At 42.7% G+C, this 242744-nt stretch overlaps 5 protein-coding genes across 22 annotated transcripts; 2 read left to right on the top strand and 3 right to left on the bottom strand.

The window, feature by feature from the left end:
- Positions 1–11244: 11244 nt before the first annotated feature.
- PARD6B (par-6 family cell polarity regulator beta) lies at positions 11245–45202 on the bottom strand. The gene is made up of 3 exons (XM_005286236.5): positions 44901–45202; positions 35810–36032; positions 11245–16574 (listed from the first exon to the last, which is right to left on the bottom strand). The coding sequence occupies exons 1-3, from the start codon at positions 45171–45173 to the stop codon at positions 15748–15750; spliced, it is 1323 nt and encodes a 440-aa protein (XP_005286293.2). The 5' UTR covers positions 45174–45202; the 3' UTR covers positions 11245–15747.
- LOC103306152 (uncharacterized) lies at positions 20963–55548 on the top strand. Of its 6 annotated transcripts, XR_010592279.1 has the most exons (5): positions 20963–21368; positions 35990–36110; positions 47222–47414; positions 53250–53425; positions 54657–55548. XR_010592279.1 is itself a non-coding variant. In XM_065565981.1 (2 exons), the coding sequence occupies exon 2, from the start codon at positions 31126–31128 to the stop codon at positions 32791–32793; it is 1668 nt and encodes a 555-aa protein (XP_065422053.1). In that variant the 5' UTR covers positions 20963–21368; positions 30997–31125; the 3' UTR covers positions 32794–32973. The 6 variants fall into 6 exon arrangements, 1 of the variants encoding a protein (XP_065422053.1); XR_006176396.2 differs by lacking the exon at positions 53250–53425 and having other exon boundaries at positions 54657–55384; XR_002888906.3 differs by lacking the exons at positions 20963–21368; positions 35990–36110; positions 53250–53425 and adding exons at positions 44829–44951; positions 46005–46064 and having other exon boundaries at positions 54657–55205.
- Positions 55549–62595: 7047 nt separating this feature from the next.
- On the top strand, positions 62596–138335 carry RIPOR3 (RIPOR family member 3). Of its 9 annotated transcripts, none has more exons than XM_065565970.1 (22): positions 62596–62805; positions 87950–88078; positions 97745–97891; positions 100836–100914; positions 101716–101739; positions 101902–101955; positions 103738–103887; positions 105200–105263; positions 105691–105734; positions 106462–106587; positions 109334–109479; positions 118764–118893; positions 119987–120571; positions 122792–122931; positions 124053–124176; positions 128608–128743; positions 130098–130259; positions 132091–132249; positions 133436–133638; positions 134026–134109; positions 135281–135371; positions 136613–138335. In XM_065565970.1, the coding sequence occupies exons 2-22, from the start codon at positions 87978–87980 to the stop codon at positions 136711–136713; spliced, it is 2850 nt and encodes a 949-aa protein (XP_065422042.1). In that variant the 5' UTR covers positions 62596–62805; positions 87950–87977; the 3' UTR covers positions 136714–138335. The 9 variants fall into 9 exon arrangements, with proteins under 9 accessions (XP_065422042.1, XP_005286292.2, XP_065422046.1 ...); XM_005286235.4 differs by having other exon boundaries at positions 62609–62809; XM_065565972.1 differs by having other exon boundaries at positions 62756–62774.
- LOC135975346 (uncharacterized) lies at positions 92060–94590 on the bottom strand. The gene is made up of 2 exons (XM_065565980.1): positions 93960–94590; positions 92060–93141 (listed from the first exon to the last, which is right to left on the bottom strand). The coding sequence occupies exons 1-2, from the start codon at positions 94348–94350 to the stop codon at positions 92678–92680; spliced, it is 855 nt and encodes a 284-aa protein (XP_065422052.1). The 5' UTR covers positions 94351–94590; the 3' UTR covers positions 92060–92677.
- Positions 138336–139623: 1288 nt separating the features above from the next.
- Positions 139624–197856, bottom strand: PTPN1 (protein tyrosine phosphatase non-receptor type 1). Of its 5 annotated transcripts, none has more exons than XM_005286234.5 (10): positions 197636–197856; positions 163086–163220; positions 159431–159521; positions 157181–157281; positions 153744–153842; positions 150518–150655; positions 147440–147649; positions 146704–146865; positions 145625–145851; positions 139624–143249 (listed from the first exon to the last, which is right to left on the bottom strand). In XM_005286234.5, the coding sequence occupies exons 4-10, from the start codon at positions 157214–157216 to the stop codon at positions 143042–143044; spliced, it is 1080 nt and encodes a 359-aa protein (XP_005286291.1). In that variant the 5' UTR covers positions 157217–157281; positions 159431–159521; positions 163086–163220; positions 197636–197856; the 3' UTR covers positions 139624–143041. The 5 variants fall into 5 exon arrangements, with proteins under 5 accessions (XP_005286291.1, XP_065422051.1, XP_005286289.1 ...); XM_065565979.1 differs by lacking the exon at positions 197636–197856 and adding an exon at positions 182994–183087; XM_005286232.4 differs by lacking the exon at positions 163086–163220 and having other exon boundaries at positions 197636–197851.
- Between the last annotated feature and the right edge of the window lie 44888 nt (positions 197857–242744).

Genomic DNA, 242744 nt, shown 5'->3' with positions numbered 1-242744 from the left:
AATTTGTTTGAGTTGGGGGGAGGATTAACCCTTCTTTAACTCATCCAAGGCGTAGCGATCCCGCAGGAGACAGGACAGCCTTCCTAAAGATTCACTTCCAACTTTCCAGTTAAAATGAGACTGAAGTCGCTCACACCTGGAAAGACCAGTCTCGACATACCTGATGCATCTAAGGTATAAGGAATAGAGGGTCCTGTGGCATCTTTAAGACTAACAAAAGTATTGGGAGCATAAGCTTTCGTGGGTAAGAACCTCACGCATCTGAAGAAGTGAGATTCTTACCCACGAAAGCTTATGCTCCCAATACTTCTGTTAGTCTTAAAGGTGCCACAGGACCCTCTGTTGCTTTTTACAGATTCAGACTAACACGGCTACCCCTCTGATGCTTAAGGTATAAGGGTGGCTGGCTTTATGCTAAAGATGGTTCGTGTATGGGGAGGTATAAAATATAATGCGTGAATATAGATTCATTTCCTGACAAGGCTGTTTTGGCAACCAAAAACTCCCCACAACAATAGACATTTCATTAAAATTTCTGTTTTGTAGAAAGAATAATTTTCTGTCAAAAACATTTCCATGGAAAACGTTCAACCAGCTCTAATGGTGTTTGCCTGGGAGGAGGTGAAAACATTAGTGAAACATCCACTACTTCTATCCAACCCATGACTCATAGCACAAGAAATTTAATTGGGCATCATACAGAAAACCCTTCTCCTGATAAGAGTTAAACTGCTTTCTTCAAAGTAATTTGATTCTTAAGACTAAAGAAGTTGCCACATAACTTTGTTGCAGAATTTCTTGCTCTATAGGAATGTGGATAACTAACACAGTATTTCTTGTGTTAGCAAAGGCACAAACACACCATTTCCTTGCTAGTATTTTTTTTTAAATGTAATTCTATTTTTCTAATAGTATCTCTCCTTTTTAATAGTATAATGTGGCCTGGAGTACCAAGGAGTTAAAATATTCCACATTCTAATCCCTGCCCCACCACCATCTCTGCATGCCCTTAAGCAAGTCATTTTCAAAGGCAGCCCTATAAAGCTGCTCCTTAACCTCTGTTTCAGTTTCCTCACCTGAGAAAAGGGGATGTTGTCTACCACAGAGGAGTGCTTTCAGCATTCAGTTAATATTTGTAACAACACTTTGTGAGGTGTTCAATTGTAATTATTATGAAAATGCCAGCATAAGGCTGTGAATTCCATGACCCCCTACAAATATACTATCTATTTGGTCAAATTTAACATGCACACACACTATAAACTAGCTTAAAGCAATATAACATGAAACTAAATAGAACACTAACACATCTATAGTATGATCCCTTCCATGATCTCAAAAGATTGTGCAGACAGCGTATGCAGGTGGGCTGCCTCATAAAACCCTCCAAAGTAGAGCAATATTAAGCTAAATATACAGATAGGGAAACTGAGGCACTGCACAGATAAGTGAGTTATCAAAGTCAGTGATAGAAACAAAACTAGAACCCATATCTCCTGAGTCTCAGACCTGTGTTTTAAGTCACAAAGCACCCTTTCATCCCTCTTACATCACAGTGAGGGCAAATATAAGAGAATTTCTTTGGAAGCCTGCAATTAACTTGGATTGTTGCACACACACACACAAATCAAAACAAAACCAAAAAAACAACACACACACACTCTCTCTCTCTCTCTCTGTACTGGATGCTTCCATTTCTAAAGAGAACAGTTATTTGTTCAGCTTTAAAGGTAAATGCAGTTTTGCTCACATTGGCATCAGACTCCTTTGAGGTGCAGTCTTGACCTGACATGCTATCAGCTTGAAGGCTGAAGACTGAGACCCAGTTACAAATGTGCCACAAAGAACCACTTACAGGGTGAGCCTGTCCTGCTGTTTTCTCCAACCACATTCTCTACACTACATGATGAAAGGAGTACTGTCCATCTGATGACTCAGTATCAGCCGGAACAGTGATCGGGCTAGGAGTGCTCAGAACTGGCAATAGGTATGATCAGTTTCAGGTGGTAAGCAGTGTTCTGGCAGAGGTCCAAGGGGGAAGGCATTGCTGAGCCACAAATTTGATACAGTGTGGTGCCCTGTCAGTTAAAAAGGGCTCAAAAGAGGAAAGCATGCGATGTTTCACCAAGTGCGGTGTGCTAGTACTGTGCACAGGGCTAGTCTACCTGAACTAGCACAGGTAACAATAGCCGTAAAGGCAATCTTAGCTGGGGCCTCTAGGTGTTATTGTAAATAGTTCTTTGTCCCATTTTACAGATGTTTCACTTCTAAGGTACACTTGCTAACTCATGTTTACTTGGAGGTACAATTCAGCTGTTAGTGTGTTGAAAGAGACCAGACAGTTTCTGACTTCTGTTGTAGATTGTGCTGCTGTCTAGAATGCAGATAAAATTACCTTGAAATTAATTTGCATCACCCTTGAGTTTGCCATCTTTTCAAAATGAGAAAAGATCCCTTTTATACAGGCAGCAGCTCTATGAAATGGGGAAACTGTGGGCAGCCATTGTGCATATACTTATCCAAGACTGATTCTGTCAACTTTGGCTGAGATTTGGAACTGTTAAGTGGGAAGCTTTAAAAAACACCTAGGGAAATATCTTTTTTTCCCTCTGCTGTGAATCTCACAGCTCTTAAGTAGCTTTGTGTCGTAGCAGCATATATAAGATAGGAGGAGGAGGTGTTTAGAGGGAAAATAGGAAGACAAAAGAAAAAAAGTTAGTCTGAGTATAAGAAAAAGCTTATTAATAGTGACATCTACTAGATTGTGGAGTAGTCCCCCAAGGGAAATTGAATTACTGCTTGAATTATTTAAAGCTACACTGAACAAACACCCTTGACAGTCAACTGTAGGGGACAGTCATGCATTGATAAGATCATCTAATCAGTTTACCTAACAGATCTTCATTTATAACTTCCAGGAACTTTACTTTTAATTAAAGAAAATAACACCTATCTGGCCCAGCTTTAAGTTCAGTTTTGTGCATGTATGCTTTTACAATATTTAAAAATCCAAATGTCAAACTTGGTACCAAGGAGAGAACACCCCCACCCCCAGAATTCATCTCTGCATCCCACTTTAATTCACCATATGTAGGGTCCTACTAAATTCATGGTCCATTTTGGTCAATTTCACGGTCATGGGATTTTAAAAATAATAAATTTCATGATTTCAGCTATTTAAATCTGAAATTTCATGGTGGTGTAATTGTAGGGGCCCTGACCTAAAAAGGAGTTCTGCGCTGCTGCTGGCAGCGGCGCTGCCTTCAGAGCTGGGCAGCAGGAGAGCAGCAGCTGCTGGCTGGGAGCCTAGCTCTGAAGGCAGCGTCGCTGCCAGCACAGCGCAGAAGTAAGGATGGCATAGTATGGTATTGTCACCCTTACTTCTGCGCTGCTGCCTGCAGAGCTGGGCCCTCAGCAGCCGCTACTCTCTGGCTGTCCAGCTCTGAAGGCCACAGCACAGAAGTAAGGGTGGCCTGGTATGGTATTATCACCCTTACTTCTGTGCTGCTGCTGGCGGGACACTGTCTTCAGAGCTGGGCGCCCGGCTAACAGCCGCCACTATCCCACTGTCCGGCTTTGATGGCAGCGCAGAAGTAAGGGTAGCAATACCGCAACCCCCTTAAAATAACCGTGTGACACGCACACACACACCCCGCAACTCCCTTTTGGGTCTCCCCCATGAAATCTGGTCTTTTGTGTGCTTTTACCATATACTATACAGATTTCACAGCAGACCAGATTTCATGGTCTGTGATGTGTTTTTCATAACTGTGAATTTGGTAGGGCCCTAACCAGAAGACTATCATTCTGGATCAGTGTCTGCGCCTTGCTGATAAAAAGGCTTATGAAGTTTAGGAATCTGCACTGTGCAGTAAATGTGACCTCACACAACACCACATTCTGCTTGTTTTCCCACCCTAGTCACTATCCAGCATAACCTAAGTGCTATTTTAACTGATCTACATGTCATTCACATCAAGCACATTTCTCTGGACTGATTACTTCCTGCAGGCCATCACATCTTTCCATCAGCAGCAAAAGCTTGATCACATGAATAGTTGCTTGTGAGAGTAACTCAGTCCTGACTTTTTATTCTTCTCTAGTGACGGAGCGTGAGCTTGTTGTTGAAGCACAGGACTGGGAGTCAGGAGATCTGAGTTCTGTTCCCATGTATGTTACTGACTGGTTTTAAGATTTTGAGCAAGTCACAACCTCCCTGTGTCTCAATTTCCTCTTCTGTAAAACTGGGATATAATTCTACCTTCACTATCACGAGTAATATTTTATTAGTATCTATAAAGCACAATCAAATCCTAGGCTGAAGAACCCTATGCAGCAGAAGTGCAAAGTGTCATTTTAGTTCAGTGACTGACTTAGCGTAATTTTATTTTGCATATGGGACCTAAACCATCTGTTGTTTTCTATCATACATTGGTCTCATGCAATGACTACCTGAAAAGTTGTTAGTTTCTTTTGAAAAGATGTCAGAATTTCCCCCCCTTACAGAATAAGTCCAAATTAGTCTTTAATAGTTTTAGCACTAGACTTTTAGAAACTAAATTACATTTAAACATGCAAAAGGTTATTTGTTTGGATTCTTTGCATTTTTACTTTGTCATGGAAGCGAAGGAAGGAATGTGGTCTAATGGCTAGAACAGAGGATAGGAGTTGGAACTACTTGGTTCTAGTACCAGCTCTCTCATGCACTTATTGTGTGATCTTGGGCAAGTCAGATCAGTCTACCTGCCTGTGCAATTGTTAGTACCTAACTTGCAGAGATCTAGTAAGTTGGATAGTCAAGTGCTTTGTGATCCCCAGCTGAAGAAGAGGATATAAGTGTGTAGGTTTTATTAGGATAGCAGAAACAACAAGGAGTCTGGTGGCACCTTAAAGACTAACAGATTTATTTGGGCATAAGCTTTCGTGAGTAAAATCCTCACTTCTTCGGATGCATAGAGTGAAAGTTACAGATGCAGGCATTATATACTGACACATGGAGAGCAGGGAGTTACTTCACAAGTGGAGAACCAGTGTTGACAGGGCCAATTCAATCAGGGTGGATATAGTCCACTCCCAATAATAGATGAGGAGGTGTCAATTCCAGGAGAGGAAAAGCTGCTTCTGTAATGAGCCAGCCACTCCCAGTCCCTATTCAAGCCCAGATTAATGGTGTTGAATTTGCAAATGAATTTTAGTTCTGCTGTTTCTCTTTGAAGTCTGTTTCTGAAGTTTTTTTGTTCAATGATTGCAGATTTAAAAGTCACTGACTCCTTGTTGTTTTTGTAGATACAGACTAACAGGGCTACCCCTTGATACTTGACACCATGCTAGCAGAGACAGGAATGGTCAATGACACCAGCAGAGACAGGAATGGTCAATAATAGATTTGGTAGTTTCTCAGTGTCAGCCCTAGTGGGTCTGTTGTGTTCCCCATTATCATCCTTTCCACTATTCTGTTTCCATCTCACTTTCTTTACTGTTCCACATTTATCTTCTGTTCGCTTAGTTTCTCCCATGCCCCCACAACTGGCCCAGCCTCTCTGAAGGTCTGAAAGGACACGCCTGCAGATTTAGCTTTGCTTGGCATTCCTGCCTGTTAGGTACACAAGATTTGCCTACTACCTAAAAACATTTGATTGATATGGCTGTGTGTTTACTGTGAAGCAATGGCCCTGTCTTTTCTCTCCATTCTCACCACCTCTGATCCCCAGCTCCTTCCCACACAACCCTATTCCCAAAGTGACTGGAGAGGAGAGGAAGAGAGGAATTTCACTTGTTTACATATGAGTCATTAGAAGTTTGTGATTATGTAAATGAAGCAAAACAAAACAGTTTTCATAGCAGCAGCTGGGTGTTCCAAAGAAAATGTAATGAACACGTCATTAAACAGTGCAAGGGAAAGGACAGCAAGTGTTTTCATGTGGAAACCAAACATGGGTGCAATGTATACACTGTGTTATATAACCTTTGTACTTAAGGTTATGTAGAACATGCTCTAGGCCTTAGTCACTATCCAAGCCCCTGAAGAAATGCATGCAATTTCCTTGTGCTTTCAGGCATTGAGGTAACTGCATAGGATCTGGAGGTTATATGGTATTGGTAAAGTTTCTAATGTAGTATTTTTGAGCTCTGGTCAAGTGAAAAATTCTCTATGTTATAACTGTATTGGGCTAATGAGATAATACACCACTTTTCTAAATTTCAGCACTTCACATTTCCAAAGCACTCTACAATCACTGCTCAACCTCAACCCCGTGAGACAGATTTTATCTCCCATTTCACAGATGGGGAACCAAAATAAATTACTTGCCCAAGGCTGCACAATAAGGGATTAGAGTTCTGAGGTCTTGGCTAGCATATCATACTCTAAGCACTCAACTATGCTACCTCATAAACCTGGTTATTAATCTACTCTACTACTAGCCAAGAACATAACACCTTTATTACATAATGTATTTCTTCATGCTAATATTATAGGCTAACACAGATATCTCCCACTGAAGTTAATAGCTCTCCTATTGACTTCAGATGGGAATAGAATTAGGCCAACATTGACAAGTTCTGAAAAGCCTAATAAGTTTGCATATCTGCAGACTTACCATATAAAACTTTGAATCCTATATCTCAGTGTGATCATGTCATCTCATACTAAGCCTGGGTGAGTTCAATTGCTATTTGGAGGGAAGAATAAGCACTAATGGATATTGATGATACAATACATGGCACTCTTCCCTTGAATGGAAGTTTGTCATGAGAGATGTAAAATCCACTTTAGGTGCAGAATCTTCACATCCACATGGAGTCATGAGAAGGATGTAGATTTGGGAATCTTAACAGGTAAGGGCTCTTTGTAGCTGGATGGCCCTGTAACCTCATGTTGTAGGGTCTAGAAAAACAAGGGGCTGTGAGACTAATCTCAGCATATATATAAAAGAGAGATATTGACCACTGTCATTGGAAATATCCTTGTACTGTTTTATAAACAGAGAGGCTTAAATTCCCCCTGCAGTTTTGGTTTGATACTTCCCCCGCCCTCCCTTCTCTTATCTGTTGCACAGTGTTGCTATGTACTCAACAGCTGTGTTCCACCCTAGAGGTGGCTGTAGTGATGAGTGACGTGTTTTTATCTTCCTTTGGGATTAGGTTTCTCAACCTACATGAAAGATTCCACTGTTGTGACTGCAGAAAAAGTACACTTTTTGTTTAATCAGTTCTGCTATATGTATGTGCACAATTCAGCTGCTTCTAAATTAATGGAGATATCCTATCTCCTAGAACTGGAAGGGACCTTGCAAGGTCATTGAGTCCAGCCCCCTGCCTTCACTAGCAGGACCAAGTACTGATTTTGCCCCAGATCCCTAAGTGGCCCCCTTAAGGATTGAACTCACAACCCTGGGTTTAGCAGGCCAATGCTCAAACCACTGAGCTATCCCTCCCCCCCTTCTGGTGATCATATTCTGGGGAGCGGATGTTTTTCCCTCCTGGCACGTGCCTTGGACAAGAATCTAAGAGTGTCTTCACTACAGTTAGCCCAGGAGACGAGCACCCAGGTGAGAACAGCCACACTGCAAAGCCATACCCAAATTACTGTAACTTCAAGGGGGCTGTATTCAACTCAGTATGTTGCTAGGACTTCTGGGGATGAATGCTATGGTTCTTTGTGCTGCAGAAAGCTGAACCGCTCTGTGATTCTCTCTTACCAAATTGTGGGAGAATTGCTCTGTTCTTCTCGGCACACAGGCCGGGATGTAGCACGACACTGGAAGACTGTCAGCACCACAATGATTTAGTCTGCATCCTTACTGCAAAGTAGGCAGGGTGCCAGCCTAGGTGAAAGTAGATCCAGGCTCTAACCCATATCCCCAGCCCGGCCAGCTCTCACCCCTAAGCCCAGGTGAGAGGGCATGTGGATGGGAAGGAGATTGGTTAGAGGCAATATCTGGTTAAGAGTCCAAGCTAACTCTGCAATGAAGATCTCTCCTAGGTGTAGTGCAGTGTTTTAATGAGACATGTAACACACATCTTTGCTCATATTTAATGTTTTAATTTAGTACAAACAAGTTTTGGTATCATTGGTTATATTAAAATCTTACCTTTCTCATCCTCGTATGTGGACAATCACTGCTTTGGACATGTGGATTTTTGTAGTAACAATTTCAAGACAGAATATACTTTTAATAGGTTAGAATTTCTCTCACAGTTAGGTAAAACTCACCAGTTTATTGATCAGATTTATAGCTAAGAGATCAGTAAATGGACTTCCTCAGCAGACTAAGTTTTTCTTCTCTTCCATTTTAATCATCTCTCCTCTAACTTGCTCCCTTCCTTCCACCCAAACTGAGTATAAGATTTTATCGAATCGTACTGCATTGTTGACTAAGTCCAGATTGTGGAATTTACATGAAGGCCATGTTTCACAATATGAATACTTGGTGTGGCAGAACATGACAATCAAGTTCTTGCAGGGCCTGAATCAACTGGCTTCAATGGAATCAAGATATTGCCCCCTAGTGATTGTAAAAGGCAGCATTTTTGAGAGTTAAGTATTTCCAGATGGCCTTCTATATAGTTTCAGAGATTACAAGGCCAGAGAGGATCATTGTGTTAATAGTCTAACTAGCTGTATAACACAGGCCAGAGAAATTCCTCAAAATAATTCCTAGAGCAAATTTTAGAAAAACATCCCCTCTTGATTTTAAAAATGGTCACTGATGGCGAATCCACCTCAACCCTTTGTAAGTTGATCCAATGGTTAATTACCTTATTAAAAATGTACAGCTTATTTCCAGTCTGAATTTATCTAGCTGTAATTTCCACCATGTTATACCCTTCTCTGCTGGATTGAAGACCCCTTTATCAAATATTTGTTCCCCACGTAGGTACTTATGGAGTGTAATCAAGTCATCCCTTAAACTTCTCTTTGGAAAGCTAAATAGATTGACTACCACAATAAACCTGTTTTCTAATCCTTTAATCATTCTTGTGGGTCTTCTCCAAACCCTTTCCAATATAATAACATCCTTCTTGAATTGTGGACACCAGAGCCCGACAGTATTCCAGCAGCGATCACACCAGCATCAAATACAGTAACTCCTCACTTAATGTTGTAGTTAAAGTTTCATTCTTCAGGAACATAAGTGAAAAGATGTTAAACGAATCCAATTTTCCCATAAGATTTAATGTAAATGCGGGGGATTAGGTTCCAAGGAAATTTTTTTGCGGCAGACAAAAGGCATTATATACTGTACAGTACTGTACTGTGGTTGGGAGGTACCCCATACAGACACAGGCCACTGCAGACAATGAGGCAGGCAAGGACTCTAGGAAGTACCTTGCGCAGCGGCAGCTTCCCCCCAGAAGAACAGGCGCCGACTTTGCCAGGGGATGCTCCAGGCCCGCCTCTTCCCATCCCCGCTCCACTCCAGGCCCACCTCTTCCCACCCCCACTCCAGAGCACACTGTGTCCCCGCTCCTCCCAGTGCTTCCCCGCTCCTCTCTCTCCCTCCCAGAAAGTCCTAAGCACTGCCAAACAGCCTTTTGGTGGCGGGAGAAGCAGTGGGAGGGAGGGGGAGGAGGCAGAGAAGAGGAACATGTGCAAGGCTCCCTTGTAAAGTCGCTGCTCTTCCACAGAATCCAAAAGCAGTGGACAGAGCAGGCAGCCAAACGACATAAGGGAGCATTGCACAACTTTAAACGAACATGTTCCCTAATGGAGCAGCGCCATAACTTCAAAACGTTAAGTAGGAGGAACTGTACAGCTCTACTCCAGACAGCCCAGAGCCACAAGCTATAACTGTGCAGCTGACGTAAAAAAACGGGGGGACCCATATCTATCTGTCTCAAAAAAAAAAAATTCTGATGGGCAACATGCTGATGTTGCCTTAGGCACTAAAATGCACTTCAGTTTAAGTTATATTGTGGCATTACAATTTGTGTGTCAATTTACAATTATTATTTCAGTTTATAAATATAAAAGAAGCATCTAGGTGCCCTGCTTTAACTATTAAAAGCACAAGACCATCAGAAAATAATTCATCCCAATTACAATTAACACAAAAACAGCCAATAATGAGAAAAATCTCCTCCTCTAGAAACCCCGTCCCCCAAAATATCTCCAAACCCATCACCTTCTGACAATTCAAACGTCCTCCAAAATTTTTAGGTACATAGGAATTGCAACATTCTGAAGTTTAAAAAATAAAGGTTAATTTAGATATGTAGTGAATTCTAAAGTTGATGTCTTCATTATCATAATTGTGTCAGCATTGCTCTTGAAAACAAAGGGGGTTTGCATAGACAGGTTCCAATGAAACTAAAGAAATGTATTTTCCAACTACCAGGTCTACAAACTTGACATGGAATCAAAAAGTTAAACTGGGTTCTTTCCAGCCTGTACATCAATAATAGATACCATCAGCCAAATTTCACCATCAGTTATGCTTGTGAAACCTCATTTTCACATTAAAGGGCTGTACAGATGTGAGGGGAATATCTGATGCTGCAATTGAAATTAAACATATGACAATAGACAGGGAGCAGATCTCTATTAATTGGCTGCAATTTTTGTACAGTAACTTTAAAGAAACAGAATATCTAGTCCTGCCTAAAGCTTTGGAATTGGGTGACACTAGAAGTAGGCCAGTGCTAAGAGTTCAAAAGGAATTTTGCCATTTAGATACTCAGTGTTGCCAACATATGGCTAGTACTCACATTCAGCAGAAGCCCTCACACAATCACCACGTGACCATGATGGTATGCCTGGCTAAGAGCCTTCTCCTCTCCACTGCCTAGACTTCTTGGGTCTGATGGCTCTAGCTTACCATGAGAAGCACCACCACATCTAGTGGCAGTCTTCCAGGTGCTATATGCATGGTTGTTGTAATTAGTATAATTATAGTGGGCCTGCGCATGTCATGCATGTTCAGGTCGAAGTCATGGCTGACAGGACTGTAGCCTTCACCCCTATTTATAAGGTGTATTAAGAGCACTTGTGTGTTTCCCTATAGGTACAGGAGATAAATGCAGCCCAGGTGAGGGAACAAGTGAAGGTGGACATCTTCTTGCACCTTGATCAGTTTTCTCCATCCTAACAGCGTTATAAAATTAGCGGATACTCTGGTGGCAAAGAAAAGCATGTACACAATAAGAGTCCTTTGAGAACTGTGCCTGAAATGTATCCATGTTTTCATGTTTTAGAATACAAATGCTCTTGATTCTGACTTGCCAAAGTAATTAAAAAAGCAATTATATTTCTATATCCATTTATTATTCCAATCTGTAAAAATATAAGACTAATATACAGCTAAAGCTAGTTTGATTTTGTAAAATCAAAGTTCATTTAGTGAGATATCAATGTACATTATACATTAAAGTTGTAAGAAAAATACTGATATTTGACATTTTAAACAAATTTTCATTTGCGTAAAAATCAAGTTGCAAGTAAAATGTAATTAGAAAATACAGAATATTCACAAAAGTACATGGTGCAGACAGCTCATGAGGACATTGTCCTAAATTTATTGAAGCTGTGGAAGAACATATGATTCACAGTTTAAGCTTGACTTTTACTGATACCATATCAGAGATCCAAAGTGAACGTATCTTAATTTCAGCAACATTTGCTCTCTTTTCTAATAAGGTGCACTTAAAAGGCTAATCTGTTTTCAGACTGCCAGCAGAGAGGAGGGACAGATTGCTTTTATTGTGCATGTACACATCCGTATAACACTATTCAAAGGAATTTTGGTATTCCAAAGCATTTTGAAATAATTTGGATATAAATTAGTTTATAAAATCTGGATTAAAATATAATGTATATGCATTAGGATACTGAATACATAAAGAATGTGCATTGACAGCAGCTCAATATTTTCAATCATGCATAATTTTAGATTCTGCAGTTAAAATTAGTACAAAATAGTCAAGCCTTGAATTTTTTTCTCCCCCCAGGGAGATATTTTGAAAAATGTTAACTGTTAAAAAAAAACTAGCTTTAAGAGGTAGTATATAAAAGGCGAATAGATCTATCATCTTTAAAAATAATATACTGAACCTAGTACCATTTTATATATAAAGTTAACTAACCATTTATTTCAACAGTTGATTATCCTGGAATAGTGATTTTTTAAACTATTTAGTAATTTGTCGAGTGGTAGGATGCAGATAGACGATATTTAGAAAGTCTCTCTTATGGTAACTGCAGTGTTATGCAATTACATATTGTGCAGTCTGTCATTTTAATTACAAAAACTTTTGTTAATCCTTCATGATGGAAATTCATGAGCACTTACACACTAAATGCCCTTTTTAAAATTTCCTTAAGTTCTTAATACCAGTATATATACCCAAAATGCATACGCTATGAGTAAAAAACATTCAAAATTAGGTAATGGACAAAAGTTTAGCAGCATACTACCTTGAAGTGTTTAAGCAATAAATTGTGTTTAAGCAATAAATTAATATCTTGTAACTTGTTTTCAGGTGCCAGGCTCATGTGTAAGTTAATAGCTTATCTTACATCCAAGCCACAACACTACTAATGCACCATATTAGATCCATAAAACAATTCCACTGAATGAAAGCGTTACACCTCTACATAAAAAAAAGTGGGGTACTAGTTTGTCTTCATCTGTATCTGTGGATCTCATTTTCTTCTCTTAATACAAGTGCATTTTCCCACTTTGATTACTTGCAATACAATCAAGTAAATAAAAAGGCATGTGAATGCACACTATCATGATACAGGAAAGAAGTCCCATTGCTGAAGGAATAAAAACCAAATCCAGTTTTAAAGCAAGACACATGCCCTAAATAAAAAGGAGCAGCATGTATAAAAATAAAAAGTTTTAAAAAATCAATTTTTCAATTTATATGTTTACTCCTGGGAGAATTCTGCGCTTGATGTCCCCAGCAGATTCTAACAGGGAGGAAAAGGGAAGCTGCAATTACACTTTCATTCACCAGGTGGCACCAGGAGAGGGCAGCAGGCTCACAGGCTAGAGCAGCCAGCCATGGAGAGGGAAACTGCCTTCCTCACAGGCTTCCGCTGGCAGGGCCACATGAGGAAGCATGGGATATGGGGAGAAGGGAGGAGGAGTGGATGGTCAGAGCGGGGTATAGGAGCTAGTGGGGTGACCGCACTGTGCCAGGGGCTGAATGGAAGTGGGGATGCAGGGCCACGTGGGGATGGGGAGGAGCTGGGGGGGGGGGGAGATGATGGCTGAGCAGGGGTGCAGGGACACATGGAAACGGGAGCTATGCCTGGCTGAACAGGGTGTGGGGCCAGATGCGGGAGTGGGCATGTAGGGACACATGGAGACAGGTGAGCTATGACTGGCTGAGGGAGGGTGCTGGGAAACACAGGGATGTGCAGATATGCTAAATGAATGGGGAATTGGGGTGCAGGGACACACAGGGCAGATGTGCCTGATTAAATGGGAGGGGCGAGGGGTCAGCCAGCATCTGCATTGGGGAGACTCCCCAACTCCCTAACAATCACCACCCTCCCCGCAAAAAAATCTGTTCCATACTTCTCCCACCCACACCTAACAACCCTCCAGGTTCATTCCCAGGCTCCTTCCCAGCAATTACTTCCCCCTTCAGCTCCTCCATTACCCCTGACACCCCTCAGAAGTAGTGCAAAGGCCTGGGGGCATTGAAATACGTTTCTGTATTGTAATTTAAATCAATTATTACTCAAAGTTCTGTATTAATACTCATGGTAAGGAATCTATTTGTCAAAAAAAATGTCCTGAGCCTTTTTTGTTGTCTATATTGTTAGACATACTTGTTGACAAGTATTTTAAAATAAATTACCAAAATAATTGAAACTGCCATAATAGTATTATTTTGATTAGTAAAATATGCAGCATTTTAAAATATTGTGCACGGAATTTTTTTTTTTTTTTTGGTGCAGAATTTCCTCAGGAGTACCTGTTGCTAATTCTTACTTTTCTTCCCATTTAAAGTCGAACTGTTAACTGGATGTTTTGTTCTTGTTTCTTTAAAAATCATAGAAATTAGGGCTGGAAAGAACCTCAAGAGGTCAGTTTCCTAACTGTAGAATTTCACATCTTACATAGAAATTTGTTCTGCTAAGAAACTACATCCTTACTGAGATAAATACAAACTGATAAGCAAATTGCAAATGTAGCTACCAACACTTTCCATTAGACTGAATTTTCACAAGTCAAGAAGGCTGAAGTACTTTAACCAGGCTGTATTCCATCAGGGTTTGCAGTTTGAAGGAACTTAGAAACACCTGAAAATTCCACCTTCAGAAGGCTATTTTTCAAAATTTTAGTGTGTATGTATAAAAAGTTAACTGTGTTAATGTATTAAAAAAGTTAATAGATTTTCATTATTAGCAGTGAACTAATTTTGTTTTGAAGACAAATTTAGGTCTTAAATTTATTTCTTAAATACAAATACATTTTAGCCCTTGATGCTGCAAACAAATCACATTAGTAGGTCTACTGAAGTCAATGAACTATTCATGAGAGTCAATTTACATTCCTGCTTAAGTGTTTGCAGCATCAGGATTTTAGTTTTCAATATTTTTGTTTTTTTTCCTATAGCAGTTTTGTAATATTCAAAGAAGATACCCTACCAGGGGTGGTATGTTAAAAAACGAAGTTGTAATAGCACAAGTTTAAGTTAGTTTTACAAAGCCTAAACTTTTGATTTAAAAAAAAAAAAAAAGTGATACAAGTTGCTCTAACCTATGCTGGATAATATATTTTTTTTAATATTAAGACAAAACTGTTCACTGATTATCAACTTCAAATAACTCTCCTCTCATTTGTAAGAATCTTGATATCTTTTAACATGACCATTTTTGGAGCATGAAATAGGAATCAGGTAAAATGTTATTTTCATCCTATTAATTTTGTATTTGATTTCTTTAGACATTTACATAATGTAATTTACTACAGTTAGTGACTAAGCTCAGCATAAAAGACCACCTTATACAATGCTGTAAACTAAGGCCTTGGATACACTTGAGAATTCACAGCGCTGCCACGGCAGCGCTGTGAAGCGCGAGTGTAGTCGCGCCGCCAGAGCTCTCTCGCAGCGCTGCAAGTACTCCACCTCTCCGAGGGGAATAACTTGCAGCGCTGCGAGCAAGCGTGCAGCGCTGCAGGCGCTGATTACACTGGCGCTTTACAGCGCTGCACTCAGGGGCGTATTCACACCCCAGAGCCCAGCAAGTTGCAGAGCTGTACAGCGCCAGTGTAGCCAAGGCCTTAGAGAAGAGAACTGATCCTCAAGGTACAAGACGAGTAGTAGTAAGACTTTCACATTAGAATTTTAAGATCATTGTTAATTGTGTCATTAAAGGGTAAACGCACATGACCATAAATTCGGATTAGACATGCAGCTTCACTATCGGCTCCACCTCACATGGTAATGGAAATTTACTCTTTAAAACCAGTAGTATAAGTACCTCTGGAAGTAAATATGCAGTCAATACCTCTCAACCATCCTTCATTTTACCGCTGTCCCATCACAGCCAGGGTCATCTACCTTGTATCCTTACAAAATATTTACATGGAATTACAGAATTATAAAACTGACATTAATCAGCCCACATAATTTTAAGCTTCCTGCATTTACTGTTTTTCCTTACATTTGTTTGCAGGTCTTAAGGACTGGTAGGTTGAGAGGTATAAATTGCATTATATATCAAGCAAAATTAAAAGTTGTATGGCATCTTCAGTTAACGTAAAATACACCATTGAGGCAGTTTCATAACGTTATAATTGTCCCATCTTCTAAGGACTTTTTGTCTGGATCCTGTATTTCATACTCCATGTTAACATTGCCTGCTGAATGACATAAGTTTACTTCACTAAATGGAATGAAACCATTTTGTGTTGACTCATGAAGGAGTTCAATTTGCGTTAATGATTCCAGACTCTCACTGGTAGGGGCAGCTTTTGGAATCTGCCGTGGCTCACCATTGTCTTCAATAATGATGTCATCTTCATCACTGTCGTCTTCTTCTGGATGGAAGTTCTGCACAGTGTGTGGTGTGTAACCTGGAAGACTAGTATCAGTAGACTGACCTGAGCTCCCAGAAGTCCTACTGTTCCTAACAACATTATTTCTTTGATTTGCTGGTCTCACTGTAATGATCAGGTTACGGCTATTTGCAATCATCATGTCTGTAACTTGATCAAGACTCTTCCCTGAGACTTCTATTCCATTTACCTCCAGTACTTCATCATTAACGGCCAGTAAGCCTGTGCTTTGAGCCAGGCCTCCAGGAACAAGTCTGGATATGAAAATCCCTGGTACTTTCTCCAATCCATGTGGTGTTACTCTGACACTAGAGCCATCCCGTATATAGAATCCAAGTGGTTTGTCAGTTCCATATTTGTAAAGTCGCACCCTGCGATGAGTTTCTGGGAGAATGTCCACATCAATAATAGACGACACCGGTCTGAAGTCTCGTGGCATGCTAATGACAATATGTGGTTTCTTTTTGTGGTTATCCGGACGCAACACATTTGATAAGACATTTTTCTTCCTTGTCATAGTATCCGTACCAAAGGCACTGTAATCCGCATCTTCTGTAAAAAGACAGATAGCATATGTTGGTAATTAGTATAGTGTGAACTACTCTGTTCTGCATAGCATGGTTATCAGAAAAGAAAGTTTTAGGCTGACCAGGTGCAAAATGTCTAGTAAAAAGTTCTCAGCATGCTGTACCAGCAACAATTTTCTCTGTCAGTGAGGTAATTATTCTAACATTAACAAAATAAACTATCTTGATTTAAAGTCACTTCACTTTACAATCACCAAAGAAAAGCTATTGTAAGTATTTCAAAAAAATCAAGCAAAATTAATAGTGTATTGGAGGAGGCAAGAATGAGAATCCAGCTGTTTTAAAACAAGATGTTAATCAAAAATAGTTCTCTCTCCACACACACAACTTAAAATTCTTATACAAAAAGCAATTCCATTTATTAAAATTTCTCCCTGCCCCTAAGTTTCAGTTCACTGGAACAGAAAGAATGAAAAAGGTTCACTGGCTGCTTTCCCTATTATTGTCAAGTATCTGGATGCTAGCCAAGTGACCTGGATTCAATCTCCTGAAAGTTTAGTTCATTCCACACAATCCCGTCCCTGCTCCTACACTGTGTAGGTAAAATCACTGGTAATCTAAAAACAACAGACCCTGCACAGCAGGAAATACTTAAGGCGAGTGATGTAACCAATAGCCAATATTATAACTTCCATAATTTGGTTTCAGAGGGGTAGCCGTGTTAGTCTGTATCAGTAAAAACTAATGACAGTCTCTAAAATGCCACAAGGACTCCTAGTTTTTCCATAATTTGGAGTGACAAAAGTGTCTGAATAGTTTATATTTGCTCAAGAGTTGTTTTTTGTTGTTGTTGTTGTTTTTATTAGAACACTAAAATTACTTGTTAGTTCAGAAATACAAATGCAATGTTCTTGTAGCCGTGTCGGTCCCAGGATATTAGACATACAAGGTGAATGAAGTAAAACATATAATCTCACATATTTTTTCCCTCTAACTTTAAACTTCACTAAATATGCATTTCGAAGAAAACTTCTGTGGTTAAATCTTCGCATAGCATAATTCTCAATAAATATTTTGATATTTCACAACAATCATATTTCACTTGGTTTACTTGGATTAACATTAGCACTTCTTCAATGTTATGCTATCGTTTTGCCTCATTTTAAATACAAACATTTTATTCCCTTATAGAAAAACTGACACCACTACATTGCTTTTCCACTTAGCACATGACCTTCTTGGACTAACTAAACCCTTTGATCCAGGGAGCTGGAATTTCTTTGTGCATGCTGTTGGTGCCCTATCAATTATGCCATATAATGAGAAGGGTTTCAAAGGCCAAATATTAATCCAAATGGTACGTGAAAATAGTATTTCCATAATTTCGGTCAAGTGTAAAATTTGAGCAGACTTTATGAAGTTTCTGCATGGGACTTTGAAAGTAAATGAAGTAAAGAAAAAAAAATGTAGTGCAATGCTCCATATATGGGATTCATAAGATACACATACCAGAAAAACATGGCAGAGTAAACTAGCAAACATCTTCGTCACCCCCTTAAAAAAGTGAACTGTACCGATTGTGTTTACTTAGAACATTAGATAGCTGCACAGGAACCACAGTAGTGCAAGATACTACAATGTGCTTTGGAAAGCTAAAAACCGAGTTCAGTAACCAAGAACATAAATGGCAATTCTAAATAGTTAACCTAACAATTTCTTTAATGGTTTACATTTTTAGTATTTAAATTTGAAAGTGGTGGTTTGAAAGCAGGAAATACAAAATGTAATAATGGTCTGAAAAAGGGGTAGTGGAACGTAACAGTTGGAAAATGCTAAGTGCCCCAGACAAACAAATATCGGATGGACCTTCAGTGTACCAAGCAAAGTTTTTTACAATTTCACAAGATTTGCACGTTCAAGCATTATCGACAGAACACCTTTAAATTAAGTGAGACACAAGACCTGAAGTATCCTCTTGGTGACCCATAAATACCATGCATCCCATTTAAAGTCCTCTATTGCAGACCTATTGGAGAGACAGTAAATCTGTAGCCTATAGTTTTGTCAAATAATGCAATGAAATTTATCAGTGCATGTTTTAGACAAGGGAAAAGAAATGTATAAATCTTACCAGTTGATTATCTGACATGGCTTCAAATAGCAGAGGCAAGTTAATATAAATAATAAATATTTAACAATGACTGTTCAATGCAATGTAGGGTTGAGAATTTAAGTGAACAGGAGAGGTAGGAAATTTAAAGTTAGCTGCTATGGTAACTAATACACCCCCTTAAACATACCACACAAAGAAAACTAATTTACATTAAGGCTGCTCAAGAGCATTTTCAATCAATCGAGACACTAAAAATCTACGGAAGTCACTAGTTAAATCAATACTTCCATACTACATCCAATAGTGATCTTCTTGCCTTTATCTTGACTCCTATATAACTCCCACTCGGAAGACCAGGGTGTCTTCCCAAAATATCCACTCACCCATCCTATCACCACTGACTCAACCCCACCAATGCCATCTCTTCAACCCCCATGCTATTGCTACCTGAAGTACTGAGGGAACTATGGTAGGACCACCATGGATAGTCCTGCATATGCCACTGCTTCAGTACAAAGAAAAATATTTTCATAGTGCTGCTGCTTGGGGTATGCCAAGAATTTAAATTAGCAATGCCCTGGGGAGTCTCCTCCCATGCTTTGGCCTCTTCTCCCTCCCCCACCACTGCCTCCCCAACTTCCCAAGATCAGGAGTGGTAAGAGTTAAAGCAACACAGTTAACAAATCAAGAAGAAACACTGGGAAGTGTAAAAAATGGGAAAGTAGAAGAACAGGGGTGGGCAAACTACAGCCTGCAGGCTGGATCCGGCCCATCAGGACTTTGGATCTGACCTGCGGGATTGCCACCCCCGTGGCACCGCGGGCCCGCGCCGCTGCTGGAAGCGGCCAGGACCATGTCCCTGCAGCCTCTGGGGGTGGGGTGGAGTAGAGGGCTCCGTGCGCTGCTCTCGCCTCCAGGCACAGGAACAGGGAACTTCGGCCAATGGGCACTGCAGGGGAGAGCAGCATGCGGAGCCCTCTGCCCCTCCTCCCCCAGAGGCCGCAGGCATGTGGTGCTGTCCGGGAGCCTGTCTTAGCCCTGCTGCACGCCGCTGCCACCCCGGAGCCACTCCAGGTAAGCAGTGCCGGGGTGGAGCCCGCACCCCAAACCTGTCCTGCACCACAACCCCCTGCCACACCCCTCCTGCATCCCTGCTCTAAGCCCCCAACACTCTGCTGCACCATGCACCCCTCCTGCACCCAATCCCTTGGCCTGAGCCCCCTGCTGCACCCCTCCTGCACTCTAACCCCCTGCCCTGAGCCCCCTCCAACACTCTGCACCCCCTCTTGTACCCCAATCCCCTGTCCTGAGCCCCCTTGTACACCTGGTACCCCTCCTGCACCCCAACCCCCTTCCCTGAGCCCCTTCCTGCTCACCGCACCCGCTCCCACACCCCAACCTACATTCATGGCCCTGCATGCAATTTCCCCACCCAGATGTGGCCCTCAGATGTGCCCACCCCTGAACTAGAAGAACTTGACAATTCCACTGGCTACATTTCAGGGAGTCTAGTTAGGTTATAACAGGATTCATTTTGTTTTATTAAAAAATTTTAAAAGCAGCTTGTTAGAGAAGTTTGGAGCTATTGTGGTTCTTTACCTAGAGAACTAAAACAAAAACAAAAAAAAAAAAAAAACAAGAATTGGGGCCAAATTTAAAAAAAAAACAAAAAACACTCAGGTCCAAATATCAATAAGGGCTCATTTTTAAGTGTTCCCTGTGCTAAATCTTTGTTGTAACCTTTGACAAAAAAGTTACAAAAAATCTATTTGCTTCCTGAAGAGTTCGCATGAAATTTGATGACTAAAATCAACTGCTCAAATGTGAAAGATGGATTTTAGTTCACTGTAAATACAAACCTCAAGAACAACACTAACTATGGAGTCACTACCAATACTTCTAATTACTGTGTTAAATTTGCACAGTGCTTAATTTGTAATGAAAGAGGTGCTGGGGCTCAATTTTTTTTATATTCATAACTGATGCAACAAGGCCAGAGATGCTGGGGCTATGAACTGCCAAGCCCAGAGGTGCCGGGGCTCAGCCTTGGCACAAATTAAGCATTGTATGTGCACCTTAAATAATAAATATGCAACATTTAGACTGCTGTGGATACTGTGTTTCTTCTGCTTAGAGTAAGAGAGAATGTATGCAAAAACTGATGCAAAGTTAGGAAAATTAAATGTGTGATATTTGAATATGTAATCTAGGGACAGTACATTCAAAGTCCACAACTGCACTTTTAAGTTCAAGGTGCAAGGTGCAAAGCGTGTAATTTTAAACTGAATGTGTGAGCCAATGATTACACATTCAACAGGGGCAGAGAGGGGATGGGAAGGGCCATAGAGATCAAAGTTAAGATGGGCTTGTCAGTCTCAGTCCAGTTTGTCCACCCACCATATCAGACATCCATGAGAACTCACTTTGGTACGGCGCAGTCCTAGGAATCAAGAATTTTAAGTTTTCATCAAATAACCTGTTATAAACTCATTTGCAGCATTGGTGTAGTGGTGTTGGTTCCAGGATATTAGAAAGACATGGTGGGTGAGGCAATATCTTTTATTGGACCAACTTCTACTGGGGAAAGAGACAACCTTGTGAGCTACACAGAGATCTTCAGCTCTTATAAAGTCAAACAGCTGTAGCATAAAATCAACAATCTTCATTGGGAAGACGAGCAAGTACTAGTTGAAAATCAGTAAATGGGTAAGTCGCGGAGTTTATTTTCAGCCTAAAAAGGGGGGATGTAGGGGAGAATCAGGGTTTGGTCTCACAATATCATGAATTTACATACCTGAACAATTGACTAAAAGTGGCCATTTGCATGCAATCACAGCAATTGTGGTCCTAAGATTTTGAAAATTCTGGCCTTAAGTAATCATTCTGAATGTTACACACACACCAAAAGGATAAGTAAAATTATTGATTTTGTGACATTGGTCACTCAGGGAGCATGAGCCTTGATCATCTAAAAAACTGGCAAGCTCTGAGTCATCCGGCTATTACAAACTTAGGTGCTCCCAATCCTTACGGAGAGTCTACAGGTTAGGTTGCCAGTTTTCTTGAATAAAAAGGTCCCCATTAAATTAAGAGGCCAGCACACATCACACACGAAACTGACAGGTCCTCCGGAAGGGGACTGGGCATGTTCTAAATAATACTGTATCTTGGTGAAAGTTAAATAGGGAGAAAGGACAGAGCAACAAGCTTGGCCTTTTCCCTGAGCCCGGTAACGTCCACTAGAAGGACTACCTTCCAGGACAGCAAAGGCAAGAACTTCCATAGGCCTCAAAGATGGAAAATGTGCTGCAAGGTAAATTTATTTTATTTTTAGTAGAAAACCCAGAATAGCATATATTCTAGAGATCTATAATTACACAATTGGTGCCAAAGACTTAAGATTTAAGTCACCAAGAGGAAAGCCTCAATTTAATCAATTTTAAATCAACTTTTCCATTTCTACTTCAGTTATGTTCTAAAAACATGCACTCTGTTGATTTAACCATTAAAACATGTTGGCTTACATTAAATTTGGTAAATCTTTTTATAGTTAGGAGGGAGTGCTATAACTACTTACATTTATTTAACCCATTATTTAGCTTATTTTCAGATTCTCAATTGTACATTTTAGTAGGTTAGAAAATGGTTAATACATTACTTATTTACTAGATAATTAACTTTTGCTCATGATTGTCAAGCTGCATTCGGATAGTAACTGGAATTAAATTAAAACAAAACAATATAGTTTTTTATTAAACAAAACAACCTTAAGTGTTTTGGATTCCTAAACACCTCTTATCGAAACGTGTCTCACATTTAAAACCAAATGATTTATTAAAACTGAGGGATTAACTGTAGTCAATGAATTAAACTGATTTCAGGTCTGCCTGGGAAAACTTTTAAATTACTCCTGGGGGAATTCTGCACCAAAAAATAAAAAATTCTGCGCACAATATTTTAAAATTCTGCATATTTTATTTGTTAAAACTATGCAACAATCATGCTGGTTTCAATTATTTTGGTAATTTATTTAAACTACAATACAATGGATGAAGAATGGGAGTGGGGAGCATTGGAGGAAATCTCCCAAACACCCTCTGTTTAATAGTAATGTAACTAGTATTGACCCTTTACTTCTGGTTATTAGTCAACAAATATCTGCAGCCATATGCTCAGTGTTGCATCTTAGGCAACTGAAGAGCAAGCGAGGGCTGGGGACTCAAATTCACAATTTGTACTGGCTACTGACCATCTCCAGAAAGGTCAGTAGCAAACAGTTCTTGGAGCATATTTTGATAGGAAATTCAGTCCAAAAGTTTATACCAGTTCTAATCACTAAAGCAGCATAAGCATTTATAAGGCCACACTGTCTTTTACACCACGCTGGTAATGTAAGAAGCCTTAACATTTTTACACCTGTTTTATACTCCTGCGGGAATTCACTAAGAACAATGGGAACAATTTACTAAGCAGGCAGGCTGCTACATTCTGCTCTGCCTGAGGGGGGACACTTTTCTCCATAGAAACACCCCAAAGCCCTGCCCCTCCATGCCAAGCATGTCACAATAGCAGGAGAAAAGGACAGAGTGTTTCTCTCAAACACATGACTGCCCAGCCCTCCCGTCCATTCAGTGATTTATGTCTCTACCAGCTGCCCCAGGAGCCTGACCTGACCTGCCTGCACTGCAGGGAGGGCTATGTGACCACTTTTGCGGCTTCCCTTTGTTTCCCCATCAGAAGTCATTTTTCTGCGGGGAAGCAAAGAAATCTGCGGAGACCATGAATTCTGCACATGCACAGTGATGCAGAATTCCCCCAGGAATATCAAATATGCCTAAGTGAAAGTGACTAGAGTTTAAGTTCCTACTCATCTAAGTCTCTTGAAAATTTGAGTCTCCTAAAGGGCTCATCTACACTACAAAGTTAAGTTGGCTTAACTACAATGCTCAGGACTACCAAAAATTGCACACCCTGTGCAACGTAGTTAAGCCAACCCAAACCCCAATGTGTAAACATTGCAAGGTCAATGGAAGACTTCTGTCAACCCTAGCTACCACCTCTAAGAACTACTTCTGTTGCTATAGTAAGTGTCTATACTACAGCGCTACAGAGGCTCAGTTGTAGTACTGCAGCTGTGCTGCTGGCAGTGTTTCTAGTTTAGATGTACCCTAAGACAAGTTACTTCGGCTGACCTATCATGCCATATTTACAAAGCTTGACCTCAAAAGTTAGAATAATCTCTCTTTATATAGGAAAAGATCTTTATATAGAAACGCAGTCTTTAATTCACTCAAAGTTTTTGATAGAGGCTCATGGATTCAGCATATTTTTTTATTTAAATATTTTAAGAGATTACAATAAATTTAGGCCTTATATTTTATATTAAATTCAATTTCATTTTAAAACAGTTTATTTTTCAAAAGAAAAAATCATTTAAACAAAAAAAATCAAAAAATCATATTTAAAAAATAGATTTTATCCACTCTGCATACATGATCGTAAACCAGACATTTGTAAACTTTTAAATATCATTATGCATTTTTATCTGAAGCTTTGACATCAATTAAGACCATTAAAAATCACACCCCTAGAAAAAGTACCTGGAGAAGTGTCTATCTTTTTCCAGAGATGGCTAATCCAAACAAGAGCACCACATAGCACCATAAGAATTCGCTACAGCACTAAAGGCACTGTAAACTGAATGTGAAATTTAAACTAAGGAAAGAAACACGAACTATGAAAAGCTATCAAAACAGGTCAGAATTTTTAACCCCTATAGTTAAAAATCTGTGATTATAAATGCCATTTTTTCTGGAGTTTAATTTTAGGCTGAAAGTTCACGTGCTGATTTTCAGCTGATACTGATTTAAGTGATAGCAGCACAGTTACTGTAGGTAAAGGGAGAAACTATTATTGTAGGTATAAACAATAGGTTATACAGCCTTGGACATTAGAACTGGTTTTATTAACAATGTTAGCTGGGGCAAGGGTTATTTTGTTTTAGTCATGGGATCTTTAACTTCTGCCTCTCTCACTGATTGTTTACACAGAAGAGGCCTTGTAAATGATGTAGAAATATTTACAGGACTTACTGTTACATATAAATAGAAATTTTAAAATGATCTAAATACCTGAGATTTTAAAAGTCTAGTTTTAAGGTTGTACAACCAAGGCGAAATTCAGCTAAGCTGGTGAAAGGCAGTATGCGTCTCCCCAAAAGTTCCTCTGCCCCTGGGAAAGTCCACCCTTGCAGAGGTGATGCAGTGTCATCACCCTTCATGAGTTTACTACTAGGTATGCAAGAGCATGTAAGAAGGTTTAACTCACTGTTGCTCCAAAGGTCAATCAGTGGGGGATTTTTGAAGAGTCACTGAATGCACTATGTAAATCTGTCAGGATTTAGACTGTTTTAATGGCCCCTCCTCTGTCAAACCTAAACACAGACTTCAGCTTTCATAATATTTATTCCAATTTCTGTAGAGTAGACCCATTTTAAAGCCATTTTTAAGCAAGCATCAAAAGTAAGTTGCACATGCACTCGGTATTTTTGCTTCATTTCTTATTAATGATAAAATTTGGATTGCTGATGACAACACATCTAGAGTGCTCATTTTATGCAGTTCCCACTCCAATGCTCACGTTTTCCCTTTAAAATAGTTTCATAACTTTTACTGTCAAAGTAGTTGTAACTTGGTATTTTAATAAAAAAAGGTGTGGAAAAATCACCTATTTATTATAGCACTGGTAGTAAATATGGTTGAGAGTAAAATGCTGTCAGTTACAACTCTGTTTCCAGCTGCTCACCACTTTCCAAAGGAAATTTCTTGAGCTGAAACAGTTTTCCTTACTTTGTCTCATCCAAAAGGTGGATTTTCTAGGAAAATCTGAACCATTTATGTAGAGCTGTTTTGAATTTAAAACTACAGAAATAACGTACTTTGTTCTTGAGACTGAAGAAAATTGGCTTTAAGAAGCCTCAGGGGAGAAATTGCACACACAGCTATCAGACAACGGAGTGTCACAGAGTATTAACAGACATCAGCTAGTCTTTGGCTTACCAGTGCCCTTTAGGTGTGAAAATAAGACAGGCTGAGAATTTTATTGCTTAGTCTTGGCTTAACTGTTGACTGTAGACTTTGGGGTTATGTTTTTTTTCATTAAAAACTGAGGGGTAGATAAGAACAGCCATACTGGGTCAGACCAAAGGTCCATCTAGCCCAGTATCCTGTCTGCCAACAGTGGCCAATGCCAGGTTCCCCAGAGAGAATGAACAAAACAGGTAATCATCAAGTGATCCATCCCCCGTCGCCCATTCCCAGTTTCTGGCAAACAGAGGCTAGGGACACCATCCCTGCCCATCCTGGATAACAGCCATTGATGGACCTACCCTCAAACAAACAAACAAACAAAAAAAAACACTAGGTAACTTCATGAACCCTGTTATAGTCTTGGCCTTCACAACTTCCTCTGGCAAGGAGTTCCACAGGTTGACTGTGTTATGTGAAAAAATACTTCCTTTTGTTTGTTTTTAACCTGATGCCTATTATTTTCATTTGGTGGCCCCTAGTTTTTGTGTTATGAGAAGGAGTAAATAACACTTCCTTACACCAGTCATGATTTTATAGCTCTCTATCATATCCCCCCTTAGTCGTTTCTTTTCCAACCTGAAAAGTCCCAGTCTTATTAATCTCTCCTCATACAACAGCCGTTCCATACCCCTAATTATTTTTGTTGCCCTTTTCTGAACCTTTTCCCAAGTCCAACATATCTTTTTTGAGATAGGACGACCACATCTGCACGCAGTATTCAAGATGTGGGCATACCATAGATTTATATAGAGGCAATATTATATTTTCTATCTTATCTATCCCTTTCTTAACTATTCCCAACATTCTGTTCACTTTGACTGCCGCTGCACATTGAGTGGATGTTTTCAGAGAACTATCCACAATGACTCCAAGATCTCTTTCTTGAGTGGTAACAGCTAATTTAGACCCCATTATTTTATATGTATAGTTGCGATTATGTTTTCCAGTGTGCATTACTTTACATTTATCAACAATGAATTTCATCTGCCATTTTCTTGCCCGGTCACCCAGTTTTGAGAGATCCTTTTGTTACTCTTCACAGTCTGCCTGGGACTTAACTACCTTGAGTAGTTTCGCAAATTTTGCCACCCCACTGTTTACCCCTTTTCCAGATCATTTATGAATATGTTGAATAGGACTGGGCCCCACTATTTACACTCTCTCCATTCTGAAAACTGACCATTTATTCCTACCCTTTGTTTCCTATCTTTTAACCAGTAACCAATCCATGAGAGAACCTTTCCTCTTATCCCATGACTGCTTACTTTGCTTAAGAGCCTTTGGTGAGGGACCTTGTCAAAGGCTTTCTGAAAATCTAAATACACTATATCCACTGGATCCCCGTTGTACACATGGTTGTTGACCCCTCCTCAAAGAATTCTAGTAGATTGGTGAGGCATGATTTCCCTTTACAAAAACCATCTTGACTATTCCTCAACAAATTATGTTCATCTATGTGTCTGACAATTTTATTCTTTACTATAGTTTCAACAGTTTGCCTGGTACTGAAATCAGGCTTACCAGCCTGTAATTGCCAGAGTCACCTCTGGAGCCCTTTTTAAAAATTGGTGTCATATTAGCTATCCTCCACTCATTTGGTGCAGAAGCTGATTTAAATGATAGGTTACAGACGACAGTTAGTAGTCCTGCAATTTCACATGCGAGTTCCTTCAGAACTCTTGGGTGAATATCATCTGGTCCTGGTGTCTTATTACTGCTTAGTTTATCAATTTGTTCCAAAACCTCCTCTAATGACACCTCAATCTGGGACAGTTCCTCAGATTGGTCACCTAAAAAGAAGGCTCAAATTTGGGAATTGCCCTCACATCCTCAACTGTGAAGACCGATGGAAAGAATTCATTTAGTTTCTCTGCAATGGCCTTATCGTTCTTGAGTACTCCTCTAGCATCTCGATCGTCCAGTGGCCCCACTGGTTGTTTAGCAGGCTAAATTTTGCTATTACTTTGTGAGTCTTTGGCTAGCTCTTCTTCAAATTCTTTTTTGGCTTTCCTAATTATATTTTTATACTTCATTTGCCAGAGTTTATGCTCCTTTTTATTTTCCTCATTAGGATTTAACTTCCACTTTTTAAAGGATGCCTTTTTGTCTCTCACTGCTTCTTAGACTTTGTTGTTTAACCACGGTGGCTCTTTTTTGGTTCTCTTACTATGTTTTTCAATTTGGGGTATACAGTTAAGTTGAGCCTCTATTATGGTGTTTTTAAAAAGTTTCCATGCAGCTTGCAGGGATTTTACTTTTGGTGCTGTACCTTTTAATTTGTTTAACTAACCTCATTTTGTGCAGTTGCCCTTTCTGAAATATAATGCTACAGTACATAAGAACCAAGTATTGCAACATTCAACAATATACATTATAAATTAAACGGAAAATGCAAGAGTTAGGACTCTTACAGCAACATAGCACAACTGTAGTATGCACTCCTTTGTTCATTCTTTCCTTGTTAAATGTACACCACAGAATCAAGTTAACATTAAACTTTTGCATTTTCTGATTTACATTTAAGCTGCAACTTGTATGCAAATTGTGTATATGCAACATTAATTATTTTAAGATCTGTAATACCTTGATATAATGGGGTTTGCAAATAGTGTTTAGCCGTACTAAGATTTCTCCCCCCCCCGATTTAAGTCAGACTTATTGAAGTCACCACAGGAATCTAAACTCCAGTTACAAAAGCAGGTTTCTTAAACTCATTTTTACAACTAGAAGTTAAAGAATACCACAAAAGACACTTCCATTTGAACACATGCCCGAAAATTCAAGAAAGGGCCATTTAAAAGAAAATTAAGATTTTGGAAACTGCTTCTGTTAGGAAAGATCTGAACTTCAAGAGTTTCCTATCCTACAAAATAAAAAACAAACACCCCCCCCCCCAAACACAGTAAATGTAACTCTCTCAGAAATCTCTATTACTGAGCTGGTGTTTTACCTTTTAAAATCCATTTCTTAAAGCTCAATGATGCACTGAAAAAACACAGTATTCCTAAACTTAGAAGTCAGAATGCTACCACATTTCCAGATCAACAGACTATACAAACCATTGGGTTTTTTTTGGAATACTAATTAGCTTTTGATGTCTAAAAATTCTAAACTAGCACAAAATTTAAGGTAGAAAATTAGAATTACATAATTTGGGGGAGAAGTAGTGAAAGCCTGAAGAAAACTAATTTCCGTAATTCTGCCAGGCAGCAAGATTCTGTTTAATCTCTCCTCGATTCCCAAACAAAATTTTTTAAAGCAATGTCCTCGAGTACAAAGACACCTTTGTACTGACATCTAGCTAATCAGTTTATAGTTACAGTGAAAAATATTTTGGCAGAATGCCAAAGAACAAGGTGTTAATAACAAAGATGTAACGGTGAATGTCAACTTGGTATAAAAACTTCCTGTTTTAATGGTCTCAAAATTAGTATCACCAGTGAGTTTGTGTGTATGTGATGTATTATTTAAAAAAGTCTACAACTATTGAAACTGAGTTTCAACCTGATATTCTTCGGCACCTGGAATTGCACAATTTGTTGACAAGCCCTCTGATATGCTTCCAAAGGAATGCACTTATTGGTAAAGTTATCCTTCAAGTGTCAAACTTCCAAAGATAAACAGAACAATCTGAAGACATTTTATAAGAGTACCATAATTCTGGGGGGAAAATAGGATTTTTTTTTTAAAAAGTCAGCCACACCAAACCTAACATTAGTATTTAACATTTATGAAATGACATGGAGAAAAGAATGGAGACCTGAATATCGATTAGAGGCATTTCAAAATTAAATTGGGAAAACTTTTACAGGTATTTCAAAACACTGGAAGCATGGGAAAACAGCTAGAGACATTCCTCAAAAAAAGAAAAGTTTAAAACCCAACTCTTCTTTCATTACACCAATTATCGAGCAGGACCAAAATTAATTGCATAGAGAATTAATGGGGTGCCAGAAACAATTTGATAGGTTTTTCCCCAAACTCTAGTGACTAAACAATTCTCATTTAAAAAAGCAGTGGTGAGCATTAGGACTGTTACGGTTTTTGTCTATCCTCAGCATCTCTCTCTCAGCCACCCTGTATCTACCTCTGCAGGGAAGCATTAAGTTGAAGCAAAGAAGTATTACACTTGCAGCTTGTTACATAATGGAAGTGATTAAAATCATACAGTCCTGCTTTGTTGTGGGGTAATTTGTTCATGACATTAGCTGCCTATTAGTCTATGTCCTGAAGCATGAAGATTGATTACACCTGTAAAAACGTATAACCAGTGTAACTGCAGGCTATATTTATTATGCTATGGAATAGTCATCCACAGATTTAAAAAAAAAAAAGAAAGAAAGCCCTGTACTGCACGACAAATGCCAGAAAGTGCTGTAGTGAACAAGCTTGCATTAGCGAGGAAGGATTAAGTGATTTCCTAAGTCTCTCTCCACCTTTATATGTCAAATTTATTATTTTCACTTTGATTCTTTAATATTCTGACACAGTGACTTCTACATGTTAAGTGGTATTAAAAAAAACCAGTATTTCCCTATATCTTTTGTTTCATTGAGTACCCTGTGTTCTTATATTGTGGAAGAAGGCAAAAAGATATGCCCAGCTGGTCTTCACATTTGTTTCATCCCTAGGTCAGGTTTCTCTTGCAGACAGAGAGACTCCCATATATCTTGACTGAATTAAAGCCACATTAGTTCAGCCTTTGAATTCCCTTTTACACTTCCAAGACATCAACAATACCTGTTAATCTGTTATAAAAGGAACTTCAGGATGCAGATAGGAGTGAGCTACTGTCTCTTAACCTAGGTGATAATCAAGTATCAGGGGGTAGCCCTGTTAGTCTGTATCTACAAAAACAACAAGGAGTCTGGTGGCACCTTAAAGACTAACAGATTTATTTGGGCATAAGCTTTCGTGAGTAAAAACCTCACTTCTTCGGATGCATAGAGTGAAAGTTACAGATGCAGGCATTATATACTGACACATGGAGAGCAGGGAGTTACTTCACAAGTGGAGAACCAGTGTTGACAGGGCCAATTCAATCATGGTGGATGTAGTCCACTCCCAATAATAGATGAGGAGGTGTCAATTCCAGGAGAGGAAAAGCTGCTTCTGTAGTGAGCCAGCCACTCCCAGTCCCTATTCAAGCCCAGATTAATGGTGTTGAATTTGCAAATGAATTTTAGTTCTGCTGTTTCTCTTTGAAGTCTGTTTCTGAAGTTTTTTTGTTCAATGATTATGAACAGGAGGCTGCCAGGCAACTCTCCAAGACCACATTCTACAGGCCACTATCCTCTGATCCCACTGATGAATACCAAAAGAAACTACACCATCTGCTCAAGAAACTCCCAGCTACAGTACGGGAACAAATCTACATGGAGACACCTGCAGAACCCCGACCAGGGGTATTCTATCTGCTACCCAAAATCCATAAACCCGGAAACCCTGGACGCCCCATCATCTCAGGCATTGGCACTCTGACAGCAGGATTATCTGGCTATTTGGACTCTCTCCTCAGACCCTATGCTACCAGCACTCCCAGCTATCTTCGAGACACCACCGACTTCCTGAGGAAACTACAATGCATTGATGTTCTTCCTGAAAACACCATCCTGGCCACCATGGATGTAGAAGCACTTTACACCAATATTCCACATGAGGATGGACTACAAGCTGTCAGGAACAGTATCCCTGATGAGGCCACAGCAAGCCTGGTGGCTGAGCTTTGTGACTTTGTCCTCACCCACAATCACTTCAGATTTGGGGACAACTTATACCTTCAAGTCAGTGGCACTGCTATGGGTACTCGCATGGCCCCACAGTATGCCAACATTTTTATGGCTGACTTAGAACAACGCTTCCTCAGCTCTCGTCCCCTAATGCCCCTCCTCTACTTGCGCTATATTGATGACATCATCATATGGACCCACGGAAAGGAGGCCCTTGAAGAATTCCACCTGGACTTCAACAATTTCCACCCCACCATCAACCTCAGCCTGGACCAGTCCACACAAGAGATCCACTTCCTGGACACTACAGTACAAATAATTGATGGTCACATAAACACCACCCTATACCGGAAACCTACTGACCGCTATACGTACCTACATACCTCCAGCTTCCATCCAAGACACATCACACGATCCATTGTCTACAGCCAAGCCCTAAGATACAACCGAATTTGCTCCAACCCCTCAGACAGAGACAAACACCTACAAGATCTTTATCAAACATTCGTAAAACTACAATACCCACCTGGGGAAGTGAGGAAACAGATTGACAGAGCAAGACAGGTACCCAGAAATCACCTACTGCAGGACAGGCCCAACAAGGACAATAACAGAACACCACTGGCCATCACATACAGCCCCCAGCTAAAACCTCTCCAGCGCATTATCCACGATCTACAACCTATCCTGGAAAATGATCCCGCACTCTCACAGACCTTGGGAGGCAGACCAGTCCTCGCTTACAGACAACCCCCCAACCTGAAGCAAATACTCACCAGCAACTACACACCACACCACAGAAACACCAACCCAGGAACCTATCCCTGTAGCAAACCTCGTTGTCTACTCTGTCCCCATATCTACTCTGGCAACAGCATCAGAGGACCCAACCACATCAGCCACACCATCAGGGGCTCATTCACCTGCACATCCACTAATGTCATATATGCCATCATGTGCCAGCAATGCCCCTCTGCCATGTACATTGGCCAAACCGGACAGTCCCTCCGCAAAAGAATAAATGGACACAAATCGGACATCAGGAATGGTAACATACATAAGCCAGTAAGTGAACGCTTCAATCTCCCTGGTCATTCTATTACAGATTTAAAAGTCACTATCATTGAACAAAAAAACTTCAGAAACAGACTTCAAAGAGAAACAGCAGAACTAAAATTCATTTGCAAATTCAACACCATTAATCTGGGCTTGAATAGGGACTGGGAGTGGCTGGCTCACTACAGAAGCAGCTTTTCCTCTCCTGAAATGGACACCTCCTCATCTATTATTGGGAGTGGACTACATCCACCCTGATTGAATTGGCCCTGTCAACACTGGTTCTCCACTTGTGAAGTAACTCCCTGCTCTCCATGTGTCAGTATATACACTTGGACCAATAATGCCTGCATCTGTAACTTTCACTCTATGCATCCGAAGAAGTGAGTTTTTACTCACGAAAGCTTATGCCCAAATAAATCTGTTAGTCTTTAAGGTGCCACCAGACTCCTTGTTGTTTTTCTAGGTGATAATGTTATGTTTAACCTAGACAATATTCATCTCTGGGGAAATTTAACTTTTATTCTAGCCATAGTATAATGAACTCTTTATAAAGCTAACAAATTAGAAAGAAGTAAAAATAATTAACTCACCCTGCTAGGGTGTGTCCACACTAGGAGAAAAAGTGTTCTCTTACCACATTAGCTAACATAATGAAATCCCAGTGAAGACAAGGCAGTCGCTAATTTTCACCTGTTCACAAGTTGAGGTAAACACTAGCAGGAACATATTTACCTCAACCTGCTAATAGTGTTAAAACTACTAACTGCCTTGCCTTTATTTGAACTTACTCATGTTGGTTAACATGTGACCAGGCCACCTGTTTCCTGATGAACCCACGGTCTTTGACATTTTATGGGGGGGGGGGGGGAGTGTCTAGCTATATCATGGGTATTAACTATAACATTCAGGATTCTAATATATTCTGCTCTACTTACATGTACCTCAGGTTTTGGTATGGATGTGTCCCTCCCTTGCATTCTAGCTTCTCATTTAAAATACACATCAATTTCTAAATAAGCAAAATGCTGGGATTAGACATTTTCAAGTGTCTGAAGAAATACCTACTTTTCCTCTCATATTGTGGTGGTCTACTGCTAAGGGTCTTGTTGTTCCCCACTATCTCTGTTTAAGTTATATTGGGAATAAACTTTCCCATGGGAAAAATCTACAGGTTATTTCTGTTATTCAAGCAATGTAGCAGAAGATGATGATACAAAGGTCTCAAAAAGGGCTGGCAGTACAGAAGTGTAATTTGTATCATCTGTCCCCTCAACAAATTCTAGTTTCAAAAGTGACAAATTATAGCAGCCTTGTCAATGGTGAGTATTTCTTCAGCCATGCCTTATTTCCACTTCCACTGAAGTGCAGACACAAAGTTATGCAATAGAACAGGAAATATAGTACAATTACACCTAATTGAGCAATAAAACAAATTAGAAGCTATACTGCATGGATTTATAAGTAGTTTTCAGCATCACGAAACTAGGCCTGAACTGCTAACAAACTTTTTTTTTTTTTTTAAATAATGGACTGACTGAAGAAATAAAAGAAATCAGATTTTTTCAATTTGAACAAATTTTAGATTTATATCACCCTTCAGTACAATCTTTTTCAAAGTCATCACACTGGCACAATATAAATATAGGTACTGGCTGTCAGACTGATTTTGAGACCCAGTTTTGGGAACAACTTTGAGCTCTATTTCCTAGTCTTCTGCAGCTCAGACATGGAGTCACAGAGCAATAAGACTGGTATCAAAAAGGAGTGGAAAAGGGGAGGAAAGACAATGGCTGGTTGCTACAGTGTTTCCCGTTGACCTCTTACGGAAGTGATTTTAAAAATTAAAACTGGTCAGTGCCTAGAACAGAGAAACGTCCCATACAATACCAAAATAATCTACATGTCAATCATGCTTTAAGAATGAATTTTAACATGAGTACAGGGAGTTGCATGTACAACTGTAGTAAAAAAAAACATATGGTGATAAATGCAACTTTCGTAATCTCAATCTGATAAAGTGGTTTATCTGCTCTCGTCATATGGCTGCTGAAGGAGCTTACATAGAATCTAGAGACAGAAAAGACCTATTAGGTCATGTAGTCCAGCTCCCTGCCAATTCAGGATTGAAACAGTCTTTACCTGTTCCACGAACACTTAAATACAGCAAATACATTTTACTGGCAATATGGTGGTTGGCAAATGACAAATTTTTATTAAGAGTTCTGTTAGGAAAGAGGAAATTCAGCTAAAACATTTTTCTAAAGAGTTCTCTTTTTTTGGGGAAGAAGAATCAGAAATATTTATTTTTGCACTGGGAAGATATCTGTTTTATTGATCTTTTAAATAGTAATTACTACAGATAGCAAAAGCTTTATTTGACATGCAACAAATTATGAATACTTTGAAACAGCATTCAAAAGATGGAGTTTAAGGATAAGACCAAAAAATTTAATCTGGAAATTACACCTATTGCTGAAAGAAAGATGTGGGAGAAGACAAATTTCCATTCTGAATAAGAAATAATCATTCCATTGGAACTTTGATAGCTGAAATAAGCAACCATTCAACATGACACTTATAACCTAATGTATTTTACATTTTGCTAATAAGATTAATCTTTTTAAGCTATACTGATGCCCATTGCTTCAAATAAGATATCTGTTCAAACCAAGTTTATTTTGTATTTCAGTAATGTCCTATTGTCCAGTTAGGATATGATGAATTCATGATACTGTTAAGCTTTCAGTGGAAATAAAACCAGACATGAGCAACTGCCTTTAAACAATATACAAAAACATTCACTGGAGAATGTTGATTCAACTTTAATGTTTCTATCCAATTTGAGTAAACTAAGAATTGAATATGTTCATTAATGAAGACTTCATATAAAAGCAGTATTTCTACTGAAGTGAGGATGGATTTTTCATGGAGCGAATGGTATTTAAATCAAAGTATTACAGACATTCACAAATGTAAAAAAGAAAAGAAAAAAGAGAAAAGTAGCTTAGTAGCAGAGTTATAGGACAGAGGGGAATCTTGAGTCCTACAGCAATGGTGCACAATACGTTTCGAAACAGCCTGCTGCAAAGGACAGTTGGGAGTTCCCAGTGAAGATCAGTAAGAAGTCAGTACACATCAACATGGAGAAACAGGATGTTTAATTGGGACTTTTTAAAAAAATAATTAGATTGGGGCAAAATACGTGACCATGTGCATGTATACTGCTTTGTACACAGTGGACACTACCAGTACACACAATTAGTGAACTTACCTTTTCTTTGAATGAAAATCCTGAGCAGAGGATTGGCTGTGGAAACTGCTTTATGATAATTGTCATCGTTGTTGATAGGCAGCAGATCTCCATGAATGTCTATATACCCAACTAAAACTTCAACATTGGGGATCTTGTGCACATGCTGCAATAATCCATAAAACTCCTCAAACTTTCCAGGTTTGGTTCTTTCCAGAGAAAACCGTCGAAATTCAGCTCCAAACTACAATAAAGACATCTGATTTTAGTAAGACAGAAATCACTATGTACACCAAGACAACAGGATAACTTGAAAGTTACAGTAAGTGTTTACCGGGTCGAAAATTTAATTTACAAAAATATGATAAACTTAATGCATAGCCAAAAGGTTCTAAAGATTTGAGTGAAAAGGTGACCTTTCAGATGTACTAATGTCAGAGGCCATGCCACATGGTTCAAAATATGTATGCAATTATTTCTGTCTTGAAGTAATCTGCTCCAATGCGACGTCTTGATCAGAATGTGTTTACTTTTGATTCTGTGCAAAGATTTTTGTTTTTACTGTTATATTTAACTCTGAGCCCAAATAACCACATGTAAGGTTAAAGCCTGGTCTACACCTAAAAATTAGATCAACCTAGCTACATTGCTCAGGGCTGCGAAAGATTCTGCACCCTGTGCAATGGAGCTATATAAACATACGCCCTGACTGTAGATTGGGTTGGTAGTGATTGCATGTCTAACATAGTGAATGCCAGTGAAAATGAGGTAGGATCAGAGGCTAAAATAGGGAAAGAATAAGTTAAAAATTACTTAGACAAGTTAGATGTTTTCAAGTCACCAGGGCCTGATGAAATGCATCCTAGAATACTCAAGGAGCCAACTGAGGAGATATCTGAGCCATTAGCGATTATTTCTGAAAAGTAATGGAAGACTGAAGAGCTTCCAGAAGACTGGAAAAGGGCAAATATAGTGCCAATCTACAAAAAGGGAAATAAGGACAACCCAGGGAATTACAGACCAATAAGCTTAACTTCTGTACCAGGAAAGATAATGGCGCAAATAATTAAGCAATCAATTTGCAAACATCTAGAAAATAATAAGGTGATAAGTAACAGTCAGCATGGATTTGTCAAAAGCAAGTTGTGTCAAACCAACCTGATAACTTTCTTTGACAGGGTAAAACGCCTTGTGGATAGGGGGAAGTGGTAGATGTGGTATATCTTGACTTTAGTAAAGCTTTTCATACTGTCTTGCATGACCTTCTCATAAACAAACTAGGGAAATACAACCTAGATGGAGTTACTATAAGGTGGGTGCATAACTGGTTGGAAAACCGTTCCCTGAGAATAGTTATCAGTGGTTCACAGTCATGCAGGAAGGGCATAACAAATGGGGTCTCACAGGGATCAGTTCTGGGTCCAGTTGTGTTCAATATCTTCATCAATAATTTAGATAATGGCATAGAGAGTGTAAGAGTACACTTACAAAGTTTGAGGATGATACCAAGCTGGTAGGGGTTACAAGTGCTTTGGAGGATACAATTGTAATTCATAATGATCTGGACAAACTGTCTGAAGTAAATAGGATGAAATTCAATAAGGACAAATGCAAAGTACTCCACTTAGGAAGGAACAACCAGTTGCACACATACAAAATGGGAAATGACTGCCTAGGAAGGAGTAATGAGGAAAGGTATCTGGGGATTATAATGGACCACAAGTTAACTGAGTCAACAGTATAACACTGTTGCAAAGAAAAGCAAACATCATTCTGGGATGTATTAACAGAAGTGGTGTAAGCAAGACAAGAGAAGTAATTTTTCTGCTCTACTCTGCGCTGATTAGGCCTCAACTGGAGTAGTGTGTCCAGTTCTAGGCGCCACATTTCAGGAAAGATGTGGACAAATTGGAGAAAGTCCAGAGAAGAGCAACAAATATGATTAAAGGTCTAGAAAACATGACCTATGAAGGAAGATTGAAAAAATTGGGTTTGTTTAGTACGGAAAAGAGAAGATGGAGAGGGAATGTGATAACTGTTTTCAAGTACATAAAAGGTTGCTACAAGGAAGAGAAAAATTGTTCTTCTTAACCACTGAGGATAGGACAAGAAGCAGGGTTTTAGCCCATGAAAGCTTATGCCCAAATAAATGTGTTAGTCTCTAAGGTGCCAAAGGACTCCTTGATGTTTTTGCTGATACAGACTAAACATGGCTCTCTCTCTGAAACATATTTCTTGGGTTCATGCTGCATAGTTTAGGTCTAATGTACCACATAGGAAATGGGACCCTTGCTATTGTCATGACCAACTCTGTCTCTCACATTTATTTTCAAAAATAATATAATCAAAAGTTTTATTTGCATTCAACTTGGGAGTCTGTGAAAACCCAGCAGAGACAAGGACCCTATAGTACCATACTATGTCAAACAGTTAGCACAACAAATTGAGAATTCTCAATACCTTCTGAACTTCAACACTCCTCCCCCCTCTAAAGATGTTTAAATAAAGGAATTCACTGCAAATATCTCTGTTCTATAGATACTCTAACAACACTAACATTAGTGAACAATAAGGTAGAATGAATTACTCACATTCTGATTTCAGTCACGCCTGTGCATAACAAAGTAAATAAAACCTGCAGGAGGAACTGCCTTCAGTCAAGAGCAGTGTGCTTTATAATGACATCAATAAATGAACTTCTCCTTTGTTCCCATTAACTGTTTCCCCAAGAATCTGAAATATGCAACATCCAAGGAATTTCCCACATATTATATAGATTGCCACTGTTTGTATATTACTTATAATTTTCCAGTACTGCTGTAGTTTAATGTGACAGACATCAAATATAATTTCACATGAGCTAAAAAGGACATGTTTAAAGTTACAATATCATAAAATGTCCAGCTTTTCAGAAATAACTGCATATTTTCATGCATACACTACAAGCACATTTATTGTGTCTGCATGCTTGTGCAGTTACTACAATCATGCAAGTGACAGTCTCAAAACCTTTTTCCAATGTAGTGCTTGCTGTTTCCATTTCAAAACAAATATTCTAATTTCATTGTAGTTTGTGGTGTTTCCCAAAACAACATAATTTTTGCAATTGTACATCATGTATTTACATGGTACTTTACTCTCCTAAAGAGACAGGCTGCACTATGCAAAACACAGGACAAGAAAGTTATGGGGGATTATTCAGACAGGAGAGAGTTCTTGAAGAGGTGGATTTCAGAGGGGAGGAGAGTATTTATCCAAGAACTGTGGGCTTGTCTACATTGGCACTTTACAGCGCTGCAACTTTCTCACTCAGGGGTTTGAAAAAACACCCCCGAGCGCTGCAAGTTTCAGCGCTGTAACGTGCCAGTATAGACTGGTTTCAGAGTAGCAGCCGTGTTAGTCTGAATCCGCAAAAAGAACAGGAGTACTTGTGGCACATTAGAGACTAACAAATTTATTTGAGCATAAGCTTTCGTGGGCTACAGCCCACTTCTTCGGATGCATAGAATGGAACATATATTGAGGAGATGTATATACACATACAGAGAGCATGAAAAGGTGGGAGTTGTCTTACCAACTCTGAGAGGCCAATTAAGTAAGAGAAAAAAAAACTTTTGAAGTGATAATCAAGATAGCCCAGTACAGACAGTTTGATAAGAAGTGTGAGAGTGCTTACATGGGGAGATAGATTCAATGTTTGTAATGGCTCAGGCATTCCCAGTGTAGACTGCGCCCCCAGCACTGGTAGCTACACCCCTCATGGAGGTGGACTAGATGACCTCTTGAGGTCCCTTCCAACCCTTATATTCTATGAGGTGTTTTTTTAGAGCGACTACACAAGCCAAATTCTTTAACATTGCTAGTGAAGACGTGCCCTGTAGCACTTCAAAAACATGAATAAATAAATGTAAGAGGTGAAGTATCACCATTTCATAGATGGTAAGTGCAGCACAAATCCCTTCTTTATGCTAGGAAATTGTCATATCTACACTGATAGTTACATGGTTTTGAGAAAAGGCAACACTGATTTTCAGCATGCACTGTTACAGAGAACAGACTAATGCCGACTGGTCTTGTGCTGGCTGTATCATCCTGCCTCTCTATTACTTGATAACTTCTTGCAGCAATGTTCTGAAGTAATGCAGACATACCTATCCATGTGTCTAGAATACCAGAACTAGTTTGACACAGAATCTGTCATACCAGATTGAACTCCATGCCTCTAGAAAGAGGAACCTCAATACACTGCTTATTGTGCAGCGCAGTATTAAAGGGGAAAATGTCCCCATGACCTAAACAGCAACATCCTAAAGAATGATATTTAGTTACCTTATTTCAGCAAATACAAACTGCAAATATTCTTGATGGTAAAATTATCCAGTCTTAAAAAAAAAAAAAATTCATCTACAACATTTGTTGCAGAGAATTTCAGGGTGTGAAAGAGTAAAGCTTTCCCATAAGTTTATCTCTCTCCCCGACACCAGCCAGGGAAGATTATCATTATGACAAAAGGTGTGCTGAATCAAAGCATTTCTACTGCAGTAGCATGAAGGAGCCCCAATCATGGTCCAGGAACCACCCCACTATGCTAGCTTGTACAAACTCTTTACAAAAAAGACTGTCCTCACTAAGGGCTGGTCCACACTAAGCTCCCAGTTTGAACTACGATACGCAACTTCAGCTACATGAATAACGTAGCTGAAGTCGAAGTATCTTAGTTCAAACTTAAAGGTACTTACCATGGGTCCACACGCGGCAGGCAGGCTCCCCCGTCGACTCCGCCTACTCCTCTCGCGGAGCAGGATTACCGGCGTCGACGGCGAGTACTTCCGGGATTGATTTATCGCGTCTAGACAAGATGCGATAAATCAATCCCAGAAGATCGATTGCTTGCCGCCGAAACAGCGGGTAAGTATAGACGTACCCTAAGAACTTACAGTCTCTTCTATCATATTGATATCAAACGGGCATGAACATAAAACATCGGGTTCCATTATATACTTTCAGCCTGTTTTCAATCACCACATTTGTCTGGGGCTTTTTGAGACCTAGAAGCCTGGGATGAAAAAGGGTTTGTTTTTAAATATATACTCATGTTTTGTTTTGCCTATTTACAATGAAAAAAAGTTAGACTAAAACTTCAGAGCAACTATAGTTTCACTCATGCTTAACTAGTACTTGGAGTCATGGTCAGCAGGTGCCATCACTCTTTAGCTTCTGTCCACACAAATCTTCTGAAATTCTCCCATGGTTCCTCACTTGCTCTAGCACAGGGGTGGGCAAACTATGGCCCGGGGCCGCATCCGGCCCTTCAGACATTTTAATCCAGTCCTCGAGCTCCCGCTCCAGCCGGGGAGCGAGGTCGGGGGATTGCCCCGCTCCGCGTGTGCCGTGGCGCCACCTGGCTCATGGAAGCAGTGGCATGTCCCCCCTCCAGCTCCTACACACAGGGGAGCCAGGGGGCTCCACATGCTGCCCCCGCCCCAAGCCCAACCCCCCAGCTCCCACTGGCCAAGAACCACAGCCAATGGGAGCTGCAGGGGTGGCGCTTGCAGACGGGGCAGCACGCAGAGTAACCTGGCCACACTGCCGCATGGGAGCCAGAGGGGGGACATGCTACTGCTTCCAGGAACTGCTTGAGGTAAGCACTGCCTGGAGCCTGCACCCCTGACCCCCTCTCACTCCCTGCCTCAGCCCTGATCCCCCTCTCGCCCTCCAAACCCCTCAGTCCCAACCCAGAGCACCCTCCAGCAACCCCAACCTCTCATCCCCAGCCCCCCCCCCCACCCTCTGCCCCAGCCTGGAGCCCTCTCCCATACCCTAAACTCATTTCTGGCCCCATCCAAGGGCCTGCATCCCCAGCCGGAGCCCTCACATCCTCCCACAGCCTAACCCCCAATTTTGTGACCATTCATGGCCCGCCATAAAATTTCCATACCCAGATGTGGCCCTCGAGCCAAAAAGTTTGCCCACTCCTGCTCTAGAACCAATACAACCTACAGCAGAAATCGCTGGTATATTTTTTACCACCATGTCACGTAACCCTTAAAAATGCATATGCCCTGTCCACATTAAAGCTACCAGTTATTGTAAACAAAGATGGAAACTATAGAATAGCCAGGATTAGGCTTCACATTGGTAAAAATGTTTATAACCAGTCAGCATTACAGCTTCCATCAGTTGAGAAACATACAATTTTCCCCAATATATGTGCACCCTTAAGCCTTGCCTAGACAAGGGGAAAATGTGCTTTTTAGATCAACATGAACTAAACCAAATTAAGGCCACATTAATTCTGAACAACAGCATCCACACTGGGATTTAATGTCATTTAACTAACTTCAAATTCACACCTTTAGTTAATTTGGATTAATTTTCCCAGCTGTCCCTGTGTAGACAATCCCCAAACTACCTAATTCTATTTATGTATGCAGTATTGTTGTAGTCATGTTAGTCACAGGATATTAGAGAAGCAAGGTGTGTGAGGCAATATCTTTTATTGGTCCAACTTCTGTCATAGAAGAGCTCTGTGTAAGCTTGACTCTCTCATCAACAGAAGCTGGTCCAATAAAAGATATTACCTCATCCACCTTGTCTCTCTAATTCAATTTAGGTAAAATGACATGAAACACTCCTTAACACCCAGTTTAGACACAGTTCAACACCTTGACAATTGTGGGTTATATGAGCAGATAACAAGATTCCAGAACTGTTATACTGCATCTAAATTAGGATCTTGTATAGACTAGGATAAAAGATGTTTTTTTGCAGAAACACATTAGCAGGGCAACTTATTTTTGTTCTGTTCACACTAGATCTTTAAAAATACATTTTATCCTAGTCTAGTAAAATAGCATAGTATTAGAGGCATTTCAAATCATGTTAGCTAAACTGATTTTTTGAAGAGCACCTTTTTCCCCTAAAAAGCAACAGAGAGTACTGTGGCACCTTTAAGACTAACAGATGTATTGGAGCATAAGCTTTTGTGGGTGAATGCCCACTTCGTCGGATGTGTCCAATACATCTGTTAGTCTTAAAGGTGCCACAGGACACTCTGTTGCTTTTTACAGATCCAGACTAACATGGCTACCCCTCTGATACTTGACACCTTTTTTCCCTAGTAATTTTCCCTATATAATCTGCATTTGTTTTCCTATATATTCTGTTAGTCTGTATTCAGTTTCAGGGGGAAACCTCTCAGTCTTGTTTTACACTTCAATGGAGTAATTTTAGGGAAAGCAGTGTGCCTGCCCAATCAGTAAAGTTATGCTGTAACTTCTGTTAAAGACTATCAAATTTTGCAGTGGATAATCATCTATAACCCTTTTGGGAATAGAGGGGAAAAAAGTGATGAAGAGTGATCTGACAAGGGGGCTCATGCTGAGAGGAGGCATCAGGCTACAGTAGGGTGACCACACAGCAAGTGTGAAAAATCGCAACGGGGTGGAGGATAATAGGAGCCTATATAAGAAAAAGACCCAAAAATCGGGACTGTCCCTATACAATCGGGACATCTGGTCACCCTAGGCTACAGGGACAATACCACGCGTGCTAAGGACCTGTGGGGTAGGCCGTCATTACGCGTGGCACGAGACGCCTAATGGTCTCGGACACTATTCGTTGGTCACGGGACATCTACACAGAGCACATCACCGGCCACCGCCAATACCGGGAGTGAGCCGGGGAGACCTCGTGCACCCGCAAGGGGGAAGAGACCTATAAAGCCCCCCGCTGGACTTTTTCCCCTGAGCCCTGAACCAACCGAACCTAACTGAACCCCACCACGTGAGGGTCACCCCATCCCCATTTCCCAGCCCTCTTACTTATACCCATGACTGTCTGTACTTTCTGTATGAGTGATGGACTCTCACCACTTGTCGGCTGTATCTTGATCCCACCCACCATTTACCCCCCCCCATTGGGGACATTGCAGTCTGTATATATTATGTGTGCTGCCCAACCCCAAAATACTAGCATCCCCCTATACTCTGTATGTTACACCCAATGACCAATAACTGACGCTTCAAATCTTCTGTATAGTTTATTTTTTTAAATATTTTTTTTACTAGTGTCAATCCTACGGTGATAGCTGTTTGACTAATATCACAAGGCTGTGACACAATACACCAATGGCTCTCAAACTTTTTCATTGTTGACCCCTTTCACATAGCAAGCCGCCGAGTGCGACCCCACCTTATAAATTAAAAACACTTTCTTATATATATTTAACCCATTATAAATGCTGGAGGCAAAGCAGGGTTTGGAGTAGAGGCTGACAGCTCACGACCCCCCATGTAATAACCTTGTGACCCCCTGAGGGGTCCCAACCCCCAGTTTGAGAACCCCTACAATACACCAATCATCTTGCTCCAAGGCCCTGGTACAGGTACCAAGCAAAAAGAACTGTCCTAGATCCCCTGAAAACCCCAAGAGAGACCCCTCTACCCTTAGGCAACCTGGATCTTCCTTGCAGACACACTCCCCAACACTCAGGACTTCCTCCCCACCCTGGGAATCTCCCTCTTGGTGCCACCTTCTGCAGGTGAGTCAGCAGCTCTCCCTCCCCCCACCCAGTGCCCACCCAGTGCAGAACTAGCCCTGGCCCCGGGCCGACAACTGACAGGCAGACCTTGGGTGAGCTCCCCCAAGGGATTCCCCGAGCCCAGATGCCCCCCTCCCTCAACGCTTCCCTCCTGATGGCCCCAACTTTCACTGAGGCTCGTCCTGCCCCCGGCGGCTCCTCACGGATCGACGCGCCCCCCCCCCCCCCCTCCGCTGCCCCCCGTCACAGATCGACGCGCCCCCCCCTCCACCGCTCCCACTGCGGCCCTTCATGGATCGACCCCCCCACCCCGGCCGCTCCCCCTGCCCCCGGCGGCCCTTCATGGATCGACCCCCCCCCGGCCGCTCCCCCTGCCCCCGGCGGCCGCTCACAGATCGCCGCCCGCCCCCCCGTCGCCGCTCCCCCATCCACTTGGGCTCGCCCTGCCCCCGGCGGCCCCTCACAGATCGACGTCCCCGCCCTGCCCCCCATCTCCCCTCCCCCCGTTCCAAAGGGCCGCTCCGCCCCCTGCGGCCCCTCACGGATCGTCGCCCTGGGCCCGCTACCCACCTTGCTCTTCACTTCCATGGTGCCGAGGCCCCGGCTACCCCCAGCGCTGCGGTGGGTCCGGTTCATGCCGCCAGACGGTCTGTGTCCCCGGGCGCGCTGTGGGGGGAGGTGGAGAACCCGGGCAGTTCCGAGCCCAGCCTCCCAGCCACAACCTGCCGCCGCCTCCTCCTCACACACACACACCCAGGAGGGGGGAGGAGCCGCCCCACAGAACGCCGAGCTGCGCCTGGCACCTGCCGCTCCCGGGAGAGGGCTGGGGGGCAGGTAGCGCATGCGCGCCGAGTACTCACAGAAGGGAGGGGGAGTCTCGGTGCACCTGCAGCGAGCGCGCATGCGTACCTGTCGCCCCGCGAGCGAGAAGGAAAGAAAGCGTAGGCGCACCTGCAGCCAGCGCGCGTGCGTCCAACGTGAGCACCTGCTCGGCTACTTTCCAAAGTGGAAGGCGCACGCGCGGCTGCGAACGCGAGGCAGGGGGTTGGGAGGTGTCAGTACCCTATTACTACTGGCCTGAGGTTATTGTAGGCAAAGACCCACTCTCAGAACTGGTATTGTGGGGGGATACAGCACACCGCATTGCAGAGGCACAGTAAGCCCCCGGTGCTGGGATTGCGGGGGCACAGTACACTACCCAGTACTGGGATTAAAGAAGGACTCACCCCCACAATTCTGGGATTATGAGGGCCTCAGTGCATCACCTATAGAGGGATTATGGGGGAGTCAAAGTGCCCCCATGAGGCTGGGAATATGTGGATGGGGACAGAATACACCTCCTCTTGGTGCTGTGAGACCGTGTTCGAGGAAATAAGGGTGCTGTAGTATCCTACCAAAGATCAGGACTGGCTTCAACTACAAATAAAGATAATCAGCTTTGCGAGGCCCTTCATTTTTAGGGATCCCTGCACATCGTTTTCTGGAGTTTATGTCCAGAAAGGGCCATAAAATCATCTAAATCATTATGTCCAAAAAGGACTATTAAATCATCACCATTAAATCCCGCACAACAGAAGCCATCAAATTTCACTCAAATATCTGTGTTGGGCCCAATGACTTCAGTCAAACTAAACCATTTCAATCCTTAGAAAAATAGACTGTCTTGTGCCACAGGTCGAGAACAGGATGCTGCCAATGCCCTGAGAGGCCCATGCAGTGCGGGGAATTGATTAGGTGAGACATGCCAAGATGATCCTAGGAAGTGATCCATGCCCCATGCTGCAGCGGAAGGTGGAAAACTCCCAAAATCCCTGCCAATCTGACCTGGGGGTAAATTCCTACCCAGCCCAAATCTGAGGATCACCTACACCTTGAGCATGTGAGCGGGACAAACCAGCCAGGCATCTAAAACACAATTCCTGATACCACCTCAGATGATCACTGATCTACCCGAACCAGTATCCTTCCTGTCCCAGATTATAATTGTACATTGGGAGGAAAAAATCCTTCTCATTCCCTTCAAGCAACCAGCTGAAGCCCTGAAGCATGAGATTAGTTTATAGTCATTATTATAGAACAGAGCTACGTATTTGGAATATATGGGCCACATGTCAGCTGCAGGACCAGAAAAGGAACCAACTCACAGACTGATCCATCTCTCAAACATCTCAGGGTCATGCAAATTGTAAAACTTTGTATACCCAAAGAAGTTGCACCAGTTTGATTTAAATTAGTTTAAAAATATTTAAACTGATGCAACACACTGGGCACATTTAAAAAGTTAATTTGGTTTTAGAGATATTACCAGATCTAGCAATATTACCTACACTTAAAAGGGGGAATTCCATTAAAACCAGTAATATCTCTATAAATTGAATGAATTTTGTAAGTGTGCTGACTGTATATTGGTTTACTCCTGGTTTGTATTTGTACTTAGATATAAATCAGGATTAAATCGATAAAAGAGCATCCACACACAAAGTTGCACCAATTTAACTAAATCACTTCAAATCACACCTTTAGTTAAACCAGTGCACTTTTGCATGTAGTAGATCAGGTAGATAAGTCCAGCCTTACCAAAGGCAAAGAAACGGCAGCTTTCACTCTGGTTCAACTCAGCCACATATGTTGAGTAGTACAGACAGAGGTTTCCAGTGAGTATTTGCCAGCAAATCAGTTGGCATCCAGTTCAAGTCTTATGCCTTCTCTGGTCTCTGTTTTCTTTACACTGGCAAAAGAGAATGCTTACATGACATGCTAGTTCTTATCTATGCCTAGAGCCTTTTTCTTCTCTCACATTGATGTAAATAGAAGTCACTGAAATTACCACTGTGTGAGCAAGGGTGGAATCAAACCTCTAATTCTATCATTTTATTATTACCAAAAACTAGAGAAGGGCAGTGGCTCAACCTGTTTTTCTATGCCTGCCATCTTCTACAAGCAAGTTGCTCAGTTCTGCCAGACCACAGGGAAGGTGCAGAGGACAATACAGGCTTCCCAAAGATTTGCAGAGCAGTTGAATTGGCCTTCTTCTGATGTGAAAAAGCCTCCAGGAAGCTCCCAGCACTTGAAACCACCATGCAGGTGATGTTATTGCTACATATTTATTAGGTTTCTTTTAAGGACCTTTTTTTCTTCTCTTGCATTCCTGGAGTTGTTGGAGTTCCTCACAGCGGGGTGTGGCCTCATGCTTTCTGAGACAGCCAAGGTGATATAATCTCAAGTCACTGGAACCAACCTCATAAAAAGGTATTAATCACTAGCTAGCTTACATCACAATGAACTGGTGTTGTGTAAGAAAGGAATGTGAGGAACAGTTTGATTTCAGATAAAGGTAAGGAGAGGGGCAGGACTTCCATGCCAGGCAGAGCACAAGATTACAGAGCTATTTTAGTCACAAATTCCATAAAACCTGTGATTCAGACTTACTCAAACTATTCACTGCCCCCAAGGAAAGGAATGTTCAGTTTCTACCGACCTATTTACAGCCAAAAGAAATGGTTGATAATTTTTTGTTATTTTTTAGCTCCCTCTCACCTACATTTACCACTAAGGTCAGAACTCCAATACCATCAAGTATTCCCCCATAATGTAGCTTTCTCATCCCAGGAGTTACTACTTTTTAAATAGTGTGTTATTCCACACACCCAGCAGCTGAAAGGTTGCATTGAGGGATAAAATTCAGATTGAAGGGGCAGGAGGAAGGTTTGGCTCAGACACTCAATGCTTAGTTACTGTGGTGATTGGCACTGTATGAATACCATATGTAGCTCTTGATTCTGATCACACTTATAGGCCAGGTCTTCATTAGAAAAGATTTGCTGATATAGCTATATTGGTATAGCTGTACTGGCAAACTTTCCGTCTTTAACTACAGTACATAGTTTATACCAAAAAACATGCTTTTACTGGTGTAGTTTATATTGATTCCCCAAGTGAAATAAGCCATACCAGCAAAAACACTTTTATGCTACTAAAACTGCAGTTACACTAGGGTTTTAGCTGGAATAGAAATCTCATAAGTAATCACACTCTTAACTGACATTACAATAACATCAAATGTTTGTAGTGTAGAAGTAGGCCTGTATTTAGTACCATGTTGGTGATTGCATCTGAAGAAGTGGGTTTTTTATCCACGAAAGCTTGTGCCCAAATATATCTGTTAGTCTTTAAGGTGCCACTGGACTCCTCGTTGTTGTTGACAACAGTGTGGTTCAGACGTGGTAAAATGTTCTATTGTAGACCAGGGCTGGCACTGTTTTTAGCTATATCACTGTTTTTATATTTCAATTAAGTTACTCTTCATTTACAGTGTCAGATCAGAATAGGGCCCAGTAGATTAGATAGATTTGGTTTAATCATGCACCCATTGAAATCAATGGTCGTTTTGTTCAATATTAGCAAGTAAGTGGAAAAAAATATCAGTGGGAGTTGTATAGAAAAGAGAAAGGTAGACATAGGAAGGTCATAACATAGGTTCTTACACTTCCTTTTCATAAAAGGATCTGAAGTTTGCAAACCATCATGTTTGGCATCAATAACAGCTTTTATTTGACACATCACCCATTCAACCTCCTTCTTACTGAAGCTTCTCCCTTCCAAAAATGCAATGTCGTTATTTATTACTCTTAAAGAGAAAAAAAATAAAAGGAATTTAACATCCTCTTTCTCTCTCTCTCTCTCAGATAAATGCAGCTTTGTCAGAACACTATTTAAGCTTGTGTGACCAGATTGCTTCCCTCTTGCACACATAGTACAGTGATCGTACAGATAACCAATACATTTTCTGTGACATTTAATGTTCATGAATGTGAAAAATGTTAGCACTAGCTAAAGGTCCACACATAGTCCTGTAAATGCACTTCATTCCTTTCTTAACATTCCTGATGCTGTCCGTGATATATAAATCTATATACCGCATATTAGATAGAAAATTCTTTAGGGCAAGGACTTTGTTTTATTTTATACCTGTAAAGTATCAGGCACACCTGTGGTAATATATAAATAATAATATGCCAGCACTGGGTTTGTCCCAAGCAAAGCCTGCCAATTAACCCCATTACCCAATGATTTGGTTTTTGTGCTGATAATAATAATATTAAAGCAAATAGCAAGGGAAATACTTGCTATGGAATGGGCTGAGATGATAAATCACATTTCTCAATGGCCTAAATCAGATCCAAACAGTTTTCCATCAAAGCTAAAAGTTAAAGTTCCTATCATGCATTCCCAACTGCCATGGAAGGCTTTTCCTGCATCAGAACTACAAAATCTGCAAGCCCAGGCTGCTTTACGTCGTTTTTGTACTGATTTTTTCAGTTAGAGGTGTGTGATTTTTTTACCAAAATAGTTATAGCAATACAACTCCTGGTGGGGATGGGGTATAAAGGTATCTAAGGCCTGGTCTACATTATGAGTTTAGGTCGAATTTAGCAGCGTTAAATCGAATTAACCCTGCACCCATCCACACAACAAAGCCATTTACTTCGACATAAAGGGCCCTTAAAATCGATTTTTGTACTCCTCCCCGACGAGGCTGAAATCGACATTGCCATTTCGAATTAGGGTTAGTGTGGCCGCAATTCGACACTATTGACCTCCGGGAGCTATCCCACAGTGCACCATTGTGACCGCTCTGGACAGCAATCTGAACTCGTATTCACTGGCCAGGTAGACAAGAAAAGCCCTGTGAACTTTTGAATTTCATTTCCTGTTTGCCCAGCGTGAAGAGCACAGGTGACCACGCAAAGCTCATCAGCACAGGTAACCATGCAGTCCGAGAATCGAAAAAGTGCACGAGCATGGACCGTACGGGAGGTATTAGATCTGATCGCTATATGGGGAGAGGATTCCATGCTAGTAGAACTACGTTCCAAAAGACAAAATGCCAAAACATTTGAAAAAATCTCCAAGGGCATCGAATTCTGTAAATTCGGAGTAATCCCATAGTGTAGACATACCCTTAGGGTACGTCTACACTTACCTCCGGGTCCGGCAGCAGGCAATCAATGTTCTGGGATCGATCCCGGAAATGCTCGCCGTCGACGCCGATACTCCAGCTCGGCGAGAGGAGTACGCGGCATCGACGGGGGAGCCTCCCTGCCGCGTCTGGACCCGCGGTAAGTTCGGACTAAGGTACTTCGAATTCAGCTACGTTATTAACGTAGCTGAATTTGCGTACCTTAGTCCGAAGTGGGGGGTTAGTGTGGACCAGGCCTTATACTAGAATACCTTATTGCCTTTCTGTACAGAAATAAGTATAATTGTGTCCACACTTGAAGGGTTGTACAGATATAACTATACCTCTGTATTGAAAGCAGTACAACTTCTGTGCATAGCCAATCCCTGAATGATCCTACTCCCTCGGCTCATGAGAACTACTCCTCTGCCAATTAGGTTTTTACAGTGTTTTTCTATAGGTAACTGGCTTAACAAATGTATTTCCATATCTGTAAAACTCTTGAAAAGGGAATTTACCAGATTGTTTGTAAAATCTAGAAGAAGAAATGTATGGCTCCAAAGACGATGTATTTAAAATTATAGTTTGGTTCAGTAAGCCAGTATTCTACATTATCTCTCTTGTCTACTTTTCTTAAGAATGCCTATAATCTCACATATGGAAAGATGACAGTGTTTGGAGTAGTGACCAGAGGGATGGGACACAAGAATTCTAACCCTGGTTCTGCCACTGATTCACTGTCCACTCTAGCAAATCATTTATCCTCTGCTTTGGCTGCCTTCACTATAATATGAGGATAACAATATTTATCTACCTACTTGGGATGTTGTGAGGATTAATTGATTAGTAAATGTTTATTCAGTGATTTATAATGTTTTATACATGTGCTATTTTCTGTAATAAAATACCATGCTAATTTGCCAGTGAGGTGATTTTTTTGTAACTTATTGATTTTGTCCAGCTTTTTAAAAGTGTAAAGTTGTTTTGACATCATCCCAGCTAGTGAATAAATATCTGCTTATGATGCTCTATTAATTATGACCCTAATTTTGCAAATACTCGCACACATGCTTAAATTTAATCACATGAGCAGTCACTTTGAGTTAAAATTAAGCACATGCAGAACTGTTTACAGGATTGGGGCGCAAGTCAAATTCTTGCATATGTATTTGTCAGAAGACCCAGCAGGGAGAATTGGAAACAGCCGTTTTGTGGTAGGGCCTAGGGGACAGATGTGATGCACATGTTTATGTGAGTGTGTGTCTGGCCTGAAAGGTGGGTCCGAAACATGCTTCCGTGATTATTCCTGGGCACGGGCTGCTGTTGGCTAGAATACAGGCTTTTGCATCTACGCGTGCTTGTTTTGGATGCATCTTCATTATGAGCCTAAAACTGAGCCATAGCCCTAATTTATTGATTTGTTCTATTAGGGGGTGTTGCAACTAAGTAATCCAATCTGGCTTTTTTAAAAACGTTTTTTATCCTGTTAACCTTGGACTCCCCCTTGCATTAAACAACTCTAGATTTGTTTAAAAGGAAAGTAATTAACCGAACAAAGTAGTGCTAATCACAGTGCTCTCCTCCCAGCTATGTTTACAACTTAACGATTTATAATCTCTTTTTATTTCTAAACTGGCTTGAAGAAAACAGTAGATAATATTTAACCCTTTTCATCTTCAGAGTACTTTACAAACATTAATTACTTAATCCTCACAGGTGGGTGTGTACTATTATCCCAATTTTATAGGTGGAAAAATTGAGACACAGAGGGATTAAGGCTGTATCTGTACAAGACTTTTTATCTTAACATATCCCATTGCTGCAGCTCCACTCGTAGTAGTGCTAGTATAGTCTGGTCATTGGTCAGAACTTCAGTTTTGTCTCATTCCCAAAGACAGAATTTAAACTGAAAACTCCATAGAAAGTTCTTTGATGACTTTGTCTTCGTACCTGCCGATAAAGCACCTTGCACATTGTTAGCAGTATATAAATAATAATATTATTCACTCCAGGAGTGCCTTGTTTGACTGTTCTATAGAACAGCATTAATCCAGAGGAAAGACTGTTAGCTACTGACTCATTAACACAAGGGTCGGCAACGTTTGGCATGCGGCTCGCCAGGGTAAGTACCCTGGCGGGCCGGGCCAGTTTATTTACCTGCTGACACGGCAGGTTCGGCCGATCGTGGCCCCCACTGGCCGCGGTTCGCCGTCCTGGGCCAAGGGGGGCAGCGGGAAGCCGTTGCCAGCACATCCCTCGCCCGCGCCGCTTCCCAACACCTCCATTTGCCCGGGACGGCGAACCGCGGCCAGTGGGGGCCGCAATCGGCCGAACCTGCCGCGTCAGCAGGTAAATAAACTGGCCCGGCCCGCCAGGGTGCTTACCCTGGCGAGCCGCGTGCCAAACGTTGCCGACCCCTGCATTAACACTTCATGCAACTCTCAGACTGTGTTCGCACTGCAACTGATGGTGTACTTTACAGCTTGTGTAGAGTACCTGCACTAGTTTTAACCTAGGCCTTGTCTACACTACCAAGTTTTGTCACCAAAATTGCCATTTGTTGACCCAAACAGTGAGTACGTACACACTGCAAGGTGTCTTTTGTCGGGGAAAATGCCCAGTTTTGGCAACAAAATACATCCACCCTCATCAGGGCCGGCTCCAGGCACCAGCTTCTCAAGCAGGTGCTTGGGGTGGCCACTCTGGAGAGGGGCGGCACGTCCAGGTATTCGGTGGCAATTCGGCGGACGGTCCCTCACTCCCCCTGGGAGCGAAGGACTTGCCACCGCAGATCGCGATTGCAGCTTTTTTTTTGTTTGTTTTGGCTGCTTGGGGCAGCCAAAACCCTGGAGCCAGCCCTGACCCTCATGAGAGATTTACATCTTTTTCATCTATATTTTGGTTGACAAAGTGCAAGTGTAGACACCATGCTTCCTTTCATCACTTTATTTGGCCTTCAGGAGGTGTCCGACAATACCCATCCTGACCACTCTGGTCAGCAATTTGAATCCACTGCCTGGCAGCCGGGTAAACAACCATCCACCCCTACCACTTAGAAGCCCTGGAAATTTTTGAAATTCCATTTCCTGTTTGCTTGCCGTGGAGAGGTCTCATTGCATCTTCCCAGGTGACCATGGTGAGTTATTGCAGCAAACGCTCTCCCTCTTGGACCACTGCAGAGCTATTGGATCTGTTCAGTATATGGGGAGAGGCGGCTGTGCAGTCCCAGCTGCACTTGAGCTGTAGGAATTGGGATACCTACGGGCACATTTCTCGAGGCTTGTGTGAAAAGGGCTGTGATCAGGACACTCTGCAGTGCAGAGCAAAGATAAAGGAGCTGAAGCAGGCGTACCATAAGGCAAGGGAGGCAAACTGTGGCTCAGGTGCTTCACCTAAGTTTTATAATTTTTTTAAGCCAGTTTTATAAGTTTTTAAAGACAGTTCTATAAGGAGCTGGATGCTATCCTTGGTGGCGACTCCGTCTCCATCGCCAAGAGCCCCATGGATACTCCGGAGGGCACAAAGTTATTGATGAAGAGGTGGAGTTAGATGAGGATGTGCAGCTCCTGGCAGGGTCGCCTGGTGGGGCAGGCAGCCAGAAACTGTTCTCCACTCCAGAGGTGTCTAGCAAGTCTCAGCAGTTGCTCTCCAGCGAGCAAGAAGCAGGAGATGAGACTCCTGGTAAGTGGCTGTGGCTTGTGCAGTGCGGAGGTGGGTTTGGTGTATAGAAATGTGGGAGGTTGGCTGGGTTTCTGTGAGCTGGATATTTCCCTGTGTAGCAAATTGGTACGGCAGAACAGGGTGTTGATGCATGCCGAGATCTCACGGGAATCCTCCAGCGAGATCTCCAGGAAAGTTTCCTGGAGGTACTCGGTAATCCTCTGCTGAAGGTTCCATGGCAGAGCAGCTTTGTTCCTTTCCCCATTGTAGGAAACTTTCCCACCCCATTTGGCAATCACTTGTGTAGGGACCAAAGCGTCACATAGGCGAGCAGCATAGGGAGCAGGGCGGAAGCCACAAGCATGGAGTAGATGTACCCTCATTTCCCTGCTTACCCTTAGCAATGAGATGTCTGCTAGAATTACTCCCACCTGTGGAAAAGTGTGGGAGAATTTTAGAATTTGTTCCCTAGAGTGCTGCACCACAATCCTTGCAAAGAGTGTGTGCTCTTTTCCCCATGTAGAGCATCCCACCCCCACCCTGCCAACACTCACCATGTTTTGGGTGTTCGCAGAGATGTGTTCCTTGCTACAGTCGGTGAGAAAGCGATGGAAATGTTGCAAAAGGTGTATTTAACAGAAATGTTTCAGTGCAGTGTGTGAATTTAAAAATCCCGCTTCTGTGCATTGTCCCCTGTTTTTCACCAGATGTAGCCTTCAGGAACATCCCACGCACCCCGGCTGAGCATCTCCACCAGATAAGAAAGCACCCAAGATGCAGCAAATAAGATATGTTCCGGGAGGTCCTGCAGTGCTCCAATGCAGAAAAAAGGGATAGAAAGGAGAGCTGGGAAGCAGAACGGCAGGACAGAAAAGAGAATCATGCATTTGTTAAGGATGCTACTCAGCGGATGCTTAAAGTAATGGAGGAGCAAACACAGATGCTGAAGTCCTTAATAATGCTGCAGACTGAGCAGATCAGTGCTCGACCTCCACTGCAGCACATTCAGAACTCTTTTCCAGCCCCCCCCCCCAACTCCACCCACACATTCCTTTCCACTTTCCGGGACTTCTTGGTTTCCCCTTCACTTTACCCCCTCGGACAACTTTCACAATGATAGCTGGACCTACACACAGCTATGAAAGTCTGCCCTTTCCTGGTTCCTCCTTTCCCGCCAAGCATCTCTGTGTTTGTGTGCTATTTCTTGTGCAATAAAAGCAAACTTTTATAATGGTAAATCATCTTTAATTTTTTTCCACAAGGTAAGATTGCAGGCAACCCCAATACATGCACAGGCATTTTAATCACTTTATTACAGGAATATAAGGCCACAAATGTCACCATTGCCCCCTAGGAAAACTACATGTAATGTAATATTGAAGCAGCTCAGACAGAATATATGTTACTGTTGGTCACTGTCAAAGTGCTGCCTCAAAGCCTCCCTGATTCGAATAGCTCCCCTCTGGGCTCCTCTGACAACCCTGGTATCTGGCTGCTCAAAATCAGGAGCCAAGCGGACTGCCTCAGCACTCCACTCCTGAGCAAACCTTTCACCCTTAGCTTCACAGAAATTATGCAACGTACAGCACGCAGCTATGACCATTGGAATATTATCCTCAGTGAGGTCCAACCTGCCATAAAGGCATCGCCAGCGCACCTTTAATCTGCCAAAGGCACATTCAACTGTCATCCAGCACCTACTGAGCCTGTTGTTGACCGCTCCTTAGTGCTGTCCCGGTGTCCCGTGTAAGGTTTAATGAGCCACGGCTGTAAGGGGTACATGGGGTCCCCCAGGATCACTATGGGCATTTCAACACCCCCACTGTAATCTTCTGGTTAGAAAAGAAAGTCCCCGCTTGCAGCTTTCTGTACAGGCCAGTGTTCCTGAAGATGCGTGCGTCGTGCACCTTCCCAGACCACCCCGCGTTGATGTCAGTGAAACGCTCACAGTGATCCACAAATGCCTGCAACACCATGGAGAAGTACCCCTTCCTATTGATGTACTCTGTTGCAAGGTGGTCTGGTGCCAAAATTGAAATATCTGTGCCATCTATCACCCCATCACAGTTAGGGAAACCCATTTCTGCAAAGCCATCCACTATTTCACACACATTTCGCAGAGTCATGGTCCTTCGTAGCAGGATGCGATTTATTGCCCTGCACACTTGCATTAACACAGCCCCAACGGTCAACTTCCCCACTCCAAATTGATTCACGACCGACCAGTAGCTGTCTGGAGTCACCAACTTCCACACAGCAATTGCCACATGCTTCTCTATCGAGAGGGCAGCTCTCATTCTGGTGTCCTTGTGCCGCAGGTCTGGGGCGAGCTCCACGCACAGTTCCAGGAAGGTGGCTTTCCACATCCGAAAGTTCTGTGGCCACTGCTTATCATCCCACACCTGCATGATGATACGATCCTACCATTCAGTGCTTGTTTCACAAGCCCAAAAGCAACGGTCTACCCTATGCATCTGCTCTGTGAATGCCAAAAGCAATGTAAAGTTGCTCCTATCCATATCACGCAGAATGTCGGGCGCTTGCGAGTCTTCTTCAGTTATGAACGTCATGATTAACTGCACTGCCATCTGCGATGTCTTCATGATAGTCAACAGAGCACAGGAGAGCAGTGCGGGATCTATCCCTTCTCACAAAGGTGCACGGCAAAGAAGGGCCATTGAAAAAATGCCACAAAAGAAAGCCGGAAGACCACAGAGTGCTGGGACAGAAAGCAATGCATCATGGGACATTTAGCACTGTCCCAAGTTGTGCCGTGATCCACTCCATCGTCCCACAACACCTAGCAACAGAAGCACTGTGGGACAGGTACCCACAGTGCATTGCTCACGCTGTTGATGATGGTGCCCCCACTGTGGACATGATCTGCCAACAGAGGGAGCAAGTGTGAACATGAAATTGTGATTTTTAATATGTCGACTTTTGGTTGTCAACATCATTTTTGTCTACACAAATTGGTAGTGTAGACATGGCCCTAGTTAGCTTGCTGCAAATAGCAATAGGGATGTGTTATCATGGGTTGTAAAAGCCTGCCTGGCCCCCTGGTTACATACATGTTTGGCTAACCTCCACTTAAGCCAATGCTGCTGCATCCTCACTCCTATTTTTAGTGAGCTAGATATTAAAGCTAGCCTGGCTATGTCTACAGAAGCTGCAAATTACACCCCACTGGCAGTGTAGGTGTAGCCTTAGTTATTCGTTGGAGGTCTATCCAAGTACTGACCCAACACAGCATGTGTAGTGTAATAGTATCACAACACAAAGTGACAAGGCTGCTGCTGCCAAGGTACACACAAGATATATGCAAGCTCCAGTAGACACTGTCCTCAGTACTGGTTCTAGGGTGACCAGATGTCCCGATTTTATAGGGACAGTCCCGATTTTTGGGTCTTTTTCTTATATAGGCTCCTATTACCCCCCACTCCCGTCCTGATTTTTCACACTTGCTGTCTGGTCACCCTAACTGGTTCCAAGGGATCCACAGTATGTTGTCAATGAAATATGGATCAAGGCTCCACTGCTCAGCTCAGAAGGGAATATTGTGGGTTATTGTGTCAATCTGCAAATGCTTCATACACTTCCACTGACATTTTATGGCCCCCAGGATCCATTAATAGTATACATATTAAGAAAAATAATGGTTCCATTACATTTCCATCACATTGAAGAAGCTGCAAAACTCAAATGTCATTGGTGAAGGATTATATTTTTGGAGCTTTTCAAGTAGGCATTAAAGGGGCAAGGCTGAGAAGTCCAAAGTTTAACCTTCCCTAAAAATAACATATCAAGGCAGACAAATCCAACTGCCCTTCAAACAAAAGTTACTGCATTGTTAAAATGTCAGCTCCTTTGCTAAGCGACCCACCAACAAACCCAGGGTGTTTGCTGGTAACTGCAGGTGTATGCAAGCCAAAACAAAGCTGGGGGATCTAACTTAAGTTTTGATGGAATCTCTGGAAGGAAAGACTGAAAGAAGAAAAATCACAAGGAAAAACATTCACGGTGAAAGGGTCTGATCCTGAAATCTTTTTGCAGGCAAAACTCCCTATTAAATCACGAAGGCCCAGATCCACAAAATCTGATTTCCATTGAAATCAATGGAATTTAGAAGCCTAAATACCTCTGTAAATCTGGACCCCAGTGACCAAGTGAAATTTTCCTAAGTAACTTAGGAGCCTAAATTTCATTTTAAAAATAATTTAGACACTGAGTTTTAGATGTTGTGCTGCTCAGCTTTGCAAAGTCTGAGTCCCATTTACAAAAGGGGTTTAGGAGCCTAAAACACATCAAAAGTCATAGGAGTTAGGCTCCTAAGTCACATGGGCACATTTGAAAAAATTACCTTAGAGCACTGTGGGTGCTTTAGAAATAATTATAAAAATGAGAACATACCACTTGGACTTCTGCCTCCATACCTTTTGCCTGTTGAATCAAGCCAAAAAGGACTAAATGTGATGGTCCAGATTCTGATCTCAGATACACTGAGAGTCACTCTGCTGAAGTCAAAAGTGAGTTATTAAGATAATAAGGCCAGGATAGGCACTCACTGGAGTTACTCTGCATTTGCACCAGTGTAACTGAGTTCAGAATCTGACCCTGTATCCTTAACACAATCTTATGTGTCTAAGGTATTACAGTGCATATGTGATATATGAGCTTTCACACAAGATTAAGCATGGAATGTAATAAATCTCATATAAGCCATAGGTCTGAGATTTGTAATGTCTCACTGCAAACCAAAGAAAAATCTTTCTGAATAAGAGGGATATGCTTTTAAACTCCCTTTAAATTAATGCAAAACAAAGGAGTCTCCCTTCAGATTAAATTTGGCAGGTCTGTTTAACATTACTTAAACAATGTCCCCCTCAGCCTCCAATAATGTATTATATTGAATTGTACAGGGAATTCAAAAAGTATCCAGTAGAGGGCAATATGCACGTTACTTGTGCATCTGGTATTTTCAAGTAGATTTACTAGGATGAAATCATACATGTAATATATTCAGAATGAATGTTAAATCTATTTGGATTATGTGGGTAGTTGTTATGACCGATGTTAAATATAATTTTACTTTGTAATGATAGCATTAGCCTATGTTTATAAAAACAATTGTTTCACAGTACAATAACTAATCTTATAATTAAGATTGTTTAATAATTTATCCTCTTGTTATTTAAATCATAAGGCAAGGAAGCTAATAGCTTTTTAAAAGACTACATAAAACCATGGATTATAAATTTTCAGTTCAGATCTGTGAAGATTTTATTTCTCAATATAATTTATAAATATACATCAAAGGTCATACCTATTTAACAAATGAATTTATATGTGGGAATACACATTTTTACACTGAAGTAACAAAACTTTTGCTATTTACTAACCACTTTGTAACCACAATAAATGCTCTCTTTCTCTAGGGTGACCAGATGTCCCGATTTTATAGGGACAGTCCCGATTTTTGGGTCTTTTTCTTATATAGGCTCCTATTACCCCCCACCCCATCCCGATTTTTCACACTTGCTGTCTGATCACCCTATCTTTCTCTCCATATGTATCTATATCTATCTCATACAAGGCCAAAAGGACACAATCCCATTTTTCCCTGCAGGTCACTTTTAAGACACATTTAGTTTATGTGAGTTCAGCCATTGTTCCAGCTCCCTTGGGCTTTCAAAAGATATCCTGACCTTCCCTCTGCTCCAACTCATCCCTTTCCATATAGTCCAACTCCCAAGAGATGACATGAGCATACAAAGCCTCCGATTCAAGTAGATACTTAAGCAAGTGGGACTTTTCATGTGTTTAAGGTTCTGGATGTGCTTAACTACCTTCTTGGATCTGAAAGTTAAGGGCTGGTCTACACACAGTTTATGTACTTACTTAAATAATAAATCAACATAGGATACTCTCAGGCTGAAATAAGAGTGTCCACAGAACAGTTTGCACGGATGTAGCTAAATTGGTTTAGAAACTGAACTATTTAGAAAAGTTCAGTTAAGGTAATTGTCCAGCTGATAATGACAGGTCACTTGTGAGGCTGGGAAGGTGCTCATGTGCTGTTATTACTGACATCCTGCATCTTTTTTCTTTTGAGAGATTCCTATACACTCCTTCCATACTCCTTGATGGGTGTTATGTGGCTTCATTAATATTAGTAAAGTGCTTTATGATCTTTGGAGGAAAAGTACTAACATTTATCACATTAGCAATCCTGAGATGGGTCAGGATTTAAATACTTCCTTTTTCTCACTATAAATATAATCAAAGTGCCAAAGATTAAATATTTGCTTTTTTTCATATGCATGAGAAAAATAAACATATGTTGCTTTTTAAAGTGAATTCCAAAAGAATGCACAATCAGCCAGCAACAATAAATTGTAGCCTTGCATCCATTGTTTTCAAGAGTTACATTTTAGAATTCACTTTGAACCCAGTTACCCAATTAGCTGCTCGGAACATCAGTGTTCAATTTGGATAATCTGTAGCCAAGCATTTTATTAGGAGTTTGTGGAAAAGCAAAACGTGAACAAAACCATACAACAAATAGTCCAGAATGCAGTGGAAAATAACGAAAACCAACAACTAACACAAACACACCAGAGGAAGACACAGCAAATGAAGATGAGTAAATAGGCACTTGGGCATTGAAATCAATAGAGCTATGGCCATTCACACTAGCTGAGGATCTGGTCCATGAAGTTAATATGAACAAGTTCCATGTTTAGGAGGAAATGACAGGCTCTCAGCAGAGATTGTTATCTCAACAAACAGTGATTGTATAGGGCTGACGTGCAGAGATTTATGTATGGAATCTTCTGTGAGGGCCAGATTTTGCCCTTGTTTGCAGAGGGCAGTGGGGGAGTATGGTGTGCACATTGCAAGGCAGCACTTGGGCTGGTTGCATGCATGTATTTGAAAGAAGAATTGGCATTAAGGGTGGTTATTTTGTTGTATTATTTTGAAGTGAGTGTGGCTGATTATAAAAACTAACACACTGAGAATAATCAAGAGGACAACTGTTAACAGAATTTCCAATTTTCAGCAATCCCTCTTCCCCCATGTACTGGTGTCTCTATTTCTCTTGCTAGAAATTCTAAAGGAATACTAGTTATTATCACTATTCTGTTCCACGCTATCAGTTGCCTTTTGAATCATATCCAGGATCCCTGTCTTTATGTTTAAGATTTGGTACCATCTCCTCTTCTGCCTACATCTCAGCACAAATATCTTCCTCCTACTTTCCATACCCCCTCAGCCCTTGAGCTCTTTTCTCAACCAGAACCTCCTACCTTTCTGCTTTCTCTTCCCACTCTTATTTCTATGACTTCCCTCATGCATCTCCTTGTGCCTAAAATGCTCTCCATATCCAACTACACAAGAAGAACCACCCCTCTCCTCTTTCAGTTCCTTCCTCAAAACACACATCTCTCTGCCATACATGAAGAAAGTATTAATCTTCTCCCCAAGGAAGCTGGTAAGAAAACAAATAACCCTGTCCCACTAGGTTCTTTTTACTGGGCTTGTCCTCATTAGGTGCTTTGAGAGTCTTCCTTGGTGGATTTTTAAAAAAAAGATTTTAAAACTCTGGGAGACAGGATGAAACATCTCCTGTTTGTTCTGAATGGTGCTGATCCCGCTAGCAGGGCTGAACAAATTGAGAAGGCCCAAACTTGGCAGATGCTGAGCACCCACAGCCTCCATTGAGGGCAACTCAGTCACCTCATAGGACCAGGACTAGACTCCTGTGGTGACAGTGAGAGGCCTTCATTGTAAAAACGGTGCAGAGAACCAAGGGGAAAGCAAAATTGGGGCTCCAAAGCCTGGGTTTAGATTGGGAGGCGACCTGCAAAGAGGGAAATATTGGTCTCTGTGTTTGGATCTGACATTGATAGAAGTCCTGAAAGGGTTTTGTTCAAAAGAAAAGGGGTGTGTGTTTGTGTGTGTGTGTGTGGGGGGGGGGATGGTCTGGGGAGAAAGGGATGGGAGGGACGCTGTTGGTATTGTACGTTATAACCGCAGGCTTTTCACCCGGGAAAACTATGAGAACTATGAAAGTGTGACATGACAAAAGACAAGAGTGAAAACTGAGCAAAACTGGCCTGTCTGCAGAAGGAAAGGTGCCTAGGCTGTTACTGACATTGGGGATAGGCAATGGGGGCAGCTGAACCTGCGCCAAACATGGGCTAGCTGCAAGGGTAGCCGAGGGCAAACCAGGTTCAGCACCCTTTCAGCCAGGGGGATTAAAACGGAGGGAAAGGGTTGGGTGGCCCAGGAGCGGGGAAGAGTGTGAGACTAGGGGAAGGGGAGAAGGAGATGGGAGAGGTAGTGGATCAGGGCCGGAGAAAGGGGAAGAAAAGTTGGGAGAAGAGGGACACGGGCAGCGAAAGGCAGGGGCCAGAGGAGAAGGGGAGGTGGGAAGAGGGGAAGGAAAGGGGTGCGGGCGGGGAGTCCGCCAGGGCACAGCCTGTTTGCCATTAGCCTGCAGCACGGTGGGGACTGGAGGAGAGAGCGCCTGGGATGCTTCCTGATGAATAGCAGAGGGTCCGGGCCGTGACCGCAGGCTCAGCATGTGCTGGAGCCTCGCCGCACTTTCCCAGCCCCCCTGCCAGGATGGGGGGAGGGAGGGAAGGGAAGAGAGGCAGCGAACGGGACAGGGCGATCCGCATCCAGCAGCGTAACCAGCAGCCCGGGGCCGCGGCTTCCTGGAAGCGGAGCGGGGAGGTGGGGACAGGCAGCCGCGATAAGGCGGCGGCTATCGGGGCGCCAGCTGCGGAGCTGGGCAGCAGACGGCGCACGCCCGGCGGAAGGTGAGGAGCCCGGGTCCCTCCCGCGCTGAAGGCAGGTAGGAGACACCGCGCTGCGGGGAAGGGCCAGACCCTGCAGGCGGTGGGAGGATGACCCGAGCTCGGGTGGCCACGGGGGCCGCTCGGGGGTAGAGGGGAGGCGCTGCCCGCCGCCGGTGCACCCGCCACTGTGGGAAGGGGCTAGAGACACCAGAAGGGGGAAAAAAAGATGCTTCCGTGGGGGGGTTTCCAGCAGGGGTCGGTGCACCTGCAGGGGGTGTGCATGTTCCCAGGTGGGTAGCCACTCCGAGATGTGCAGGCACCGGGGGGACAGTCACCAGCCAGGCGCATGCATCTATCTGTAGGAGGGGCACAGGCACCGAGGGCTGCAGATGCACCTACCGGGGGTGCACAGCCACGCAGAAACCCTGGAGGAGGGTGTAAATGCACACCCGGGGGAGCCCCGGATGGAGCCGGAGGAGGAGGATGGCTGTCTGCAGCAGGTGGGAAAAGCAGGGCAAAGGCACAGGGCACTGCTTCTCCCACCGTATTTTGGATGTATCATTGCCTGGGCTGGTTACATTGGAATGACTCTTTTTAGACTGCATGGAGATGGTTGTGTTTGCTCATAAATATAGACTCAGGTTTTGGGTCTCAGGCCAGTTACATTTTGCCTTTGACAATGTTTAGATTCTCTGTAAAAAATGTTTCAATTAAGTTGGGCCATATGGAAATTGCATTGGTCATCAACTAAGGAAGCGCAGTGTTGCTAGGAAAAAATAAAGTTTTGTATTTGTGTTGGAGAGTATACGGGATGGTGGTCAGAGCAAAGGGCTGGCATTCAGCACTCCTGGAGTCCATCTTTGGCAACAGAACCAAGTCTTAATCCCTATGTGCCTCAGTTTCCCCCGCTGTAAAATGGGGATAATTATCAAACCTATTAATGAGATTTAATTATTTTTTGTAATGCATTCATGAAAGGCTTTATGGGAATGAAAAGAAGATTATATAGAAGGATAACAAACTATGTAAAATTCACCTTGAGGGATATTTGGTATTGAACATAGTGACACATGTCCTAAAAACAGCTAGTTGACAGTGGTGGCTAATGAAATGTGAATCTGAGAACACCTTACACACAAATCTAGCCTTGGTGTCGCTATTGATTCTCCTCATGCTATGCTGCCTCTGCTATTCATTTAACTTTGCGGAGTGCGTGACACATGCGCTGCATGCAGAGTAGAGAAGAGGCTGCACAATACACACCAGACAGGATAGACCTGATGTCAATGAATGGCAAGTCAAATTCCACTTGTTTGCCTAAGGGATGGGGAAGTGAGTCACTAAAGATACACATACCCTGCATCTATGACATGACATTGCACAACTGGCCTGGTATACGGTGGGGTCTTATGAAGGATGAAGTATCCAGCCAGCAATAATGGATTGGGAGGATTGGTGAACTGCCCTGGGATGACATCTCCAGTATCCCTATCTTATGCTCTGCCTTGGAATCAGTTTGTAGCAGAAGTAAAATACTAATATTTCTATGTGGATGACATAGAGCCAAGACCTGGGAATCATAGGCCAAACAGTGGGATGGGTCCTGGGCTTCTCTGTGAGTGAATGTAGAGAGGAGAGGATTCCTTTCCATCAGATTAGAGCCCTCTGTGTTCTCTAAAACTTCCCTCCACAGGGGCAATGGTTAGTGGATCCTTGTAGCTGCTGTTCTAACAACCCCACCCCATTTCCTCCCTGAAATTTGTCCCTTTGCAAATGCAGGATCTAGTTTCCCCAAAAAGAATCTGGTAGGTGTCGTCTTCTTTTTTGATTGTAAAGCAACTACAAGATCCAGTTTACTTGGAGGGAAGGGTAGCAGAGGGGTAGCCGTGTTAGTCTGAATCTGTAAAAAGCAACAGAGGGTCCTGTGGCACCTTTGAGACTAACAGAAGTATTGGGAGCATAAGCTTTCGTGGGTAAGAACCTCACTTCTTCAGATGCAAGAACATCTTGCATCTGAAGAAGTGAGGTTCTTACCCACGAAAGCTTATGCTCCCAATACTTCTGTTAGTCTCAAAGGTGCCACAGGACCCTCTGTTGCTTTTTGGAGGGAAGGATGATGGATTACAGGAAATGTGTCCTGTAGACATGCTTGATGGGTGAGAGGCTGAAGGTATGGAGAACAAGGGCAAGATGGGGGTTCCCGTCATAGGCAGTTGTGTGAAATAAGGCAAGGAGTTAAGTGTGGGAGAAGGACCCAAAGAGAGTTGTTAATTATGAAGTTTCGGTGGCGCAAAGGAGAGGGGGATTGGAAGGAAAGAAGATATTTTATATATAAAAATGTCAATAAATAGATATGTAATATTAGCTTTAATAAACATTTTAAACTAATGTTAAAATTATCTAATATACAGGTTAAAAAAAAGAGTTTCCATACATCTCGGTATAATGCTTAAATTATCCACAAGTACAAAGTTTGGTTTAAAAAGTCAGAAGGCCAAGAGGAAGTGAATAGGCAGAATGTAATCATCCAAACTGTAATTTGCCCAGTACTAGATTTTGAATGATGACTGGCTGATGACAATCCAAAGTTACCCACAGAACAACTCTTGCAAAAAGCATCAGCAGACCTTTACTCATTACACATGCTCAGGATCCCGAGTTTAATTTTGATCTGAAGACGGCACCTCCAACAGCACAACAGGGACATACAGAGCCAGTTTTGAAATACCAATTTTATCCTCTTTTTCTAACTTTTCCATTTCTGTTGCCAGTTTGTTCTCTCCAAGCACTAATATTTAAACCAAAATGTCTTCAAGGACAGAAGGCCTATAGCCATGATTTCTGTGGAGTACGGCTGCAAGGGGAAAATTGATGTTCAGCCAGTCATTGAATTTGATCATTAGTGATGGAGGGAACTCTGTGATGATTTTGTTTTCTTCCTCACTGATGCTGGAAATGCTATAATCATAGTGTGCAGATTCAGTTTATCTTTTAATTGAGCAAGAAGTAAGTTCAGCTGTTTCAAGTTAGATGATAAAATCTGTTTCACAGGGAACTTAAAGTGCTATAATGATCATTGTTTTCACCATGTTTTACTACTGCTACTCCATGCTGAGCCCAGAAAGAGAAATGGATTCTGTTCTGGCCCTTGCATTATGAGTTAAGTTCCAACTCCATTAATTTTTACCTTGAGGTGTCAATCTCAATTTCAGCCTAACTAGATCACTAATGGGCCTCATTGGGTCATAATCATTGATGATAATGTATTAGCCTGAAAGAACCTAGCTTGCCTTTCAAAACCCAAGCTGAATTTGAAGGGCTGACTGGTAGTTAGAAAACACCCCCACCCCTCTATCTCTTTACTTGTTAACTGAGCAAATTTGATCTCAAGGCATTGGGAGACAATAGTTTGACCTAGAGTCATTTGGATGCAATTGTTAGTGACATTTCAGAGCAGAACTATATGGTAAGTATGCTTATTGTGAGGTTCCTTAATTATAACAACCAACAGGGAAAGAAGATTGGAAAAGATCAGAATAAATATCTCTACCAAGGAAATGTAGCCTTATGATTAAAGTACATGATTGGGAATCAGGGTTACTGGGTTCTATTTCTACTTCTGTCCTGCTCTTTCTGTGTAACTTTGAATAAGTTGCTCAGGGTACAACTTCCAAAATGTTCACCAATTTTGAGTGCCTCAGTTTTTGGTGGCTTAATTTGAGATACACAAACCATGATTTTTAATGGTGCTCAATACCTACAACTCCAGTTAAAGTCAGTGGGATCTGTGGATCCTCGGCACCTCAGTAAATCATGCCCTACAGGTGTCAAGATAAGCAACCAAAAATAAAGGCACCCAAAATTAATGGCCACTTTTGAAAATTTTGGCCTAAGTAGTGTGCCTCAGGTTTCTCATCTGTGAAATGGTGATAATACTGCAGTGCAGTAATGGTTAGTCCATGTTTATATAGCCCTTGGAAGAAGATAAGTACTAAGTATTGTTAGTTTCTCCATTACCCAGGAGGACTTTATTCTTGAGGGCATTCTGCGCCCAAAAAATTAAAATTCTGCACCAAAAAATTAAAAATTCTGTGCACAATATTTTAAAATTCTTCAAAATTCTGCAAATTTGATTTCTCAAATAAATGTGGAGGCTCCAGCATGGCATTGGGGAGCACAGGCCACTGGCTGCATGGAAGTGGAAGATCACTGTGCAGCTCACCCCCAGGACACAGACTCAGCGGTGAGACGGTACCCAACCCTGACACAGTGCAAGGACCGAGCCTACCCCAGAAGCATCCCAGGGCCCTGCCCCTCCATGCCAGGTGCACCAAGTGTGGGCAAGTAGGCTCAGTAAGGCAGGATCCAAGTGTGGACAGGGCCGGCTCTAACATTTTTGCTGCCCCAAGCAGCCAAAAAAAGCGCCGCTGAGCTCCCCCGCCAAGCGCCGCGCCACGCCATGCGCCGCCCCCCCACTGAGCGCTGCGCCGCCGAAGCCCACCCCTCCCGCCGAGCGCCGCGCCGCGCCGCCAGAGCACCTCCCCCCCGCGGAATGCCGCGCCGCGCTGCCCCCTGCCACCCCAAGATTGGTCGCCCCTTACCAGGTGCCGCCCCAAGCATGTGCTTGGTTGCCTGGTGCCTGGAGCCGGCCCTGAGTGTGGAGGGACTTAGCATGAGGGGATCCAGATATGGGTTGAAAGGGGTCTGTGTGGGGCAATCTGGGTGCAGGTGGCTCCCCCTGCAGCTGAGGAGTGATGGGTGCAGGAAGCGGGGTGAGGGAAGTTTGCAGAGCTTCCTGCAGCTGGGGGGTGGGGTGGGTCTGACCTGGCTCTAGATGCCGTGCAGGGCAAGAGGAAGTCCCGTCCTCTCCTGCCCAGCGCTGACTAGCAGCTGAGCCCGGCACAGCGTAGGAGCCACCAGGTGGGTCTTCTCCAGTCCTGCCCCCTGCCCCACAGTGATTTACCTCTCTGCCAGCTGCCCAGGTCACCCAAAACATACTGCTGGGGAGGGTTGTATGATTGCTCTTGTGGCTTCCCTTTGCTTCCCCATCAGAAAGTCATTTTTCTCTGAGGAAGCAAAGAAATCTGCGGGGGACATACATTCTGCACATGCGTAGTGGTGCAGAATTCCCCCAGGAGTAGGACTTGTATCTGTGATCAGGAAGGGATCTTTGTTCCTCTCAGTTGTGAAATAACATGAGAATTTCTCACACACTAAGCAGAAATGGTGATAACTAAACATTCTTCATTTTGTTTAAAAATACAGTCCCAAAGGTTTCTTTCTCCCCCCTCTCCCTCCCCAAACGATGCCAGGAACACTTTCAGGCTTGTTGTTTACAGTGAAGTATGAGAATCAATAGCAAATATTCTATGCTGTTGTGGAGGCAGAAGAGGGTATATGATCACATGTGTCTGCATAGCTATCTGTGCTTCACATTCTTGCAGACAACAAACAACAACAACAAAACTCACTTCTTCCAAGATAGTTAACATTCTGGCCCAGAGTTACAGTACCAGATGTGTTGCCACAGAAACAATTTAAAGGGAGAAGGACCTTCAAGTGAGTAGTCTTTATAGCGGTAAATATAAAAGTTATATACATATTTCAGAGCCTGTAGGGTTGTGGGTTTTTTTTTTTTTTTTTTTTTTTGTATGTGTGTATATATGAGACAGAAAGAGTAAGGGGGAATTGTACTTTTCCTTTCCTACATCTGTTAGCATTTTAAGATTCTCCATACAGGACTGGAAATTGAAGAATACTCGATTAGGGACATGATTTATGCACCTCAGAGACATTTTTATTAAATCCTGACTGGATTTTATAAACTTTTTTTCCTTGAAAAGCTGTGCATTTTGCTAGCTGATTTATTTAGCCCCATTTGCAACGTGCTTTGGAAGCAATTTCAAATAACAGTTGTTTCTTTGAAAGTAAGGAAGCGTATCTGACTACATAGAACTAGACCAGATTTTGATGCTGACAATTACTAGCACATTCTAACCTACAACAGTTGACATGTTGATGAAAAGAGGGAATCTAGCTGGGAAATAACTTTGTTTTATCTCACATAGTAAGGCTTGGAGTATATGTAACTGAGGTCCCGGTAACAGTTGCAGCATGGGAAGGATCAGGAGTATGAAAATGGTGTTGGAGGTGACATGTGCAGAGAGGAAAGGCAGATGTGTACGAGCATCTCTATGGCACTGGATAGCTGCCACAGGCAACATGCCCTCCTCTCTAGTGCCACAAATTCATACTGCAAAATGTGACATACATTACTTAACTCCCTCTGCATGGCTTTTACATGCCACAAAACGGGCATATGCTTCCAGGATTGGCACACACTGCCTGGGGTAGCACAGCAAGGAAAATAGCCAGGAAGGCCAAATTTACATTAGAAAAGGTTTGCTGATATATAGCTGTGTCAGCAAGCCATGCTAACATAGACACAGCTTATATTGGCAAAAAAAAGTGCTTTTGCAGGTATAGTTTATATATGGTATAGCTTATACTGGTTTCCTGAATGAAATAAACTATATCAGGAAAAGTACTTATATGTCAGTCTGCAGTAGGGCTTTTGCTGATATAGAAATGTCATAAAAAAAAAATCACATCCCTAACTGATGTTACTATACTGGCAAAAGTTTCTAGACCTGTAGGCCTGGCCAAAGAGTCTGGAAAGAATGTAAACAGGCCAACCTCCACAAAATATGGCTCTTTTGTTTTCACATTTCTTTGTAATTCTTGCCATTGAAAGGCCTTGCTCCTTGCCAGCTTTGCAACCCTACTATCCCCACACTGAAGAAGGCAACATCAGTGCTTTCCCCACTGAAATCATGGGTGAAATCCTTGCCCCATCAATGTTAATGGCAAAACTCCCATCGACTTCAGTAGGAAAAGAATTTCACACTCTGTACTTTTGGTGATAGGACCTTACCTTCTGTGTGTCTGGAAGATATTAGCCTAAAAGCCTTAAACTGAGAATGGTTTATCTCATTTAACAATTACCCCCCCACCCATAAAATTTAAAACCTGACTTTACTTTACTGTTATAAACGTGTCCCTCAGACATCTCTATACCTCTTAAATATCAGACATTTTAGTCCCCAGATTACCTGATTAGACGCAATTCTGGTGTTCCCTCACTTTCGTTGTTGAAAATTATTTATTTCAGAAATAAGGAATCAGGAAACAAAAATTGTACTCAGAGTTATTTATGCTTATGGATAGAATCCTGCATCATTTTAAGTTTCCTGCATGGATAATTTTTTGGGAATGTGTCATTTTTGGGACTGTCATATACAGTATCACACATTTAGGCCTAGCCAAATTGAAAGGCCTGTACATCACCATGTGAGATCAGCTATAAAGATAAGAAACTGGTCACTACCCTTCATTCCTTATTCAGATAAAAATTCCATTGACTTCTGGGGGAGTTTTAGGTGTGCAAAGTATTTGGATTTGGGCTCACAGTTGGTGTCTGCAAGGTAGAAATGAGTTTGGGGTACAAAATTTGGGTCTAAATCCAGATCTACACTTCTCCATAAGTCCAGAGATGTTGGAATTTAGAATTTTGATTCAGCAGCAACTGCTTGGGACAGAGCCAGTCATGACGTTAGCAAACAGATCCAAACTTCCCACTAGTTTGTTAATATCTCTTTCGTTTGGGCCTTTCAGTAGATGGGATATGTCTTTGTGTATGTGTAGCGCATCCCCACTCAGACACTATAATTAAATCTTTCTATTGAAAATTTCCATTTCAGGTGGTCATAATTTTCTCAAAAATTGTCCTTTGGGTCTGAAATTTCCTATGGTTGTTTTCAACCCAAAATATAATATGTTTAGAAAATCTGAATGATGTCAGCTCACTTTTTGAGTTATTCAAATACATTTTTTTAATGAAAAATGCATGTTTTCCATTTACATGTTTTCTATATTTTTCTTTTAATTCACATAAGTTTGTTTTTATATTTAAGTTGTAACACACTTGAAATACCCCTCCCCCCATATGCTAACCCATCTATTCCCCAACACCAGGACTGGACAGATAAACCAAAGAAGGGAGCAACTGAAAGAGCTCAGTGTGCTAAAGGATTTTCATTTAGTGCTCTAGTGATAACATGAATAAGTTTACATTTCCATCATTGCAGGCAAAATACAATTTAAATAACCTTTAGCTATGTGTGCTCAAGATTTCTGCAATATTTACATTCTATAATTGAAATAGCACAAAAAGTTCAAAGGGTCACTCCAAATTATAAGAAAGGATTTGTTTTATGAAATCTGTAGAGTTAAAATGAGAGGCCAGTATTTCTGAAAGATTTAGCACACAATGATGTGGAAAATGCACATAATGCTGTATGAGCAATTACCACTGTAGTGTGAACAAATTGGGTAATTTTGTGTGCAAATGTGGTTAAGACCTGGCCTACATACAAAGTTTCACTGGTTTAAGTAAAGGTTTAAAGTTAATGCAACTTTGCGTCTGGACACTGTTACATTAGTTTAAACTTCATTGGTTTAGCTTGTACCTTTTCTTTATTACAAGTGAAAGGCAAACCAATATATACCCAGTTTAAACTGATGTAAGAACATCTACACACACAGTTGCACCAGATTAACTGCATTGCTTTAATATCAGACCTGAGGCCTGATCTACACCTAAAAATGAGATTGACTTAACTACATCCAGCGATGGCTCCAGGCATTAGCGCTCCAAGCGCGTGCCTGGGGCAGCAAGCCACAGGGGGCGCCCTGCCGGTCCCTGTGAGGGCGGCAGTCAGGCTGCCTTTGGCAGCATGCCTGCGGGAGGTCCGCTGGTTGTGCAGATTCAGCAGCAATTAGGCGATGGGTACGCTGAATCCATGGGACCGGGGACCTCCTGCAGGCATGCTGCCGAAGGCAGCCTGACTGCCATGCTTGGGACGACAAAAAAGCTAGAGCCGCCCCTGACTACATCTCTCAGGACTGTCAAATTTTTTTCACCCTGTATGATGCAGTGAGATTGACCAAACCCCCACTATAGACCCAGCTAGGTCAATGGAAGAATTTTTCTGTTGCTATAGCTACTACCTCTCATGGAGAGGTGGATGTACTACCATAGGTGACAACTTTCCCCAGCGCCGGTGGGTGCTCGCGCCCCCCCGCCCCAACTCCACCCCTTCCCTGCCCCTGCCTTGCCCCCATTCCAACCCCTTCCCCAAAGTCCCCGCCCCAACTTCGCCCCCTCCCTGCCCCTATTGGACCCCTTCCCCAAATCCCCGCCCCAGCCCCGCCTCTTCCCCGAGCACGCTGCATTCCTCCTCCTCCCCATCCCTCCCAGCGCTTGCTGTGTGAAACAGCTGTTTTGTGGCAGCAAGCACTGGGGAGCTAGGGGGAAAAAAAACGGGCACTCGGCGCGCTCAGGGGAGGAGGCGGAGGTGAGCTGGGGGGCGGGGGTGGGATGGGGAGTTACCGATGGGTGCAGAGCACCCTCCAATTTTTCTCCGTGGGTGCTCCAGCCCCGGAGCAACCACGGAGTCGGCGCCTATGCGTACTACAGCAATGGAAGAACTCCTCCCATCGCTGTAGTAAGTGTCTAGGCTACAGTGCTACAGCAGCACAGCTGCAGCACTTCAGCTGTACTTCTATAGTGTTTCTAGTGTAGACATGCCCTAAGCTATATAGATATAGGTACTTTTATACCCTTATAACACTGGGAGCAGGAGCTGTAATGTGCAGAGCTCTGACACCTTTCAAAACTACACTTGTATTGTTAAAGAAACAAAACTTTCTACTGTAGACAAGTTCTAAGAATGGATTCTTAAAAAGCCAAACAATGACCATACTGTGAATAACTGTTGGTTGCAGTGAGAGTTTTGAGTACTGAAAGGAGTTAAGAATTGGGTTTATAGATAGTGAAGGACTTAGAATATCAGGGTTGGAAGGGACCTCAGAAGGTCATCTAGTCCAACCCCCTGCTCAAAGCAGGACAAATCGCCAGACAGACTTTTGCCCCAGATCCCTAAATGGCCCTCTCAAGGATTGAATTCACAACCCTGGGTTTAGCAAGCCAATGCTCAAACCACAGAGCTATCCCTTCCACCTTTGGGGACAAAGGTGCTATCAACTGTGTGCACAAAATTCAAGGCCATTTTGAAGTACATTCCCTTAATAGTCTATGCTAATGATACCCATAGTAGTTCAAAGTACATTAAAAATAGTTTCAACTTTTTAAATAAATGTTTTAGGTGGTTTGATCCTAGTTGGTTCCACTGCTGAAAACACTGTATCCATTTGCCAGCAACCTCTACCCAGCACTACCAGTTATGTTCCTTCCTTCCTTCCTTCCTTCTCTGTAACTTGTGCTTCTCTCTTGTCCTTCTCTCTTGTGCTTAGACTCTTCTTAAATTGGGTCTTGGGTGATTTATACTGATAAAATGATTAGAAGAGTCTGACACCCATGTGAACTTCCTATCTCTGGCAGTCGCCTTGCCACTGGTAGTCATTGATAAGCAGAAGAGTATTTGCTGGCTGATGAGGCCCTATACAGCCAATTCCTTGCTTCCAGTCCAGTTTCCTGTCACAGTGGTTAATGACCCCAAGAAAACTAATTCTTTCTCCAGTGTACTAGGATTTTTTTTAAATGATAGTTTATGAGGTCAGTTACCATTTCTTTGCTTCTTAATGGGAATCTGTGGAGGAAATTGTGCCCTATATTGCTTCTCTTTGATATATAAAGAAGTCCCAAAAAGTTTTTTCAATAAAGTTTTATTTTCATTTTGTTTTATAACCTTGGAAGTATCAGGCACATCAAATCTTGTCTTTCTTGTTTTTATTAGAGGATTCCTTGGAGGACCAGAGAAATAGCATGGGGAACTTTTCTCAGCGCTTACCTGAATATGCAAAGGGTGGTCAATCTTTCACAAGGAGATCTTTTCTCCCAACTGTGTGTTAGATGTTTGAGTGAAATAGATATTAACAAAAACAAAACAACCCTGCAAAGAATTATAAAAAGACTGACCCCTCACAACTGCTCAGATTTTACTCTTTTGGAGCCTGTAATGTCCTTCCAGAACTAACAGACTAGACAAGACTTGAATTTCTAGTTAAAAATAAAGAACAGAATAAAAACATATTAAAAACAAATCTTTCAGGTCTCTTTACTTCAAAAAGAAACAGAGGCACATTTTTAAAAATAACTTTTTACCTGACTACTGGCCATTCCTTGCCTCCCGATAGATAATATTCCTTTAGCAGCTGCTTCCCAAGTCACCATGCTTTAAGATCTTGTTAAGTGTACAGTAACTCCCCACTTAACGTCCTCTCGCTTAACGTTATTTCGATCTTACGTCCCTGCTCAATTACAGAACATGCTCCATTTAAAGTTGTGCAATGCTTCGCTATAACGTCATTTGGCTGCCTGCTTTGTCCACAGCTGGCAGCCCCCCCCCCATCAACTCCCCTATGCCCCCCCTAGCACCTCCCACCCGTCAGCAGATCCCACGGATCAGTGCCTTCCCCCTTCTCCCCCTGCCTCCTGCCCACGGCAATCAGCTGGCTTGCGGCATTCAGGAGGGAGGGAGGAGGAACGAGGACTCAGCGCGCAGGCTCCCCCTCCCTCCCCTGCCTCCCGAACGCCGCAAGCCAGCTGATCGCCGCGGGCAGGAGGGATGGGGGAGGAGCGAGGATGCGGCGCACCTCCCCCCTCCCTCCCCTACCTCCTGCCCGCGGCAATCAGCTGGCTTGCTGTGTTCAGGAGGCAGGGGAGGGAGGCGGAGCCTGCGCCGTGTCCTTGCTCGTCCCCCCTCCCTCCTGCCTCCTGAACGCTGCAAGCCAGCTGATTGCCGCAGGCAGGAGGCAGGGGAGGGAGAGGGGAGGAGCGAAGACGTGGCGTGCGGAGTAAAGGGGATAAGGGGGGGGGAGAAGAGGCAGGTTAAGGGTGGGGGCTTGCGGGAAGAGGTGGTGTGGGCGTGCTGAGGGTTGAGCCCCCCGCCCCTGGTGTTTGCAGAATAGGAGAAGCTGCCGCTGCAGCTGCGCAATGTGCTTCTCCTAGCCTATAGCACCTTCAGCCTCCTTGCCTGCCTCATTGTCTCCAGTGCCAGTGGGCTGTGCCTGTGTGGGGTAAGGCGGGGGCACCTCCCAACTATTGTACTGTACTGTACGGCAAAAAAAAAAAAAAAAAAAAATTCCCTGGAACTTAACCCCCCCATTTACATTCATTCTTATGGGGAAATTGGATTTGCTTAACATCGTTTCACTTAAAGTCGCATTTTTCAGGAATGTAACTACAACGTTAAGTGAGGAGTTACTGTATCACCTTTAAGATATAATTAATTGTATTTCATTTTGTGTGGATTGTTTGCAATTAAGCATTCTTTCAAGTGGGCCTTGTTTAGCTACATCCATCACAAAAATAAGCTCTTGGGTAAGGAGTAGAAAAAGGGTCTGAGCCAACCAATGTTTATTTTCATTATTAATCATTTATATTATGGTACCTCCTAGATGCCCCAATCCAAAACCAGGGCCCCATTGTGCTAGACTCTGTTCCCTTCCCATCCTCCTTCTCCTTCACCCTCACAGAGCTGTATATTTCTTTTGCTGTTGTTACATGCTAATGGAGCAGGCAGTATTTCTTGTCAAAGTCAGTCCCAGTCTACAGTATTAGTGAACAGTCAATAAGAAATTTATAAAGGCAGATCCTGGATGGATTTTAGGCAGGCTCTAACTATGAATCTGAGGGAAAATTGTGAGGCATCTTTTCTACAGAAGCCCATAACTAATGCATTTTTCCAGTGTGCAAGCCAAATTATGATTACAGAGATCTTCCATTGAAGTTATGGCAAAGCTCCCAGTGACTTTGTTGGGAGCAAGATTGGGCAGAGTGGTAGTGATCCTGGAAACGTTACCTGTTGCTATATTAGAAGCAGAAAATACTTTATATTTTAAGACCCAACGGATGCACATGTAAGGGGACTGTTATCCCCTTACTAACATTCAGTGTGGGTGTTTTGGTTGGCTAGTTCCCAGCACTGAAAGGGGAAGAGTCGATGGGAAATCAGGACCCAGAGACTGACAGTCCCCAGGGGCAATGGGGAGAGGCCAACGCTCCAGGTCAGCCTGATTGACAGGGTGGGCAGGCTAATCAAGGAGTCAGGAGGTCAGGGGGGGGGTCCGGTCGTCGGTGTGAGCTGGAATTGCCTGGGTCAGACAGAGTGGGGCTGAGCTAAGGAGAGAGCAGGGGCCCAAGCTACGCTGCTGGGAGCAGAGCTGCAGCCCCAAAGCCAGACCACGGCCCAAAGAGAGCAGACCTGCCCTGGGAGGAGAGCTGTAGCAACCAGAGCCAGACGGGCCAGAGAAGCAGCCCAGGGAGGTGAAGGCAGAGCAGCAGCCGCCGCCGCCGTGCTGAGGCAGAGTGGAGCAGTCCGGAGCCGGGTATGGTGAGCAGCAGGGGAGAGCGATGGGGACCCTGGGCAGTGGGCCCAGCACAGGGAGACGCCTCAGCCAAGAGGCTCTGCAGGCCAGACTTGGAGGGGGATCGTAACCCTGACAGGGCGGGGGCGACGCTGGGAAGAAGGGTCCTGCCACCTAGAACCTGAGAGCGTGTGGCCACCGCCAGAGCAAGTGTCCAACCCGCAGCATCCCTGCAGCACAGCGAGAGCCTGAGAAGGAGGCCTGGGACCTACAAGAAGCAGACTGTGAACTGCCCTGACGTTCCAGAGACACTGTTTGTAATGTTCCCTGCCACAGAGCGGGATGATGTGTTTCCTTTAACCTTTCCCATTTTTCCTTATTCCTTTTTAAACTAATTGTTAATTAAATAAACTGTATTGCTTTAAATCGTATGTAATGATCAGTGGGTCAGGAAAGCATCCAGTGCAGAGAGAGTACCTCGGAGTGGGGACACCCTAGCCCCTGACCGAGGTGACCACAGCAAGGTTGGGGGTTGAGCCCCCCCAGGAATCCTGGGCTCAGCCTTGTTGGGGTTATGAGGAGAGTGCAAGGGGAGTCCTCGAGGGCAGGGGGGCCTCTGGGTAAAGGAAGTGGGAGCGAGGACTCAGATCCTTCCGCTAGCCCATTTCACCGGGGTAGTGCAGAAGCCAGGAAAGTTCCCCACAATTCCTCCACTTACACACACAAGTAGTTTAAAGAATTTTACGTTTGGCCAGATTTCTATAGCCAGTCAGAGTTTTAGTTGCATCTGACCCTAGATGATCTGCTTTGAAAAATAGGCTTTGGAGTCCTTGTTTTGCTTGCTAAATGCAAACCAGATGCAGGGCCAGATTCTCACCTGGTATAAATCAGGATAGCTCCATTGACTTCAATAAGGCTATGCCAGTTTACACCAACTGAGGATCTGGTTTACTGAAGTGATGTTCCCCATACAAGACCAAGCCTTGCTTCCCTTATTTACATGAAATATGCCAATGGGATACATTTGTAAATTAGGCAAATAGCATTTAGTTCACTGTGGCTGAGCCTGCAGTCTAGTTTAGATGTGATCTAGGACTCAAAGGGGCAGATCATTGAAGTCAACAGAACTGTAACAGTTTGCACAAGCTGGGGATATGCCACCTAGTCTGGAGGTACTATGCTTGTGCGGCTCTCTGGACAGAACTTTGACTGAATCTGGCATGTTCTTTCCAAACTCCTGCCTCATTAGTTCAGCTTAGAGGGGGTAAAACATCTGTTTCTAAGTAGAGCTGTGTGGTTACTGACTGTTTTTTTTCTGCAAAATCTCTACATCTGCCCATTTAAGACCAATGGTTTATAAGAGCTGGAGTGGGGCATTTGCAAACTTCATCTCATTAAAAACCAAACCAAACCAAATAAAATCAGGAAGTAATGGCATAAGAGATTATGGGCTACAAATGGCAGAAGCTTGTGTGCCAAGATTGCATAGGAACAGTGCTTTGGTGTGATATAAATGAAAGGGCAAAAAACACAAACACACCCTTGTATTGGCAGAGATCCTTATTGACCCATGTAAGGAAGGTACCATGGCTGGGGAGCCTTTGTGTGTCAGCAGAGAAAACAGGTTACGCAGAACATAATGGCAGAGATTAGTACTGCGACAGCAATGACTAGACTTCTCCACCCCTAATTCATTAGAAATCATAACTTTTCAAGCCTTGCCTGTTTATCTTAAGAGATATTGGGCCAAATTTGTCCCCAGCAAAATTTCCAAAAATGACTAATGATTTGGGGGACCCTTAGCTTCTGAGTGCCCAACTTGATATGCCTTAAATGGACCTAACTTGCAGAGGGTGGGTTTTCAACACTTGTTGAAAATCAGCCCTCTTTAAGGTGACTCAAGTTGGGCACCCAAAATCACTTGTGAAAATGTTTACCTCTTTTGTGTAACTCCATCACCACTCAGCACTTCACTGGATTGTGCCTTATGGAAATAATTTAGCTTTAGATGTCGACAAAGAGAAGTTATAGAGTAACTCCATTCCCAGTGACCTGATGTTTTGTATTCATTTCTATTTCTCTATCTGCCATGTGCTTCTGGAGACTAACCCTGTTTTATCAGACTCATTATTTTCTAGGGAGCAAGAGTGGAATGGCAGAATGTACTGTACATCCCACATCTCCCATGGCCCTACTAGTTGCCCATCACATCAAATGTCCTGGGGTACTTGAGGGATTAAAGCCTGGGTCATGTGGCTGGTATAATGGCTAAGATCCAGATTTTTAAAGGTACTTAGGCCTTGCTGTGCTCATCATTGCAATGCCTAACTGATTTAGGAGCCTAAATCTCAATGGCAAAAGGAAACCAAGATCTCACTGACTATTGATGAGATTTAGACTCCAAAGTGCCTGCGTTACGTTTGAAAATGAGATTTAGGCATTATGATGTTGAGTGCAACAACACCTAAATACCTTTAAAAATCTGGACCCGAGTCCTTAGCAAGGGAGGCTAGTTTCCTTATGACAAGACTAAATGAGAAGTATAATGGCTCCTTCTTATATTGCCAGAAGTCTGTCCTGGTAGAAATTCCCATACACTGTGATTTGCAGAGCTGGCCTCTTGGAGATATTTAAAGGCACCTCATGCTGTTGAACATCAAACTTCATTACTGCTTAGGCATACCTATCCTCTTTGGCTGCAGTGTGCATGCACATGTATGTAGGTGCCCATGGTACATTACATCACCATGGTTTCCAGCAGGGGTTAAAAAGAAATGGGAGAGTCTGAGCCCTAAAGCCCCAGGGCTTTCATAGTAGAGCTACAGGGGAAGTTTAGCTCTGAGTAAATAGTAGGCTGTTTTAGTCTCTGGGACCAGCCACTAGAGGGAGACATAATCACATGCACTTAGCCTGTGTATTACATTTGTACCGGCTTTAATGGGGGGTGGGAGGAAAGGAGAAGTGTGCTACAGGACAGATGTTCGATGGAAATACTCAGGATTTCCCAGTTGACAAAGGGAAGCTTATCTGTGGCAGTGGCTGTAGAATTTGGTGCATCAGTGCTAGGCAGACTTTCCTTATCAGACCTAGAAAGGGCTGTTTGTTGCTTGTAAATAGTTCACTTTCTCAACATCATCTGCTTATTCTCTTGGTAGGATTTTTTTTTAAGTATTCATTAGACTCCCTCTAACTGCAGTCTCCGATTCTGCCAAAGCAGAACAAGCTATGAGTCAGGCTAGCGTGTAGAGCCTGGTGCATTCCAGCATCCCTGGTTCAGGCTTTAAAGTTTGTCATCAAGCTTGAAATTGAAACCAGAGGAGCAAGCAGCGGGATCTGAGCTCGTAAATCAGCTGGTAATGGATGGATTGTTCCCTGCCTTTCCCTGGGGAAGAAAGCAAAACTCAAGGAAGGGCGTTAGAGCAGCCTCACAGCGACACCTCAGTGCCACGGGCAGAGCCCTGATACAGGCGGGCATGAAGCCACCCCGCATACTGCAGGAAGCAATTCAACATGTGGACGAATGAGCATGTCACATATCGGGGAGGGAACTAAACTGCACAGGGCTTGTGGTTAAATCCAAACCGATTCTTGCCATAATATTCCAAAAGCATTTTAAAAATAACAGTGGGATTTACTGCCTGTCCTGATTCTGGTGAACAGTCTGGCTGGAAGAAGTGGGAGCTTTACAACCAGCATGTGGCCTGTAACTTTTCTTTTCTGCTTCAACCATCTAATATCCTGCCACTAGGGGGAGAGTCAAAGTGAACCTCAGAACTAACAGCTACACCCCCACTCCTGAAAAATAATTTCCAGATCGTTGTTTGAATATGGGTCAAATTCTGCTGTCAGGGAATGCAGTGTAAATCTGGAGTAATTCCACTGACTCTGGATTCACACCAGTGTCACAGGCAGCAGAATTTGGCTTTATGTGCTTAGACTGAAGCCAATTAGAAATGCGATGCATTTTGAATACATTATTTGAAAAGCAGGTCACGTTGTCCTTGAGAGGCTGGGCCTGAGATCATGGTTGTGCTTTTTCCCTGCAGTAGCTGGTTATTTCACAGACGCCATATGAGCCCAGGGATAGCTGTCTGAGGGGGCTGGTTGTGATGCTATGCACTGGTGCAGGGCAAACACAGAGTCCTGAATTTGGCTCTCGGAAGTTGTGTAAGGCCCCATCTGCTCTGGCCTCAGAGCTGGGTTTAATCTCTGAAGCTAGGCAATGTGGGTGGGGCTAAGCTGTATGATAAACCAGTCTAACGTGTTCTTAAATATGCCTGAGTGAGAGGCATAAAGGGGAAAGTGATTTTCAGATCTTTGGTTTTAAAATAGATATTTAAGGGTTAAATATATTTTATGGGTCAAATTTTCAAAACTGCCTAAGTTCCATTTGCCAAAGTGAAATAGGCCCTTAGGGGCCCAACTCAAAGTCAATATGATTTAGGCACTTAGGAGTCTAGGTCATCCTGACTTTCAATGACACTTGGGTTTCTACAGTTTTGAAAAAGGGACTTAGGCTAGGTCTACACTACCCGCCTGAATCGGCGGGTAGAAATCGACCTCCCGGGGATCGATTTATCGTGTCCCGTTGGGACGCGACAATCAATCCCCGAATCGACGCTCTTACTCCATCAGCGGAGGTGGGAGTAAGCTCAGTCGACGGGAAGCCGCAGAGGTCGATTTTGCCGCCGTCCCTACAGCGGGGTAAGTCGGCTGCGATACGTCGAATTCAGCTACGCTATTCGCGTAGCTGAGTTTGCGTATCTTAAATCGACCCCTCCCGTAGTGAAGACCTGCCCCTAGGCTCCTATGTTTCCTGGACACTATTGAAAATGTTACCCTATACCTAGAAGGGTGTTAGGACCTGAGTGAAACCTTCATGGGACAGGGAGTTCCACAGTAGCAGGTGTGTGGGTATGGATGTAAAAACAAAATCTTCCCCTTACAAGCTGTGGATCTGTAGCAAAATTGCCCTGTATCCACTACTCAGCCTCAGGGCATGAAGGGGTGTGAATCTGTGTAGTCACAGAGCCACTGGATACCTTCTTTCTCCGAACAGCTTTAGCTTGGTCATGCAAAGCTGCTGCCAAGCACAGGTCTATGACAGGCTCCCCGCATCCTGGGCCAGTCCGGCTGCCCATGTCACATTATGCTCCTGGGGAGTGTGGAGTGGAGAAGGTGCAGAGGGGAAGAAGCAGACTTTGATCCTCAACATGTTAGAGGCAAGATGCAAAACTTTGAATGGATTGGGGTGGGATTTTCTAAAGCTCTCAGTGTTGTGCTAACTCTGCTCTCATTGGCTCCAGCGATTATATCAGTCTTTGATTAAAAGCCAAAAACAAGAATTAAAAACTGTACATTTTACAAGCTCTTTGTGGAAGTCTGTAAGGATGGCTTATCTCCAGCTGTCTTGGAAACCTGGGTTCATGCTTTGCTTGCCAGTCTGAGACAACAAGCTTCAGTGCCAAAATAATGATGTCTATCAATTAGACCTTCTGGACTAAGACTGAATGGCATGTGACCTTTCTGCACTTGTCCTACACTTCCTTATTTCTGTAAGTTTCCAAGGGCAAGTATACATTTGAGGAAAGGGAGTCCATTTGTATGCAGTATACATAATGCTGTGTGAAAATGGCCCTATGAGAAAGGATTAAAAAGATGACATTCCCATTCCAGGACTTAAAATGGCCTTTCCAGCTCTAGAAAAATAACTAGAGAAAGGTTCTTTAGTTTTGACATTAACAATTTTATTGCCATAACTGGGTAATAATCTAAAAGGAAAGTTGAAAAGTTAAGTTTTTTTAATCATAAATTTGGAATGTTTATCCAGTAAAGTATCTAGTGAAAGAGACATTGCTACTGAGGTCAGTGATCTCTCTAAAGAATGCCTGAGAGCAGAGATTACATGTAGTGTGTACATTCCCACTGGATTTAACACTATGTTGTATGTAAAATGGAGCCTTAATTCTTTGTTTAGTTTGCTTGCTTTTTATATACACCTCTACCCCGATATAACGCTGTCCTCAGGAGCCAAAAAAATCTTACTGTGTTATAGGTGAAACCGTGTTATATCGAACTTGCTTTGATCCGCCGGAGTGCCCAGCCCTGACCCCCCGGAGCACTGCTTTACCGCGTTATATCCGAATTCGTGTTATATCGTGTCACGTTATATCGGGGTAGAGGTGTACCTTCAAAATAACTAATGGCCGAGTTCTGAAGCTGTCATACATCAGTAGACATGGGGATTTAGGTGAGGCTACTCATGAGTCCAGAACTGCAAGACTGGGCCCTAAATCTAGGGATGTGTATTTAGCACCTGATCTGCACCCACTGAAGTCAATGGCAAAGCTTCCCTTAAACTCAGTGGTGCAGGATCAGGCCTGTAGTCTCTCTACAAAATGTGCTGGAGTCCATTGCTCCCAAGCTTTTCAATTAATGAGAGGGAGAAAACAATCTTTGATCACATGAATGTGATTAGAGCAAAACAAAGCACTGTTTGCAAAAGGAGATGTAGGCCAGGTCTATACTAGAAACCTTTGACAGTAGAATAATATTGGACGGGGTGAGATTTTTAATGGCATTTTTATACTAGTGAAAGCTTTAGTGTACATGCAGTTATGTGGGAGCAAGAGGATGGGGCACAAAAAAAAAAAGATTTTTGCTGGTATAGCTTATTACATTCTGAGAACTGGGATAAGCTATACCAGCAAAAACACATTTTTGCCAGTAAAACTGCACCTCTAGTAGGTGGATTTGCCAGTATAGCTAGCTATATTGGCAAACCTTTTCTAGGTGTAGACTAGATATTTTCAGAAGGTAATTCATTCTCTTTACTTAGTTTTGGCTCCATCTACAGTGGAGATTGAGTTTGGTTAAAATGGTGTAGAAACCATTCCCGCCAGCACAGTTTGTCTGGCCACCATGCAGCAGGCATAAGCCCTGCAGTCTGATCCATGTACTGTAGGCAGATTCATGTGAAGCTCCATTGACAGCCTCCAAATGGGCACAGGGGTTGGCATATGTGGATCCAATTTCAGAATCAGGGCCATAGGTCCTTATGTAAAGTGCTGGGCACACTTGAGGCTACTGCATAAAAGGATTAAATTGTGATAAGACAAAATACAATAACTCCCTTTGTCTTTCACAAACCTGAAGAAAGGGAGCACCTCGTGTATCCTACCCAGTCAATGCCTGTACTATGCAGCTAAAGCAAAATTATTGATTAGAAATAATAAATAAATAATAGTAATCAAAATAAAGAGAGGGGAAAGTAAGCATCAAGCAGTATATGACAAATTTAGAGTGATCTATGTAGGACCAAAAAATAAAAATGGTTTTTGGGTACTATGTGTCTAACAAAGTTAACATCCAAAGTAAAAGACAAAGTAGACCAGTGACATAACACATCGTCTACTCAGTCACTTGTGTCTCATATTACAACATTATGGAAGGATGGTACAGAATTTTCTCAATCTATACCTATTAGAGATCTGAGATGATGTTCAGACTTAAGGCCTGATATTCATCTTGAGCTCAACCTGGCCTCCATTTTTGTGGATAGTGTTCTGTAGCAGTAGATAGCTGAGCCCACATTTTGCTGCATGCAATGAACAGTGGGTGCAAATATTTATTAATTATATGAGTAGCCATCTGATATGTTGGTACAAATAGGTCAGGAGAGATCTAAGTACTAATATATGTATCCACAAATTATTGCAGGAAGCAAAACTCAAATACAATTATTTTCAGACATACACTAAATGGAAGCAAGTGTGTTTGTTTTAATTAACAGAAATGGGATGTTTTACTATTTTATACAGGCACTAATGCCTTCTCTAGCGATAGTATAATGAGTACAAATAAATTTCTTGGAGTCATTTAAAAAACCATAACTACTAGTTTAAAAGGACAAAACATCAGCAGAAATATTTGCAAGAAGTCAATGAGTCATATTTTCCTCATAAAATTGTTGAAACTGTTGTGCCCAGAAACAAGCAAGTATGTGACTAGGGTCGGAAAAGTTTAGGCATAAACACAAACAGAAATCAGGTTTTTGTTTGCAGGGGCTGAGGGTAGTTTGGCTTTAGGAATATCCTAATACTAACAGATTCTGAGTACTGCAGGCAACCTGAGCTGAGTTTTAGTACCTCTTGCTGAGTATAGTTGAATCTTTGGCCCTATAGCCTGGTTATATGAGAACGGTGCAGCACAGTGTTAAAGTGTCTTTGTGGCATTGCAAGTTGTTAAAATTGGGACAAATTAGCTTATTCGCTTTCCCTTACATCAAAAATACAAAATTTATTTTGAGGGAATTAGAATCTCAATGCAGCAAAATCAGACACTTAACATTTGACTGAGTTAATCTCTGACAGTTTGGGAGATTTGCTTAAGCCCCATCAAAATATGGCTACTTAGACTCTCAGTCCCTGTCCTTTTTCCTCTCAGCCCAGCCCTTCTACTGGCCTTAGATGTATTCCCCTAACAATTCCATCACCCAGCAGCCTGCTCCTTACGTTCGGTCTGATGTCAAATATTTTACATGTGCTGGGCCCCAGTCAGCCGCTGTCATCCCATTTTATGCTTTCTGGGACTGGGAAAGTACCTCTGAGTCTGACCCCAAGGGTTAACTCCCAAAATTTTGAGATTTGAAGACATTGACCCACCCAGCAGAGATTACCAGGTTAGTAAACGTCTGAGATTGATTTTCAACTAAGTTTTGCTGGAGGTCCTTGTCTGAGTCACTCCTAACCTGAGGGAGGAACTGGTTTGAGATATGGCCAGGTGCTTTTTTCCAGGAGCAGTTGTAATGCAGTTCAGCACTTTTATATAGACACACTGGCTTGCAAAACTCTGTGAGCCTCGCTCTAGAGAACTGTGCTTATAAATCCTCCCTGCTAAAAAAAGATGCTACCACGATATCCTATTAAGACCTTGTAGTCAGAAGTGTGAACTGAGCTATGAGTCACCACCAAAAATATGTAAACATTTTTTGTACCATGAGATGATTTGACTTTATCACAGTTATTTCAAAGTAAATAAAGATACCCCCACCCCCTTAATGTTTTCTCTGAGGTTATTTCAGTTCCCTTTTATTCTGATGAGAAAAGCTTCTGTTTTTGCAAATCCTGCCAGTGAATTTCTTTGAAACATAACCCTAAATGTTGTAACTAAAGGGACATACTCAATCCAGCTGAGAATTGAGCCCACGTGAGTTTAAATAAGTTCAGGGCTGATCATGACAGTCACAAGGCCTGGTTCTCCTCTCATTTATATTCACTTTGCACGAGTGTAACTCCTTAGAGTTCAATAGTGTCACCTGATTTACACCAGTATAAATGAGAAGAGAATCAGGCCCAAGGTTTTTTGAAGAGTAGTTTAGTTACAGCATCAAGTGTGATTTTGGGATCTGTAAGTTTCACACTTCCTAGCCCTTTGAACTTGGGGCTCAGACTTGCAAGTCCTGCCTGCATGGGGCTTCTCACAATCTTCCAACCCCCACAAGCCTCCCTCCTTTTGTCTGTGGTGTATTACCCCCTCCCTCAAAGTCTGCAAATCTCCCTTTAAGAGCTCTTCAATGTCCATTACCAAACCGGCTTGAGGAGTAAATGAAATAAGGCAAGGTTCTCCTCCACCCCACTGTCAGACTTCCAACCCCAAGGAGCGGAAGACTGGACCCAGGACTCCAGTCCAGCTTTCATGGGGTATGCAGGCAATAACCACAAAGCCATTCCTTTTGTTTCTTCCTCTAATGACTTGTTAGGCAATGACATTTTTCAGTAAGTTGCATGTTTATTTCAGCCCAATGATCACGATAATGGGGTGATTGTTCAAAGAGTTATGAGCTTCTGAAAACTGCAGGCAAGAATGAAAGCTGTAATGCAACCTTAAACACAGTGATGGCCACCAGACGCCCACTTACAGCCAAAGAAACTAAAAGCCCCGTGCTGTCTGTTTAAAGTGTGATTGGGGCACACCTAACAGGGCCACGTGGGAGGGTTTCCATTGACTTCACTAGGAGTTGCATCAGATCCTCTGAGATCTTGTGGCGCTAAATGTACTAAGAGAAAAGATACTTAGTGCCCAGGCCCTTTTGTCTGAGTGGCTGTTGCAAAAGTAGATGCTGTTTGGCCCCACTGCCTGACTGTTGGATCTTGTTCTAACACCTTTCAACTGCTTTCCATTGGCTTACTCGTGAACTCCCCAAAGCCTGGACAAGCCAGTGAAACATGCAGGGACCTAAAAGTCGTAGAACTCAAGTAGAGGCAACAATTAGCTGAAAAACTGCAGGTAAAATAAAATGATCACTTCTCATTCAGGTTCAAATGATCAGATGGAAAAATATACACGGGCATCGTTATGCGAACTATTTATATAGTTACTATTGCTGCAGATAATAATACTTAGAGGCCTTATACTGGGAAGACTCTTAGCTTAGCCTAGAATTCAGGAGATAAGTTCAAAATCTCTCACTCCTCCTGGGAAGCGCAAGTGCTTTACATAGGAGGAGAAGTGTCATCCTCCTCATCCATTGGGAAACGGAGGTACAGGGAGGTTGGGTACCATGCCTGCATTTGCACAGCAAGTCACTGGGTAGAGCCGAGAATAGAATCCTGCTCTCTGGACTCCAAGACTGCTGTGCTATTAATTGAAGCCATGCTACTGAGGCGAGAGCCAGAGCAGAGGCACACTGAGCTCCAGGGATCTTGGCTCTGGAACTCATTCCACAGTGCAAGGCACATACCTCTCCCCCATGGAGTAATTTGGTCACAAATCCATGAGGCGTTCTCCTCTCCTGCGAATATTTCTGCAGAAGGGGATGCATTTTTACTCAAGCAAAAATTCCCCACTGACCTCAATGGGAGTTTTGCCTGAGTAAGGAGAGAGTAAGAACAGAGAGAAGATATCAGGGTTTGGCCCTCTTCATGGCCCCATTAAAAAAAGAAAGCAAAGCTGCTAGCTATGGTGTTTACATTACACCAGCCTGTGGGGGGGCGGGAGGGGAATTCTTCTGTATATTAACTGCCTAGGATGATTTTCTACAGCTGTTTTGTGGATGTGTCTGTTACTTGTATTACAGTATGAATTCTATACATATACAGTGGAGAACATAATTCTCCAGGAAACAAAAGAGTATGACTGATGGGAAACAGAAGTGAGGGATCCCAGGGAAATTAAACTCGCCAGAAGGGGAGAATGAGCCTGAGTTTTACTGATGGAAGAAGAGGTTCTGCCATGGGCTCAAGCACCACAAACGAGGGCTCCGATCCTGCCATTAGATTCACATGTGTGTGTGTGTGTGTGCACGCTTCATCCATGTGGTGCCCCATTGACTTCTGTGGGGCTCTGTATGGATGTAGGGCTCTGTTTTCATGTCTCTGATTGCAGGGCTGGGGCCCGAGTCCTGTTCTGGTATCCCAGACTGACTTGGAAGTACATGGGTTGCATCAACCTCCTTCTTCGACGGTAGGGCTGTTGCAAATTGTAGGAAGTACTGCATGAGACACTGGGAGCCCTCCAGCCCCACTGGCTTCTGCAGCGGTTGAGGATGCTTGGCCTCTTATACGATGAGGTCTAGAGTTTGCTGAAAAGATCAGCAAATACCTGAAGGCGTGAGTGTGTTTCAGATGACACCGTTGTTTATTAATTATATTGTGTGACAGAAAATGTGTTCAGCAGACAAAGCTTTTCTTATAGCAACTCTAGTGCCTGCTGCATTGCTCAGTGGTTTCTCCTCCCGGCAGTCCAGCACTGGCTCAGCCTGAACTGCCAAGCAGGTTTAGACTCATCTGTTTTTCTGTTTATTTCAGGAGGCCACAGACTTCCTGACCAGTCATCATGTCAGTGAAATTGACATTTGTCTCTCCCAGCGATGGGGGTGGAATCAGCAGGAGCTGTTCCTTTGCTGGATTCAGCACGGTGCAAAGCAGAAAGTTAGCGTAAGTAGAATAAAAAGTGAAAACAAATACATGCATCCTGAGCAGTCAGATATTAGACACAGGTCAACACTTCTTGCCAACCTAAAGCCTCCCTACATAAGGTGTGCCTTACTTTTTTTTGTCCTAAACAGATGAGTCTGTTGTTGTGCACAGTTAAACAGCTATTTCACCGTGGTCTAGGGATGGCTGCACTTCAGTGGTGATTGAAGCAACCTTTGCTTATTGTTTGCATATCAGTTGTAGGCTGCAAACTGCTTTGGGATGAAAGATACGTCTAAAGTACTATTTATCGTTATCATTGTCACCCCAATCTTTCTGCAGAGTCAAAAGCAGGTCAGACTGTATGAATCATTCTTCCATCTGGCAGGAAGAGCACAGCTGAGTTCCCCTAAAATGGGTCTGGTGTGTTGAGGGCAAAATTGTACTTACCAAGAAATACCTGCAAAATCTATTTTGCGAACTTGCTGCTAGATACTGATTTAAAAGGACATGCATGGGAATTAAAAGGGAGCTGCTCACATCTCACACAAGAAGCAGGGTTGTGACAGATCCATGTTTGGATGGGATCCCAAAGAGAACACTGAATGCTGCCAGCATTGGTGTTAGAGGGAAGAACCCCCCTATTGAAGCGTTGAGTCTGTACCGAAGCAACAACCCTCTCCCAGCAGTGTGGTAGTGACTAGCATGCTTGTGCCAATGCCATCTATGAGAGGCGACGTAAAACTTCCTGACTCCTTATAGTCCTTAAAAATCTCATGGCACTTTTCAGTAGAACCGGGGTGTTAGTTCTAGGTCCTGGTTAAAATCTAACTGAGGTAATTACATTCAGTGCAACTAAATTCCTCCTACAGTTATTTATATTAAATGGCATCTAGAGGCCCCAGATGAGATCAGGCTGCCATTATAATAGGGACAGAGTAGGTCTCTTACAGCTGAAATAGACGAGACAGACAAAGGGTGTGCAGAGGAAGAGAAGATCAAGGGAACTGCCCAATGTCACAAGCAGTTCAGTGGCACAACTGGGACTAGACCCAGTTCTCTCAGGGTATGTCTACACTACGAAATTAGTTCGAATTTATAGAAGCCGGTTTTATTGAAATCGGTTGTATACAGCCGATTGTGTGTGTCCACACATAAAATGCTCTAGGTGCTCTAGTCGGCGGACCGCGTCCACAGTACGAGGCTAGCGTCGACTTCCGGAGCATTGCACTATGGGTAGCTATCCCACAGCTATCCCACAGTTCCCGCAGTCTCCGCCGCCCCTTGGAATTCTGGGTTGAGATCCCAATGCCCGGATGATGCAAAACAGTGTCGCGGGCGGTTCTGGGTACATGTCGTCAGGCCCCTCCCCACCCCGTCACAGCAATGGCAGACAATAGATTCGCGCCTTTTTACCTGGGTTACCTGTGCAGACAACATGGAGCCCGCTCAGCTCAGCTGAGCTCACCGTCACCATATGTCCTCTGGGTGCCGGCAGACGTGGGACTGCATTGCTACACAGCAGCAGCTGCTAACTGCCTTTTGGCGGTAGACGGTGCAGTAGACTGGTAGCCTTCATCGGCGATCTGGGTGCTGGCAGCCGTGGGGCTTGCCTTTTGGCAGTAGATGGTGTATTACGACTGTTAGCCGTCCTATTACAAGTTGGGTCGTCGCACATTAGCAGAGTCTTCCCCGAGCAGCCGATCGTGCAATAGGCCTGAAGACCATCGTCATACACTAACTGCCAAGCGCCCAGTATTTGCTGCCAAGCACGCAGAAAGCTGCCGAGGGCTATCAGTCACGCTGCACCATCGTCTTAAGATGTAAAAAATAGATTTGCTCTGTATTCATTTGCTTCCCCCTCCCTCCGTCAAATCAACGGCCTGCTAAACCCAGGGTTTTCAGTTTAATCTTTGGGGGGACCATTCTGTGTGACAGTTGTTTGTGTTTCTCCCTGATGCACAGCCACCGTTCTTGATTTTAATTCCCTGTACCTGTACGCCATGTCGTCACTCGGCCCGCCCTCCCTCCTTCCCCTAGTCCGTCAGATACTATACTACTTTCGCGCCTTTTCTTTGAATTCTGGGTTGAGATCCCAATGCCCGGATGATGCAAAACAGTGTCGCGGGCGGTTCTGGGTACATGTCGTCAGGCCCCTCCCCCCTCGTCACAGCAACGGCAGACAATAGATTCGCGCCTTTTTACCTGGGTTACCTGTGCAGACAACATACCACGGCAAACATGGAGCCCGCTCAGCTCAGCTGAGCTCACCGTCACCATATGTCCTCTGGGTGCTGGCAGACGTGGGACTGCATTGCTACACAGCAGCAGCTGCTAACTGCCTTTTGGCGGTAGACGGTGTAGCATGAGTGATAGCCGTGGGGCTGGCAGCCGTAGGGCTGCATTGCACCAGCCCCTTGCCCTTTGGTAGGCGATGGTATATTATGACTGGTACCCATCGTCGTCGTACTGGAGTGGCTGTCAATCATGGCCACCTGGGCAGACATGCTACTGTTTCGATGATGATGGCTACCAGTCGTAGTATACTATTTTCTGCCAATTGCCCAGTATTGTCTGCTAAGCACCCAGAAGAGGTCGAGGGCGATGCTGGGTGCTGGCGGACGTGGGGCTGGCAGACGTGGGGCTGCATTGCTACACAGCAGCAGCCCCTTGCCTTTTGGCAGACGATGGTATATTATGATTGGTATCCATCATCATCGTACTGGAGAGGCTATCACTCATGCTGCACCGTCGGCTGCCAGCTTAAGATGTACAAAATAGATTTGTTCTGTATTCATTTGCTTCTCCTTCCTCCGTGAAATCAATGGCCTGCTAAGCCCAGGGTTTTCAGTTTAATCTTTGGGGGGACCATTCTGTGTGACAGTTGTTTGTGTTTCTCCCTGTTCCTGTACCTGTACGCCATGTCGTCACTCGGCCCTCCCTCCTTCTCCTGGTCCATCAGATACTAGTTTCGCGCCTTTTTTCTGACCAGGCGCCATAGCTAGCACTGGGAACATGGAGCCCGCTCAGATCACCGCGGCAATTATGAGCACTATGAACACCACGCGCATTGTCCTGGAGTATATGCAGAGCCAAGACATGCCAAGGCGAAACCCGGACCAGCCGAGGAGGCGATTGCAGCGCGGCGAAGAGAGTGATGAGGAAATTGACATGGACATAGACCTCTCACAAGGCACAGGCCCCAGCAATGTGGAAATCATGGTGTCACTGGGGCAGGTTCATGCCGTGGAACGCCGATTCTGGGCCCGGGAAACAAGCACAGACTGGTGGGACCGCATCGTGCTGCAGGTATGGGACGATTCCCAGTGGCTGCGAAACTTTCGCATGCGTAAGGGCACTTTCATGGAACTTTGTGACTTGCTTTCCCCTGCCCTGAAATGCCAGGATACCAAGATGAGAGCAGCCCTCACAGTTGAGAAGCAAGTGGCGATAGCCCTGTGGAAGCTTGCAACGCCAGACAGCTACCGGTCAGTCGGGAATCAATTTGGAGTGGGCAAATCTACGGTGGGGGCTGCTGTGATCCAATTTGCCAGGGCAATGAAAGACCTGGTGATATCAAGGGTAGTGACTCTGGGCAACGTGCAGTCAATAGTGGATGGTTTTGCTGAAATGGGATTCCCAAACTGTGGCGGGGCCATAGACGGAACCCATATCCCTATCTTGTCACCGGAGCACCAAGCCACCGACTACGTAAACCGCAAGGGGTACTTTTCAATGCTGCTGCAAGCCCTGGTGGATCACAAGGGATGTTTCACCAACATCAACGTGGGATGGCCGGGAAAGGTACATGATGCTTGCGTCTTCAGGAACTCTGCTCTGTTTCGAAAGCTGGAGGAAGGGACTTTCTTCCCGGACCAGAAAGTGACCGTTGGGGATGTTGAAATGCCTATCGTGATCCTTGGGGACCCAGCCTACCCCTTAATGCCATGGCTCATGAAGCCGTACACAGGCAGCCTGGACAGGAGTCAGGACCTGTTCAACTACAGGCTGAGCAAGTGCCGAATGGTGGTGGAATGTGCATTTGGACGTTTCAAAGCGCGCTGGCGCAGCTTACTGACTCGCTCAGACCTCAGCGAAAAGAATATCCCCATTATTATTGCTGCTTGCTGTGCGCTCCACAATATCTGTGAGAGTAAGGGGGAGACCTTTATGGCGGGGTGGGAGGTTGAGGCAACTCGCCTGGCCGTTGATTACGCGCAGCCAGACACCAGGGCGGTTAGAGGAGCACAGCAGGGCGCGGTGCGCATCAGAGAAGCTTTGAAAACGAGTTTTGTGACTGGCCAGGCTACTGTGTGAAACTTCTGTTTGTTTCTCCTTGATGAACCCTCCAAACCCCCCCCCCCCCGACCCGGTTCACTCTACTTCCCTGTAAACCAACCACCCCACCCCACCCTCCCCTCCCCAATTTGAGCACCGCTTGCAGAGGCAATAAAGTCATTGTTTTTTCACATTCATGCATTCTTTATTAGTTCCTCACAGAAGTAGGGGGATAATTGCCAAGGTAGCCTGGGATGGGTGGGGGAGGAGGGATGGAAAAGGACACAGTGCATTTTAAAACTTTAACTCTTATTGAAGGCCAGCCTTCTGATGCTTGGGCGATCATCTGGGGTGGAATGACTGGGTGGCCGGAGGCCCCCCCCACCATGTTCTTGGGCGTCTGGGTGAGGAGGCTATGGAACTTGGGGAGGAGGGCTGTTGGTTACACAGGGGCTGTAGCGGCGGTCTCTGCTCCTGCTGCCTTTCCTGCAGCTCAACCATACGCTCGAGCATATCAGTTTGATGCTCCAGCAGACGGAGCATTGACTCTTGCCGTCTGTCTGCAAGCTGACGCCACCTATCGTCATCAGCCCGCCACTTGCTCTTTTCATCCCGCCATTCAGCCCGCCACCTCTCCTCTCGTTCATATTGTGCTTTTCTCATGTCCGACATTGACTGCCTCCACGCATTCTGCTGTGCTCTATCAGCGTGGGAGGACATCTGCAGCTCCGTGAACATATCGTCCCGCGTCCTCCGTTTTCTCTTTCTAATGTTCACTAGCCTCTGCGAAGGAGAAACATTTGCAGCTGGTGGAGGAGAAGGGAGAGGTGGTTAAAAAAGACACATTTTAGAGAACAATGGGTACACTCTTTCATTACAAGGTCGCATATTTCGGCTTGCAGGCAGCCATGGCAGGCCACAGTGTTTTGGCTTTTTTAACCTTCTTAACATGCGGGAAAGGTTTCAAACAGCAGCACATTTCCCATATCAAGGATGAATTGGGTTGTCCATTTAAAATGGGTTTTCAATGTAAAAGGAGGGGCTGCGGTTTCCCGGTTAACATGCGGCACAAACAAGTAAACCCCCCCCCCCACACACACGATTCTCTGGGATGATCACTTCACCCCTCCCCTCCACCGCGTGGTTAACAGCGGGGAACATTTCTGTTCAGAAGAGCAGGAACGGGCACCTCTGAATGTCCCCTTAATAAAATCACCCCATTTCAACCAGGTGACCGTGAATGATATCACTCTTCTGAGGATAACAAAGAGAGATAAGGAATGGATATTGTCTGCATGCCAGCAAACACCAGGACCATACGCTGCCATGCTTTGTTATGCAATGATTCCAGACTACGTGCTACTGGCCTGGCGTGGTAAAGTGTCCTACCATGGCGGACGGGATAAGGCAGCCCTCCCTAGAAACCTTTTGCAAACGCTTTGGGAGTACATAAAGGAGAGCTTTCTGGAGATGTCCCTGGAGGATTTCCGCTCCATCCCCATACACGTTAACAGACTTTTCCAGTAGATGTACTGGCCGCGATTGCCAGGGCAAATTAATCATTAAACATGCTTGCTTTTAAACCATGTGTAATGTTTACAAATATTTACAAAGGTACACTCACCAGAGGTCTCCTGTGTGCCCTGAGGGTCTTGGGTGAGTTTGGGGGTTACTGGTTCCAGGTCCAGGGTCACAAACATATCCTGGCTGTTGGGGAAACCGGTTTCTCCGCTTCCTTGCTGCTGTGAGCTACCTACAGTACCTCCATCCTCATCTTCCTCGTTCCCCGAACCGTCTTCCCTGTGTGTTTCTCCAGTGAGAGAGTCATAGCACACGGTTGGGGTAGTGGTGGCTGCACCCCCTAGGATCGCATGCAGCTCCGCGTAGTAGCGGCAAGTTTGCGGCTCTGCCCCGGACCTTCCGTTTGCTTCTCTGGCTTTGTGGTAAGCTTGCCGTAGCTCCTTAATTTTCACGCGGCACTGCTGTGTGTCCCTGTTATGGCCTCGGTCCTTCATGGCCTTGGAGATCTTTTCTAATACTTTTCCATTTCTTTTACTGCTACGGAGTTCAGCTATCACTGCTTCATCTCCCCATATGGCGAGCAGATCCCGTACCTCCCGTTCGGTCCATGCTGGGCTCTTTTGCGATCCTGGGACTCCATCACGGTTACCTGTGCTGATGAGCTCGGCGTGGTCACCTGTGCTCTCCACGCTGAGCAAACAGGAAATGAAATTCAAACCTTCGCAGGTCTTTTCCTGTCTACCTGGTCAGTGCATCTGAGTTGAGAGTGCTGTCCAGAGCGGTCACAATGAAGCACTGTGGGATAGCTCCCGGAGGCCAATAACGTCGAATTCCGTCCACACTACCCCAATTCCAACCCGCAAAGGCCGGTTTTATCGCTAATCCCCTCGTCGGAGGTGGTGTAAAGAAACCGGTTTAAAGGACCCTTTAAGTCGAAAGAAAGGGCTTCGTCGTGTGGACGTGTCCAGGCTTAAATCGATTTAACGCTGCTAAAGTCGACCTAAACCCGTAGTGTAGACCAGGCCATAGTCCCAGGACCCTATCAGCAGCGTGGCCCAGTAATCTTCCTTACTGCTTGTTCTAAATTATTGGGTAACATTGCTAGGTAGCGTTAAATAGCTGCCACTTCCACCCAAGAGTGGCTCGTGTTCCTGTGCTGATTTAAGTGATTCCTATATAATCTGTGAAATGTTTTTAGGATAATAATGCTATATAAATGGAAGATTATCATCAGCTCTGGCTTTCAACATATGCCAGAAAAATACCAAAAGGGAACTGATTTGAATCATATAGAAGTGCTGAAAAAATATGTCACTAAAAGTATTCCACTTCTTAAAGCAATTCTTGAGTAACTGCTTGTATCTCAGTAAAGCACCTGGCACTTCTTATACAGCTCTTTGTATTTTCAAAGCACTGAACAAACTAATTAACCTTGTCACCAAACACAGCATTTATAAAATTCTGAGTTGAAATGAGAACCTGACACAGGTTGGTAACCTAATCTGGAAGTCTTTGCACATGAATTCATGAAATTCATTATGGAACCTGAATAATAATAGTCCTACCATAAGTCAGATGTCTAAAGTCACACTGATAACTAAACTGTCGAGAAAAACACAGACAGTAAATTACATAAACGGATTTGAGCTTGACATACATAGTGGGAGTTCTTACAGGGAAGGAGTCTAGCAGGAAAAGAGTTGAACAGCTGTTTCTATAACCAAATCACCTCCAGCAGGCAAAGAAAGCTCCAAATAAGCAAGTTTAGATTTCCCCTAAGATTGCTCTGTTACTTTCAGCTGTAAAGCATTTCTAAACAATCAGCCTTTATGCATTTTTTTCCTATTTGCAAATTCCTATTGCCTCTTAACTCTTTCAATAGAGGAAAGTTTTGCTCAAGGATGAGAATTCAGACATTTAGGAAAGTATTTTGAGACAATACTAAGTGTTAAGAGCAAGACATTGCTAGGTGAAACACCCGAGGACTTTCCCCAGCAAAGTGAACATATTTACTCATTGCCTTTCCCTTCACAAGCTCCCTCACTAGCTCTTTAGAATGACACAGTAGGAGATCACAGGCAGACTCCCTTCTGAGCATACACTGACCATATGTTGCATTTCTACAGCAGCCTCTATCTGAAGCTCTCAACATGCTTTAGGCATGTTAATTTACTTACCTTCCCAACACCCTGCAAGGGAGATAAATATTGTTATTCCCAACTGTAAAATGGGGAAATTAAGACACAGAAAGCCCAGCTCCTTTTAAGTATTTAGGCACCTAACTGAAGGACCTACCCAAGGGTCATAGAGCAAGCCTGTGACACAGCTAGAACCAATCCCCAGACCATCCTTCCTCACTCCTGGAGTGTCATGCACCTTCTTTATGGTGGCCCATTGTATAATTCATGGGCTACCTCTAGAATTCAGATTTTTGTCATTTCCCCAGGTGTGTCCAATCCAGGATTTACTCAGCACTCAAAAGCTGAGGGAGCCTCAACTCAACTCAACCCAACGACACAATCTGAATAGATGTCAGGAGTGGGGAATTTCCCTAGATTAACTTTGTCAAATAAAGGCTTGGTTTAAAGGAAGGAGTTAAAAGCAAATAGAAGGGGGAATTAATCAAACCAGCTACAAATAATCAGGGTTTATGAAGTTATAAAGAGGGAGGTAAACCAGCCAGGAAACTAGCAACAGGAGACAAGTGTCAGAAGTGATTTCAAAGCCTATTCTGGGCTCGGCTTACCCATCACAGGTATATGACTAAAGACTACAGGTGTTATTCTTCATATTTGCACAGCAGGCCCATTATGTAATGACTTTTTACAGGATTTCTGAGCTAAGTGGGATTTGATTTTGATTTTTAATTGCTTTAAAAAGATGTAATGGGTCTGTCATAGAAAGCCAGTTTGGGTTAGGAAAAAAAACCCCTTGATTTAAAAACAACAACAACAACAACAAAACCCTAGTTTATAATCTGGGCCTGGTAGACTCCTGGCATGTTTTGAAACTTTCAGACAAAAAATGTAAATGAGTGAATATTGAAACAGGTGTTGAGAGCTGCCAAGCAGTAGCTATTTCTGAAGTCCTTTTATAACATATCTTTGCTAGACTGCCTAATAGCACAGAACTGGTCTGTTAACGTACTTTTAATCTTGTATATGATCCCTTTAGTTGATGAGAGTGGACCATTTGTCAGGGGATTAGTGAAACTTGGAGAACAGCAGTGCCCAAGATCTAATCCTGACTCTGACCCCAACTTCTTTCCTGACCTTGCGTAACCCACAAACATTTTGCCTCAGTTTCTCCATTTTACAGACAGGGATAATAAAAATTGGGTCCCAGTTCTACAAACCTACCCTTTATGAATGTGTTTACAGGATCAGGGCATAAACTATCTTGTGAGCAGATCACAAGGATTAATTACTGAGTGTTTGAACTGCAGTCTGTGAATCAGCAGTACATAAAAATCTATTTCTGGTTCCCCCAAATAATGGGGAATTGTGTGTGTGTGTAATATAAATTTAACAGAAGAGACATACTTGATTCCTAGAGGTCTCCCTTGAAGCCAGGAAATTCTAAGTTAACACTCATAACCTAATCTTCTCTATCTTCCTTTGGCCTCTCATCCCAGTGAGCTGTAGCCATTTCTTGGCTTTGATGGGTTAAAGACAAACCCTGAACCACTCTCTGTTATGGATCTAATACAGGGCCTGATACTGCTTCCCTTACTCACTTAAGTAGTCTCACTGTTTTCAAATGAGACTGCTCCTTTGAGTAAAGGTTTGCAGAAGCAGCTCTGTAACTATCATTGTAGTAGCTATATATGTGAGACTTTCTTCCAGCTCTGAGGTGATGCTGATTCTTTTTTCCCCCCCCTCCCTACAGAAAGTCTCTCAGCAGGAATTCAGTGAGGTCTAAAATGTCTGTGAAATCCTCCAAAATGTATCCCTCCCTGCAGAGAGGGGCTGTCATCTGGGATCCAAAACCACAGCAGGTGAAGAAAATTTTTGAAGCTTTGAAGAAAGGACTTAAGTAAGGACTTTTCAAGTATTAATTTGTTGGAATTTGACTTCTTTAGTGTCTTTGTTACTGCCAAAACTTTGTTCCTTATACTCCTAGCTCTGGGGTAGGCAACCTATGGCACGTGTGATTTTCAGTGGCACTCACACTGCCCGAGTCATGGCCACTGGTCCAGGGGGCTCTGCATTTTAATTTAATTTAAAATGAAGCTTCTTAAACATTTTAAAAACCTTATTTACTTTACATACAATAGTTTAGTTATATATTATAGACTTATAGAAAGAGACCGTCTAAAAATATTCAAATGTATTACTGGCATGCAAAACCTTAAATTAGAGTGAATAAATGAAGACTCGGCACATCACTTCTGAAAGGTTGCCAACCCCTGCTCTAGCTTAATGGTCCAATACAGCAACCCTTGTAATCAATGGCAAAGCTCCTATTGTCTTCATTAGATACAGAATTGGGCCCTTAGTAAACACACTACCTAGTGGCAAACACATTTTTTGGGACCAAATCCTCCCTCATGCCAAGGATTTTATCCTGCTTCTATTAATGGTAATAGTTAAACTCCGTGATATCCATGGGTCTAGCATGGAGCTTTAGGAACTTCATTAGGTACCTAGCCATCACTGAGTAGACAAAGAGTAAATGGAATCATCTTAACCTTTGTGTGGCTTTATAATTCCTCTCAGTGCTTCTAATCTGTGGGAACCATGCTGGCATGCAGCTCCTTCAAATACAACATTGGCATCTCCAGGATTTTAATACCATGGGATTTTAAGCTAAGAACATAATGAAAAAAGTACTGAAATTATTTACCATAAATGTAAACACCTCAACTACTTAATTGTGTCTCACATAGTTAAAACACACTTGGTTTCCCTCAAGGACTGTAATGTCTTAGACTTTTAAAAAGTTACACCAGTGTCTAGTTAATGGAATTAAATTAACAATAAAAATTCTAAACCTAAAAAAAAATTGATTTGACTCCAATATTTTATTAGGGCTTGGGGACACTAAACTGTCAGATGGATTAGAGTTATGGTCCCAATTCTGTGAAGAACATCACACAGTCAGACTCCTGAGCAAGCTCCTTGCAGAACTGAGTAACTAATTAAAGCTGTCTGCAGAAAACAGCTGCATCTAATAATTTAAAGGCCAAATTTTAAGCAGATTCAAACTAAATCCATTTGTTCTTGCTGGAATGTTTTTTTGTTTTTAGATAGTAACAGCAACTAGCCCTTAAGTCTAATGACCCTTCTGGGTGCCTCCCCACCAACTGAGCATCTTAAAATGCTGCAAAAACCTAAAATGACTTTAATTAAAAAAAAAAAACAACAACCTCTGACTACCACTGCATTGAGCTGTTATCAGCAAGTGTGGAGAGCAGAAAATTGAATGCTGGAGTCACTTTTTGTGTATTAACAGGAATGTGTTCATAATAGTAAGACAATAAAATACACCAACAGAGTAATTTTGGAAAAGTGCAGGCTGCTTAATATAAACACATCAAGCTGTTCAGGTTCTGTGTCTTGTAAAGCAGCATTTTCCAGAAGGTGATTGTCTACAGCTCTTTAAATACAAAAGGGGAAAATAGACTTACTCAAGTCTGTTCTGAATTAAAATGAAGTTGGAAGAGGATCAGCTTAGGAGGAGTTTTGTCTTCTGGGAGCTGCCATGGGGCTCATTGAAGTCAAGTGCTCAGCAGTTATTGGCACTTTGCAGGGTAAGGCCCCTGCTTCTTAATTGGGGTGGAAAAGCAACGGTAGTATCAGGAAGTAGCCAATGGCTGCTCTAGGGGACAGCAAAGGTAGCATTCAGTCCCTAGCTGCTCAGATAAACAAAGGGAATGTTTAAGAGGTGCTGACTGAGTGCTGACTGCTCCCATTAACTTTGGCTGGAGCGGCAGATGCTTAGCACCGCTGAAAATCAAGCCCAGAGGACTGAAGTGTTCAGTGTTTCAACCCTTTGACCTTGTGAGCTACAGCTGGCTAATGAGCTGCTCAGGTCTCAGTCAGCTCTGCAGCTCCTCCCTCCCCAAATGGCAGCTTCTGCTCCAGCCCCAAGGATAACAAGGAGCACGGAGCTCCAGAACGCCACCCTCCCTACCCCCGTGCTCTGCTGGGAAGCTAAGCAGGAAGCTAGCAGCATGGCCCAAAGCCACCTTCCCCTTCTGAGGAGACAAAGAGGCTGGGAGACACCTCCCTCTCCCACTTCTTATTTCCCCACTGTGGGTGGCCAAGCAAAGGGGAGGTGGCAGGAGAGAGTGAGACATGGGAGCAGGCCCAGGCATGAGGGCTCCTCTGAAGGGATTGTGGCTCATGCAGGTAAAGGGTTGTCCTGAGGGGAAGAAGGTCGATGCAGGGAGGCTCCTGTTGGGAGGGCAGGGGCACACAGACGTACAGTGTGGGTGTAAGGAGGCGTACTATTTTGTTTCCTATGTACAGCACTATTCAGCATTAGGAGCCTCCTGGGCCCCTGTTCCTCCTTTGAATGCCTCAGGGCAGCCTGTCCAAGATGGTGGCTGTCGCAGTGAGTTGCATGCTGTGCCCATTCACTTGCACTTTTGCTGTTTCTTGTTTCCTCTTAGTCTAAAACAAATCCCTCAGAACGATAAGGCTCTGGCTGTGTTCTCGGTGTGGGGGAAACAGAACATGAAGCTCTTGGAGCTGGGAGGGCACGTGAGGGGATGAGAGGTAGCAAGAAGGAGGGCAGCAGCTTCTAACCCACATGAAGCCCATCTTCTTTTCCAGCTGCTATGGCTCCCCTTCCCATTTCCAACTGTTCCTTCAGCTGCACCAGCTCAGCCCTTCCCAACCTCTGGCTACTTTTGAGGTGGGGGCGCAGAGAATCTCTCTTCTCTCCCTCCCCCTGGCCCTCTTAAACCTGTTCCTGGGAGTATCCTACTGCACATGCTAGAAGAAAATATCACTTTGGGTTTTTTCCTCTCCAGTGAATACCTGCAAGTGCATCAGGCTGAGTTGGATTATCTGTCTGCTCGACACAAAGATACAAAAAGGAACTCCAGACTGGTAAGATGCTTCTCCGTATTAATCGCTTAGATGGTTTAAAGAGAGCAGAGTTTTAAAAATGACTGGCTCTTGCCTTTGGGACTCAAAGGGGCTTTCCATTTGTTAATGCTGAAAGTGAGAGGCTAGTATTATACCTATTTGCTAAATTCACCAAGTAAGTCAAGGCTAGATGTGGGGAAAGAACCCAGGAGTCCTAACTCTCAGTATCCTGCTGTGTTCCCTGGATTGCACTCCTTCCCTTTTGGGACGGTAGCTAACTGCTGATTATTATGTGGCAAGTAATATACGTGCCCGTCTGTGTCTAGAAACTGAGGAGAAATAAAGATTAGGCAAAACTGGTGAAACATTGATTAATAGGTCCTAGCAACTCTGATTCTGCAACAGACAAAAATCCCAACAAAACCTTTGCTATTTGTAGTGCTAAGCTGTACAAAGCACCTCAGACTCTGTATTGGGACTGTCCTTGGGAACACAAAGTAACCTTCCAAGGCTGGATAAAGGATTCAAAAACCTCCCACCCACCTCGACCAATTTTCAAATCCTTACTATTTCTGAAAAATCATACTTTTGTGTGCCCTCAGTTTGGGCACCCAAAAATCAAGACACTGAAACTAAGAGGGTACTTTTGAAAATGTTGGCCTTGCTGTCTGCCCATTGTATTGCACAATGCTGCTTACAAACGTTGTAACTCTCTAAACAAAGACTCGGTGCAGCGTGGGCAGTTGTTCTGGCAGCAGATGTGGAAATGTCTTTAATATGTGCAAATGAATTCACAGGCAACTTGTCATATTTGTCTTTCAGGCTTTCTATTATGATCTGGATAAGGTAAGTACTCATTCTTTTGGAGGGGTAGGGACAGGACAGGTCACAGAAAGCAATGAACAGTGAAGTGCAAGTACTGATACTATATGCTCACTGAATAATTTAATGCCGTATTATGTGAATGTTTGTTTAAATAGCTTTTAATCCTTCTTTTCCTTTCTAAAGCAAATTCGCTCTGTTGAAAGGTATATCAGAAAACTGGAATTTCATATAAGCAAGGTAAGGGCTATTTATATTCTGTGTATGGGAAATTTACACTGCTGTATAAAAATTTTGATTAGAAAATACTTTCATGATAGCTTGTTTGTGCATAACATTGGGACTTCTGAAAGATGTAACTGCTTCCATTAGAAATGGAGGGTGTGTATAGGTGTGTGGGTTGTGTGGTGTTTTTTGTTGAATGGCTCTATTCAGACTGAATCCTGGGCATAGCCCAGCCTCAGCCTGCAGAACCAGTTTCTATGTCCTACCAGCTTACTCACAAGAAAGGTGCTGTTGGGAGGAGTTGCAAAGGGTGGTTGTTTTTTGTTTTGTTTGTTTTTGCTTCCTGGAAGCCTAGGTGGTGGCACTTAATGGATTCTACCAATCTCCTGTCTGATTTGAAGGGCTCAAAAATATCTTACATACATGGAGCTGTGTGTGTTTTCAACCCAGAATTCAGTGACTGCCCCCTATTTCCTTAGTCCACCCCCGAATTGAACCATGTCTCCTTTCACCCTCCATGCCTCATGGCTTAATAACAGTAGAATGAACCTGTTTTAAACCAGGCATATCCAGAGTCATGCCCTCACTAAATACACACTTGAGAGCCATGATGTACCCTACATACCCATTTAGGGTCATTTTACCATGACTTGTATGTAGGTAAGGGATTGGTTAGCCTGAGTAAGCAGAAGCCTTTCTCTGGGTTAGCACTGAAGCATCTGTGCCATAGGTCTCCCTATATAGTCACTTTGAGATTAAACAAATAGAGCAGCCCCATCTTTATCCATCTCAACATGCTCCTGTTGACTTTGTGAGTTGCCTCCTCAGTGTAGACTTGGAGATGGGAAGGGTGGCCCAGTGGTTAGGGCACTAGTCTAGGACCGGGACTAATTCCCTCTAATTCCCTCTTCTGCCACTAACTTCTTGTGTGACCTTAAGCAAGTTACTTAGCCTTGCTGTACCTCAGTTTACCATTGGTAAAATGGAGATAATAGCACTGCCCTGTCTCATAGGTATGTTGTGAGGAGAAGTGCATTAAAGATTTCAGGGCCCTCAGATACAAGGTTCCCATTACCACACTAAGTACCTTGGAGAGCTGGATAGAATTCTAGGGCTACTTGTTCTGTCTTGTATCTGTGATGGTGGTTTCCAAAGCCTGGTGCCCTACCTCTTTTGAAGTAGCGCTGGGAGAAACATGGCTCTCTGCTCAGATTTTGGAGTCCGTGGTAGACTAAACAATGTGAGGTAGGGAAGCCTGTGTAGCCAAAACAGCAGAAAAACAATACCCCCCAAGAAATTATTTACCCATAACTTAGAAATGATCAACAGAAGGTTATCTGCAGAACAACTAATTAGAGGCTTTCAGGCTCTGGGGTGGGTTAGTACTTTTTGTTGGTGCTGGCTGGAAATGAACTTTTATTTAAGCGTTTGGCCTTAAACCTGGGACAGACTGTTAACAGTGACATGTTTCAAGGTTATGTAGGACCCTCTCATTAGCATGCTTTCTTGTACTGTACAAAACCTCAAAAAAATCTTTAGCTGGTGGGATTAATCCTTTACCCACTCTTCCCTCCATCTGAAATCTTGGAGCCACTTTGTTGAAAAGGCTTCTTATGAGAGTAGGGGGTATGAGTCAGTGCTAGAACGATGGGATCTGCTCTCTTACAAGGGGAAATGTCAAACAAAAATTCCTCGTGTTAATGTTACTTCCCTCAACTCACTAAAATTGGAAACTGACCCCAGAGTGGTGTAAAACAGAGTCCTTTTTTTTTTCTTCTTCTTTTTTCCCTATTAAAGGTAGAAGAACTATATGAAACTTACTGCATCCAGTGCAGGCTGCGAGATGGGGCCTCTAATATGAAACATGCCTTCTCCTTGACTCCCTCCACCAAAGCCTCCAGAGAGAGCCTGGTAGAACTTTATAAGAACCTCCAAGAATGCACAGAGGTAGGAGAACTCCTCAAGCATCTGACAAATAACTGACTCTTCTGTCTAAAGTCAAAGCAGTGGATACTGTACCAAAACATGTTGTTCTGAACTGTTGGCTCTCTGGTGGCCTGGGCTTAGAACATAACATGTAAAATTAGATGAAGATGCATAACAGCAGCTACAACTCACATCTTCCTCTATAAAAGTATTTTGCTGTCTAACTTTCCACCTTAATATGCAGTGAAATGCACAGGGTAATGAGGTTTGTTTGCTTGTAACCAAATGTGTTCATGAAGGGTGCATAGAAAGTCCCTTGAATTTGATCTGTAACATTAGGACTGAATCTAGCTTACATAGGAAGTTATTTGGGGGGGCGGGGTGTCATAGATTCATAGACTTTAAGGTTGGAAGGGACCATTATGATCGTCTAGTCCAACGTCCTGCACAGTGCAGGCCACAGAATCTCACCCAGTCACTCCTGTAACAAACCCCTATCCTATGTCTGAGCCATTGAAGTCCTCAGATCATGGCTTAAAGACTTCAAGGTGCAGAGAATCCTCCAGCAAGTGACCCATGCCCCATGCTACAGAGGAAGGCAAGAAAAACCCAGGGCTTCTGCCAATCTGCCCTGGAGGAAAATTCCTTCCCTACCCCAAATATGGCGATCAGCTAAACCCTTTCCATTGACTTCCAATGGGAGCCATAGTTAATAACTTACTGTGTGAGTAAGTCAGGGTAGGTCTACACTTCAAGCAGGAGGTGTAAATTTCAGCTTGAGGAGACGTACCCACATTAGCTCTGATGGCACCAGCCTGCTCAAAATAGCCCCTCCCACTGCTTGTGCTGTTACAGCTATGCTACCTGTCTAAGTATGTGCCTCGAGTCTTGGACAAAATTGTTGTTTGGCTGGTTAGCCCATCTTTCTATTTGTACTGCTGCTGTGGCTAGGGTCTATCTCTTTTTCAAGTGCACTAGCTCCATCAGAACTAGTGCTAATATGTCTCCTCAAGCTGGAATTTACACCTCCAGCTCAAAGTGTAGTTCTGCCCTAAATGGGGAAGACTGTGTGAAGCATATTACTTAAACAACCTTGCTCCTCTACAGAGCTGGGATATAACGTCCCATCCTGAAAGTAGCATTTAAAAAAAAAATCTGCCTCAGTATGCAGAAGTGTTAATGGTGTGTAAAATGTATGTTCTTTTGCTAACCGCTCTAACCTGGTCTGTGATGTGTTTGTCTTCAAGAATGGAGACAAAATGGCTGCCACTTTCTCATAGTACCATTTACTCCACTCTTCGGTCAATGTAATTGCTCTGTCTTTCTCTTCCAGGATATGTGTCTGATTGAAGGGGCACTGGAGGTGCACTTGGGAGAATTTCACTTGAAAATGAAAGGTAACCCTTGTACTATTCTACAGCGTTCATCACTTGAGCCAGAAGCTCTTCAGCTTGGCTGTATAAAGGACTGATCCAAAGCTCATTGAAGTCTGGGAGCTGGGCTTTGGATTGGGACCTAAACTGACTCTTAATGAACCTCATTTCCCCCCCCCCCCCCCATTCATGTGAAACAAATTTGTCCCTGCTCTGCAGCATTCTTTTATATGTGACTGTTGAAGCAGGACTTTCCTCTTCCCCACCCCTATGCAAAGTTTGCAATATTAAATAAGACAAATGCTAACAACTCCTCCACATGAATTTTGCTGTATGGGGACATTAATCAGAGTGTCACCTGGGTATTTAATGCAAGTTGAGATTTGTTAATAGATATTTTGAAACTCTCTCAAACTACAAACATTAGAAGGGGTTTTCCTTCTCTTTTCAGGGTTGGTGGGCTACGCACGTCTCTGCCCAGGGGACCAGTATGAGGTGCAGTACACAGCAATCCATTTTCTCTTACAACTTTCAATTATGGGCTTGCACCTGTAACGTGCAGGTGGGGAGTGTGGGGATGTGTAGGCTGAGCAGGAGAGAGAATGCAGGGAAACCAGAAGCTATATGGGTGTTGCATAGCTACCAAGTTATTCCTGCCTCAGTGTGAAGCTGAAGGACTTGGCTAAGTGCCTTGATAGAGAGCAGTGTCCAGGTACCTGGGAGACCTAAGTCTTCCAGAAGAGCTCCTTTGGGGACCTGGCTGGAGTCTAAAACCACCCTGAAAGAGGGTAGTAGCAATACTGCTGCCTATCCATAGGGTAGATCCCAATTGGAACAACTGCCCTGAAGGGCACAGGACTGCATAACTGTGTGTACAAAGCCTATGGCTTTCATCCCAGTAGTTTCAATTCTAACCCACTTTTTTCTTCCTGCCACTAACAGAACTCCAAATCACTTTAAAATCTGTCCTGCTCTGATGCCGGACATTACACGACAGTAACTCACTCTCTGCATTACAACAACACGTACGCTTTGGTATCTGACTCCACCCAAGTTCTTCCCGGACAGGTGGGGTACAGAACTACTTGGCAACTCCACCCCTGCTTCTTAAAAAGCATAGCAATCAAAGGAACAAGCCCAAGCTCTGCAGTATGGGGAGGGAGGGATGGTGCTATCTTGGGATTTGCTGATTCTAGCCGCCTCTTCCCTATGTGGCTTCTAGGTGTTTGTGCGACTGGGACGCCAGAAGTGGAAGCTGAAGGGCAAGATTGAGACGGATGACAGCCAAACATGGGATGAGGAAGAGAAGGTTTTTATACCCAACCTCCATGAAAAGTTTGAAATAAAGGTAGCTGTCTGCAGTGGCTGGATTGGAGCCATTGGTTAGCAAGTAGCTTGCCTTCCCACCCGGCTCTCTGCCTAGCACGCTTTTAAAAAACAACATGAATTTTCACAGCTCCATAGAAACAGCAATTAATCAATGTTCTGCTTGCTGAGCTGGCCTCTGATCTCTGCTTCTGCTTTCTTTCCCAGGACTCTTGTAATGGCAACTGGGTTAATACTTCTGCTTTTCCATATATTAGAATGACCCCTTTTTAAGATCTGCATCCAAGGTTTGGTGGTGGTTAGGGGTCCACGGCTTGGATGGAGTAATTATATTGCATGCAAGATTTGGGGGATTTTCTTACACACTTTTTAGAGCAGGGTAACTCTATGTATGTATACTTTGGGTGTATATATAAGCCAAACTTTCCCCTTCCTGGGGTTTCCCTGCATGACCTCTTCTGTCTCAGGCCCTAATTTCCTCTGCCCCAGAAGTACTCTAAAGCCATGTATATCCTATTGGAGCTAATGAGATCCACCTGCCAGTGTGAGTCAGGCATAATTATTCAGTATCTTTGGACAGGATTCTGCCACTTGGCATTAGAGTGGCTCATTGGAGGACTCCCTGCTATACCATACAGATGCATGGTAGGCACTTTATTCTTTCACTTAGGTAAAAGTTGGATCCTCCTGTTACTGTTACTATTACTATTACTACTGCCGCTTCCACCTGTTTTACATTACATCCTGACCTGGCAGCTGCTGGTTAGGAGCAAACGCCTGTTGTGATCTGGACTCCTCTGAAGGCCAGATCCTGCAGTCATGACTCCCATCAACTTAGATGGGAGCGGAGACTAAAATAGACTGCAGGGTTGGGCTGGACCTTCACTACACGAGTGAAACACATTGTTTTGTAGTGCCAACATAGGGCTTTCAATGCCTGGAAACCATACAAAATAGCTATTGCAACACCCCATCCCTTCTGGCAGCATGTGAGTTACATAGGAAAGAATTCCTGACTTCTAGCCAGTAGAGCTTTTAGAAATGTTCTTAAAATGTTTTTTCCCCGCTGCACAATAAGAATCCGGAGAGAAGCTAATTCAGATGCACGTTTTCTCATAATATTTGCAAAAACATGAATGGCTCTGTATGCCAGTGAAAATGACTCACCTCAAAGTTCAAAAGAGAGGTTGTATGACATGGGTTTCATGCCAGTTTATTAAACCTGACTGACTCTAGTTTCTTTGCTTTCCCTCTCCACACAAGTGTGAATTGGGTGAAATTTTCAAGTGCCAGATTCCCACCTCCAAAAGTGACTTAAGCTCCTAATTACCATTAACTCTCAAATGAGATGTATGTGCTTCTGAAAACTTTACCTGCTAAATCTGTCCCTGATCCTAAATATGACAGACCCCTTGATGTACAAAAGTAGTAATATGCCTTTGTCCTGCTGCATCTTGGTTGTGGGTTTTCCAGCCCCACTTCCCAGAACTGCAGACAGACTTGAGAACTGGGAAGCTGTTTCTCTGCCATTGCTGGACTCAGCTGTGCCTGAAGAAGCTGTGGGACAGACTGCAAAGCGTGTGTAATGGGCTACAACTGGGATGAGCTACTGACCAATGAAGGGTGTGCTGCTTGTAAACCATGAGAGGAGGGATGCTGAAGACCTGTCGGCTTTGATTCTGAGTGGCAGCTGAGCTCAGCTTGGCCCAAAAGGGAGTGGTAGACCAGGGCTGTGTCCACATTCTGGAGGTTGTTGGGGACTGGAACAACCTTACATGGGTAGGGAGCTGGACTAGAATATCAGCGGTGGCCAACCTGAGCCTGAGAAGGAGCCAGAATTTACCAATGTACACTGCCAAAGAGCCACAGTAATATGTCAGCAGTCCCCTATCAGCTTCCCCGCTCCCAGTGCCTCCCACCCACTGGCAGTCCTGCTGATCAGCACCTCCCCTTCCCTTCCCTCCCCGCACCTCCCGATCAGGGTCTGGGGGGAAGGTGGGAGGACTCAGGGCACGGCAGGCTGAGGGGCGGGGGCAGGAAGGGGTGGAGTGGGGGTAGGGCGTGTGGCAGAGCCAGGGGTTGAGCAGTGGGCCCCCCCTGGCACATTGGAAAGTTGGCGCCTTTAGCTCCAGCCCCGGAGTCGGTGCCTATACAAGGAGCCACGTATTAACTTTTGAAGAGCCGCATGTGGCTCTGGGGCCACAGGTTAGCCACCCCTGGATTAGATAATCTCTAGGGTCTCTACCCTAGATGATTTTTGGGTCAAATCCAGGGATGGGTGAGGCTTGCTGTAAAATATATATCTTGCAGCAAAATGGGCTCCAGGGTTCCAGGTTGTTTGTCTGATAGTTACTTGAATATACACTAAAACTAGAATTTGCAGGGTGCCTAAGTTTAGGCTCCTAAATAAGTGGGATGACTTTCACTCTCAGAAGTGCTAAACACTCCTAGCCCCCATTGGTGTGAAGGGAGCAGCGTATGGCTCAGCATCTATGGAAAATCAGCCCGTTACTATTTAGGGGCCTAAACGTAAGCACCCAGGCTTGAAAAACTTGGCCTATGGCCTCAGAGCTGATCCTAGGCTGCCATGTTCATTGTGTACACAAACTGGCCAGTTCCTCAATATGGGTGGTAGAGAATCTGTGTCTCATGGGCATGATGAACTGGACTCAGCCATATCCCGTGAGTCCAGCCTCTCTAAACTCCTCAGCTATCCTTCATGTGTGTCCGGTATCTGGCAAAATGAAAATGGGTTTGTGCCTCTGTAGGTCACAGAGCTGCGGGGACTGACCACGATTCTAGTTGGTATGGTAACGTGTGACAGCATCGACTTCTTTACAACCAGGCCTCAGGCGATCATTGTGGATATAACTGAGCTAGGCACCATCAAGCTACAGCTGGAGGTCGTCTGGAAGTGAGTACAACTCCAAATGCTGAACATGGGAGTGGGGGGAGAGGACTGTTAACAGGGCCTTAGTGCTTGTGATGGGTGCCACTTTAACAGCACTCAACACTACAGTCCTCTTTCTGTTCACACCACAGGTGCAGCCTAGGTAGCAGCAGCACAAGCCTTCCCACAGCACCCCCCGCCAATGTGCCTGAACCCTGATCTGGAGGGACCAATCCCAGGGAGGAGAGGATAGCCCCTCTCTCCATGGCCCTTCAGTTCTTTGCTCTGTGTTGAGGCTGCCAACAACGGAGCCAGCTGTGTCTGGCTTTTATTTAGGTTTCTGCTTTGTCCAGAATCAGTGTTCAGTTTGTGGTGTAGGCACATCTCTGAAATGCAAAGAATGGACTTAAAGAAGATGAAATGAAGCTGAAAACAGCAGCTCTTAGACACCACCATACGAATATGGTTGAGGTTTAGAGAAATCACTACAGTTACAGGGGCCAAGCCCTCCTTTAAAAATGAGGTTTCCTCAAAGGTTTGGCTGCTGTCACACTTGACTTTTTGACATGGTGATCACAGTTGCTTGTGCACAGTTATGAAACATTATTATGATCCCAGTGTGATTGCTTCTATGGTGCATCGCACACACCCAGCCCCCAAAGAGTTAGGTGCTACCTGTGATTTGATGCATTGTTTTACATTTTTAGATTTGTAAAGTTTTCTAGTAAATTACCACTACTATTAAAGGAAAAATTTCATTTTATGGGTGCTGCATTGAGAGATTTCCTGAATCTTTTCTGCCAGGTACACCTCAAAATCCTCACTCCAGAAATCTTAATTTGCATCTTGAGCCCCTCCATAATTTACCATCCATGTGAAGGCTTTATCCTGGGCTCTCTAATGCAGGTGTAAATGCCCGGAAGACAGGTGCTGCATTGGTATTCTCATATGTGGTTGGGGCTGGTCTATATAAGATGTGGCCACATGCTGGTCCTGCCTCTCTGACTGTAGGATGGCTCTTTAACAGCTGTTCTCTCCTGATGTCAATTGCTGGCATATTTCAGTTGTTGAAGCCCTTCTGCTGAAGAGAGGGCACAGACTGTTTTTGTGGCCATGGTCCGAATTAAATGATTACTCCCTTTTTAAATAGCTGTGAGCTGCCCTCCGGATAGGGCTGAGGGGGTTGGAAAAAGACTTTGTCACTAATCTGCTATGGATTTTTCACTAGTGCAGGTGCACACCGTAACTCATCTAAACTTGAAATGGAAAACCATCTAAAACTGGCGCCCCCTGCCAATATGAGAAGGAAATGGCTTGCAAAGCAAGCTAAGAAACAGACCGAGTCAGCATTTAACAGAATGTGGCAGAGCTTCAATTTTCTTGAGAAGCAGAGGCAACCACTGTCCTCCTGTGGATCGACAGTTTGGTGTCTGTAATGAATCCAAACTACTCATTCGGGAAGGCAGCTGTGTGTGTGAGAGAGTCAGTGTCATAATGCATTTCATATTTCCAGGGTTGCAGTATATTGCAAACTCTCTTATTTTATACTTGCAAAGTGCCGGGTGCCCCTCTGGTACAGCAGAATGCTAACTTACTCTCCACTACCTCAAACCCAGCTATGTTTGTGAAGTACCCAGCCAATCAATGAGAGCAGCACCTTTACTGCTGGCTGTTTTCAGCTCCATCATCAGGGCTGGAAAAGGGTCTTGGAATATATTTGGTAACAACTAGAACTAACATGCAAAGTTCAGATCTGAAGGACTTGGGGATTTAGGCCCCTCTTCAGGAATGGGGAACAACCTGACTAATCCTCTATTTCTAAGAGTATTTGGAAAACTAGCTTGGCTTCTGCTTTGGTGCTGTCTTTGGCTATCAACAGGTGAAATACTGTAAAGAGCCTTCCCATGAGTCTTCCAACCCCAATGTAGCTAAGTAGCTGAACTTTCAGGTTGCTGTCTGGAACATATGACATTCATGGAGTATCCTACACTGTTTTCCAATGCCTTTTTGTGAGTAAATGGTTTGTCACACATCCTGCCATTTTCTTCCACACCTGTTTAGCTCAGTTTTGTAGTGCAACAAAATATCAGTGTGGTCAAAAGCATCTGAAGTTTTGTTTTCAAACACTTGAAGTAAATGAAAACACACTTATGTAGCAGAGCTCAATGCTTGCACCTGTTGTTTATCATACCCTTTTTTTTTTCCTTCTCCCCAGAGCTAGTGTTGGGCACCAGTGTATATTATTTTTGATTGTGTTTTGTTTTGGTTTTTTTGTTGCAGCTGCTCTGAGGTTTGCGAGGGCCCTAAAAACATTTCTTCTTTGGAAGCTTGAGCTAGTACATGGCTTGACAGCAAAGCATCGTTCCACAAGCATTGACCACTGTGGTTCTGATTGGTGATCTCTGCATGATCTGTCTTACCCTGGGATGCTAGAACAATTTTTATAGTGGGGGTGCTGATGATGGAAACCCTGGTTTCCATGTATTTGGTGTTTATTACTTCAAGCTAGAGGGGCACCCCCAGCACCCTTATTGCCGCATCACTAGCAAAAGTCCCTAGCATGGTTATAGCAGCAAAACTGTTCTTTTGCCAGGAATACAGAATACTGGTATAGCGTGTGGATTTACATGCATGCCATTTGCAGTTGTAAGCAAAGGCCATCGGGTTAGAATTGGCCAAAATTTTTAATGTGATGTGACTTTTTAATGCTAAAAATGTCTTTCCATTTTGACCCAAAAAAAAGTCGTGTGTGATGATTTTTTCAGGTTTTTGCTCAAATGCTAAACCTATTTAGTTTTTAGCAACCACAAACTAATTTGGGAGTGGAGGGGCAGCAGCATGGTATTTTCAGGCTTTCAACAAAAACGGAAACTTTTTGAAGAAAACAACACAACCACCACTCACAAATTTCTTTGCAAGAACAAACCCATCCCTACATGCTCTACTTCTGCCTTAAAATGAGCATGAAGATTGCGTTGGAAAAAGTGATCTGAAGCCCTGAGTGCAGTGTTGGAGGTGCTTCCGCTATATTGAATGAATCTTTAAACCATCTCTTGCCATAGTATCTCTGTTGAAATCTGGGGAGCACTGTACTGCGTGTACCTCCACAGAGCTGAACCTGGAAGACCTCTCTTCCTATCTAATTTTCCCTCTCACCCACAAGGGCAAATGACTGCCAAGGATGAACACTGTTGCTTTGCTTTTAATCCTGCTAGTGCCGTTTCTATAATTGTGTGCGCATAAATTCCTGCGCCTCTGGGGGAAGGGAGGGTGGTAACGCACCTTCTTGGGCAGAGATTTTGTTAGTCCCTCAACCTTGTGGACTATTTAAAAACTCCAGTCAGAGGTGCCATTTGCCTAGTGATCTCCCTGGCACACTGTTGTTTCTCTTGGCACTTAGCAGCAACTGCAATGTGCGAATGACATACTAATACTATTCTACACCCAAACCCACTCAATTCTGAGGAAGGCCAGGTCTACAGTGAGAATGCTTGGCTAACAGAGCTATACCAGTATTCTGTATTCCTGGCAAAAGAACAGTTTTGCTGCTATAACCATGTTTATGCTAGGGGCTTTTGCTAGCCTAGCTACATTGATCAGGGATCATGCCCCTGATTGATGTAGCTATGCTGGCAGAAGTTGGTAGCATAGACTGAAAGTCTTGGGCCAGGTCTATCTCTACTTACTTCAGACTGTATGGAGCCTTTGAGCATCAAATAAACCAACATATAGGAGACATGAACACAAGTGAAGTGACTTGATTTCAAAAACTCAAATGATTCCCTGGTAATCAGTGGTGCAAGCAGAAATCATTTCTTGCTGGCACGCTGCACTATGGTGACCAGACAGCAAGTGTGAAAAATCAGGACGGGGGTGAGGGGGTAATAGGAGCTTATATAAGAAAAAGACCCAAAAATCGGAACTGTCCCTATAAAATCGGGACATCTGGTCACCCTACGCTGCACTCATGGGAGGGATACGAAGGCGAGGCACATGACCTCCCTACATGACTTTTCCCTGTCCCCTCCCCTTGATCCACATCCATCCCACATTAGCTGGGGGGAGCGGGGAAGCTCTATCCTGCCCCCCCCCCCCCCTCCTGTGCTGGAGACTTCTGCTGTTCAGACTCCAGGCAGGAGGACTCAGGAGATGTAGCTGTGTGGAAGGGCTGGGGGTGGTACAGCCGTGCCGGAGGAGCTGTCGGTGTGGGGCCACCTCGCTGTCCCCCATTCTGCTCCTCTCGCTGCTGCAGTTCCCGAGAGATCTAGGCTCTCTGGAACCACAGCAGCAAAAGGAGCAGAAGAAAATGTGGCTGCCGGGCAGCCCCACGCCGGCAGCTCCTCCCACGCGGCTGCTGTACTACCCCCAGCTCTGTCCTCAGGCATGGCTGCTGTACAGACCGCAGGCAGGACGACTCAAGAGATGTAGCTGTGTGGAAGGGAGGGACTGGGGCCAGGCTCCTCCTGTGTCTTTCGGCATACAGGTATGGCATACCGGACTGTACCACCGTACGTGCACCAGAGCTGGTAATACTTGGCAGCATTGGTCCAGCTGTAACACTTTTTTGCCTCCAAGAAACAAGAGATTTTCAACTTGGCAACTGCCCAGCTGGGAACAACGTTAATGGTGACATACATCCCCTGTGAGCTAACCCTCCCTGAGGACTCTTGATGCTTACCAGAGCATTTCTGCCATATTTCTCTAATGTGTAAGGTTTGCACAATACCTTGGTATCCCACCAAGCAGCTTCTCCAGAGCACTTGCACATGGAACTGGCCAGCTCCTATTCTCTGACAGCTTATCTGCTGAAGCTGTTCCTACAGAGGAATATTTGCACAGTGATAAAATAAGGGTGTTTCCATTTTAAAAAACAAAACCACTCAAAATAACAGCTCTTTTCAGAGCAATAGCAGCTTTCCCCCCCTAAAATGACTGACTAATCAAGTCCAGTTGTGACACCCAAACTTCCCTCCTGGGCCAGCTCCCACCCCAGTAGCTGTGGAGTGAGAGCTCTAACTGCAACTTGCTTTTTCTGGTTTTAAGCTGTGCATGCTCTCTTAGCCTAGATAGCTTTGATAAACCTCCTACTGCCTCTTTTACAGACTTCAGTTGGTTGGGGTATTTCTACACTGCAGTCAGAAGTAGTCATACCTATGCTACAAAAAGTCCTGTGGCACCTTTAAGACTAACAGAAGTATTGGAGCATAAGCTTTTGTGGGTGAGTGCCCACTTCGTTGGATGCATGTAATGGAAATTTCCAGAGGCAGGTATAAATATGCAGGCAAGAATCAGTCTAGAGATAACAAGGTTAGTTCAATCAGGGAGGATGAGGCCCTCTTCTAGCAGTTGAGGTGTGAACACTGAGGGAGGAGAAACTGCTTTTGTAGTTGGCTAGCCATTCACAGTCTTTGTTTAATCCTGAGCTGATGGTGTCAAATTTGCAATTGGAGTCTAGTCCTGAAGTTGTTTTGCTGCAGGATGGCTACCTTTAAATCTGCTATTGTGTGTCCAGGAAGGCTGAAGTGTTCTCCTACAGGTTTTTGTATATCGATATTTGTATATCAATATACAAAAACCTGTAGGAGAACACTTCAACCTTCCTGGACACACAATAGCAGATTTAAAGGTAGCCATCCTGCAGCAAAACAACTTCAGGACCAGACTCCAAAGAGAAACTGCTGAACTTCAGTTCATTTGCAAATTTGACACCATCAGATCAGGATTAAACAAAGACTGTGAATGGCTAGCCAACTACAAAAGCAATTTCTCCTCTCTTGGTGTTCACACCTCAACTGCTAGAAGAGGGCCTCATCCTCCCTGATTGAACTAACCTTGTTATCTCTAGACTGATTCTTGCCTGCATATTTATACTTGCCTCTGGAAATTTCCATTACATGCATCCAACGAAGTGGGCATTCACCCACAAAAGCTTATGCTCCAATACTTCTGTTAGTCTTTAAGGTGCCCCAGGACTCTTTGTCGCTTTTTACAGATCCAGACTAACACGGCTACCCCCTCTGATACTTGATACCTATGCTAGTTTTAATCAAGCTAGCATGGCTAAACATGACAGTGAAGCTGCATCATCAAGAGCTTCATGATAGGCTGTACTAGCCCACCCGGAACTCTTGGTTGATGTTGAACTCATAGTGTTAGCCCCAGCTAGGATTTGAACCACCTCCTCTTCACTGCTACTTTTAGCCATGCGAGCTAGATTAAAGTTAGTGCAGGTACGCCTACCTGCGCTGTGCTCATACCTCTAGCTGTGGCATAGCCTCCTTTAAGAGCTTTGCTTAGGGGAGGAGGGAGGGAAGCTTGGGTGAAACTGGTGAAGCACTGGAATGGGTTACCTAGGGAGGTGGTGGAATCTCCTTCCTTAGAGGTTTTTAAGGTCAGGCTTGACAAAGCCCTGGCTGGGATGTTGTAGTTGGGGATTGGTCCTGCTTTGAGCAGGGGGTTGGACTAGATGACCTCCTGAGGTCCCTTCCATCCCTGATATTCTATGATCGGGGTGGAGAGGACGTAGATGCTCTGCTGGCTTGGGAACGGGACCTGGTCACCAGGCCAACCCAAACAGCAAAGAGAATCACAAAGGGAGGCTACATTCTCCCTCAAGGCTGCACCCCTCACTGTGGTATCATGGGACCATCTGGCCCATGATGATTCCCATAATGGCTGTAAGTTTGTTGGAGTGCACCCCCCTAGGCTGCCTCATTGTTTGAATGGAATGAACGCTGGGGGAGTGTGGGAGGAATACAACCCTGACAAAAACCTTTGGTTTGACAATACCTGCCGTTTGGTATGTTCCTAATGGCAAATGGCTGGGAAAGAGCGAATTGGACTGAACCAGGGATCAAAGACAACTCTGGACCTTGGCAAGTAGATGTAAATGTAGCACTGCTTCCCCTGCAAATGGTACTCGGACAGTTTAGTGCTGTGGCTGTTTCTGTGCGCCTCAGTACTACATGGGAACAGCAGGGCTAAGACCCAGATCCTGCTGCTCTAAAAGCTCAGGCTCCTACCACTTGAGCTAAAGAAAAAAATCTGACTTGTTTGCAATATAGGGTCTGGTCCATAGTTGAGCAGCTCTCATTCTCTCCCATGCAGCATCATGGTCTCGGTCTGTGTCTCACTCACTCACAAGAGCCATGTCATCAGTTCACCCCTGTACTTCACTGTGTTTTCTGGCTGATACCCTGAGATGTACTCCATAAGGGCATATGTCTACACTGCACATTAAACCTGGGCCTGTACGACCCAGCCTTATGGACTTGGTGTTTCCAAGCCTGTGCTTGAGAATCCACAGTGCATTGTAAAGCTGGGTTTACACTTACTGGACCTGGGTCTCTCAGCCGTGCTAATGTGTCCCTACTGCGCTATGCAGACCCTCTGACTCAGGTCTGTAGCTTGACCTGTGTCCACACTGCAGTATGACAGGGCTTGGACCCAAGTCACAGCAGGATCTGGGCTCTGACCTAACCTCCTAGCAGAGTCCTAGGACCTGAGTGCTTGCTAACCTGAGTCAGACTGATTTGTGTGTGGACGAAGGGGGGCTGGGCTGGGCTCAAACCAGAATCACAGCCGGGTCTTAATGTGCAGTGTAAACATACCCTTAATCTTTTTTTCTTTACTATAGGATTATATCAATCATCACAGGAGGAGAATGGCCTTAGCTTGGTATTATTGTATCTCTACTCTGTATTCTTTATTATTACTGCTTTGTTGCTGTATTAAAAACTAAAACTGAAAATCTTAAACAAAAGGATTCCCTAGCCCCAGCCATCCTCCTTCTAAGAACAAAATGCTGTAGATGAAAGCAATTTGCCTCTGTCAGTAAGTCCATGACGTTCTCCGGATAAAGTGCTCTTGCTGTCAGATACCCGATTTAGTTAATTTGCTGCAAAGTGAGAAAGCACAGATGGCTGCTAATCTGACTCCATGGAACTGGCCTGTTTGACAAACTCCAGCTGTGTGACACTGGTTAATTTAGCTAATTGACATGCATTAGGCCAACATCTGAGAGTGATACTTCCATGGTGGGATGACAACAGCATGTTCCAATGAGGGACACTGCTGTCTGTGCCTGAAATGTTTATATTCAGCCTTCCACCCCTGCAATAAAAGGGAAATAGAACTTGGCTTTGAATTGAGGGCAAAAGTCTCCATGTAACTAATGTGTGCCCACTATCATTTGGATCGTTTCAGAACTCCCAGGGGCTCCAGTTGAGTGCAGACACCTTAGCATTGTGGTTGGCCTTCATTTAAAATATGGCCTGTGGGATCAGAGATAATATGAATGATATGTTCCCCTCGTGCACAAAAGCACACATGAGAGGGGAACTAATTTAATTAAAAATGCCCTAGCACTATCAAGGAGGGGGGAGTCCATGAATTTACCTCTCTTTCTTCATGTTGGAGTGCATTGTGGGTGAAGGTTTACCCAGCTTTACCTTAGTGTGCTTCTCTGAGGAAAGAGGTCCCAGCACATGCATCTGTTGGAAATGGGAAGAGTAGTGACCTTCTCTGGAGCGTTGAGGACAATTGGCAAGTGCTTAGAATAAGGGTTGTTGGGCTCTTTACAGCACGGACAGCATCTTACAGGGATAGAGGTGTGGAAGCTCCCTTCCCAGCCACAATTGCATGGACCGCATCTCCTGCTGTGCACAATGACATAACATCCCTGTGGCAACTACATCAATTGTGTATAAGTGTATGTAGGATCAAGACTGTATTTCATACCTTTTTACTGGCTTTTCAAGTGATAGTGTTTTGTCCTTTGTGGAAAAAGTTAGTTACACACTCCTTTTATTCTTCATTTAATCTCCCCCGTGCATTTCTGGAGCACCAGGCGGCCAATATACCATTCTGCTGGCCACCTGCAAGCACCCTGCTGTTCATGGGCCATGGCTGGGGAACTACTGTGTGGGATATAAGACCCCACAGAAAGAGAGGGAGCTTTCATCAGACTCTGATCTGATTCTGGGAGAGAAGCCAGCTCAGAATGCTCTGCATTGATTAGGCTCTGCTGTGATCTCCATACCTGAAGGATGAGGTTATTTAGTACTTCTCTCTATGCAAAAGGATGATGCCCCACTATCTCCCTCTTGCGGCTCAGGTGTCAAGGGAATAAGTCAGAGGGGCTGCCCGTCTCCCTCTTCTTTTATCCCAGAGCTGAGTATTATTTAATAAACTTCAGGGACCAGAATGATGCTATGGGGCTCAAATCCCAATAGCTGTTCCTGTTGCTAAACATCTAAATGCTTCCTGGCCTTTGATAACACTTACACCTTTGTATTCCCTGCCCATAGCCCATTTGACACAGAGAACCTGTTTTTGTCGCCTGGAACTTCTGCCAAGTTTTCTCTGGGTAGTAGGAAAAGCTCCTTATACAACTGGACTCCGCCAAACACTCCTAGCTTCAGAGAGAAATATTATCTCGTAAGTATGATGGGGGAAGTAAAACACTGGGCCCAAACAGTGAGCTGGGGCTGGGACATCAGATTGTTGCCGAATAGAATTGGACAGCCCACAGTCACAGGGCGGTATGGTGATCATTATGGGGTGTTTTATTTTTTTAATTTAACCCCTGTTGTTTTCAATCCCATTTTAGAATCTTGAAATGCAAAAATTTTTTCCCTGCCAAATATTCCCCATGTGCAGCCAGGCATAAATTAGAGCAGTCTACACTGGGAACTGGCCAATCCCAGGAGCAGTGAACCATAGTGGTGGCTTAAAGGTGGAGTGTAAAGCATCCCCTTCTCTCCCCCCATCCCCTGTCTAGTGCCAAGTGCAGTTTAGTTGGACCAGACAATCTCCTGTGTTTCTAATGGGGTTTTCACTTAATGTTGCTGCTTCGTTCTGTGTGCTCCTGCCTCTTCATAGCACAGGCAATAGGTAGCAGAGGCATGTGTGCGTATACGCCCCTAACCTCAAGACAAGTTCCCATATCAGCCTGGCAGTCAGGTTTGTGTGCTCCTGCCAAGCCAGCAGAGGGAGTACAAAACATTGCTTGTAGATAGGTCTTCTGCAAACAGCGGCGTTATGGGGCTGTCTAGTTATTTAATGAGTGTGCTGTATTTATTAATAACTAATCATGAAAACGTTTTCCAGCCAATTTAATATCATATTGTAATTGGGCTGAAGGGGGGGTTAGAACCGATTTGTTAGGGTCCCTTTGGAATGAAAAATGTGACAGGCAGTGGCATCTTAGACTGTTTTTTTTACTATTCAGTTTAAAGTTCTTTAAATGGGGAGTATTCTCTGCTTGTCTTCTGCTCTTCCCTGAGGCTCTTGGGCTACTGGATCAATGTAAATATTGGGCCCACGCATGGCTTCCCCCAACAGGTCCTCTTGCTCTGGTCTGCATGGGGCTCAGAGGTTTTTTCTGTTTGGCCATTATAGCTGTGTCTGTCATCCTGAAACTCTCCAGAGGGGCAATGTGGGGCTGAGGGTCTTTCCTGGGCTCTCCATCTCTAGATAAATCTCATCTGTATCAAGTACTTGTACTTACACTTGAACCTGTTTGCTGCAGTCTGTTTTGCAGCAACGAATGAACCAAGGTGGCATAAACGATGAGGCGCGAGCCCCCTGCATACTGAGCTACTTGGCTGACTGTGACTTCGATGTACATCTAAGGAATGACAACCACAGCTCTGCAGAGACTGACTCATTCAGCTCCCAGGATCGGAAAGGAACAGAAACTAGAAATGTGACTCCAGCTTCAGACCACAGGACGCCGCCATTGGTTCTTGTACAGGACACCTGTGCAGAAGGAAGACAACACAAGTCTCCAAACCACACAACTCTAGATATCCTGAAAGAGACACCCTCCATGGATGGAGTTCCAAATAGCCCATCCAGCCCACGGGACATTAGCAAAGATGGCAGAGATTCCATCGGCCAGCACTGGAGTCACCAGCCTGTGGAACAAGAAAATGTCCTGTCTGTTGATCGGAAAAGCTGGAACACTGAAGATGACAGAAAACCAGCCGGAAGCGCCAAAGCAGTTGAGAAACTCCTTCAAGAAGTGTTAAATTTGCTGAAGTCACAGAATCCAGGGCAAACCCAATTGGAGGAATTGGAGTACCAAGTTTTATGCATCAGGGACAAATTAAAGGTGTGGTATTATTTTCACCTTTGTGCAATATGTTGTAGTTTTTGCTGTTCATCATTTTTCCTCTTACTATTCTAAAGGGCTCAAAACCACATGAGGGAGTATCGATGGCTTCAACATTTTCGGTGGCACATTCCCAAAATATTGGTTTGACCATCAGAGCTCAGGCATTTCTCAGAAATGGCTGGAAGTCAAGAGAGCTAGCTAAGGGCAACAACATTTCAGTCTTTATAACATCTCTCATGCACTCTATCCCAACATGCTTTGCAGAGGTGAATAGCAGAGAGAAGGAGACATTAGAAAGCAGAGTATAATCAAGACCCTGTGTTCTCTGAGCCAAACTGGAGGAAGGTCCCTGCATTGTGGGACACTGCTATGGGATTCCACAGTAATTTCATTTAGATGGAGGTTTTAATGGGGAAAAAAATCCAAGAAGATGAATAAGGCAATCAGGATATTAGCCACAATGTTTTATTTTTATATTAAATTCTACATCTGATGATACAGTCTGGGATTAGAGGAAGCACATTTCATGGGTTTTTTTCCTGCTAAAATACTCATCAGTGAAATTGTTGACAATATGGGCATGTATGTTGTCATCTGTAGGTTTCAGAGCAAACACCCCCTTGATGAATGGGGTCAGTCCATCAGAGCTAATGTTTAAGGCCTTCTGCACCCTCAGAAAGATGACAGTTAATCAGATTAAAACTCAGTTTCTGTTTAAGCATGGACTGCTGGTGGACACTCCCTTAGGGAAGGCTAGCCCCTGGCCCCACCCCTTCCTCATGAGGCCCCTTTCTGTCTCCCCTCAGCAGAGCCCTCAGGCCCCCCCACTCCCACCTCCGGCAGCTGCCCCAGCCATGCCAGTCGCCCTACCCGAGCCAGGGGAAGGCGGGGGGGAGGGTGGCGAGCCCCGGCCAGGGCTCCGCTCTCCCCGGCGGCTGGGGGGAGGGTGCCGGAGGGGGAGGGCGGCCAGAGCCCTGGGAGGAGGGCAGAGTGCCCGGCTGGGGCTCCGCTCTCCCCGGCGGTCAGAGCGCCGGGGGGAGGGCGGCGAGCCCGGCCGTGGCCCCGCTCTCCCCGGCGGCTGGAGCACCGCGCCGCCCCCCTCCAGGTGCCGCCCCAAGCACAAACTTGGTGGGCTGGTGCCTGGAGCCGGCCCTGCGTGGACCAGCCCGAGCAGCCCCAAGCTCCAGTCCAGCCTGAGTTGTCCCAGCCGTGCCAGCTCCAGCAGCCCGAGCAGCCCCAGGCCGGCTTGGGCTGTGCCGGAGAATGGTAAAGGCAGTGCACCTCCCCCAGCTGTCTATCTCTGGAGTCCAGGAAGATTACTGAGGAACCCGGGAAGCTGAATAGCAGAGACAGCCTCTTCAGCTGCCCCAGAACCTGCATGGCACATAATAATAAGTAAAAACCCGCAAATGGCAATCCATGGAAGCAGCTATTATACCCGCCACCCATGTGTTTAAGGATATCTTCACAATCATATGAGACTAGAAACATTTTCCCCCCTTACATGAAAGATTCTGGAGCACAACTCTGTGGCAAAGGGTGGATTGCACTTGTAGTCCCACAGCTGTGGAATACACGAGGCCCTGTGTGTAGGCCAGAGAGAGAAGACACTGTAAGATTTCAGCTGAGATCTGAGATAAGAATGACACTGACATCACTGACACCACTTTCTACTCCTAAAGCCTTAGAAAAATTAAAAGAAAAATTAAAAGAAAATTAAAAAAACGTAAACAGCCCCCAAACCAACCCCTTTCCCAAAACTTCTACCCCAAGCAGAGAAAGGGGAGAAATGCCAGAAGGGGTAGGGACTTTGCTATTATTACAGTGATGGGTGGCAGTATAAAACTGATAGCTCTAGATCTTAAGAAGGAGAAAGACAGGAAAATTGTACCAAATGACAGGAGCTGCAGAGAAGAAGGGTCTTACACCCACACTGGTGAGGTTGTAGTAAACCCAAGGAGAATTTTAAAACTGGATAAACCTTTTGAACTAGTTCCTGAAATGAATTGGCAAAGCTGTTTCAGGATCGGGGTGACGTGGCTCAAGTGCTTTGTATGTGTGAAAGGATCAGCTCTTCTGGTGTGTTGTGGATGAGCTGATGAGAGCAAACTGTCCCATGGTTGAATAGATGGTGATTTGTAAATCAGTATGGGTGAACTGCTGGCGGGGAACAGGATCCTTGCAAAGAACAATAGTTTATTTCCTATCTATCAACAGCTGAAGACATCTCATCAGAAACATTCCTCCATGGAGAGTCTGATGGTGGAGATGGTGCTGGAAAGTTTTGACTTTTTAAACACGGACTGCAGTGCTGATGAGCTTTCCTTATTTGGAAGCATAAGGACAGACAGTACCAGGTGAGCAGACCAGTGCATCTAGGGTGACCAGATGGCAAGCGTGAAAAATCGGGACGGGGATGGGGGGTAATAGGAGCCTATGTAAGAAAAAGACCCAAAAATCGGGACTGTCCCTATAAAATCAGGACATCTGGTCACCCTAAGTGCATCCCATTGAGGGGCTGAAGGGATTGACAAGAGGAAGATTAGGAGGTAAATACACTGAACTCAGTTAGGCAATGCCTGTGTGGTGTGGGGAGGTTGGTGCCCAGGGTGTGGACACTCAAGAGAGAGAGGAATTGTTTAGGATTCTATGAAACTTACAGCTCAGTCAAGCAATAAATGGACTGAAATTTGGGACTATTTAGGTTGAATATCTTGAAAAGCCTTTCTCCTACTAGGCTGCAGAATGGGATAGTTGGGATATTTAAAACTAGCCTTCAGAAAACAGATGTATGGGTATGATGGGGAACAGTTTTGCAAGGGAATAGGCCAGGAGCAGCTCACAGGTCCCTTCTACTGGGTTCTGTTTCATATTTGTGACCCTTGCTCATAACACTCTTACCCTTTGGGGTTGTGGGCCTGATCCTGAGAGGTGCTGAGTAACCCCAGATAGACCAGACTAGAGCATCCTTGAGTTGGAGTTGCTAGAGAACAAGGTGGTGTTATTTTGCTTTTGCAATACGTTGTTCCAGACGGGCCAGCCAGTCAATACACATTATTGATGGCAGTGTCTTGTTTGGATGGTGGTCCTCACAAAAATGAGGTCACAGGATTAGCTGACATACTGTTGCCTTCCTGACATGAGGATTAGAGATTTAATCCCCATCTTCACCTTTGTCGGAAGTTTACACACAATCAAGAGAGCAGATTGTTAACAGGCTTACTGCTCTTATAGAGCATCAGTTATTTGTCAAAAGTGGTGACCACTTTGATGAGTTTGGGGATTATTATTGAGAAGACAGGAAGAGAAACTTTCACATTCATTTGTTGACGATATAGATATAGGGGTGAAGGAGGTGCCTTGTGGGTTTTTAAACAACTTTTATTTTTTTCTTGGTGTTTTAGATCCTTCTGCTTTACCGCACACAATGGCTGGTTAACATTAACTACTTGTTCCCCTTTCTTAACTTCTCTAACAGCACTTACAATGACAACATACTGGGCTATGACAGGAAAACAGAAACGAAAGAGTTAACCACAGGAAATGATGATTTAGACAAACTTCTGATAGTTCATCTGCAGTTGTGCAAAGCTCTCTTGCAGGTAAGGAATGACGTATGGATGAACCCATTTGCAGTGGATTGATACTGGCTCAGATCCTGGGATGCTGTGCAGGCACTTTGCCTTGTACAACGGGCACAAAGCTGGCATAGCCAGCTATATGAGAATCCCCCTAGCACAGGATTCTTTGGTAGCATAGTGTGGGAGTAACAGTTTCTATGCAGACCCTTCTTCTCTGGCTGATGGTGAAGGGGACATGGTTGGAGGGAAAGCTAGAATGGCTGGGACATACTTCTGCCCCAGCACTTGCTGCTCTATTTGCCTCTCACATCCAAGGGCAGCTGGAATAGTTTAGGGCAGCCTTCAGGCTACCCTGATTTATGCTGGAAACCAGCCCCTCACTCAGTTGGTGGAGGATCAGGGAGTGCAACACCCATCTTTTCCCCCATTCCTGAGTTGAACTGTGCACTCCATGGCCATAGCTGAGGATCTGGGCCATCATTTATAACCACCAAGCAAAGACAGAGCTGGTGATTTATGAGGTTATGTTATAAAATGGAATGACTGAGAATGGAAATGCAGATCACTTGAGCGGGCCAGATTTTCAAACTGCAATGCACAGACCTATGCAAAGGGAAATCAGGTGGGCATGCACTTCTTCTGCAAAACCGGGACCTTTTTTGCTGGGGTAGGAATTAGTAGCTCTGCACTCAGAGGACTTATGCATGATGAGCTGGCTATGAATGAAGTAGGACCGGTTTGGATTGAACTACATATTGATTGGCAAATGACCAATTTTTCAGAGAGAAAATTTGGTATCACTGGAGTAAAATAGCCAGTATCCAGGATAAGTTATGATGATTTCTCTAGAACAGTTGTTCTCAACCAGGGGTCCAGGGCCCCCTAGGGGGCCTCAAGCAGGTTTCAGGGGGGGCCTCCAAGCAGGGCCAGCATTAGACTTGCTGGAGCCCAGGGCAGAAAGCTGAAGTCCCACCCGGGGCTGAAGTTGAAGCCTGAGCAATGTAGCTTCGTGGGGGCCCCTGTGGCATGGGGCCCCCAGGCAATTGCCATGCTTGCTACCCCTTAACACTGACTCTGGCTTTTATATGCAGAAAACCAGTTGTGGCACGGCTGGGCCGTGGAGTTTTTATAGCATGTTGGGGGTACTCAGAAAGAAAAAGGCTGAGAACCTCTGCTCTAGAACACCCCTGGGACTCATCGGTGCTGAACAGCCACAATCCCTATTCATTTCACTAGGAGTAATGGGTGCTCAGCATCAGCTAGGATCAGGCCCTGAAGCACAAAAGGCATTGTACAAGGATTACTCCACACATCAGTACAGTATATCAACCTCGGGCATCTATTGAACCGTGTAATGTTTATAACTATTTCAGATGGGAAGAGAAGACTTTCCCGTTCAGGGAGAGATGCAAAATGTAATCATAGACTCGTAGGACTGGAAGGGACCCTTGAGAGGTCATCTAGTCCAGTCCCCTGCACTCATGGCAGGACTAAGTATTATCTAGACCATCCCTGACAGGTGTTTGTCTAACCTGCTCTTAAAAATCTCCAATGATGGAGATTCCACAACTTCCCTAGGCAATTTATTCCAGTGCTTAACCACCCTGACAGTTAAGTAGTTTTTCCTAATGTCCAGCCTAACTAGGGTGACCATATTTTCCCAAAGGAAAAATGGGACACTCCCTGGGGCCGGCCCGAGGCCCTCCTCTCCCCTCATGCATGGGGCGGCCCAAGCCCCCCTGCCACCCACCCATGTGGGACTGGCCCGGCCTGAGCTGCTCTCCTGAACCCTCCCTCCCACACGGGGCTGGCATTGCCGCTTGCCCCCCAGCATGTCCACCCCCGCTAGGGGTCACACCCTGCTTTTTTGGCAAAACTGGGCATTTGTCTGGTTTGCTCTTGCCAAATGATGATCAGTTGGCAAGAGCAAACCAAACAAATGCCCAGTTTTGCCAAAAAAGTCGGGACGGCCAGGACAGGATGCATGGTCACCCTAAACCTAACCCACCCTTGCTGTAATTTAAGCCCACTGCTTCTTGTCCTATCCGCAGAGGTTAAGGAGAACAATTTTTCTCCCTCTTCCTTGTAACAATCGATAACATTTTTAAAGTAGGTAAAAATGTCCCCTCTCAGTCTTCTCTTTTCCAGACTAAACAAACCCAGTTTTTTCAATCTTTAATCATTTTTTTTTGTTCCTCTCTGGACTTTCTCCAATTTGTCCACATCTTTCCTGAAATGTGGTGCCCAGAACTGGACACAATACTCCAGTTGAGGCCTAATCAGTATGGAGTAGAGCAGAAGAATTGCTTCTCATGTCCTGCTTACAACACTCCTGCTAATACATCCCAGAATGATGTTTGTTTTTTTTCAATGGTGTTACACTGTTGACTCTCATTTAGCTCGTGATCCACTATGACACCGTAAATCCCTTTCTGCAGTACTCCTTCCTAGGCAGCCATTTCCCATTTTGTATGTGTGCAACTGATTGTGCCTTCCTAAGTGGAGTACTTTGCATTTGTCCTTATTGAATTTCATCCTATTTACCACAGACAATTTCTCTAGTTTGTCCAGATCATTTTGAATTTTAATCTATCCTCCAAAGGACTTGCAACCCCTCCCAGCTTGGTATCGTCCGCAAACTTTATAAGTGTACTTTCTAAGCCATTCTCTAAATCATTGATGAAGGTTTTGAACAGACCCAGACCCAGAACTGATTCCTGCGAGACCCCACTTAATATGCTCTTCCAGCTTTACTGTGATCTACTGATGATTACTCTCTGGGAACGGTTTTCCAACCAGTTATGCATCCATCTTGTAGTAGCTCCATCTAGGTTTTATTTCCCTAGTTTGTTTATGAGGAGATCATGAGAGACAGTTTAAAAAGCCTTACTAAAGTCAAGATATACCACACCTACCGCTTTGCCACCTATCCATGAGGCTTGTTACCCTGTCAAAAAAAGCTATTAGGTTGGTTTGACACAACTTCTTCTCGACAAATCCATGCTGACTGTTACTTATCATCTTACTATCTTCTAGGTGTTCGCTAATTATTTGCTCCATTATCTTTCCAGGAACTGAAGTAAAGCTAACTAGTCTGCAATTCTCTGGGTTGTCCTTATTTCCCTTTTTATAGATTGGCACTATATTTGCCCTTTTCCAGTCCTCTGGAATTTCTCCCGTTTTCCATGACTTTTTGAAGATAATCACTAATAGTTCAGTCAGCTCCTTGAGTATTCTAAGAGGCATTCCATCAGGTCCTGGTGACTTGAAGACATCTAACTTGTCTAAGTAATTTTTAGCTTGTTTTTTCCCTATTTTAGCCTCTCGTCCTACCTCAGCATTCACTATGTTAGATGCCCAATTGCTACTAACCTTTTTGATGAAAACGGAAACAAAAAGATCATTTAGCACTTCTGCCATTTCCACATTTTCTGTTATTGTTCCCCTTTCCCCCGTGGTCGTCCTCTTGCTTCTAATGTATTTGTAGGATGTTTTCTTGTTACCCTCTATGTCTCTAGTTAGTTTAATCTCGTTTTGTGGCTTGGCCTTTCTAATTTGGTCTCTGCATATTTGTGTTATTTGTTTATATTCATCCTTTTTAATTTGACCTAGTTTCCACTTTTGGTAGGACTCTTTTTTTGATTTTCAGATCATTATAAGTCTCCTGGTTAAGCCAGGGTGGTCTCTTGCCATACTTCCTATCTTTTCCTATGCAGTGGAATAGTTCCCTTTTGTGCCCTTAATAATGTCTCTTTGAAAAACTGTCAACTCTCTTGAACTGTTTTTCCCATGGGATCTTACCTACCAACTCCCTGAGTTTGCTAAAGTCTGCCTTCTTGAAATCCATTACCTTTATTGTGCTGTTTTCCCTCCTACCATTCCTTAGAATCATGAACTCTACCATTTCATGATCACTTTCACCTACACTGCCTTCCACTTTCAAATTCTCAACCAGAATCAAATCTAGAATAGCCTCTCCCCTAGTAGCTTTCTTCACCTTCTGAAATAAAAGAATTGTCTCCAGTACATTCCAAGAACTTGCTGGATAATCTGTGCCCTGCTGTGTTATTTTCCCAACAGATGTCTGGGTAGTTGAAGTCCCCCATCCCCACCAAATCCTGTGCTTTGGATGATTTTGTTAGTTGTTTTAAAAAAGCCTCATGCACCTCTTCTTCCTGGTTAGATGGTCTGTAGTAGATCCTACTATGACATCACTCTTGTTTTTTACACCTTTTATCCTTACCCAGAGATTTTCAACAAGTCTGTCTCCTATTTCCATCGCATCCTCTGCCCATCCAAGACACAATGCGAAAAGTGGATTTCTGTGAGAGACAGTTGTCTTCCCCACTGGCTGTTGGAGAGTTGAGCTCTGAAAGTCAGGGGATTCAGCACTTCTTGAGTTTGCTCAATGCTTTCGTCTCAGTCACTGAGGAAAAGTACACTTTGTTTCAGAAACTGGTTTCGCCAAACATAGCCCGAATTGTCCAGGAGAGCCTTTTGGAAGAAGTGTCACGGCAGAAACAAGTGCTGGAAACGGTCTCAGAGCTCTGTGTTCTGGAAGTTGGGAGCTTCACCTCTGTTGAAGAGGGTGAGTAATGTGGGTGTGATGCCAAGGCATATGTAGGAGACCAGAGAGGCTCAGGTAACATGGCTCTCACCTCATATGGCAAATCAGGGATTGATTCTGAAGGCTTTAAAATAAATTCCCAGTCAAAGCAGCTTTTATGGGTAGGTTATAAACCCTAACAGCTGGGGCTCAGATCTTTCTTGGTTAGAAAGGAAAGGGTTTTTAGAATTTCTGCCCCAGGCAATAATTAACTTGACCCTGTATGAACCAAGTAAACCACAGAGCTTGTGTATTTCATGTAAAGGGACTTTCCCCACCCCATACGCAGGGGGCCATAAGTGTTTTGAATTTTGCATTCGAAGGATTTTCAAAAGTGCTCAACACTGACTTAACTCCCCTTGAAATGGATGATAAAACTCCCCCTGAATCTAAGCCAACAGTGAGCACTTTTGAATATCCTAATCTTTGGCTTCAAGGAAAATGGGTAATTATTTGGGGCCAGTTTAGGCACCTAAACATGCAGATACATGTCCAGTAGGATTTTCAAAACAGGGTGTTTCCTCACTCCCATTGCTTTCAATCCCGTGGTGTTTTGAAAACCCCACTAGGTGCATATTTGTATTTTTAGGTGCCTAAATGCCTTTAAAAATCTGGCCCTTGGACACCAACGTTTTCCCTCCCTAGCAAAAGGGAGGGAGTGACATAGCAACACAAATGAGATTATTTAGATACTGAACTATGCAGGTTTTTATTGTGATGATCCGCAGGCCTGACTCAGAAAAACTCCGATAGAAACCCAGGGGAATTTTGCCTAAGCAAGGATTGTAGGATTAGGCTCCACATTTGGATTTGAGAAGGAATTCGCTCCCAGGGAAGAGGAGCAGGGGCTTTTTTACTTGCCCTCTAGCACATGGAGCTAGGCCTGGTGATCTTATGATTATAGGTCTTTGTTCCTAACACATGACCCTGGTTGGCTGTCTGCAATCCTAATAGGTTGAGCGTGGTCCAATGAGATATAATTTGGGATGCTAGAGAAGGGGAATCCCTAGTAGAGCACAGTTTATGTCCCTGCAAAGGCAGGAGCTAGGAGCATGGTAGATGTCTCACTTACACACTGGTATGACAGCGTAGAGCCCAATCCAAAGCCCACTGAAGTTTATTGAAAGGCTCCCATTGGCTTTAGTGGGCTTTGGCTCAGGTCCTCAATGAGTCTTTAATAAATTGGCAATACAATTCAGTTGTAAAGAAATCCATCTATGGAATGTAAATAAAAATGACATTCATACATTTGTTAGACATCCCATCTGGTGTCTCATGTCTCATTTAAAATGCACTCCAGCTCACTTGCTGACATTTGTAAAACTTTATTCTACAGTTATTCATAAGGTGAAAAAGCAGAAGCAGTGTCTGAAAATCTGGAGTGAATTCACAGACCCAGGAAATATCTTGTTCTGTTCAGCAGAAAAATTCCAGAATCCTCTGAAATACATATTAATGTTCAAAGTGAAGGAGAAATATCCAGGACATCTAGAAGCAGGTACCAGTCAATTACTAGAAGATAAGGCACCTGATTTTATTCGTACACTGAGTTTAAGGTTGTCCCTGTAGGTTTTTTAAAATGACATAGAACTTGTTCTTGGTAAACTGTATTTAAAATTCAGACTCCAGCCCCTTGATTTATTACTTATACTATAAAATGACCATGGCACTCTCCACACGCGGCTTGATGAGGCATTACTTCTCTCCCATGACATTGTGGACTGTTAGCGTTATGTTTTGTAATAATTTGGGGTGGGATTTACCAAATCACCTAAGGGGGTTAGGAGTCAATGGGAGTTACAAACCTGACTCGCTTGGGCACTCTTGAAAATCCCTCCCTTCTATCTGATATACCAAAGAGTTTACAATACAAAATTGCAGGCATTTAATTGCTAAGATAATTATGAATGCTGTGCTGTGTTCTATCTTCTGTGTTACACACATCTCAGAAAGTCAACATGGAGTTCCTATTATTTCTTGTAGTGGCAGTGGTGCCCAGAGGCCCCTGTTGGGATGAGAGCTCTGTTTCGCTAGGTGCTGTTCAAACATGAGGCAGACATAGGCCCAGATCTTCAAAGGTATTTAGGTGCCTAACTCCCAGAATCTGGGCCATCATCCATATCCCAAAGAGTTTATCATTGAAATATGTATGTATTGTGCATATGTATCTGTATGTCACTCAATAGCCTTGTGGTGATGTGTAAACACTGAAAGTAAAGCTCAGTACAGACTCTGCTGCAAAGGGGTGTGCTCACGCGCACACCCACATGCACAGTGCCCCCATTTTAGAAGAGAGAAAACAAAATTGATAAAAGTTGACTAAAAGACAGACACAAACAACATCTGACATTAGGACTTACATTTTGGATGACCCCTTTCATTTAGATTTCAATCCTAACACCGAATGCACAGTATGGCCAGGAATTCCCATAGGATGATCTTTCTAAACAAAGGAATTTCCCCTATGCAACCCTATTGTTTCCAAAGAGCTTCCAAACATGTGCATAGAGCACTGCTTTGTTTTATATGGTAAAATCATTATACCCTGCTTTACAGATGGGGAAACTGAGGCCCAGAAAGGTTTAGTGGCTCTTTCAGTCACACAGCTAGTTGATGGCAGAGTTAGAATTAAAGGTTGCCAGTTCCTGAGTCCCTGCATTAATCTTCTTAAACCAGGCTGCCTTAATTGTCTTTAAAAAGCAACAGAGGGTCCTGTGGCACCTTTAAGACTAACAGAAGTATTGGGAGCATAAGCTTTCGTGGGTAAGAACCTCACTTCTTCAGATGCAAGTAATGGAAATTTCCAGAGGCAGGTATAAATCAGTATGGAGATGACGAGGTTAGTTCAATCAGATTGAACTGATTTATACCTGCCTCTGGAAATTTCCATTACTTGCATCTGAAGAAGTGAGGTTCTTACCCACGAAAGCTTATGCTCCCAATACTTCTGTTAGTCTTAAAGGTGCCACAGGACCCTCTGTTGCTTTTTACAGATTCAGACTAACACGGCTACCCCTCTGATACTTAATTGTCTTTGCTACCACCTATAGACCTGATTCAAAGTCTGTTAAGTCAATACAGTAACTCCTCTTGGCTTCAGTGGGTGTTGGATGAGTTCTGTTTTGTACTTTGGCTGGAATTATCAGCAGAGTGGGGGCCTGCCTCCTACTGAATTTTAGTGAGATTTAGGCCCTTACTTCCTTATGTTCCTCTGAAAATTCCAGCCTTCAACTTCTTCTTGTTAAAACTGTAAATGAAATGCATGAGTGCAAAGTGTCCTGCCCCTCAGCAGGCCTTCTTTGTTTGGTCTTCTCTGCATGTCTGTTCAGTGCTGCGAAGGCTGCTCGAGCAGATCGTCACATGCAGCGGGTTGCTCCCCTCTGGGAGTCCCCCTGAAGAACTGCTCACCTTATTCCAGTTTCACAGCTACCTGGAGAAAGAGCGTGTTGCCAACCTGGAGAAGCACTTGGCAGAACTCAGCAAAGAAGGTAATGGCAGGCTGCCAGGCACTGCACTCAGGCAAATAACCCTCAGGCTAGCTAGTTGGCTGCTGGAATGGCTTATGGGGCTGTATCTCTCCCAATCCCAAAGGGATATTTTTTTAAAGAATAAGGATACAACCCTACCATAATACAATTCAACTCTGTTTTCATCCTCTCTCCTCACTATGCCCATGCAGTTTTAATTAGAGCAGGAAAGGCAAAATCAGGCTTCATAGCTAGACAGGAAAGGAACAGATTTGATGCAAATATTTAGCTCAAGTGTCTGGCTTAGGTCTCAGTCTGCAATATAAGGAGAGGCCAAACTGGCCGCACAGTAAGCTGCTGTGTTCCACAGCAGAGTAGATGGTTTACGGTATCGCATGGTCATGACAGTGATGAGAGATAGATCAGTGGCATTAAGATTCCAGGAGTAACTAATGTGCATTTGCTGAGAGCGCTACTGTCATGCTGAAACCCAGTCCATCCAGTACTTTGAAAATCTGAACGTGGCAGATACTGGGGTAGTTTCATTTCCTTTGGGCCATTCATGCTTGCTCAGTGCGTGAACGCAAAGGCGTAGGAAGTTTGTCTGCTATCTCGTGTAGGATTTCAAAAGGACAGTGTGGTGCATTATTTTTAAAACTAGGCGTATTATTCTCTCTCTGTGGTACACTTACACTCCTCCTAACCAGTGCAGCCTTATCTTTCACAGATGCTTGTTTTAACATTTTTCAGTTTTCCCTCTTTTTTAGTAATAGTCAAATTACTACTCTTCCTAAAGGTTTTGCATTCACGAATGTTTGTATTAATTTAGCACCTATGGACCTCAGTCAAGGATCAGGGCCCCATTTTGCTAGGCACTGTGCATACATATTGTAAAAACATAGCCCCAGCCTCAGAGAGTTTACAAGCTAGGTTTATGAGGAGATGAAAAGGACAAACTGAGGGAAGAAGGGAGGATAAGAGAATGGTAAAAGGAGCATGTTTTGTGCAGACTAGCAGTACTTGCAGCTCACCTCTTGTCTAGTCATGTACCTCAAAGTATTTTCTAAGAGACAGCCTTGCTCAGTAGTGGTGTTAATAAGGGGCACACGTCTGAGGCAGGAGACAAAATTGGAAGGGACTTCTCAGAACCAATTCTCCATAGACACTGCACACATTTGTAGCTGAACTGATATTCTTCCATTTGCAGTGACGCTAATTGAGGAGCTACAGTGTCCAGGGCGACTTAAGAAAATCAAGAAACTAAAAGGGAAGCGACTGAGCCAGCTCCAGCCTCTACCCCAAACTTTACGGCTGCTCGGGATTCTGCAGCTCGATGACAACCGCCACGTCAGCAAAGCAGCAACGTCCTGTCTCTCTCGGGCGGCAGTGAATAAGAATTTCAGGGAGAAGGTATTAACTGAATTGGGCCACTTCATGGTTTCTCACCTGTTTTCAGAGTGAGATACTACAATTCAAGAAATCCGATCTCCCTGAGAGCAGCAGGATTTTGGGGGGGAAGGAGTTATACTCCGCTTCGAGGAAGCTCTCAACATCTGCTACCCCAGTGGGTGCAGGGTGAGTTAAGGATCAAAACTGTGATTGGTTCGATCCTGCACTATTGACCCCCTGCCATATTCCACCCCAGAGACTGCTGCCTTTCAGCATCAGAAATGATTCTTGTATGTTATTTGATCAGTTTCAGATAAGTAAAACAGTGCTGGATCTCAGTCCTCTTGGCATTCAGAACACATGAGGAGTTATTTGTAGGGTAACCAATCACTCAATCTTATTTTCTAGGCTCTGCTTTTTTACACGGATATTTTAGCTGTGTGTGATGCAAAAATACAGCAAGCGGCATGTCTGGCTCTCAAAAACCTCAGAGTAAGTGTGTTTGACCGAGTAACTGGGATTTTTATTGTGTGGGGCTGTGTCCAGCTGTATGGCCAAAGGTTCATCTTAATTTTTTCTGGTAGGCATTGTTCAGATTTTTCTTTAAATTACCTTATATCTGGTACATGAAACGGGGGTTTTCTTTAGCTCCGAACTGTTTTTGCTGCTACTTGAGGCAACCAGGAAAGAGAGCAATAATTATCTAAACCCTCTTAGAACTGGGACAACAGCTAGAGTACAGAGAGTAGTCACAATGAGCGGTCTTAGTTACTGCTTCCCTGTCAATAGGGACATCAGTGGGGTTGGAAAACAAGTTCTGATTGGGGAGACATTTTAGCTTCTAGCAAGGTACTAACACTGGAACCAAACTCAGAATATAGTTTGTGCTCTTGCTTTAAGACTGACTGATTTATTGAATACATTTCTAATCCTGTTTTGAGAGTAACTGCTCATCTACAATCCCAGCATGCTAGAGGCTCTCGTTTTTAAAAAAATCTGTCCACTTTCTGTCTTAAGTTACCAGCAGACTCCAACACAAATTAGCAGAACTTTTCCTGCACAGATGGGAGTCAAATCCTTCCAATAACATTTATAACCAGTTAGTTTGCACATAAACAATTACTGTCAGCACAACTCTTTTTTATAAGGAAATGCAGCCATAAGATAGACCAAGCCACTAACTCTGACTTTTTAGGAACGACTGTTAGAAAGCAGTCTTGGGCCCTTTGTGCCTGCACCCATGTGATAACTTTACTGAGTCAATGCTCTTTGGGCCTGGTTCACTATTGCATTACTTCAGTTTTTTGCCAGTATAACTCCATTGAAACTGCAGGTACAATACTGGAGTAATGCATGGGTGAATCACGTCCTATATCTTCAAAACTTTAATCCTTTGAGACGAGGCTAGGTGGTGGCAAACCTATGCTCATGCTAAGTAAACCAATCTACAGCCAATTCAGGGGATGGGGGGGAAAGGGAAGGGAGCACAATCATATTAGAATTGAGATACAACTTAGAAGAGATAGCAGTTGAACAGCTGGTGCATGTCTGCGTATTTATGTAACAGATAGTACCTGAGTGTTATGGTGGGAAAACTCTGAGAGAAATGATCAAGACTGCTTATTAAACACATAATGCTGCAGTTTTTTCTTCTCCCCCACAGGCCATAGAAAGCATTGAGCAGATTGCCCGCCTGTGTCAGTCTGAAACAGAGGACGTACGGAACGCTGCCAGGGAAACAACACTGTCATTTGGTAAATGTTTACTGCAGCTTTAAATAAAGATGCTGAGAGTGACAGATGAGCTATTAAGAAAACAAAATAGGCCTAAAGTTTTACCAACGTGTTCTTCAGCAAAAGAATATGTTTAAGGCTGAGCTAACAGGTATAGAGATGTTTCACGACACACTGTCGGAACATTACAATAATCTTAATGCAACATATGTGCTAAGGCTTTGTATATATACAGGCCCAGAAGACAGCTTGAGGGGGAGTGCTGTACAAACTATTAACCATTGTAAAGGGACAGTGAGCAACAAGATGATTTCAGGTAACAAGTCATAAAATTAAAGGTATTCCAGCATTGCTGTCAATACTAGTGTTAGCAATAAAAATATTAGCATTTGGTACTCTCTTCTGGGAGCTGTGTACATAAAAGTCTAACCAGACTGGTAACTAGGGTGAAATCTTATTGAATCTAGGTAGGATTTGATTTTAAAATATGTAATGTGGACATCACTGTTGTAAATAAAGGGGCCAATTGCACATATAGGGACTGATTCAATGAAGTTACAGCAGTATAAAACTCGATTGACACCGGGGAGGGAGGGGTCAGGCTCAGAAAGTAATTGCCAAGAATATCAGAGGGGTGTATTAACTAACTTGCATTTTCCAGAGAGAGGGAAATTAAGCTGCGATCCAGCTGCCATCAGGTTGGCAAAGATGGGATCTGATCCTGTGCAATTACTGTCTGACTGAGGCAGGATGGGAGCACATATATAGTAATTAAAGAGACTCTCCAAGTACCTTTGGCATAGATAGTACGGATTGGCTTTCCTTTCACTGGTGCTACATTTCTTACTACAGCTAGACTCGTAGCCAGTGACTAGACAATTTCCCTAAGATAACAAGAATTGTTTCATTTTAAGATGTTCCTTTACAAATTCATCTGCAGTCAGGCCAGATTTTTCAAACGACTAGTGCTTTTGGGTGCCTTTTTTCTGGAGACACCAAACTGCTGCCTTAAAGGGGCCTGATTTTCAGCAGGTAGATGCTCAGCCATTTTTGGAAACAGGGTCCCTTTTAAAGGTGTCTGAAGCGGAGCATCCAAAAAAAAAACCACTAAGGCAGTGATTTTCAAGAGTGACTGAACACCCAAGTTGTAACAAGGTCGTAAGAGGCAGTGCAGAGTTATGGTGAAACTGCAACAGATCCTCACCTCAGAGTTTCTCCCAGATTTCCTGTCCTCACTATGATTGGTCTGTCTTTATTTGTAGGTGAAAAAGGACGACTAGCCTTTGAAAAAATGGACAGAGTTTGCTGTGAGTTGAGAGGCTCTGTATACCAAGAAGCTGAAATTGAAATCACAATATTTTAACTAATGAAATGCTGAATCTGACCTACAGCCCAGGTGGCTACAGGAGTTGGTTTCCATTTACCACTAGGTGGTTAAGTTAGCGCACGTAGGTATCGAGTAGGTCCATGTGGGACAGCTCTTCCATGGGGGGGGGGGGTTAGGACTAAAAATCACTCAGCCGTTGGATCAGAATGCTTCTGACACGGAGCTAAAATCATGAAGTATCACTAGGTGGTGCTAGAGTAAATCCATCAGCCCCTCTCAGGCTGTCCTCACCAGGGAGCACAATAAACCTTGAAACAACTCAGTCTGCAGTGCCAAAAACAGGAGGCAAAGGGTAAGTCTTGACAGGAGATTTAGTAATGGGTTTGTTTTCATTAAGAATCCTGACTCAATTTCACAAACTCATTCTCTCCCTCTCCTCTCCCCCCCCCAAGCCCGAACAAAAAAAACAACAACTCTTTGCAGTTGGTTTGGATTCATGCCTGGGAAGGGAGCAAAGGTAAAGTGTAGCCTTATAACTGGCATGTGACAATACTGCCTCTATCTTACTGCAGAGAGCATGAGCAGAAATAAAGCTTAGTGCGAAGAGGTGGATGTTTCCTTTCTGCTTCACATGTAGGAACTCTGAACTGATGGCACTGGGCCTGCTTGTTATTCTCCCAAAGTGTTCTCCCCTTCGTTTTGAAGTAGTTTGTGCTAAAGAAGGGTCAGCTCCTCAGTTGGTGTGAAAGGAGCATCTCCCCTTTAGGTTACAGCAGCTGAAGAGCTGGTCCTAAATGTAGTTTTCCTACAGCCCTTGGAGTTTTGATTTTATGAATACAAGACAGTGTGGATGTGGAGAGTGTCACTAATGAGCCCAAATACTTGTATACAATTAGTCAATGTATGCTAGATCTGCAGAAAACTAGTACAAAGCTAGCTCCAGTATCAGCAGGTATTGAAGTTATAAACCAGCACTTGTTCTGTCAGAAGTCATAGCAGCTGCCATGCACTTTAAAACATCATTTCTAAGCTGGTCTGTGCTTTCTTGTAAATTTGAGTAAGAGCTCAAAAGTTGATTGGTTTCTGGAAGAACGTAAAAATGTGCAGTAAACTAATTGGGATTTCAGTGCTTCCAGCAAGAGATGTTTGAAATTAACTCTAATCTGAAAACAGCGTAAGCGTAGATAGACGGAAACTAGTGAGGCAATGTTTCTTCAGCCTGACTTGTTTACTTTAAGAATTCAGAACATGCCTATCCTTCACATTTATGGAGTAAGTGTACAAAACTGAGTTGTATATGGACAGATCCAGGCGGAAGTGTCAAGTTTTTAATTTATACACTTACTCATTTAATCTTAGCCTAAGGTTAAAAAAAAAGGTACCTGAAGTCAGGCTCCTTAATCCATACTTGGGCACCCAGAAGTGGCCTGATTTTCAACAGAAACAGATGAATGCTCAGCTCTTGAGAATAAGATCACCCAATTTGAGTATTCAAATATGGGTTTAGGAACCTTACGTGAGGCACAATACTTGAACAGTCTTGGTCTTTATGTATATATTATACAGTATATTGTGCTTTGTACTTTTCTATTCAGTATTTATTTCTATGTTGGTTTACATACAGTTTTCTAAAATTTTAAATAAAACATTAAATACTTGCCTTTTTGCAAACAGTCTGTGTGCTGAAAACATTATGGGGGCAACCATTAGTTAACACATTCCTCAGAGAGCAAAACCAGTGAAATAAACCACAGCTGAAATATGGGGGAGGATTTATCACACTTCTAGTTCTATGGTCACTGCTTATGAAATTTTTGTTTAGTTACCAGTAGTTACTTTGGAAGCATTCTCAGCTCATTTCAAACTTGACAGTCATTGAAATCAGAGAGCAAAAATATTTCCTAAGGCTATATAACACCTGCTCTGGCTCTTTTGGGGGAAATAAACAGAACATAGGTCTGGCATTCAAAGTCAGGCTGAAACTTTGTGCTCTCAAGTAAAACAGGGATGTTAGTGGGGAGACACGCTGGCTTGAAAAGCATCCTTGGGTTACTGTTCCACTCCCAACATAAAACAGGAGAGCTCTCCCTCAGCAGTACACAGGGCTCCACTTAATTTGCAGACATTTACAAGCAGAGAGCATGCACACAGTTGTAATATGTGCATATATTATAACTTCATCCTTACAAGAGAACAAGGAATAGCTGTTTAAAAGTGAGAAGAGGATTACAGCACAAGAACGAAGCTGATCCAAGCTGCAGTCTGAGCTCGGCTTTATGCAATTACACTAGTGTGACTGCATAGTCTTTGACACTGGTGTTTCTCACACGTAGTTTTAAGGAGTTACTGGGAATGGCATCTCCAGGCAGCTTTACTTAAATTATATTCAAATACAGAGCAGAGGAATGTGTACAACCACCACTCTAATAACAGATGCTGATCTAAGGGTAATCAAAAGGCCTGAAGCTTCTCATTAAAAAGTCTCAAAGCACCTAGAGTACCTGGAGATGTCATATTTACATCTGCAGCAATCCTTGTTGTACAGACTGCTGTAGCGTGTAGTCCCATCCTGAAGAACAAATTTAGCAAATCAATCCACAGCTGGTAAACTGTTGTAGAAACAATTACAGTGCTTTAGAGATCTTTAATGTTGTAGGTTGCACATCATAGAGTTTACTGATATGACCCAAACTCAGTTGAACATCTATGAGCAAGCCGATGTGTAGTGAAAATGCATTTTATTTTATAGCAGACAGCTAGTTATTGACCTGAAAGCAAGTTTTCTGCACCAGTGGAAATATTCTTAACATTTTCTATTAGTGTGAGAAATCACAAAATAATCAGTAGGAGGTGAAATCCTGTTGATAACCCAAGGGTCTAAATTTGTTAGTGACTAAATCATCTCTACCTCCATGATAAAACAGGAAGTGGAAAGACACACATCCATTCTTTAAAAAAATTTTATTGTTGCAACTAAAATGAGAACTGAAAACTTGTATGGGAAATTGAAAAACTGTACAGTTACTGAAAACTGTGAGGTCGTTGCAGCGCCTTACACAAAAGACAAGATACCTGAAAATGTATTATACCAAAACATTTAGCTTTTGTTTTTTATTTTTTTTTTATATTTTTTTAAAAAAGTTTATTCTATGGCAATCTGTAAAAAAGAAAGACCTGATGAGTAAATATTTGCTTAAGGCATATAGCAGAGCAGCTAATTTTCTAACAATTTTAACATGGATATTTGTCCATTTTTCCAAGAACAGGTTAATCAATACACCCACTTTGAAACACTACTGTATATACACACACCCAAACTACTACAGACATATACAGGACATCAAAACAAAATGCTTACAGTTTAGCATTATAAGCCTTATACACACACCTCACGGCTTACAGAGCATTCCACTGTATGTTCCCACTACTGTACAAGGCCTCCTTGACTTTAAACAGATGAAAGCCAAGTAGCGAAGTTAGCTGGGAGAAAGGGGCATGTTAGCTAGAGTGGCTCTCTCTCTCTCTCTGTATAGCAAAATGTTTCTAAGTTTTTCTTTGTGGAAAAGGTTGCAACTACAGTACAACTGTGGATTCTAAAGAGGGATGCTATGCTTTCATCAACCCCAACGTTTACATTTGTCCAAAGAGAGAGAAATACAGCAAGTCCCATTCTGTTTATGGGCCACTCGTTTATCTCACCAGTCTGTTTCTAGAGATCAATTAGGGCTCAATGGCACAAAACACTCACTTGAAACCTTGCTTTATTGGTGACCTTTCCAAAAGCAGAGTTTCCCCAAGTGCAAGTTTCTGAAGGCAGCATAGCAAGTCATTCTGAAATTGTTGAGAGATTTGTTGCCAAAATTGACTGGAGGTGAGGTGTGAATATGGCTTAATACACACTTTGGAATGTTTGTATGATACTTACTCAGCTGAAATGAACTATGCTAAACAACTGGTGGGTTACACTGAGTATGCAGAAATTCAATAGAAAATCGTGCCAAATATTAGGCAAGTACATGTTACCTGATAAACACCAAATCAATGTATCGCTGAATGAAGACACTTTCAGCAACATCCTTTGAACCACAGCCACTTAAATGATCAGATCATGCAAATATTATCTGGGCACATCAGTAAGCAGAAGTATAAGTTTTTTCATCTTTCAAGCACATGGTATTTAATCAGGACACTAAAAGACTTTACATGCATTCTAATACAAAGGGGGTACAAATGTTGCCCTACAATAATATTCTACCAGATGATGGAGAGAATAATGGAGACAAAGCAATCACATACTGTATCTTAAATACACAAATGATCCATTATATATTATATCATTTTCTATACTCAATTTTTCATGTTTCCAATAATATACTAAATACTGACTGCTTACAATATTCCCCCTTTCAAGTACTGGTCTGACCAACAGTCTCACAGGTAAAATTTTAATTCCCAGTACTACCTGAGGATTTATTTATTATTGTACTTTTGAGAAGCCCTTGATGCAAGCTTAACAGTTAAAAAACCCCAAAACAAATAAAAACAACCCTTCCACCCCAAGTCAACACCTTATGGGTTTAAGGAAAGAGCAGGAGCTACTGGCAGCTTTGAAAAAAATAAATATGGAGTGAAAGGACTGTTACACAATATACTCCATAAAGATGTTTACACTGAGAACGGTGGTTAAGTGCTATACAACTAGAATGCATTTAAAAAGCACTGATTAGTAACACTTTCAGATTAGTTATCATGGTTTAGTTATAACCACTACCGCTTTAAGTAGCGAATTTGCTTCCAATCTCTGCCCTATGAGCAAAGATTTTCTCTATTATTGTTTAAAATGTATGAATTTCGTACTCATGAAAGGAAAAGACTAACAGCATTGATGAGAATTAGGTTTAGTGCAATGCAAGCTTCCAGTCACAGCTCTGCTAATGCACTCCTAACACTATTCAAGTCCTAGGCCTCTCTTGAGTAGGCACAACCAACTGAGCCAAGTTGTATCACCGTTGTTTTGTCCTAATTTTTACTCTACACCACCCAGCTTTTCTCACTTTGAGCTAGGATAGGAACAATCACATCTGCAGAGCTGCAAGGCCTCAGGCACTTATGCCCCTCTACCCCAGTAATCATTTAACATAATTTCAAACCAAACCAAAGTCAATATTGAAATCTTTACTTTAAAAAAAAAAAAAAAAGAAGAAGATTACACAATCGCTTGCATCATGATAAGCCAACTGGTATGTTCAAAGACCAATATGTCTTCTGTTGATCTTTTAAGTTTGTTAAGGAAGCTGCCATGGCATTAATTGCTCTGGATATACTGAAATGCTTTCCAAATCATTTCTCACATCACCCTTGAGTATGCTCCTCCTCCCTCTGGTTTGTGCACAAAGCACATCACTCCTTACAAGGCAGATTTAGAGTGAAACTGCATTTTTACATTCCAAATGATGAAGTTTAAAAACTGGTCCTTCTAAACGCCAGCTGAATAGCTGTAAAATGCTGGTGGACAGATTTTGGTTGAATTTCCCTTCCTGCTTCCCTCCTCCCCCACATCCCAGAATATAAAGGTAAAAACAACTTTACAGAGATTGGTACAATGTAAGTAGGCATAGGTGCAAGTAGAGTGCAACAAAAAAAGTCAATGGGGAAATACAATTTTTCCCTCTTAAACAATGTTTGACATGTTGGGATACCCTGAGCAAATGCAGAAGCCTGTTTTTATAAAGATATGTAAAACAAGAAGCTAGTTAAGAACAGTTATGCCATGATTAAATGCATCAATACCACAGGCACTGCCCACAACTCAGTCTTTAATAGATGAAGTGAGACAAAAAGAGCCCTCCCCCTTCCAAAAAGTTTACATTCTTCAGATATGTGGATTCTCTCTCTTTTTGGGAACTCAGTAATAATATAAATCATGTATTTGGTTACAACACTTGGAGAGTACAAGCAAGTTTCACTTGTGCCTAGTTTCTTTCTGAAGTAACACAAAGAAAAAGAACTGGCTTTTAAAAAAGGCTAAAAACAACAATGTGTTGTAATTCTATTATTCCATAAAAAATAAAAAAAAGAAAAGAAAAAAAAAAAAGACTTATTTGGCATTTTCTCTGCTTACTCCTGAATATTTTAAGGCCCTGAGATTAGAATATTATGTTCTTGGGACCACAGGGCTAAATTAAACCCTAGTGCATCAATTCTCTCTTTAAGCCCTAACCAAAAGTTCCAGCCTTTCAACCTAAGGTATATTTCCACTGAGACAAGGCTCAGATGCCTCAAATAGATTTCTTTCATAGAAGCGGATTACACACTGGTCAAATTGTTGTTGTTCTCTGCATACTCTATCTTGCTGACATGTCCATCAATGAAAACATACCCTGTAACAGAGGTAAGCTCCTGCTGTGAGGACAGTGAACATGCAGATATTCACCAGAAATGGCTTCCAAGTTGTCATCATGTTCTCATCGTCCTCTTCTATGTTTTCTGACTTCACTGGCTCTTCTTTGTGAGGTGAGGCACACAGATTTTCACCAACAGTCCTCCTCCTCAGTTCAGTGTCTTGACTAGTGCTGAGGGATGAAGAAATAAATATTCAGTATAGAATTCTTCCCCTTGAGAGGGGAAGGTGTGCGGACACTGAGGCCCAATCCAGAGACACCTCACGGACACTTAGGGTACGTCTACACTACCCGCTGGATCAACCGGTAGTGATCGATCCCCAATCGCTCAGTCGGGGACTCTGGAACTCCAGCTCGGTGAGAGGCGGAAGTGGAGTCGACGGGGGAGCAGCGGCCGTCGATCCCGCGCCGTGAGGACACGGAGTAAGTGATTCTAAGTCGATCTAAGATACGTCGACTTCAGCTACGCTGTTCTCGTAGCTGAAGTTGCGTATCTTAGATCGACCCCTACCCCCCCGGAGTGTGACCAGGCCTTACAGATGAAACTGTAGATCAGTTGTCACCAGGAGATTTGATACCTGATGCACAAGATGTATCCTTTTAAAGATTATAGTTAGGGCTTTCAATTAGGAGGTTTAAGCTGATATTTATTGCCCTGATCAGCTGGGTGTTGCTAGCAAACAAGTTGCTTCTTATCCCATGTTGATTACCATATCCCTGATGGTACTCAAGCATCTACCCAGTTCAGATTCTCCACTTCAAGGCCAGACATCCGGCAATCATCCTTACAAACAGGAATTCCGGACAGTGAATATATTCAAAACTATTCTGTGCCCATAAAAACACACAAACACTAATTGCACCAAAATGCTGAATGTGTTATCACCAAAGCATGCGCAATTGTTGGAGCAAGACAGTAGGGATTGAGCTGTGTATAATTATACACAGAACACATCCCTAAATTAAGAGATTAAGGCTGCAAAGTCAAGCACTCAAAAGTAAAGAAATGCCAGAATTAAGTTTGCTTGTGTAACCTTAATTTAGCCCCTTGTGTGTACGCATTAGGATAGAGTATAATTACAAGATCACATACTATTTTTCTATACCCTTAAAGTTGTTTTAATTATATATTTAATTTTGTGCTTGTTTCCTAGATTTTTTTTTTTTTTTTAAAAGGCAACTAAAAACAACCAGAAATTCCATCCTGTGGCATCACACTGACTCCCACGTGGGTCATCAGCAGGGGATGCTACTGAGAAAGCATGTCCTTTTATAAATAAAAATAATGATAAAAAATATTATGGAGACCAGCTTAAGGTGAGGGAAAAAACTACTGAACGTGCCTCATTTCATGTCAATTCAGGGTCACTCCCCAGCCAGTTTCACAAGGCTCAAGGCACTAAGTTTCCCAGCTTTATTTGCCAAAGAGTATCTCCAGAACTTTGTAGGAAATGTTGAAAGTTAGATGCTCCTGTTCCTAGTATTCCCTTGCAAAATTGGGTGTGTCGCAGGTGTGATCTTTTGTTTCATTTGCCTGAGATAGCCTTGGAATTCTCCCCTCAACTGTTCTCCTGGTGACTTCTGATGTCCCCTTGCCCTTTCCTCCCAGAAGGGATTTTTAGTTGGCTATCTTGGACAAAGACTGCCATAAATAGTTTTTAATGTACTGGATATTGATCTAAGGATTGTTACAGTAGAATCTATTGTAACATAACATACTATACTTCAGATTTGTGAAACAGCAGTGACATCTAGTGGTTAAACACAAACAACCCTTATTCTCCCCCCCCAGTTATAGGTTTATTCTTTAGGCCAAATGCTTTAGTCTAGCTAGGCTGAAAGGGAGAATAAATTCTCTGCTGAAAAGTTTTTTTTTTTTTTTTTAATTATCATAATTGATCTGTCCTGTAGTAGAAAGCAAAAATAGTTCCCCAGCATGAAAGATACATATGACAAGAGAACTGTAGATTTAAAAAAAGGATGAACTGCATCTTTAAGGCAAACAGGTGCTTTGATAGTGAATGAAAATTGTCCATTCCTATGTTCTAACATCAGGACTGAACTGACTTAAAAGGACATTTTCAAATGTTGCAGGATATATCTGATAAAGTATGTAGAGTACCAGATACCTGCACTGATTGGTGTGGTAGAAGCTAGCTGGCTTAACTTCAAGCTGAAGGCCTGACAATCCACCTAACGTGTAAAAGAGCCGTGTATAACCAAACCCCTTATGCACCTGCATGTGAGGCTAAACCATACAGTCATTGTGCCGCCTCCATCTTTCATCACAGCCTAGCAAGAGCTGTCAGGTGGCTCTTGTATCCTTTTCACATCTCATCTAAACAAGCATGTGGGCCTTTGGAAATAAAGGGCTAGAATCCTATTCTAGGAGTGCTGTTACACAAAAGCGTCAAGTTCTGTCCAACACGCTTTCTGGGTGGTGCTAAGTGGCTCAAACAAGGGAACTTTCTACATACAGCTGTGAATCTACAGCAGATTTCCTGGAACAGTCAAAAACATCAACGCAAACAACTTGACTGAATTACCTGTCTGTACCCAGCTGCACAGATGTGCCATCAGGTACCATCTCCTCCACAGCGCTGACTGTACATCTGATCTCTTCCTCTACCCCCTGGTGGTTAGGAAAAAACTCGGTGTGTTCGTGCATCCGCCCGTTGTGCATTTCTGACGTTCGCTTTGGTGGCCTCGGGGGTGGGGGAGTATGTTCTGGTGGAGGCTCCAGGTCTTCATTGGAAAGCTCTTTCCACTGCTCCTACACAGAAGAAAGTGCCTATTAAGCTCTGCTATATTATAATATTTTATATTAAAACCACTGTAATTCTAACATTAACATGGCAGAGGCTTTACACATTAGTCATTGTTTTACTTTCAGGGTCACTGTTCAGATGCATTCACCTCTCCCATCCCACCAACTAAACAGTATGCCCACAGCCCAACCACACATATGGGAAACATTAACTGGAGATTTAATTTAGTGCTTCACCCACATGAAAAACTATTTAAGTAGCAACATGAATCCCATTTTGTGCTATAGTATTATTTAGCAATAACTTAAACATGCATACTTCAAAGGAGACAACGCTGGAAGAATCTACAGCATGTTGGAAAATTGTTAAGGGCCTAAATAGAAGACTTAGCAAAACAGCATCATGAGGCTCACACTGCAATGGATATTTCCCAACTGTTTCCCATAGGTTCACAAGAAGGAGAATTTTCCAGGTGACAGTAGCTATTGTGGGCTATTTGTACTTGTACAAACACATCAACATGTGTAAGACAATGCATTCGATCCAAGAGCATTGTGCACTAAAGAATGTAAGTTATTGTACAATGCTCATGCCAAGGATAGAATGAATCATTAAAGTACATACAGCCCTCTTAACCTTATTCAGCTATGCTAACTTCCCTCATAACATTTGTCTGGCTACATGCAATTATGAGATTTGTGGATCTTAATCTACTCTACAACTGATATTGTTGTATGCTGTACTGTAGCTGCGTCGGTTCCAGAATATGAGAGACACAAGGTAGGGGATGTAATATATTTTATTAGCCCAACTCACCCACCTTCTCTCTGTACAAATGATATGCATTCAATGCTCACCTGCACCGAAGCATCTCCCATAATAAATTTTGCTCCTTCAATAACAGCCAAGTAAGAGAAACGAAGTTGATCTGCTGTCTGTATAAGCCCCATTCTGTACTTTCTCATTTCTAAGAGAACTTGCTTAATGTCCACAGAAGAAGGATCTTTCCTTTTGTCCATCTGAAGGTAAAGATTTGAAATTTGCTTTACACAGATACCCACTCTAATGTGTTTCAACACGACTCATTTGTTGCATAGGCTTCAAACTGTTCCCATGTTAACGGGTATGGGGATGAAGGTAACATGTGGGACCTTCTATCAGGCCTTCGCTGCTTAAAAATAAAGATACAGTTTTATCTCAGGATAACTAATGCACGTGAGCTATCCCCAAAGTACAAAACAGGCACTTTAGTTTTACCTCAAGGTAAATTAGGCAAGGACCACTTTTCTTAGTAGGGAAGACAAAGCCTAACTTTGCGAGTCACTCCAGCTGGAACCAGTGATAGTTTCTTTCATACTCCCACAATGGCCCATTCAAAGCTCAGTTTGCTTTAGCTTTAAAATGAAAATATATTACCGAAGACAAAAGTAAAAGTTGAGTAAGAGACAAATGTCTCAGAGGAATGTGTGTCACTATACCACAATTCATGAAAGGTGCCATGGCTTGCACAGGCTTCAAATAAGGAATTCCCAGAAGTAACTACACAAAGTTGTAACTCACTCCTTATTCCCATCTAGAGTAAGTGGTTCTTACCAGTAGAAGACATGTATCAACCAAACAAAAAGTTCCCGATCTTCCAATTCCTGCACTGCAATGCACCACAATGGGTCCGTGCTCAGGACTCAGTGAGCCAGACTCTCTCACTTTGAACAGGAAGTTGAGGAACGAAGCAGGAGATTCTGGGACTCCAAAGTCAGGCCATGTGGTATAGTGAAAGTGCAGAATTTCTCTAGTTTCTTGTGCCTGTAAAATATAATGTTTCCAAGCTATAAGAATCTCGAGATACGATTTAAAGAGTATTCAAGCACAGCTAGTGTCTGCAATAATATACTAACCAGAGGAAGAATACCACTCATCACATGTTCATATTCCTAGTAAGTGACCAATTTTCCTAGTATATTCCATTCAAAGGGATTTCCAAGATCAGTCTTGATACTACAAATATACACATTTACTTTCTACAATTCCTAAGGAAAGGGGCAGGATTTCACTTGTACTGCCCCATATCGAATTCATGCCACGCTGCTTTCTCTTTTCAAATCTTACCTTGAAAAGGATTCCTTTTACATTTACGATGGACTAAACCCTACTCGCCATTTATTGCTGTATCCTTCCAGTCTCCATTCTTTAATCGTTCAGCAAGAATACTTGCTTGCTCATTTGCTGCTTTCCTTTAATCTAACCCAATCCATTTTCCTATGACGTTTTCCCATTCTGCGTTTAAGAGCGGCTGAACCAAATGTCTAAGGACCTATATAATTTACAAATAATTCTCTCACCATAAAAGCCTTGTGATGTTTTGAAAGGACACTAGATAAAACTAAATTATACAGAGTAATTTTAACGTTTATAGCTCAGATGTTCATTTTATCCCCATATAAAATGGGCACTCCAGCCTTCCAGTAGATGGGCTGGCTGAACTCTTTGGAAAATGAGGTACCTCAATTTGCAAGAGCAGCTCAGACTTGTCCAAAGCAGGGACCTTATATTAGCACAGGTTTTTTCTTCACAACCAACCACCTCTACTAAGCTGAAAGCAATCTCAGAAGTGTGAAGACTGATGCTCACAGCCTCCTGAAATCTTGAACCAAACCTTCTGAAGTTTGTCTGCTGCAGACACTGTAACCTGGGATGTTTTTCTGACAACTGCCGAGTTCTTGCTAGTCTAGTTTGGCTAGTGAAATTTGTACCTGACAATGGTCCTATTTTCAGCTTCCTGGCAAGAGGGAGCATAGAAGCAAGGTGCTAAATCTTTAAGAGAGATTAGAGATATTCGGTGAGGTGGAGAAGTATTTTCTCCCAATAACAGGCAGTACTAAGGTTTTAAAAAGCTAACTGAAAAGGCAAACTGGAAAGAGCAAAGTAGAACTGAAATTAGCAGGTCACTAAAATGTATTTGGCGTTCACTACCTGTCCACACGCACCTGCTCCAACACAGGTTCGGGATGCTCTGTGGACTTTGATTTTAACTAGATGCAGATGTTCGTTTTGATTAGACGTGCTCACTGCAGCCGCCCCTTTAGCCAATCTCCTGCAGCATAGTTTCAGTGCTCTGCCCCTCCCTCTGCTCTGAAGGAGTCTGCTAGGACTCCTCTCTGCTGTATTTATCCATGTGTGCAGTGTATTCCCAGCATTGCTTTGCACGGTTTCCCACTGCCCCCATTGTAACGTTTTATTTTGTCACCGCCAAAAATAAACGGTTACAGAGGGTCCCCTTTTAGCAACTAAGGGCTTGAGCCTCAGTGGGGCTCCATGTGGGCACAGAGTTCCACCTGCGCACAGCTCATTGCAGGATCAGGGACTAATGCTGCTGGGTGTCGATTTAGCGGGTCTAGTGAGGACCTGCTAAATTGATGGCAGAGCACTCTCTGGTCGACCCCGGTACTCCACCTCTCCAAGAAGAGTAAGGTAAGTCAACCAGAGAGCGTCTCCTGTTGACGCAGAGCAGTGAAGACACCAGGGTAAATCGATCTAAGCTACACCGACTCCAGCTACGTTACTCATGTAGCTGGAGTAGCATAACTTAGATCGATTTAACCTGGTAGTGAAGACAAGCCCTGGGTGAGGAAGACTGCTGAATCCCTTGCTGAAGGTTTTCAGTGTGAAAAGGTGAAGATATAAGTCAGCGTGGGAAGGACGATAAGGAGACAAATTCCAAGAGAAGGTCTATTTTCAGAAGATGGTTTTTAAAAAGCTCCATGTATACATTCATTAGCAAATTGGTAATGGTGGAGTGTTTGGAAGAGTAATTATTTCAGACAGTCCTGTACAGAGGTACTGGACTTTTACACAGTGATGTTATACAGGTAACACTGCCCTAACATTCCACATTGAAACTAAGTCTAGGTGTATACTTGCAGCTGCGAGTTCATACACTGCATGTTCCCCTAGCATGGGTATAAACAGCAGTGTAGATCGTGAGGCACTGCTTAGATGAACAGAGTGAAGACACTCCAAAACCTCTACAGGGCTCTACCCTCCCAGAGCAGAGCCTCCTATCTACACTGCTGTCTGTCGCGGAGTAGTGGCCCACTGCCTCCCTGCGGGCAGAGCCTTTCTGCAAAGCAATGAAAGAGTCTAGCGGTGGGAAAAGGCTCTGGCAGCTCCCTGCTGTCTCTCCCCGGCCAGCCTCTTTCACGGCCACATATATACACACCACAGTTTGGAGGCAGCCTGCTTTTCATTGCAGTGTGTAACTACACATACCCGAAAAGTAGCTGTCACTGTAGAGAAGATAATGCTGAAGACTTCACAATGTAATATCCATTCATTCAAATTATGTTTTGAATTACAACAGTTAACCTTATAAAGGTTAATACATATTGATTCTTTACACCCTGGAGTTTAACTTCTATGTTGTTGGGGAAAATCAAAGGCTGAAAAGTGTTTATCCCCCCAATCAGTACAGTCTAGAGCAAACTGCATTGGCATTCACAGACCAGAGCAATGCTAACACATTGAGAACCTCCTAAGTCACTGATGGGCATGTTACCCAATTTCAGCATCCAGTCTCTGTACTCTGAGCCTTTACAAACCAGGATGAGGAAATACAGCTCACTGATGGGGAATTCAAGGACAACACTATTTGACTGGTATGCGTTCCATACTTACGGTAAGGTTTTCCAATTCTAGCTGTCGTACTGTGTAATAGGATTTTATATCTTCAGAAATCAAGGTTAACTTCAAGTCTGTATCCTCAAAGAGCATTTCTTTCTCCTCTTTCTGTGGCCAGTACTGGGCACATTTTATCTAAAAAAGCAAACAGAAGACAAGCACTAGTCACTTGGGTCTATGTTAAAGGTGAGGAAAGAGGAGTGTTCCTTAATCCAGCATTTTTTAAGTGGTTATTAATTACATATATTAATGTGGCACTAAGGAGTCCTGAGGTCTAGTATATTGCAATAAATTCAAACATGTATTTCTAAAAAGAAAGGCTAGTTCTTGCAGGAGGGCCTCCTGCTTCCTGTACATTATGCAAGTACTACCTCAGCACATTTTGGTATCTTTCACACAAAGGCCCAGAGGCTGACCCTCACTGCACCCCTGGAAAATTCCCAGAGCACAACGGTGGCTTAGGGTGGATGTAGCCCTTCTACTCATCCCCTGGGGCACAGGGGTGTGCAAAGGGACTGTGCAAAGCTGCTGTAAGTCAGAACAGCCCCCCTGGAATCTAGTAAAAAGCACCCCAATATTTTTATTTGGACCCTGCATCAGTAGTCCATATAGTATGAAAAGATCAATTGGATCCTATACATTTAAAAGCTTGGAGGCTCAGAAGAACTTCAGAGATCATGATTTTAGGCAGTTTCACTTTGCAACCAACAGGCATATAAGATGAAGTTGGACTGTACATCTCAAGGGAGGATATTACTATAAGAAAATAAGAGTTAATAAAAGATAGCACAATGTAAGTGTGAAAGCTTATTTATAGAATCCATAATATTCTACATATAGAAAATTACAGCATTACTAATTTGGAAGTTAAAATGTCAGATGAGATTTTGGGGTATCCATTCACTCCCCACAAAAGGAAAAAAGTCTTGAGACCATTGTGATCCTAAATGGCATAGTTTAAAAGTTATAAAACTTTAATTGAGCTAAAAAAGGAGTCTGCAAATAATTCCTGTACCTAGCTTCTGACTGTACATAGTAATTTTCTCAGTAATAATTTTCCAGGAAACCGAAGGTCTGCACCAATAAACTGTTGACATGCTAGAAACTTAAATGAGTCAGCCAAAAATACAAGTAGTGCATTTTGCTCTGTACAAAGGGGAAATGACACTAAGGGATCTTGTTAGCAGTATACATAAAGTCTGCAACCATGTCTCTGACCTCTAGACCTATGTGGATATTATGAATATTGACAACTAAACTGCTACTTTTCAGAATTTAACACAGCTCCTCGGAAACAGGATTTTGATCAGTGTTCCAAATCTATGTTTGCAGAGGAAATAGATTACTGCACATGGCTAATGCTTCTTATATTAAATTATAAATAAAGTGGCCTTAATTTGGAATGGAACAAAGTTGAAATAAGAAAACGGTTATTACATAGTTTATTACCAATGAAAAGTAAATTATGATGGGATGGTAATAAAATGCGAGAGAGCTGTCGTGTGTGTAACGGGAGATGGGACGAAAAGAGGATTTTGCCTCTCAGGGAAGTTAGACAACATTTTACAAATGGCATTTTATTTGTAGACGGTGAAGGAATCTCAGGACAAATTATCAAGGCCTACAATGCTTCCAACACTGGTTAAATACTGAGTGGGATGACAATATGAAGCAAGGATATATTACAATCTTCTGCAATTTTTTAAAATTAAATCTTAGAAGAGAGCAGTTAGCTTCATGTCTAATTTCTGCACCAAATGGCTCTGCAAACAACATTTTGTGGCGTTCCACTGAAAATCTCTCACTGATATTTGTTGAGAAGTATTAGCCCTCTGCCCTAAGGGATCTTGATAATTCTTTGCTTTGTTCAAAGTAAAGGGGGTGGGGGGGGAGGGAAGGGAAGAGAGAGAGTGTGAGTGTGAGTGGTTGGAGAAGGAAGGACGATTAAAACAGAATTACTGCAAATCCCCATTGAAGGTTACAATTCACTATTTCCTTTACTAAAAAAACAAAAAACTAAAATCAAGGCCAGAGTTAGAACACAGCTCACTACACAACTGTTTTCCTGATGCCCAGGAATTCTTTCCTGGTTATGCAAGTGTACAACACTAGATCCCCATTAGTGGACACAACATGTCCACTTACCCTCCTCTGAAATGACCTAACAGTCAGCGAAGGAACTAAAAAGAAAAATCTCAGTGTACAGTTCTATTCAATCTTCAATTACCTTTTAACCAAATCTGCTCCATTGGCAGACCCACTACTGTGATCACAGTATGGCAGCTTCCATTAACAAGCAAACTATGGTAACTTCTCCTGAGCCCATGGCTGCAGAACAAGTCCTGCGCCTAGGGCTGGATGTCCCCCCACCACCTGCCATGGAGCTAAGCACCCCTTCCGCTCACTCATGCAGTGGATGAGAAGTGGTAAGAGCTATTAATAGAGCCTGTGCCCCCACCTGCTTACCAGAAGGGATGAACCCTTTTACACCACAGGAGGACAAGTGGCCAATACGTACAGAGATGGTTGGTGGATTTCCAGATATTTCTGGTGATTATTCCCTGTGTCTAACTCCCCTCATTCCCTGTCCCAAGCTACGGGGAAATGTAGGTAAGTAGGGGACAGGAGTGAATTGATTAGCACAGGAAATATGCAGATCAGAAGGAGTGGAGCAGGAGAATTTGAAAGAAGCCTGGAAATAAGTTATCTATCACCACCCTGATCAGTTTCTTTATACATTGCTCTTCTTTCTGTATATTTTGTCTGCCTTTAGATTGAGACTGTAGATTAATTTACTGCCCCAAAGATCTTACAACTATTTTTAAGGCCCCTGGATAGTGCCAAAGTAATGTAAAGGGTCTTAATATAAATGGGAATCAGGGCCCCAGTCTCCAGCCATTAACAAAAAGAGGAACTACACAAACATCTAGACTAGCAGGACTGAAGAGAAAAAACAAGTTAGTTTTCCTGTATGGAAAACTCCAGTTGCACTCAGCCCTTAGTTTAGCTGAATTCAGAAGAAATTACAATCCGTTATTCTGAACTGGATAATTTCCACATATCCCTCAGAGTTAACCAAGATCCATTTTCAGATACTCAGCTTCTGAATCTTAGATATGCTTTGTTGGACAAAATTCTGTACATGCATCTTTCTGCTACCATTATGTTTTGGTTATTTATTTGTTTTTAAATACACACAGCTAAAAAACACTCATATACTTACTGATCCTTTTTCCATCACTCTGTTGAGCATGACAACACCACGGCTTTTCTGTTCCCAAACCATCTCCCAAAAGTGACCACAAGTATTTGGCAGAGGACCCTGCAAAGACAGAGAATCTTCTAAAGTAAGCAACATTTTCTGTGGAAATAGATTAGAGCACTGTACCCTAACTTTACAGCCTAATGCATGCAAGTAACTTCTCATTTTAAGTGTCTGAAATGCAATACAATAACTTTTAAGTTCCATTTTTCAACTATGAAGTCACCAGCTTAAGTTTCCCCACAGAAAATAGGAAGAGTATTTGCAAGAAGGGAACTGGGAGTGAAAAAACAAAGAATTTGCTCAGAAAGGGCAAAAAAGGAATCTAATGGGGGAAATAATCTCACTCTGACCCAGTCAACAGGATTTAAGAGTAAGTAGTTTGCAGAACTGGGGCCACCGTGATTGACAGTAAATACATATTACAGGTAATAAAGAACTTGCTAGTAATAATGTGCCAAAGTTACTGACTGAGGCCTGGCAAACAATGATCGGTCAAAATAATGAGCCAACTATTTTGGACTGCTCAAACACTATACAAAATTTATTAGTCTTCTTTAATAGCTCCTCTATCAATTGTTCTTTAAGGGGTAGTCCTCTTCATTAGATCCCAAAGCTATCTACTTTCAAAGCACCTTCTCTTATGTGTCAAGATTTTCCTTTACCCCTAATCTCTCTGTTAGTTAATCTATATAGTGGGGAGATATACCACCACCACCACACATCCTCTTAGGTTGTTGGTTTTTTGTTTGTTTTTTGATAACCTAGACTAACAAAATTGTGCAGCTGTGATTTCTCACATGGCTCAAAGACAAAATAATGTGGCATGGTCCTTGAAAAGAATAACTAGATTCTCAGTGGCCTCATTTTAAACCGATTAAAGAAATACTGGGTTAGAACCGATATAAGCTATCAGCTAAGTGTACCTCTTACTTCCTTGCCCTGAATAATAAAACAAGTAGATCTGTATCCACAATTGTTTTTCCTCATTTCCTAGGACATCACAGATCCTAACTCATGTTTTCTAAAAAAAGTTTACTTCTGTACTACAGATTGGTGCTGATTTTCTGTAAACAAGATGCTCTTGACTTCTGCTAAAAAATATTAATCCCAGTTTACCGTCATCTAATAAGCATAGTGGGTTTTTTTTTTTTGTTTTTAAAAAACACACAAACATTACAGACAACTGTTCCCAGGGAACTGAACCATAAATCTCATTGCCTAAACAACATTAAGGCAAACAAGAATTCTGGCACAGGCTTAGAGTTAGCAACTAACAAGTCATGCTAGCAAGGTATAATTCAGTCTGATTACATACAAAGATGCAGAAGTTTAGATTCACAGGAAATGTAACTCAATCGTGCTATTTTTTATATTAAAAAACTCTCTCAAATCTGTTTTTCTACACCTTTTCCTGCCTTTCTATTTTTAAACGAAACTTACAAGAGAAAATAGCTCCCAACAGCCTGACCTGACGAAGGTTTAAACTAGAAGGTGAGACTCCTCACTACTTCTAAATAGTACATTGGTGATATAGCCTACTCAGTGGATAAACTACACACTTTTAAATCTCAGCTAATGGAGAACTACATTGCTGTGTTGAGGCAGCTATATTAAAAGTTATAGGAAGGATCTTTTACTAGAGTCACATGTCCAGGAATGTGCTGCTATTTGAGGACTGAGGATTTTAATAGTCCTTAAAAGTATAACTATATTTTATAACTATGAGTATACAGATGACAAAAGGAAAAGCCTTTGTGTATCTTTATACAGTTTCAGTCCAATTCAGTTTAACAGTCATGGACTGCTTCATATCAACTGTGTTTACAATACACAGTGAAATCCTTGGTATTCAGATCTGCATTATTTTCTATACGTGTGATGCTGTCTTAATGGGTGAAATTCACAGAGCCAGCACTGATAATAGGGCTTAATTGAACTTCTGCATAGATTTTTGCGCTGGCCTATGCTCAGAGGTAAATTTCATCCATTCAACTATATTTAGACTCTTTCAACATTGGCAAGGATTATGTAAGTAACATTCTATAGATTCCACGGTCTTCAACAATATTTACCATGCCAGCTGCTTCAACTAATTTAGATTGTTCAAAACACCATGAATTTTAAACAAACACATGATGATTGTCTGTTCTGTTCATTCCCCTGTGAAGCACCTGGCTTTAGCCACTGTCAGAAGACAGGATACTGGCTAGATGGACCTTTGGTCTGACACAGTATGGCCATACTTATGATATCCTCCTGCAAATATAGTACTAATAAAGGTTTGCACCACTGGCAGAACGTCCCTCTCTACACTGTTCTTTAGCTTGTAATTTTCCAGTTTAATCGGTGAAACATTCATTTAAAAAAGAAATACAAAAAGGATAGCCTGTATATGCAGGATGCAATTTCAAATATAAATATTGCAAAACCAGAATATTAACTGGTACTACACCTAAGAATACAGGCATTTACAGTTAATATTCCTTGTAATAGTGTTGGGTAAAGGAGCATGACAAGTTATCCAAAGGGATGGCAAACTGGCAAATACAGCCTAAATGTCAAACTCTTGATGAAAGGATTTAGAAAGAGAATGGTCAGAGCACCTGACTTCTCATTTCCTAATGAATGAGGATATCTCAAGTATTTGCATAAAAAACAGAAATTAGTTTGAGGTGTAATAACGGTGGTGGAGTCTTAAATTGTGACGAATTTCTGAACTCTCAAGTTAAAACAATAACTAAAGTAATGTGAAGTTAATTTGTGAGATTTTGTGAATGTGTGCTTACTGTCTGATTTATTAGAAACATGGACATGTTACTATGTGGATTTTGGATTTGAGATACAAGTTTCATTTCCTGCCAAACTCCACTTACCCTGATGTTTCAGATGTCCCTAAAGAGATCTGGATAATCAGGATTTACCACTAGCTGGGTTTAGAGTCCAACAGACTTAAGTTTGACATCTAAAGGATGCTGTCTCTCAAGTGGCGAGACAGATGCACTATTATCTAACGAAAGAGCCTTCATTTAATCCAAAGGCAGATCTGGAAACTGTACTGAGGCAATGTCTAGGAAAACAGGTCAGGCCAAATCCTGGTCCCATTAAAGTCAATAGTGAAATTCCAATAGACCAGTGGAGCCAAAATTTTACTTGTATTTAAAAATGTTACACTGCACACTACTTTCCTAGTGTGGATGGGGATAAAAAGTTACAGACTAAAAATACAAGAAAGTCAGAATGAACTATTAGAGCCAGTGCTGATATGCAGTTCAAGTGACAAAACACTATTTGCAAAAAATCATGTTTAACAAAAACTCTAGGAGGTGTTAGTTTGAGAAAGAATCACTTTACCCTATCAATCAGCTATTTTGCAGGGTTTTTTTTCCAGTAGTTACCTGAGTAAGGATGTAGCTCCTTTGGGCCTCTTCCATTTTTATCAAGCTGGCATTGATATAGTCATTGTCACCTTTGGTTAGCTTAATTCGACTGTGGTCAACTGTAGCACAGACAATCAATCAGAAAACACAGGTTAATGCCTTCATGCATATGGACAATTTCATCAAATGCTAGGACCAAAAATGTAACTTTCTAAAAGAACAAAAAGTGAAATAGTAACAATAAAGGATTGTTTCTGAATGAAAAGTTCTTTGTACTTGCTGTACTGGGAACAGACAATAATTAGTACTATTTTATTGTTGTAACACAATTAGGGCCCAATTAAAAAAAAGTTGTGAAGTGTGGAGTATTTTGCACATGCAATATTCACAACTGTATGTGCAAACTGGATAATTATGCACACAGATTTATATATCAAGCTACTGCTTGTACATGCAATTAGCATGTACAAACTAATTACACAACTGTATGCATGTTTTTGCAGGTCTTTGTGAAAATCAGTTCCTTAAAATCTGGATAAAAGATAAATTTGAACAAAGTTGCCTGTATTAGGATAATCACCAAATGGAAACCTTAACCTCTCCTTATAGGTCCTACATTCTGAAATTTTCCCTAATCTATCTACCCCACCTACTGAACAAAAATTACTTGACGCTTATTTTACTGCACTTCTGTTTGTTCCAAAGCTTGCAGTATTTATGATTCCCCCAATGCATAAGAATTTCCACATTTTACAGGAAAACCAAATGTATTGGAAGCAATACCATCTAAAGTAAAACAAAATCAACAACTGTCAGCAAGAAAAAAATAAGACTCCTGAAACTGATCAGTAAGCAAAGCTATGTGCAACATTTTAGTTCCTATTGAATTTCTTGAAAGGCTCAACCGAATTTTAGCCATTATCTGGAAATATCTGTTCAGCTGCAATATGTACAGGAATCCTACGATTGCAGCATACACCGCTACTGTTCTTTACGTGTCTTCTAAGCAGTGTTAACTACTTATGCTAAACAACCTGTTCCACCTCGTATGTAGCTGTGACACAGAATACATTTCCCAGACCTGAAAAAGAGCTCTGTGTAGCTCAAAAGCTTGTCTCTCTCACCAACAGAAGCTGGTCCAATAAAATATATTGCCTCACCCACCTTGTCTCGCAAAACAGAGGACATAATTAATATACACTTGGGATGAGGGGAAAGAAGTCACAAAGGTGCATCATGATTAGGGTTTTTGGTTTATTGGGTTCATTATAATTTAATTTTTTCAGGATTTATTTTATCATTTGAATTTTGTAAATGTCCAAGTTGGAGTTTTTGGGGGCCTTCTATACATTACTCAAAACAGTATATACTATAAGGAGTAATCTCTTTGCAATGTTCCCTAGTGTATTTTAATATAGTACTCTTTCAAACTAAATATACTAAAGTGTACTAGGGAACCTCTAATGAACACCAGCAGGACCAATTATTGTGCAAGAAATTAGTGCGCTTTTATATTTACACCCATGTAATCCACATTACCATCTGCGTACAAGTATCCATTTCTGGTGTTTATCCAATAAACGCTGATTGCATTTTTTGTATTAGGGTGTTTTCTCAGTGTTTATCAGTTAAGACTGAAAATCAGAAGCCCTAATCATGACCCACTCTGTGCAGGGAGAAGAGACTTAGAGGGCTGAATATCTGTTAATGAAACTTTATATATTAGGAAAACAAGGAGACCAGAGTTTCTGAAGTGACTAAGTTAAAAGCTAGCTTGGCTGGTTTCTTTGCTTCCTTTTCTCCCTCTCAAACTAACTTCCAATTATATTGTTTTGGCAAGATTCTTCCCGTCTCTGTATAGCTACAAACATCCTATATTAACTGGTAGCATGCTATACACATACTATATTACACACATGTATTTACAGTAATGGAGAGGATAACTGTACATTTAATATCGATAGCAGATTTGTGCTATCCTACCTATTCTTTTCTGTCCCCAGGGATTTGACCATGAGACAACTGCTTTCCCGCAAAGACTTCTGTCCATGAATACTGCAGCTACTGCATACTGCCGAAGTGTAATCCCATAACATACCATACTATGGTGTGTTGTGATATATCTTATGTCATTAAGCATATTAATGACAAGATTTCAGTCATGGATGTGTAGCCAGCCATTCAAAATATACAAACAAATGCCTTCTGGAGACAAATTCTTAGAGGTCAGGAGACTGTTACAAATAATTGTGAAGAAAGGATACTTACAGGGGCTGACATCTCTGTACCTGTTTCGGTTTTTGTTTCTGGGATGTTTGGCCACTTTACATGGAAAGTCACTGGCTTCATGCCTGATATCCTAGAACAAAAGAAATGAAGAAATTTAAACCTGCCAGCAGTTTGCAAGAAAAACTTACAGTTCAGTGTGTCTGTGAGGGAGGGGTTGTTGATTTTATTTTATTTTGTAGTCACCTGCAAGTGTCTGCTTATCATGGCATTTTAATTTGCTTGAGGGTTTTGGACAGCAACTGTTTAGAACAAATGTTTTCAGTTTTAGATTAAATACTGAGGTAAGATTATTTCTTGGAGCGCAAGACACTGACTCATTGTTGGCTATGCTAATATGCTATCAGCTTTTCACAAAGGAAGTACTGCAACACTTTGTCTAAAAGCACAATGTCTAACATATTTTACCTGATGTACAGAACTGTAAAGAATATGGCATTACATAAATATTTCCACTAAGTTATTCATCGCATTCAGCTACACATTAAAGAGTTCACTAAGAAAGCTGGTTAGAAATGGCTCTCTGTAACAATCCATCTGTCATTTAGTATTCTACACATCACCATTTCATAAGTCTGTATTAACAGCCCAAAACTGCAGTCATGTCTAGTTAAGTTAATTTGGATCCTTATCTTGAGTCATCAGCAAGCTGTTCTGGAGCTGCAAATGACAAAAGGGGTTCTTTGTACTCCGTGCATACTCTACGTAAAAGCAAGGATGCCATTCCCCAAGCTAATGCTGACAGAACCATCCAGCTCTTCCTCCAGCCTTTTTTCAGATGCGTCTAACAGCTCAAGCCTCTGAGAGAAACTCAGAACAAATAAAGAAGCAAAATACTGCCCAACTTAAACATAAACCCTTATTTATAGAAATCGGGCAGACATGGATATTGTATGCTGCACAAGAGTACAACCTGTATGAATGTTGTTACCAGGACCGTGGTAGATTTCTCTACTCCCCCCCCCCCACCACGCTGGAACAAAATCTGAATGAAAACTGCAGGAAATGCACTCACTGCAGAATTCAGATTTAGCTATTACAATGAAATTTAAGGAGTCCCAACACAGACATCTTTTATGTGTGTAAAATGTATAGTTTAGCATGGCTCAAAAGCCATCCAAAAATACTAAAGATATTAGGGCAAATTCATCCCTTTCCAGTAGGGTTGAGTTTGAGACACTGATTATTTGGTTAATCAAATTAAACTAAATTTTACGTTAAGAAATTTACATTTTTAGGATCATATCCTCAGCTGGTTAAACTGGTGTAGCTCCCTCACATCAGCAGAGTAAACATCAATTTATGCCAGCTGAGGATCTGACCCTTCGAATTTGGACCAAATCAGACTGGTACTCTATGATTTTGCAGAGAAGTAACCTTAGGTATACAGAGAAGTGCTAAATCATAGGAATGTTTTTGTCCAAAGTGGCCTGCCAACTGCAAGCATTCAATTCCTTCCCCTCCTTTCCTACTCCTCCCCATAGATTTAGCAGCAATCTTGGAGTATGCTGTACAGACTATATTGCGTGATGAGTTATATTTTACAACTACTTGCCCCAAATTAGTACAGTAATCTGAAATAGCTCCCTGCTGAATAGGCCTTGACATCAGCTGCTATCTTTTTATAACTTAACACATGGCTGCCTATACTTCTGATGGAGAATGTAGGCTGTCAGTATGGTGAATGTAGTCTCAACTTCAACAGTACAACATCCCAGGAACATGAAGCCCCTGCAACTTACAAACCTCTATTCATAAACTGGTCATTTTTTATTTTAGTGTTTTTGCTACCATGCCCAAATTCAAGTATCAAGACCAAAAAGGGAATGGCAAAAAAAAGGTTTTCTAAATCTACTCCCCACAGAGTAGTGTAAAGAAAAAGACAAGGTCCATATGCAAAGAAATCAACATGTAATGTAAGCAAAAAAAAGAAATCTATATGGTTTTATTAATTCAATCCAATATATAAAGCAGAGGCACTAACCTGCCTTGTGCCACTGTAAGCCAATAATGGCTCCTAAGGATCTAAACTGCTAACATCAGCTCCTTTTACATTTTACAGAAGAATTACAATGATGCTTCAGTCACAGAAAGGAACTTTAATAACTGATAAACGATACTCCAAGAGCTCATTGCCACAAATACCACTGAAGCCAAGTGTTCAATAAGGTTAAAAAGTGTTAGACATTGATATAGACTATAAGAATATTCATAAATATAGGAAAAAATCCTACACAAACAACAAAGCTGCTGCCGCACGTTGCGGGTCGAAGTTTGTTGCCGACAAACAGCAGCTACACTGCGTGCCTTTTAGTGGCACGGCTGTAGTGGCACAGCGGTGTCATTAAAAGGTGCATAATGAAGACAAAGCCTTAATATAGGCAGTGATCTCTTTTCAATCCCCAAGGTAGGAAAATATGCTAAATTTGCATTGCCTTAAGAAAGAATACGATCATAGGAAAGTTAGGTCAAACAGATGAGTTTGCTATTTAGATCTGAAGGCAGGAAGTTAGTAGGCGCTCTTGTTTTGCCTGATTGGGTATGTCTATACCCCTGGCTGGCCCACGCCAGCTGACTCAGACTCATGGGTCTCAGGCTTAAGGGCTGTTTAACTGCAGCGCAGATATTTGGGTTCAGGCTGCAGCCCAAATGTCTACACCGTAATTAAAAGGCCCTTAAGCCTGAGCCAGCGGGGTTGGGTCTGCCGCACATGTCTAACTGCAGTGTAGACATACCTGTTGTGGTAAATCACTGTCACAGAGGGGGATACTTTCTCAGGTAGCTCGAGAAACCCCTGGAGAGCTTTCAAAGTCTGTCCTTACTTCGAACTGGATTCTACACTAACTGGGGAGCCAGTGCAGTGAATGGAGCACCGCAGTGAAGTGTTCATAGGGACCTGTGATGCTAATTGTTGTCCTAAAAAAACCCTCAATTAGTCCATGGGGCCTTCATTCTAAATATAGAAAATTGCATAAAATAGTCAATCTTGAAAGTCATGAATGCATGGATCTCAGGAGCTAAGCTATATTTCTGAAAGAGGAGCCCTCATCTGACATGTGTCTGATGGTAGTGGGTGGTGGTTCTTTTTGTTTTTTTGCAATGGTAGCTTTTTGTGCAGCCAATGGTAATGAGAAGTCCCACAGAACATGAAGTGACTTAATCAGATGCCCTCAGTGGAGGGCATTATTAAAAGCAAAAGGCCCTCTGCTGGCATAAAATTGTCCATTCTGGGGTTTCTTGCACCTTCCTCTGAAGCTTCTGGTATTGGCCACTGTCAGAGACCAGTTACCAGATTGGTAATTTCAAAACGTGTCAGTCCTATAGTAGTATAATCTACGTAGGAAGCCATAGTAAAAGAAAAAGGTACTCTCATTCAAAAATTCACATGCAAATGTCATGTCAGAGTGACTCAAAGTCAATGTCAGTATAATAAATGAAAGGCTTTGATAAGGATAATTAACACTTTCTTGAATTACATTCATATGGTGCCTCTACAGTGTGACTATCATTTATAAGGGAAGCATAACACAATTTAAAATGTCATGCATTATAAAACTTAAGGAGAATTAGAACTGAAAGTCAGTTTTCTGAAGTTAAATCTTCTGGTTTTGAGTATGACTCATTTGATAGCACTCACCTCATGGGTTTAAGTCCTGTACCCACCACAGATATTTCAGGGCAGTAACTTGTAGCTTGGGAAGAGGAAGTCTGTTGAAATGCTGTACTTCAGATGAGACAAATCAATGTTTTTCTGCCCATTTCTGATCTAGATCTATCGTAATGATACAGGTAAAAGTTAAAGCTCTTTCTGTGCTTTTTAAGAGGGGAGAGCTGCTCTCAGCTATGTTAGGGGCCAAATGGGCCCCAGGACTTGGTAAGTGGAAAAGTCATTTAGAGTCAACTTTCCCCTTCCTCCTCAAGCTGAGCACACCTTGGTCAGATCAGTATTTCTGGCCCCCAATACCATAAGCAGCTTTACAAAATACCATAAAGCTATGTAGCCCCAAACATTGAACTAAGTCACTATGTATAACCAAGTTCTGCTTTTGCATTTTAGTTTGAGGCCAACTTCTATAGTGCCCTTCATCAGAATATATCAAGAGTGCTTTACATGCATCCTTATTTTATAGGCAGGAAACTGAGCCACAGAAAAATTAAGTTCCACATTCACATAGGGTCCTAGCTTCCACGGATTTCAAGTTAGGAGCCTACATACCTTTGTGGATCTGTCAGCAACCATTCAGGTACATTGTATTCATAATCACATGGTGAACATCACCTCCTTGCAAGCATTCATGTGTCAGTATTTACAACTCATTACCGTTTGAGAGGGGAGAAAGAAAGGCTTGATCCAAAGCCCACTGACTTCAATGGTCTGCATCTGACTGTAAGTCTGTAGATAGCTTGATTAATGGGTAAAATGAAAAATATATTTACCCATAAACCCTTAGGGAAAAGAATTTCGGTGTAGCATAGGATAAGAGGTCCTATGTTATATTGTTACTCACTGCCTGTCTATCTCTGGGGAACAGCAGTTGCCAAGACCCTATGACAGGGGTCGGCAGCCTCTGGCACGCGCCTCTCCAGGATGCTTACCCTGGCGGGCTGGGCCAGTTTGTTTACCTGCCGCGTCCGCAGGTTCGGCCGATCGTGGCTCCCACTGGCCGCAGTTCGCAGCTCCAGGCCAATGGGGGTGGCGGGAAGCCGCAGCCAGCACGTCCCTCGGCCTGCGCCGCTTACTGCAGCCCTCATTGGCCTGGAGCGGCGAACCGCGGGCCAGTGGGAGCCGTGATCGGCCAAACCTGCGGACACAGCAGGTAAACAAACTGGCCCGGCCTGTCAGGGTAAGCACCCTGGGTGAGCCGCGTGCCAGAGGTTGCCGACCCCTGCCCTATGATTGCAGCTACAGTGAACCATAGTCTGGTGTACACTAAAATAATCACATATTTAACATTTAAGGTTTCCTTAATGCTTTTAGTTATCAGCACAACACTAATCTTAAAATGAATGAATTTTACTTAAATAATCAATTTCCTAATCTCCATTTACTGATACAGGTGCTACGAAGAAGGGCGGCACAATAAAATAAGTCACAATTAGAAGTCAAGGGAAAGCTGCTGCTCTTTGGAATGTTCCTTTGCTAGGTGACTTCACACAATTACAAAGCTTTTCCCTCCTGAGACCACAAGAGAAACAAGTGTTGAGGGGTCCTGCAGAAACAAACAGCTGGATTAATTGAGGGAAAACCTTTTCAGGCTCAAAGGGAAAAGGCGGGATTTTGCAGAACTGAGCATCAGTGACCCTGGTCCTTCTCTAAAGAGAACACTGGTGAGCCAGAATATGAAGTGAATTATTCTGATAAAGCATTCAGGAACACACTGGATGAAACTGACATTCAACCAGTTGGGGCAACAGGAGAGGTTTCCCCCTTTCTATGCAGGCACCTGCCTAATAAACTTGTTAACCAGACTTCAATAGACCTGATGTAAAATTCTTTAGGGATGTTGTTTTGTACCACATATGCAAGCGGTTCATTCATTCATTTATAGCTATTAAGGGCAGAAGAAACCATTATGATCATCTAACCTGACCTGTATAAACACAGCTTATAAAATTCCACCCAGATTCATGAACTAAAGCCTGACAAGCTGTAGAAGTTGTACAATTGAATATAATGTTCATACCACTTTCTGGGACATTGGTTATGGAGATTTGCTTGTTCATACATCTGGGAACTAAGTAAGCCTGCGGGGGTGAACTTGCATTTCTCAAGAGGTCTGTGTAAGGCTGGCTGAGCAAGTGATTGCCCTATGAGGTTAAGAAATTGTAATCACAGACCTGCAACATGGTTTTCCTAGAAAGCCCCTTGCTGATTCAGTACTATGTGGGCAATTTGAAACAGGCTGTAGTGATGGAGTATAAGCAGCACTTCCATGTCTACAGTCAGTTGGCTGTGGTTGCTGAAATGCACAGCCACCAGAATGCGTAAACTAGGCTGGAACGTGCCATTAAATTATGTCAGCACGTAGGAAAGGGCTTTAAAGAAACCTATACCCATTTTGATTATCCTAGCAATCAGACATCCCTAAGCTAGGGCTTTGTTTGCACCACGAACAAGGTGCAACTGGTCAAAAAAAAAAAAAAAAAAAAAAAAAGTAGACCCAAAATTTAGAGGATTGTAATTTGCAAAACCTGTATTGCCTACTGTGATAGGGTGACTACCCCACACATGTGGTGAAAGGGTTAATGGGGGCCTGGCCTAATTAATGATGGAACCTACCTGTGAAGGGGCTGGGTGGTGCTATAAACAGAGGACACATGAAGTAGAAAGGGGCTGCAAGGAAAAACTCTGAAGTTACACTCCTGATAATACGGAGTGGCGAGATCTGTAAGGAACAAGAAGCTCTTACACAGAGTGAGGAGAAAAGCCCAGGGACAGGCTTCGTCGGAGGAAGTCCAGGGAGGTGGCAGCAAGAGGGTGTAGTGTAGAGGATGTACCTGGGTTCCCCTACCAGTGACTGCTAAGGTGATGGGAAGCCCTTAAGATATGAACTGCTAGAAACTTTGAGAGAAGATTCCAAAACCCCAGGGCGACAGATTAGATGGAAGGACCATGGTATTATTGACTGATTTATGCTAGACTTTGTCAGCCTGAAGGGGGTGAAACTAAAGCACGAGCCACGAGAAGAGGTGGACCACTGAGGGACTGGCATGACTCTTGGCAAGGGGTGCTAGACTGGAGAGCTACTACACCACACTTGTGCTTTAAGGATTCACTCTAGCAGCGAGTCCACTCTTCTACACCAAGGACTGTGTAAATTAGGTAATTAGTTCATCTGAATACACATTCTGAATTCTGATCATTTGGGTATGCACTTATCCACACAAATTTAAACATTTGGGCCAAGATTTATAAGTTGCCATTTGGGAACCTCTAGGTAACAAGGGCAAGAAGGGGGAAAACAGGACTAACTATAGTTTCTATTGAAAGACACTAGCTGTATAGGAGCCCAATATATGATTGGAAGTTAAAAACACATCACACAACCCTAAATGCGCAACTTTAAAATGAGGGTAGAATTAAAGTTATGTGAGCTACCCTAAAACTGGCATTTCCTAACCTTCAAGTGTTTGACTTTGCCACCTAAACAAGATTCTATTTATCTTAAAGAGAAGGTTAAGGAGAGACTTGATCACAAACCAAGTATCTACACAGGGAACAGATATTTCATAATGGGCTCTTCAATCTAGTGGACAAAAGTCTAACAAGACCCAATGCCTACAAGTGGAAGATAGACAAATTCAGACTGGAAATAAGGAACAGTTTTTTTTTAACAGCAAGGGTAATTAACCATTGGAACAATTTACCAAAGATTTTGGCAGATTTTCCATTACCGGCAATTTTAAAATCAAAATGGGATATTTTTCTAAAAGACATACTCTACTCTAGTTCTAATAGGAATTATTTTGGGAAAGTTCTGTGGCCTCTGTTATACAGGTAGTCAGACTAGATAATCACACTGGTCCCTTCTGGCCTTGGAAACTATGAACGCTTAAATGTTTTCTGTATGTAAATATGTTCAGCAAAAGAAAAAAAATTGTAGAACTGAAGTCAGTGGAGCTATGCGGATTTTACACCAGCTGAGGATCTGACAATTTGTCAGTCCTTACATATTACAACCTTTTGTATTTCTAACTTTTCAAGCTTTTTTTTTTTTAAATCAATTATGGTTTTGATCACTTGTAGTGAAGGCTCTCTCTTTTTTTAAGAGACAACATCAATGAAGGTCTAATATTAGGCTAAAAGTTATATGCATGTCTTCAAAATTTAAATAAATTAGAAGGTTAAAACATGAAAACTAAGACTAAGAACGTAAGTTCACAATAGGTGGCAGGAATACATTGTTAAGATAGCTCAAAAAGGCTCATAACGTGATAGCTGAACAGGAAACAAAACTAAAACAGGAGCATCTATATTTAAAAAACAAAAACAAAAAACCAACATCTTGCTTCTCCCCTCTTCCTCACTTGCACAACTTTGTTTCCTATTCAACAACTCTCTTCACTGCTCCTGAAATGAGTGTGAGGGAAAAATATTGGAGGTGGAGACTGAAAAACAAAATGGCTCTTTGACAAGTATTTTTGCAGAGGAAAAGCTTTTACTATTTACAATATCAAGCAAGAATCAGTGCCAGGAAACAAACCACAGTCTTACTAGAGCGTCGAGATATAAGTAAGTTAATTCACCTCCTATGCAGTTTAGAGAAGGGAAATGAATCGTGAAGATCAGATACATTTCTTAATTTCCCCAATGATTGGAGGTTTTCAGATCCAGTACTTTGGCTCAGGCTCGTCTCTAGTTTAGTGGGTACATTTGAAAGTCTATTTAGTTTCTGAAGGAGTTTCTGCATTAGTTTGTAGAGCAAATTCAGATGCAGTTTTTGAAAGAAAATTTAGTTTTTGCAATTTTTGCACAGTGGTGTTTGGATTCCACTAACACGCGTTTTTATATGAACTAAAACTTATTTCATTCTCCCTGACCCTTAGGACATTTCAACCTTTTATAGGATGACATTTCAAGAGAGTTGCTACATAATATTTTAACTCCTGGACTGACAAGTGACAGTCTCAACTTCTTACTGATTGTCTTTGTTGTTATTTATACAAGGACATGACCAAAACCGAATGTTCTCTGATAACATATGTAGCCTTTTGGCAAATCTAAATATTTTTGTGAAAAGTGCTTGAGGAAAAAAAAATACTAAGCACCTGACAAGAGGCTTCTCCCACACCCTTTAAGACAATGAAACCAGATGGCTCTGGCTGCACACTCCGAGTACAATCATCAAGACAGTAATCTTTCCAGAGCTAGGACTCTCATTGTGTATGGGCTATAACAGAACAGTAGATGGCCCTGGAATGAATACAGAGATGCAATTCAGTGGAGAGGTTCTGATAACATAATTGATGGAAGGGGAACTGTGGAGTGACTTCATCTTTTGTGTTCACCCACGATCGTTTTTTTTATGTATATTACACACACACACACACACTTACTTTGAAATTAACCTTAAAGGGTTAAGGGAAAATAGAAATTAGAGTGCAAGACTCTACTGTACCTTTAATATTTTACAATATGTTTAAAATGGTATAGAACATGGGTTCTCAACCTTTTTCCTTCTGAGCCCCCCCCCCAACATGCTATAAAAGCTCCACGGCCCAGCTGTGCCACAACTGTTTTTCTGCACAGAAAAGCCAGGGCCTGCATTAGGGGGTGGCAAGTAGGGTAACTGCCTGAGGCTCCACACCAAAAGGGGCACCACAATGCTAAGTTGCTCAGGCTTCACCTTCAGCCACGAATGGTGGAGCTCGGGGCCCGGGTTGCAAGTCCCGTGTGGTGGGGCTTTGTCTTTCTGTCCTGGGCCCTAGGGAGTCTAATGTCAGCCATGCTTGGCGGACCCCATGAATTCTGCTCACAGCTTCCCGGGGGGCCCTGGACTGATGGCCCCTGGTTGAGAACCACTGGTATAGAACATAGCCCCAATTTTATATATACATAGATAATAGTTTGGGACAAACCAGGATTTAAATTCTTAGATTATTCCCCAAAGCCGCTTCCCCAACCCCCATGCTATTAAAAACCTCCAGTTCTGGGCTCCAGTCTCTGGGTTTCAGGCCCACCAGGGGAGGAGCAGGGAAAGAAGAGGAGCCACCAGGGCTCAGAAATATTTACCAGAGCTCTGCTCCGGCTGAATTTAAGCCCTGGGACAAACAGATTTTAGTTTTTAAATCAAATAGTTAATTATCCTTTAAAAATAAATAAAAAAAAACAAATTAGCTGAGAAATATGAGACCAAGTGACCATTTTAAAAACGTGACAAAGCAGGACTGCTCCCCCTCACTAGCTCTGCAGGAACTCAGTATTTGTGAAAATTGAGCAGACGATATTTTTGATATCAGAAACCTAGAAAAAATGCACAAGCCTTTTCAAATTAGCAGGATGGTGATGTTTCAAAATGCAAATAAAATAAGTGTTTTGCACAATTGCATCCAATACTAAAGAGAATGAGCCTGATTTTCAGTAAAGCATACTGGAATCTTAGTTCTCACTCTGCAAAAATTTTGACACAACTAACCCAGTCATACTCCGTTTCTCAGCAAAGCTTACCTGGCACAGTGAGGTTCCAAATACACTTACCAGAACACTACCAACCTACCAAAACGAAACTACATGGTTCACTTGTTTTGTCAAAGGTACGTCTTGGGACGTAGTATTTTGTTTGCTAATTCAAAAATCTAATACACAATGGAGGTCTCTAGTGATTTTTCTATTATACATTTTCAAAACTTGGAATTCAAATGCTTTAAGTTATCCTACATAGGTCTAAACTTTCTAGAACCGGACTGCAGCCTTACAGTATTGATTGCAAAAGACATCCGAATTTTGAGTATTAGAAGACTATTTATAAATCCTGAAAAATTTCATCCTCACATTATAAAGCTATATAGTGGACTACATAGAATATGGTCTCTTTAAAGGTTAGAGATATGATAATCTTGTTCAAATAGTTTCAAGGATTGTTCTAGCGCAAGGGCAGGAGATTGCAAAGTTGAAAAAATGCTTGATTTGGTCCTGTGCATAGACTTCGCCACTAATCTGTTTACATTAAACAATGCTAGCAAGAATCTCCAACTATTTAAAAATTCTCTTTAAATATAAAAATCTCACTTACCGACATCTTCCTTTTATACACAAAAGAATAATAAAAAGAAGAAACCTCTAACTGTATATTCAAATGCACCAGAGTTTGCAGCAGCCAGGGACCAGTTTTTAGCAACAGAAATAACAGAATAAACAGAGCACCAACACTCTGAAGTATGGGCTTAATCCAAAACCCACCTAAGTTAGTGGAAAGAGTTGTTTTTCCTCAAAGCTTCTATTGATAATGCACTGCCAAACTAGGTTAAATGTATATTGTCATAAGAAATGTGAATTGCAGGTGTCAAACTTTATGCAATGAAAACTGTTTCAAAAGCAACTGAATTACAGAAAAGAAGTTAGTATACGCTTTAACAGACAAGTCATTTCTGAAATCTATAGAAGGAGCCACAAATTGTCACATCTGCTGCCTTGTTCTGAATTAAAGGAGAGATCTAATTTCTTAAATATGTTGGGGCTATCTGTTCTACTCTGAAACAGCACTAAGAGTGGATAACTTTTAAAAAACCTAGAAACTAGATGTTTTACCTGTTTTAAGTTTATTTCATATGAATTGACACTGCTTTTATCAAATCTATTCTCTTGTGCATACTCAACCAACCATTTACTTCTTTCCAAAGAGGAGAGGGTTATTGGTATTGCCTATAACTCAAACAGAAAATAAGTTCACAAGAATAAAAAAATCACTTCATGTATTTGTGGTCAATATAGCCATAGTTTCAGTTCCTAGGTTCTTTACAGCTTAAGAACAAAAGGTTTTCCTATAATAAGGCACGAGTAGCCTCAAAACTGATCTTTCATCACACTGAAGCAAACCTGAAACTGTAACAGTGTAAGCAAACTACTTTCAATTTTTCGTGCAAAGAATATTTCAAGGTATTTCAAGTGTTTGGACTGCGTTTGATTCATTAAAACAAGACCACCACACAATAAGCACTGAGCTGTTTTGAAATTCTATTCTATCTGGGTTCTTGCACTGAACTCCGTCGTTGAGTGCATTCCAGAAATGCATTGAGCAACATGACTAAAATCTGTGCTATTTCTCTCATGTTCTCCCTAGGGGAGAAGTGTGTGGACTGTTTTGTTTTGCAATGTTGTACAAGTTTTCTTTTGCTTACACGTTGCCACATGTTTGATAGAGAAGGCAAGGCCAAAGAAATTCAGCTTGTGCTGAGTATAGAAGGTGGTGATCTTTGATGGTCCCCAAAAATCTGGCCATTTATTTTGGTACCTAAGAGGATGCTGAACTATTCTCAAAATCTGGACCGGATTCTGGGCGCGGAGTCCTTTTGAAAATTCTGGCCTAGATAAACAAAAAAAAGCATGGAGTATGCTCATTCCATGTGAACATGAACTAGCTGTAATTTAAGTTAACATTATAGGAATTACTTTACCATTTCTGTTTGGATTCTAGTCTCATACTTTTACAAGACTTGATCACAAAGAAATTTAAGAAACCCCCTGAAGGGACTGTGTGAAGATGAAAAAAAATAAAGGAATCACTTATGTTTTGTTAAAGTCACAAGTTTCACCTTGGGCAGAAATCAATATGCAGAAAATGAATCACTCTAGTCTGATTTCTTGTAATTGATTTCAGTATATTGAAACCACTACATACAAGACTTTGAACCACAAAAGGGTTCCTGTAAATGAACACAAGCACAGTAACTAAATCCTGTTTCATGAGCAGTCTTCCCCTTTCACATGCAACTTACCTAAGTTTTAGGTGTACACAGTACTTTACAGATACACAAACAGTAAAGATCTAACGCAAGCATTAGGTTACATGCAAGATAAAAGGTATGTATAACCCTGTACAAAAAGAACACACTGCAGCGAGTTTCAGAGCCTGGGGTCAACTGACTCAGGCTCCCAGTACATGGCTAAAAATAGCGGTGCAGACATGACTATTTGGGCTCTGAAACCCGGGGGGAGGGGGGAGGGGGGTCTTGGAGCCTGAGCTCCAGTCCAAGTGGGAATGTCTACACTGCTATTTTCGGCTTGACAGCACAAGACCAAACCAGTTGACCCAGGCTAGGAGACTGGCTTCCACAGGTTTTTATTTTTGGGGGTGGGGTAAGGAGCAGTGTAGACAAACTCACAGTGGAATGTGTTATTCGTAAAGCCAGTTGTGAGACTTTTCTATGTTATCTCACAAAGGAGTGTAGAATTGTGACATTAGCATAGAAGCTCTGTTCTGGGGTTGCAACACTTGTGATATTTTATTTCATTAGGGGAATAATTAGCATGTCCCCAGTTTCCTGTAAAGGCTCCTCATTATTGGCATGCAGCATTTAAAACAGTCACTAGGTCACATAGCAATACCTTGGAGACCTACTGCAAGTTTCCTTCACCATACTCCTTTCTTTAAACCAGTGACCTCAGTGGTTTAGGAGCCAAATTAGTAATCAATATTACCCTAAAGAGCCACAGTAGTGTGAATTCATGGTTTCATTTATTATTATATATATTGGGTTGTCAACCTTCCAGGAGTGTTCTGGAGTCTCTAGAAATTAAAGATTAATCTTTAAATAAATATTATGTCGTGATGAAACCTCCAGGAATGCGTCCAACCAGAATTGGCAACTCTCTATATAATTTTATTCTCATAGCGAAATGACTGACCAACTCTTATTTTATCAACTACAATTTGTTAGCATAGTAAAAGCATCCTGATTGGTTGTTAATTAAATCACAGAGTGTTTTAAAATCATGAGCTGCAAAGAGCCACAGGGGAGACATTAAAAAGCCACTTGCGGCTCACAAGCCTGAGTCTGAGTATCACTGCTTTAAATCCTTTGCTCTACAGTGGTTTGCCAAGGTTTCCATCCTGGTAAGTTGGCTCCTCCACCTTGGAAAATCCTGCAGATGGGAGGCCAAGCTAGTTGCCCTTTATTGTTTTTGAATCACATCTTCCCAAATGACATAGCAATTGCCTTAAATTGCAATTGCAGCCCTCTGCTTACCTGCATATTGCAAAGTTAAACCATGGAAACCTGGGTTTTTGCATTCTTGTTTTGGAATTTAAAATAGCCCTGGCATATCTATGACAGTAAGACAAATGTGTCTTGTTCCCTCAGTTGATATTTTGGCTCCAAATAGATTCCTGGGAGTTGGTTCCATACCATCTCTGCACTCAGCCTCTTCAACTGAGGAACCTCTCTGCAGTAACATTGTGGACTCTCTCATCTGTAAGTAAGGCAGGAATACTGAAGAGTCTTGCCTCTTCTTTTTTGATCTGAACATTTCCAGAAACTTCCCAGCTGAACAACATGCCTTTACATGGGTATGCAGCCACTCTCCCAATTTTAAAATCTGTGATGCATGAATATATACATTGACTGGACTCGCCAATATTTGAAAGAGTGACAATAACTCCAGCTCTCAACCAATTACAGATGTTGATATCCTCAAATTAAGTGATAAAATGAAACCTAGTAAGAGGCTTCAAGGCAATCAGATCCAGAGAATTAGCTTTGTGGTCTCATCTTTTGCCCTCAAATACAACATATTGCACTCTTAAACTCAGTGTACTTAATGAAACAGACTGAATCCTTGTATTTTACTGTTTCTCAAGCCTCAGTATAAAGATTTCATTTCACACTAGAATATCTGCCTGAAATTCGGAGAATGGCAAACGAAACTGATCTGTGGTATCTGTGTCCTTTCACCTTTTCCTGGAAAGTATGCTTGTCTTTTAATCAAGTAGCACAGCAGTTTAACTACATAACAGCCAAACACTGCAACCATTTACTCAAGACAAATGCTTCAAGAACATTTCTAAAATGTGTTTTAAGTCATTAAAAACAAAACACAACACAAGCAACTTCAGCATACATTTCAAAGGAAACATTCCCAGCCCTGACTTCCAGACATCCTTTTCGTTTTCGGTTCTTTATGTCCATATTATTTATCAGTTAATTTATCAATCTGATCCAATTTACTCTTCTAGTACTTCCTGGAATCAACAGTTTGTAGCTATTGCAATGAGTAAAGGAAGTTATACTACTCCATTCCACAGAAAGGTAGTCAAAGCCCTGCATGCTGAAACCTGTCTATCACTGACTGAATTTTGTTACTGTTTTTAATACGCTTCATTGTAGTTTGCATGCCAAGAGGACACAGGCAGTACATGTGTGTGCACATGAGCTTGTACATTTATTCAGGCCTTTACAGAATTTTAGTATAAATTTCAGCATATAACTCATATCCCAAAAATTAAATGGTCTAGTAAGTTTTAAGAGGTAAAAAAAAAAAAAAACAACCACCACACATTAAGTATCTCTGTGCTGGACTTATAAATAAATACATTACACTTGAAGTATAAACACACTGCTATATTATATAGCTGTTCCTTGGACACCTGAATGTCAACTTTTGGAATACACTGTTACTAGGGTGAAATCTGATTAGAACATTGATGGTTCAGCAATCTGAGTTCCTTGCTATGAAACTGGAAGGGGGTGGGGAGGAGTGCACCTTTCTGCCAAGTCAAAATAACTCTTATGACGCAACAGTGATCTTTCTTCTAATTTTGCCGGTTCACAAAAGGCTTTACCATGGTATCATGAGGCTCCTGAATGCATCAGTTCACCAAATCACCCGTGACTACGGCCAACTGATGCTCCTGAGTTCTTGTTGGCACCATTTGTGCTCTTCAGTTAGATAGACTTTCATCTGTTATTGTCATTAATTCTGTGATTGAGTTTGTGACATGGGAGAAGGAAATTTTGATCACCATTACTTTAGGAATCTAGCAACTGTGGGAATGCTCCCTTTGGTTGACAGCCATGCAAGAATAATTGTACCCTTCTTCTGTCAGTAGAAGGAGAAGCATTTCTTGGAGTCCTTTTTGGCCCTTGTAGGATGTGTATTCCTAGGTCCCTTGGGAAAAATAAGAGCTTTAGATTTTATTTTCTTCCTTCCCCTGACCATTAAGGTTATAGAACAGGATTGTCCTTGGCACTGGCTGTCAGAGTAGAAAATTAAAAGGATGTCTGGAAGTCAGGGCTGGAAATGTTTCCTTTGAAGTGCCTGGGGGATGGGGTGGGGAGGGGTCAGGGAGAGCCTAAGAGGTGCACTTCTTTAAGATTTTAGGTGCCCCTACATGAGAATCCAAACAAGCAAAAACAAAAGGATTACTACTCGTGGGAGTCAGAACTGCTTTGTCCTTTGAATACCTTGTTTCCTGGGGCTGCCCTAGAAGTCTACTCCGACCATTACAGAGGGGTGCAATCTAGTGTGTTGAGCACATGATTAATCTGTAACTACTGACCTCTGTACCCAATGCCTATTCACTTTTTGGAAGCTGGTCAAATCACATCTGCCATATTCTATAAAAGAGATAATACCTACTTTGCGGCCTATTATGAGGATTGGAGTTTAAGTCACACACACTTCAACTAGATCAGTGGTTCTCAACCTATTTACCACTGTGGGCCGCATATGCAGCTTTTTATATGTTACATGGGCCAGATCCACAGAGTCTGTGTTTGTGTGAGAGAGAGAGACAGACAGACCGACCCTGAATGGCCCTGAGGATGTCACATGGACTGCAGCTGTGTGCTGACTGGGCCACAAGCAGCCTGTGGGTTGAGAACCACTGAACTAGATATTCAAAAGTTGCCAGATTCAGGTTGCAGCTATGCATGACTTCTGGAAAGTAAAGAAATTTTAGGATATTCTCTCCTGCACATCACTAAGGCATGTTAAAACTATACTTAATTTGTAAAAATTCAAAGATCTAATATAGTTGAACATGTGGGACAGTACACACACACACACACACACACACACACACACACACACTAACCATTTATAGAAGCTGGTTTTGATAAGTCTGTGTGTAAAATATTAAAAGCCAAATAAATATGCCATCAGCTAACCAAGACTAGTAAAAATATGTTGTGAATTTATTTTTAATGCTAACTTGCTTCTGACTTGACAGCATCAGGAAACTTGTAAACTCTTTACACAAACGCTAAATCTCAAATTAAATGCCAAAAGGTTTTCCAAGTTCTTAAACTAGTACAGTTATTTTATAACATTGCACCTTAAAACAGCAGAAAAGATGTTCAAATACCAGGACAGGTGATATTTTACTTTGTTTTAAAATTTGTGTGATCACAGCTGATTTAATATTGTTCAGCTTAGACGGTAACACTACAGGAAAGCATTTTAAAAATAATGTAAATCACAAGCCTTTTGCACAAGAGGTGTAGGAGTTAAGGTTATCACAAGTTTCAGTTCACTACTCTTGACACACTATTTTAAAACTTAGCAACAAGTCACAACACACCAAATGGTCATAGTCTCCCATCAGGGGCTTTACTAGGCAAGATTAAGTTTAGTGCATTCATTGCTAAGTTCTCCACTAATGTATTTATAATACAAAAAAAAAAAAAAAAACCCTCTCTAAACAACATTCAGCATAAGGAAAAGGAGGGGGGTGCTAAAAATATGTTTAAACAAGCAATATAAGTTTATAAAGGCACTATCACTATGGTAAGGAGTATGATATAGTGTCTACTCTACACAGATGTCTTTCCAATGTTTGTGTATACAGTACCACCAGATGCATATGAGGCATTGACTGAGCAAAGGTATGGTCCCTGCTCCACAGAGCTTGGAGTCTAAACTGACCATGTAACAGGAGATTCTTCTCTGATCATTTGCCACTGTTGCTGAATATATGCAAAATCATCAAGTGAGGAATCACACCTTTGTGGTATGGACTTTGCTTGTTCTTTATTATTCTCTGCAAAACTGACTGCTGAATCCACATACATTTTTTGCTACTGCTGGCACTCTACGCAATTTATGAAATGAAGTATTTTAAATGCTGACATGGAAACTGAGTAAGAACACAAGAACGGCCATACTGGGTCAGATCAAAGGTCCATCTAGGCCAGTATCCTGTCTTCTGACAGTGGCCAATGCCAGGTGCTTCAGATGGAATGAAAAGAGCAGGTAATCAAGTGATCCATCCCCTGTCGCCCATTCCCAGCTTCTGGCAAACAGAGGGTAGGGACACCAACGCTGACCATACTGGCTAATAGCTATTGATTGACCTGTCCTCCATGAACTTATCTAGTTCTTTTTTGAAGCCTGTTATAGTCTTGGCTCTAGTCTATAGTAGAGTGATGTCAAGGTCATGAATGAAGGGAACAGTAGCTTTCATAAAACCTACTACCTGGACAATTCTTTAGCAACACTTAGTCTGTTTGACAAATATGCTGTTTACATTACAATTGTGTCCTGCACAAAATTTTAGTTTGAACAATGGTTATTTGAACATTAGTTCCAAAATATAAAATATTCTCCAATCTTCCACAGCTGCCAACTTAACTTCCATGTTTACCTGCGTCTTGCGATATACAGTATTTTTTTCTAAAAGCTCTAGCTCCTGAAGTCATGCACTTACAGAAGAATCTCAGCTCCTTTTTTTTTTAAAAAAAAATCCACCCTAGCAAAGAAACCTGGTTCTGTAGTGAATTGTAATCAGTTTCTTACTGACTACAGCACATCTTTCAAAATACCTTTCTGTAAGCATAGTGAATTAGTTTTGTTATACAAGTACTTTTCCTCAAGAAACTTTCATTTTCATCTTGTGTAAAATCAGACATTTTCAGTCACCATGGCCACATAAGTGTTTTGATTTGTGCATGCACTGTTTTGGGCTGATAAGTAACAAGCTTGCTGACCTCAAACTTGTCTATTTCTTCCACAGTGATAAATCCTACAGTTATACATTTACATCAGTTTTAAAAGGTAATTGTATGGGTACTGCTGAGAACTAAGGACATTCTAAACTAGCTTAGAATAGCAATTTTAGAGTTTAGTTTATTCATGGTAGCCTCTCATTGGTTTGCATACTGTAAAAGCTCTAAAGGTTACTTACCTCTCATAAGCTTTTAAAAGTCTATTATATTACTAAGTTTTCACAGTATGGTACTGTTATATAAAATGCCACAGGGTACTCGGACTCTAGAGATTGACCGCTGTTTTTTCTAAAACATTTCATTTACAAAGGCTCACATTCTTATTTGACAACGTAAAGTCAATCTTCTCTCTGGCACTTTCAGAAGTGGAAAGAGTCTTGATTCATAGTTATTTGCTTAAGAACATATATTTCTGGTGTAGACCTCTGGTTTGACATGCAAGTGCAAAGTTTCAGTAACGTGCACAGAAGAGTTAGCTACTATACATATATAGCAGCTAAATTATGAAATTGATGGACATGAGCACACTTTCCATTGCCAAACCATCTAGGATTTGCAGCAAGACTTTCTGCAATCTCTCTCTACATTTCTATAAAGAAAATAAGTTTTTATTTGGAAGTTCGTGGTACTGCATGAGAAACCAAATTATATTCTTTTTAGCCAAACTCCAAATATAAATATTGCATCTGGACCATCTGTCCCGAGTTTCTGCCCAATAAGCTCTTGCAGATGCCAATACTGGAAGGGTGTTATTTTCAAAAGTGCTTAGTGTTGACTTAACTCTCCTTCCATTGAAGTCAATAGCAAAACGTCCATTGGTTTCAGTGGAAGCAGTGTTAGACCAATGCTGAGCATTTGAAAATCCCATCCTAAATTCTTAAGACTGAGTATTAAAATGGAAATATTGGTAGTTCCACATGTACTAGATTTCATCCTTTATTACCAACCGTTCTTTCTGCAAAATAAGACAACCCAAGAGAAATGGTGCATTATTAAAATCACTTGATGAAGGCTACTCAATGTTAAAAAAAAGGTGCTATCACACTGTTGAGCCATCTGGCATCCTCAGAACAGTTTTCCTTTAGTTTAAATGTACTACATCAGTTCATTTTATCAGGGTGTTACAAACAGGGCAGGTGGGAGTGGGGGGGGGGGGGGGGGAGAAAGAGAATAACCAATGCAAACTGCTATACTCTTATCTTATCCTCTCTGGGTGAATAAAATATATAAAAAAAAATAAAACCCACCAATAAAATTGGTGTTAAACCCTTGAAAACAACAAATGTTAGGGTCTAGTGAATGCTTGTGGCATAAAAGACTATGGACTTACTAAGTTTTTCACTCAGACTGACCACTCAATACTGAAGTCAGAGGTTGAAGGATGAAAATCTTTACACTTATTGCTTAAGCACATGCAAATGTAACTATTCTCATAACTTCAACCCTGAATTGACTAGGCTAGCAGTACACTCATTGAAGGCTAAAATAAGCCATTTAAGTTTAATAGATTTGCACAACTCCTAATATTAACAGGATAAAAATCCTGTCAGTACTAGGTATAACACACCTAATACTTTATGAATATATCAATGCTAGTAATATCAGTATTATTTTCACACTTTGAACACCACTACAGAACACACCACATAGTCGAGAATTCCAGTTCTCTTTCCTCTTGCATAAAAATCAAGTATCTAAAACTATGAGATATTATAGAGACAGTATTAAAATATACAGGAAAGGGAGTCACAAATTTTTAAATAGGAAGTTGTGAACACATTAAAACAAGATGCAGACTTTACAGTTAAAGACTTTTGCACCATACATTGGTCTATTAATTATCTTACCTAAAAGGGGTGCAGATAATTCAAGTTTTCTACAGGTTTGCTTTAAAGACTTAAACAAAAAACACAAAACAAAAAAACCACACTAGTGAAGTGTTTCTGAATATCAGATGAACAACATTATACTCCATCATGCAAGAGGATTTCCCTTTTTTACACAGTTAATTTCTTCTGGTTGAAATCCTGTGGCATTTTAGTGTTTTACAATCTACGGAGTAAGAGTGCTCTACTGCAAACTTAACCCTCAGTAAACAGCGGAGGTAGGCCCTCTCTGCAGAGACAGAGGTATTGTCACACTGTTAGTAAAAACATCATAGCATTATTAGGATATTCAAATCCACATTTTAAAAACTGAGTGCATGCACAATTACCAGGATTACACATGCATTTTGTTCATGCACATGCAATAATTCACCCTTGCTATCACAGCAGACCCAACAAAGATGCACACTTTCACTAGCAGTTTTTCATTACATTCCCAAGATCTGAATTCGCAGGTTTCAGGTAGTTTTTATTTAGGTAACAGCTAACCAATAAACTCCAACTATTTATTTTTAAACTAGCTTTATCACTCATTTATTGATTGAGCTTAAAGATCAAAGGTGTGTGTGTGTGTAGAAACCATTACACTACAAAATGGCATGGACAGTTAAATTTGTTTGTAAATCTGTTTTGTAGCATATTTCTGCTGATCATGAAAAATATGGAGAAACATGGGCATGCAATTACTTAAATATGCAAGTTTGGAAAACAAACTTAAGTGCTTGTTGTAGGCAGATTTCAAGTTATTGAATGGTGCCCTCTTCCTTGTTACCAAATCACTTATGCAGTTCACACTAAATCCTTTTGGGAATAAAAAGGAAAGCTGGATTAGGATTACTTCCATTTCCCCATTTGGGCCTGTACACTTTTATGTAACACCCAGAAATTTTATATTCGATTAAGGCTTTCATTTAGAATATTATAACAGATAAACTTCAGTTGTGTGCACTTGATGAATGTTTAGAGTGTTGTAAACTCTGTTCTAAGAAAAATCAATACTTTTCTTGAAGAGAAACAAAAACGTAACCACTGAATCCTATAAATGGAGAAAGGACCACAGTTCACATAAGCCTAGTTGAGTGAAGTTTTAGACACACATGCATCTGACAGAAAAGAACTAGCTTCTCTTATATGCTTCTAAATGCAATATAAATTTAAGTTCTTAATTTCTTTATGCTAAAATTCTATGCTTTTTTGCTACAGAGAACAGGCTTCTATTATGCAATGAAAAAATGTCTCCATTTGTGAAAATTAGTCTTTGCTAACATGCACCAAGAAAGTATATTTATGGAACAAAGACATAATTTGAAGGAATTTGATCATGATTGAAAATTAAATATAAATTCCAGTTCTGTATGAGATTAACAGTAGGCTCTGAATACCTTGCTCCATCTATGACTGACAAGCAGCTTAAGAAATTTGTGTAGAAAGACACAAAACCAGCTACCTCACAAAGGACAATGAAAACAGGCCATATTCTTGCCTCTTATTCTACATTTAATTTAGCATTATTTCTGTAATTTACAAAGTGATAACGAACAACTAGCATACAGAAACCATAGCAAGGCAAAGTACACCTGCTATGGTGACGGCACCATACATACACCTCTACCCAGATATAACGCTGTCCTCGGGAACCAAAAAAAAAAAATATCTTACCATGTTATAGGTGAAACTGCATTATATCGAACTTGCTTTGATCCGCCAGAGCGCGCAGCCCTGCCCCTCTGGAGCACTGCTTTACTGCGTAATATCCAAATTTGTGTTATATCGGGTCGTGTTATATCAGGGGAGAGGTGTATCATATATACAAACAGACCTTATTCATGTAGGGGTATGTCTACATTGCTAAGAAAGTGTGTTAATTCAGGTTAGCTAACCCAGGTTAAAATAGCAGTGAAGACAAGGAAACTGAGCATTTAACTCTCGTTGAACTGGAGCTGCTAAACCCAGGATCCCCTATAGGCTCTGTCTCAAGCTGCTAACTTGAGTTTAAGTTGCCTGATCTTCACTGCTATTTTAACCTGAGTTAGCTAACGCAAGCTAAGAACATACTTTTTGGCAATGTAGACATACCCCAAGAGAGAACTGGGCCTTATGCATTTTTTTCACCTGAAGGGTGGAAGCAGCCTGGATTCAAAGAATGACTCTGGTGCTAAATAGGGATGTCCTGATGTCTTTCACAGACATGCTAACAAATTAGGGCACCACTGTAACACTCCAGCACATTAAAGACAAAAACAGGGCTAGGTAAGGCTAGCATGCATGGGATTTTTTTAGTAGTTTTCTTCATGCTAACAATTCAGATTTGAGAGTTGAAAGCAAGTTACACAGGAGAGATAGGATAAACACTTTCTCATTTCATGATCTATTAGCATTGTGTCCAAAGCAATTTACCAAGGACCACCCCTCTGCAAAGCCAAATGACTAGCAAGGACTTGCATCTCTATATTTAGGGAACTCTTTGGAAACATACACCTCCTATTACTTCCCTATACTCTTTTACAGTCCAGACCACACTGCCATGCCGATTCCACCACACCCTGCAACTTGACTAGTCTCTTGCTCATAAAATTCCACTTCCTGTCAGCATTGGCCGATATCAGCTCCCAAGTTATAAAGCATGTTTAAGCAAGATTACTTCAAACCCCCGTTAGCAGTACTAGTATTTAAAGAAGCTCACTGAATAAAAAGTATGGAGTACATCCACCTCCAGAAACATCTTAAGAATGCAAACAAAAACAAAAGGGTAAAAATATAGGCAAAAAAAAATGCTTAGATACGTTAAATTAAAGACCACCGGGCACACAACAGTGTCCATGGATGATTAACTACTAAGCCTGCACATAAGCGCAGTACCATATTTTGCTAGAAGTGGGGATGGGAGCACTGTGTATTTAATGGCAGATTCAAAGCCTAGAGAACCAAAAGCACAGGAATTTACATATATAAAGTCTCTGATATGGAGAATGCACACTGTAGGGAAGGTTTTACACAATTAAGAATCCTTACAGGACAGGCAAATGACCTTAAAATTCTGGAGTTCACACAGCACAGGTATCCTAGTGACACCTGAGAAAATTTGGAATTGTTTGTTTTTTTGGATAACTACTGCTGGAAGCACCACTAATCTAAGTAGCAGTATTATCTTATTTACTGCTATTAAAGCCGTCACAACAATGGCACATAAGCCTCTGTGAGCAGCACAAGTGACTCACCTTTGCAGAGTCCAGAACAGATGCTGTAGAAAAAAACTAAGCAACTTCCTTTCTTGTTGAGTCTGGTTTAATCCTGGAAGGGACCATCTTTTTCTGCCTCTGTACAGAGCACAACATAATGGGTCTCTGGTCCATAAATGATATAATATAACTTCGGTGTAATGCTTTGCATCTAGGAAGCTCAGGTATTTTTTGATTAAATACACTCATTCCATAAAAAGATTTTCCTTTGCTCTGCATCCTTCTTGACACACTTTCAAAATACAATTATAAAAATACTAGACTACTCATGTAATAACACTTTCTACAATAATAAGCCAACATAATCTGACGAGGTTCAACAAGGACAAGTGCAGAGTCCTGGACTTAGGAAGGAAGAATCCCATGCACAGCTACAGGCTTGGGACCGACTGGCTAAGCAGCAGTTCTGCAGAAAAGGACCTGGGGATTACAGTGGATGAGAAGCTGGATATGAATCAGCAGTGTGCCCTTGTTGCCAAGAAGGCCAATGGCATATCGGGCTGTATTGGTACGAGCATTGCCAGCAGATCAAGGGAAGTGATTATTCTTCTCTATTCGGCACTGGTGAGGCCACACCTGGAGTATTGTGTCCAGTTTCCCCCACCCCCCCCTACAGAAGGGATGACAAGGAGAGGCTGATGCACTGGGGTAATTTAGTCTGCAGAAGAGAAGAGGGAGGGGGGATTTGATAGCAGCCTTCAACTACCTGAAGGGGGGTTCCAAAGAGGATGGAGCTAGGCTGTTCTCGGTGGTGGCAGATGATAGAACAAGAAGCAATGGTCTCAAGTTGCCATGGGGGAAGTCTAGGTTGGATATTGGGAAACACTAGTTCACTAGGAGGGTGGTGAAGCACTGGAATGGGTTACCTAGGGAGGTGGTGGAATCTCCTTCCTTAGAGGTTTTTAAGGTCAGGCTTGACAAAGCCCTGGCTGGGAGGAGTTAGTTGGTGTTGGTCCTGCTTTGAGCAGGGGATTGGACTAGATGACCTCCTGAGGTCTCTTCCAATCCTAATATTCTATGATTCTATAACCTAGCATCAGAAAACATTTAAAATCTTAATCTCCCAAAATATTCCAAATCCTCCATATCTAGGGAAAACATATGGGACTTGCAACACTCTCTTAAAGTTGATAATGTGGGATTACTTCAGACCAGGGATGAGGCAGCAAGTTCAAAAGCTGAGGTGGCTCTCACAAGGTGCCTTGCCACTCTTATGAGTGGCATGCCAGCTCTGGTGGCTGTGTTGATCTCATCTGTGGCAGCATTAGTTTATTGGTTTGGGGCTTCAGACTTTGCCATCGTTTCTGTTGTGGGAAGAAGCATTTGATGAGCCCTCCCCTTCCCCAATCCCTGGAGCCACTGCTACCTCTACCCCCCTTCTGCCTCAGCATGCCACCTCAAGAAACTAGGCACTAACTGAGAAGACACGTTCTCACTCTTATACAGTATACATACCACATTTCTATGACTTAGCTTTTAGCATCTGAGTTCATGGTTGCAGAGTCTTCAATAACAGCTCTACTAGAGCACATGGTGACTAAGGGCAACCACTGTCACAGGCAAACTCTTTGCTTTATACTACTGGCTGGAAACCACCCCCTCTTTGTTCTGACTAGTCCTCTTGACAACACTCATTGACAAAGATGGGGACTCAGCAGTTGAGTAATACTGGCGGAGCACTCGAATCAGAGGATGCAGCTGCTGGATCACAGCAGATATTATCCTTCAGGTGCTTACTATGCTTGAAGTTTTATGTTACTTATGAAACAGTATCAGTAAGAGAAGCCTTGCGCTGCACTTATGTGATGCTTTTGGAGAAGATCAATATTGCTGATTTAACTAGCAGTTTTCATCAAGCTCTTCACTACTTCTTGTGAACCTGGCATGCTATCATCCCCACTATCTGACACACGCAAGTAGGCAAATTGCAGCTTATGCGGAAAACTTCCCTTTATCAAAAGTTTAGGAAAGAAATATTGCTCTGTGGTTCAGTCAGCTGTATAAAGGAGGAGAACAAGGATAGTTTATGGAGACCTTCTAGACTAGTGTAGCAGTCACTGAACAACATTTGTACTGGTCAGTTGTAATATTTCCTCCATGTTGAGGAGCTTTTTTAATTGGGAAAAAAGTGCCCATGTTATGCATGTAGTTTTTACGTTTAAGACGCAATTTAGTATTTGTACAATTCTCCCTCCAACTCCCAACCCTCTCCCAACTTCAGCCTCTTGCTATCCCAGTTAATCTAGTGTTTGTGTCAAAGGCCATAAGCCAATTTTTCCCTCCACTGGCCTGCACCTTGTGCAATCAGTTACACCTGCCAGAAGTGGGTGTAAAATGCTACCAGTCAGAATGGTGGCAATTTATACCCATTTCACACTAATGTTACACAGGTATAAATGACTGTGCAGGGCAGTGGAAAAAAACAGGCCTCATGTAATAGTGGAATTGAGATCATCTGACCCAATATGGGTTATTTTTCTTGCCAGCAAAAGGAAGTAGAATCTATCTTAGTCAAAAGATTCATTTTAAAAATAGATCTTATCTATTTTCCTTGTGATCACACTTAAAGGTCACACTGTTTATAATACTGGAACCTGTTGCTGTGGAATTACAGGATGATATAAACAAGTAATTTTCATTGAAATGTGTACAAGAAAAAAAAGGGGTATGAGAACATTTACTCTGTATGTCCACCAGTTACTCCTGTTCCACAAAGGATCTGACAAACAGAACAGCTTTTAGTTAATGCTGAGACACATTCTATATTTGGTAAACTAAGCATCTCCGTGGAAATGTGAAGTTCTGAGCTGGAAAGGCAAGAAAATGCATCAGAAGAGCATTCATTTTTAACCTAATCAACCTAACCATCAACAACTGTGCTTTAAAAATAAGTGAATCCAACGAGGTAGTAAAAAATGGTACATTTTCTGTTTACCAGACATCTGACAGTTTTCTTTCTGCCCTTAACAGTACCTGTGCAGCTCCACTAACATTATTGGGGCTATGTGGTGAAACCAAGGGCATAAATTTCCCTCCAACATTTTTTTTTTTTTTTTTTTTAATTGTGAGAGGATTCAAATTTCTTACACAACAAGGGAAAAACACTGAGCTACACGCTTAACCCTGGTTAAATCACTGATGCCCAAAACCAATATCCTTTAAGGTGGGATCTTAACCCTCACTGAACATTTTACCCTCCTGTAGTGAAGATACCTTTCTTCTTTTGTCTCATGGTTTGTGTTTGCAGTGCATTCACCAGAATCAACAGCTGAGTCAGCTATAGCTTCAGATGGTGGGAGTTGCAGTTGTATGCACAGAAGGAAAACAAAGATACTGCTATGGAAGGGAGGAGACGGTTGCTGCACAGAGCATGCTGCTTACTGTTTTCCATAGCACTATCTCTTGAAGGAAAAATGGAAATGGGAAAAAAAGAAAATAAAGAGCTACCTTACTGCCTGGCTCTCCTATTAAAGCAGGAAGCAACCGTGAAAAGACAAGATGATGCCCAAATGTTCCAGAGAGGAGGAATACAGCCTTAGTCTGCAAGCATGACAGTCTCTGAAATAAGCTTCATTAATGTAAATACTGAAATATTATTAAAAGTACTTACCCAGATAAAGCCACAATAGATTCATCTAAACCAGGTTACGTTTTCATTAAATCCAGCTCCTAACCCATTTCTCCTCTCCGTCCCCAAAGTAAGTCTGTCCAGCTACATATAAGAACTTGTATCTCACAGTTTTTCCATTCAAAGGATTAACTCTTTGGAAGTTGAACATACATATATATGCCTTAAACCAGTAATTTCAAAAGACTACTCTTAAAATGTTAAGATAGCATTTGGTTTACCATAACAGAGTGGATAGGAACAGATGATAGGTAGTTGGTGAAGAGGCCATAAGCCACTGGTTAAGGTGGAAATGTACTCACATGAACCTCCACATGAGACACAGAACAGTCAGGAGCAATGACAATTTGTCATGGCACTATTTTTTGAGAGTTAAAATCCATTCATTTTTTCAGATATTAAAAAAGTGATCAATCACAGCCAGCTCAGAGGTTCTGTTAACTTTTCCACAAACTCTGATGCCCTTTACCACCTCACTACTCATGAGTGGAAGGGCAATAACTACTCATGGAAATAATTTGGTCAACATTTGATATTTTAGCACATCAGCTTGTATGAGGTGGAAGCTGGAACTAACTTCCCCAAAGTTAAAACAAAAAGGCCTCTAATTTAAAAACTTTGTTTGGAAGATCTTGCAATATGCTATCCAAACAGATCTTTCACTATCTTCTCCCATTCTCCTTCTCAACATGTTAAGATCGGTCATGCCTGTACAAAGAACCTTCTTTTAAGTTAGCTCTCATATTCTTGAATTTCCCTGCTTTCCTGGCATATGCTCAAAGTCAACTGCATCCAATTCTATGATCCCATTTCTTAGCATTAGGTTAATCTTACCAATACTGCTTTATAATTTAGTTTTCATGAAGTATCTCCCATAGTTTAGAAAACCAAATACTCCTGTGAACTTAATGATTTATTGGACAACATATTAATCTATACTGATCTGACTACACAGTCCAGTTAATTGAATATGTGGTGCGTCAGAATGCTTTCTGCACTTCTCATTTTAAATGTGACAAATAACAGATTGCCAAACTCATCTGTCAAAATTAATTTTTAGCAGAGTCAAAGATCTTTAGATGCCAAATCATTCAAGAGAGATAGGACTGTGAGGTTACCGTAGCCCTCAAAATTTTTGAATCTCAGATTTCTCTTTTTAAAATCTGTGGAATCCTTCACCACTGAGCAAGTTAGCTATTTAGTAGTTTTCATTTGCTGTGTGCACTGTATGAAATCTTACTTCTCTCTGTGTTTTCAGCCACTATACATTATGACATTCAATAGCAAAGATTGAAAATAGTAAGTGGCATATAAACTAGCTCGGTGGTTAACTACTTTATGCATGGTCTCCTCTCCTATCTATATTACTTACTATGTTTGGATTTCTGAGAAGTTCAACTTTGCTGCAAAGTTCTATTATCTATGCCTGACTGACTTTGTGTAGCTTTGGTGGGTGGGGGTGAGTGAGTGAGAGAGAGAGAGAGAAGGAAAATTAAAATACTTTAAGAAAAAAAACACACAAGTAAGCATGGTAATGTCACTGATTTAGACTTCTATACCATGCATAATTTAAAATTATGTTTTATTGAAGTCAGAGATACTTCATCTCATGCTCTGCCTACAAAACTATACCTCAAAGTAGCACGTCAAGCAGAATTTTAGGTGTTTCACATTTAGTAATTAAAAAAACGTAGATGAACATAACTATTTTGCTTCTCCAAAGCAGTGCAGACTGACCGACGCATGTTCACTTTCATCATCTGAGTCAGCTGCCACCAACAAAAGGTTGATTTTCTTTTATTGGTGGTTTGGGTTCTGTAGTTTCCACAGTGGAGTGTTGCTCTTTTAAGACTTCTGAAAGCATGCTCCACACCTCATCCCTCTCAGATTTTGGAAGGCACTTCAGATTCTTAAACCTTGGGTCGAGTGCTGTAGCTATCTTTAGAAATCTCACACTGGTACCTTCTTTGAATTTTGTCAAATCTGCTGTGAAAGCGTTCTTAAAACGAACATGTGCTGGGTCATCATCCGAGACTGCTATAACATGAAATATATGGCAGAATGTGGGTAAAACAGAGCAGGAGACATACTATTTTCCCCTAAGGAGTTCAGTCAAAATTTAATTAATGCATTATTATTATTTTTTATCAGTATCATCAGCATGAAAGCATGTCCTCTGGAATGGTGGCCAAAGCATGAAGGGGCATATGAATGTTTAGCATATCTAGCACGTAAATACCTTGAAATGCCAGCTACAAAAGTGCCATGCCAATGCCTGTTCTCACTTTCAGATAACACTGTAAGTAAGAAGCCGGCAGCTTTATCTCCCGTAAAAATAAACAAACTTGCCTGTCTGAGTGATTGGCTGAACAAGAAGTAGGACTGAGTGGATTTGTAGGCTCTAAAGTTTTAAATTGTTTTCTTTTTGAATGCAGTTCTGTAACAAAACAAAACAAAACAAAAATCTACATTTTAAAGTTGCACTTTCACGATAAAGAAATTGCATTTCGGTATTTGTATGAGGTGAATTTCAATTGGTTTTCTATTGTTTAACAGTGCAATTAATCGTGACTACTTTTTTTTTTTAACCTTGATTAATTTTGAGTTAATCGCGTGAGTTAACTGTGATTAATCGACAGCCCTAGAGAAAAGCGAAATTTAAAGTGGCAAGATCTCTGATCACACTCCAGAAGGGAGATCCACAGTGTTGGGCCAGCCATCATGAAAGGCCTGTTCCTTGTCTCTCACAAATTTAACCCTTGCAGTTTAAGATTTCATAGTTCGTGTAGAATGCTGTTGTTCAGAGAGAATGTGTTCTTAGCTGTCTAAGACTAGTGTCATGGAATGTGTAAAACCAGTTATACCTGCCAATGACAAGAATAAGTATATTAAGCCCACTTGAAAAGTGGTCATCTAGTTCCACTGAAACCAATATTTTCATAGCTTGCCTTGTACAAAGATTGTTTCAGACTTCTTGCAGAAAGGCTTTTCAATAAATCATGGACATCCTCTACACCTACAGAACAGAGCAGAAAGGATATTATTTTTCATCTTCCCCAGCTGTCTTAGAACTGGGTACTTTTTCCTTATTAAACCACCATCATACAAAACAGTCCTTGAACTTGAAGTGAAGCACAGAACTTAACAGACACTTGTATACACATGACAAACTAATCGAGGGTGACAGTGATCAAGTTGAATTTCAACAGGTTGGTGGTTTAATAAAGAGAGATTTTTTTCCTGAATTTCTTCTCAAGTTTCACTTACAGATGAGAGAACTGGTTTTATCTTCCAATCCTGGTGATTTTTTTCCCTAAGAACTGCAAACATTTAGGGTAATTACTGAGCATCTGCTTTCCCGTGACAGGTGCTAGTACACTGCAATTCTCAACAACTATTTCATGAACATGTGCTAACAGTTTTATTTTCAAAATAATGAAGTTTTACATTTATAATTATATAAATATGCACATTTAAAATGTTTAGAGATACCAAAAGTCTTCGGACAGTCACCGTACATGTTTGCTTTTTTATAAGTGTCAGTTTACAGTAATCCCTTTCCTGTGATTTAATATACCAAGAAATAGTCCTTTTAAAATTAGCAACATAAAGTAAAACATTGGTATTAAAACCAACCCAGGGACATTTCAACTAGCCATTCAAATTATTTTTCAAAAATGTTTTTAAAAATAACATTCATGTGCCAATGTTTATCAGTCTCAATTTTAATAAGATGTAGCCTCCTACTCAGTCCACATTCTCCAACACTTTCACTCAGTACAGAAAGGCTATTCCTCTGACAGACAAAAAGGCCTCTGTTCTGAGAGAAGAAAACTCAGTTGTAAAGCAAGAGATAATGGTCAAAGGAGAAAATCCCTGTATGATGTATAACTCCCACTATTATAGCAGCTCAGCATTACAACAGAATGGTGTTAGGGCTCATGATTACTATTTATAAGTACCTGATATGCCACTCACTTGCAGATTATGCCTATGGCATTATTATTGTCTTGCTAGATTTTTCTGGCAGGAGTAGTAAAATGTTCATGTTTTCTTGGCAAACAGGATACAGTTCTGTTCCCATTGAAATCCATGGCCAAGCTCCCACTGACATCAATGGGAGCAGGATCAAGATCTTACTGAAGAGTTGTTTCTTTCCTTCCCACACAACAGTAATGAGGTCTCAAATCACAGGTGCTTTATAAATCAGTTGCACCATGGATATCTAGTTACTGAGTATAATTCCATTTTACAAGTGGAAAAAACAGGAGGTACGGCTGTTAATTTACTTGCCAAAGGACACGAATTTAGTGGTAAAACTGGTGACAGAACTCAGGTTTCCCAACTTTCAACCCTGTGCCCCCCCATCCTCTGGGCCATGCTCTCACCCCACCATGAAAACAACATTTTACTTGTACATAAGAATGGCCATACTAGGTCAGACCAACAGTCCATCTAGCCTAGTATCCGGTCTTTTGACAGCAGCCAGTGCCAGATGCTTCAGAGAGAATGAACAGAACAGGACAATTATCGAGTGACCATCCCCGGTCGTCCAGTCCGTTACAAATACCCAAGCCTGGTTTGATTTATACGGAGTCCAACATATAAAAGCATTTTGCAACACTTGGACAGTAACAACTTGTAAATTCAGATACTGGATTGCAACTACTATTCCACTATTATACACCAAATCAACATTCACACAAAAGTCAGAACTGACACTCCCAGTTAGAGTAGCCACCTAGAAAGAAGCAACAGTTTCTCAACTCAAGTGCCAAGGACTAGAAGCCCCCAGTTGTACCCAACCTCTGGGACAAGACAACTTTGATTTATAATTCATGTTAGTTTCATGTGCAAGCTGGGTCTTATGATGGAAAAACGAAACCTATTATTTAAGTCACAAACTTCAGTTTAGTTGCCCATAGGCCTTAAAACTAGGTAGGTTAAAGGTTTTAAAGCCTAAGCAGCATATTTTAAAAAGGTACACTGTCAATCAAAAAAGTAATCTGTCCAAAAACTTTTGATCTACCATTGATACAAGTAACACCTAGGATTCCTATTATTGAAGGATTAAGGAAAATATTTCTCTTTCTGCATTTGAGAGCAGGTTGTGTGCAGTCAATTTCACTGTCTCCCCTTTATAACCAGTCTCTTACAGCAAAGGGAGAAAGAAAAGAATGTAAATAAGAAATCATGGAAGTGTGACTGTAAAACCATAAAAAGTAGCATAGGGATTCAGGGGCAGATATAGTACCTGAAATTAATTTTAACTCTTTTTTTCCTATTTGTTAGAGATCAAGCAGATGGTGCCCCTTTTAAAAGTGAACTGCAATGGAAAGACATCAGGCTTTTTGCCTTTTTTGCTTCTTTATTATATGTTTATTTTAGTGGGAGTAACATTTATCTTGTAGTGGGCAAACCTGCCAATATTTGAGCATTTCCTTAGACATAGCTGATAGAGTTATATATTGGGGCCTACAAAAAGTCACCCTGCATTTTGAAGGACTACTCCTTGCAGCAATCTCACTAAAATCTTATCTTGTCTATTTTCTTGGAGAACTGTGATGTTTCACTGTCCATTTACTGTTATGGCTGAGTGTCCCCTTTACACACCATACTTCCTCCCTCAACGGCAAACCTAAACTTTGCTTAGCTTCAGGCTTTTGCTCCTTGTTGGGATATCTTCAGAGGGTGAATTCTCTTCATTCCTATTGATCCTTTTGAAGATATTTATGTACTGAACATGTCATTCACCCACCCATACACCACTTATTTTCTAAATGCATACCTCTGCCACAGTCTCATATTGCAAAGCTCATATTTAAATTTACTGTCTACCCTTGTCCCAACTCTTTCTTGAGCTTGCTATTTTTCATGTAGAGGACCCTATTTGTATGTGCGGTGCAAGGCATACTTACATCGTTGTAACTGGTCTAGAATGGCTTCTCACTTTATTCATGTATTTTCTAAGCAAGAGTTTTTCTTATGACACTGGCATAGAATAAGCTTGGGCCCTTTTCCTTGGAAGGATGCCAAAGACAAAACATCTCATGCTCTACAGTTTTTGTAGCAAACAGAGTTGGTTAAAGTGTTGAGAGGATTTTTTTGGTCAAAAAAAATTGAGTGTTTTACAAACGTTTTCCCATTTTTGAGCAATCATTTATGGTGAACCAAAGTAGCTCCACTAAGTACTCAACGCTGGGCCGATTATCTCATCATGTTTTGTAATGTTCACACAATATCGAAGTACTTCATTTCAGAAAGATTGTCTTCTTGTGGTTTATTTTTGTTCCTTCGCAATGGTTATATGCTCTCAGCTGAGTGTAGCCCCCTCCTATCCCACTAAAAAGGTGCCTGAGTTTTAGTAGTCACATGGCACCAATGACCAAAGATCTCCTGATCCTGCAGAAGATGACAGATTCCCACTTAGCTTCATCAGCACATAGCCATTTGACCTCTGTCTATTCCCACACCTACAATGAGAGTGATTCAAGCTAGCCATGTCCGCTACTGCTTTGAGCTCCTTGTAGCATTCATTATCCTGCCCCTATACTAAATGCAACCTGGTCAGGCACCTATGTCCAAGAATATGAGCTAATGAGTCGGTTTGTTAATTGCTGTTAAGCTTCATTCAGGGCAATATGAAGTGACATGGTCTACACCCTCCTCCTGGACATTTAGTAGTTAGCTTGATACCACTTAGACACTGGAAACTTCTGATAAGGCTAATGACCTGTTAAACCGGAGGAAGAATATCAGGAAAAATGTAACAGTATCCCTCCAGATTGGCAAAGCTACATACACATGTCTCACCACAATGCATTAATCTTTGGATGAAGGACGCTATACACAGGAAAGTTGCATTGACAACCCATTAACATAATCCATTCTGCTACAGTCCATACTTTGACTGTCATGAAAGTCCATATGTGAAAGAAAGATGTGCTTTCTCCCATCCAAATTAGGTTAGAAAAACATGGCTACTGTTGATATTTGGACACCCAGAAGCAACTTGGGCCCCAAAAAGAGACTTGGGTTACAAAGAAAACTGTATTAAATTGACCTGAAATGTCCTTGTTTTCTTCCAGTTACATTGCTCAGCCTCCAAATATCATCTCAGTGTTTCAGGGGTCAATTGAACCTCGCTAGACTACGTTAGAGCAAGTTATTGAACCACACTGGCCAGGTGAGATGGAATCTAAATGTAAAGCTGACTGTTAAGGGATACTGAAACGCTTTTTACTTATCCCTCTAACACCCCCTTAGTGACATTAAAACAGGAGAGGATGACAAATTGCAACTGGTGAAACCCCACAAGACTGCTGTCTCAGCAAAAGAGCCATTGCTCATGACTACACTCCAGGATACTTAAAAAACAAAACACTTTCTGCTCCTACTAGGGTCTGCAATCATATCCCCACTAACTCATGGCCAATGGTACCAAAGGCAGATGATAGGCAAAGAGAGTCAGACGACATCCAGCCTTCATCCATATCAGAGAAGAGAACACTAACAAAAACTATGGTAGTCTCTGCAGCACATACATACCATCACAGGCTGCTTCTTGAGCTATCTAGTGAGGACCCCTGCCTAGCCTGGTTTTGTGGTCCCTCAGCCACAAGACACACACTGTTATTCTTCCACCATGTGTACCTTTAATTGACTGTTTGCAAAATAGGACAGGAGTAGCACAGGTGTACAACAGGAGAAGCCTTTCACATCACTTTTCTCTTCCACCTAGCTCACCATCTGAGCTGCCTCTTTACTTCCTGTTCCCACCAATTTTATTTATATTTTTATATATAATTCCTATTACTAAAGTAATTACCTCATTAGCCCAGCCATTACCACCTCGTGTCAGTAACTCCCATGGAAACAGGTTAAAGTTGCTACAGCATACAGAAGGCTGCAGATGCAACTGGAGACAGTGACCAGAGTACTACAGCTAGCACTCTGTCATACCTACCTAAGTCCCAAGTGACTGAGGTCAGTGGACCACACACACTGCTGGAGTGTTGGTGAGGGGTGACAGCCTCACAGCTGTCAACCCCAGCGAGTGAATTCTCTATTTACCCTTCACAAGGGATACAACTGACATTTGTTGTACAAACATCCCCATGCTGCCCAGCCAACATGCTGCTACTCTGACCTGATACTTAGGATACGTCTACACTTACCGGAGGGTTCGGCGGCAGGCAATCGATGTTCTGGGATCGATTTTATCACGTCTAAACCAGACGCGATAAATCGATCCCGGAAGTGCTCGCCATCGACGCTGGTACTCCAGCTCGGCGAGAGGAGTACGCGGCATCGACGGGGGAGCCTCCCTGCCGCGTCTGGACCCGCGGTAAGTTCGGACTAAGGTACTTCTAATTCAGCTACGTTATTAACGTAGCTGAATTTGGGTACCTTAGTCCGAAGTGGGGGGTTAGTGGGGACCAGGCCTTAAATTCAATGGACCTGTGGAGACAGCCAGCAAAAGGTGCCAGTTAGTGTTCTTCAGTGACACATGCACAGGAACTAGAACATGACCCACCACTAACTCATTTCACAAAAGTCAAATGGCAATCAGATTGTCTCTTTTGATCACTGCCAGCTCAAATTCAGTACAAGCTGGTAACTAAAAGAGCTCAACTTAAAAAAGCTATGAACATCCAGAGCATCCTTTTCAAGGCTGTTTCCACAGCCCAAATCTAGTAACTGCTTGCAAATACAGTGGCTGTTGCAGCATAATCCTATATTACCTATTGGGTAAGAACTTCAGTTGGATGACGCAAGTTAAAAGTGACGCAGCAGTCACAACTGAATTTCTATATTTCTGCTGTCATAATTCACAACCTTAACATTAGACCAACTTTGTAATACATTAGTCAAAGTTATTTCCTGAGCACTGGGTCTGTGACACATCAAATGTTTCAAGAACAGGTTAGAAAAAAACCTACTGTCACAGATTCACATGACTTTCAACAGACATCAAGTTTGGAATGCTGCAGGAAGCAAAATACTCAGACCAGTAGAAGATCTTCCCAGAAGTGAACCTAGAACTGGGTGTTCTTTCACTCTTCATCTCTAATTTTGTGAAGCAAACATCTTTCCCATAGCAGCTCAAAATGTTCCATTAAAGATTTTTCTGCACTCTGCATATTGTAGATGTGAAACAAACTCAATTATGCCACTTCTGTAAAACTCTATGGTGAGAGAAGTTCAGAGTGAATGGGCAGAGGAGCCCGATTTCACATATTGATCCATTCTGTAGATCATAGCAACTTGGCAGCATATGAACTAAAACACTGTCAAACACCCATTAAAAGATCTTACAAAACATCAGCTTAAAAATAAATAAATAAGAGGCTTGGGAAGAGATAACCCAATCACACACAACATCGCCTTAGTGGAGAAACTAGACAGCATGATACATTAACAGCAAAAACTTTTGTTATTTTATAATAATGCCACCTGATCTCAACATATTAGGAGCTTGAGTTTATCAACCTAGTTGTAAGTGTTCCTTATCCTCTCTCACATCCTGTTTATTTTGGGGATATACTGTCCAGGGAGCTTGTTAAAAGTACAGGCAATGTAAATTAGGACTGCACACTCAAAACCCACCACACTACCAGTGAAATAACAAATGTATCTTTTTCTAAAGTCTGCCACTATGAAATTGAAATATTTCTGGGTAAATATAATAGCAAAACAATTTAAAGATATTTTATATAGATACCATTATTGACAAATAACCTCTACCCTGGGCATACCACACAGTTATACACAAATCTATACCTAACCAATTTTACAGCCTTTATATTATTAAAATGATTCAAAAGCCACATAAATGCAACAGCCACCCCGCCATCACTCCACTAGGAAAGTGGGCTGGTGTGTGAGTATATGACTTCATACCCTCAGGGCTTAAGAAGAGGTTAAAAGGCAGAGAAGGGAATTTATTGCCTCTCCTTAGGTGGGGCGGGGTGGTGATGGTACAAAGATGGTTCAGAAAACATGTACCACAAACTCCTTCCCCCATCCATCCTGAGATTGGAGGGGGAGGGATTATTAGGGTATCAGTTCTCTATTCTGTGCATTGTGGGGGAAAATATATGCATCACTAAGTTCCCCCTCCAGGGCCCCATACAGGGAGCTGTATCGTAGAGATATATCAATGAAAGGGGGCAGAAAAGCTCACCTCGGGGCTTTGTACAGAGGACTGGTTGGGGGCACACCATTCCCCAAGAGCCTTGCAATAGGGTGTGGGTTTTGGGTGAGGCAGAGGAGGACAAGTTTCCTTCCAGCCCAGTGCAGAAGGCTGTGCAAGGGTGTGGGAAGGGGCAGAACTAAGGACCGTCACCCAGGAGTCATATATGGAGGTTGGTTTTGGAAAGAACCTGGAAGAAAAGGGAGGGACCGCCCTCCCACAGGGCCCTCTACAACGGGCTGGCTACTTGCGGGGGAAGAAGATTGCAGCACTCCCCCTAGAGACCCATGACACGGGAAGGAAACTTCCGAGCAGGACGGGGTGGGGGAGTAGAGCTCGTTCCCCAGAGCCCTACACCGGGCACAGAGCTTCCCCTCTACAAGAGCCTGAGAAAGTAGCGGGGAGGGGGGGGCAGACGTGCACAGGGGGAGAAGGGGGCGGAGGTCCCCACAGAGCCCTGAGCAGGACCGTAGTGGGGGAAATAAATGACGGAGCTGGAGAGCAGAGTTCCCCCACCAGGGCCCAGAGCCAGAGGCTATGAAGGGAACAGCGCTCCCCTCCTCCCCCGCAGTCGGGGCCCCGGCCGCACGGACCGTCAGGGGGCCACAGCTCCCGTCCCCCCCCCAAGTCGGGGCCCCGGGCCGACGGGGCGGTCAGGGGGCCGCAGCTCCCGCCCCCCAGCCGGGGCCCCGGGCCAGAGAGGCGGTCAGGGGGCCACGGCTCCCCCCAGCCGGGGCCCGGGGAAGGGAGGCGGCAGAGCTCCCCGCCGGCGCTGGGGAAGCCGGCCCGGCCCCTCACCTGGTAGATGAGGGCCCAGCTGGCGGCCTGGTCGAGCCGGTGGAACTCCTTCTCGATCTCCATGGTGGGGGCCCCCCGAGCCTGGCCCCCCGCCGCCTCCGCTCCCTGTTCCTCCGGCTCCAGCTGCTCGCGGGGCCGCCGCTGCCTGCTCTGCATGTCACCCCCTCCCCGGCCACAGGAACTACGCTGCCAGGCCGGCCACGCCGCTTCCGGGCCCGCCCCCGCTGGGGGAGGGGCGGCCCGGGAGAGACAGGCAGGGGAGACGTGCCCCCGCCCTGGCCTAAGGACTGACAGACAGACAGGGGACCTGTGCCCCCCCCCCCCAAATGACAGACAGGGGAGCCGTGCCCCCCACCCCAGGCCTGAGGACTCACAGATAGACAGGGGACCTGTGGCCCCTCCAAGGACAGACAGAGGAGCTATGCCTCCCCCCCCCCGTTCGGAGGCTGACAGACAGGGGACCTGTGCCCCCCCAAAAGGACAGACAGGGGAGTTGTGCCTCCCCCCCACCTGAGGACGGACAGGGGAGTTATGAACCCCCTCCCCCAGGCCTGGGGACTCTCAGACAGACAGGAGAGTTATGTCAACTGTTTGAAATGGGCCATCCTGATTATCACTACAAAAGTTTTTTTCTCCTGCTGATAATAGCCCACCTTAATTGATTAGTCTCGTTAGAGTTGGTTTGGCAACACCCATTTTTTCATGTTCTCTAGTATATATATCTTCCTACTGTATTTTCCACTGTATGCATCTGATGAAGTGGGTTTTATCCCACGAAAGCTTATGCCCAAATAAATTTGTTAGTCTCTAAGGTGCCACAAGTACTCCTTCCTTTTACTGTTACCTTAGTTATGTCTAATTATACCTGGGACTGTACAGATGGGTGGAATGAGGCTGGGTTTTCCCTATTCCATTCCTGGTCTCTGGAATCCATGTGCCTGCTCTAACACATAGTTCACACTGCCACTCTCACCACTCCTCCCTTTGCTGGGTGAACCTGTGTACCATTCATTATATGTACCATACGTACCACTTCATGTACATAATTAGTTTTCAAAAGGGTTAACATTTTCCCAGCCCCAATGAACTATGCTTGCTGCCCCCAACCCCAAACAGAATCCAATCAAAATGTCATTGAGACATTTTTGACTCAGACATTTTGATGCTACATTACTGGGACATGAACATCACCATTTTGTGATGCACCAATCTTTTTCCTGTGAGATAATCTCCAGGTGGCAGCTCTTAATCCATAGGACCCTTCTCAAGGTCAGTCCAGTCAGGCACTGGCAGTTCAGCCAATTACAATCGTTTACGTCTCTCTAGCACTTTTAATCTTGAAGGATTGCTTCACATATCCTTCACAAATTATATCCATTAGGTAGGTTCCACTGAAATGCAACTGACCCTGTAGAGAAAGGCAGCAGCTTTCAACAGCACACGCCGAACATCACTCTGGGCTTTGATTCCATTTAGTCACCAGTAACAGTTACTGCAACACATAGATAGCCCTTGGACATTTCCCTTCCAAATACAGGCCTACTTAGGACAGGATCAAAGCCCATGATGCTATGACTGCAGGCAATTGAATTACTGCAGTACAAAAGCTTTTCATAAGGAAAGTTAGCATACAGACTTGTGCATTCATGTCACCTGCTCTGACTTGATAGATAAAATCACTACAGACTCTTCAGTCAAGGATCCATCAAGAAAAAAAATGATCTGAGATACTGTTATCATAGAATAGTTGCCCCGGGTCACTAATAGCCATATGCTGCCCTGGAGAATTTGGGAGTCTGCCACAGACTGAAGACAGCATTCACCCTGAACAGTGTAAAATGAGCTCAAGTAAAAAAAAGAAAGAGTTTTAAAAAATCACTAAGTATATATCTCCTCAATATATGTTTCACTCTATATGCATCCGAAGAAGTGGGTTGTAGCCCACGAAAGCTTATGCTCTAATAAATTTGTTAGTCTCTAAGTTGCCACAAGTACTCCTGTTCTTTTTGAGGATACAGACTAACATGGCTGCTACCCTGAAACTAAGTATGGACACATTGAAGAGTCTATACAAATATACACATCTGTAATAGCTCACATTACTTGATAAATATGTAACAATGGGAGTTTTAAACATATACTGTCAGGTACTTATGAAGTAAATGAGGTGACAAAATGCATGTTCAATTAAATTCATAGTTCAATAACGATTTGCTTAAATCCCGAGGAATTTTTTGTTCTGGGGATTCAGCATTAAATTATTGGTATAAATTGGGTTATAAAGATTCTCAAACATTTACATGTATATAAATGATAATGTCTTTGGCTGGGGGATAACTAATCACTGCAGTGGTGCACACCTGGTCCCAAATGTTCAGAAAATGCACATCTACATTGTACTTTCAGTCACTGTAATTGCATGTACTGCTGTGCTGTTTCGGCATTAAAACGTGTGCACAATTCTAAAAAAGTGGGCCCAGATGCATTTGCAATTAAGGTCCAGGCATTAGGTTTGCAAAAGGTTAGATGTGCAAATACATGCATAATAGCCTATGTACTTTCCACATGCAATTACACTTGCAAATTGGATAAATTAGACACTTTTTAGGTGGCACATAGACACAAAAATGGCAAATGCATTAAAAAAATTAAAATACTTTGTATACAAATGCAATAGTGCTTCCAGTGTTTTAAAATCTGAGCCCAGATTTTTAGAATTTTATGTACATAATTTCTCCAAGCAGTTGCAACATCTCTTTGAACTAATCATTTTAACTGTGGGCACAAATGACCGTTTAGATGTCAAGAAGCTGATGACTTCTCCCTGCAACCACCAGAATGGTTCTTGACATTTCTAAAAATCTGGGCTCAGTATGTTAAAATATAGGCATAGGCACCAGTCTACATTAAAGGCAAATGGCCAGATTCACAGCCCTCGTTAAGTCCCCTTCGTGTTGCTGGAAGAGTGGAAAGGGCCCTTAAAGCACTTTATGCTGGCATCAAAGGTATTCCCTGAGTAGGAGAATCCTTGGATTTTTCCTGGTGTAAGTGTAGGGCCTCTGATTTTAGGTTTAATTTATTAACACTGATAAAACATCCTGATACAAAAAAAAAACCCAAAACAAACAAAACAAACCCCCCAAAACCAATGAAACCAGTGTTTATCCAATAAATCCTTGAAGAACACCAGAAATGGAAATTTTATTTAAGGATTGTCTACACAGTGCAGTAATGCTGACTATAGGGGTGTGCTTTGGGGGAGGAATAGCTCAGTGGTTTGAGCATTGGCCTGTTAAACCCAGGGTTGTGAGTTCAATCTTTGAGGGGGCCACTTAGGGATCTGAGGAAAAATCAGTACTTGGTCCTGCTAGTGAAAGCAGGGGGCTGGATTCAATGACCTTTCAGGGTCCCTTCCACCTCTATGAGATAGGTATATCTCCATATATACTTTCTAAAAAGCACTAATGTGTTGCACATTAATTGGACCATGAAGACCCTACTGGTGTGCACTAAAGGTTCCCTAGTGCATTTTAACATAGTGCTGTTTGAAACAGCACAGTTAAAGCACACTGGGAAACATTACAAAAAGATTACTCATTACAGTATATGCAAAAAGCCCCCCAAAACCCTGATTTTTAACATCTACATAAAACTCAAAAATTGCTAAAAATAAACTCTGAAAAACAAAATAAACTCCCAAAACCAGACACCCTAGCTATGCATCAGGAAGTGGTGAGGACAGAGTACACAGAACTCTGCCTAATCTTTGGCCTGCACTACAGTAGTTAGGGGTCCCAGGTTAACTTTTACATCTCCCATGACATAGACTGAACTCTAAGCACCTGCAAAATTTCATTCTTTTTAAATGACTCTGTTTCTGAGTTATATCAATTTAAAAAAGCATTTGGAAAAGAGCAAAACAATCAACCAAAACATAAAGAACATGCTATTTTTTCACCAGTTTGAGATCCAAAAAATAGCTTATTCCATTTCAGCCATTAGATACAAATTTGCATCTGTGGTCACAATATTTCAAATTTCAAGATGACCAAGTTTAAAACAGCCATAAAAAAAGTCTGTAAATAAGATACATGATGTTCCTGCACTGTGGCATTGTGAATCTAACTCTACAATTATGTTTAATAATAAGTAACAGTTCCAGCAGGCTGGATGTCCATTTACAACCGGAAAGGTTGTCATTCACATTCAGCACACTTCACACTGTCAAGCTGCACACAATTTTCCCATTATTCCACATTAAAACCTCTGTTTTATTTAACAGAAAGACAGTCTTGTGTTAAACAAAGATGATACTCTATTGGCAGCTTCTGAGATGCTCTTTGGGTCTTGAGCCTCAGACATTCTTTGTCCTTATTTACTTACTAACTGGTGATAGTAAGTTAGGCATTCAGAGCATTCACTGTGAAGACCCAACACAGTTCAGTCTTGATTTCCCTCCCCCAGCAATGCTACAGTGTCAAATGAGGCACATACGCTACAGTGAGTAAGAGCCAGACCCTAGGAGTTGAGAGAGTCCAGAATCTCTCAGCACCTGCAGAAGCAAGAACAAAATCTAAAAGAACCAGTCAACTGTGCCTTAAGTTTACATAATATTGCATGTGTACAAATTCCTAGGACTAGAAAGCAATTTGATGTTAATTAATGGGCTGTTTTGCTTCTTTTTATAATGGGAAACTGGTAAAGAATTAAGGACAGAATCACTTTTTTCCTAACACTGAACAAGTATGTTTATTAGAATAAGGGAAACCGTACTATCCATACTTAATTTACAGCTTCTACTTTCTCCAGCCCTGCTCCTACTTAGACACTTGCCAACCCTCCTAATGACCTGGTGTAGTGCAACTAGCTACAGGTTAGAAAACACAGCAGGTATCCTCATATCACCTCTTCTCCTTTTTCAGTATAAAACAAGAATTAATATTTAACAACAAATTATAGATGCAGATGAGTCATTGACTTCACTACTCACCCAGATCTAGACATCTTTTGTGTTTTGTTCCATTCGTTGCATTTTCAAACCCCAAAGGTGTAGAGTCCTCTTCAATAATATTAAGATTCTTCTCAACAATAATAGGACCCTCTTCACATATGCTGCGTGTTCCTTCTTTATGAAGTACCTAGGTAGGTCTCAAGCAGGTATGATTTTGGGATGCAACTACATCCAGTGGCAGTAGCTGATGTTGTCTAATAGGCTTCCTCATCCATTTTTATTGTGACTGAATCAGCTGGTTTAAGCTTGAGTCAAGTCAGGCTGTTCAAGGAGGTGAGGCTCGTGGGTACTTTCTTCTTTCAGCAAGGCCTATGGGACTTATCTCAGAGATTGACCGTGTTGTTCTGCTCTACAAACCTGGTGTCTGATGGGCTGCCCCATAGCTCTTCAGGGCAGCTCTTTTTTATTATAGCCATCTCTATTGTTCTCTCCAACATTCCTTTCTGTTCTGAGGGAGGGGGAATGGGAAATATGCTTGAAATCACTTTGTAGCCCACAAGTTTGGCATTCAGTGCTAACAAACTATACCCCAAGGTTAGTTACTATGTCTTTGAGAATGCCAAAATGTGAGGGGGAAAAAATCTGTACCTTGTGGGGGCACATGCACAGAGCCCACTATGTCTGTTACAGCCCTTGCTGGAGTTGCAGTTTCCAGAGAGAGCACATGATGATGATGACTCAGTTAACCAAGCGTCATATGCTGGAAGCCATGGCTGCACGGAGACTTTTCTGGGCCATGGGCAAAACCTGAAATGGAGTTCCTCCACCATTCCAAAACAATTACTACTGAGGGGAGGTCTGGGAGATAGGGAGCTCCAGAGTGAGTCTGCCCTGCATTCACCCCACAGCGGCAGCTCCTGTCCTGCAGAGCTATGCCAGCTTCCAGCTCTGGGCGTTGCTACTTGGCATGCAGGATCACAGCACCATTCACTCAAATTTGGCCCAGCCATCCCTCCATTGTGACAGAGGAGCAGCCAGGCCAAACCTAAGTGGTGCAGCAACTCCACAAGCCAGTCTGGGCTCTTCTCAAAGGAGAGGCCTGGGGCAAAGTGACCCTTTTGCACCCCGCCTCTGGGCGGCCTTGCTGGGAGGCTGCCAGCTTAGTCTCAGGAAAATGAGGCATGAGGAAAAATTCTAAGATAAGGAAAGGTCTTTCATGGGACTCTAGTATGTGGTTTGAGGAATGGCTAGGAAAGGCTACCTAGGATGTGGTCTGTCTCTTCCCAGCTTGTGGAAAGGAGGATGAGCCTTTGTTACTCAGTGTTGTTGTTATTTTAAGACATTGCATATTCTGTTTATTAATAAAGCTGGCCTGGAAGAAAGAGCTGAATTTGAGAGTTTGGATTTTATTTTGACTACCTTGGCTAGCGAATACTCTAACTTTTCTATGACCTGTTGACATGGTGGACAAGTGAGGAACAGGATTTCTACAAACCTGGAGAAACAGTCAATAACTAGAGATGGGTATGTTCCTGTTCTTCACCGACGCTTAGTGCTTGCTATCTGTAAGGCTCCCATGATTCCCCCTTGTGTTTTAGGTCTTGCTCGAGGCCATGCAACCACACTGGCATTTGGGCTTGCTTATAATAGTTTGTGAGGTGCTGGTTTATTCTTTCTGATATATTGTCCTTCAGTGACTGGAACTACAATATGATTACTATAGGTCATCAGACCAGTATCAGTGACTACATAGAAATCATGAGCTGGATGGATGTGGGACCTCTGACAAGCAACTGGGTCAACCATGCCTTTTACACAACTTGGATACAATTTGCAGTTGTGTATATCAGTGGCTGTTTTAATTAGTCTAATTTATGTGGCAAGGCAAGCAACACACTCACCTAGAAAGCCACCTGAGTTTCTGTATCATCCCTGATATTCAAAGTAGTTATAAACAAAGGTGAAGCTGACTGGCCTTGTTACACTCTGAAAGCTGAGTGAAGCTGCAAAGGGAAGAAATAGGCATAAATGGTGAAAAGCACATCTGATGTAGATTTCTTTCAGTAGGAATTTTGATTAAAAATTACATTTTGTTTACAAACTTGCACTATATGAAACTAACAGGGAACACATTAGATGGATTAAAAAGTGGCTCTCTGACAGATCTCAAAATGTTGTTGTTCATGGGGAGACATCAGTGAGTGAGGCTGTTTCTAACAGGGTCCCCCCAGGATCTGATGCTATTCAATATTTTTATCAGCTATCTAGACAGTGATATAAAATCTCTGCTGGTAAAGTTTGCAGATGAGACAAAGAGTGATGGGGTAGTAAATGATGAGGACAGGTCACTGTTAGAAAGTGATCTAAGATCACCTGGTTAAATGGTTACAATCCAGCAAAAGGAGTTTGAATACAGCCAAATGCAAGGTAGACACGTGGGAACAAAGAATGCAGGAACCAGGAGGGGAAATGCTGCCTTGGGAGCCAGAGAAAGATTTAAGGGTCATGGTACATAGTCGCTTTAATGTGAGCTCTCAGCGCAATGTGTGGCAAAAAAGGGCTAAGATGCATGAAAAGGGGAATATCAAGAAGTAGGGAAGTGATCTTGCCTCTGTACACAGCAGTGGTAAGACCACAACTAGAATACTGTGTCCAGTTCTGGTGTCCACAGCTCAAGAGGGATGTGGAAATACTGAAGAGAGTTCAAAGGAGAGCTACAAAAATTATCCATAGACTGAAAAACAAAACCTTACAATGTGAGGCTTAAGGAGCTGAAGGTATTCAGTTTATCAGAGAGAATGTTGAGATTAGGCCTGGTCAGAAATTTTCAACAAAACTAAGTTTGTTGATAATGCCTGTTCGAGGGGGAAAAATCTTTTGTCAAACCTATCAGAGGGGTAGCCGTGTCAGTCTGAATCTGTAAAAAGCAACAGAGGGTCCTGTGGCACCTTTAAGACTAACAGAAGTATTGGGAGCATAAGCTTTCGTGGGTAAGAACCTCACTTCTTCACTTGCATCTGAAGAAGTGAGGTTCTTACCCACGAAAGCTTATGCTCCCAGTACTTCTGTTAGTCTTAAAGGTGCCACAGGACCCTCTGTTGCTTTTGTCAAACCTAATAAAGCTTGCCTGGTATCAAACCTAATACAGCTTGCCTGGTTTCCTTGTGCATGGCTGGCAGTCTGAGTTTCAGGGTCCATAGCTCTGGGGAAGCCCTGCCATCAGGACTTCCTTGGTACTGGCCCAGGGACCCCAGGTTACCAAGCTTCCTCCTGTGGACTGGGAGTCTAGTAGCCCTGATATTCTCTATAGGCTCCTAGCTCCATGGCAGGGACCGAGCCAGCCCCGGGCAGGGCTGATGAGAGACAGGGAAAGGGTGGTCAATTGTTCCAGGGCATCAAGCTCATGGCACCCCTAAAACGTTTGCAATGTGTGTGTAAATAAAGTGAAATGGGGGTCAGTGGGTGGGGGAGGAACAAACATGATATACCCGGGCCCTAAATTTCTCTCTATGGGCCTCCTTCAGGAACCCTGTCTGGAGTCAGGACTCATAGGGCCCTGCTATGCAGTGGGGAGTCTAGAAGTCCTAGCTTCAGGGCAGCCTGAAAGTCTTATGACCAGGTTACAGGATTCATGGGTCTGGGGTAGCCCCTCCATGTGGACTGCCCTGACTTTTGTCCATCTCTAAGTGAGAGGTGACTTGATTTCTTTGTATAGATACTTACACATGGACAAGATACTTGATAGTGAGAGGCTGTGATGGAGCATGTTTCCCCTCAGAGTTAATTAAATAGTTAACTGGCAACAGAGAGCAATTAATGTACCAGGTTGCACCTGGTGGGTGGGCCAGGCCCAACTGAGGATGAAGCTCTGTTGGGGAGGAGCTGGGTAGTGAGCACAAAGGGAAGAAACCCAGACAAAGAAGAGGTTGTAGGTAGAGATTGTAGGTGGTTGCCAAAGAGTAGAAAAAAAGGTCTAAAAAGATAGGCAGATGTATAGTAAGCCCATGGAGCGGCCGTGGAATGTGCTTGAAGGAAGGCCAAGAGAGAAAAAAGTCTAGGGAAGCAAAAGGAGTCTGAGGGAATGGACCTTTGTTGCTCATAATAGGGTCTCTGAACTGGAAACCAGAGCAGAGGCTGAGTCTGGGTTCCCCTACTGGTCTACCAGGAAAGGGGGTGCAGAAACCCCCTGGCACAAGGAGGGGAAGGACTATTGAGTTTGGAGCTGGGCCTCCGGGAAGAAATCTCTGCAAAAGAGCAGGACACCCCTTGCAGAGCCTGAGAAGGGGTGAAAAATCTGTAGAGGAGTAAGCCCAGCTGAAGGGGCAAGGAATTTTTTTTTTGAGTTGGACTCTTTGCCAACCCTGGAAGGGATGGCTCTAACCATGACCTACCTGGAGGGTCATGTCACGAGATGAAATAGATCATCGGAGGACCGGAGCAGCTGTCAGCATAAGGTGCTAAAGAAGAAGAGCCAGCTATGCCACATCCAGACACAAGGGGATGCATCAGAGGTGAGCCCATTCCTTGACTGGGGCTTTTCAGTGTGTCTGACAAAGATGTAACCTTGCAGGGGCTGGAAGCTGAAGTTAGACAATTGCACCTTGAAATAAAATGCAGTTTTCTAGCAGTGAGGGTGATTAAACAGTGGAACAATTTACCAGGGAGCTTGGGGAATTGGCATTGCTTGGCGCCTTTAAAATAAGATTAGCTGTCTCTCCAAAAGATATGTTCTAATCCAGCTTCTGGGAAAGAATCTGTAGCCTGTGTATACAGGGGTTCAGTCTGGATGGTTGTGGTAGTGTCCCCTCTGGTCTTGGAATCTGTGACTCTATGAATTCCTTGTTCATTATCTTTCTTCTTGGGCCACGGGGGAATAGGAAGCTCTGCATTGTCCTCAATGTGCTTACAATGCTTGCAGTTTTGCATTGAGACAGTGAATATAAAATAATCTCATGCTTCAGGGCTTCAGACAGTCACTTGCAGGGATTAGGAAGGAATTCTTTTTCTTGATGCATTCTTGGACAGATATGTTGTGGGGTTTTTTGTTTTGCTTAAGCCTCCCTCTAAAGAGGGGACCAGGGCTTTGAAGTGGTATAGAGAATCATCTCACCTGGATGCATGACTGTTTTGTTTATATGCTCAGGGTCACAGTCATTGTCAGGTTCAGGGTTAGTAAGGAATTTTCCCCCAGGTCAAATTGGCAGGAACTTTTAATTTTTTAATTTTTTTTTTTTGTCTTTTTCTGTGGCATGATGTGTGTTTGCCTGCTAGGGTCATCTGTGTCCTGCTGTCTGGAATGGTCTATGACTGTAAGTGCCAATCTCAGGGCAGACTCTCAAAAAGCAGGGCAGACACCCCAAGCTGATTGTATGTTCAAGAGTTAGATTTCACCTACCCAGTAGAAAGTGTGAACTCCTAAAGCACTATGACAGTCTTACCATGGAGTCAGACTGGAATGCCCAAGGGGACTATCTTGCTACCCAGACAAGCTGGACTATGTGATAAATCATAACAACATTCAGGTTACTCCCAGTCCCAAAGGACTGGTTACTTGTACTCAAATCTCAAATCAAAGATAATGCCATACCCAGTCCTGTAATTAACTAAGAAATGTTATTTACAAGATTAAAACAGGAAACATAAACACACAAATGCGTTAGTCTTAGATTTAAAAAGGTGACATATAGACCTGCTTATTACAGAACCTTATGTCCTTCAAGGCTGACCCATGTCAAGTATTATGGGGATCTATTGCTTATGTTTAGGAATCTTTGCCCCTCAGAGTCCAGACAGCATAAAGAGACCAAGTTTCAACTTGTCAGGGATTTTTTATCTCCTTCATCCCAGAATCCAAGCTAATGGGATGAATTCATGCTCAGGCCTCCATTTCCTAGGGGGAGTGAGGAATGCAATCAACAAGATTTCTGTCCTTCGATACTACACAATGCCTCATTTGCCTTCAATGGGCCATCTTATGTGCAGGGTAGCACTTTATTTTAATTAATGCTTCTTTTCCTGTTTGCATTGTAAACCTCTGTAATCGTGTAACTCAAATGCTCAACATAACTTAATACCATGGATAAAGATATTATGAGCAGAATTAATATGTGCAGCATTCTTCAAGCATTCCATAAAATCTAAATATAGTACATCCTTATAACACTGTTTTAACCATACTAACCCACAGGTAAGCCAGACTGGTTTCCAGCTATGCATTTGTCAGTGTTAATGAGGCCTGGGGCCTTGGCATGAGCTAGCACCTGATCTGCCCGCATCACAATCTGGACATGTCATCTAATCAATTCCCTGTCATTGCAGGAGCCTCGGGCATCGTTGGCAGTGTGGTTTCTCCTGTTGTGTGCCACAGGCAGAGAACAGGTTTAGTCTTCAGAAGACTAAAATTCTTTGGTCTAACTAAAGTAACTGGGCTTAATATAGGGTATCTGTATGAAATGTAATGGCCTGTGATATACAGGGGGTTAGACTAGATGACCTAATGGTCCTGTCTGGCCTTAAATTCTATGAATGGTATAATGTGTTGGTAACAGAGACATGGACCTTTTTTATTACTAGTTTTGTATTGACAAAAGTCACTTTAATGAATGCAAATAGGTGGCTTGCTATGGATAATGTTCTACATTTAGGCACAGCTCTAAGCAATGGCTGTGCCACATCAGGGGTAGTGCTGGGAAGCATGTTGCTTCACAGATACCCCTCTCAGTCACAATGCCTCCGTACCCCCTCCTTGCTTTGGGGGAAAGGAGGAACTTATACCAACAGTAACAACTAATTATAGCAATCCCTTCCCACCTGCTCAGATCCCATTCACTGGTGGAATACACAGGCATTCAGTGCCCACTTAACCCGGTGTGCCAGAATGCTTGGTTGGGTAGCTCATGCAGTGGCATAGGGTTTGTTTACACTGGCAATTTACAGCGCTGCAACTTTCTCACTCAGGGGTGTGAACCCCCCGAGCGCAGCAAGCTTCAGTGCTGCAAAGCACCAGTATAGACAGTGCACCAGTGCTGGGAGCCACGCCTCTTGTGGAATGGGTTTTTTAGAGTGCTGGGAGAGCTCTCTCTCCCAGTGCTCCACCGCGACCACACAAGCCATGTTAAAGCGCTGCCGGTCATTGCCAGTGTAGACTAGCCCTTAAAGGTTTTTTGTTTTGTTTTGTGTGTTCCTATATGGATTGCAACGATACTGTGCTGGCATGTTGAGACCTGCTGCCCATCTGCTAATCTGTTGGTGCGATTGTCTTCAATGTGAAGAAATGAGACTGTTCCTCTCCTACTGAACGGTCAAAATGTAAGATTTTGATCTGTGTATCATAGGGTTCTCTTCTGGAATTATTATTATTAACATCATATCTGCAACATAGAAGGAATTTGATTCAACACAGGGTTATTTAAGTTACAGATTCTGTTCTCACACTAGTGTAACTTTACTTACTTGGAAATCAGAAGTAATTCCATCAACTACAGTAAGAAAGATCAGACTTGGTGTGTGAGTGTGAGTGGGGTTTTGGTGGTGGTGGTGGTTTAAATCAGTGTGATTTCACCCACTCCCCCCCCCCCCCCCGAAAAGCTATTTATCTTTTGTAGCACCAAGGGCCTCCAGCTGAGAGTGGGGCTGTGCCCAAACACGCAGTAAGACAAGTTTGCAAACTAAATAGACAAGGCAGAGACAAAAGGCTGAAGGGGGGGGAAGAAGAGGTAAAGTGACTTGCCCATGGTCTCACAGCAGGTTAGTGGCAGATTCACGATTAGCACTGAGTTGTTCTGGCACGCAGGCCAGCACTTCACATGCTAAACCACACTGCTCCCCCAACATACAAGGATTCTTTTCTGGCTGACTTTCTTGTTGTTGTCTCTGTTTTGATGTTGGCACAGGAAAGGCAAACAGATGCCAGGAAGAGGGCAGAACACTGAAACAAGCTGTTACAAATAACCTTGTCATAGAGAAGGTAAATAACAAAGCTAAACTAATAAATGGAGCTCAGCAAAGAAAGTGGCTCTGTGATGCAGCAAAAAGGTGTTTGCTAGTGCTACAAAAACAACAAGGAGTCTGGTGGCACCTTAAAGACTAACAGATTTATTTGGGCATAAGCTTTCGTGAGTTAAAACCTCACTTCCTAGGATGCATTTCACTCTATGCATCCGAAGAAGTGAGGTTTTAACTCACGAAAGCTTATGCCCAAATAAATCTGTTAGTCTTTAAGGTGCCACCAGACTCCTTGTTGTTTTTGTAGATACAGACTAACACGGCTACAGACTAACTACTTGCTAGTGCTATGTTCTCAAAACAGAAAAGGAGCAGCGGGTTTGGTTGATAAAAGCTTTTTTAAATGTGGGGTGGAAAGAAAACAAGAGTCAGACCCCTGCTGTCAAACCTACAACACTAAATAAATCTCAGGGAGAGAAGCCCAACTGTGAGTGAATGGGCAGGGGTAGGGGAAGCAGGCCACTAAATTCTCTGGCTTTACTGGGTCAGTGGACACTGAACTTTGGCTTGGCTTCAACCCATGAGGAAGTCAATGGGAAATGCCTGGCTGTTGCCTTCTCTGAAGACAAGGAAGCAGGCAGAATTATTTCTGCAACCATCACCAGTATCTTACCGTCCTTTGTAGTGAAGCCTTCAAATGATTTCCTGGTTTGAAGGCTTCTTCTAGCCAGGACTAAGCTTTAGGATTAAAGGTGATAAACAATTGTAAAATACTATTAGGTTACATTAGTAATCTATAGCGTGAGAGACCTGTGCCTAGAATATTTTCCCTCTGTAGATTCCCAAATGCACCAGTGAAATGCTCTTTGACTTGAGCTTGTTCTCTTGGCTTTACTGCATATTTTTAGAGAGAAGTTGATAAACTATTTAAATATGAGGGTGATGCAGTGTGTGGGAGTGGGAATAAAGCTGCTTTTTTCCCTCTTAACTGAAGTGCAGTGCTGGAGCTGTTGGGGAAAATGTAAAGCATTCTTTTAAACAGGACAGCTTGTTTCTAAAACATTTCTGAAGAGAAGACACGGCTGTGCCGCAGAGTAAGCCCTTCTGAGTTCTTATTCATTGAAGGGACACTGTTCACTTGACCTTGTCCAGTAGTGAATGCAACTGCTGCTGTGGAGGTGGGGAATTCCATTAGAGGAGATAGATGGAGGTTAGTGAGAGTATAAAGATTAGTAGATAGAAAACTGCCTACTGCAGACACAGAAGCTAGAATTTGCTATCTGGTGTTTGAATACTGGAAGCCCTTGCTTCAATGCAAACAAAGCATTTAAGGGTAGGAATCCTGGGACCATACTGGGGCCCATTGTAGCGGGGTGAGCACTCTGCTCTGAAGAGAAAGGGGTTAAAACCAGCTCTGGGAAAGGGCTGCCCCGAGGAGCCAATCAGAGGAAGGCAGGTAGCAGCCAATCCATGCCCAGTAGGGCTGGTATAAAGAGGGCTGTGAGCTAGGGGGCGCAGGCAGCCTCACTCCAGCTTTGGGGTGGGAGGGACTGGGAGTACAGGGTACCTTCAACAGAGTGGTGCTGGGGAGCTCAGGCCTGGTGACCTTCCAGGCTGAGGCCTGACAGGAAGGCCTAAGGAGGTACTGGGGCTGTGGGGAAAGGGAGCAGGTCCAACCCCCTAGCCAATGATGAGTGGCCACTTCAGACTGCAGTTTGCCCCTGAGTAAAAGGGCTAGATGAGGACTGGCAGTGGGTCACTGAGGTGAGGTGGGCTCAGGGGAGTGGGGTTCCCTGGATGATGGGCAGCACCTCAAGGTAAGGGGCACCGTGGTCCGGGAGTGATGTGGGGCCGATATGTGGTGGAGATAAAAGGACTGCAGCGGGGTAGGTAAGAGGGTGAGACACTGGGCCATAGAGGGCGCTCCAGGGTGGAGAGAGATAATTCCTGGATGGCCAGCTGGAGACGCCGAGCTGGTGAGTCAGTGCTCTGCTACACCCAATATAGTGAAATCACTGCAAGTGGATGCAGGGTGTGTGGAGAAAAAGAAATGCTGAACCACACAAGGGAGGACCCCGGTGGAAGGAGGACCCACTCCATAGGAGTGCAAGACCATGACTGGACCGAAGTTAGAAGGACAGCGCACAGTTTCACAAACTCTGCAGATGCACAGAGAGAATTGTCCTAATCATTGAATGTCCCTCTGTAGCACCTTCCAGTCTAGATTCTCAAAGTGCTTTGCAAATGTGAAGTAACTAGAGTTGCCAACTCTGACTGAAACTATTCTGGGACATGACATAATGTCATTTTCTTAAAATAGCCAATTAAAATGTCCCGGATTGCTTTCAATAGTCACCGGGAGAGGAATGCCGATTCCGGGAGACTCCAGGCCAATCCTGGCAACCCAAGAAGTAACTATGCCTCATAACCCCTTGCACCCCACCCCTGAGCTCACTAATACCTTGTGAGATAGGTGTGCATTGTCCCCATTGTACAGACATAAAATTACAGCGAGACTGGATTACTTGTCTAAGGTCATAAGCCCAGGTTTCCTGATTGACATTCCTGCTTTAACTAAGACCACCGTTATCTGGGGATGGAGGGAGAATAGCAGGCTAATGGGGTGGTGGTGGGAGCTGGGGATAGTCTTATTTCTAATTTGAAAACAAATTAAATCATTTTAAAGAGCACTTTTTGACAAAAATAAAACCAATTATCAGGGGATTTCACATTTGGTGGTGAATATTTTGGACAGCGCCATCCACTGGCAGCCAACAGATAAGATGTTTTCTGTTTATCTCCAGTGGCAAAGGCCTATATTCTCAGAGCAGAAGGTCACAGTGGGTTCTATCTCTGATACCACATGTTTGTGGTTTAGCTGATGACGACTGTGTTGTTTTGTTCAGTTTGTGGCCATGGATCATTTCAGCACCTACTTAGTTTTGGAAGTGTAGCTCTCAAATCCTACTAAACGATTGCTAATTTTCTCCAACATTTTCCCACCCCCCTGCCCCCAAACTGACCTTAAGCTAACTAGTCTATAACGGCTTCCTGGCTTTCCCTAAATTATGGCACTGCTCTTACCACTCCTCAGACCGTGGCAATTTAACTTGGCCTTGGAAAACAATTCTATTGAATTGCTGCTCTGAGTGGTGAAAATGAATATAGTAAAAGACATAGTGAGCGAGGTAATAGCTCTTATTGGACCAGCTTCTGCTGATGGGTGAGACAAGTTTCCAACAGAAGTTGGTCCAATAAAAGGTATTGCCTCACCTACCTTGTGTCCCTTTCTAATATCCTGAGACCGATATGTCTACAACAACACTGCATGTGGGAAAAGACAGTAAGCAAAAGTAGAAGTAACCACTTGGTGTCACTCTTTTCAAGCTGTTAAACGTGCACAAAATGGAAAAACACAGAAAGCTGTCTTTTGTTTTCTCAGCTGGTATCGTGTTGAGTAAATATTATAGTAGAATTGGCTAGGAAGTGTTCAGCCTGTTAAACATCCAGCCCTTCTCAGCTTCTGCTTTGAAATGAGAATGCTGTAGAACAGTTCTTAATACAGTTTCTTTGATGCTAATTTTAGATACCTGTATTACACTGGACAGTCTGAGTTTCTACCCCATCCTCAGCAGATCATGTAGTCACTCTCTCTGGGGTTTGGCTTCATTGGTAACTCAGACCATAGCTAGCTAGCTATTTATATTTTTGTTTATATTTATATTGTGGTAACAGTTAGGTGCTCCAGTCATGGACCAGGCCCCACAAACCTAGAACAGATGCTCACAGACCCAAGAGCTTAAACTTATTTTTTCAGTAGCATCTTCTTCCTGAGATTGGCCGTCCCTACAACTTCATTCCTGTACCTCCTCTCACCTAGGCATAGGCGTGCGCACAGGGTGTGCCGGGTGTGCCCAGGCACATCCTAATGCAGGGGTGGGCAAATGGCCCCCGTCTCCCAGCGCGGCAAGCCGCGGGGTCTGCGCTCCCAGGCTGGAGCGCCCGGCCAAACGCAGCAAGCCGCTGGCCCGTCCCCTGCCTTCCCTCCTCCCCTGGAGCCATGCCGCCGCGCGTGCAGCGCTCTGGGGGTCGGGGCTGCGCGCTCCCCCGGGGCAGTGTTTGGCTCCATGGGGAGGCTAGGAGCCTCATCTCATGGTAAGGGGTCCGGGGCCAGGGGGGTTGGATAAGGGGTGGGGGCGGTCAGGGAGCAGGGGGTGTTGGATGGGGCATGGGAGTCCCGGGTGGGGTGGGGGTGGGGCTAGGGCGGGGCTCCCTGGGTGCACACCCTAATGAAATGGGCTGTGCACGCCTATGCACCTAGGTATTTAGAAGCCAGGCTTGCAAAGGTAGTTAGGTGCCTACAGATGCAGATAGAAGCCTAGTGGGGTTTTCAGAAGTGCCTAAGGAGTTAGGTATCTAAGTATCTTTGCCAACTTGGCCCTTCAGTCCCTCTGTTTCAAGAAAGACACTTTAGTTCCATCCTAAATATACAGGAGGTCAAACTTCAGTGGCTTTATGCAGGTTTCTTACACCTGCTAAAAGAGTTGGAACTTGGTCAGCTGAAGAACTTTCCCCTGTTACTTATACACACTGTAGTAGTGATGTAGGAGTTTTAAAACTTACTTGCTCATTTATCTAGTAACTTGATATACAAGGAGAACTTTTTATGAGAAAGCACAGTTCTAGAAGCTTTGCATGACACTCTCTCTCTCTCTCTCTCTCTCTCTCTCTCATACATGTGTGCGCACACAGATATAAGAATATAGTATAACAGGGAAAAATAGTAACTACTTCTTATGGAGAGCCGTAAATGATCTGCAGAAACTTCTTATCAGCTTTAATTTATTTATTTCTCACTGAAATCCTAAACCAAGCCAGTCCTTCAATATGAAAACAATCACAGATAAACCCAAGCATCACAAAATTTAAATGAGGATTTAGGACGGGAAGCAGGGGAACCTATTTGTCTTACCTGTCTATGGAAGTACTTCATAAAGGCCTGAGGTATTCTCTGTGGTCTTGACTCTATGGGCTAGTTGTCTGTTTGTGTTAGCCTCAGTAAACAAAACCCTACAAACTTCTGCCCTGGATTTTGCTGAATTACCAAATCCAAAGATTTAAAAAAATCATGAGACTATAAAACATAATGAATTTTGGATTTTGTCTTGCTTTTGGTGTTTGAGCCTTAAGGATTCCTGTTTTCAAGCTTTTTCTCCAAACTACAAGAGCTAGAAATGTACTGCTTCTCTTAAGTGCAAGCTAAGTCTCATGTAATCACATGACTCCAGTAGCTGGGACTTTAAGACAAAAATCCAGATGTAATGAGTTGGCAACCTCATATGTAGGTTTTCAATTTATTTGGCCCCAAAGAAGCAGAGTTCTGTAAGTATATAACAAACATTTTTTTCTCTCTAGAAGGTTATTTATCAAAAAATGGCCTTAATGTCAATTTTTCAGGAAACATTTCATTTTTGAATTTTGAAACAATCAATTTTTCTCATTTTGTGAAACTTTTCACAGTGTTTGTAACCAATGTTTTAATCAGCCACTTTCAAAACTGTTGCAGAAATTTACTATATACCATATTTTCTTATAGAAGAAAACTGGTTGTTTAACTGGCTGTTCTGGTAACTAAAAAAACTTGTAAATGATTTTGAAAAACTTGGTTAAAAATGTTAATATGAAAAATCATGATTTTGTGAAGAGAGTCAATTTTGTACCCTGTGAAGTGGAAACAATTTCACAAAACACGTTGAAATTTTGAAATAGTTTTTACCATTTTCTGACTAGCTTAATTTTATAAATGTTTTGACCATAATTGCTCTTTAAAGACATTGGATGGCTTTTAGCCTTGGAAATGGCATGAAAGCTTTCTATTACTAGACCACTAATTCAGATTCACACTGGGTAAAATTTTTCAGACGCACCTACATGATTTAGAAACCTAAGTTTCATTTCCAAAAAAGTGTCCTTGGGACTCAGGAGTACAAGATCCATTGACTTTCATTGAGACTTAAGCTCCTTATTGTCCAAACTCTCTTTTGAAAATGAGACGTAGGCTCCTAAATCACATAGGTGTTTTGAAAATTTTACCCAAGATCAAAAGATTGAAAGTTGCTAATATCTAATACTTGTTGGGTGATTGCATATACAGCTTTACCACGAAAATGCACTCTCCCCACAGGCAAAATATTTTAGAGTGAGATGTTTCTCCTTGTAAATTTGACCTTTGCCCGTCTTGGCTTGTTTGTGAACGTTTAATGTTTTTCTTGCTGGTATCTGATTTACTTCCTCTCTCCCCCCACTCCCATCCTTGAAGTCTGTGTTCATGCCATCTTGAGTTAGCACTAGCACAAATGAAGAGGAAAAATCCCTCCCCAATACCCTTAGCTGAGATTGAAGGACTAGTGATTTCATGGGAAAGCCTAATCTTTTGAGCCCAGGTTTGCAAATCAAGAAGCCAAATCAATCCTGTAAACAGGTAATTTCATCTGAAGCGAGGGAGCTGTATCTGCTTGTATTTGACTCAGAAGGCTTCATCTGTTAGGGCACTGGTGTGCTGTCGGGCCCGAACAGATGTGCTGTGGAATTTTTTTGAAAAGCTACATGGGAGAACAAAAAAACCCTTCCTTTGTATTTTAATTAGTGTTGGAACCAGATCGCATTCTGTACTTTGCTCTCTGGGACAAGGTGCCTTTCAAATATTATGCATGAATCACATTCCATTCCCCAAAGCCAGGGTAAAATAGCAAATCTGAATTCTGTGGAGTGGGGGCAGGGGAGGGGAAAGGGATTGGGGGGGGGGGGAAGCTGCTTTCTGATTGGTCATCTGCTTCACTGTCCCACCTCCTCCAGGGGCAGAGCAGCCAATCAGAACTCAATCTCCCTTCCCTCCTGTGAACAACAGGTTGTCTCCTTGCCCTCACCCCCGGCAGGTGCCAGAGGGCAGGAGACCCTGGAGCTGCCCCCCAGCCTGGAAGAAGAGTGGGGACCCTGCTGCAGCCCCTCCAGGTTGGGAGGGGGAAGAACCTCAGGAGCAGAGGTGAGGTGTGTGTGTGTGTGGGGGGGGGGGAGCTGAACTTGGGTGGGGGCTGGATGTGGGGTGGGCAGGCAGAACTGGTGGGGTAAGGGAGCTGGGGGTGCAGAATTGAGGTGGAGAGGCTAGACTGGTGGAGGGTGAGCAGGGCCGGCTTTAGGAAGTTCGGGGTCCGATTCGAACAGTTTCGACGGGGCCCCGACAGGAATGACGAAAAAAAGAAACACGTAAAAAAAAAAAACCACCTGGGGTTTGTACTCACCCGGACGCGCTCCTAGTCTTTGGCGGCGGGTCCTTCACTCGCTCCGGGTCTTCGGCGGTACTGAAGGATCCGCCACCAAAGTGCTGCCAAAGACCCAGAGCGTCACCAGGTGAGTAAAAATTAAAAAGGTGCCTCTAGCCAGGGAATGGATTCTCTGCCACTTGCCCCCCACTCTGGGCGGCCCTGCCACTGGGCGTGGGGCCTCTTAGGTGCAGGGCCTGATTCGGGGAATTGGTGGAGTTGGCCTAAAGCCGGCCCTGAGGGTGAGGACAGAACTGATGGGAGCTGAGGGGCAGAACTAATTTGGAGACTGGGACACAGAATTGATTTGGAAGTTGGGGCCAGAATTCACTGCTGGGCAGGGGACAGGCAGATGTGGGGGTGAGGACCCCTGCAGCAGAGGCCAAAATCATCATACCCAATACCGAAAAAATATAATCTCTTTGGTCCCCAAAACGTGGTTATTTACAAGCTCCTCATTTGTTGGAGTCGGACTCATTTATTTTTTGATCTCTTGAGATTGGCAATACTCTAAGTGTGACTTAATTATATTGCATTTAAAAACAGCAGAGAGAGTTATACACACATGACAAGACCATTTTGGGAATGAGAAGAAACGATTAATTAATTGCTTGTTATCCTAAAATAATCTCAAGTGCATGTCATTCTCCATTGGACAAAAACATGCTCAGAGTTCTTATATTTAGCTTTAATGTTAGTTTCCACTGCAGAAAAATGTTAATTCTGGCACAAAAGACAGATCATGATCTAATGTTAGCTGCCATGGTGTGTGTGTGTATTTTTTCTTTTTTTTTTTTTTTTTTTTTTTATTGTAACCCTACTAGCCTCATCCTAGGTTGGTTCATGCATATTCATCAGTTCATTTGGAGACAATATGGTGGTGTACCTCAAAATAATTAAAGGTATTAAGATGTGCTGTGGCAGGGAAAAGGTTGGGAACCACTGCTTTAGAGTGCTTATCCTCGCTGAACCCAGACTCCGAACCTCTTGAGCTTCACTTCTGCCTAGTGTGGGCAGTTAGACCCCATTTGAGTCTAACTATTGGAAAAGAAAATACCTCAACCAACATAGTCAGCTGCGTATGAGAGAGGGGGCCCGGGCTGGATTCAACCATATGCTTGCTGAGTTGTCTTCTCGTTCCCCACCTTCACCTGGCAGCTTGGTACAGAGAGGTACAGGTACTGTGATTGTCAAGAAATAGGAAGTGCCTATTTCAAGGATAGGCACTGTAGGCAGCTTCCTAGGCCACCAACTTTACGACAGTGGGCTCCTTGTAGCTGGTTGGCAGGCAAGCTCTCAGGTTTGTTCTTCAGACTCCGGGTTTGAGAAGGGGACTTGCAGTATGGGCTCTTGTGCTGGGCAGGGGCTAGTTTGGAAGGGTGGTGGACTGGAATTTCTTCATCTTGCTCCATGTCTGGGGTCCCTAAACCTGTCAAAGGAGTGGGAGCAACATTTTTTTGCCTAGGACATTAATCTATTGAAAAGTAGTCTTAGGGAATGGTCTGTCATAACACTGCTAGCTTCTGGGGAAATGAAACTGGCAATATCCATCCATTTATAGGGTTCCAAGCACCAGTAGCAAGGTGCCAAATTGTGCATGTGTGTGTACGTAATTTATTTCTCTGGGGTTTTTTGCTGCTTTTTGGGACTTCTGATCTTAACCTTGGACACAGCAGAGAGAGGTAGAGCATTCAGTGGCAAGTTTTAGCTGCAGAAGAACATTTTACCACTGGGTGGTGCTGTAGTCCATAGTACCCCACAGTCTATTTGTGCTGTGTAGACTGAATAGTTTGACTCCTAACAGGAGCTTTAGGTCAAGCACCAAATAATAAAGAATAGTAACTAGAGTGATATATATTGCTAGTGGGAAGCAGTGGTAAGTAGTAGAAAATAACACTTATTCTTAAAGGGTTGTCTCTGTTTTTGAGCATCAGATTTTAGGAACCCCGGGTTCAAATTCTGTCAACGTTGATTCAGTTTTTAGGTAGAGAAATGAAGTCCCTTGCAGTTTGATGCTCTCAATTGGGGGCATTAATGATCCCAGGGCATGTTAGGAAACGTACCCCAATGCCCTTGACTACACTTCTGTTCCCTTCCCTCCAACTGATCCAAGTGTGCTGTAGGCTGGTGTTGCTACTCTACAATCCACAGGGGGCTGCATTTAAGACCTACTATATGAAGTACCCCTGAGGAGATAAAATATTATGGGTGCTCCCTTCCATCCTCCTCTTCTCACTGTTCCTCCCAGCAGTGATGGTTAATCTGTATATGAAATCTGCTTCGCTGTATTCCTGAAAAACACACATGATGGCTGAATCTACAGAAAAGATGGGTTTTTCAACCTGCCCTTATAACTGGGCCTACACTCTTGCAGGTGCAAATATTTGAGCCTGCAACTGAGGTCAGGTGGATGTTTGTCCCACACTGCTTTCACATGTCAGTGACTGGAACATCTCTGTACTACAATAAATGACGGGTACACACAGAAATAGGGCCACGTTTCTTGAGAGCTTTGTACCACATGTGTGTGTATGCATGCAGCCACCAGCCATTTGTGCGTACAATGTCCTGAGGTGCATGTGCAGTGATAGTAATGCATGTGAATCATTGAACTGGAAGGGACCTCGAGAGGTCATCTAGTGCAGTCCCCTGGACTCAAGGCAGGACTACATATTATCTAGACCATCCCTGACAGGTGTTTGTCCAACCTGCTCTTAAAAATCCCCAATGATGGAGATTTCACAACCTCCCGAGGCAATTTATTCCAGTGCTTAACCACTCTGACAGTTAGGAAGTTTTTCCTAATGTCCAACCTAAACCTTACTTGCAGCAATTTAAGCCCATTGCTTCTTGTCCTATCCTCAGAGCTTAAGAAGAACAATTTATCTCCCTCCTCCTTGTAACAACCTTTTATGTACATGAAAACTGTTATGTCCCCTCTCAGTATTCTCTTCTCCAGACTAAACAAACCCAATTTTTTCAATCTTCCCTCATAGGTCATGTTTTCTAGACCGTCAGTCATTTTTGTTGCTCTTCTCTGGACTTTCTCCAATTTGTCTACATCTTTCCTGAAATGTGGTGCCCAGAACTGGACACAATACTCCAGTTGAGGCCTAATTAGCACGTAGTAGAGCGGAAAAATTACTTCGCATGTTTTGCTTACAATACTCCTGCTAATACATTCCAGAAGCCTTAATAAAGTCAAGATATACCACATCTACCACTTCCACACACTTTCCCCTCCCCCATCCACAAGACTTGTTACCCTGTCAAAGAAAGCTATCAGATTGGTTTGACATGATTTGTTCTTGACAAATCCATGCTGACTGTTATTTATCACCTTATGATCTTCTAGGTGTTTGCAAATTGATTGCTTAATTATTTGCTCCATTATCTTTCCGGGTACAGAAGTTAAGCTGACTGGTCTGTAATTTCCCAGGTTATCCTTATTTCCCTTTTTATAGATGGGCACTATATTTGCCCTTTTCCAGTCTTCTGGAATGTCTCCCGTCTTCCATGACTTCTCAAAGATAATTGCTAATGGCCTAGTTGCAGACCTAGTTGCACAATTGTATTCACTCAAGCCTCTCTTTAAAAAATGTGGAACTTCTTATAATGAAGTATTGAAAAATCAGATAAGCAGGCTTATTTTATGGAGTGGAACTGGCCTTGTAGTGAACTCACATGCAGTGCAACTCCAGTTACCGGTAGTGGAATGAGTCTTCAGCAGCTTCAATGCACCATGATGCAGGGCCGGCTCCAGGCACCAGCTTACCAAGCAGGTGCTTGGGGCGGCCACTTCGGAGAGGGGCGGTGCGTCCAGCTATTCGGCAGACGGTCCCTCGCTCCCGGTGGGAGCGAAGGACCTTCCGCTGAATTGCCACTGCAGATCGCGATCGCGGCTTTTTTTTTTTTTTTGTTTGGCTGCTTGGGGCGGCCAAAACCTTGGAGCCGGCCCTGCCGTGATGTTCTAGTTGTAGGGAAGCCTCTGTATAGAGTGGAGTTGGTGTATGAGAATAAAGATGTCACCATAACAGGATCCCAACTTAATTGCACCTAGCTTTCTTTCTATAGACGGCCAACTGCCTAGGACGGGAGAAGTGGGGGGAGCTCTGTCCCTTGGAGAATTTTTGGAGTGTGTGGTTCTTCCATCACTCTGTTTCCCCCATTATTTCCCCTCCTGAGTCTAGTCTGACCTTCCCTTTAGTCCAAGAAGGGCTGGATGTGGCTTCTTTTGAGTCTAACACGCCTCTGGGTTGGCAGGAGGTAGACTCACTCAAGAGCAATGTGTAATGCTCTCCCCCACATTCCTCCCAGCAGCTGTGGGTGCTCCCCCATACTATGTAGCCCCTCACTCCACTCCAGGATCTAAGCAGGAATCCTCAATGCCAAAGATTTTTAATGTTATTCCTAATCGGTGATCTAGCTTTAACAGTTTGGTGAACAGGCAAGCAGAGCAATGCTGCTGCAGTTAAAAGAAACATCAGCCCTTGCTTAGCTTCACTCATTGCTGCCTGCCAGGAACCAGTCTTCTCCCATGGGAACTGTGTAACTGTCTCCGAATGCATCACCCGGATCTTATCAACTCAAACACTTCAGAGTTCAGGCAAAGAAGCCAAAGTCAATTTTTGCTCACTGTTCAAACCCAAAAATAAACAGAGCAAGGGAAAGGAACAGTTGAGGGTGGGGTGGAGCAGGGGATAAGTACTGTAGTGGGGGCGGAGGGTGTATTGCTAAGCTCCATACTGGTTTAGGGATAAAGTCCCTGGAGGATCAACTCACCACCTAAACAGGTAGGGGTGAAGTTATGCAATACAGCGTTGTTGTGGGGGAGGGTGGCAGGCAGGCTGCTTGCCAGCATACAGGGGCAGATGTTCTATCAGACCTTAAGGGGTACATATTCCAACAGCTGGTATAAAGCCGCCAAGATACCAGTAGGGTGGCCAGATGTCCTGATTTTATAGGAACAGTCCCGATATTTGGGGCTTTGTCTTTATATAGGCTTCTATTACTCCTCCCCCCCCCCCCACACCCCTGTCCTGATTTTTCACATTTGCTGTCTGGTCACTCTAGATACCAGCCAGAAGAAATTGGGTAACACAGCTGTATCCAGCTCTGACTCCACAGGGCCTGAAAAAATGGCCCTGAAGTGTATAAAGCGTGAACTGAACTTCTAAGATTATGTGCTACGAACATTCAAAAAAATAAACTTGCCCTGCCCCCTCCTGCCCCAACTCTGCTCAGCCTTCAGTACTCACAAGCCCCCGGAATCTTCTGGGCCACTAGTCACCTCCATCCCAATCCCCCAGCACTCTCTGTTACCATTAGGGCTCTCTGAGCCACTGCCTCGAACAAGCATTGAGCTCTCTACTACACATTGGCTGACTGCATCCCCTTTACATGTGCCCCTCCCAACCCCAGATAGCTGATGAAGCAGCTGATTTCTTCCCCCACTCCTGACCGGTGTAGTGCGTACTCATCTGTAGGAGCGGCACCAGGGTTTTTGGTTCCCTAGGCAGGGGTCCTTCCACGCTCCTGGTCGTCGTTGTCAATTCTGCGGCTGGGGGGGGGTCCTTCCGCGCTCCCGGCACTTCGGTGGCTAGTCCCGGAGCGAGTGAAGGACCCGCCGCAGAATTGCCGCCAAAGACCCGGAGCACGGAAGGATCCCCCGCCGCCAAATTGCCACCGAGGGCGGCAAAATGCCCCCCCCCAATCCTGGCGCCGTAGGCGACTGCCGAGGTTGCCTAAATCAAAGCGCCGGCCCTGCTCATCTGAGCCATCAGACCAGCTCAGAATTAGGATTTCAAACAGAAATAGTAATATTTCATCTGTTTAAAAATTTTTGTTCAGTTTGTTAGCTCCTTGTTTATCATGTAATTGTTTATAAAAGCTTCTGTGGCTAATCCCTTACAGACACATTTTGCCCTTTAGATATTGGTTTGTGATAGTGGTGATTCAGAGCTGCATTGCCCAGGAGGAGCTCCAGGAAGGACTGTGCCTCAAGAGATGCAATCCCTCCCCAGCTCTGTAGCACATCGGCAGAGTATGTATTGTGCGGCATCATCCCTTACGATGGTGCAGCCTGTCCCTAGGTCTGCTCTGTGGTCAAGCAAGGGAGACTGAGGGTAAGTGCAACTGCTATACCTCTTGTCTTCAGAATCTTGATGAATTAGAGAATTCATCTGAAATCAACAAGATGAAAGTCAATAAAGACAAGCACTTGGGAAGGAAAAATCACATGAACAAATACAAACCAGCAAATAACTGGCTTGGCTGTAATACTGCCCAAAAGGGTCTAATGTCTATAGTGGATCACATTGCTGTTGTGAGAATGGCATGTCATTCTGGAGTCCATAAGTGCCAGCTTTCTCATTTCCCTGGGAGGAACTCGACACCCTGCTCTGCCCCAGGCCCCGACCCCACTTCTCCCCTTCCCCCAAGACTCATCCCCTCCCCTGAGCACACTCCGCCTCTTCCTGCCCCTGCTCCTCCCCCAAGCACCTCCTGCCTGCTGCTGAACAGCTGATCCTCTGTGGGCGGGGCCCGTGGGTGGGGCAAGCTTGTGGGCGGGGCCTGCCAGCGGGTGCTGAGCACCCACTACTTAGCCCCGGAGCACCCATGGAGTCACACTTCAGCATAGGTGCTATTAACAGGACTGTCATATGTAAAACATGGGAAGCAATTATTCTGTTCTATTCAACAGTGGTGAGGCCTCAGCCAGAATACTGTGTCCAGGTTTGGGCACGGCTCTGAAGAAAGGTGTTGGCAAATGGGAGAGAATCCAGAGGAGAGTAACAAAAATAAGAGGTTTAGAAAACATCACCTGTGAGGAAAGGTTAAAAGAATTGGTCCTGTTACTTCTAGAGAAGAGGCTGCTGAAGTGTTCCTCTAGGTAATAATAGATTATAAAGAGGACAGAGATCAACTTTTCTTGTCCACCAAAGGTAGGACAAGAACTAATCTGCTTAGTTTGCAGCAAGGGAGATTAGAGTAGATATTCGGCAATGCTTTTGAACTATAAGGATACCTTAAGCACTGGAAGAAGGTACCTAGGGAGGTTGTGGAATCCCCATCCTTCAAGTATTAAGAACAGGTTAGACAAAATATCTGTCAGGGGTGGTCTTGGGGTATACTTAAGTCTGCCTCTTATGGGGAGCAGGCAAAAATGGGCTAGATGATCTTCTGAGGTCCCTTCCAGCCCTATATTTCTGAGTCCGATTCTGTGTCCCCTTTGGATGGCTCGTGCTCCCAGGGATGCTAGGAGGGAGCAGTCAATGCACTTCCTGAGCATAAGAGCTGCAATTGTGCCGGGTCTCTGCCTGGGGAGAACAAAGTGTTCCCCAGGAAGGCTGTAATGGAATGTGGTAGGACTCTCTTCCTACTGTTTAAGAGCTGTTGAACCTGTCAATTATTTTATTTGTTTATTATGAAATATAAACCTCTTATTGAAACTCCAGGGTCTTTCTATTACAATTCCCCAGCCTCTGAAGAGTATAGTAGTTGGGTCAGCTCATCCCTAGTATTTCAAATGGGAGCAGTATTGAATTCTTTTATCCCAGGCTGCAACTTAGTGAGCTTTCCAGTCCAATCTGCTCTGATCCTTCTGATTTTTTTCTTCCTTCCTGTTTTTGGGTACTATTTTGATTCCCCCGCCCCCCCTTCAAATATCCATTCTATGCTCCCATTAGAATACTTTCAGATCTAAGATCTGTGCAATGTTCAGATACAGCCTTTGGTGAAGCAAGAAATAGCACAAAACAAACTAGTTTAACTTTTCTGGAGGCTTCTAAATCTAGTTGGTAGGGAAATTTTATTTTATGGCACTTGGCACCTTGGTTTTTTATATACCTTTTAGGGCAAGTCCCCAAACAACACGCAGCTCTCACAAAGGAGGGCATATAAATGCTGCATGAGCAGCATTAATGAGCACACATGTGTTGTCCAGCAGCAGCCAGATTCCTCCTCCTTCAGATTGCCATTGCTAGGAGTAAAAAGAATCCATGTGTAGCCGTTATTGCTGGATTAGTGACAAGTGCATAAAGCATGCAGACCAATGCTTCATCTAGTTCCTGCTTTTCCATAGGTTTTGGGGGAAACCAAAATAGGGGCAGAAAACTTCCAGCCTGAAAGTTTGTTGGTGTGTCCCATACACAGCAGGCAGCCAGAGTTTGACCTCATGTTTGCAATATCCTAGTTAGACGTCACCTAAGATTTGGGATTGTGTCGTTTACTGAGGCTTGGTCTACACTACATACTTTGGTATAACTACGTTGCTCAGGGGTGTGAAAAATCCACACCCCTGAGCGATGTCGTTATCCCAACCTCACCCCCTATGTAGACAGCGCTATGTTGGCCGGAAAGCTTCTCCTGACAACATAGCTATTGGCTCTTGCGGAGGTGGAGTTATTAAGCTGACAGGAGGGCTCTCTCCCATCAGCTTAGAGCATCTTCACCAGACGCACTCAAGTGGCTCAGCTGAACCAGTGCAGATGCGCTCATGTAAATTTGTAGTGTAGACCTGCCCTTAGTCAAAATGCATGATTAAAATATGTTCACCGATTTTCAGCCCCCAGATATTTTTCTTGTGTTCAGTAATGAACATTTTGTGCCTGACTAGTTAGGCATGCAGATGCATGTGAATCAATTTTGCATGTACAGTTACCACGCTTGTGCAAATAAATCCGTAAGCTGCATGTGCACATGGCTAACAAGGCAATAAGTGAGGACATGTGCCAGGCTATCACAAAAGATGTAGAGCAGAATTACACAATTTGCATTACAAGGGGGCAGGTGTGTGCACATTTTTCCAATCAAGCCAAACATGCAAATGTGTGTGCAAATCAGTCTGTCTGGCTGTGGCATTAATAAAAGAGGACACGGTGTGTGAATCACTTATGAATGCTTCCTGCTAGATGATTAAATTGAAAGATCTCTTTATTTTTAAATGTGGGAAGCTCTATGCAGCAGCAATGAATCAATCAGTGGCATTTCTTTGTGTTTTATTATTCCTGTTCACATTGTATAAAAACAGGAGGAAGATTAGCCAAAATTATTTACTCTGATTACTGAGAAAAATGTCACCTATAAAAATAACGGCTTTTACAAAATGCTGAAGCATTCCACTCCTTTCTGCACGGAGATCAGTGTGAGCAGGTCACTGTAACCTCTTTGAAGAGCAGGTCTGAATGACCACAAAATTAATATGTATTTAGGGCCCACTTCTGCAAACCCTTATTCACATGAGTATTCTTTGCTCACAGTGGGATGATTCATATGAGAAGTCCTTCACAACCAGGCCTTGTTAACGTGTATTTCTTTTAACTCTGTGTAATAGGGGATGAGAAGCAGGTTTCCGTCAATACAGGCGGAACACCTCATACCCCAACCATATCGTATTTGGAGGCATTTATTCTGCCTTGCTTGTCAATTTCACTTCACTTTCATTTGAAGTGAAATATTTTAATATGACACTTCTTAAACATTAAGGGACAAAATAGAACAGGAAACCTAATGTTATGCACAATACCACCACTTTGTACATAATTGCAGCAAATTTATGCATAAATGTCCAGTTTCCAGTCAAATTTTCAAAAGCAACTATGTCTCATTTGCCAAAGGCACTTAACTTTAAGTGCAAATTAGGTACTTCTGAATATTTTACCCTAGATAAGTCAAGGTAACTGTGTACACTTTTATGTGCAAAATACTGAAAATCTGGGCCATCACCAAGTCAGTGTTAAAAGACTGGAAAGTCCTTAAGGCGTCATTGTCCTGCCTCCAGTCTGACAGAGCTCTTGCTGCCGAGATACACACTCCAATAATGTGTATCAGATTGCCTGGGTGCTGTGATCTGTTAAAGTGTTTGGTACTTCAGGATAGGTCTGTACTTTCCTCTGGAGCAGGAAAGAGGGTCAAGGCACCTTTCAGAGTAGACGACTCAATGAAATGGCAGCATCAGAAGAGAAATAAGTACTAGGGGGCTCACCATTCTGCCCTCATCCTTTGGGAATACAATTACAGACCTGCAAGTGCTGGGGCAGTTCAGATGTGAATTGATCAAGCTTAAGCTATTTTGCAAAGATTTTGTCCCTTTGTGGTTTTAAGCAGTTTCATAGTAAAGGAGTTTCACTTGCTACTAATTTCACCTGTTTCTGCGAAACACTGAAGTATGTGCTTAACATTACTCACATGAGTAATCCCCCTGAGTTATATATGTACTTAAGTGTTGTTGAATTGAGGGGGGAAGAAGGTGTCACAATCCTGAAAATCTGGCTGTGTATTTATTTTAAAATCTAGGAAGTGATACAGTACTGTGAAAGTTCTCCTAGACACTATCTGCCATGCTTTTCTATTACACATTAGGATGTGTTACGTTTGCTAGACTTCACAGTTAAAGGTGCTATAAAATAAAAACTGAAGGCAGACTGATTTGTGTTTCTTCACATATTGGTTCTAGTGATCGAATACAGTGCAGTACTGTGCATTCCTAGTATATGACATTATAATCTAATTCCCCACCAGATTTACTGTTGGTGGTGAACTGCATCAAGCTTAGTGACCTGAAGAGGTACATGAGGTACAAATCTGGTCAAATGTTAGAACTGTCAATCTGGATCGTTTTGAGCAGTTCCCATAGAGCATCTTTCAGTCAATGATCCCAAAGTGCTTAACAAACATTCACTAATCTTTGTGCTGAAGAAGAATTCCAAGTGATCATCTGAGATCCTTCCTGTCCCATGAGCAAAGGAAGACAGTAGGCGGATTCTAGAAGTGAACAGCTGGCTAGAGAAGTGGTGGAGGGTTTTGGTTTTTGTGGAACATTGGTTCACCGTTTATGGGGACAAGGGGCTGTATAGTTTGGATGGCCTCCACCTTAGCAGAAGGGGGATCAATCTTCTCAATGACAGGCTGGCTAGAGGGGTCAGAAGGATGTTTATCTCTCCCCTTTTGTAATTAGTTTAAGATATGAGCACTCAGCACAAAATGGAGAAGTTGAGAACAAAATTAATCAAAAACCAAGGGACACAAAGAGAAGAAATTCTTTTATTGGTTACACACCATGCAAGTAGCCTGGGTTCCAAACAAGGGGAACTGAAATTGCTCATTTCATGAGCATAAATTTGATTTAGTTGGTATTACTGAAACTTAGTGGGATGATTCCCATGACTGGAATGTCCTAATCAATGGTTATAATCTATTTAGGAAGGATTGAGTGGGAGCGGCACTCTGTCAAAAATGGCATTACCTGTTTCCAAGTCACTCACAATTCAGAAGAAAATAAAGCACAAGATGGGGCAGGGATATTAGTTGGTGTTTGCTACAGCAGTGGTTCTCAAAGCCGGTCCGCCGCTTGTTCAGGGAAAGCCCCTGGCAGGCGGGGCCGGTTTGTTTACCTGCCATGTCCGCAGGTTCGGCCGATCGCGGCTCCCACTGGCCGCAGTTCGCCGCTCAAGGCCAACGGGGGCTGCGGGAAGTGGCGTGGCCGAGGGATGTGCTGGCTGCCTTTCCCACAGCCCCCATTGGCCTGGAGTGGCAAACCGCGGCCAGTGGGAGCTACGATTGGCCGAACCTGTGTACGTGGCAGGTAAACAAACCGGCCCGGCCCGCCAGGGGCTTTTGCTGAACAAGCGGCAGACCGGCTTTGAGAACCACTGTGCTACAGGACACCAGATCATCCTGTTCCCCAGTGTGATCAGTTCCTTATGCACCTACCTATAACATGTAGGGGAAAAAGCTGTGTGGTTGTGGAGGACTTCAATTTGAGTGACACATGCTGGAGCTCTCATATTGCCAGTACTAAAACATCCTTGGGATTTCTAAATATTAGATGACAATTTCCTAATTCCAAGAATTGTATCCAACACAGGGGAATTCTATATTAGACCTTGTCTTGACAGATAAAGAGGAACTGATCACAGAACTAAAAATTAATGGTAACTTAGGTATAAGTGATCATGACTTGATCACATTTATAATGTGCAAGCAAAAAAGTCCAGACCTGTGATACTGGTCTTTAAAAGATCCAGTTTTCACAAAGATGAAAACAGCCAAATTGGCCAGAAGGAAGAATTAATCAGAAATTTGAATAATTGGGAATTGTTTAAGAATACTACATGTCTAGAAAGCCACAATCAAAGAAGAAGGCCATATTGGTTTAAAAAAAAACCCAGTTTGGTTTAGAAGTGAAGTGAAGGCCAAAGAAAGGGGAGGTTGATAGTAATGAATATAATTCAGAAGTTAGGAATTGTAGAAAATTGATAAGGGAAGCAAAGGGAGAGAATAAGGAGAAATCCATGGCCAGAAGACTTAAGGAGGTGTGGTTTTTTTTTTTTTTTAATACATTAGAAACATAAAGAATCTTGACAATGGTATTGGTCCATTACTAGATAGAAATGGGAAATTATTATTTACTGAACACGTCTACCTTTTCTGCAGTAATATTTCTGTTCTGCATATGGGGAAAAAACAGAACACTTTCCTGAGATATTAAACAGCAGCTACTAAAGTTAGACTTTTTTTTAAATCAATAGGTCCAGATCACTTCCATCCAATTTTGAAAGAGGTGGGTGAGGAGCTCTCTGGGCCGTAACTTTGATTTTCAATAAGTTTTGGAACACTGGGGAAATTCCAGAAGACTGGAGGAAAGCTAATGTTGTGCCCCTATTTAAAAATGGTAAATGGGATGATCTGGGTAATTATAGGCCTGTCAGTCTGACATCAATCCCAGGTAAGTTAATGGAGTGGCTGATATGGGACTTGATTGATCAAGAAACAAATGAAGGTAATATAATTAATGCGAATCAACATGGGTTTATGGAAAATAACTTGATCTCATCAAAAAATATTGCATGTTTAGTTGATAAAGCGAAGTGTTGATGTAATATACTTAGACTTCAGTAAGGCATTTGATGTGGTACCATATGACATTTTGATTAGGTCTGTCAATCACAGTTAACTCACGCAATTAACTCAAAAAAATTAACCATGATTTTAAAAAAAAATTAATTGCAATTGCACTGTTAAACAATAGAATACCAATTGAAAATTATTAAATATTTTGGATGTTTTTCTACATTTTTGAATATTTGATTTCAATTTACAACACAGAATACAAAGTGTATAGTGCTCACTTTATATTTTTTATTACAAATATTTGCACTGTAAAAATGATAAACAAAAGAAATAATATTTTTCAATTCACCTCATACAAGTACTGTAGTGCAATCTCTTTATCGTGAAAGTGCAACTTAAAAATGTAGATTTTTTTTTTACATAAGTGTATTCAAAAATAAAACAATGTAAAACTTTAGCACCTACAAGTCCACTAAGTCCTACTTCTTGTTCAGCCAATCGCTAAGACAAACAAGTTTGTTTACCTTTATGGGAGATAATGCTGCCAACTTCTTACTTGCAATGTCATCTGAAAGTGAGAACAGGCGTTGGCATGGCATTGTTGTAGCTGGCGTTGCTAGGTATTTATGTGCCAGGTGTGCTAAACATTCGTATGCCCCTTCATGCTTTGTCCACCATTCCAGAGGACATGCTTTCATGCCGATGATGCTCGTTAAAAATAATGTATTAATTAAATTTGAGACTGAACTCCTGCTCTGTTTTACCTGCATTCTGCCATATATTTCATGTTATGGCAGTCTCAGATGATGACCCAGTATGTGTTGTTCGATTTAAGAACACTTTCACTGCAGATTTAACAAAATGAAAAGATGGTACCAATGTGAGATTTCTAAAGATAGCTACAGCACTCGACCCAAGGTTTAAGAATCTGAAGTGCCTTCCAAAACCTGAGAGGGATGAGGTGTGGAGCATGTTTTCAGAAGTCTTATAAGAGCAACACTCTGATGCGGAAACTACAGAACCTGAACCACCAAAAAAAGAAACAACTTTTTTTTGGTGGCATCTGACTCAAATGATGAAAATGAATATGCGTCAATGTGCACTGCTGTGGCTCGTTATCAAGCAGAACCCATCATCAGCATGGAAGCATGTCCTCTGGAATGGTGGGTGAAGCATGAAGGGACATATGAATCTTTACCACATCTGGCACGTCAATATCTTGCGAGCTGGCTACAACAGTGCCATGTGAATGCCTGTTCTCACTTTCAGGTGACATTGTAAACAAGAAGCGGGTAGCATTATCTCCTGCAAATGTAAACAAACTTGTTCGTCTGAGCGATTGGCTGAACAAGAAGTAGGACTGAGTGGACTTGTAGGCTCTAAAGTTTACATTGTTTTATTTTTGAATGCAGTTATTTCTTTGTACATAATTCTACATTTGTAAGTTTAACTTTCATGATAAAGCAATTGCACTACAGTGTTTGTATTAGGTGAATTGAAAAATACTATTTATTTTCTTTTTTACAGTGCAAATATTTGTAATATAAATAAATATAAAGTGAGCACTGTACACTTTGTATTCTGTGTAATTGAAATCAATATATTTGAAAATGTAGAAAACATCCAAAAATATTTAAATAAATGGTTTTCTATTGTATAACAGAGCGATAATCGTGATTATTTTTTTAAATCATTTAGCCCTAATTTTGATTTAACTCCCCCAACCCCTGTAAAACAATACAAAATTAACACGGCACACATTTAAATGCATTAAAAACTGGCTAATTGATAAGTCTGTATGTAATTTTAAATGGGCGAAATCATCATAGAGCAAGTGTGTTTCTAGAGGAGTGCTGCAGCAATTGGTTCTTGGCCCTACACTATTTAAAATCTTTCTTAATGAGCTGGAAGAAATCATAAAATCGTCACTGAAGGTTTGCAGACTCCAATTAAAGGAGTAGGAAATAATGAAGACATGTCACTGATACATAGTGATATGGATTGCTTGGTAAAGTGGGCTAAGCAAACAATGTGTTTTTAATATAGCTAATGATATACATCTAGGAACAAATAATGTAGGCGATACTTACAGGATGGGGGACCCTATCCTTGGGAAGCAGTGACTCTGAAAAAGAGATGGGGGATCATGGTGGACAATCAGCTGAACATGAGCTCCCAGTGTGATACTGTGGCCAAAAGAGTTAATGCGATCCTTGGATGCTTAAACAGGGGCATCTCAAATAGGAGTAGCTTATTTTACCTCTGTATTTGGCAGCGCTGTGACTGCTGCTGGAATACTGTGTCCAGTACTGGTGTCTACAATTCAAGAAGGATGTGGGGAAAAACTGAGGAGGGTTCAGAGAAGAGCCACAAGAATGATAGTTATGAGAAAATATGCTTTATAACAGACTCAAGGAGCTCAAAGAGAAGGTTAAGGGGTGTCTTGATCACCCTTTATATGTAGCTACATGGGGAACAAATTTGATAATGGGCTTTCAGTCTTGCTGAAAAAAGTATAATGGGATCCAATGACTGGAAGTTGAGCCTAGACAAATTCTCATTGAAAGTTAGGTGTGCATTTTCAATAGTGAGTAATTAACCAGTGGAACAACTGACCAACGTCATGGTGGATTCTCCATCACTGAACTTTTAAATCAAGATTGGATGTTTTTCTAACAGACCTGCTCTAGGAATTATTTTGGGAAGTTCTCTGGCCTGTTATACAGGAGGTAAGACTAGATCACAATGGGCCCTTCTGGCTCTGGAATGTATGAATAGTCAATAGCCTGGTGGGTAAGGCAGTCATATAGGAAGTAAGAGTCCCTGCTCCAAATCCAACAGGGGTTGAACCTGGGTCTCCCGTGCCAGGTAAGAGTCCTACCCACCTGGCTATTCTCTGTGTTTCTGACTCTGGCTTTGACTAGAAATTCCATCCCCACAGAAAGTTGCACACAATTGACATGTTTCATCAAAATGAAGCTTTTTTTCTTTCTTTCTTTTCAGAATCAGTCTTTTTGACTAACTCCACTCAAGGGTTCTGGCTTCTAGTCCTCTACTCTGACCACTAGACCACACTTACAGTGGTGGGTTAGATTTTCTGTTTGATAGGTAATAAAGTAGCATGTCCCTTCCAGAGATGAGCTTGTTGGACAAAACCTGGGTATGTATGTAGACAGACATTGTTAACTTGTGATGTGATGAAGTATTTGAATGAGTGGAGGAAATGGTAACTTGCATGCAGATAAAAACCATATTTTAGTTGGATAATCTTCAGACCCTCTAACAGAGAGCAGAAACATGTGGTGTAATCCTTGGATTTTTGAAATGTGTATTTGGACATCCCAGGGCTAACCTAACCCACAATAGCTAGAAGGCCATAAACGCATATGAATTTGACCTTGTTGTGAACATTGTTTTGCTACCTACCCTCCATAAATCCCCAGTATTATTTGCACTGCAAATGCTATTGATGGACAAGCAGACAGTTAACATTAGGAGGATTTTAGTTTGGTACACAAAACACGATCAAACTAATTGCTGGGCTTAGGTAGTGATGTTGACTTACACCAGTGGAAAATCTAGTGCATAGTTCAGTTCCACGTGTGTATATTGTCCTGCAACTGTGACAAATGTATCTATTTTTTTACCACTGTGATAGAAAATGACAGTGAGACCCACTCATAAATCAGCAGAATTCTCAGCACAATCAACAGTTGCTCATAAAATGAGTTATTCCATATGGACTTTCCTGAATCGCTGGAAGGCCATGCCCACATGATTGGCTCTAAACATAGTGGTTAATATTCCATTAACAATAATGGCAGATACTGTGTTGCTCTTCTCATTGGCTTATGCTGTCATCTTTTAACCACTGATTTATGGCTCCAGTCTCGCACTCAACGGGAACCAATTATTTCAATGAGCAGAATCAGGCCCTTATTGTTGGTTAGATAGAACTATCAACTATTGTCATGCTTTTTAAAAATGGAATTATACCAAGGATGAATTTGATCCCAGAAGACTGGCAAGAATATCATAAGACGGACAGGTAGGGAAAATGTATTGCAAAGGGTCTTCACGTGGCAGTGTCTGGTACTCCAAGGCTAGCCAAAAAGATGGCAATTTTTTTCATAAAATTTCAGGGAAGTAATATTTTTTCCATCTTAACTTCAGGCTTTTTTGCAGCACCCAAACTGATTTTTCAGAGAATCTCTCTCAAAGGGGCAGTCGTTACAGCAAAACATCAAATTTCAGAATCTCTCTCGTTTTGAGGTAAAAACGGATGTATGCAGTATGTAGGTTTCAGTGCAGACAATGTCAAGGTTTTCACTGGAAAAACAGGACTGTTTTGCACTCAAACTGATGTCATTTGCCAAGTTTTCTGTGAAATGGTGTTCGCTCTGTAGCATCACAGTGAAGCACAAAGACCGCCTATTTAAGTTTTATTTCCCTTGCCTGAGCTAGACCTACACAGCCACCCCTCTTACAAGCTTTTCTCTACTAGTGTAGAGTCATTTAAATGACGAGTCCTTTCTCTCTTATGTGAATTTTTCATGCATCTTCTATTTTCACTCTCCTTCTCCTTTAGGTTGTACAGGCTATGTGCTGCATCTCATGCATCGTACAGATGAGCAATGTCATGGGATGCCTGACCCACTTACTGGCTTGAAGTCCTGGTATTGCATCAGTGTGCAAATAGGTGAAGCTGTGCACACCCAAAACCAGAAAATGTGGATTGGACATTAGGAGGATGCAGTTGAGGGTGGTTTGATTCAGTTTGCAGGCCTTGCATGTGCATGACTCGCCCTGGGTGAACAGTGGGAGACATTCATATTGTTCCAATGGGGCATTTGATGGAACACTTCAAATGAATAATATTCAACCAACTCTTACGTATGACACAGCAGTTTCTTAGGCACTAGCGTAAGTTCCAAACAAACTGGTTCCACTTGGGGTGGATTTAGAATTCAAACTGGGATCTAAATTTTGCATCTGGCCCTATTTTTATAACTGATCAGACTGAAACGCAAACTGTGGGGCTTTAAAAATCTGGATCTGGAACTGAACGTTGCATCTGAATGTTAGGCCCATCTCCACGGGGAAACAGGTGTTGTGAATTTCTAACTGCATTTTAATTACCATAGGCAAATTACAGTGCATGGTGGATTATAGGTAGGGCCCTACCAAATTAATGGCTGTGAAAAACGTGCCCTTCCCACTCTGCCCCATGGCTCCAACTGGTAGTCCACTCTGGGCTGGGGAGGGATGGGACGCACAGGCGCCGACTTTTCACTGGCGCCCTGCCCCCACTCCACCCCTTTCCCCAAGACCCCACCCCCGGCCTGCCTCTTCCCACCCAGTTCCGTCCCCTCCCCTGAGCGTGCCGCATGCTTGCATGCGTTGAAACAGCTGATTGCGGCGGGTGGGAGACTTGGGGAGGGAGAAGGAAGGTGCTGATCTGCGGGGCCTGCTAGCCTGGAGCACCCACGGAGTCTGCACCTATGACGGGACTTACCCTTCCCCTGCACAGCTGCTCTCGGCAGATCATCAGACTCCTCTCTGGGTACCTACCCCAGCTGCAGGAAGCTCCGGAGCTGGGCAGCAGCCCCAGAGTTTCCTGCAGCCATGGGAGATTGCCAGAGGTGGAGGAGGGTCTGATCTCCCCCATGCCACTGGGAGCACCCTGCAGCCAGGGGAGGTACCCGGAGGTGGGTCTGATCTTCCTCCCTGCCACCCTGCATGGCCACTCTTTGGTGTGGGGTGAAGAGCAAGTCCCGTCCCTCCCCAGCCCAGCTGGGGCTAGCAGTTAGGAGCCCCCAGCTGGGGTGCTCGTAGGAGCACATGGGAGATCAGGCCCACCTCCAGGAATCTCCTCTGGCTGCAGGAAGCTCCAGAGACGCACAGTGCAGAAGTGATGGTGGCAACCCCGCAACCGCCCTACAACACCTATTGCGGCTCCCCCACACACTATCCCCTTTTGCGTTGGGCCCCCACGGTTACAACACCATGAAATTTCAGATGTAAACATCTGAAAATGGGAAATGTGACTAATTTTCCAATCCTATGGCCCTGAAATTGACCAGAATGGACCATGAATTTGGTAGGGCCCTAATTATAGGATTGGGGACTGCCACACAAACAGTGACAAGGGGAGGTTTAATACCTCCAGGGGAGCATGCTCAGTAATAGTTCTTGCTACACCTACAGAAAAGCTGTGGCTTGTGCTCCCCGAGCACTGGCCTCAGTCTGAGTTTGTGGCCATGATCTCAGCATCCCTTGACTTCCCCCTTGGGACTGGAGAGCACTTCTAGCCACTCTGCCAGCTGGTTAGCCTTCCATCCCTGTGGCAAGCTGCTCTTACAGGTACTTGGGGGGTGAGGGACGGGCTGGGGAGCAGGTGCATTGCCTTCCCTACATAATATTCCTGTGGCATGGATTGTCTCAGTCTATCATTCAGGAACACGCTTTCAGATGGGGACTTTCTATATTGGCCTGCACATCTGTTGCAGCAAACAGTCTTGTTTGCCCACACAGAGATCATTCTGGTAGTTCCTGTTTGTGCACATAAATGCATGATTTGATCCATCCAGCATGCAAAAGTGCTGGGACAAATTAATACTTTGAAAATATGGCCCTTAATATTCAAATTATTGAAAATGAAACCCCAAAAGCTGCCCTCCGAGCATTATGCTTGTGATTTAAGTCAGAGAGGTCAGGAAAGCTGGCTTTGCAACTCCTATGACACCCTTAACTCTCTCCAGTTGTGAGGATGACCTAATGATAGGACACAGCATTCTTCAGGACAAGATCTTGAAACACCAGGCAGCAGCATCTACTTTTGGCCACTCTGTTTTTTAATTTTATTTAGGAAGATTTAACAAGTTTACAAATTGTTGCCATGTAACCATCAAAAACAAAATAATTGTTTCAGAGTAGCAGCCGTGTTAGTCTGTATCCGCAAAAAGAAGAACAGGAGTACTTGTGGCACCTTAGAGACTAACAAATTTATTAGAGCATAAGCTTTCGTGGACTACAGCCCACTTCAGCTTTTGTTTAAAGAGACATACAAGAATATAGTGATCAATCTCTCTCTCTACCAGGGTGTTACCATATTACAGTGAGCATTGTCACAACACCTATAATATAATAGAGACTTTATTAAATGGAGTGAAAGCTCTATATACATATTTAACAGACCAGCCATGTCTTTCAACTGTCCAATTTTCAAAAAAATTGGACAGGTGTACTTTTTTTGCAGGTGAATGTCTTTTGAATGAGTTGAATAAAAGGTAACCCACTCGATTTTAATAAATCTGAATTCTCTGTGGAGACATTCTATGGAGTCACTCTCAATTAACTGGTTATACAGGTAAAATGACATATGAGAGATTCCTAGGGCTCTGGTGCCCCAGTTTACGATTCCCATGGAATTGCTTTCTGTGCCACTTTGAGCAGGGTTTTTTCCATGCAAGAGTGGGGTATATTACTCCCCATATTTGTCTAATTTCAGCCTGACTAGTTCCTCTGTGTTGTGTTTTATTGGAATCTGGAACTCTTTCCTGCACGTGTGTGTGTGTGAGATGGCTGCAAACGCTCAACTTTATAGGGATTTTGGACTCTGCTTACTAATGCTGTGAGTCTGATGGCCATAAGCTGTGCCAAGAAGGAATGGTCTTGTGACTGATAAAACCACAGGCTTCTGGAATGTATGCTTCTGCATGATCGCCTTTTGGCTCCACATTGCAGAGGTATGTGTGAAGCTCTTTCTCAGACCCCCTTCCTCTTTTGAACTGAACAGGAACTCTGAGAAACTCCTGCTCTCAAAGAAGCACAGAATTGCTTAGGGCCAGGTCCTGAAGGTTGCTGAAGCACCTCCAATCCCTTGGCTTCAAAAGAGGTTGAGTGTTCTCAGCACCTTCCTGGAGGAGGCCAGCAGCTCCCAGGATCAGTTCCTTTGTTTGGAACAAGAAGTTGTGCAGGCACCTCCTGAAGATGCTTCTTTGGGGACTGCTGTATCAGAGAAGCCAATTCACTGCCTTTAGCTTTAGAACGACCCCTCTGGAAACTGTATTTCCAACAATGGGGTCACACTATATGGAAAGGGAAAATGCAAGATACGTGGCTTATTTTTGATTATTCTAAAAAAAATCCAAAGAGTCCATGCCAAAATAATAAAATGTGGTTGCCTCAAGTTACATGCCTAAGGCACGGGCACCTAGGGAGTTAGGCACTCAGATCTATTGAAAATTAATGGGATTTGAGTGCACAACTCCCCTCGGTGCCACTGGAGAGCCCAGTCTGAATCCATATGGGAGCACCTAAATAAGTAATCTTATTTGTGAGGCCCTGTGCCCTCCCGGTTCCCAATGAAGTTACCTGGAAGCCCCCGGCTCTACCCTCTTTATCACTCTGTACTCCCTGGGGCTGCCCAGACTCAACGCCAAATTTGCTGTTACACTGTGGAGGATTCTGGATCTGCTGCCTAGAACCCTCACTGCATTCTCTAGTGCTGCTATTCAGAATCTGCACTTCATTTTCTTCTCTGGGGAGCCCTGTGAAAAGTATACCAGCCTGCAGAATGAGCATCTGCAGCAGGATCCAAATGCATTTTGCATTGCTATGAACAATTTGACAGCCCGTAGCACCAATGGTGTGCAGCGTGGCTTGTTAGATTGGGGACTAGGGTGGCTGTTTGGATGCAAGGGGATGCTTAATGTCTTCAGGCACAAAGACGCACACTCCCCTAACCTAATGTACATTGGATAAAAGTTTCGAAGTTGGGTGCCTAAATCTAGGCACTGAGAGCCACACTTCCAAATCTAAACAATTGGCCTGATTTACAGAGATGTAGAACGTCTATTGACTTTGGTGCTGGGTTTGGGCAACAGACCCAATGACTTCAGAGGGACAGGAAATAGAGAATTGAGTAAGGGTAACAGCGGTGGTGACATCAGGGCAATAAAGAATGGATAGGCAACCTGGGAACTTTGCAGGGTTCTTTAATATTAATAATAATAATCTGCATTTTTAAATATAATTGTGCATCTGATGTCCCTGATGTTTTTAGATCCTGCTTCTGAAGGTTTCTTGGTGGACTTCAGAATTCAGATCTATTTCTGAACTTCACAGGCGTGCTACTTATGCAGCCCTTTTAGGGCATCTTCTAGACCTGCTGCATTGTAGGTTAAGAACCATATAGGTAGAACTCAATGTGGAATCCACATGGGTGGAAATGAGCAAAGCCGAAGGCTGTCCTTAGAGGGATTACTGGGGCAGGATGGAAAATGTCTCTGCAGTGTCTGGAACAAAACAGTTTTAGTAAGTGAAGCAATTGCAGTCAACAGCGAGTGCAAAACCTAGTTCTTTGGGGCTCCTTGATGGTTCATGGGACTGGTAATTGGAAATAGAGATGGTGACAGTGGGCCTCATTTCCCTGATATCTTGGCCTGGCTTGGTCACTGGTGCAATTTACCCTCACAGCTGCTCTAATTTGCACCAACTGATAACATCTGCTAGGGAGGCCAGAGGACAGTGGTTCTTTGGCCATGCCTCTCCCACTCTGCTGGCCTAGCTCCTAGAACTCACCATCCCCACAGAATCAGTACCTGTGTGGGGGCATCCTCAGAAACAGATTTACGGCCGCTCTGCTGGAGCTATCCAAAAGGGACTGTTTCAGAGCCAATCCTATCAGCTAGTCACTGGTTCAAATCTAGCCTAGAGTCATAGCAACTGCAAGTGTCTACCATGGGACAGCTTAGCGATGTGTGTGCCAGAAGAGCGTGGTGGGTCTCAGTCCCGTTCCCAATTGTCGTATCACAAAAACAGCACTAACAATATATGCATACCTCTTACATAGCACTTTTCATCAGTAGATGTCAAAATGCTTTACAAAAGAGGTCATCATTGGCCCCGCTTTACAGATGGGGAAACTGAAGTGCAGAGGTACAATGACTTGTGTAAGGTTACACAGCAGGCCAGAGGCTGACTTGGGCATTGAACTTGGTTCACCTAAGTGCTAGTGCACTGCTCTATCCACTAGGCCACACTGCTCTGAAGATAAAGCATTACATGATACTTTTTTTGCCGTCTCAGCAATGAAGCCAAGACCTGATCTTTCTTACCAGTCACTCCATATGGGAGAAGCTTGCACTTGCCAAATCCATGTTGAGTTTGTGGGTAGTCAGACTGGTGTCCTAAAGTCACATCACCACCCAACTATTTCTTCATCCTTTCTGCCCACTTTCAGTATTTATTTTTTCTCCCCATGCTAAAAGTACCTTAGGGACAAACTATTCTGTGGCTTTGTTTTTCTAACAGCCTCTAATTGCAGCTGTGAAAATGGGACCATAGAAGGGTTATTTTTCCCATCTTCAAACTGGCTTTACAGCATTAATTCCGAGCTGCAAACAGTGGGTTTTCCCCTCTTTCCTCCCACAAAATCCAGTTAATTTTTAACCCCATTGACCAGAACTTAAAGAACAGCTACTGAGTAAGGGGAAAAAAATGCTCTGGGAATACTTGGTTTGAAACAGTTTAAAGAAAAAAGGAATGGAAGAATGGGGCCTTTTCCTTATTAGCTTACTAAACATCGCAAGGAGCAAACAGTGCTTTAAGTAAGCAACTTTCCATTGTTTTGACTGTGCTAATTTTACAATGTTGGTACTTGCCACAAGGTCCAGAGGCTTTCATGTGTGTAACTGGCATCAGTGCTCAAAGTAAAATGAAAGTGCCCCCCTGTGGGTTTTGATAGATAAAGTTTTTCACTTTCTGCCAATCTGCCCCCAACTCCTTTTCTCCATTTAGCTCCCTCTCCCCTGGTTTCTCTGATATGTTTCAACTTGTTACTGTGTTTTTTCCATAATAAACGTTTGTCCGGGTGCCAGTACATTATGTTCCTGGTTAAGACGGTGACGTCAAATGGTAGCTGGCTCTGGGCCAAGGAATGTTGCTGGGAAGGAATGAATGAATGGGTGGATTTTTTTCTCTTTTTTTTCAATTCACATTGTAGTCTTCTTCTTTGGAGCCAGGCATCTTCTCTTAATCAGCCCATTGGGGAATCAAAGTCCAGAGTGTTTGCTCATCCAATTAGAAGGGGAGTCTAAGCAGGAGATCGTGCTATTGAAGACTATTCAGGACAAAAAATGTAATTTAACACTTAAGGTTTAAGTTCAGAATTGTATGAAGAAGTCATAATTGTGACAGAAGCAGGACGTGATGCAACACATGACAGATGATACATTGTAAATATAATAAGAGAAAGTTCGCTGAGCCTAGAACTGGTGCTGTCCAGTGTTCAGTAATCGAAAGGAAGAAAAACCAAATACAAAATGTTAGTGACTTGGCTCACTTAAGAGAGCTTGTTTTGTTTCTGATGGTCCAAAAAAAAAAGATGAACCCAGATTAAAACCCACACAAACCCCTTGGATTTGAGCACTCATAAACCGGAGAGATCAAAATTGGGATTCAAAATTCACATTTGAATCCATGTTTTCAAGGGGAAGTTCAAAGCACAAACTTAGATTCAACCCCGTTGTCCCTGGGCTCTTCTCTCTGGCCCAGCTCTAGCAAAAATGCTACACTAAAAAGTTTGCCTATAGCTCAAGGGCTTATGTATAGTTTACTGCCTATTCTTCTTGATGATTTCTTGATGTTAGAATCGTCATCCCAGGAGGACTGAGAATCGGGGATGTTCATAGCATTCCCTGTCCTACTTACAGTCCATGCAATGGCAGATAATCCATTTTGTGTCTCATCCTATCCCTGTTAAAGTCCAGAGAAGTGAAGTGCAGTGGTGGAGACCAATATTACAGTAGATCCTCCATTGTATCATTATAAAGTTAGGGTTACCATATTTCAGGTTCCCCAAAAGAGGACACAGCAGGAGGGGTACAGTTGGGTGGGTTGTGCCGGATGGGTGTGTGTACTGGGAGGGGTATTTGGGGATGCTGGAGGGAGTATTTGGGGGTACAGGAAGGGATACCTGCAGCAAGCCTACTAATTGGAGGTGGGGGACATTGTTGCTTCCTGTCATGGTGGTAGGGCA

Source organism: Chrysemys picta, chromosome 13 (genome assembly GCF_011386835.1).
Source record: "Chrysemys picta bellii isolate R12L10 chromosome 13, ASM1138683v2, whole genome shotgun sequence".
NCBI classification, from domain to species: Eukaryota; Metazoa; Chordata; order Testudines; family Emydidae; genus Chrysemys; species Chrysemys picta.
Note: the sequence above shows the minus strand (reverse complement) of the source record. Positions and strands in the feature narration are given on the sequence as shown.

Bases quoted from the DNA above. Each gene is read 5' to 3' on its own strand.
- PARD6B (XM_005286236.5), bottom strand. From the start codon at position 45,173: ATGCGCTACCTGCCCCCCAGCCCTCTCCCGGGAGCGGCAGGTGCCAGG. The intron at 36,033-44,900 runs GTGGGTAGCGGG...TCTTTATTGTAG, and splicing joins CCATGGAAGTGAAGAGCAAG to TTTGGAGCTGAATTTCGACG. The intron at 16,575-35,809 runs GTAAGTTCACTA...GTCTTTTTACAG, and splicing joins GATTTTCATTCAAAGAAAAG to AAGATGCGGATTACAGTGCC.
- LOC103306152 (XM_065565981.1), top strand. From the start codon at position 31,126: ATGGAGACACCTGCAGAACCCCGACCAGGGGTATTCTATCTGCTACCC.
- RIPOR3 (XM_065565970.1), top strand. From the start codon at position 87,978: ATGTCAGTGAAATTGACATTTGTCTCTCCCAGCGATGGGGGTGGAATC. The intron at 133,639-134,025 runs GTATTAACTGAA...CTTATTTTCTAG, and splicing joins ATAAGAATTTCAGGGAGAAG to GCTCTGCTTTTTTACACGGA. The intron at 134,110-135,280 runs GTAAGTGTGTTT...TCTCCCCCACAG, and splicing joins TGGCTCTCAAAAACCTCAGA to GCCATAGAAAGCATTGAGCA.
- PTPN1 (XM_005286232.4), bottom strand. From the start codon at position 197,791: ATGCAGAGCAGGCAGCGGCGGCCCCGCGAGCAGCTGGAGCCGGAGGAA. The intron at 150,656-153,743 runs GTAAGTATATGA...TTGCTTTTTTAG, and splicing joins GAGTGATGGAAAAAGGATCA to ATAAAATGTGCCCAGTACTG. The intron at 143,250-145,624 runs GTAATTCAGTCA...TTCATCCCTCAG, and splicing joins GTGCAGCTGGGTACAGACAG to CACTAGTCAAGACACTGAAC.
- LOC135975346 (XM_065565980.1), bottom strand. From the start codon at position 94,350: ATGAAGGACCGAGGCCATAACAGGGACACACAGCAGTGCCGCGTGAAA. The intron at 93,142-93,959 runs GTGAGTGTACCT...CTCCTCCACCAG, and splicing joins GGGCACACAGGAGACCTCTG to CTGCAAATGTTTCTCCTTCG.